The following is a 288,358-nucleotide window of genomic DNA, read 5'->3' as shown; positions in this document are numbered from 1 at the left end:
AAATATGTTTTAGGGTTCTGTAACTAATAATTAGATATTTTATACTTATCCATTTGGTATTTAAACTTAATTTATATCAATTTAGCTTTGTAAAGTAATATATGTGTATTTATATATAATTTTTTTGTTTATTCAAGTTATATTAGCTATTATTTGGGAGATAGTTGGTTTAAACCTTTGGGGATAATTAATTTATAAATGCTTTTGGGTTATTGAACCTTATTTTTTAGTATTAATATTTAGATGTACATTAAAGGGTTTTTTTTTTTATTCTATATACTTATTATGTGAAAAACTATTTTGGGATAAATGTTATTTTCTTATTTGTAAACTTTCTCCATTATTTTCATATGTTTTTAGAATAAAGTGTACTATATTTAGTATTATTTTCATTATCCTTATTATATATATATATCTAGTATTTCTTCACTTATTTTTAATCTATAGATATATCCCTCATTTTTTGGCCAAAATGTGTACATATATGTGTATTTACCCTTCCTTTTTGACATCTATACGTATATATTTCAAGTTTGTTTTATTGGGTGAGTTTTGCGATTTAAATTGTTCATTATTGTAATTATGTTCAAGTGAGGAATAGTTTACGTGAAAATGGGAAAAAAAAACCACAAAAAGATTTGAACTTACTTATTTAAACTAAAAGTTTCTAGATATTCCAAAAGTGTAAATAAAAGGCTTTTTTTTATCACTTTAAACCACTTCCTAAACATCACGTTTTAAAACCTTAATCCATTCCAATGACGGATTAAGCGAACCTTGTAATTAAAATCGTTTTCCTTATAAATAATAGAGTTTTGAATCGTTTTCCTAACTAAACGGTTTTGTACAGAAATAAATGGACTTGTATGCTTAATCATGTTTTTGAGTTAAAACTTCTTATTCCACGTTTTCAAACGCTCGAGTCGTTCCAACGACGATTCGAGTGAGAATCATAAAAACCAACGGGGTTTTGAAACGCGCCTAAATCGTTCCAACGACGATTAAGGCACGAACCATGTAAATAAACTCGCTTTTTGGGGAGTGAGATTAGTTTAGATTTAATGTATAGCTTAAGACATAAGTCACGTTGTAAATAAATCAATTCTTCCTTCTATCTCCCTCTTTCTTCTACATATCTTAATTCATGTAAAATGGATGATTCTTTACTAAAATGGCTTTCAATAATATGCTCAAAACGGCTTTCAAAACGAGAAAGAAAAGGTTTCAAATGAATTTTAAACTTAAAGAAATATGCGATTAGTCCGTTAGCGCCTAACATGCTAAGTAGGAGGCTGGTGGTTCAGAACCGGGCGATGTTGGGGTGCCTAGTAGCCTTTCTCCGGAAAGGAGCTAGCCTTCTCGGCTCGTACCCGAATTTCCCGAACCCTCACCGGTCTCCCGCAAGGGATCGGTGTTCATTTCCCATCCGTGGGTGGCGACTCTTCCATACTCCGAGCTCCGGCCCTGCCGAGCAGTTTGATTCCGCGATTGGTTACTTTTGGCGCCAATCACAGCATCTATCGTCAACGGTGTCCACCCCCCGGTTCTCCCGGGCAACGCCGCGGCACCTACAAGTGGCGACTCTGCTGGGGAAGCAAGAAATTTGATTCCGGAAGGCGTGTATTAAGCCCATAACGGGGACAGGTCGTATTATTTCTTTTCTTATGCATTCATAAGCATTATTGCAAACCTTTTGGGTAATTTTCGCGAAACCTCTATTGAGAGTCCATTCGTCGCTCGAAAAAGGCTAGTGTAAGTTCCCCCTTGCAGTAAGGCGCCAAAGGGTCCCCATCCATTCGTTAGGGGTGAATTTGTGCGGTCCTGTGAGGTCCCGCGATCAGTCGTGTCAGCATATATTAGCCTTAGAAGTTGCCATAGGATTACCCGTTACTATTTTTGGTATGATGAATGAATCAATTCGTGTTTTCAAATTGTCATGATACGTGTCTAATCCTAAAATATGTAAAGAAAATGAAACGATATGTTAATATATACTCTTAAACCGACATACGAACTACCCCAAATCATCGAAACAATTCGAACTAAAGACGACTTAGTCATCTCGTATGAATGAACTTGTGCGACCCGCCTGGTCCCTTTCCGTGTCCCGAAGAAGGCACATGTTCAGGAAATACGTCGTGACGTAAGCACGTATTAGTACGAATCGGTTTGGTATTAAGGATAGTTATATCTCGATTCAAAAGACTATATTAACGATAGCCGTTATTCACATTCTTTAAATACGTTGGGATAAAGTGAGATTATGACAAAACAAAAACGAAGAACATTTCTATTTTGAACAAACCCGTTGTAACGTAAAAAGTTTCGTGAACGTAGCCCGTCCCTTCCGAATAAAAAACGAGCTCTTACGTTACGCCTTGCGTGGTTCTAAAGAGAAATGGACGTATCCGCAAAAGTGACTAAGAAAATAAAAATAAAAACGACCAAAATCATTCCATATCTATGATATATGTCAATCCTGAGAGTAGTTAGAAAAAATGAACCAATTGTTGGGGTTTAGTGTCCTATAGACAATTGTTGCAGGATACAAACTTAATGTAAATGAATTGTTCTTTATGTCATTTGTTTTAATGAGATATATGTTTTATAACTATATAAAGGAAATCCCTTTTAAGCACTAAATAAAGTCTAATAAAAGGAAATCCGTAAGTTTGTTTAAAGTGATTATAAAGTGTTCATACAAGCATGAAGTGAGACAAAACTTTATAATAAACTAATAAACTTAAAACCACCCCAACTCAAGTGATATGTTTAGGATTGATATATCATTGTTGAGACTTGTATGTAACAATGTCTTCTGTCCGACAGAAAGCTGATCTCACAAGCTTCATATATATAGATATCTGGACAGTTACATAGATCCGATGAAACGTCGTTCATTAGGATTGGGGATCCGATTTGAGATAACAGGATGGGTAGATTCTTCCTTGTCACATGTTCATCTCATTGGTATTAATAGGTATAACTAATCCTTAGACTCAAAGGAATGTTAATTGGTCATCCTGAATTACTGAATGTGAGACTTTGATCCTGTGGTCCCACGATCCTTAACAGAGATGACTCTGGGGTGTGAACTGCAAAGGTTGGGTGTCACAGGAGGTAATGTCAGGGTAGTTATACATTGGATTGAGCATTTATCACTCCCGATTAATGGGAGATACATCCAAGGATCGCTTGTGGAAGACTCGACTCTAAATCCTTGCAAGGTGATAGCTTAAGAGTAGAAATACAGATTTCACTTAACCTATCTATTTGAGTTGACTCGGCCTGTACAAGTAAAATGAACGTCTCGCTATATGTGACTTGACATCACCCATAGTCATAAGATTCAGTTCAAGGATGTAGTTGATAAAGGATCGAATTATACTGTAACTAATACGGAAGGGTTAACGACAGAATCAACCTGTCTTCTTAACGGACTCTGGGGGAATGATTACAGACTTGCCAATAACATACTCAGTACATCATTCCGTTATGCAAGGATTAAATATAATTCTTGAAGAAATTAATTTAATAGTTGCATACGGCCAGAAGTAGTAAGAACCTAATGGATCACACATAAGACTTGGAACCAAAAGAGAGATGGATGTCATTAATAGATGGAAGCCCAAATGAGCCCAGTAAGGCCCATTTATATAGAGGGGGGCCGAAATTTATATATAGTAAATAAGGAATTATTTTAATTCCATTAATCCTAATTTGATTAGGTTTGTGAATTAAATTAATTAAGAGATAATTAAGTTAGGAGTTTTAATTAGATTAATATACTCCTATTATTATCCAATTAGGTTATTTATTATTATCCTAAATGTATTTGATATATTATAAGATAATAATTAGGAATCCTATTCCGAATGGAATTCCTATTAAGTAACCTATTCCTATCTAACTAGGGTTTAGATACAAGTGACTATATATACCCCCTCCTTATGAGAATTTCGACTAAGCCTATCCCCTCCCCTTATTGTGATTTTCGAAACCTACATTAAGAGAGAGAAAGTGAATTCGCATCCCCTAGTTCGTGGATAAGAATCCATACGGCTTCCGTCAATTGATTAATCTCATTCATCTCCTTTTCTCTTTGATCTTGTGTTGGTTAATTAGAGGCAATCTATTTTGGTTGCATCTCATAAGGGTTGATTCTAACTTAACCTCACTGTGTTATACTTCGTGCTTGGGAACTTGGAAAAGAATTGTGGGCGCTTCTTTAATAACGGTAGATTGTTCATCAAAAGGTATTCCTTCTTATCCCTCTTTATATGAAATAACGATTAACGGATTCTATGGTTAAAAGGAAATAGGCTAAAATTTTTATATTTCCGCTGCTATACCTTAGCCTTAGTTTCCAACAGTGGTATCAGAGCCATCGTTAAATCCGTTATTTCATATATGAAAATTTAGAAGTTTTTCAATAGGATTGAATAAATATTTATGGTTAGGATTAATTAACAAATTGTTTGATTAATTAATTCTAAAGATAAATAAATTTTATTTAATTGTTAATTAAAATTGATTATGCGTATGTTCCTAATTATTTCGGTTGATAATCATTATAACAAAATCTATTTGTTTTATAGTTAGGTTAATAAAATTAGTTTTATTAATTCTAAAAGATAAAACGGAAATCTATTGTAGTTTTTCCTATTTCTGAAAATCGTTTTTGAAATCGTTTTAAAAACTGATATATATATATATATATATATATATATATATATATATTTTATAAAAAAAAATATATACGACAGCGGCTCGGGTCGCGCCTCATGGCGAGACCAGCCGCTGTCGCGCGGCTGCTGCCTCGAGGCAGCAGCCTAGTTTCGGGCCCTAGCCCGAATCCCACTTGATTTTAATTGTTAAAATCGGCTTGTAAATAATTTATATATATATATATATATATATATATGTTTCGAAAATCAATAGTTTTCTGTTTTGATTATCGAATGAAAAAAAATTCGTTTAAAAGTTTGTTTTTACCAAGTTGTAAATCAAAGCGTTAAATGAATTGAAATCAAAATAATTGGGACATGCATAATCGACGTTTTATATGGTTATATTAATCTAAGGGTTAATATAAAGATACGAAACGATAAGATGTAAAATTGGATGAAAGTTAATTTGACGAGTTAATGTGATTAACCTAAATATTACATAAGACGGTTATGTAATCAACCAATTAAATTTATTTAATTGAGTCTTTGCATGTTTGGAGTTATGGACATATTTGGACCCTCTTTTAGTCTTTTGGTATTTTTGAAATAGGGCATGCGCGTCCTGCCTTTCTACTATCTATTGTAATTTCTCCTCTCATCTGATTCCCTTCAATTCAATTGAAGTTTTCTTATAGTAGTATAGAAATTAATATGTAATTTCAAGGCGCCATGGAGAAGATGGAGGACCTAAAGAGAAATATGTAATAGTTAGTATTTCCTTAGGTTTGACCTTTTATTCCGTCTCTGGCTCGACGGAATAATTTAGATGATATGTCCATAACGCCAATGTATGTATGTATGTGTGTCTGATGTATGCTAAAGCAAATCAAGACTAAGTTAGATTATGAGACTTAAATAAAAATCCCTCATTAAAAAGTTAAGTAAATAAGCAAGTTATTAAAATCGGTTGCCCCTCCATAATATTATAATTCAGCCGGCAGTACTGGGGGCCTTTGGGTTGTTGGCTAAAGTCAAGCTCGGGGTCTTATGGTAACACCTGGATTATCGAAAATCGTTCTTTCATGAATATGGGGTAGTACTTAAATTAGATTATGATAATTGGATGGGCAAACTCATGTTGTCATAAACTAATGGGCAAAATGGTTGGGATTAATATGAATGACATATTAGTTACTAATGTGGTTAGTAACCCAATAACCTAGGAATCACATTCGAGATGTGATTGATTGCATGAATCTACCTAACAAATGGGACTAGCTTGTTGGCTAAAGTCAAGGCGAAATCTCAGGAGTTAGGATCCTAGCTCACTAAAGGATTTGTGAAATTCTTCGAATTAATATGGAGGGTTATTAATTTGGCAAAATAGTGAGAGCAATCTGAAATAAATTAAAAGGCCTATAATTTTAGATTGTTATACTTTAAAGCAAATGAATGACATACGTTTACTCTTTCTCACTCTCAGGTTTTGTTTAAACATACGCTCTTAAAATCATGACTAACACCAATCTGCGTTACATCCTTACCGATAACAAATTGAATGGTTCAAACTTCACCGACTGGTTTCGTAACCTCAAAATTGTTTTGAAGTTCGAAAGGAAAGGGTATGTACTTGATACACCGATACCCCCTTACCCAATGAATGATGCTCCCTACCAAGAGGTTTATGCTTACTTGAAGCATAAAGCTGATGACGATCAAGTAGGGGACATCATACTTGCATCATTGACACCGGAGGTTAAAAGGCAACTACATTCAGATATGGATGCCTCTTCCATGGTCAAGCACCTTAAAGAGCTATTTGTGATAGAAACTCAATGCGAGCGCTTCAAAATAACCAAGGAGTTATATAAAAGCAAGATGCAGGAGGGAACATCTGTGATGGTACATTGTGCCAAGATGATCAGCCTCATAACCAAGTTTTCTAGTATTGGAGATGCGATGGACCATGAACTAAGTGAAAACTTACTTCTACAGTCCCTCCCTGAGAGCTACTCACAGTTCATCATGAACTATCAGATGAGTGGCTTGCAAACCTCTCTTGTAGAGCTTGCACATATGCTCGAGTCAGTCGAGCCCATTATAAAAGAAAATGAGGAAATGTTGGCCCTTGCTATTGAAGGATCGAGAAAAAGGAAAGGGGTCGCTCCCGATCCAAACCATCTTGATAAATGCAAGGGGGCTGTGCTCACCGAAACAAAGGGAAAGGAACCAAAGAAGCCCAAAGGAAAGTGCTACTATTGTGGTGACTTAGGGCATTGGAAGAAGGATTGCATGGAGTACCTAACCTTCCACGAGAAGGAAAATAACGGTGCTTCAGCATCTGGTATGTTTTATATTAAAATAAATACAGTTTCATTGTCTGAATCTTGGGTACTTGATACCGGATGTGGATCTCATATTTGTACAAATATGCATGAGCTAAAACAGACTAAGTAACTTAAGAAAGGAAGCATAAACTTGCGAGTGGGAAATGGAGCAAGAGTTGCCGCCCTTGCAATTGGAGATTATGTTTTACTTTTGCCCTCTGGGCTTGTAATAGAATTAAGGAATTGTTTATACGTTCCTGAGATGTCTCGTAACATTATTTCTATTAGCCGTCTTGTTGACGACGGTTTTCATATTTCAATAAAGAACAATAGTTGCAATTTTTATAAAGATTCGATCTTTTATTTTTCAGGAATATCACAAAATGAGATTTATGTGTTAGATGATAAAACTCCTGTTTTTGCAATTGATACCAAAAGACATAAGATAGATAATTCAACTTACTTGTGGCATTGTCGTTTAGGCCATATAAACAAGAGACGCATGCTAAAGCTACATTCAGATGGGCTTATAGATCCAATCGATTCTGAATCATTGGAAACATGCGAATCATGTTTAAAAGGTAAAATGATAAAGACACCCTTTAGCAATAAAGGTGAGCGTGTATCAGACACTCTAGGACTCATTCAGTCAGATGTATGCGGTCATATGTCCGTCCAAGCAAGAGGAGGATTCAGATACTTCATAAGCTTCATAGATGACCATACTCGATATGGTTACATCTACTTGATGAGGCACAAATTAGAAGATTTTGACAAGTTCAAATGCTTCAAGAATGAAGTGGAAAATCAATTAGGAAAGAAAATAAAGACGCTTCGATCCGATCGAGGTGGCGAATATCTTTCAGATGATTTTCTGAATTATCTAACTGAATGTGGGATATGCTCACAATGGGCACCTCCCTATACACCACAACACAATGGTGTATCCGAGAGGAGAAACCGTACCCTATTAGATATGGTACGATCCATGATGAGCATGGCCTTACTTCCAAAATTGTTCTGGGGCTATGCCTTAGAAACTGCCCTCTTCACCCTGAACCGAGTACCAACTAAATCCGCTAGTTCCACACCATATGAATTGTTCATTGGTAGGAAACCTGTGTTCTCATTTATGAGAGTATGGGGTTGTTCAGCATATGTCAAACGCATAGCGTCCGACAAATTAGATTCTAAATCTGATAAATGTTTCTTCATTGGATATCCCAAAGAAACCATGGGGTATTACTTCTATCATCCAGATGATCAGAAAGTAAAAGTATCCAGATACGCAACCTTCTTAGAGAAAGAGTTTCTCGAAGAAACACAAAAGGGAAGCGTGATCGAACTCGACAAAGTTCAAGAGGAAGAAACACCGACTGAAACAACAGAAGTGGTTGAGGTACACGAAGAAGTCCCATTAGATGAGACTCCAGTGGCACCTATTCGTAGATCACGAAGATTTCGTGAACTCCCAGTTAGATATGGTTTTCTAGTGGGAGATGATAACGAGGTTCCCGTGTTAGACGACGAACCCGAAAACTACGAAGAGGCTCTTACTAGTCCAGATTCTAAAGCATGGCTTGAAGCCATGGATTCTGAAATGGATTCCATGTATACTAACCAAGTGTGGACTTTGGTTGATCCACCCGAAGGGATAATTCCCATTGGGTGCAGGTGGATCTTCAAAAAGAAGACTGACATGGATGGAAAGGTTAGCACCTACAAGGCTAGGTTGGTAGCGAAAGGATATCATCAGAAACAAGGTGTTGATTATGACGAAACCTTCTCTCCTGTTGCTATGTCCAAATCAATCAGAATCATGCTTGCTATTTCCGCTCACTACGATTATGAGATTTGGCAAATGGATGTGAAAACAGCTTTCCTAAATGGAAACCTGCTTGAGGATGTATACATGATGCAGCCTGAAGGTTTCATATCAAAGGATGCAAATAAAGTTTGCAAACTTTAGAGATCCATTTATGGACTCAAGCAAGCATCTAGAAGCTGCAACAAGCGTTTTGACGAAACCATAAAACAATTTGGTTTCGAACAAAATTGCGAAGAAGCTTGCATTTATAAGAAAGCAAGTGGGAGCTCTATAGCATTTCTCATACTATATGTGGACGATATACTGTTAATGGGAAATGACATTGCTCTGTTACAATCGTTGAAAGTAGGGTTATCTGGTAACTTCTCAATGAAATACCTTGGTGAAGCAGCTTATATACTTGGTATAAAGATCTATAGAGATAGATCGCGAAGACTGCTTGGTCTTTCACAGGCTACATACATTGAAAAGGTGCTAAATCGGTTTAGCATGCTTGAATCGTAACGAGGTAACTTACCCATGGTACATGGAGTAAAGTTAAACAATCATCAATGTCCTAAAACTGATGATGACAAACGACGCATGGCTGTAGTCCCGTACGCTAGCGCGATCGGTTCGATTATGTATGCTATGCTATGCACTAGACCTGACGTAGCGTTCGCGTTATCTGTAACGAGTTGTTACCAAGGGAATCCGGGAGACGAGCATTGGATTGCCGTCAAGAACATTCTTAAGTACTTGAGAAGGACTAAAGACATGTTCCTAGTGTACGGAGAAGGAGATCTGAAAATTGAAGGATTTTCAGACGCTAGTCATCTCACAGATGAGAATGATTTTAAATCCCAATCAGGATACCTGTTTATCTTGAATGGGGGCGTGGTCAGTTGGAAAAGTTCCAAGCAGGGAACCGTAGCTTTCTCTACGACCGAGTCAGAGTACATTGCTGCTGCGGAAGCAGCAAATGAAGCAGTTTGGATTAGAAAGTTCATTACAGAACTAGGAGTGGTGCCTGACATTGTCAATCCCATTACTCTGTATTGTGATAACAATGGAGCCATTGCACAAGCAAAGGAACCACGGTCTCATAATGCATCCAAGCACTACCTAAAGCGATACCACATCATTAGAGAGATTGTGGCTAGAGGAGATGTGAGAATAGAAAGAGTACCTATAGAGGACAACATTGCAGATCCGTTGACAAAGCCTTTAACCCAGAAAGTACATGATCGTCATTTAACTTCTACTGGGATAAGTTTTAGAAACAATTGGCTTTAGTCCAAGTGGGAGTATGTTGGGGTTTAGTGTCCTATAGACAATTGTTGCAGGATACAAATTTAATGTAAATGAATTGTTCTTTATGTCATTTGTTTTAATGAGATATATGTTTTATAACTATATAAAGGCAATCCCTTTTAAGCACTAAATAAAGTCTAATAAAAGGAAATCCGTAAGTTTGTTTAAAGTGATTATAAAGTGTTCATACAAGCATGAAGTGAGACAAAACTTTATAATAAACTAATAAACTTAAAACCACCCCAAGTCAAGTGATATGTTTAGGATTGATATATCACTGTTGAGACTTGTATGTAACAATGTCTTCTGTCCGACAGAAAGCTGATCTCACAAGCTTCATATATATAGATATCTTCACAGTTACATAGATCCGATGAAACGTCGTTCATTAGGATTGGGGATCCGATTTGAGATAACAGGATGGGTAGATTCTTCCTTGTCACATGTTCATCTCATTGGTATTAATAGGTATAACTAATCCTTAGACTCAAAGGAATGTTAATTGGTCATCCTGAATTACTGAATGTGAGACTTTGATCCTGTGGTCCCACGATCCTTAACAGAGATGACTCTGGGGTGTGAACTGCAAAGGTTGGGTGTCACAGGAGGTAATGTCAGGGTAGTTATACATTGGATTGAGCATTTATCACTCCCGATTAATGGGAGATACATCCAAGGATCGCTTGTGGAAGACTCGACTCTAAATCCTTGCAGGGTGATAGATTAAGAGTAGAAATACAGATTTCACTTAACCTATCTATTTGAGTTGACTTGGCCTGTACAAGTAAAATGAACGTCTCGCTATATGTGACTTGACATCACCCATAGTTATAAGATTCAGTTCAAGGATGTAGTTGATAAAGGATCGAATTATACTGTAACTAATACGGAAGGGTTAACGACAGAATCAACCTGTCTTCTTAACGGACTCTGGGGGAATGATTACAGACTTGCCAATAACATACTCAGTACATCATTCCGTTATGCAAGGATTAAATATAATTCTTGAAGAAATTAATTTAATAGTTGCATACGGCCAGAAGTAGTAAGAACCTAATGGATCACACATAAGACTTGGAACCAAAAGAGAGATGGATGTCATTAATAGATGGAAGCCCAAATGAGCCCAGTAAGGCCCATTTATATAGAGGGGGGCCGAAATTTATATATAGTAAATAAGGAATTATTTTAATTCCATTAATCCTAATTTGATTAGGTTTGTGAATTAAATTAATTAAGAGATAATTAAGTTAGGAGTTTTAATTAGATTAATATACTCCTATTATTATCCAATTAGGTTATTTATTATTATCCTAAATGTATTTGATATATTATAAGATAATAATTAGGAATCCTATTCCGAATGGAATTCCTATTAAGTAACCTATTCCTATCTAACTAGGGTTTAGATACAAGTGACTATATATACCCCCTCCTTATGAGAATTTCGACTAAGCCTATCCCCTCCCCTTATTGTGATTTTCGAAACCTACATTAAGAGAGAGAAAGTGAATTCGCATCCCCTAGTTCGTGGACAAGAATCCATACGGCTTCCGTCAATTGATTAATCTCATTCATCTCCTTTTCTCTTTGATCTTGTGTTGGTTATTTAGAGGCAATCTATTTTGGTTGCATCTCATAAGGGTTGATTCTAACTTAACCTCACTGTGTTATACTTCATGCTTGGGAACATGGAAAAGAATTGTTGGCACTTCTTTAACAATGGTAGATTGTTCATCAAAAGGTATTCCTTCTTATCCCTCTTTATATGAAATAACGATTAACGGATTCTATGGTTAAAAGGAAATAGGCTAAAAAATTTATATTTCTGCTGCTATACCTTAGCCTTAATTTCCAACACCAATGTCGTTAAATACGTGCCTCGAACTGGTATATACGCCGCTCAAAATCATAAAGCAAAAATAAGCTAAGCCGTGTAATTGCACCATATGGACGAGACTGTGGGTTTGACTAATGGCTCGATCATTTCGACCGTTACCAAAACTACAAGAAATATGACCCAATTTGCGTGTTTGCTTACTCTGTGTATAAATGAAGAGAACGGTAATAGCCATGCTTCGAATAAGCATGCGATTAAACGAAACGTTGACTATAACCACACTGAGATGATATATCCCGTAAATTGGAAGAAATAAAAAGTTGTTGCTAGCCGAAAGATTACCGTGCGCTCGAATAAGACTCACCGTCTTTTCATGTAGCCAAAACGAGCCAGCGGATTCTTGACGCTAGAAACAAACACGTTACGCGGTGATTCTGTCCCCTAAAATAAAATCCAAAAGTGATACTGTCACTGAATAAACACGTGGTTACATCTCTCGATAGATCCAAAAGATCCCGTCGTAATCCAAAAATCGAGACACGAACCCATGCGAATAAAAGAGGACGAATCATTGTCAATAACGAATGATTGAACCAAAAGAATAACTCGTACCGCGTCTAAATTCGAGACACGCTCAAAGGGAGTCAAAACCCAAACTAATGCGTCTCGCGAAATGACAAAAGACGAGTTATTCCAAAAGGACAATCCAATTTGGTCGATATCTTAGTCACTGAATGTTGAGGCGTTAAAACGAATTGTATTGTTTGATGAATGATTTATTTTTCCGCAATAATCGATGGCATCACGCGTCCCCTAGACTGCAATGTGAGCCCCAAACCAAAATCCTAGGAAAGAGACTTGGACCATCGAATGTGTGGAGGAATAAGGGTGGAAGAGAGATGTTGTGATACGTGTAATTAGACTAACGTTTGTTCTTCTTATCTTATATATCCGTAAATAATAAAACGCACACACCACGAATCATGCATATAAAATCATGCATACATACTAATGGGTACCGTTTGCGCAGACGTCATCATTAAGAGGTTGTGGTTCCGTGAGAGTAGTCAGCTAGTCAGACAGTTCGGCCAGTTACAGATTGTCAGTTCCGAACCATCACAGTCGGCAGTTGTGGCTTCTGAATCATCTTCGTGCGAGTCTACTCAGTCTTCGGTCAGTATGTCTGCGACCAACGAAAAAGTGGCCGAGTGGGAGAATTCTGTGAACAACATTAACAATCAGTTGGCCGCAATTCTGAGAATGATATGAATGACCGTCCCTCTTCGGGAATAAGGACAGCTACTAGGATTACATTAGAGAACAGCTTGAGAAGGAGAAAGCTATGGAAGAACTGAAGGATCACATCACTCAGGAAGTGCAGGATCTGCGTGGGGCAAGAACTGGGAGTCAGGACTTTTATAACTTGGAAAACGGTTTGTCGCCTTTGAAGTTCCGGCTCCCTAACATGAAGAAGTTCGATGGAACTGGGGATCCTACCGCCCATATGAACCAATACGTGGCAGGGATGAAGTACATAATTATGACAGAGGAACAAATCCTAGGGTTGTTTAGTGCTTATTTGGAAGGAGTTGCCCTCGTGTGGTTTCATGCATTGCCGCTGGGAATGAAGAGAGATTGGGAAGAACTTATGAAGGCATTCATCACCCAATATAGCTTCAACGCTATGTTTGAGGTTACCGGGAGGGAGCTAGAGAGCACCAAGCAGCGGGCTGGGGAGTCCTTGTTCGACTTGTGAGTAGAGGGAGAGCTAAGGCGGCAATCATGAAACAAAAGCTGTTGGAGCAGGATCAGATCCGGGTGGTAATCGGTAATACTTTGCCATATGTTAAGAACGAGCTGCGGTATACGCCTTTCACCGATTTTAATCAGGTGTATAGCAACGCCTTGACAGTTGAAGGGAAGCCGAAAATAGCTCATACTAAGTGGAAGAAGTTTGGGTACATTACCGGAGGGCCAAGTGCTAATGTAGAACCCGCCGCGGTAAAGGTGCTTGAGCTCAATGCTATCAAGAAAAGGTAGTTCAACCAGTTTGATCAGACTTATGCAAAAGTTTTCAAACGATTGCAGAAAAAGGGGTTGATGAAAGCTCTTACTCCCAAGAACAAGACAGGACCCACACCACGGATGATAACCAATTGGTATTGCGAGTTCTATAGTAACTATGGGCACACCATTGAGAACTGTGAGAGGTTGAAGCATGAGATCCAGGATTTGATTGAGAAGAAGAAGATAGCTGATCCATCATCAGTGAACCCTTCCACTAGGCGTAATCCCCTAATCATAGGGTAAGCATGATCGGATCTGGGCTAGAAGGAAGCTTGATAGTAGGACCCTTCGGAGGGGATGAAGAGGAGCTATTGGACTCCGATGAAAAGATAAATGTGGGAAGTGGGCTACATGTATCTGTCTTAGGAGAAAGAATAACAGAGGAAGTGATAAATGACGAAGGAAAATCCGAAGAGGTGCCATCTCAGAGGGTCAGGCCCATGTTGAGTTTGTTTAGTGGGGTAGAAGATCCCGAAGCCCATTTGTTTGGGTATGTGTGTGCTATGTTTAGAGAGCTATATAAGGTGGAAGATGTCGCTTTGTGGTTCTATCTATCGCTAGCGGGTGAACCTTTGAGGTGGTTTCAGTTGCTACCTGAATCGACTAAGCATGATTGGTCACTGATGTCAAGCTTGTTTTTGATGAAGTATAGAAAAGCCAAAGCACAGGTGGTGAAACATAGCGCTATGTAAATTGGGCCTATCAAACGCCCGTTGCCAACTGTCAGCAAGTATAATGAAGGCAAGGACCCCATGGAGCACCTGCATTTTTATCTGTCCGCTATGGGTCCCCTGGGTTTCAAAGAGGAGGAAATTACGAGTTTGTTTTGAAACTCGTTAGCAGGAGAATCACTGGTGTGGTATATGTCTCTTCCGATGAATGTTAAGGTGAATTGGGCTGAAATGAATAAGAGATTCAACAAGAAATACACCGCATGGGGACATCCGGAAGAAATGCCTGAGTCACCCGATGAGGAGACACCGAAGGCGGTATTAACCATGGCTAAGTACAAGGGAGATGAGAACCCTATTGATCACATGAACCGTTTTCGTGCCTACATGTATGACGCAAGACTCTATCAAAGTGAGTTGGTTTAGCATTTTCCAAAGACACTCACAGAAGAAGCTTTGATATGGCACCAAATGCTCTCGGGGAAGACAAAAGGGGATTGGGGATCCCTTATGGAGGCCTTTGTACGGAGATATGAGACATACATTCCGTGGACAATGTCGTTGGAGGATTTAGAAAGGATCAAGCAGTTTCCCGAGGAAGCATTCGTGGATTACGCAAGAAGATGGAGGTTCAAGTATGCCTCATGTCAGGTCGCTTTGAGCGATCAAGAGCAACTTATATGCATTCGAAAGGGGGCTACTCCACTTGTGGCAAAGAGGTTGAGCATGGTGTTCTTGAAAGATTATGATGAATTGATAGGCTGGGCTCGGTATGGATCATCGGACCCTTCCTATGTAAATCTGAACGTCCCTCACATGATGGATCTAATGGTCGTGGATATTTGGGGGAAGTTCATCGGACAAGGAAGGTATCAATCAGAGAGCTCCAATCAATATCTGGGATGAGTCTGAGGATGAGCCGGAAATTGCTGTAATGACGAGGTCGGACCGAGTGGCCGAAGGAAAGATTCTGCCAGGCTTCGAAATATGCAACGATGTCTCCAGCTGGGGCAAAGGAGATGCAAGCTACTTCATAGAGGAAATCAGGATGCTTGACCTAAATGTTGAGGAGCAAGTTATCACTGCATAGGCAACCGTGGGAGCGGTGGATGAACCAAGCACCTCCAAGGCCCATGAGAACCCCGAGAACCCCGATGATGACAACTATATTACCTCTTTGTTTGAATCTGATGATGTACTCGCCAAAATTATCAATGAAACGAATTCTGATTTTGCTTACTTGCTTGATGTTGATTCTGATCATTCCATGCATTCTCATTCATATAACATGCCTACATTTGAAATCAATACAATAGAAATGTCAACTTTCAATCTTGGCACGGATGAAAATCCTAAACTTATACAAATTGCTCAAGAATTAACTACTGAAGAGAGGAAAGAATTTGAGAGAATAATTAAAAAATACGAAATAATGTTTGCTTGGACGTACGAAGACATGCCCGGAATCGATAAATCCATCGTACCTCACTGTATTCCAACATACCCCGATGCTAAGCCTGTAAAGCAAAAGCTCCGACGCATGAGGCCAGAATGGGCAGCTAAGATCAGAGAAGAGGTGAAGAAACAGTTAGAGGCAGGTTTTATCGAAGTAATCGACTATCCTCCGTGGGTGGCAAATGTAGTGCTAATCGCAAAGAAAGACGGTAAAGTGCGAATGTGCGTCGATTACAGAGATCTCAACAAGGCTTGCCCCAAAGATGAGTTTGTGCTGCCTCACATCAACGTATTGATTAATAGTACATCATCAAGTGTCTTACACATGAAGGTGGATGGCTTTATAGGCTACATGCAGGTTCAGATGGCCGAGAAACACAAAGCAAAAACCTCGTTCACTACTGAGTGGGGGACATACTGCTATAGAGTTATGCCGTTTGATTTGAAAAACATCGGGGCAACTTATCAGCAAATGGCTACGGCACTATTCCACGACATGATACACAAAGAAGTGGAGGTTTATGTGGATGACATGATGGTCAATTCGGATATAAGAGAAGGGCATTTCGTGGCACTTGAGAAGTTTTTGGCCCGAATCGAAGAGTTCAAGCTAAGGTTGAACTCGAAGAAGTGCTTATTTGGCGTTTCATCGGGTAAAATCCTGGGCTATGTGATAAGTAATAAGGGGATTGAGGTGGATCCCGACAAAGTAAAAGCCATACTGGAAATGTCGGCACTGAAGAATGAGAAAGAAGTGAGAGGGTTCCTGGGGGAAGGTTCAGTATATCAGTCAGTTCATAGCACGACTCACCACGACCTGCAAGCCAATCTTTAAACTGGTGAGGAAAGATCAACCGATGGTTTGGAACGATAAATGACAGCAAGCGTTGGAAAGCATCCGGACTTATCTGACTAATCCACCGGTTTTGCGACCACCCAAGCTCGGAAAACCGCTTCTCCTGTATGTAGCGATTGAGGAGCGATCAATTGGGGCAATGTTGGTCAAAGAAGGGGACACAAGGGTCGAGCATGCGGTGTACTATCTGAGTAAAAAGTTTCTAGAATACGAGCTCAAGTATAATATGATCGAAAAGACGTGCATAGCCGTAGTATGGCTAAAGAAAAAGCTGCGGCACTATTTCCAATCTTATAAGGTGATCATCATCTCCCGGATGGACCCAGTGAAGTATCTGTACCGGACTCCGTCCTTAACCGGAAAGCTGGCCCGATGGTTGTTGCCTCTATCAGAATTCGACATCGAATATGTGACAAAGAAGGTTATCAAGGGGAGAGCTGTAGCAGAACTTCTGGCCAATCAACCCCTAAGTGCGGAAGAAGAGGAGACAAACTATGACTTCCCCGACGAACATGTGAATGCGATAGAAGTTATACTGTGGAAAATATTCTTTGATGGAGCGGTTAACTCGAATGGAGCCGGGGTAGGAGTGTTACTCATCTCACCGGAATGGGAAAGGATCCCAATGGCAAAGAAGTTATCATTCCCTCTCACTAATAATATGGCTGAGTATGAAGCGTGCATCTACGGGTTAGAGTCGTTGGCAGTGCTTGGAGAATCGTATGTCGAAATCTGGAGCGACTCAAAGCTGATTATCGAACAAGCACAGGGAAATTGGGAAGTAAGGGAAGAAAGGTTGCGCCCATACCTAGACCAGCTGGAGGGATTGGCGCAGAGGTTCAGCGAGTGCCGCTTTTATCATATTCCTCGAGCGCAAAACCAAACGGCGGATGCTTTGGCCACTTTGGTGTCGGTATGGGATAATCCTCGGAACCTGGCCTCAAAACCTCTGGTGTTGAGGAGGTCTCACAAACCGTGCTAGGAAGATGTAATACTGTTAGGAGTGGATGAAAATCCTTGGTATTTCGACATCGTGAACTTCATGAAAAGTGGAACCTATCCGGCATAATTAGAACTTAGGGATCAGGCCGTGATCAGAAGGTTAGCCCAACAGTTCGTCATCCACAATGACTTGCTTTAAAAAAGGCACGCCGATGGATTACAATTGAGGTGTTTAGACGAGGGAGAAGCCCGTGAAGCGATGGAGTCGGTGCACTCAGGAATTTGTGGAGCCCATATGGGAGGAGCAGTGTTAGCAAAGAAAATCGTAAGGCAAGGCTTCTATTGGCTCACCATGGAAAGAGATTGCAACGAATATGCGAAATGCCATGATTGTCAAATCCACGGAGATTATAATCACCTGCCCGCTATGAAACTGCACGTGTTGGCACCTGTTTGGCCGTTTGCGGTTTGGGGCATTGATATCTCGGCGAGGTGAGACCTAATGCGTTAAACGGACACAAGTTCATCGCAGTGGCCATTCATTACTTCACCAAGTGGGTAGAGGCAGAATCATTTGGTAAGTTGGGATCTAAGCAGATGAGAAAGTTTATCGAAAAACATCTAATCCCCAAGTTTTGGGTGCCTCATCACATGATCACAGATAATGGGGTTCAGTTTCAGAGGAAAGTGAAAAGTCTCTTCCCGGAATACGGTATTGAGCATCACATATCTTCCCCATACCATCTGCAAGCTAATGGGGCAGTAGAGCCGGTTAATAAGAACCTTAGGAGGATTCTCGTAAAGACAGTGGAGTCACACAGGAATTGGAACGAGCAGCTTCCACTTGCTTTGTAGGCCTATCACACGACAGTTAGAACGTCTACTGGGGCAACGCCATTCTCCTTGGTATATAGGGCAGAAGCAGTTCTGCCAATTGAGATCGAGAAGCAATCGCTGAGAGTCGTGGTAGAAACTGAGATTCCTGAAGCGGAATGGGTGACGAAGCGCTATGAGCAGCTGGCATTGGTAGACGAGAAAAGGATGCAGGCCCTTTACCATGTGCAAACGAAAGGACACCTGCGATCGATGTGGAGATTAGGGTTGAATGATTGATTTCAAGATATGCAAAACGAAAGAATACCTGCGGTCGAGATAAAGACTAGGGTCGCTAGAAAGAGCTACATACCTGCGTTCGACGTAAAGACTAGGGTCGCTAGAAAGAGCTACATACCTACGGTCGACGTAAAGATTAGGGTCGCTAGAAAGAGCTATATACCTGTGGTCGATGTAAAGACTAGGGTCGCTAGAAAGAGCTACATACCTGCGGTCGATGTGAAGACTAAGGTCGCTAGAAAGAGCTACAAACCTACGGTCGAGATAAAGACTAGGGTTGCTAGAAAGAGCTACATACCTGCGGTCGACGTAAAGACTAAGGTCGCGAGAAAGAGCTATATACACGCGGTCGACGTAAAGACTAGGGTCGCTAGAAAGAGCTACATACCTACGGTCGATGTGAAGACTAGGGTCGCTAGAAAGAGCCATTTACCTACGGCCGATTTAGACTAGGGTCGCTAGAAAGAGCTATTTACCCGCGATCGATTTAGACTAGGGTCGCTAGAAAGAGCTACATACCTGCGGTCAATTTTTAGAATAGGGTCGCTAGAAAGAGCTATATGCATGCGGTCGATTTAGACTAGGGTTGCTAGAAAGAGCTATATGCCTGCGGTCGATGTATAGACTAGGGTTGGATGGTCGTCTTGAAGACCGGGAACCAGGAATCACGCGGGGAGATTAACGCTCGCAGCCGAGGCAAGGACGAGGGACAAGTTGAAGACCCACGACATGGAGGTCAGGTACTTCTTCTCCGACTCTATATGTGTCTTTTACTTTAATATATTTCCCATTGTATGTGTCGCATTCACGAAAAAGTTTGTTTCGAAAAAGCACACACGTCACTGTCAAAATAGAAAAGTATGGGCAACTGTAGACACCGAGTCGGAGGACCTATGATGAAAACCCATAACAGACGGTTAAAGCGGTTGATTCCAATAGTTTAAAAATAAAAATCACAAAAAAGCCCTGGAGGATTGTGTGTCGGCGAGTAGGCAACTAGCGACGCCCCCTGACAGGTCGAGCGTCCCCCGAACACCAGATGCATGGATCGACGTGCCAAACGCTCATCCAGCGAACATTTGACGCACGCCCAATGCTCGTGGGGTGCCCACCTGACAACGCTGTCGGCGGGCACCCAACGAACGTTGGGCGTCGTCCAACGGACGTCGGGCGTGCGCCAGACGAGCGCTGGGCGCACGCCGACAGCGTTGGGCGTGCGCCAATCGGCGTGGGGCGAGCGCCCAACAGCAATGGGCGAGCGCCCAGCAGCGTTGGGCGCACGCCCAATAGCAGTTGGGTGAGCGCCCATCAGAGCTGGGCGCACGCCCAACGGCAGTTGGGTGCGCGCCCAACCTGCGCTGGGCGTCCGCCCAACGCCGGTTGGGCGTCCCCCAACCTCGGGGATCCGTGCCTATAAAAAAGGCACGGATCCCCATGCATTTGAGGGGGGAGTTTGAGAGCTTCTCTCTCTAAAAAAATTATTTTTAGAGAGAGAGTAAATTTTTGAAAAAAATATTTTTTTTTCCTAAAAAATTGAAAATTCCCAAAAAGTTAAATGTTTTACAAAAAAACACCGAAAACACCAAAAATCACAACTCGTGGAATCAACCTACTTCGACTGTCAATACCAATCTTGAGGTGTTATCTGAGGACTAGACTCGTTTAATTTATTTATTTTACTAATTTTTAGTTTCGTTTATTTATTTAGTTAGTTATTTATTTATAACGTTTATTTATTTTTCCGTATTTATTTAATTCCCGTCTCATACTTAATAAACGTTTTGGTTTTGTTTTAACTGAAAAACCTCGTTTTAAGGTCCCAATACGAACCGTGACCCGATTTAAGGATAGTTCAGGATTAAAACGTTGTAAATATAGAATTTTAAAAGTTTTTTAAATTAACGTTTTAAAGATAAAACATCGTTTTGGGATACTCCGTTATAGACTATGACCCGAGTTGGGTAGTTCGGGGACCAAAATGATAGAATAGATTAGATCTAAAGTATTTTAATAAATCTGGAAAACATAGGGGCTGTTTCTGTAATTTTGTTGTTTCTGTCACTAAAGGCAGTTTACCGTCGGTAAAGCTGCTAGAATTTGAAAAATCCCCTTTTTAAGCTTTTTCTTAACTTTTTTGACATTTGGCCTTATATATATGTATGTAATTATGTAATTTATTTATTAAAAGTGTTTTGGGGTTCTATAACTAATAATTAGATATTTTATACTTATCCATTTGGTATTTAAACTTAGTTTATATCAATTTAGCTTTGTAAAGTAATATATGTGTATTTATATATAATTTTTTTGTTTATTCAAGTTATATTAGCTATTATTTGGGAGATAGTTGGTTTAAACCTTTGGGGATAATTAATTTATAAATGCTTTTGGGTTATTGAACCTTATTTTTTAGTATCAATATTTAGATGTACATTAAAGGGGTTTTTTTTTTATTCTATATACTTATTATGTGAAAAACTATTTTGGATAAATGTTATTTTCTTATTTGTAAACTTTGTCCATTATTTTCATATGTTTTTAGAATAAAGTGTACTATATTTAGTATTATTTTCATTATCCTTATTTTATATATATATATATATATATATATATATATATATATATATATATATATATATCTAGTATTTCTTCACTTATTTTTAATCTATAGATATATCCCTCATTTTTTGGCCAAAATGTGTACATATATGTGTATTTAGCCTTCCTTTTTTACATCTATACGTATATATTTCAAGTTTGTTTTATTGGGTGAGTTTTGCGATTTAAATTGTTCATTATTGTAATTATGTTCAAGTGAGGAATAGTTTAGGTGAAAATGGGAAAAAGAAACACAAAAAGATTTCAACTTGCTTATTTAAACTAAAAGTTTCTAGATATTCCAAAAGTATAAATAAAAGACTTTTTTTTATCACTTTAAACCACTTCCTAAACATCACATTTTAAAACCTTAATCCGTTCCAACGACGGATTAAGCGAACCTTGTAATTAAAATCGTTTTCCTTATAAATAATAGAGTTTTGAATCGTTTTCCTAACTAAACGGTTTTGTACAAAAATAAATGGACTTATATGCTTAATCACGTTTTTGAGTTAAAACTTCTTATTCCACGTTTTCAAACGCTTGAGTCGTTCTAACGGCGATTCGATGAGAATCATAAAAACCAACGGGGTTTTGAAACGCGCCTAAATCGTTCCAACGGCGATTAAGGTACGAACCATGTAAATAAACTCGCTTTTTGGGGAGTGAGATTAGTTTAGATTTAATGTATAGCTTAAGACATAATTCACGTTGTAAATAAATCAATTCTTCCTTCTATCTCCCTCTTTCTTCTACATATCTTAATTCATGTAAAATGGGTGATTCTTTACTAAAATGGCTTTCAATAATATGCTCAAAACGACTTTCAAAACGAGAAAGAAAAGGTTTCAAATGAATTTTAAACTTAAAGAAATATGCGATTAGTCCGTTAGCGCCTAACATGCTAAGTAGGATGCCGGTGGTTCAGAACCGGGCGATGTCGGGGTGCCTAGTAGCCTTTCTCCGGAAAGGAGCTAGCCTTCTCGGCTCGTACCCAAATTTTCTGAACCCTCACCGGTCTCCCGTAAGGGATCGGTGTTCATTTCCCATTCGTGGGTGGCGACTCTTCCATACTCCGAGCTCCGGCCCTGCCAAGCAGCTTGATTCTGCGATTGGTTGCTTTCGGCACCAATCACAGCATCTGTCGTCAATGGTGTCCACCCCCGGTTCGCCTGTGCGAGGCCGCAGCACCTACAACAGGCACGTCGGTTAATTGTGTCATGAGCACAAGTTTCTATCTCGTCGGACCCCTGGCTACTAGATGACTACAACCCGTATATCGATAGCATACCTCCGCCCGGGGCTGAAAACGCGATGGTGTCACAACTACGTATAGAATCGAACACGGATTGGGATCAGGCCCACCTAAACGAGTGGCTATCAGCTAGGGATAAATGCTTAACTTTTGAAATAATCCTCAGTTCGAGAGAGATCCCAGATAGATGGTGGTGGAAGCCTGAACTTAGTGGAGAGTACTTAGCCAGAAGCGGGTATCGATACCTGCAAAACATCCCAGTTACAGATGAGATGACAGCAAATGAAAAAATTTGGAGTAGCGTCTGGGCATTACTAACCCCACCAAAGGTGCGACAACTGATATGGCGAGCGTTATCTGATTTTCTCCCAACCAGAGATATTCCAAAAACAAGTTGAAGTACCCAGAAGTTGTCCAAGGTGCAGATTGCAGGCCGAAATGGTTTTTCATACGATCGTAGAGTGCGTGGAAGCATGACAAATATGGTTGCTCACTGAAATAGGAGATATCAGAACAAGGGTTAGTACTTTACAAGCGTTTTGGAGATTTGTTAAAGGCAGGTACAATAAAGGAACTCTAGAACTAGCGACAACACTGATCTGGACCATCTGGAACGACAGAAACGCAATGGTATGGGAGAACCGCACCTCCTCGCCCTCCATTTCCCACTGTAATGCCATGGCTTTCCTTAGCATATGGAGACAGGCTCAAGTTAAAGGCTGCTCGGGTCCAAATCCAGGTTCAGAAGAGAAGTGGAAAAAACCGCCGATGGGTCAGGTAAAGCTGAATTTCGACGCAGCGACGTTCCCAAATTCTGGAAGAGCAGGGTATGGATTCGTGTTATGAGACCATGATGGTAAGTTCCTAGCGGCTGGGAATGGTTTGTTGGGAATTTCCTCGAACCCTCTAGTCGCAGAAGGAATGAGCTGTCGAGAAGCTCTAAGCTGGCTAAAGCGGGAAGCTGTTCAAAATGTTCAATTGGAATCAGATTCGCAACACTTGGTGATGGCTATCAATAACCCCATTGAGTTAGTTTCCCCCTTTGGCATTCTAGTAGAGGATTGTAAGGTGATGATCTCCGAACAAGAGGTTAGGTCTGTCTTATTTACTAAAAGGTCTGCGAACCATGTTGCTCATTTACTAGCCCGAGCAGCAGTTTCAGAGTCTGACAATGAGGTTTGGGTGAATAACCCCCCTCCATTTATTTGTAACGCGCGTGCTTTGGATAATCAATAAATTACCTTTATTGTAAAAAAAAGATTCTTTCTCATTCAATGATGAGCTATGTATAAATATATACTAGTATTGATCCCGCGTGTTGTGTAGGTCGACAGAATTTTTGTACAAAAATTTAACATTTTAATATTTGTTTAATTATATATCATTTACATATAATGATAATAATTTTTTTGTTTTAAAATAATTTAAATTAGTGGTGAAGCACGTAGTCTAGTGGTTGAGAGCATGCCTATAACTATGAGAGGTTATGAGTTCGAATCACATGGGGAGGGGTGGAGATTTTTTTTTCTTCTTTAACGTAAGCACATTGTGCGCACATTTAAAAAAATAATTTAAGTTAAAAAAATATTATTTTAAAAAATAACTTTGTATAATTTTTTGTTTGAATAGTTAACGAAAAATTTAAAGCATATTATATTGAAAATAATATTTTTGATTATTAGATTATAAAGTAAAGTAATAAGTAGTTAATATTTTATTTGATTAGAAAAAACGAACATAATGATTCGAACAACGTTTCGCTTCATACAACATTTCACTTCATAAGTGATAAACTTTATAAATTCTTGTATTAAAAAATAATATAGTGCTGATTTTTTATTATAAATAATATAATTGTTTACTTACTTTTTTAAATACAAGAATTTATAAAGTTTATCACTTATGAAGTGAAATGCTACAAAGGGGGCATGATGTGCAAATAATATGCAATGAGGGTTTCATGCTGACTAAACATTGGAGTTGGATGGTGTGGAGTACTATAGAGGCATGAAAGGCAAATTGAAGATCAAATTGATTACGAAGTAGACTGGTAATCAATTTGTTCTTAAATTTGCGTTTCATGCCTCTATAGTACTTCACACCATCCAACTCCATTGTTTGTTTAGCATGCAGCCCTCCTTGCATGCTATTCGCACATCATGCCCCCCTTGCATGCTATTCGTACATCATGTCCCCCTTGCCTGCTCTTGAGTCCATCTTTTTATTGATACAAGATGAACTTTTGTAATCTTATTAGGACATTGTTCGAACTTATGTGATGTCTATGCGATTTAAACCCGCACTTGTGATTTGCATTCACTTATTCCTATTGCAATTTAGCTTAACATCTCTTTTTTCAGTTTCCCTTATTTCACATTTATCATCAGATTCTTCTGTTTTTCGACTTACCGTCTTTCTTTGGAATGTTTCTTGGATGATTTCAAGGAACGGAAAGTTCGATGGATGACTTTGTCTATCATATCATTTGCCCTTGCTGTGCATTATCTCAGGTTTGTTGTTTGTCTTTCCAACTTTCCAAATTCTGAATACATACATGTTCATGATTTTCAACTAAAAATGCGAAAAACACCCTCCATAAATCTAAAGATAAGAAGCACAGTCCCTCAGGAGCTTTCAAATGAGCTCAACTCTCTCCTTAAAGACAAGAAAAGGATTGACCACCATCAAAAGCGGGTTAAAATCGTCTCAAACATGAGATCATTACACCCTCAACTTTCTCCTCAAAGATAGGAGAACACTCTCATGGGCGGATCCATCTTTAGATGATCACCATTCGAGAAAGAGTTAAAACATTCCTTGGACGCAAGGACTTTACACTCTCTCACTCCCTTCCCAAAGAAGGGTTCACAAGTCCTACAGGCGGATCGCTTCACCTCAAAGATAGGTAGCAAGTTGATCATGTAGTAAGACATTACATCATAAGAAGAAGTTATAAAAGTCTTATCGAGAATGAAAAACCGAAACATTATTTAGTTACTAGCTTATCGAATGGGAAATTATCACAAATTAACTTTTACAAAACACTATTCTTTTGGTCAAATATGGTCAAAATTGAACTCTCTCAGGTTATGTTTTATTTTCGCTAGTATGAATTGTGAAAATTATATAAATAAATAAATATGGTCAAAATTTGCTTCCACCCTTTCCAATACTCCGGTAGATAGGGTTTAAATTAAATTCAGCTTTTGTGAGCTGGATTAAAATTCTTTTGTCACAACGCATCTCAAACGATGTCATTTTAGCCTATGTTAAGACAAATATAAAAATAAGATGCTCAATACTTCATATGTTGGGATGCAATCAGTATCCCGCAAATGAAGATGTAGGGATAAATAAGAGTTGAATCAACATTTAGCTACTTTACAAACGGTCTGAGGTGCACAGGAACCCTCGCGCCCCTCTATCACTGCTTCTTAGCCCAATTAAAAGTTATTTTATTTATTTTGTTATCTGGATTCAAAATTGCTTCAAGTACTTTTATTTGAATTCAAAATTGCTCTAAATTTAAATGTTATCCTTGGACTTTCCTATAAGCTTAAGGTTGGTTTCAAATAGTTGTGTTATTCTTAGGCTTTCCACTAAACTTAAGGTTTTGGTTCAAATGATTTATTGATATGGTATAGTTTCTTCCACCAAGTGGTCAAATGAAAAAATACGCAATTCTCATACACACTTCAAGCTCATAAAACATTTACGTACAAGGAGTGTCGTGTGGGAAATAATAATAAACCAAAAAGAAACTACTAAACGTATATACTCTTGAAATAAAATATGTGGGTTTTTATTGAATTGGTTTGCTCAAATCTTAATTAATACAAGTGAATTACACTTAATAAAGTACACTTTTAAAAAAGCCAAAATCTTGACCCACATTACATGATTTGAACTTAATACCCAAATCATATAAAACTAAACAATGCTTATGGAATTTGTGGACTTTTAAAGCACACAAAAAACAGGCACAACAATTAATATCAATTGAACAATAAATATATTTATTCATGTATAATATTTTAAAGGGTGGTCTGAGCTAGGCGGCGGATATCAAATGGGTAGGCATCATATGCAGATTGAGCACTATAAGATCTTCTTCCGATTACCACATTTGTTGCCTCCGATGGGTGAAATGCATCCCAAAACACATGTTGATTTCTATTTTGGCATAGAGTTTGCAAGGGTAGACATGTAATTTGACCATTGTTCCTCCCCACTCCACAACATCCCGCATTTGTTACCGTAAAACCTGAAATTACATACATCGGGTTAGATTGGGCTTGGACAAGATAATTACATAACAAACCCGATTGGACCCCAATCGGGCCATGAACATACCGTATCTTGCAGCATTGTTGATCATATCTTCGAAGATTCCATAGGCATTGATGTAGATGAATTTGGAATCAGGAGTGTTGCCATTGAATTGATTAACAAGAGATTTGAGTTTATTGTTGAAAATCTGATTAGCATTGTTAATTCTAGCCACACAGGTTCGACCGTCTGGGCTATTTTGGGCCAATTCACTTGGGCTACACCCTATTTGACCCAATCCAATCAAAGCAAACTTTCTCGCCCCGTAATTATACAAATTTTGCAAATTAATTACCTTCACATGAGATTAACTAATTAATTAATTACGAGGGAATTAAAGGAAATTACTAATTTACCCTTAGTTGTTCGGTATACTGTTGGATGAGAATATTTGCCCACTGTTGATAGCTCCCATTTATATAGGGTTTTTAGGATTAATTTAGTTTTTTTAATTAGTTTTTAGTTAAGTTTCTTTATTAATTTGATAGTTTTTAGTTAAAATTAGTATTTTCCATTATTTATGGTATTTTCGGTGTTTTCATGGTTTTTCAGGACTATTTGAGCATTTCCGAACCAGACCCAAGCCTATTGGAGCATTTTCGGATTATTCAGGGACCGTCAAAGCACTTTTGGAATTCATCAGGGACCATTAGAGCACTTTTCGGAAGCCCAGGGACCTAAACAGATAAAAGCCGGAGCAAAATCGCCCCATTTAGGACCTGTCTCGTCGAGACAGGCTCTTGTCTCGACGAGACGAGGCAGGGAAAGGCGCACCAGCGCTTTCCCCCTTGCTGGAATGCGTGGATTTGGGCTTGAAGCCCATTAAAACACTTTATAATAGCCCATTTTGCCCCGGGAGACATTAGGGTTTCTCCCTAACTCTATAAATAGGGAGCTAATCTTCATTATTCGGGGGGAGTCGTCATAATGTAGACTAAAATTTCAGAATAGTTCTTTTTGCTTTTTAGATTAGATTTCTAGCTTTCTAGGTTAGATTAATTTTAGTTTTTATTTCTTATTCAAGAACAATTGATGGGAGAAGCTCCAGATCTTCTATTTTTGTAATCGGATCAGACAAAGTGGGTTTTAGATTTCTATCTCTCTTATCTTTTGCTTTTATATTCAATTGAAGATGTTTTTCTATTATTCCTTTACTTCCTATTGCTATGATTAGTTTGTCTATGAATTAATCCCCATCCAATTTGGGATGGGGATGAAATTGATTGTATGAATATGTATGATTAGGGATCTAGGACCTTTGATTGATCAGTTTATGCATGCTTAATGCCTAGAAATTGTTAGGAACGGGATTTATGCTAGAATGAACATTGATAATGATCAACTAGCATGTTTATGTATATAATGTGCTTAATGCATGTGACCACGGATTATAGATAGATGAGAACCTGACCACGGAATCGTCTATACCGAACTTGTGTTAACCTGACTTCGCTAGAGACCACTAGGAATGAGGCTTTGTGGCTGAGCTACGGCTTTAGCCTTAGTTGTCAATAAACCTAATGCTTTGCATGACCTAGGGTATATGCCTAATCAAGCCGTCACCCGAATGCATGTGAATAGGAAGGACAATACTGATCACATTAGTCTTTCACTTAGGATAATTACCTTCAAATCATTGGTAAAACATAAATCTGAACTCCCTAAACCTATACATAGGATTTAATCAAAGGATTCCTCAGCCTAGATTGTGCCATCCATTAATTCACCTTCTACCCTGTCAATTGTTCACTTTATTTCGTATCTTTATTGCTTTTGATTCGTTTAGTTAGTTATTCACAAACCCAAATCTTTATCCAGCCCTCTAAACAATTAGATCATTCTAGGTAGATTTACTAGTTGTAACAAATAGTCTTTGTGGTTCGATCTCGTGCTTAGCACAATATTACTTGTTGCAATAGGATACACTTGTCCTATTAAATGCTATATACTTTACGAGCATCAAGTTTTTGGCGCCGTTGCGGGGGACTATTTTGATTATAATTAGATTAAATTTGCTTGAAACTATTTTATTTATAATTAGATTATATTTCGAAATACCCGACAACAACACCATCAAGTTTTTGGCGCCGTTGCCGGGGACTATTTCGATTATAATCTGTGTAAATTGAATAGGGTTGAAATAATTGTTTAGATTTGTATCACTACAAAAAAGGGTCTATTACGATGCAAAAATTTAATATTTAACGACACTTTTCAGCGTCCCTAAATGCTTACCTACGTTTTTCAAAGCGTCGTCACAAGTGTCAATAAATCGCGTGTCGTTAATTTTAACGACGCATAAAACATTGTGTAGGTAAATTTAATCCGACGACATACCGCATACAAGCGTCATCATGTTTCCAACACTTACAATTTTAGCGTTGTGGATTGTTTTATATTATTTACATTCAATTTTAGAAATTTTCACTACATTTTAATAAAGCGTCGCAAAGTGAACGACACGTAATATTTATTATGTCGTTATTTCGCTTTAGAAAATATTAATAGCGTCTTGAATATTACAACACTTTAATTTAACAGTGTCTCTAAATTCACGACATTTAATTGAAAAATATCTACATTTAACTATATAACTATTATTACGTATTCAGTATAACATCTTTGATACATTAATTGTGACATTTCAACTAACATATTAACCAGCATTAATTTTATCAGTAACAAGCTTCATATCACAGTGTTTCAACACAGCCCTAATTCCAGCAGAAGAGATAGAATCCACAACTGCTGGAATTAGGGCTGTGTTGAAACACTATGATAATTACAGTTACCATCTTGCTGAACTGGGTAAACTCATAACAGATCCTCAGCACAAAGATGAAGTTATCTCTCAAATTCTGATGGAAGGAGGTGCAGAGAATGGAGGAGTGGGTGTGTTTCAAATGTCGATTGAAACTTTGAGAAAACAGTTGCAGAAGTTCAAAGATTCTGATCAGAAAAACGAAGAGAATGTGGTTCTCAATCAAGATTTGGGCGAAATGGATGATCAGAAAAAGAAAGATGATGAGGCGCAAGAAGTAGAGAGTAAGAACAAAGAAGAAGTTACACCGGAGACGAAGGAGGTGCAAGAAGTAGAGAGTAAGAATAAAGAAGAAGTTACACCGGAGGAGGAGGAGAAGGCGCAAGAAGTAGAGAGTAAGATAAAAGAAGAAGTTACGCCGGAGAAATTGCTCAGTAGCCTCAAAGAATTGCTCTAAAGGTGCTTGAGATTAAAAACAAGAACACTTGAACAAAGATGATCACAAGACTTGGAGAGATTGATTTTGATTTGGAAAGATATATAGAGCATTATTAGCATGTTTCTTTTTTGATTGTTCTTTTGTTTTGTATTGATCAGATCAGATGATCATGATCATATTGTTGGTATCATTTGAATATATGCTTCTTGTTTCATGATTAATACTGTCTTTCAATCTTTGAGATGGATCATATGAGAATAAAATCAGCAATTTGAAAAGAGGCACATTATAAATAATTTCATTTTCTGGTGAAGTGTCTATAAACTCCTTACCAGAATTCATTGATGATTTGAATGCTTCTTGTTTGATGATTAATTGATGCTGTGTTTCAATCTTTGAGATTATATTAATTGCAAAGGTCTGATGTTGAACGGAGAAGTAGCTAGTCTACTCTGGTATTTCATATATATATATATATATATATGATCTCCATGTTTGGACCTTAGAATTAAAGTATACAAAATATGTGTTGAATATTAAGTCAAATTATTAGAATTTGATTTTTTAACCATTTGTTCTTAAAGGAATTTAATATCTTATCAACTAATTACTTGGTCTGAAAACTCATACACACAAATACTCATTGTGTACAAGTAGATATTGTTTTTTTCAGTCCAAATCCAATATCTTCGTGTTCAGGGTTTTAAAAACTTGTCTTCATGTATTTGATTCATATTTTACTAACAAGGCTCAGTCACTTTTTCCATTTTCGATGTCGGATTCAATTCATCTCTGTCTCCATCATCATCGCTAGGATCGCTCATTACTTAGACCTTCTATTCCGATGCAACCCACTCCGAACCGAGCGTCACCCACTCTGAACCGGATCGTTACACATTAGATTAATAAAAGGGTACACACTCATTCCATCTCCATATTGAAATTCCACTAATAACTAATAGAGCTCTTAGGATTTGGATTCTAATCAATTTAGTGTAAAATTGATTTTGGGATATTTATCAATAATATTATTAACTGTTTAATTTTGAATAGATATTAATAAAATAATTGTAGGATCGTTTTGGTTCAATTGTTTACTATTCATTGTTTATTATTAACCGATTAATTACAAGCATGGTAAACTTATAATTAATGTTGTTGTTAATGCGTAAAAAAAATAAAACAATATATATTACACAACAGTGAAAAAGAAAAGTAAAAATCCAAAGTCACAGCGAAAAGCTCAAGTTTACATCCTAGGGAGTTATGAAAATTATACAAAAACAAAATGAATATAACCATGATAATAAAAAGAAGGGAAAATTACAAAACTGAGTCAAATTGGAGGCTCATTTATATATTTAACTCATTTACTCAACCTACTACATATCTAGACTGATTTTGTGTGAATTTCCCATAATACCCCTAACCTTCCCACTTCCCACCACATCGCAAACGCCCGCTCGCTCCCCCTATCTCCTTGGTTACGCGGAAAGTTGCTCCTGAATAAATGATTTGAAGACTTTTGATCTTCCTTTCTTCCTTTAAATTGCACGAAATCTGCACCATTTCGTCAAAATCACAATGAATTTCTCTTTTTCCTCTCTTCATCTCTTGATTCTGCAACTTTCGAACCCTAGAAAACGAAGTCATGGTTCTTCATCTTCATGTTCGTTACTTGGTTTCTTTCTTCTTCTTACCATGTTAGAAATGGTTATTCTATGTTATTTCCTTCGTTTTTCCCATGTTATCATATTGTTATTGTCTCTTTTGGGGGTGAAAGGGGCGAAAAATGTAAGTATCTGTTGTTTTTCTGTGTTTTTTCATGAATACACTTCGCAATCGATGGTTTCGCGAAGCTTTGCGAAGAGAAAGAGTCTGGAAAGTGACGATCTACTTCGTGAATCGATGATTTCATGAAGATCTGCGAAGAGAAAGAGTCTGAAACGTTTGGATCTACCTCGCGAATCGATTAGTTCGTGAAGTCTGCGAATAGATCCTCACGTTTCAGTCCTCGCAGACTTCGTGAAAGCATCGATATGCGACATAGATCGTCACGTTTCAGACATCGCATACCTCGCAAAAAAAATCGATTAGCGAAGTAAAATCACCTCTTTCCCTGCACATTTACATTCGCATGCTTCGCTAATCCTCATTTCACGAAGCCAAAATCGTCTTTGTCGCTGCCTAACACGATTAATTTTTTCTGTAGGTGTTTGAATACGTAACATCCCTTTTTGGAAGGCGGCGTACTGGGCTGCAGGGGAGATAATTTTCCTTCTTGTATAGGGATGAACTTCTCCAAGATTGACACATTCACTCCTGAAATGGTTCGTTAGGAGAGATTGTGCCAATCTTGGGGTGCACCATGGGACACGTCCATCCCATGGTGCCAATCTTCCAAGTGAACCTAACTAATCCGATACCAATTTTGAATCGGATGAGTAATCTTGTGTGCACCGTGAGACACGTCCATCCCAAAAGGTCTAGACTTCCATTTTTGGGATGAGAAATGGAAGTCCAGACCTTTTAGGATGGATGTGTCCCACGGTGCACATCTGTTGGAGTTTAGTGTCCTAAAGACAATTGTTTTAGGATATAAATATTAATGAATATATTGTTTATTTAGTCATTTATTTAATCAGATATATGGCATTAATATGTAACTATATATAAGGGACAAATCTTTCATAAAGAAAGTAATCCTAAGTTTGTTTAATAATTATAAAGTGTTCATACAAGCATGAAGTGAGACTGTACTTTATAACAAGATCAATAAACTTAAAATCAACCCAAGTCAAGTGATATGTTATAGGGGTTGGCACATCACTGTTGAGACTTGCATGTAACAGTGTTTTCTGTCGAGACAAAAAGCTGATCTCACAAGCTTTAGATATAGAGATATCTAGACAGTTACATGGATCTGGTGAAGGAGTTCATTAGTATTGGGACCCGACTTGAGATAACAGTATGGATTAATTTATCTAAATGTGCCAACTGTTCATCTCATTGGTATTAGTAGGTATAACTAATCCTCAGACTTAAACATTCATTAATTAGTGATTCTGGATCGTAGAGTGTGATACTTAGATTCTGTGCGAGCACGATCCATTACAGGTGGGAGCCTGGGGTGTGTAAGAGCAGGGTTGGGTATCACACAAAGTGGTTGCAGAATAGTTAATGTCAGATTAAGCATTCATCGCTCCTGATAAATGGGAGATATATCCAAATGGCCGCTTGTGGTGAATTAACTGAACTCCTTGCAAGGTGATAGAGTTAAGAGTAGAAATAGAAATTTCACTTAACTTATCTTTCAGAGTGAATTCAACCAGTACAAGTAAAACAGACTTTTCGTTATATGTAACTTTGACGTTCCATGGTTATAAGGAATTGACCAACAGGATATAGTTGATGAAGGATCGTATTATACTGTACCTAATGCAGAAAGGTTAACATCAGTTATCAGCCTGCTTCTTAATTGCTCTGGGGGAATATCATAGGTTCTGCTAGTAACAGCTCGCGATGGTATTCCATTATATATATGTTGGAATTAATCGTGATGACTAATTTCAAAGGATATATACGGCTAGTGGCAATAAAGAACCTAATCTGGGAATGTGAATACAGTGATCCTGGCCTTCGGTGACGATATCTGGCTCTCCGATTGCTCGTCCCTGCACCGGGAAAGGTCCCTGCGGATACTCCGATGAGCAAGACAATTAGTAGCTCAAGAGCGTTTATTAATCAATTGTGTAAAAGATAGAAAGAGTTACCCCTCAAGATTCCCAAGATGAGTTGTGTATTTATAGAGGGTGCTTGGGCTTTGGGCCCTCCTGGGCCTTGGGCCTTCCTGGGCCTTCAGGCCCTGATTCATATCCCGAATCAAGTAGTCCCCCCCCCCCCCCGCCGAAGAGCTAAGCCGAGTATTTAATACGAGAAGATACGGGACTGCAACTGTTTCTCGCCCAGATAAATGGTGTACAACTGTAAGAAGAGCTCTTCGGACTAATCTGGAAGAAACCTTTGGGATTACTACATGTGCTTTTTGTTTGTAGCGCCGCATTAATTACGTCTGTAATTAAATCCCCCGCATGCGCCGTAAGAATTTATTGAAAAAATGAGTTGTGCCGGCGCCTTTTACCCTCCCCAGCTATAAATACCAGAAGAGGTAAGATGAAATCTCTTTATTTCATCTTCCAAATTTTTCTGAGAAAAATTTTCTCTGTCTGCTTTTGCTTCCTGTGGGTTCTTCTGCGATCGTGTCGGCCTGCCCTGATTTGCCCGTGCACTGAATATTTGGCGGTTATCCGAAAATTATTGCTCTTCGGGAGATTCCTCGCGTCAGAGTTTGCCGTAACTTTTACTAAGGTTAGTCGTATAATCTTTTGGCCTTGGCTTTGCGTTTTTCTTTGTTTTATTTCGACTTTTCTGGGGAGGGGTATTATATCAGAGGGTTCTTCACGGGGAGCCCTAAGCAGACTGCCACCGGTTGCCCCTGGTGACTTCACGCTTCGAGACACTTCGCGGACGCGAACGGTATCGCGAAAAAGGCGAGCGGAAAAGGATAGTGAAAATAGCGTAGTGGCCAGTGCGGCGAAGAAAAGAAAGAAATCCATTGTTCGTCCGCCGCCTACCGTCGATCGTCCTGCCGGGGGCGTTGCTGCCGGCGTCCTACAGGTGGTAGTGGTTGTGCCGGAGGGTCTGATTACTGCGGAGTGGCCCCTTGCCGTGATTTATGAGGAAATGCGAAAGAGGGTGTGGAATCGATCTCTTGGGACTTCTAGTATCGAGGGTAAGCGCTTTGAGAGAGTCGAGCGTCCTAAGAGGTCGGAATCCCTTTCGGTCGAAGATGCCTATAGTATAATCGTCTCAGCAGACCTACCGGCGATATCTGCGGTGTACCGACTCGGGGAGCCTTACGAATTGGTTGCGCTGGGTGAAGAAAATAGAGCCCATTCTGTGGGTGGCGCAAATGAGCTCATCGTTTACGAGGAGCAGTTAGAATCGGGGATGCGGCTGCCGTTCCTACCTTTTTTTGTAGAAGTGCTGAAGGAATACGATCTGTGCCCTGGGCAAATACATCCGAACGGCTGGAGAATGATGGTCGCCTTCTACTCTCTGTGCCGATCTGCCGGGTATCGAGCAACAGGTCTAGTCTTTCGCGAGTTTTTTAAACCAAGCAAGGGGCAACGATCTCAACATGTCACGTTCTCACACCAGAAGTTCAAAGTGATAGGTGGATTGAAAGATAAATTATTCGAATACCGCCACCGCTACTTCTTGGTGAGGAAGCTCGATGGGGACTTTCCTTTTAGGGTGGTATGGAACGACGACCCCATGGACTCCAGTCGATGGCTGAAAACCCACCCGAAGCTGCCTTTCGAGGAGAATTTGGTGAAGTATTTGAAAGGTCTCCCGTCGGATAAGGATCATAAGCAGGATATAGATGAGTTAGTTCGTCATTTCTTGGCCGCCGGTTACTACATTTGGAATCAATGGCGGATGGCTCAACTTAGAGGGTGGTCGACTGAGGATTTTGAGAAATGGAAACGGGGATATAACTTCAAAGCTGGAGAATTGGCGGAATTAGAGGCGATCTTCGTAAATGTTGCCGTTGTAGGTGAGGGGCTGGGATTTTATTTTGCCTTGTGAATTATGTCGCACGTAATATGTTGTTGTGTATTCGGAATGTCTTAGTGTTCTTTCTCCCTTCTGTATTTTGCAGGTCCAGGAGATCCCCGTGTCAGCATGGATTTTGACCCTAATGAATTCAGTGTTGGTCTGGAGACCGCTGATGAGGCGTTCGGAGGTGCTTCGGGTTCGTTGGCTTCGTTTTCCTCGCTCGAGGATGCGAACCAAGTGGTGCAAAGTATGGGAGGGGTTATTGATGTGCGAGAAGAAGCTGATGGATTAGTTGATGTTCCGCAAGGAAATCCCGTGAATGATCCAGTTGCCAAGGAGCTTGAGGACGATGTGGGGGTGATCGTCCTTGAAGAAGAAAAAGGCGGCAGTCCGAATCATGGGGTGCTTGCTCGGAAGCGAAAAAGGGATACGGGGAAAACTGTTGATGAATATGTGGCCGGGGAAGAGCCTGCTGGGGAAAATGCAACTGGTGCCAGCGAGGGTGCCAAGAAACCCTGCTCTGACGGCGGGACCGAGCTGTCCGCTGACGTGCTGGATCGAGTAGGAGATCATCCGGAAATGGTTAAGAGGATGGAAACGAAAATCTCCAAGTTCAGGGACTATGTTATGAACTTGTCGGTACACTCGGACATGATGACTTCCGATCTAGCTCGCGTGATGGCTCACGTTGCCAGGGTCCCCGGGGAGCATCAGCGGATGGAGGGGGCTTCAAAAATGAACCTGGGCCTGGAGACCTTATCGGCCCTTGGTGTGGTGGGTTCTCCTATCCGCATTGTTAGCCTTGGTTTGCTTTTCATGATTTTCGTCTTTTAACTTGTGTTATCTTATGTAGGCTATCCAGAATGCAACCAGGGTTTTCGACATGTGCGTCAATGATGATCAAGTTTTTCGTGATATGGAAGACGGTCTGCGGAAATCTGTCGGCGATCTCGAGGAGGCGAATAAGAAATTGGTAGCTGCGCGGGAGCTTCTGGATCGTCGTGCGACCGAGATTACCGTTTTGTCCTAGAAGCTGAAAGTAGAGACGGCCGGTCAAGTGGAGCTCTCCTAGAGGTTGAAACAAGATGTCGAGGAGATTTGTGCGGACAGGGTGTTGCTCAGGATGGCTGTTGGGTGGACTCGTCGAGTAGCGGAGACTTTGAAGGAGAAAAAAGGGGCGGGTGGCAGTGCTGGCCGAGGAGAACGACTCTCTTAGGCAACAACTGGAAGCTGCACGGAAAGAGGCTGCTGATCTTTGTGCTCTCGCTGGTCAGCGTGAGGAGAAACTCATAAAGCTGGATCGTATGATGCTGATCACCGCTGCTTATTCTGCCGGTTACGAAGTTCCTCCGGAGGTGATCTTTGCTCCGAATGTGTATGACAAAGCTACACAGGCGAAGGCTGTCGAATTTTGTGGTCGTTTCAAGAAGCAGTAGGCAGTTTGTAATGTCCATTTTGTTTTCAAAGATGTAATGATGATTCGTACAATCTGAATCTTTTTTGTGATATTGTAGTGTTCTAATTATGTCCTGCAAGTTGATTTGATTGTAGTTCATTGTGATGTCTTTCATGTCTTTTCTCCGTTGTGCTATAAATAGGAGCCGAATTTTTCGTTGTGGACTTGCCATTTCTCTTTCGCCCTTTCCTTTTCTTCTTTAGCTAATTTTCTCAGGGAAATGTCGCTTCGGGACGTCGTCGACCCAGCCCGCATGTTGGAGGTGCAGAAGGCAATATCAGCGATGCCACATCCCTATGTTTATTGTCCCCCGTCTGAGGAGAACGATCTGGAAAGGAAAGTGAGGTATTCGTCCCCTATTTGGATGAACCGGGACTGGGCCTCTCAAAGGAGGAAAGTGGAGAGTGAGAATTCCGTTCCCTATACCGGATCTATCACCGATTCCTGTGAGGTCGTTGTTAGCGCGCTTTCTTCAACAGAAAAGAAAATATGGTCTTATGAGGGCATCGGGTATCTCCACCCCGATGAAACCGTCGCTCCGGTGCTCAATCCGCATCCTTCCTGGATAAAGAGGCTGCTAGCCGATGAGATGGAAAGGGTGATAAACTTGCCTCATAAGATGGAGTACCGGCGAGTAGGGCGCCATGCCTCGCCAACGCGTCCATATGGACCGACGTTCGTCGATCCCATCAAACCTCGAAGTGTGGTTTTCTTGGAGTTTGCGATGCAGGGAAGTCTTGGTCCCGTTCCTGCTAATCCTAATCATCGTGTGACCCATGTGGGCAAAGCCTGTTTGTATCATAGGCAGAACGGCCATAATACCGACGAGTGCGTGGACTGGAGAGCGATGCATCAAGATTTGATGGATGAGGAGGCTATCCCGAACCCTGATCGTCCTCAATCTACCTGAATGTGTTTAGGGTTGCTTATGCGTTTGCTGTAGCCATAGGAATGTTTGTAATGGCTCTTTGTAGCAGGAGTGATCTTGTTGTAGTTTGATATCGTAGTTGACCTTGTAGTCTGCGAGTTTATTTTAATCTATGTGCTTTTCACGTGATAAGACTTGAATGTTGTGGAGAGACTTGAATGATAACATTCGGATGTTATACTCGGATGCTCGAGGAGTTTTATTATTTTATTTATAAATTAAATGAAGCGAAGAAAGGGGCGGAGTTCTACGTACTCCAAATCGTTCATAATGTGGGATTGTGAGATGACGTAATAGGAGTTCGACATGTTCGAAGAGCCTGATGTTAACATTTGAATGTTTGTTTGGCGGAGAACGCGATAGAGTTCTGCTCGCTCAAGATCATCAACAAAATGATAGTTAGACGATGTAGGAGGCGTTCGATAAGATCGAAGAGCCTGATGCTAGCATTTGAATGCTTGTTTGGCGGAGAACGCGATAGAGTTCTGCTCGCTCAAGATCGTTAACAAAATGATAGTTAGACGATGTAGGAGGCGTTCGATATGATCGAAGAGCCTGATGCTAGCATTTGAATGCTTGTTTGGCGAAGAACGCGATAGAGTTCTGCTCGCTCAAGATCGTTAACAAAATGATAGTTAGACGATGTAGGAGGCGTTCGATATGATCGAAGAGCCTGATACTAGCATTTGAATGCTTAGTTGGCGGAGAACGCGATAAAGTTCTGCTCGCTCAAAATCGTTAACAAAATGATAGTTAGACGATGTAGGAGGCGTTCGATATGATCGAAGAGCCTGATGCTAGCATTTGAATGCTTAGTTGGCGGAGAACGCGATAAAGTTCTGCTCGCTCAAAATCGTTAACAAAATGATAGTTAGACGATGTAGGAGGCGTTCGATATGATCGAAGAGCCTGATGCTAGCATTTGAATGCTTAGTTGGCGGAGAACGCGATAAAGTTCTGCTCGCTCAAAATCGTTAACAAAATGATAGTTAGACGATGTAACCAAAACATCTCTATGAATTGTGATTCGTGTACAAGTTATTGATAATATCTCTTTAACGTTTGGATATTCCAGCTATTGTCGTAAACCATCTCGTCTAAAGAGGCGATCTTATAAGCTCTATTATGGAGAACAGTGTCGATCTTGTACGGTCCCTCCCATGATTGGCCGAGCTTTCCCTGAGCTAAAGGGGATTGCGCAGCCGCGGCGTCTCTGAGCACAAGGTCTCCAACCTGAAAAGTGCGGGGGCGAACTCTTCTATCGTGATAGTGCGCGATGTTCTGCTTATGGACCGTGATATGCAAAAGAGCAGTAAGGCGCACTTCCTCGAGTCGGTCGCTGGCTTCCTTGAGCTCCGTGCTGTTGTCGACCTCTTCGAAATTGGTCTGTCGGGGGGAGCGAAGAATGACTTCAGATGGTGCCATTGCTTCTGCCCCATAAGCGAGGAAAAAGGGGGTACGTCCTGTTCCCATATGAGGGGTGGTGCGGTATGACCATAAGATTACCGAAATTTGATCGGGCCATGCCCTGCCTTGGTCGGATAAACGTGCTTTGATCCCTCGAAGGAGCGTTCGGTTGCTTACCTCCGTGAGGCCGTTGCTCTGAGGGTGAGCTACCGACGTGTACCGTCCTTTGATACCCCAGTCTGCGTAGAAATCGCGAAACTGACTGCAGTCGAACTGCTTCCCATTATCAGTGATAAAGGAGTGAGGGACCCCGAATCGGTAAATAATTGCTCGTTTGAGAAAACTGATAATGTTGTCAGCGGTTATTTTGGCAAGGGCTTCAGCTTCGATCCATTTGGTAAAGTGATCGACTGCCACGACCACGAAACGCTTTTGTTCTAAAGCCATTGGGAAAGGGCCTAGCAGGTCGATGCCCCATACCGTGAATGGCTAGGGTGTGATGATACCTTTGAATGGAGCCATCGGGGCATGATGGGTATTTGCATGTAGTTGACATGCCTGACAACTGCGAACCAGACACGTTGCGTCGGAATCCATGGTCTGCCAGTAGAACCCCTGGAGCTGGGCCTTCTTTGCAATTGTTCGGGCGCCCTGATGCGTGGCAGATTTGCGATAAAGTAAGCCATCATGTAATGCATAACGCCAAGAACGTCGGACCACGAGGGATGCCGCTGTCCGATCTGTTGGGAGTGTCCCATCCTGAAGATATCTGATAATTGGGCTTCTCCATCCTCCTGCCGCGGCGTCTGTTGAGTCGATCTGTAGTGAACGCTCGGTGCGAATAGCTGGGGCGCTTGCAATTTCGATTAAGGTGAGCGGGTCACTAGATCGTTTGCCTACTGCAAGAGCGGTGATAGCGTCTGCTTTCTCGTTCTCCTCTCGCAGTACTAGTATCAGGTCAAGGGTTACTCCTTTTGTTTTGAGATCATTGAGTAGGGATGTGGCGAGGGCCAGGTATTGGCACATTGTCGGTTCCTTTGCCTGGTAAGTGCCGCTGACATGGCTGACGACAAGCGTCGAGTCTGAGCATATTATCAGCCGTCCGCTCACTATTGTTTTTTATAACCGAAGGGCGGCGATCAAGGCCTCATACTCGGCCTGATTATTAGTGGTCGGGAAATTTAACCGGACGGCGTACCGCATGTGGAGATTGTCGGGTCCTTGAATGGCTATACCAGCGCCTGCCCGTCCTGGAGCACAGGACCCGTCAATGCTCATAGTCCAGATGTTGTCAGTGCGAGCTGCCACTGTCGTAGGCTTGGTGCTAGCACAGCCGGTAAATTCGACAATAAAATCAGATAAGGCCTGAGCCTTGATCGTTGTGCGGGGCTCAAAACGGACGTCAAACTGGGAGAGACGAACGTACCAGTTGGTGATACGTCCGGAAACCTCTGGTCTCTGGACGGCCTTTTTTAGCGGATAATTGGTCCTGACCACGACCGTGTGTGCTTGAAAATATGGTCTCAGACGTTCTGAAGCTTGAGTTATGGCGAATAGGGCTTTTTCCACCTCGGAGTATCAGATTTCGGCTCCCTTCAGCACTTTGCTCAGAAAGTAGATTGGAAAAAGCTCCATCCCCTCTTCTTGAGTTAAAACGACCCCTACTGTTTCATCCGTGATGGTGAAATATAAGTGAATGTCCTGCTCTGGTTTTGGCACCGAGAGCAGAGGGGGTGTTGCGAGGAAAGTTTGTATGGCATTGAACGCGGCCTGGCAATCTGTAGACCACCTAAAGGGGTTCTCCCTCTTGATTGCTTTATAGAAGGGGAGACATCGATGCGCCGAGCAGGAGATGAAACGTCCCAGAGCGATGATTCTTCCATTGAGCCTTTTTACCCCTTGCAGATCGCGCGGTGGTTCCATTGCTAGAATTGCTTCGATTTTTGCGGGGTTAGGTTCGATGCCCTTTTCTGATACCACGCAACCCAGGAATTTGCCACTGCGAATTCCGAAGAAACATTTTTCCGGATTCAGCTTGAGGTTATCTACCAAATGCTGGTACGTGGCCCCTGCATTCTTTAACCCGAAAGGCATGACATTGTAACAATATGTGCCTTCGTGTGTAATGAAAGAGGTATTCTTGGCGTCGGCCGGGTCCAAAGGGATCTGCTGGAAACCGGCGATGGCGTCAAACTGAGACAAGATCTTGCGACCGGCAGTTTGATCGAGGAGTTGATCTATGTTAGGCAGCGGATAAGAATCCTTAGGGCAAGCTTTATTGACATTCGTGAAATCTACACACATGCGGTACTTTCTGCTGGCTTTCTTTACAAGTACAACGTTAGAAAGCCAGTCCAGATAGTTGACCTCGCTGATAAATTTTACAGCTAGGAGTTTGTCGATCTCTGCTTTTACTGCTGCCTGCTTGTCTTTCGCCTGCACTCGCATCCTTTGCTTCACTGGTTCGACAGAGGGGTCGATATTCAGCTTGTGCATTGCTTTCTCAGGTGCAACCCCCGTGATGTCCCCGGTGCACCAGGCGAACACATCCGAATGCTCTGTTAGGACAGCCTTGATCTCTTCGGCCAGCGGGGAAGCGAGTTTCGTTCCCATTTTCACTATCTTGTTGTCCCCAAGGATACAGTCATCAACTGGTTCAATGGGCATGGGATTGTAACCCCTCATGTCCATCAGGTCGTCCTCTAGGTAGAGCGTTGTTCGAGGCTGAGTCGCCTCCCATTGCAATTTCTTGGCCAGCATACGATCTCCTTGGATGGTGATCTTTCCACGCGGAAGGGGCAAAGTCAAGCATAGTCCGAAGATATCCACCGTGGCCCTCAGGGCGGCCAGAAGAGGCCTTCCGATAATAGCATTGTAAGCCAGGGGGATATCGACCACCACCCACTCTGTGGTATCCTCAATTTCCTCGACCCCTTTGGCGAAGATAGTCGGTAGTGTAATAACTCCTTCTACCGGCACTTCGATTTCTGAGAGGCCAACCAAAGGGAAAGTGCCGGCCCGGAGGGCGGTGCGAGTATTCTTCATTGCGCGGAGTGCTGCCCAGGTGAGCAAGTTCACCGAACTTCCTGTGTCCACAAGCACTCGGTGTGTTTTAAAACCTGCGATGCTAATGGTGACAACAAGGGCCTCCGAGTGGCTGGTACGGAGTGGAGGTTGCACCGTTAGTGTCTGCCCGATCGCCTTTCTCTTACGGGAGCACTCGGGCGGTGCGGAAAGTGCTGGTGCTCCTTCCCTTATGACGTGTAGTTCCCCATGGTACCTTGGCCTCTTTGGCTCCTCTGCTCGCCCCGCTTCCCTCTGCTTCGGGCTTTGCTCCCTTTGCCTGCTCGCCTTTGGTTGCGCTCCCTGCTCCGTGATCCGCTCGATCTCCTTTTGTAGTTGATAGCAGTTCTCCGTGGAATGTCCGGAGGATCTGTGATACTTGCAGTATTCCTTTTCTGCCCGGGTTTTGCCCTTGTCTCCGACCGGAACCTGCTGTGTGAATCGGCGAGGTTGACTCTGAATAGCGTAATGCACTTTCTTGCCCCGGGATCGATCTCCCCTTCGCTCCGGGTTGGCGCGCTCGGTTCGGGCCGGAAAGGGCATCGGAGCCTCCTTGCGGAATCGGACCTCCTCACGCGATTCCGGGACCGTCCTGCCTCTATCCTGCTTGTGCATGTCGCCTTTGGCCTTGTCCCTTTCTGTCTCCTCGTAGCCGGTGGGACGGTCACAATCATCGTATCGGACAAACGTCTGTGCCATGGTCATCAGCTCTTCGAAAGATCTCGGCATCTTTCCGAAACACTTCTGATTTAGAGGCTCGCAAGTGGTCCCTTTCGCTAAAGCATCGTGGGCCACCTCCAGGTTGAGGCCTTTAACTTGCGAGGCCATGTGATGAAACCTTGAGAGGAAATTGCGTAGAGGCTCGGTTGTTCACTGCTTGAGCCCGTTGAGGTCTAAACTGATTTTCCTGACCTTTGCCGCTGCGGCGAAGCGGGAGAGGAAAAGATCCTTTAGGAGATCAAAAGAATCAATGGATTCTGAGGCAAGTCCCCGATACCATTCCTGCGCACTGGATGAGAGAGTGGTGGGGAAGACCTTGCACATGATGTCCTCATCCTTTGAGTATAAATTGATGGTGCTCATGAACGATGCCACATGGTCGTTGGGATCCTCGGTCCCTGAATATTGGGTTAGTCGAGGAGCTTTCCAGTCGCGCGGGAACCTCTTCTCGATGATCCTTTGCACCAGTGGTGTTTTGCTGGAGGTGATGCTTCCTCCCATCACGCCCCCGAGGGCCCTTTTGTCAAGAAAATGCTGAATCTTCAGCTCCAACAACTCTTCGCTATTCGCGACTGTAGTCCCCTCTCGCCGCTCCTCGCCCTCTCTGGTCGCAACAGCCCCGACTCCTCTTCCCGCGATGACCACCGCTTCTGGGGCCTGCTCTGGCCAGGCTCCCTCCTTCTGTATCTCTGCCGCCTCTTTAAGGTATTGCCAAATTTTGGCGTTCTCCTCCTGCAGGCTTCTCTGCTGGTCTATGATCTTCATCTGAGCCGCCGTGTGTACGGCCTGGGTCGTTTGAAAACCTTGGATTGCGCTGAGGAGTTGAGTGGTGTTAAAGGTCTCATCCTCTTCAGGGCCTACCTCCTCCATCAAAGGCCCAAGGTTTCTGGGGGAGATCGGAAGGTTTGGGATCACGCCTCCGGCGTGCATCATGGAGCAAGTTGCTCCAGCTTCGGGTACTACAGTTGGTGCCGAGTCATTAGGGGTTTGTATCTTGTTTGAAGCTCTGGAGTCACTTGTAGTCCACGCTCACCGCACCAAATAATCTGGGAATGTGAATACAGTGATCCTGGCCTTCGGTGACGATATCTGGCTCTCCGATTGCTCGTCCCTGCGCCGGGAAAGGTCCCTGCGGATACTCCGACGAGCAAGACAATTAGTAGCTCAAGAGCGTTTATTAATCAATTGTGTAAGAGATAGAAAGAGTTACCCCTCAGGATTTCCAAGATGAGCTGTGTATTTATAGAGGGTGCTTGGGCTTTGGGCCTCCTGGGCCTTGGGCCTTCCTGGGCCTTCAGACCCTGATTCATATCCCGAATCAGAACCTAATGGGTCGCATATGGGACTTGGAACTAGAGGACGAAAATGTAATTAGCCAAACACTACACATGGGCCGAAATTTATATAGTAATTAGGGATAAATTAATTTGATTAATAGTTATAATTGGATTATAGTTATAAATTAAATTAATGGATTATGTAATAATGTTAACTGGAGATTTTAATGGGAATGAAACTCTAATTAATTATCCCTAACAATAATTAGATTATTAATTTGATTAATAATATTATCTAGATAAAATTAGTTATTATTTAGATAATAATGAAGTGTTTATTTAATTATCTAATTAGCAATCCTATTCCGAATGAGATTCTGATTATTTAATTATCTAACACAACTGGGATTAGGGTTTAGAGAATTCTATAAATAGACCCCCTAACCCCAGAATTTCGACACACAGAATAGAAGAGGAAGAGGAATCGTTCCGTCTCCGTCTCGGCTAATTTACATTCTTTCTAACTCTCTCTTTGATCTCGTATCGATTCCGTTAGAGATAATCATTGCGATTGTTTATTATTAAGGTTGATTACTAATCGGTTATTGTTTTCTGTGTTGAACAAAGCATTCGTGGATCTCGGATTTGATAAAAGAAGTTGTGGACACTTCGTTTACAACTGTAGATAGAACTTCAGAAAAGGTATTTCCTTCTATCTCTCCTTATATGAAATAACGGTTAACAGATCTTGGAAAAAGGAAATAGATAAAATTTTATTATTCCGCTATGCCTAGGCTTGTCTATTTTCCTTCATTGGTATCAAAGCCTATGTTAATCTGTTATTTCATATATGAAAATAAAAGTGTTTCGATCAAACTGAATAAATATTTATTGTTACGTTAATTAATTAATTGGTTAGTTTAATTAATCTAAAGATAAATAAGTTTTGATTACTTGATAATTAAAACTGATTATGCATAGTTCCTGATTATTTCGGTTGATAATCGTTTAAACTTAACTTAAAGGTTTTATAGTTAGATAATTAAAAACTTTTGTTTTTACTAAATCTAAAAGATAAAACTGATTTCTGATATTCTGAAAATTGTTTTGAAATTGTTTTAAAACAATTATATGTATATTAGTATATATTTATTTATTTAAAAAAAATATATACGAACAGCTGTTCGGGGTCGCTGCCGCGAGGCAGCAACCCCGAGCGGCTTTCGCAGTTGGTTGCTGCCTTGCGCAGCAACCACCAGCGGGGACGCCGCTACTGTTACAACAATGGCTCCCTGCGTTTTGCTGCTGTCGCGAGGCAGCAACTGTTACGACGGGTGGGCCGAATAAATCAGCCCGACCCGATGGGTACCGTTTTAAAATGGTTTTAAACAGACCCGGTTTTTTAATATATATATATATATATATATATATATACGTTTCAGAATATTAAAAGTTTTGTTTTGATTATCAAAATGAATTTATTTAAAAGTTTGTTTTACCTAAATATTTGATATAAGTAATTCAAAGCGTTAAATGAATTATACGAATTAATTAGGACGTGCATAATGCTATTTTGTACATGTTATATTAATCTAATATGTACTTGCTATAATTTGATTAGATTGAATATAAAGGGTGCAAAATTGATAAGAATAAAATTGGATGTAAATTAATTTAAGTTGTTAATTCGATTAACTCAAATATTACATAAATAGTTTGTGTAATCAATCAATTTAATTTAATTTAATTGAGTCTTTGCATGTTTGGCGTTATGGACATATTAGACCCTCTATAATAGTTATTTAGTCTTTTGGTAATTTTTTGAAATAGGGCCTGCGAGTCCTACCTCTCTTACTCTCTATTGTATTTCTCTTCTCATCCAAATCCCTTCAAGTAATTTGAAGTTTCTTAGAAATTGAATATTGTTGTAATTCGGGGCGCCAATGAGAAGACGGAGGACCTAAGAGAAATATGTGATATTTAATATTTCCCTAGGGTTGACCCTTTATTCCGTTTCTGGCTCAACGGAATAAAACTTAGAAATATGTCCATAATTGTCAATGTTGAATGTATGAGTGTCTGATGTATGCTAAAGCAAATCAAGACTGGGTTAGATTATGAGACAGTAAAATTAAAATCCCTCACTAATCAAAAGGTTCAGTCAATAAACAAGTTATTAAAATAATGTCAGTTGCCCCCCTATTATTATAATTCAGTCGGCGATATCTGGGAACCTTGGGCGACTGAGAGTCTCAGGGCCTGGGGTCTTATGGGTAACTGTTGTCTCCTAAATGGACTCTAACAAGTGCACTAGATACAAGTAATAAAGTGATAAGTCAAGTATCGTATCCACAGGGATTGAGGACCAAAGTTTACAAGAAATATGTTGCAGAACAGGGTGTTCGTGATGTGTGACTCTTTTATATTGATAGATGTTGAGAAATGTGAAGACTTGTGATTACACAAATGATTTCACGTATAAAAACGACTACTTGATAACGATAAACGGGTGGAACAGGCTAAGCACAGCGGAACAGGTTACCGTAAGCTTCTAAACAACCTAATAAGTCATAAATGGTGCAACTGAAGTCAAAGTTTCTGCTTTAACTCTCACTTAAGTCAACTCTCGTGTGTTCTTAAGATTCTAAGACTTACTAAAACCAATAGCGTCCTAAAGGTTTGTTCTTTCTTGCATTAAGATTGAAGCAGCATTTCAAATGAGAAAACCCTTGATAAAACCACCTAACATTTCTGCTTCGGGGTTAGATGTTTGATTGAGAGTTCGGTGAAGATGAAAGCAGTGTCCTAACATTCATCTAACACAGGCATAAATGCATAAGCACTGAAATATAAAACCTCATCAAACACTTCATACATAAACACCATTCATTCATTGATAGATTTAGAAAGCTTACATTACCGGGCCCGACTGGCCGCGCCTATTCAAAAGGATTACTCACTCATACTGGCGAGTGAGCAATCAGCTAGTTCAAAGCTCTGAAACTCCATCTATGGAGCTTTCTTTCTTTCAGTTAAATTCTATGCTTTTCTTTCCCAAAAGATCTGATGCCCTATCTTTCCTTACTACCACTATTTAGAGGAAAAGCTAGGGTCAAAACGGTACCAGAAAAGTATCCGATCAAAATACATTACAAAATAAAGTCAATTGTTCAGAAATCTAAAATTGCTAAAAGTAGTGAAGATCATTTTGACCCTTGAACACTCAAGGGCCAAGCTTTCCTTTCATCATGTTGCTTTACGCCTGCACTTATCCGCCTCTCTATCTGCAGCTACTACCGTACCTATGTCCCATCTAGTCGTTTTCCATCATCAGAAGTTCTGGTGTTTGACTGCTGGATCAAAGAATGGCTCAATCCCCTATTGGTATGTGCGAACAGGCTGCTTCTAATCTGTTCGGCTTAAGCTTTCCTTATCTGCATAAAAACACCCATAAGACCTTCCTTCTTGCAATAAAACACAACAAACACCCTTAATTCATTATAATTAATACGTTAAAATGTAGTCAATTTCATGCCTAACAGTAACACATGAATTGAATCTTTGCTTGTCCTCAAGTAAACAACAGATAGAAAGCAAATTAATCTACAGGAAAAAGAGTTAGGAATGAAAGAATACGGAGACAGGATTTGAATGTTTTCAAAGAATTTGAGAGGACGATAGTAATTGTTTTTGCTTCTGAAGAGATAATGACAGAATATGTGCAAGTTATGATCTTTTGATGAAGTTATACCAGTGCAAGATTGTGTACCCTACTCGAGAAATTCCTTAAAGCTTAACATTAGACCTCAAATTTCACAAAGAACAACCTGTTTGCCTTAGTGCCTTACCAAAGAATGGAATTTTTCACTCGCTCTCGTATGACATTTTTTTGCCATAGGGAAAGGAATTTCAACTTCACTCCTCAGCTCAGAAAATACACCCTTAGGGTGTGAGTTTGCTTTTTGGTCCTATGTCTAAGAATCAACAATTTTCTAAACATAGTCAAAAGGTCTTGAACATAGGTTGTAATGTTAGGTTAAGGCATAAGGCATGGAAGTGAGCAGCTTTTTAAGTGTCAGAATTCTATCTTCATGCAACAATATTTAATTATGCCCAATTCTCAGCACATGAGCAATTCTTGTTCTTAACCTAAACACTCTACACGGCCTGTTTCGATACAATGGCTAGACTATTCTTTAAACAACACACAACCAGCTTAGCATTTTGTTTCAGGCTCAAGATATGAACATGTGTCCTGAAAATTAAAAGACTTTATTCACAGATTTTTATCTTTCCTTATTCCAGCATCATCCCTCAAATGTCAGTATTTTAACAATTTTATCTACATACGCTCATATATTTGTATTGTTCTTCTTATTCCAAGGCATGAGACAGATTCAAGGTATTCTGGAGTATCAGTGAAAGGAATGGGTTTCTTTGTATGGTGTGTGTTTAAGAAAGAACATGCTAAGGCTCATGTTGGTCATCCTAACAATGTGAGTGCAATGCACAGGTAGGCTTTTTGTGTAGTGAATTTGGGATCTAAATGCCTTTCTCCTCCTATGTTTGTCAAAAAATCATCTTCATGTCAACAGGGCATACCCAAGCAAATTCTCCCTAAAGATAGTAAGTGCTGGCCCACTCATAAAAAGAAACAATGCATATTCAAATGCAATTGCGGGCCCAAGTTCTCACTATTTTAGGGGACTATGCGTTAAGGCAAAAGGTTCCTTTTGTGAAAGATGATTTAAAATTTCAAAATTTGTGGAACTTCAAGACTCGGGAAAAACACAAATCAAACACTAGGCTATCCTCATACATTCCACTCATAACCAGCACAGTCTGTTCAGTGATTACTGTAAAACAAAACAATCGAAACACAAGAATATGTACCAAGAAATGAACATAATGAAGAATATTTATGAAGGAAGTTTACTGAGGACAATATGAACCAAAGATCATAGGGGGACAATATTAGTCATAAGCTTTAACTAATCTAACATCTTGTTCAAGCTTTTATCATGTTTATGCATACAGATATTGTAATTTGTAATTCCTCCACCCCCAAATTAGAATGGAACATTGTCCCCAATGTTAGTATGAAGGCAAGTATAGTATAAACAATATCGGCATGATAAAGTATAGAGTGTGCAAAAATTTGAAAAGAAGGGTGATAGATGTTACAGGATGCTCAGGACAGCGACATATTGAAGTATCAGACGGGTGGGGAAAGAGAGGAATCAACCTCTCTCAACGCAGCGGCAGTAGCACCATCCCCTTTCGAGGAGGCAGCGGCGTTGGCAGGTGTTTCAAGTTTAGACCTTACCGGGCTTTTGATCGAAAAACCAGATGGACTTTCCTTCCCATGTTCCTCAACACAGAGAGTTTTCAGCATGTCGATCTCTCCCTACTGCACATCATACTTTTGCTCAAGAGCAAATATCATTTCTCTGTTGGCCTGGTTTTGAGCGAACAGGGCATGGAACTTGGTAAGAATGTCTTCGTTCGTGAGCTTGGCACACTTCTGGTAAAAGCCCAAATCTTTGGCGTGCTCGATCCGTTCCGACTCGGAGGATACTGACACAGTGGGTTCATTCTTTCGCTTTCTACTTTCAACTCTTCTGGCTTCCATAAAATCCGGCATCCACACCCATTTCCCATTGACCATCCTTCCAAACAACATACTCTGAAGGCTCTTCAAATCTATCTGGTCTGGGTGGTTAACCACCATGAGCCGGTTCTTATCCTCTAGTTTGAACACCCCAATGGCTTCCGCTATACGGGTTACAATACTACCATAGCAGATTATCGACGAGTTCTTCTTTCCAAACGCACTAATATACTCCCCAAAACAGAAACCCAGGTTCATCGTTTTTCCTTGCACCATACTCCACAAAGCGGTGAGGTCGGCATGAGGTATGGTGGCCTGATTCTCACGTGCAAATATGGTGCCTGAGACCAGCTTGTGCAGATACCTGATAGCATAATCCTCGATACCCGACGCCTTGGATGCACTTCCATCATAACTTGGCTGGCCCGAGATTGAATGCCAGAAAGTCGAAGGGATGAACTCATCAGGGGTTTCCGTGAACGGCCATTTGTATCCTTCCGACTCCAAGTCATCGTCATCCGCCGCTCTTAGGAGATTGTTGAATATGTTCAAGGAAGGCCGTTGAGTGTGGTTCATGAGCCGGAAACTAAATTTCCCTTCCTCATCAGGGTCGGTGATTTTGGGATTATGTTTGAAAGTTGCAAGAAACTCCAAGGTGAGTTCTTTATATGCCGGTTCTTTCATCTCGAAGAAGCACCCGAAATGCCACGCCTCCATGAGTGTCCGCACTTTTTCAGTAAGCCTGAGTCTTTTCAATGTATCCCAGCACACGGTTCTAATTGGCCCAAACTCGAGCTGAGCAAGATCATCATAATATTTTTGTGTGGTGGCATCCTTGAACTGGGAGAGCTTCTTTACTAATTTCTCATCGGGAACAAATGCAACCGTGCTTGTGCCCACCATTTTGCTCTTCCCCTTTTCTTTCTTTGTGCCCTCAATTTTAACTTGCTTTCCAGACCCTCGAGTCCTCATCCTGTGCTCAAGTCTAAATAGGGTTTCCCAATGATAACGATCACATAACATGTGGGGAACAGTGTGAAAAAAAAATGTGTCAAGGAAAGTCGAATAAGGGTCCGTAATGTGGTCGGTCTCCTTAAGTAGGGAGAAGAATGAAACAGCCTGTTGCCTACCCGTCATTATGACAGCGCTCAAATGAACGCCACCTGTACGAGTGGTTGGCAACAGGAGCATTCAGTCGAAGAGACTCCTTGGTAGCGAACGATCACTTTTCTGAATTTGAATTCACTACTCTCCTATCCATTTGGTTTTACCGAGAAAGGAGAAGTAGTGGAATATAATAAGTACCGAGTGACAGACGATTAGATGTTTACTTTTTATTTTCTATCCACAGTTTGCCTCCCTTTTCCCAAGGATAACTCTTAATAAAAATTTATTTCATTTTCCTAGTTAGAACAAGTAAAAATGTAAAATTTGGCCCATATGGAAGGGTAAAAGTTTTACGTCTTTGCTTGCACAGGAATTATCGAAATCACGGACCATCATATGACATGAAATTGATCTTAACTACTCTAAATATTATTTGACAAAACTGGAAATGTAAACTATTTAAAATGCAATGTTACTTGTGCTACAATTGGTGTTTGTAGCGAACACCCTGTTTGTGCTTCTATTGGCTTGGGGGATCTTGGAAGTGGACTGTGTCGATCTTCCTTGTGTGATCATTCTCTAGATAGGGTTTCAATCTTTGCCCGTTCACTTTAAAAGGTTCCTGACCCTCCTTGATAATTTCGACTGCTCCATGACCAAACACCTTGTGTACCAGATACGGCCCCGACCATCTTGATTTCAGCTTTCCAGGAAACAACCTGAGTCTCGAATTGTACAAGAGAACTCTCTGTCCTTCGTGAAACGTCTTTGTCTGGATTTTTCTATCGTGCCATATCGTAGTCTTGTCCTTGTAATTTACAGCGTTTTCATACGAAAACAGCCTGAACTCTTCCATATCACAAAGTTGCAGTCTTCTCTGGTCTCCCACAGCCTATTGCTCAAAATTTAAGAAGGTTAATGCCCAAAAGGCCCTATGTTCCATTTCAACCGGCAAATGACAGGACTTTCCGTACAATAATCTAAATGGGGACATTCCAATTGGTGTCTTATAAGCCGTCCTATACGCCCAAAGAGCATCGTCAAGCTTGTTTGCCCAGTCTCTCCTAGAATTGCCAACAATTTTCTCTAAAATTTTTTTGATTTCTCGATTTGAGATCTCAACCTGTCCACTTGTTTGTGGATGGTAAGGGGTGGCAATTCTATGAGAGACTCCAAGCTTTCCCATCAGTTTCTCAAATTTGGCGTTGCAAAAATGGGTTCCTTGATCACTAATGATCGCTCGTGGGACCCCGAATCGGGCAAACAGCCTTTTCAGGAATTTGACAATCACACGAGCGTCATTGGTGGGACTAGCCATTGCTTCAACCCACTTGCTTACATAGTCGATAGCCACTAAGATATATTTATGCCCAAAAGATGTAGGGAATGGTCTGAAGGAAAATAGGCAAACGTTTGGCAGCGGAAATATAAAAATTTTAACCTTTTTCCATTAACACAAGATCCGTTAATCGTTATTTCATATAAAGAGGGATAGAAGGAAATACTTTTTGATGTTCTATCTACCGTTGCAATCGAAGTGCCCACAACTCTTACTTCGAGTTCCCGAGCACAAGACAAAAACACAATTCAAAACCAAGTTAGAATTCAACCGTATGAAAGCAATCAAGAATAGATTGCCTTTAATTAATCAACACAAGATTAAGGAATAGAGAAAGAGATTAATAATCAATTGAAACGGAAGGAAGCGGTGAATGATCTCATCCTCAACAAGGGGGTCGAAAATTCTTCTCTTCGGTAGACTATAGCTTAGTCGAAATTTACCTATAAGGGGGGTATATATACTCTCTTGTATCTAAACCCTAGTTAGATAGAATTAGGTTACTGAATAAGAATTTAATTCGGAATATAATTCTTATTTATTATCTATAATTATATATCTAAATATAAAGATAATAATAATAATCTTTTAGGATAATAATAGGAGCAATTTAATCTCATTAAACCTTCTAACTTATTTATCCTTTAATTAATTTAATTCACAATCATAATCTAATTAGAATTGTTAAAAATCAAATTAATTATTTATGTATTTACTATACATAAAATCGCCCCCCTATTTACTGGGCCTTAGTGGACTCAGTTGGGCTTCTATCAATTAATTAACATCTGTTTCTCTTTTGGGCTCCAAGTCTTATGTGTGACCCATTAGATTCTTATTGCTTCTAGCCGTATGCAACCATTAAAATTAATTTTCTCAGAATTACATTTAATCTTTGCATAACGGAATGAGTACGCGAAATGTGATTAGCAAATCCGAAACATTCCCCCAGAGCTATAAGAAGACAGGTTGATTCTGTCGTTGACCTTTCTGTATTAGTTACAGTATAATTCGATCCTTTATCAACTACATCCTTGAACTGAATCTTATGACTATGGATAATGTCAAGTCATATATAGCGAGACGTTCGTTTTACTTGTACATGCCGAGTTAACTCCAATTAGATAGGTTAAGTGAAATCTGCATTTCAAGTCTTAAGCTATCACCTTGCAAGGATTTAGAGTCAAGTCTTCCATAAGCGATCCTTGGACGTATCTCCCATTTATCGGGAGTGACAAATGCTCAATCCAATGTATAACTATCCTGTAATTACTTTATGTGATTCCCAATGTCTGCCGTTCACACCCCATAGTCATCTCTGTTATGGATCGTGTTACAACAGGATCAAAGCATCACATTCCATAATCCAGAATCACTAATTAACATTCTTTTGAGTCTGAGGATTACTTATACCTATTAATACCAATGAGATGAACAGGTGACAAGGATAAATCTACCCATCCTATCATCTCAAGTCGGGTCCCCAATCCTAATGAACTCCCTTTCATTTGATCCATGTAACTGTCCAGATATCTGCATATCTGAAGCTTGTGAGATCAGCTCTCTATCTCGACAGAAGACATTGTCACATGCAAGTCTCAACAGTGATATGTCAATCCTATTTCTAAACATATTACTTGACTTGGGGTGGTTTTAAGTTTATTAGTTTATTATAAAGTTTCGTCTCACTTCATACTTGTATGAACACTTTATAATCACTTTAAACAAACTTAGGGATTTCCTTTTATTAGACTTATTTAGTTCTTAAAAGAGGTTGCCTTTATATAGTTTATGAACCATATCTATTTAAAACAAATGATGTAAAGAACACTTCATTTACATTAAGTTTATATCCTAGAACAATTTTCTATAGGACACTAAACCCCAACATGGTCCCATGAAATCAATTCCCCAAATATCAAAAATTTCACAAACAACTATGTTATTGAGGGGCATGGCATTCCTAGCTGAAATATTACATGTTCGTTGGCACTCATTGCAAGTGCGCACAAACGAATTGGCATCTTTAAAAAGTGATGGCCAGAAAAAACCTGATTGGAGTACTTTGGCTGCAGTCCTGATGGCACTATGATGTCCTCCCGCTTCTCTGTCATGACAATGGCTCAAAACGGCTTGTCCTTCCTCGTGAGATATGCATCTGCGAATAATTTGATCGGCGCACAACCTAAAAAGATAGGGTTCTTCCCAAAAATAATATTTAATTTCTGCATAGAACTTTCTCCTTTGGTTAGTGGACGGGCTATGAGGTTTAAGAGAACTGGCTAGATAATTGGCGATGTCGGCAAACCATAGAGCAGGCTATATGGTATACAAACGCTCATCAGGAAAATTTTCCAAAATCTCTTGCTGTTCCTGGTTGCTTGGGTGAGAAATTCTTGACAAGTGATCAGTTGCTACATTTTTCGTTCCCTTCTTATACTTAATTTCGAGCTCAAATTCTTGAAGCAATAGTAACAACCGTATCAATCTTGGATTTGCATCCTTCTTTGCGAACAAGTAGCGTAGTGCAGCGTGGTCTGTGTGAACAATGAATTTTGACAAAACCAAGTAGGGGCGAAATTTTTCGAAAGCATACACTACTGCAAGGAGCTCCTTCTCGGTCGTGCTATAATTCTGTTGGGTCTCGGTCAACGTTTTGCTTGCATAATATATAGGCCTGAACTTCTTCTCAATCCTCTGCCTAAGAACAGCTTCCACACATGTATCGCTAGCATCACATATCATCTCAAATGGCTGTTCCCAATTGGGACCTGCCAGTATGAGCGAGTTGATCAGCTTGCCTTTCAATAATTCAAAAGCTTTAAGACAGCTTGTGTCGAATGAGAATTCTGCGTCTTTGTGTAGCAAAGCTGACAAAGGTAACGCGACCTTTGAAAAATCCTTGATAAATCTTTTGTAGAACCCGGCGTGTCCAAGGAAACTTCTCACATCCTTCACATTAGTTGGAACAGCCAGTTTCTCTATTACTTCTACCTTAGCTTTATCTACTTCCATTCCCTTTTTCCAAAATCTTATGCCCAAGAACGATTCCACCAGTAACCATGAAATGACATTTTTCCCAATTCAAGACTAGGTGGGTCTCCTTACATCGCACGAGCACAACCTCTAGGTTGTTCAGATAGTTCCCAAAAGAGTTTCCATAAACAGAGAAGTCGTCCATGAAGATTTCTACAGTGCGTTCCACCATATCATGAAATATAGACATTATGCATCTTTGAAATGTGGCTGGAGCATTGCACAATCCGAACGACAAACGCCTATAGGCATATGTCCCATACGGACATGTGAAAGTTGTCTTCTCTTGATCTTCACTGTGGATTGCAATCTGGTTGTACCCCGAGTATCCGTCAAGGAAGCAATAAAACGCATACCCTGCTAATCGTTCTAACATCTGATCAATGAAGGGAAAAGGGAAGTGATCCTTTGTTGAGCTTCCGATAATCCACACAAACTCGCCATCCTGTTATGGTTCTCGTGGGCACCAACTCGTCTTTCTTATTGAGCACCACTGTGGTTCCTCCCTTCTTTGGTACAACATGAACAGGGCTTGTCCACACGCTATCGGAGATTAGGTAAATAATTCCAGCATCCAGTAGCTTGATCACCTCTTTTCGCACTACCTCCTTCATGTGGGGGTTCAATCTGCATTGTGGCTGGATAGATGGCTTGTGATCCTTCTCCATCAAAATTCTGTGAACATAGACTGTAGGACTAATTCCTTTGATATCATCAATTTTCCATGCGATTGCATCCTTGTTTCTTCGTAATACCTCCATAAGTTGAGCTTTCTGATCAGGAGTTAACTTTGAAGATATAATCACTGGGCTCCCGCTGGGTGGTTCCAGGAAAGCATACTCGAAATGTGAGGGTAAAGGTTTTAGTTCGGGTCTAGACAATGGCACAGTGGGTATTTTAGGTGGTTCTTGATTAGTGGGAATAGTAGGATCTGGAGGAAGTGTAGGCAAGTTGGTTTCAATGGAACAGCCTGTTCCTTCACATAAGTTCACCTCTTCTCCCAAGAGAGTCTCCAGAGTGTCCTGCTCCTGTTCCTGCAAAGTAGAAAGACTTTGAAAATCATCTAAGAAACAGCATGTGTCATCCATAGTGTTAGCTCGTCGCATCGCCTCATTCATTTTGAAAATGATTTCTTCTCCATTAATTCTCAAAAATAGTTGTCCCTCTCCCACATCGATCAATGTTTTACCCGTTGCTAAAAACGGTCTACCTAGGATAATAGGAACATGCAGGTCCTCATCTATGTCCATTATGATAAAATCAATAGGTAATATGAATTTTCCTACTTTGACCAACACATCTTCCACAACTCCCCTAGGGTAACATACTGATCGATCGGCCAACTGAATAGACATTCTGGTTGGTTGTGGTTCCCCTAATCCTAGCTTAGCATACACAGAATATGGCATAAGGTTTATGCTAGATCCTAGGTCACATAGTGCATTTTCAATATTTAACTTGCCAATCGAACAGGGAATAGAAAAACTCACTGGATCTTTTAGCTTTTTCGGAAGCTGCTGCTTATTCTGGAGTATTGAAGAACAATCCCTGTTCAGTTGGATCATTGAGATGTTTTCCAGCTTTTTCTTGTTTGACAAGATGTCTTTCAGGAATTTTGCATACGTCGGCATCTGGGCAAGTGCTTCCATAAAGGGAATGTTGATATGCAACTTCCTCAAGGTGTCGAGCACCTTAGAATTTTGTTCTTCCATCTTCTTGTTAATTAACCTCGTTGGATAAGGTACATGTAGAACATAGGGTGGAGGTGGTTTGTACATCTTTCCTCGTTCCTCCTGATCTTGATCACTGGTGGATTTTATCCCGACGGTTTCTTCTTGACTAGGAACAGTTTGTTCCTGCTCTCCTTCAGCATTTTTGGATGTTCCTGCACACTCAGCATTTTCATCAGTAGATACAGTTCGTTGTGTTTGCTTACCAGATCTCAGAGTGATGGTCATGACATCGCCCTTGGGGTTTGGCTCTGTGTTGCTTGGCATTATTCCCTTTCCTTTTGACGTAGATGCAGTTAGTTGATGGACCTATGTTTTCAGATTTTTAATTGACGCTTGTGTCTGCTTCATGAACTGTATCATCATTGTCTTCATGTCTGGCTCTACGTCTTCCTTGGGTGGAACATGTTGTTTATAATGCTGCTGAGGTTGCCTCTGGTAGTGTCCTCCTTGCTGTTGTTGATATCTTGGTTGTTCCTGCTGATTAGGCTGGCCTGTCCATCCGAAATTTGGATGATTTCTTATTGCTGGGTTGTAGGTGTTTGAGTATGGATTTGGTGGATTTCTTTGATTATACCCGGCATAATCACATTCTCCTTGCTCACCTTTCTCTAGTTTAACTCCAGGGCAGTTGATGTTGAAATGACGCCCTCCACAAAAATCACATATGTCATTGAACGGAGGTTCGTTGTGAATTGACGACACATTTATCTTGTCGAGCTGTCTGGCAATCTGTTCCACCTGGCTGGTTAATTTTGACACAACATCTTCATTTCCCGTTCTTTTTCCTTCACTCCTGGCGGAGTGCCAGTTATAACTCATGCTTACTACTCTCTCAATAAGGTCATACAAGGCTTGTGGTTCAAGATCTCCAGGGTTTCCGCAATGGATTCGATCTGGATTTTATAAATGTTGGTGACTCCATTGTAAAAATTCTGCACTTGCATCCACATGGGGATGCCATGATTGGGTACCCTTCTTAGTAGTTCCTTGTATCTTTCCCATGCCTCGGCTAAGGATTCATCCTCTTCTTGCACGAAATGGGATACCTTGTTTCTGAGTTTAATGGCCTATCTCGGTGGAAAATATTTCATCAGAAATGCGATGGCCATTTCTTCCCAAGTGGTGATCGTTCCTGGTTGCAAGTTTCTCAACCAGTTCTTTGCTTTATCTTTTAGAGAAAAGGGAAACGGCTTTAGCCTGATCACATTGTCAGAAACCCCTCGGTTTGATCTGAATGTGTTGCATAGTGTTATGAACTCCTGGATGTGGCCATTTGGATCTTCCGACTGGTATCCATTGAACTGTACTAGTGCCTGCAACATTTGTATCATCGATGCTTTCACCTCAAACATGTTGTTTCCCTCGTTGGGCAACACAATGCACGACGAATGTCCTTCCGTGGTTGGCCTCGAATAGTCTCTGATTCTCATAACATGAGGATTGTTATTCTCTCCTTCTTCCTCTTGATTTGGTTGAACTGGTTGTTCGGGTGGTACCCTTCCAGCCATCCTTCTTTCTCTTTGTCGCTCTCTCTGTCTTGCACGTCGAGCTCCCGCTCGGTTTCGTCTACACGTTCTCTCTAACTCGAGATCGATAGGAAAAACAGGAGGTCCAGCTCTGCGTATAAACAGTTAAAGAACTCCTTCTGGCTGCACTATTTAGCAAACAGATTAAAAACACCTTGTTTCACAGAAAATTTTGTATAAAATTTGTTGCTTTCAATCCCCGGCAACAGAGCCAAAAACTTGTTGTCTCCTAAATGGACTCTAGCAAGTGCACTAGATACAAGTAATAAAGTGATAAGTCAAGTATCATATCCACAGGGATTGAGGACCAAAGTTTACAAGAAATACGTTGCAGAACAGGGTGTTCGTGATGTGTGACTCTTTTATATTAATAGATGTTGAGAAATGTGAATACTTGTGATTACACAAATGATTTCACGTATAAAAATGACTACTTGATAATGATAAACGGGTGGAACAGGCTAAGCACAGCGGAACAGGTTACCGTAAGCTTCTAAACAACCTAATAAGTCATAAATTATTGGAGTTTAGTGTCCTAAAGACAGTTGTTTTAGGATATTAATATTAATGAATAAATTGTTTATTTGATCATTTGTTTAATCAGATATATAGCATTAAAATGTAACTATATATAAAGGCACAAATCTTTCATAAAGAAAGTAACCCTAAGTTTATTTGAGTAGTTATAAAGTGTTCATACAAGCATGAAGTGAGACTGTACTTTATAATAGGCCAATAGACTTAAAGTAAACCCAAGTCAAGTAATATGTTATAGGGGTTGGCATATTACTATTGAGACTTGCATGTAACAATGTTTTCTATCGAGACAAAAAGCTGATCTCACAAGCTTTAGATATTCAGATATCTAGACAGTTACATGGATCCGGTGAAGGAGTTCATTAGGATTGGGATCCGACTTGAGATAACAGAATGGATTGATTTATCTAATGTGTTAACTGTTCATCTCATTGGTATTAGTAGGTATAACTAATCCTCGGACTCAGACATTCGTTAATTAGTGATTCTGGATTATGGAGTCTGATACTTTGATTCTGTGCGAGCACGATCCAAAAGGTGAGAGCCTGGGGTGTGTGAGAGCAGGGTTGGGTATCACACAAAGTAATTGCAGAATAGTTAATGTCAGATTGAGCAGTCGTCACTCCTGATAAGTGGGAGATATATCCAAATGGCCGCTTGTGGTGAATTGACTGAAATCCTTACAAGGTGATAGAGTTAAAGAGTAGAAATGAACATTTCACTTAACTTATCTTTCAGAGTGAATTCAACATGTACAAGTAAAACCGGACTCTTCGTTATATGTAACCTTGACACGTTCCATGGTTATAAGCAATTGACCGACAGGATATAGTTGATGAAGGATCGTATTATACTGTACCTAATACAGAAAGGTTAACGTCGGTTATCAACCTGACTTCTTAATTGCTCTGAGGGAATATCATAGGTTCTGCTAGTAACAGCTCGCGACGGTATTCCGTTATATATATGTTGGAATTAATCGTGATGACTAATTTCAAAGGATATATACGGCTAGTGGCAATAAAGAACCTAATGGGTCGCATATGGGACTTGGAATCGGAGGACGAAAATGTAATTAGTGAGACATTATATATATGGGCCGAAATTTGTAGATTAATTAGGGATAAATTAATTTGATTAATAATTATAATTTGATTATGGTTATGAATTAAATTAAAGGATTATCTGATAATATTAATTAGAAGTTTTTACGTGATTGAAACTCTAATTAATTATCTCTAACATTAATTAATTATTAATTTGATTAATAATAATTATCTAGATATAATTAGTTATTATTTAGATAATAGTAAAGTGTTTATTTAATTATCTAATTAGTAATCCTATTCCGAATAAGATTCTAATTAATTAATTACCTAACACAACTAGGATTAGGGTTTTGAGAAGTCTATAAATAGACTCCCTAGCCTACATATTTCGCCCAACACAATAAGGAGGCAAGAGGAACTGTTCCGAAACCATCTCGGCTAATTACAATCTTTCTTACTCTCTCTTTGATCTCGTATCGATTTCTGTTAGAGGCAATCATTGCGATTGCTATTATTAAGGTTGATTACTGATTAGTTCTTTTCCGTGTTGTTTGTTTTGTTGTTCTCATCAAAGAAGAAAAGACAAACAAAAGGAGAAATTCGTTTTGCTCCTCCTACATCAGGTCAGTTCACATTTTCGTGGATTCCCGGAGATTGAACCGTCGGATCGTCACGATTTTTGGACAGGAGATTCTAGACATATTCTTCCTTGTTTTCACCATTGGGATTTTCATTCGGAGGTCTGGAAGGTATGTTCGGGTAGGGGGTAGATTCGTTGATAGATTTTATTCTTTTGAAGTTGTGGGCACTTCTTTTGCAACGGTAGATAGATCGTCATAAAGGTATTTCGTTCTATCCCTCTTTATATGAAATAACAATTAACAGGTCTTGGAAAAGGGAAATAGATAAAATAGATAAAATTTTATAATTCCGCTGCGCCTAGGCTTGTCTATTTTCCTTCATAAATGGTGCAACTGAAGTCAAGGTTTCTACTTTAACTCTCACTTAAGTCAACTCTCGTGTGTTCTTAAGATTCTAAGACTTACTAAAACCAATAGCGTCCTAAAGGTTTGTTCTTTCTTGCATTAAGATTGAAGCAGCATTTCAAATGAGAAAACCCTTGATAAAACCACCTAACATTTCTGCTTCGGGGTTAGATGTTTGATTGAGAGTTCGGTGAAGATGAAAGCAGTGTCCTAACATTCATCTAACACAGGCATAAATGCATAAGCACTGAAATATAAAACCTCATCAAACACTTCATACATAAACACCATTCATTCATTGATAGATTTAGAAAGCTTACATTACCGGCCCCGACTGGCCGCGCCTATTCGAAAGGATTACTCACTCATACTGGCGAGTGAGCAATCAGCTAGTTCAAAGCTCTGAAACTCCATCTATGGAGCTTTCTTTCTTTCAGTTAAAGTCTATGCTTTTCTTTCCCAAAAGATCTGATGCCCTATCTTTCCTTACTACCTCTATTTAAAGGAAAAGCTAGGGTCAAAACGGTACCAGAAAAGTATCCGATCAAAATATATTACAAAACAAAGTCAATTGTTCAGAAATCTAAAATTGCTAAAAGTAGTGAAGATCATTTTGACCCTTGAACACTCAAGGGTCGAGCTTTCCTTTCATCATGTTGCTTTACGCCTGCATTTATCCGCCTCTCTATCTGCAGCTACTGTCGTACCTATGTCCCGTCTAGTCGCTGTCCATCATCAGAAGTTTCGGCATTTGACCGCTGGATCAAAGAATGGCTCAATCCCCTATTGGTATGTGCGAACAGGCTGCTTCCAGTCTGTTCGGCTTAAACTTTGCATAAAAACACCCATAAGACCTTCCTTATTGCAATAAAACACAACAAACACCCTTAATTCATTATAATTAATACGTTAAAATGTAGTCAATTTCATGCCTAACAGTAACACCTGAATTATCGAAAAGTGTTTTCATGAATAAATGAGGTCAATGACTTAAAATGGCTGAGAGTAGTTAGATGAGTCTTCTAGATTATTTAAAGCCGTTGGGCAAAATGGTTGGGATTAATGTCAAAAGCATTAGTTACTAATGTGGTTAGTAACCCAACAAACCTAGGAATCACATGGTTGATGTGATTGATTACATGAATCTACCTATTAAAGGGAGTGAACTTGTTTGAGTCATTCAAGGTAAGCTTCACAAGATAGGATCCTAGCTCACTAAGGAATTTATATTAGATTCTTCGAATTAATATGGAGGGTTATTAATTTGGTAAAATAGTGGGAGCAATTTAAAATCAATAAAGTCCTACTACTTAAATTGTATAAGAATTAAACAAATGAATAACATTCGTCACCTTTTCTCACTCTCAGGTTATAAATCAAAATCTTACTCTAAACAATCATGTCGAAACCCGATTTAAGAAATATCCTTACCGATAACAAACTAAATGGTTCAAACTTTGCCGACTGGTTTCGTAACCTCAACATCGTTTTGAAGTTCGAAAAGATTGGGTATGTATTGGATACGTCGATACCCGAGGCTCCAGCTGATGATGCACCCATTGAAGAGATAGATGTTTATCAGAAGCATCGATCTGATGATGAGCATGTAGGATGCATCATACTTGCATCGATGACACCAGAATTGCAAAGGCAACATGAGGAGATGGATGCCTATTCTATAGTCATGCACTTGAAAGAGCTGTTCGGGAAACAGACTCGTTGTGAACGTTTTGAGATATCAAAACTGTTGTTTCGTTGCAGGATGCAAGAGGGTACATCTATTATGACACATTGTGTCAAACTGATTGGCTACATTACCAAACTTTCTAGTATTGGCTTTGTGATGGATCATGAACTAAGTGTCGACTTACTTCTCGCATCCCTCCCAGAAAGTTATTCTCAGTTCGTGATGAACTATCAGATGAATGACTTATAGACCTCTCTTGAAGAGCTCGCCAATATGCTCAAGACTGTTGAGCCCAATATGAAGAAAGATAAGGGAATTTTTGCACTTTTCATCGAGGGGTCAAAGAAGAGGAAAGGGAATTTTCCCAATCCTAAATATCCCAAGAAGAACAAGGGAGCCAAGTCAGCCCAAGCCAAAAGGAAGCAAGTTAAGAAGCCCAAAGGGGAATGCCACTTCTGTGGTAAAGACGGGCATTGGAGGAGGAACTGCAAGGAGTACCTAGCTTCTCTCAAGAAGGGAAAGAATGGTGCTTCAACTTCTGGTATGTTCTATATTGAAATTAATTCAATTTCACAGACTGAATCTTGGGTATTGGATACCGGATGTGGATCTCATATTCGTACGAATATGCAGGAACTAAAACGGACTAAGGACTTGAAGAAAGGAGACATAAATCTGCGAGTTGGAAATGGAGCAAAGGTTGCCGCACTCGCAATTTGAAATTATGTTTTGCGTTTACCATCAAGACTTGTAATAGAATTAAGGAACTGTTTGTATGTTCCAGAGATGTCTCGTAACATTATTTCTATTAGTTGTCTAGTTAATGATGGTTTTTGTATTTCAATTAAGAACAATAATTGCGAATTTTATAGAAACAACATTTTCTATTTTTCAGGAATATCGTTAAATGGGATTTATATTTTGAATGATTATATTTCTTCTTACACAATTGATACCAAAAGACTTAGGCTAGATAATTCAACTTACTTGTGGCATTGTCGTTTAGGCCATATAAACCAGAGACGCATGCTTAAGCTACATCAAGATGGGCTTATAGATTCGATTGATTGTGAATCGATGGGAACGTGTGAGTCATGTTTAAAAGGTAAAATGACAAAGACACCCTTTAGCAATAAAGGTCAACGTGTATCAGACACTCTAGGATTGATACATTCAGATGTATGTGGTCCTATGTCAGTCCAAGCAAGAGGATGATTCAGATACTTCATTAGCTTCATAGATGATCATACTAGATATGGTTATATCTATTTGATGAAGCACAAGTCAGAAGCTTTTGAGAAGTTCAAATGCTTTAAGAATGAAGTTGAAAATCAAACTGGAAAGACTATTAAAATACTTCGATCTGATCGAGGTGGGGAATATCTTTCAGAAGAGTTTATGAATTATCTAAATGAATATGGAATATGCTCACAATGGACACCTCCTTATACACCACAACACAATGGCGTATCAGAGAGGAGAAATCGAACCTTATTGGATATGGTACGATCCATGATGAGCACCGCATCTCTTCCAAAGACATTCTGGGGCTATGCCTTGGAAACTGCTCTATTTACCTTGAATCGAGTACCCACCAAATCCGCCAGTGCCACTCCATTCGAACTGTTCATTGGAAAAAAGCCTGTTTTCTCTTTCATGAGAATATGGGGATGTTCAACATATGTTAAAAGAATAGTGTCAGATAAGTTGGATTGTAAATCTGATAAATGCTTCTTCATTGGATATCCTAAGGAAACCAGAGGATATTACTTTTATCATTCGGATGATCAGAAAGTAATTGTATCCAGGAATGCAGTGTTTCTGGAGAAAGAGTTTCTAGAGGAAACACAGAATGGAAGTATAGTCGAACTTGAGGAAGTTCAAAATGAAACACATGCTGAGACAACGGAAGAGGAAGTTGAACCCGAACCTGTTTCACTAGATCAAACACAAGTGTTATATCCCACACGTAGGTCTCAGAGAGTTCGTGAGCTCCCAGTTAGATATGGTTTTCTAGTGGGAGATAACGAACTGGTTCCCGTGTTAGACGACGAACCTGAAACCTACGAAGAAGCTCTTGCTAGTCTAGAATCTAAAGCATGGCTCGAGGCCATGAATTCTGAAATGGACTCCATGTATACCAACCAAGTGTGGACTTTGGTTGATCCACCCGAAGGGATAAAACCCATTAGGTGCAGGTGGATCTTCAAGAGGAAGACAGACATGGATGGAAAGGTTAGTACCTACAAAGCTAGGTTGGTAGCGAAAGGATATCATCAAAAGCAAGGAGTTGACTATGACGAGACTTTCTCTCCTGTAGCCATGTTCAAATCCATCAGAATATTGCTTGCAATTGCCGCTCATTCTGATTATGAAATTTGGCAAATGGATGTGAAAACAGCTTTCCTAAATGGAAACCTGCTTGAGGATGTATACATGATGCAACCTGAAGGTTTCACGTCGAAGGATGCGACTAAGGTTTTCAAACTTCAAAGGTCCATTTATGGACTCAAGCAAGCATCTAGAAGCTGGAAAAAACATTTTGATGAAACCATAAAACAATTTGGTTTTGAACAAAACTCTGAAGAGCCTTGTGTTTATAAGAAGATAAGTGGGAGCTCAGTCGTTTTCTTAGTACTATATGTCGACGATATACTACTCATGGGAAACGATGTTGCAATGTTGCAAACGGTAAAAGTTTGGTTATCTGGTAATTTCTCCATGAAAGACTTGGGAGAAGCAGCTTACGTCTTGGGGATTAAGATCTATAGGGATAGATCAAGAAGACTGCTTGGACTATCCCAGTCTACATATATTGACAAAGTCCTAAAGCGTTTTGACATGCATGAATTGAAAAGGGGTAACTTACCAATAGTCCATGGTGTCAAGTTATCAAATGATCAATGTCCTAAAACGGACGATGATAAGAAACGCATGGCTGTAATTCCTTACTCTAGTGCGGTTGGTTCGATCATGTATGCCATGCTTTGCACTAGACCTGATGTGGCGTTCGCAATGATTATGACGAGCCGCTATCAAGGGAATCTAGGATTTGATCACTGGATTGCTGTCAAGAACATACTTAAGTACCTTAGAAGGACTAAAGATATGTTCCTCGTATATGGATACAGAGAATTGAAAATTGAAGGATATTCAGATGCTAGCCATCTGACTGATGAAAATGATTACAGATCTCAATCAGGATACCCGTTTATCTTGAATGGAGGTTCAGTTAGTTGGAAGAGTTCCAAGCAAGGAAGCGTTGCTTTCTCTGAATCAGAGTACATCGCAGCTGCAGAAGCGGCAAAGGAGGCAGTTTAGATTAGGAAGTTCATAACAGAACTAGGAGTGGTGCCCGACATTGTAAATCCCATTACTTTGTACTGTGATAACAATGGAGCCATTGCACAAGCAAAGGAACCACGGTCTCATAATGCATCCAAGCATTACCTCAAGCGATATCATCTCATTAGGGAGATTATAGCCAGGGGAGATGTGAGAATAGAAAAGGTGCCTACTGAGGACAACGTTGCAGATCCCTTGACCAAGCCATTACCACAAAGAGCTCATGATAGACATCTTGGTTCTTCTGGTATTAGTTACAAGAACAATTGGCTTTAGTCCAAGTGGGAGAATGTTGGAGTTTAGTGTCCTAAAGACAATTGTTTTAGGATATAAATATTAATGAATAAATTGTTTATTTAGTCATTTGTTTAATCAGATATATAGCATTAATATGTAACTATATATAAGGCACAAATCTTTCATAAAGAAAGTAATCCTAAGTTTGTTTAATAATTATAAAGTGTTCATACAAGCATGAAGTGAGACTGTACTTTATAACAAGATCAATAAACTTAAAATCAACCCAAGTCAAGTGATATGTTATAGGAGTTGGCATATCACTGTTGAGACTTGCATGTAACAGTGTTTTCTATCGAGACAGAAAGCTGATCTCACAAGCTTTAGATATAGAGATATCTAGACAGTTACATGGATCTGGTGAAGGAGTTCATTAGGATTGGGACCCGACTTGAGATAACAGTATTGATTAATTTATCTAAATGTGTCAACTGTTCATCTCATTGGTATTAGTAGGTATAACTAATCCTCAGACTTAAACATTCATTAATTAGTGATTCTGGATCGTAGAGTGTGATATTTAGATTCTGTGCGAGCACGATCCATTACAGGTGGGAGCCTGGGGTGTGTAAGAGCAGGGTTGGGTATCACACAAAGTGGTTGCAGAATAGTTAATGTCAGATTAAGCATTCATCGCTCCTGATAAATGGGATATATATCCAAATGGCCGCTTTTGGTGAATTAATTGAAATCCTTGCAAGGTGATAGAGTTAAGAGTAGAAATAGAAATTTCATTTAACTTATCTTTCAGAGTGAATTCAACCTGTACAAGTAAAATAGACTCTTCGTTATATGTAACCTTGACACGTTCCATGGTTATAAGGAATTGACCAACAAGATATAGTTGATGAATGATCGTATTATACTGTACCTAATGCAGAAAGGTTAACGTCAGTTATCAACCTGACATCTTAATTGCTCTGGGGGAATATCATAGGTTCTGCTAGTAACAGCTCGCGACGGTATTCCGTTATATATGTATTGAAATAATCGTGATGATTTAATTTCAAAGGATATATACGGCTAGTAGCAATAAAGGACCTAATGGGTCGCATATGGGACTTGGAACCAGAGGACGAAAATGTAATTAGCCAAACACTACACATGGGCCGAAATTTATATAGTAATTAGGGATAAATTAATTTGATTAATAGTTATAATTGGATTATAGTTATAAATTAAATTAATGGATTATGTGATAATGTTAATTAGAGATTTTAATGGGAATGAAACTCTAATTAATTATCCCTAACAATAATTAGATTATTAATTTGATTAATAATATTATCTAGATATAATTAGTTATTATTTAGATAATAATGAAGTGTTTATTTAATTATCTAATTAGCAATCATATTCTGAACGAGATTCTGATTATTTAATTATCTAACACAACTGGGATTAGGGTTTAGAGAAGTCTATAAATAGACTCCCTAACCCCAGAATTTCGACACACACAATAGAAGAGGAAGAGGAATCGTTTCGTCTCCGTCTCGACTAATTTACATTCTTTCTAACTCTCTCTTTGATCTCGTATCGATTCCGTTAGAGACAATCATTGCGATTGTTTATTATTAAGGTTGATTACTAATCGGTTATTGTTTTCTGTGTTGAACAAACCATTCGTGGATCTCGGATTTGATAAAAGAAGTTGTGGGCACTTCATTTGCAACTGTAGATAGAACTTCAGAAAAGGTATTTCCTTCTATCCCTCCTTATATGAAATAACGGTTAACAGATCTTGGAAAAAGGAAATAGATAAAATAGATAAAATTTTATTATCCCGCTATGCCTAGGCTTGTCTATTTTCCTTCAACACCAAGATTACTCATCCGCTTCAAAATTGGTACCGGATTAGTTAGGTGCACTTTGAAGTGCTTTGTTAGGAGTTTATTGTGGCAATCTTGTTGTAAATGTTGTTGTTGTGATTTTAATGTTGTTATTGTGGCAATCTTGTTGTAAATTTTGATAATGTTATGATTTTAATGTTAGAATCCGTTGTTGTTTGCCATTTTTTGTTATATACCACTTCGCGAATTGGTTTCAAAACATATCCAGTCTTCGCGTATGGGAACTAAATTCATCAAGTAAACCAAACTTTAGTTTCGCAGGCTTCGCATATGCGAACTAAATTCATCAAGTAAACCAAACATTAGCTTCGCAGCCTTCACATAATATGGAATCTGTGAAGTCAGACGGGAGGAGGCGAGACGCGCGGAAATATTAAGGGTATTATAGGAAAGTCACACAAAATCAGTCTAGATATGTAGTAGGTTGAATAAATGGGTTAAATATGTAAATGGACCTCCAATTTGACCCAATTTTGTAATTTTTCCTAAAAAGAAAAAATTGAAAGATATGTAAAACCAGTTTAGCTACATTTAAAAGATAACCAGGGAAGAAAAGAAAGAAAAGTCTCAAGTCCTTTTATATGTTCTTTTCTCTTGGTTCTGATTCTAATTACAAATATGGTAATGTTGATTATCATTTGACAGCAGTCAGCATTAACTTTCATTTTGTTAAGAATAAAAAAGGGAACTATGGAATTGTATAAAAAAAGTAACATTTTCCTGCTATTTCAAACAAACTGTTTTGTATCAAAACACCAATGAGTATCTCTTACCTAATTCTAACTGAACGTTAATATATCTCAGGTTTGAAAGAGTAAACAACATTCTCACCATGTTTTCGAGGGGGGGCGTGTTTGGTGTCCCGGGGGAGGAGAGGCTTGTGCATGCACGTGAAGGATGCGAAAAATGGAAGAAAATGGGGCGCTTAGTTTTTGCATTGGATGATGGGTGCGATCATACCAGCACTAATTAAAAAAATGCACGTTGGAAAAAAGTTTTGGGGTTCAACACGAGGACTTCCCAAGAGGAGAAAACAAACACTCTCATAATATTTTTGTTATAGTGTATTTTACTAATGAAATCTTGGACAATGCACAAAATATACGACTTTGTTTTTTTATTAAATATTTAATGAAATAATAAAATAATTTATAAAATATATTAAAAAGTGAAAAAAGAAATACTTAAAGAACGAAAATAATAAAATTTAAAGAGTTGGAACTAACAACTCTTTGTGATTCACACCATCCACTTGAAGATCATAAGGCATAAAAACAAAACAATTGATAGATTATGGAGCCTTGAAGGATGCTCTTGTAACCTCTTTAAGATAGAAAAAAAAACATACATGATTACCTTCGACAACAATAACTCTCTAAGTTAAGAATAAATGGTCAAAATTTGCTTCCACCATTTCTTGGGATGTGTAGATATACTATGATAGATGGGGTTTAAATTAAATTCAGTTCTTGTGAACCGGATTAAACACAATGCATGTCAAACGATATCATTTTTGTATATGTTAAGACAAACATAAAAATAAGGTATCAACGCTTTATATGTTGGGATGCAATCCACACCCCACAAATGAAAATATAGGGGTAAATAAGAGTATATCAACATTTATTTGGGTCTTAACCTTTGGTTTGTTTTGGTTCGGTCAACCCGCCTTTACTCGGAAAAAAGAGAGTATAATCAACATTTAGCTACTCCAATGAGAATTACAAACGATCTGAGGTGCACAGGAACCCTCATGTCTTTTTATCACCGCCTCTTAGTCCAATTAAAAGTTATCTTATTTATTTTGTTAGTTGGGTTCAAAATTATTTCAAGTACTTTTACCAAAAGGAATTTCAACACATAATAAGATGAATTTATGTTATACACTCTTCAAGTTCATAAATCTCTTACGTGCAAAGGGTGTCGGAAATAATAATAATAAAAGAAACTAAAAAAATAAACCAAAAAGAAACTACTAAACGTAGATACCCTTAAAATAAAATATGTGGGTTTTTTTATTGAATTGGTTTGTTCAAATCTTAATCAATACAAGTGTAAGTACACTTTAAAGAAGCCAAAATCTTGACCCACTCTACATGATTTGAACTTAATACCCAAATCATATCAAACTAAACAATGCTTATGGAATTTGTGGACTTTTTAAGCACACAAAAAAGGCACAACAATTAATATTAATTTAACAATAAATATATTTATTCATGTATAATATTTTAAAGGGTGATCTGAGCTAGACGGCGGATATCAAATGGGTAGGCATCCGATGCAGATTGAGCACTATAAGATCTTCTTCCGATTACCACATTTGCTGCCTCCGATGGGTGAAATGCATCCCAAAACACATGTTGATTTCTATTTTGGCATGGAGTTTGCAAGGGTAGACATGTAATTTGACCATTGTTCCTCCCCACTCCACAACATCCCGCATTTGTTACCGTAAAACCTGAAATTACATACATCGGGTTAGATTGGGCTTGGACAAGATAATTACGTAACAAACCCGATTGGACCCCAATCGGGCCATGAACATACCGTATCTTGCAGCATTGTTGATCATATCTTCGAAGATTCCATAGGCATTGATGTAGATGAATTTGGAATCAGGAGTGTTGCCATTGAATTGATTAACAAGAGATTTGAGTTTATTGTTGAAAATCTGATTAGCATTGTTAATTCTAGCCACACAGGTTCGACCGTCTGGGCTATTTTGGGCCAATTCACTTGGGCTACACCCGATTTGACCCAATCCAATCAAAGCAAACTTTCTTGCCCCGTAATTATACAAATTCTGCAAATTAATTAAATTAATTACCTTCACATGAGATTAATTAATTAAAAAATAAAATTACTAATTTACCCTTAGTTGTTCGGTATACTGTTGGATGAGAATATTTGCCCACTGTTCCGTTGTGTATTGACGACCGGTGTTGTAGAATTGGGGCATAAAATAATTATTAAGATAATCATTACTACCTAATCCAATTGAATAGATGCACTTGCTTAAATAATCTGCTGCTGCGTCTTCACTTCCTAGTATGTTTACTATTTGAGCAACTGTGGTTTGGTAGTTCCTTACTTGCCCGGCGAAATCAATCCGATCTCCCTGATGAAATTAACAATAATTAATTTGATTATTCATTATAAGAAGGGGTTAATTAGTAATTAATTGCACGTTAATTACCAGTTGTCGGCCGGTTTCCGCTCTGATTCCGGCAGCTGCAGATGCGTAATTTACTCCTCCGAGTACGGTTCGACCTCTTGCGGTTGCAAAGGGAGGAATGAAACCAGTAAAACCCAGTTGCTGAGCTGTTTAATACAAACCATGCATACGTGTGTCAAGTATAATATATAATATTCCAGTAAGAAAAACAATAAACACAACTACTTTGACTTTTAGATTAATATAAAAAATATCATTGGATTTTAATTACAAGTTTAATTTTTTGGTTTAAATTGTTCCCCATATAGGGTTTAGGGCAATTTGTCTAAAATCTTAAATTGATAGTTAGGGGGTGTTTGGTTGCTCATTTTTATGCTCCGTTTTGCCTTTGCACTTCAAAAGGGAGAGTTTTAGGTGTTTGGTTAGTGACCTTCTATTTGCCTTTTACATCTGAAAAGCAGCATTAGGTGTTTGGGGTCTGTTTGTTTTACCTGCTGTTTGCTGTTGCTGTTTGCTGTTTCCTGTTACAGTTTGCTGTTTGCTGTTTGAAAAAGCTGTTGTTCCAAAAAGCAGGGATTCCCTGCTTTTATAAAAAGCTACTTTTCGGCTACAAAAGGCAAACAGTAGGTGTCTAACCAAACACATTAAACTCTCCTTTTTAAAGTGAAAAGGCAAACAGGAGGTCGAAAAGCATCTACCAAACACCTCCTTGGTTAGTGATCTCATGTTTGCCTTTTACACCCGAAAAGCAGCCTTTTACAAAAGTAAAGAATTTTTGCTTTTTGAAAAATCAGCTTTTTCCAGCAGCAAACAGTAGGTAAAACAAACGGACTCTTAAACACTTTGGGTTTAAAACGTGTTTAACACAATCTCTTCCTATCAAATGTTAAAATTCCATAATAAATGAAATTATCAGAATTTGAAACTCGACCACTAGTTTAAAGACTTAGAATAATATTAATGAATTCAAAAACTTAAACTTATAGTTAATGCGCAAAGATAGCTTTTGTTATAATTTCTAACCATTCACATCACATATTAATTAAAAAAAAATAGCTATTATTGGACCTTAAATATTAATTTAAGCTTTTAATTTATTAAATCAATTAGTTGTGAATATAATTCAAATAAAAAATTATCATTGAAATTATATATTTTATAGTTTGAAATAAAATTATGACATATTCTATGTGGCTACATCAAATCTATAAAAAAAATTATTTCAAACCGATAAAAAATACAAATTTTAAATGCACATAGAATAAATAACGTGTTATTTTTTTTAATGAAATAAATAAAGCATTATTAACCAAGTTTAATGGTCATAATAACCTGTTAACCCCTTATCCATGCATATAATTACCTATAATTAGGATATGATTAAGTAAAGACTTACCAATAACATCAACGGTGGTTTTACCATTAGAAAAACGACCAGTGGGACCACCAAAGTCAATACCATAAGGCAAATAATCAGCCCTAGCCAAAGACTGAAGTTGATTATTATTCCCATTATCCACCAATGAATCTCCGAATATAAAGTAACATGGAACCTGTTGCCCTGAACCTCCTCCGATATGCTGCAACACCACCACCACCACCACTAAACACACCGACCACCACCGCAGAACCTCCATCTAATCTGCCCTAAAAACTAAGGGTAGAAATCGGAATAATGAAATTGAAGAAAGGAAGGGTTAGGACAATTGTATTGTATGAAGGGTGGGTAAGGTATATATACATGTAGGGAATCAAAGAGTATAGTGTAGTGGATTAATGAGTTTTGACGGTTGAGAAGTTGGTTAGCTGCATTTATTTCACGCGGATGCCCTTACCCAAAGTTAAATTTATTCTCTAGAGTCTAGTGTCTACTGCTTTTGCACATAATTTTCTTAATTCTGAGCTGTGAAATGCTAAACTGTTCTTAACACATTTTGAATACTTCAAACTTATGACTCAGTCCCACTTTTCATTTGTCGGTACTCGACTTCATTATGTATTTAATCATTCTTATTAATGCATCATCCAACTGTTTTAAACAAGGCTTAATACATTTATTGTCCTCTGAACTTGTCCAAAAAGTTTGATTGATTCCTGAACATACATGGTATCTTATTAGCTCCCAAAACATATTTAAAAGGGTAAATTCCAAAAAAAACTTTGTAGTTTGATGTTGTTCCAAAAAAACCATTGTGGTTTGTTATTACAAAAAAAAAAGATTGTGGTTTGCGCCGTTACCCGAAAAACGGAAAAGGACTTAACACCGTTAAAAAAGCTGACGTGGCACAGGGGTAAAGTTGGAAATTTTGATTTTTTTTATTTTTTATTTTTTCTTTTTTCTTTTTCCTCTCTCTCTCCTTCTTCTTCTTCTTCTTCTTTCTTTTTTTCTTCTTCTTCCTCTCTCTCTCTTCTCTTTTTCTTCCTCTTCTCTTCTTTTCTTTTAAATTTCAATTCCAGATTTCGGAAATCTAGAAATTTCCGATTTCTGAAAAATTCCAGAATCTTTCAATCTGGAAAATTTCAGATGTTACTCAACAAACAAACAGAACAAAAAGAAAAAGAAAAGACTGGTCTTCCAAGGCCGCCATTTTCATTTCAATCTGGAAAATTCCAGATGCTTTAATCTGCCCTTTTCTCTCCCAATTCACTCACCGGAACTAGAACCAGAAGGAATTGAAATGAAACCGGAAGCTGAGACGTTCTGATAACTGAAAAAGAGAGAAGAATAATCCGGTTATGAGTTTCAGACCTCGCACGCGCAGCTTCAATGTCCCACAACCTCGACCGCCGCCGCCGCTAATGGCGGATGTTTTCAACATAATTCCAATCCATGGTCTCCTGTCCGACCACCCTTCGCTCTGGTACCCGGAGGTTCAAGCAGCCGCTGCAGCTTTAAGAAATACCAGTAATCTTCCAAGGCCGCCATTCGTACCTTGGAACCCTCCCTAATTAACATCAATAACACTGATAATCAATGGAATCGATAATAAATTCAGAAATCGCCAAATCGAATCACTCAAAAACTGCAAAATTACATCGATCATATCTCGAGTTTGATCTGAGTTAGAGAAATTAAGAACAAATTGGTTACCAGATTGCTTCCAACTTCTCATTTTTACATTTCTTCTAGGTTTTTATCTTCAATTTCCTCTCGTTCTTGGACGGAAGATTCACCATTATGGAAAAGCATCAAAAGCATGACAGACCCAAAAGCTTCAGTGGTACCAGTGCTCGATCGATGGATCAAAGAAGGAATTCCTGTTAAAAAAACCCTAATTCAGTCTAGGAGAAATCGGGTTTCAGAGAGGAGGAGAAGAAGAAGAAGGAGGAGAAGAAGAAGAAGATTAAAAAATTAAAAAATTTAGTTTTTCCAATTTTACCCTTTCATTTTAACGGTGTTAAGCCCTTTTCCGTTTTTCGGGTAACGGCGCAAACCACAGTCCTTTTTTTGTAATAACAAACCACAAGAGCTTTTTTGGAACAACATCAAACCACAGGGGTTTTTTTTGGAATTTACCCTATTTAAAATGTCATGATTAAGTTCTTAAATCTATTAAAACGTCATGAAAAATGTATAAAATAGAAAGTTAATTTGTTTTATAGACTTGGAATCACGAATTAGGCTTTTATGTTTTAAGTTTTGAATTTTTTTATATATGTGGACAATTTTAAATTTATACCGCTTTAAACAAGTTCAGGGACAAATGGATTACTGTAAGCAAGTTCAATGGGGCCATTAGATCACTTTAAACAAATCCAGATAGTCAATATGATATTTTAAGCAAGTTGAGATGCTAATAAAATACTTTGTCAGTTCAAGAGCCAGTCAAATTTTTGGGACAAGTTCAGGGGGTTGTTGATGTATTAAGCCTCTAAACAATGTCATAAGAATCCAGACATCACACTCAATTTATAAAGGGGTCACGAGTAACTTGGTCGGATCAGATGACTCGGATTGATTGGACTATATGACTAATAAATAAATAATATTATATATATATATAATTGTTTCGCTCTTTTTTTTAATTGTGCAAGCGTGCCAGTAATTTTGCAAAAAAATTACAAAAATAATGAAATCTAACTTCTAAATAAAAAGATTGTGTAAAACTAAAAGGACGAAAAAGTTTAAAAGTTCAAAATTAAAACCGTAAAGAAAAAATGCTTAATTAGTATGAACGATGCCGAAATTAAGAATAAAATGCTTGAAATTGAGATTGAAATTGAATGATTATAAATATAGGAACTGAAAATGTAAAACTAAGGGGGCGTTCGGTTCACAATGGGTAAGGGAAAATGAATCAAAAAATAGAAACTAAAGGAAAGGAAATGAATAAGCATTAATTCACCTAATGTGTTTGGATATGTTTAGGAAAAGGAATGGGGTAAAGGGAATCCAATTCCCTATAGGACTTGGGGTAATGGTTTAACCTAAAGTGAGGAAATATCATAATCTAAAATAGGTAAAGGGAATTAGTTTTTTTTAGAACACACAAGAACAAAGGGAATGAAACCCTCTCATTCCCATTCTCATTCCTAAAAACCCCGAACCAAACGCCCCCTAAGAATTGAAAAAGAAAGATTGTAGAACTAAGGATTGAAAATGATAATTTGAGTCTAATTTTTGTTATTCTTGTTGAGAGTTTTTCTGAGATTGTTGAGTGCTTTTTCTGCTACAAAAATCTGCATTTACGTTGTAAAAAATATGTAAATATATAACTGCCCAGCAAGTAAGTTTCGGGTTTCAGCAAGAAAACTCTGTAACTGCTCTTCTCCACTAACTATTTTTTGTTAATGTAAAAAATATACAGGAAATTTTCCAGTAAAAGGAATTCACGTTTCAGCAAAAAAAAAAAAAAAAGTTCTAAAATTGTAAAGCAAGGTCGCTTCCAACTATTTCTCCCCCCACTAACTCATGTTTCAGTTTCACTATTTACTCTGATATCTCTTATGCCAACTTCCATGCAAATGCTGCTACATATTTGAGTATTTGATTGACAATTGCATATTTCAATCAAAACTTTTGATAAATTATTAAATTGATCCAAAACTTTATATTTAATATAATTTTTAATAAAAAAAATAATTAATAAAATAATTACATATCCAAACTAAAATAATTGATAAATTGACTGAATTTTATTAACTTACATAATAATTTAGATCGAAATAAATAATTAATTATAAAATTGGTGGAAATTAAAATATGTTAATTTGATTAAATTTCAATTGAGTATAAATCTGGTATAAGAGAATTGGGTTCTCGGGATGTGATTATAAAGAATCATCAATTGATCATTGTAATAGACTCAAAATATTTATTTTATTTTTTTTAATAAGGAAAAATCCAAAATAGTGGAGGACTAAGTACCGAATGAGGAATAGATCTTTCTTTCTTTCTGTTCTTTTTTTTCTTGAGAAATTTTAAAGTAATAAATGAAATTTAATGCAGATTTAAAGTTTTGTTTAGGCACATTAAATGATCACAAGTGACGTGCTTGATATCCAGCCCATGGTAGCAATATGTGATGATGACATCACCAGATTTTACATTAGGTGTTTACAATTACAATTTACAACTATTGCTTTACAAGATGTTTCAAAAAAAAAAAAAAAAAAAAACCTATTGCTTTACAAGAAAAATAAGGGTAAATTACAAAACCGGATCAAATGGGAGACCCATTTACTCAATCTACTACACATTTAGATTGTTTTTGTGTGACTTTTCCATAATACCCTCAATATTTACGCGTGTCTATCTCCCTACCGTCTGACTTCGCAGATTCGATCATATGCGAATCTAATGTTTGGTTTACTTGATGAATTTAATTAGCATATGCGAAGCCTGGATATGTTTTTAAGCTAATTCGTGAAGTGGTATATAACAAAAAAAATGTCAAACAACAACGAATTCTAACATTAAAATCATAACATTATCAAAATTTACAACAAGATTGCCACAATAAACTCCTAACAAATCGCTTCATAATACATAGGTTCCTATTCAATACCGATGGATGGATTGTCTCACGGTACAGGACAAGATTGCCACAATAAACTCCTAACAAATCACATCATTATACATAGACTCCTATTCACCACCGATGGATGGATGTCTCACGATACATAGGCTCTTATTCACTAGAGGGATGGATGTGTCCCACAGTGTGAGCTCTTATTCACAACCGATGGTTGGAAGTCCATGCCTTTTGGAATGGAGGTCTCTCATGGCACCCCAGCACGCCGGCTTCCAGGAATGAATATTATATATTCAACCACCTTCAGAAAAATTTAATCATCTATGAGGAGAAATGTGACGCTATGACTTCACGAAACGATGATTTCGCGGAGTCTACGAGAGAAATTTATTGAATTACCTCGCAAACTTCGCGTAATCATCGTTTCGCGAAGTGAAATCCATAAATTTCTCACCACAGATTTCGCGAAAACGACATATGTTAAGTGAATTTATGGGAAAACGCAAAAAAAAATAGTATATATTTACATTTTTCGACGAAACAATATGATAAACTGGGAAAAACGATGAAAATAACGTAGAATCACCATTTTTTCGATGGTCACAAAAAGAAAGAAACCAAGAAACGAGCAGGAAATGGAAGATGAAGAACCATGGCTTCGTTTTCTAGGATTAGGAAGTTGCAGAATCAAGAGAGGAAGAAGAGAAATACATTGTGATTTGGAGAAATGGTGCAGATTTCGTGCAATTTAAAGGAAGATAGGAAGATCAAAAGTCTTGGAATTATTAACGGAGGAGCCAACTGTTTTGCGTAACCAGTGAGAGACTGTTCGAGTTTGGGGAAGTGGGAAGGTTAGGGGTATTATGGAAAAGTCACACAAAAACAGTCTAGATATATAGTAGGTTGAGTAAATATGATAAATATGTAAATGGACCTCCTATTTGACCTAGTTTTGTAATTTACCCGAAAAATAATGATTGATATGCGATTATGGTTAATCACATGTTCAAAAACCGACTTACGTTTCTTGATTTGTCAATGGTTGTCCAATTTATTTTTCTAAATTTATTTAAAATGGTCTATTAAACCCTTAAAATTTAAAGTTTAATGGCGTAATAAAAGTAAATTTTGAAAACGTTAAAATATATAGAATTTAAATCTTAAAAAACATGAGCTCACACTTTACTAGAAACCATTTCAATCAACACAAAATGATGCAAACACTCATTTGATTAAATGAGGAGAAATCCGAAGCAAAAAGAATACCCTTTATGTGAAAAACAGAGGCTACGTGTTATGTGGATCTGAAGAAGAGCTTCTGATTCTTATTTTGGTAATTCACATGTCGTATGAGAATCTCATACGTCATGTAAACTACCAAAATCATCAGTTATATTTCGGATTAAAAGCCCACATGTCGTGCTGACTTTTTTTTAAAGAGTCTTACAAATCAGCATTTTACCCTTAACCTTACAACTGTAATTATTTATGTAATTTGACCTTTATGTAATTTGTCAATTATATTTAGAAATGATATAAATTCATCCATTTCTTTGTAAGAAGTAACTTTTTATCAATCAAATATTAATTTCTCTTTGAGAATTTGTTAGGGTTCATTCCTTAGGAATTTTTCAATTCCTACAGGTTTAGCTCATGAATCTTGGAGGTTTCACGACTTCTTCAAGTTTAGCTTGAAAGTATTTTTTATAATTTACGATTGAAAATCATCACTGTTACCATGATCCGTATCAGTTGGTATCAGAATCGGTCGTATTCCTAACCCGGGACTTCTTCGAGAATGGTTCAACCGAGTTTATCATAAGAATTAATGGAGTTTGCAGCCAAGAGCCTTGAAGAATGGCAAGCCGAAATCAGAGAGATAGAGTTTGAGCTTGCTGAGCCCGTGAGAAAGACGAGAGAAAAAATGGAAAAGAAAAACATGGAAAGGTTACAAAGAGGAACTCGAAGAAGCCGATGACGATGCCATAAAGCTCAACATAGAAGAAATGAAAAAGACTCAATGTTGCCTCCTAAAGAGTCTTCATTAATATTTCCTCCATTGCACATTCAAGAGGTAATTCCTACACTCTGAATTTCTCATATTGGAGCTATGGATAATCAAATTACTAGTGAGAAGTTGGGTGTTTGTGATGTGGATGGTGATTTAGATTCTCATTGTGAGCTTGTTGATAATGAAATGGTAAATGAGGAGGAAGGAATGTTAGTAGGTAGGAACATTGAGGAAGCTCAAGTTGAAAAAGGTACACACTATGTGTTTGATGAAATGCCCCTTAGGCAAACTTTCACTTGTGTACGTAAGGATGGTGAGAGCCTTAATCTTGAAGAAGTGGAGAGTGATTTTGGGCTTGATAATCTCTTTCAAGAGAATGAGAAAATCACTTATTTTGTGGAGGTTGATGGCTATGGTGATGGAAGAGATGTTAGTGGTTCAACCATGTTAGGATGTAGTATGTCATTTGAGTCGGGCAACTTGTCAAATGGATTAACCGGTTTGAACTATAAGGAGGAGTGGATGGAAGCAAGAGGTTATGGGAAAGATTGGGTTGTTGACAAAGAAGGTAACGAATTTGAACATGATCATGAAGAAGATGAAATCGAAGAGGATATTAATAAAGAGGAGAACCATTATGAGAATGAGCTAGAACACAATGATGAACTTGACTATGATGAAAGTGAGTTCGGGATTGAGGTTGAAAAGAGAGAACGGTTCCGGGAATGAACTATGTGATGATGGTGAATTTCATTATGATGAAAATGAAAATGATTATGATGAAGATGATGGAATTTACCATGATGAGGTTGAGCTTCGGAACGTTGGGTGGAATCAACACGGGGTCACCTATGAAGATGATGAAGATCGGTTCTATCATGATGAGAACGAGCATCGTAACATTAAGTGGAACCAAAATGGAGCTACTTATGAAGATGATGAAGATGGGGTCTATCATGATGAGAATGAGCTTCGGAACATTGAACGGAATCAACACGGGACTACTTATGAAGATGGTGATGATAGATTCCATTATGATGATGAGTCGTGGAACATTGAGTGGAGCCAAAATAAAGACACCTGTGATGATGATGATGGCGAGGAGCGAGTTGTGTATTTGGTGACAAAGGTGCTAATGTCAAGTGAGGAGGAGAATGACCCACGATATCAATTATTTAGAATCAGTGTTTAGTTCTTGGGAAGAAATATGAGGTGATTATCAACGGAGGAAGCCAAGTGAATGCCATTAGTCGAGTCTCCTTGAGCAAGTTTGGTTTAGTTCCCGAGCCACATCTTAAACCTTATCGCATTGATTGGGTCAATGAGGTGGAGAAGCTTCAAGTTTCTCATCAGTGTAAGGTTCCTTTCACCATTGGGGCTTATCGAGATAAAGCTATATGTGATGTTGTAGAGATGGATGTTTGCCACGTGCTCTCAAAAAGGCCATGGCAATTTGATTGTGATGCCTCTCATACAAGAAGAAGAAACACTTACACCATACGCAAAGATGGAATCAAATACATCCTTACACCCTTGAAGAGTCCTTCTATTGAGAAAAATAAAGCCACATTGAGTGTTTGCCTAACTGGAAAGTTGAATTTGAATGAGCGCATCGGTAAAATGGTCGAGACTAAGTCAAGGAGAGTTGAACTAATGTCCGAATATGTCAATGGAGCTACCTTGTAAGAGAAACCTTGGGAAAATACATCACATCATATTGACTTGGGTTCTGTGGATCGTTTACTTAGGCCCTCTCATGATGAAGTCGGATCCAAAGAGAAGAATAAGGTTGAGAAGGGGAAAAGGCAAGTTTGAATGTGAGGAACTAAATCCAATGTCCATATATGACAAATATGTGTCCTTCAAAGAGAAACCTCAAGAGCTTCCACCTTAGGAAGAGATCCCGCATCACATTGATTTGGATCCTGGGGATCAGTCACCTAGCCTTTCTCATGATGGAGTAAGCTCAAAAACCAAGAATGAAGTTGAGGAGGAAAGAGCAAGTTTGAAGGTGATGAAGTAGAACCAATGTCCGAAGGTGTCAAGTTCGTGTCCTTCAATGAGCACCCTCGAGGGCTTCCACCTTTGGGAAAGATACCGTGTGATATCACATGGGATCCTGGAGATCGTTTACTAAGTCTTCCTCATGATAAATTGAGCTTTAGAGAGAATAATGAAGGGTACCTCGTGGCGCCTCTAGAACGACATGTGATTCCTAGCACACGCTTATTATAGATGATCAAGTCCCCCACTTGGTAAAATTTGAACTTATTCTTTTGTGCTTTATTGAAATGTAGATCTATATTGTGTTTGTTAAGGAAGAATCTACCTTATAAGGAGTCTATGAGATGTAACCTTGTGGTGAAGAGTGTGAGCTTCATGGAGTATTTGGTGAATGGGAATGACATCCCAGGTGATGTAAAGACAATGGAGGATATTCAAGAGTTGCAGGATAGTGCCCAAGTTAGTGAAGAGGCGAATCTAGAAATCCTGAGATTATTAACTGAAGACAATGGAGGAGCTAATACGAGTGTTCTTGAGATCACTGTGAAGTGGGTTGATAAGTGTCGCCGAGATATTCCATTTGATGTTGGCCATGGGCGAGTAGAGATTGAGTATAGCAATCGGGGTAGTGACGTAAGGGTTAGAGAAGTCTGGGAATATTCAACTCAAGATGATGTTGGGATTTTAAAGAGTGCTCAAGGGATCGCTCTGAATTGGATTGATATATGTCACCGAGACATTCCATTTGAGGTCGATTATGAGCGGAAAAAATTGGAGGCTAATCTTCAAGCTAGTGAAGCAGAGATCGAGAAGTTCCAGTGTTGGTCCGTTCGACATGCCATGAGAATTTGGAAAAGAATGCAAGATCTTGTTGGAGAGTGGTTCGGTAAGCTTCGCCAATGTATCTCATTTGATGTCGGTAGGAAATGGTAGATGCATGTCAATGAGGATGAGAACCGGGATAAGTCACAAGTTGAATATGAGATGAAGTTCGTGTGAAGAAGGTGAATTCGGCAGCTTGTGGAATGGGCTTCATTAATTCATTTCGAACAACACTTTTGTTTGGTTTGAAAGCTTGGAGTCCACTCAAGGTCTATGAGGCCCTTCCATACTTAACAAGTAACTTGAGGTCAAGTTCTTTATTAGGATGGAGTATATGATGCATGCATCCATTCGACTAAATGAGAGAAGACGAGTGGTGGAAGAAGTCGGGTCAAAGGGGCAACACATCGAAGCAAAAGAAGACCTGTTATGTGAAAAACAGAGCCTTCGCAACGTGAGGATCTAAAGAAGAGCTCTTGATTCTTATTTTGGTAATTCACGCCGTGTATAGGAATCCCACACGTCGTGGGGATACCAAAATCATCAGCTATATTTCGGAGTAAAAGCCCACACGCTGTGTGGAGTTTTTTTTTAAAGGGCCTTACAAATCAATCTTGTCCATCACTCCAACTTCATCTAATTATAATTTTGTCACCCCTTATTTACAACTAATATCACCATCTTATTTACAAGCTTGCCACTCATTTATTCTTTTACCCCCATTTTACCCTTAACCTTACCCATTTAATTATTTATGTAATTTATCAATTAGGTTTAGAAATGATATAAATTCATATCTTTCTTTGTAAGAAGCAACTTTTTATCAATCAAATATTAATTTCTCTTTGAGAGCTTGTTAGGGTTCATCCTTTTATCAATGGGGATTTTTCAATTCTTACGGGTTTAGCTCGTGAATCTTGGATGTTTCACGACTCCTTCAAGTTTAACTTGAAAATATCTTTAATAATTTACGATTAAAAATTATCACCGTTATCTGATATGTATCACAATATTAAGCCTTTGTTTGAGAGTTTGGAAGTTGATGAGTGAGAGTTAAAAGAGCTAATGAAGTGATGGAAATTAAAGTTAAAAATTAACCTTGTTTAAAAGTTTATAAAATGCAAATGAGGTTAAAAGTTTAACTTCATTTTAGAGTTTAAATATGTAGGAGGAAAAGTTGATTTACTCTGCAAAGATTTTTTTTAATCAACTTTAATAGTTGCATTAACCCCCACTAAGTAAGGGTTAATTACAAAAATAGGTCAAATAGGAGGCACATTTACATATTTAACCCATTTACTCAACCTACTACATATCTAGACTGATTTTGTGTGACTTTCTCATAATTCCCTCAATATTTACGCGCGGCTGTCTTTCTCCCGTCTGACTTCGCAGAGGTCAGCATATGCGAAGCCTGCGAAGCTAATGTTTGGTTTAGTTGATGATTTTAGTTAGCATATGTGAAGCCTGCGAAGCTAATGTTTGGTTTAGTTGATGATTTTAGTTAGCATATGCGAAGCCTGCAAAGCTAATGTTTGGTTTAGTTGATGATTTTAATTAGCATATGCGAAACCTGCGAAGCGAATGTTTGGTTTAGTTGATGATTTTAGTTAGCATATGCGTAGTCTGGATGTGTTTTTAACAAAATTCACTAAGTGGTATATAGCAAAAAAATGGCAAACAACAACAGATTCTAACATTATTTAACAAAAAAAAATCAGAACATAAATGAATACACCAACAATAATTCAGTGAGATTTATAGAATTAGGCATTTTCTTTGCGTTTCCCAATCTTCCGCCTCATGGAACGAGGTTGCCGCTTGCTCTAAAATTGCCCTCTTTCTTCCCTTTTCTCTGTTGTTCGCCTTCTTCCTCGTCTTTTCTTTCACTGTTCACCTTCTTCTACCGTCTGTTCGCATTCTTCCTCTTCTTTGCTCTCACTGTTCACCTTCTTCTACCGTCGTTCACCTTCTCTCACCGTCGTTCGTCCTAAAATTGCCCTCTCGTTTTTCCTCTACTGCCGTTCGCTTCCCTTTTCTCTCACCGGAGTAGAGTTGCTGGAGAACGCCGTCAAAGAACAACGGATTTTGCAGGTTAGATCCCTGTGGAAGGAGGAGGAGCCATTTTAGGTGGAGAGGAAACCGTAAAGAAGATGAAGAGGAAGATGAAAGATTGGGGGTATTATGGGAAAAAATAGTCTAGATACGTAGTAGGTTGAGTAAATAGGTTAAATATGTAAATGTGATTTCCATTTGATCCATTTTTGTAATTAACCCACTAAGTAATCATATGATAAATCTTGGTTTGTTTTTGAAGAGAACCTTGGTTTGTTTAATTGAAAGAAAACAACAGATTTTAAAACAGCAACACTTGAAGGCACATGGATCCTGTGTATACATACATATGTTGTGCTTTTTCCGATTTATTTAACTTCTAGAAAAACAGAAATCGACGAGGCGATATGCTCTTCCTGAAAGGGAAAGGCTAAAGAGTTTTTTAAGCCATTTAGTATATGTAAATCAACGGTTGGAAGTAAATACAGCAAAAGAAAAGAAAAGAAAGATTCAAAACGTATGAAATTAAATTTGTACCTGACCGACCATTAATGTTAGTTGGTTGTGAAATTTAATGGTGGAGCTCTCAAAGTCATAAGGAGTAACATGGGATGACTCAACACCCAATTAAGGTACCTCTATCCAGTCATTTTCTTAACATGATTATCTTTTGGTGTCTGTCTGATTAACAGGTCAATTTCCACCTTATCCTTTGCTTAATCACGAGAAGACATCATGGGAGAAGTTGATCCTTCAAAATTAGGCACTGTTGAAATTATTATTCAATCAAACCTTAAATAGAAAAGTTACATTTTAATCATTAATTTTATATTGAATGACTAAAATCACTAATGATATCAATAGCTTAAAACTCAGTACAGTATTTAGATTATCTGATTCGCTTTCTAAACTTTGAAAACGGCCCTCTAAATTTACTTAAAGGTGATTCTATTCCCTCTTGCGTGATCATAATATTTTATAGCTTTCTAAACTTGTTTAAAATGATATATATTTTAACTCGTTCAAATCTATTTTTATTCTATCTTATAGATTTAAAAGGATAATGAGATATTTTAAACAAATTCAGAAAGCTAATTAAATATATCTAAATTTAATGCCTTGTTGTGATTCATATAGCTTCTCATCTAGTTATGAAACCAAATCACCCTAAACCATTTGTGTTCACAACCTTGAGTAATTAGATAAGACAGTTAATTTGTTTCAAAAAAAAAAAAAAAGATAAGACAGTTAATATTGAACGGTAAAAAAGAATTCAGGATTCTAATACATCAAAACTGACTAGACCAAATCATCCTCTATAGTTTGTACTCAAGTTGACATTAGGCATTTACAAATTACAATCCAGTGCAATCAAGGTCAAACACCACATCTATGTTGACCATATTGCAAGTCAAAGATTTTTTTTTGAACAATGGTTTCACTCCAAACCAAAAGATACGTCCTAACACAAAAAAAAAAAAAATATATATATATATATATATATATATATATAATTTCCTAATTAAATAATGTGATGTGATTATCCTCGGATGATCTAATATTGAATATAATACTTTAATATCATATAAATAAAAGTTTTACTTACCGAACAAAATACCTCAAAAACTGAAGATTCTCTTACATATATAAAATAACGTGAGATATTTAGTAATCTTTCCGAATTATATTGTTATTTGCACAAACGGAAAATAAGAACATCGAGACGGCATAGAATTGTAATCAACTTTCTAATATGTATCAAATATAAAATGATAGCTTTAATAGTAAACTAACAAAGAATCAAACTCTTTTTAAACTAAATTTGAAAGAAATAATCCCAAGGGTGAAAACTCAAACCTCCAAATGAATGTTTTTTTATTTGTATTCACTAAAAGATGCATTCAATAAAAAAGAAATTATGTACCTTCCAAACCTTAAGGCAACACTAACATAACCTAAGCCACTTAGGTAATTACAAGATAATTTAATGGCAGAAATACAAAAAGAAGAGCTTGCTGGTAAAATCAGCGCACACATTGCGTGTAAAGTGACATATCTTGTGGCTAACAATCCGAAAACTCACAAGTCGTGTGAATTAATGAAAAAGTGTAAAGTGACATATCTTGTGGCTAACAATCCGAAAACTCACAAGTCGTGTGAATTAATGAAAAAGAAGCAGACTCTCAGTTTTTCTGACAACACATCATGTGGGCTCTTTGTCTTTGTCTTTGTGGTTGCTCTTCAAACCAGGCGACATGTGGTTGTTCCACACGCCGTGTAGACCCTATTTTAATGAAATATCCTTTTCCGCACACGGTCTTTCATCTCTTCTGACAACACATCATGCGGGGCTCTTTGTCTTCGTCTTTGTGGCTGCTCTTCAAACCAGACGACATGTGGTTGTTCCACACGCCGTGTAGACCCTATTTTAATGAAATATCCTTTTCCTCACACGGTCTTTCATCTCTTCACCCAATGCGTCACCCTTTTGAGCCCGAGACTTCCCGCAACAGATTTATGTTCTCATCACTTTCATATTAGGCTAAGGTTGCATTCATATTTGCTTTTTTTTTTTTTCAAGGCACAATTAGAAATTAAAATAACTGGGTGAATGGGTCACAGTACTATTCAAATTTAATTTAAGATAGGCCAGGAGAGACAGCTGGGCCATACACAGCCCCTAAAATTTATGGAATTTTCACAGTTCAGTGTATGTATGTGCATCACTTGCGGTAAAATTGTTTAGCATTCTTCCCAGCCAATTTTTTTATAAGGTAAAAAAAGTACCTCTAAGCAGCCAAGAACAAACATTAGGATAAAATTAGTTAAACTTGCAAATATCAGAGAGATAAGAAGTAAAATTACGCTTGAGTACCAATATGTGATATTTTTACACCTTATCCCTTTAGTAAATTAGACGAAACTTGATAATAATATTTAATTTCTTCTAATTAATTAGAAGAAAAAACAATTAATCTACATGATATAATATGAATGCACTATTCTTAATAATTACTATATTAAACTATCACCTTTACCATTTCCTTTCCTCAATTATTTCCTTTGTTTTTCTATTAGGATACACTCCTGTCAACTCAATGGCCATTTCTTCATTCATTGAGCAGTCAGGGATCAAAATTGATAAACGTAGGGATGCAATAAACAATTAAATAAATAACTTCTGCAATAAGTTTAATATTTGAAAACTTAAATCCTGGGGAAACTGACACCTAATTTGAAGTACAATTATTAACACGTCATCAATTATAGTATTCAACAAGCTAAAATAATAAACTCCCCTGATATCCTCTGGAAAGGAGATGCACACAAATCCCAAAAATATAATGAAGTGGACTTTCTAGCAACTATGCTGAACAAAGAAATAATAACAGCATCAACTTGAAGGTGTATATTAAATATGGAAACTCTTGGGCGATGGAGGAAAAAAGGATAAACATAAGCGTTTTCTTATCTTTCTTAATAAATATGAGAGAAAATGAGGAATTAATGAAAACCATTGGGAGAGTGAAGGTTAACAGAGAGTAACACTAGCAATTTTCAATGTGCAAATTAGCAAGTGACATACAGTTAATTGATCCTGTCCGAAATAGTAATGAAATTAAAGAAAGGTTGTTGAGATCTATCAGTTAAGCACCAGCATCATCTTCTGCTGCAGTGTATAATGTAATACTGCATATCATACACGTATCAATATTTTATGACCCACCATATGACCCATTTATGACATGGTCTATAAATTTAAGATTATGACACCCTGAACAATATAAAAGTTTAAGAATTAAAGACAATTGAACTTTTAAAATGATTTACAAGCTACACTGTTTTTTGGGTTCCAAGTTAAAAATAGGATGGTTTAAACTTAGCTTTTTCCTATCTAAGCTCAGAAAGGCACACTCAGTCGTGCGAGTGCGCCTCTTGAACAGAGTCCTCGTCTTGGCATCTCAAGCGACATGCCTGCCTGGGACGCACCTTTGATAACTATGGAAGGGGATAAGTTGCAAATTTAGCCCTACGGTTATTGAAGGAGAGCGCATTTCACCTTCACATACAAAACAATGTAATCTTAAGCCTATCATTTACCGGAGGATGCAACTTCAAGCCTTATTGGGTAGCTAGAACGCTGAAAGTTCCAGGTGGCCAAAACACTAAATTGCACAAGAAAAATGTGGATGCTAAATCTTATCCTATTTTATCAGATGGGCCTGATTTTCTATATATGTGGTGTGTTTGAAACAGTAATTGTAGAGAGAACTGGATGAACTGGTCACTATTAGAAAAACCCATGAGCGAGGCTATAAAAGCCCCCATTTTCTATTTTAAGCACAACCTGGACTTGTCTTAATTGGTACCACTACAAGAAGAGAGGCCATCTAGTAAAAGTAAAACTGGAAGATACAACAGTGGCCCATTAATAGAAGCTAAAACACTTCATACCTATTGTGGTGTAAAAATGGGTTGTTATGTTATAATTGTATTATTATGTAATCATATAAATGCATATGCAACAAATGCATGCCCATTTTGGGTTAGCTAAATTCCAAACTTCTAGTCATAACCTTAAACTTTGTTGATTTATTGATGATCTAAACAAAGATTTATCAGTTTAACTGTTTAAAATGATTAAGGGTAAATAATTTATTAGTCTTTATATTTTTATTTAACATAATGTTTAGTTCTTATATTTTAATAATACATTGTTTAGTCCTTAACTTTGGTTCTATTTAACAATTTAGTCCCTCAAATATTTGAGTTATTAAACAATTTAGTTTCTCCATAAGGGACTAAACTGTTGAATAGGACAAAAATTAAAGACTAAACAATGTGTTACTAAAATACGAAGACTAATCAGTGTGTTAGGTAAAAATATAGGGACCAATAAATTATTTACCCAATGATTAATTGCTTTCTATAAAATCCTCACCTGTCGACTTTCTGCAACGTTTAGACTCTAGGGTGTTTGGTATTTGATAGAAATAGCGATAATGATAAAGGTTGTGATAGGCATAAGGATAAAAGATTTTTGAATAATGATAAAAATAAGATAATTGGGAATTATTATTCCATATTTTGTATGTTGGACAGAGGCAGGATAGGGATAAAAATAGGCCTAATACACAAATAACCCCTCGAACTTGTCCAAATGTTGCAACTGCCCCCCTCCAACTTTCAATTTTAACAACTTACCCCTTAAACTTGTCCAATTGTAAAACATAACCCCAAATTGGGAATTTTTTACCCCGTACTTGAAGCAACCGTAAGAACGTTTCCCAGATTCGTATCACGCCAAAGATCTGATTATCACACTCCACGAGTGTTGCAGCTTTTGTATTTCACGTGTTTCTTCAATTGCAGTCCATGTCAGCAATTTGGGGTTATGTTTTACAATTGGACAAGTTTGAAGGGTAAATTGTTGCAATTGAAAGTTCGGGGGACAGTTACAACATTTGGATAAGTTCAGGGGTTATTTGTGTATTAGGCCATAAAAATAATACATCTACTTAAATTATAGCATATTAATAACGAGGAATAAGATAGACTTTTGCATCATATTAAGAATGCGGCAGCTTATCTACCCTGTATAAGATTTTAGGGAGAAGACTCTTATCCCTCCCTACACTAACACAAAGATGGGATAAAAGAGCCTTGTATTTCATTTAACTTAATTTGCAAGGTTTTTTTAGTAAAAAGGAGTGAAAAGAGGACAGCAGGAGGTCAGGACATCCTGACTAGGTCGACATCCAAGCCAAACTCAAATATATTAATAAAAAGAAAACAAAATGATATACATCTTAAGAGAATCTATACTATTCCATGGCAGAAAAATCGAACGAAATAAAAGAAATTCGGGTAGGAATCCCACTGATGAGGCTCCATTCGCGCTAAAGAGAATTTGGATTAATTTCATTTAACTTAATTTGCAAGTTTTCATCGACACAATCATTTAAATCTGAAGTTTTTTCTGCTGAGATTTGTCAAGTTTTCTAAAAGGGTGTAAAAAGGGTTGTCGTTAGTGTTATGTTGATTATATATCATATAAATCCAACAAAATGATAATCTTGTGAAGCGGATTGTATGCTTACAACGGTGAGAAATTCAATATCCTACCTAAGTTTAGTAATGCTAAAATCAAAGAAATCCAGTGCCTTAATATTCCATCAAAGTTCAGTATGGTGATTGCTACTGGAATAAAATTGGGAAACTAAATTCGTAACGATTTGGACCAAACCTTTGAAGTCATTACTTCCCAACTCAAGGCAGTCCCTCAGCAATCCACCATCCACCACCTCCCTCTGCACAGCCTCCGCCACTTCTTTCAAAGGTCCCTGCCAATTTACGACCCCAAATATTACTATTCATTTACAGCTTCAAAATTACTAAAGATAGAAAGATATGAACATCAGGAATAGCTTCTTACCGATTTGCCAAACACTTTGAGAAATCTTCGTAATACCGACTTGGCAATCCTAAGAATGCTGCTGTAGTTTCTTGCAACCCAGGAAGCTCTCTCCATCTGCGATTCAGCCCGAGTCCATTCGACTAAGAACCTCGCAAACTCGTTCAAGTCCGAAACGACACCGTTCAACTCCCTGTAATCCAAATCCCTCCAGGCATAATTTCTCGTGTAATCCCAACCTACCGACCACGCCGCCCGCCAGAGCCCCAATCCTAACCATTTCTCAAGCTTGTGAGCGATTAACTTCGCTCGATTCGCGCCGGCTATATCACCGCGTGCCAAACGTAGGTTCGACACGCGTAGGAGGAGCGAATGGGAGAGGGATACGATATTTTTTAATTGCGAAAAAGAGTGGAAAAAAGAGGACGGGGAGGTCGCAGTAGTTGTGGCGAGGAAGAGGAGGAAGAAGACGAGGATGACCCGGCGGGGATAGAGTGATCCGCTATTGTGGGGCATCGAATTTAGGGTGATCGACGGCGTAAAACTTTCGGGGGAGAATCCTTTTCAGATACCGTAAAACAAACTCTGTTCCTTTGAAACGAAGATCAATTATGACGTGGACGGTCCAGATTTAGCTTTTACTTTCCATGGAAGAAAAATCCAGGAAATGAAAATAAATGGGTAATGTTTTTTTGTTAGGCTTAATGTATATTTACACCCTTGAACTTCACACGTTTTGCCTATTGGCACTCTGAACTTTTAAAATAACCTATCACATATTTATAGTTGGCTTTAAAAACCAATTGCACACCTATAGTTGGCTTTAAAAATCTATTACACATCTATAATTGGCTCATTCAGACCTCCTACACACAAAATCGTTGATCTTTCATCTTTAACGAACGAAATGGTATGCATGTTATAAAAAAAACGCGGGAGTTCGTTCGGTATGCCACCTCATCCGTCCAAGACGAAAAATCAATGATTTTGTGTGTAGAAGGTCCGAATGAGCCAACTATAGGTGTGTGATAGGTTTTTAAAGTCAACTATAAGTGTGCGATAGGTTTTCAAAGGCAATTATAGGTGTGTGATAGGTTATTTTAAAAGTTCAGGGTGCCATTAGGTAAAACTTGCCAAGTTTAAGTGTGTATATATGCATTAAGCCTTTTTTTTTTACTTTTTCGATGTTACGGTAACAAATTCAGTTACCCCAGTTGTCCACTTTATTCGATTCGTGATTATCTTAATTAATTTGTGTTATATTGTCAGGGATCGATACTGGGAGGTATGGAGCCCGGGTCTTCCGGCTGTCGGGACCATCATGAACACGAGTAGTTTTGGTACTTTTGTCTCTATTAAAAAAAATTACCTATTAGACCCTTTAAATCTAAAATTCTAATTTTTTTATCTACTAAACCCTTTTTAAATCTAAATTTCTAAATTTTTGATTTGTTAGGATCTTTTTAAATCCAAAATTCTAAATTTATTATCCTATTGGGCCCTTTTTTTTCGAAAAAAATGCATTTAATAAGCCTCTATCGGACAATCAATGTTAAATTTATTGAGGTCGTTTTTAAATCCCATTTTTTATATCATGCATTTTTTACACATAAAGTAAGTAAGCATAGCCTTAATACTGAATTAGAATGATTAGAAACAAAATTATTAATCGGTGGACATTGGTGTATTTCTTGATTAGAGATGTTGGTGGGTTGAGTGTGATGAAAATATGTGTTTGGAAGTTTTATATATATATATATATATATAGGAGAGGGCTCTTGTGAGAACCCTTTCTTAGGTGAGAACCACTCAAAACTACGTAGTTTTGAGTGTAAAAATTAATTAAAAAATGATGATGTTGCTGCTGGGGTTCAAACCCTGGTCTCCTCACTTACACTTCACACTCCTTACCACTGAGCCATTTGTTTTTTTTTTTTTTTGTATTATGTGGCGCACTGCTTAATATAACAATGTCATTGTAGCTTCTATTGTTTAATATTTGATGCATGCACTTATTAATATTGATTAAATTTGCATAATAATAAATTATTAATAGAAAAAAAAAAGAAATTTGCATAATAATGAATTATTAATAGAAAGAAAATGTCCATAATAATGAATTATTAATAGAAAAAAAAATCCAAAAACATGCTCCAATTTCTTATTTATTTAATTCCTTTATATTTTTTGTAATTTATGTTATATAAGAAAATATATTTTTTAAAACATACGTTAGAACATATATTTTAACTTTTAAAACACGAACTATGAAGTTTAGAACGTACGACATATTTTTTAGAACATACGTTATGTTTTTTAGAACATGTGTTATGTTTTTTCGAACATGAGTTATAAATTATATTATAGAACAAATGAAAAAACGATCCAGATATCTACTGATTTTTTAGAACATTATACTTAATTTTTAGAACACAAACTATATATTTTTTAAAACATACGTTATAACATATATTTTAACTTTTAAAACACGAACTATGAAGTTAGAACGTACGACATATTTTTTTAGAACATACGTTATGTTTTTTAGAACACGTGTTATGTTTTTTCGAACATGAGTTATAAATTATATTATAGAACAAGTGAAAAAACGATCCAGATATCTACTGCTTTTTTTAGAAAATTATACTTAATTTTTGGAACACAAACTATAAACTTTAGAACATATGTTATGTTTTTTAGAACATACGTTATGTTATTTAGAATGTGAGTTTTTTTTTTTGAACAAAAAAAATGGCTCATATATTTACTATTTTTTTAAAGATTATCTTAATTTTTAAAAAACACAAATTATAAAGTTTAGAACATATGTAACAATATTTAGAACATCGTCCTTAACAATTTAAAACATAAATTAAAAAAATATAGAGGAATTAAATAAATAAGAAATTAGAGCATGTTCTTGGTTTTTTTCTATTAATAATTAATTATTATGCCCATTTGTTTTTTTCTATTAATAATTATTATGCGAATTTAATGAATATTAATAAGTGCATGCATCAAATATTAAACAATAGAAGCTACTCTTACCAAAAAAAAACAATAGAAGCTACAAGGGCATTGGTATATTAATCAGCGCGCGCTAAAATAAACAAGAGAAGCAAATGGTTCAGTGGTAAGTAGTGTGGAGTGTAAGTGAAGAGGTCATGGTTTAAACCCCAGTAGCATTAGCGTTTTTTATTAGATTTTACACTCAAAACTACGTAGTTTTAGGTGGTTCTCATCTAAGGGAGGGTTCTCACTTGATCCCTCCCCTATATATATATATATATATATATATATATTACTTCATCATAGAAAAAAAAAAAAAAAAGAAGAAGACTAATGTAACATATTTGTTTTGGACAAATTTTTGATGGTTCTTGTAGTTGGTATTGCCATTACCAAGAAATGGTATTTTGAACTTTTGATCAATGAGTGGCATTGTAAATAAATTTAAGGGTGAATTATAAAAATGGATTAAATGGGAGACCCATTTATATATTTAACCCATTTATTCAACCTACTATATATCTAGACTGATTTTGTGTGAATTTCTCTTAATATTCCTAACCTTCCCACTTCCTCCTTACGTGAACGTTCTCTCCCTTCTTCTCCTTGGGTGCGCGAAACGGCTATTGGCTCCTCCATTAATGATTCCAAGACTTTTGATTTTCTTATCTTTCTTTAAATTGAACGAAATCTGCACCATTTCTCCAAATCAAAATGTATTTCTCTTTTTCCTCTCTTCATCTCTTGATTCTGCAACTTCCTAATCCTAGAAAACGAAGCCATGGTTCTTCATCTTCCTGTTCCTACTCGTTACTTGGTTTCTTTCTTCTTATTACCATCAAAGAAATGGTTATTCTACGTTATTTTCATCATTTTCCCCAGTTTATCATATTGTTATTGTCGCTTTAAAGGGTGAAAGGCGCGAAAAATGTAAGTATCTGCTGTTTCTTCTGTATTTTTCCATGAAATCACTTCGCGTAGTCGATGATTTCGCGACGATCTGCGAAGAGAAAGAGCCTGAAACGTGTGAATCTACTTCGCGAATCGATTAGTTCGTGAAGTCTGCGAGTAGAAAATTTCATGATTTCACTCGCAGACTTCACGAAAGCATCGATATGCAACGTAGATCGTCACGTTTCAGACCTCACAAACTTCGCGAAAACATCGATTCGCGAAGTAAAATCGTCCTTTTCCCTGCATATTTACATTCGCATGCTTCGCTAATCCTCATTTCACGAAGCCAAAATCGTCTTTTTCCCTGCCTAACACGATTAATTTTTTCAGAAGATGGTTGATTACATAACATCCCTTTTTGGAAGGCGGCCTATTGGGCTGCACGGGAGATGACTTTTCTTCCTATATATGGAGAAATTTTCCTCAAGATTGGCACATTCACTTTGAAATGATTGGTTAGGAGAGATTGTGCCAATCTTGGTGTGCACCATGGGACACGTCCATCCCAAAAGGTCGGGACTTCCATTTATCATCCCAAAAGGTCTGGATTTTCTGTAGAGCGATAAATTTCCGTCCATATTCGTCACGTTGACTTTGAAATGATTTGTTAGGAGTTTATTGTGGCATTCTTGTCGTAAATTTTGATAATATTATGATTTTAATGTTGTTATTGTGGCAATCTTGTTGTAAATTTTGATAATGTTATGATTTTAATGTTAGAATCCGTTGTTGTTTGGCATTTTTTGTTATATACCACTTTGCGAATTAGCTTCAAAACACATCCAGACTTCGCATATGTTAATTAAATTCATAAAGTAAACCAAACATTAGCTTCGCAGGATTCGCATATGCTAATTAAATTCATCAAGTAAACCAAACATTAGCTTCGCATATGGTCGAATCTGCGAAGTCAGACGGGATGGAGATAAACGCGCGTAAATATTGAGGGTATTATGGGAAAGTCACACAAAAACAATCTAGATATGTAGTAGGTTGAGTAAATGGATTAAATATATAAATGGACCTCCCATTTGACCTAGTTTTGTAATTTATCCTAAATTTAATCATAAAAATAGGTTGATTATTTGAAAACAAAGAAAATTAACAAGAACTTTCGATCAATGAGTGACATTGATTATTTGGAACAAGAAAATTAACCATAGAAACTGGTTGATTCCTCTTTAGAACCAAGCAATCAAAAGGATTTAGGTAGTATTTCATTATCTTTTCGGAACTGATCCAAACAGATAATACAATTCATAATTATTCTTTTCTTTTCTCTTTATTTCCGTTTTTGTTATCCTTTCGTGAACCAAACACCTTTTAAATACCCATTATCAATTAGGTAAAAACTAATTGTTGTTAACTCACAATTTATTGCAACAATTAACAAAGATATCTATCTAAAATGTTGAATGATTTTTCATTAAGAAGATAGCAGTTACAATCCTGCTATATATACAGCTAAGTACAACTGATTGTTAAACCGATTACATCACATCAACCTAACAAACAAAACAAACTTTCCCGCTAAAACAACTGTGAGCTGTTATTAGCTCCAAAGATGAAACGACTGCGTTTTATTAAAAACTAGTCACATGACTTTATAAGTCATCACGTGCTTCTTCAATTCTTCATCCCCTCCTCACGAGATGACTTCTTCTTCAACAGCAAAACAAGAACTTCAGTCCTTCAAAATAAAATTGTCTGTAAAAGAACAATTTGATGTAATCTATCATTATAACTCTGGGATTTGTACCATGCCCATTTCCTTCAATACTAGACTCACCTGCTGATAGGTTAATGGCTTGGTAAGTATATCTGCCAATTGGTCTTGTGAGTGGACAAATGAAGTTGATAACAAACCACTTTGTATATGTTCACGAACCACATGGCAATCTATATCCAGATGCTTTGTACTCTTATGAAATACTGGATTTTCGACTATGTGGATAGCTGCTTTATTATGACAGTATAACGAGACTGGTTTTTGTACTTCCACTTTGAATTCTTGCGACAAGTATGCTAACCATTTTACTTCACATGATGTGTTGGCCATGGTTCTATATTATACTTTAGCAGATGACTTACTCATTGTAGCTTGCTTATTAGCTTTCTAGGATATCAGAGCCTTTCCAAGAAAAACACAGTACCCTCCAACTGAACTTCTGGTTTCTCTGCACCTAGCCCAATCTGCATCACTAAAAGCTTGCAGCTGCATCAATTGTTTCAATTCCTCTTCTTGCACTTTATAATTGTTGTTACAAAATGCCTTCGATTTAAGCTCTGAATAACTAGGATAAAACAACCCTAGCCTAGTTGTTCCTTTCAAATACTTCAACACATGTATAACATCATTCATTTGTATTTCTGTGGGATTGTGAAGAAACTGACTTAACTGTTGGGTGATATAGTGAATGTTAGGCCTAGTAAAACCCAAATACAGTAGTTTGCCAATGATTCTTTTATAATCTTCAGCATTAGAAATAGTTGGGATTCCCTCATGCAAGTTAACCCCGCTTTGGTAAGGATTGGAAACTTCAACCGCATTGCTTAAACTTGTTTCTTGTAACATATCTTGAATATTCTTATGTTGTGAAATAAGCAAGCCATGTGGTGTTCTTGAAACCTCAATTCCAAGGAAATATTTTGATGTGCCCAAGTCTTTTATGGTGCAAAGCTGCCTTTGTATGTTGAATCAATGAAACAGAAGTCCATGTAATTAACACATCATCTACATAGACTATTAATGCAATGAATGCTTCCCCATCTATCTTTTTAAAGAGACAATAATCATGCATTGATCGGTTGAAACCCAGGTTCAAAAGCAAATTAGTAACTTGCTTATTCCATTGTTTGCCTGCCTGCTTTAGACCATAGATAGATTTGATTAATCTACAAATTTGGCTTGGTTTTGCTTTGGTGTAACCTTCTGGTGGAAGCATGTAAAGCTCATCCTCAATGAAGCCATGTAAATAGGCATTGTTAACATCACACTGAAATATTTACCACTGATAATGAGCTGCAATAGCCAGAAACAACCTGACTGTAACTGTTTTATCCACTAGGGAGAAACTGTCATGATAATCCACACCCCACCTCTAATTATATCCTCTAGCCACAAGCCTTGCTTTGTATTTGTCAATACTGCCATCAGCATGGTATTTGATTTTGAAAATCCACCTTGATGAAATAGCTTTCTTCCCTTTTGGCAACATCTGTAACTGTCATATGCCATTAGTCTCCAAAGCTTGTAACTCAGCTTGCATAGCTTGAGCCCATTTAGGGTTATGACTAGCCATAAAATAAGTTTTGGGTTCAATCTCTTTCACCAAATTGCTAAGAAAAGCATGGTGGTGTGATGTGTATTGGAAAAGATTAGAAGTAGGATGAGAAAAAGCATGATTTATTACAAAACCATGTGTCCACTGAGGTGGTTTAGATATTCTTTGGGATTTTCTGGTAATAGGAACAATTGGAGATTGAGGTAATTCAAGAGCAGTAGGAATAATTGGTGTAGGAGTAAGAGAAGTTGAGGTTGGTGAAGTACTTGAAACATCAGAATTATCAACCAAATGATCATTCTGCAACTCAATCAGTTCTGATCCTGAGTGTGTGTCTTCGAAGAATGAGTGTACATCTTCATCATTATCTGTAAAATCAACACTAACGGGAAGAACAACATCATTGACTGTTGTATATGATTGTGAATCACATCTGTAAGGAAAGTGAGCTTCATTCAACTTCACATCTATGGAAACACATATTTTGTTTTCATGAAAGTTATACAACTTCCATCCCTTCTGGCCATTTGATCCACCAAGATAGACACAATGATGAGCTCTATCATCAAACTTGCCTTTAGCACATTTAGTATTGACCATGTAAGCACTGCAACCAAAAACTCGTAAATGATCATAAGGAGGCACATGTCCAAATAATAACTCATGTGGTGTTTTCCAACTAAGATGTTTAGTAGGAGAAATATTGATAATAGTTGATGAATGCATCATGGCTTCTCTCCAAAACTTGATTGGTAAAATTCCTTATTTCAACAAAGCCCTTGCCACATTTGTCAATATCATGTGTCTCCTTTCTACCACTCCATACTGTTGAGGTGTATAAACACAAGACTTCTGATGTAACATGCCTGACTTCTGCAGCAATTGTTGTGTTTTGGAACCCACAAATTCAGTACCATTATCTGTTCTAATGCCCTTGACCTGTACTGAGAACTGAGTTAGCACATATTTAAAGAAAAGTTCAAGTGACATAGGAACTTGATCTTTGGTCTTGAATAAGACGATCCACATGGCTCTTGAATAATCATCCACTATAGTAAGCAGAAATCTGTCACCACTTAAATTTGACTGCTTATAAGGCTCACATACATCTATGTGCAACAAATAAAAAATGCGTTTAGATTTTATGACACTAATAGAGAATGGGAGCCTAGTCTGTTTACTTCGCATACATACATCACAGGAATCCAAATTCAACTTGCATTTATCCAAATGATAATCAAAGTCAGTTACATATTTCATTCTTGACATAGAAATATGCCCCAATCTTTTGTGCTATAATAGAGCTTCAACATCACTTGTATCTTTTGCATTCAATACTACATATTTAGTACTAGCAAACTGACTTATTACATTGATATCAAAAGATTCAGTAGAAAGGTAATATAAACCATCCTTCAGCAATCCAACTGCCACTGGCCCTTCACTATTCTGGCCCTGCAAAATACAATGCTTAGCAGCAAAACTGACCACTAATCCTTGATCTTGTAGTAGTTTATTGACTGATAATAAGTTGCATTTAAACTGAGGTATATATAACACATTCTTCAGAATAAAATTTGATGTGATCAACATATCTCCTATATGTTCAAACATAGCTGCTTCTCATATTGGTAAAAACACTGGCCTAGGTGCTTGTACTTTCTAAATGTTATGCATATGCTTAAGCTCATAGGTCATGTGTATAGTTGCTCCAGAATCTATGATCCAAGTGTTTGTGAAAAATGAAGGATCAGTTACATTACCTGAGGAGCATACGCCTGCAAAAGCAGAAAAATCTGTCACTTTGGCTTTGTCTTTTTGCTTTTGATTATTCCTTAGCATTTTCTGAACTTCCTTCTACACTTCTTTCTAAATTAGAATCTGCATCATATCTGCTTGTGTATTCTCACTTTCATCTAAGTCAGAATTATCTATAGGTGCATTCTGCTGATCTTTGCTCAAGTTTGCTTGATATTTACCTCCTCCTTTATTTCCCTTAAACCAATCCGGATAACCAACAATCTTGAAGCATCCACTTTTCTCATGCCCTCCTTTCTTGCAATGAGTGCAGTATTTGTCTTCTTTATTGATAACACGTGATCTATCACCTCCTCCTCGATGATTGATAGATTTTTGGCCTCCTCAACTTGACTGTCCAGCAAAGTTACCCTTAGTAAGTGTCATGTTAAAAAAACTCAGTATGAGTTTCATGTCCTGCATTGCGTTGATCTTCAATGCGCACTAACATTCCATAAGCCCTATTAACAATAGACAGAGGATCTGTTAGCAGAATTTGGTCTCTTACATGATCAAAATCTGGATGTAGACCAGAGAGGAGTTGCATCAACTTATCTTCCTTTATTTGTACATGTGCATTATTAAGAGAACCACCACAATTACTAGTAGCAGCATGTTTTATAATTGCATATTCATCCCATTTCTGCTGCAACTTATCAAAAAATTCAACCAGAGAAATATTTCCTTGATTGAGTCTACTGATTTCCCTACGCAATTGAAAGATATGTGGACCATTGCTTAGGCTATATATTTCCTTCAAGATCTCCCACAATGCTTTGGAAGAGGAAGCGTACATAAAAAAAACACTACCTAATTCCTTTGAAAGAGCATTGAGAATCCAAGAGAAAACCAGATCATCTGTTTCCTTCCGCTTATTATATTCTTCTGAATTATCATCCTTAGGTTTTTCATCCTTAAGAATGTAATTCATTTTGTGTTTCGCATTGATAGCAAGAAGCATAGATCTACTCCATGGAATGTAATTAGATCCATCCAAAACAGTTGTAACAAGCATCAAACCTGGATTGTCATTAGCTTGCTGATTCTGACCCGAATTCATGATTAGTGCTTCAAAATTTGATGAAGAATTTGATTGATGATTGTTGATATCTTCTGAATCTGATTTAGATCCTGACTTCTCAACTGATCGCAACACTTCTGCGTTTGACTTCGATCTTGAGGCTAACATTAACTTATCAATTTTGCGGAATTTTAATGGAGCTTCACCATGAAAGCTCTGATACCATCTAAAATGTTGAATGATTTTTCATTAAGAAGATAGAAGTTACAATCCTGCTATATATACAGCTAAGTACAACTGATTGTTAAACCGATTACATCACATCAACCTAACAAACAAAACAAAACTTTCCTGCTAAAACAATGTGAGCTGTTATTAGCTCCAAAGATGAAACGACTGCGTTTTATTAAAAACTAGTCACATGACTTTATAAGTCATCATGTGCTTCTTCAATTCTTTATCCCTTCCTCACGAGATGACTTCTTCTTCAACAGCAAAACAAGAACTTCAATTCTTCAATCTACCAAGTAATAGTTAAAACAAACCAATCCTTAGATATTTCACTTATAATTAACATTTACATCAACTAAAAACATAATATTAATGAGCTTTAGAAAAAAACACGCAACATTTCTTTTGGGCTTTTTACATGAACATCACATTAGGTATAAAAATTACAAGTATTTAATTCTAATTATGTTATTATTTTTTATATATCACGGAATAAGTATGTTCTTATATACTAATTTATAAATTTTAAACCCCAATTCATAAATTCTAACCCTAAAAAATATATTCTATAAAATGTATTAAAAAAATGATGAGTTTTTTGGTTTGATATAATTCAAATACTAATTTAACATTGTTGTAAATATTTTTAAAAACTGTATTTCCATATAAATTTCTCAATTTTGAAATACTTTAATTTAGATCCGACTATAAATAGTGATATCATGCAAAATGATATCACATGGATGACGTCATTCTCATTATCTTTGGGTTAAAAGGTCACGTATGGAAACTAGCGGCCCAAGTCAAAAAAGACAGTGGCCCAAGTTCAACGATAACGGTCCAAGAACATTTGTGGAGAACCAGAAGCGATAAGTGAGACTTCAACCCCCAATCACAAGATAATCTTTTAGAATCCTACAAGATAAAGGATTCATTCTAGAATTCGGACTGCCTAAAGAATAAGGAATCCTAAACTCATAAAGATTCCTAAAGATATGACAACCTTAACCTAAACAAACACTATAAATAAACAGATATTGGCACAAGGGGGGCGGACAAAAATTCTCCATGCCTTGGGCACGTGGGATTTTCATCCGCCTAGGCAAAAAACGAGCCAAAAACGAATTTTTTTCCTAAACTTTACATCGTCTTCGAAATCATTCATTTCTGGAGTTCTTGGATCCATTTTTTTAGAATTTCGGTTTTGGTCGGAAGAGAGAAAGAATTTTTAATTTTTAATTAAAAAAATTAAGAAGGGCAAAATTATCAAAATGAACATGGTGATAAATATATAAAGGACGGTAGATAGCAATATCCTAAAAAAATCTAATCCGTCAAGAAAAAATATTAGTTCTCACTTCTTTTTACTAATACATTGTTAGTTAATTTATTTTAAAATATATATTATAATATTTATATCTTTTTAATCATTAACCTTTGAACTTTTTTTAACCAAATATATTTTAGTTTTTATAATAGACATAAATATAGGTTTTATAATAGACATAGATATTTAGCTGCTCCTTTTTCACTTCATATTTTCATAAAAGTAGAGAATTTTTTGTTTTTGAAAAATCATCTTTTTCAAACAGCAAACAACAAGCCGTAACAGTAAACAAAAACAACAAACAACAGATAAAACAAACGGGTCCATAGTATAATATAAAATGACTATTGTCACACCTGACCCTAAACGACCTCAATCGGCATCGGGCGTGAAATAGAAAGATCACAATCAACACTTAATAGTCTCTAAATATCATAAATATCACTTTTCTAGGTATTCCTCTTAAATGTATATTCTAAACAAATCTATATTCCTATTACATTAAACCTCAACATATTTACCAACTTCATCATAATGCAATTAAATATTAAAGTTCTAATAATAATTCTAACAATTAGCAACAACTTCCGATCTTCGCCTAATCGGTCGGTAACCTTCTTTATATCCTGTACTTTCTCACCTAAAAACATTAAAACATTTAAAAAGGTGAGACAAAAATCTCAGTAAGCAATTATCAACTACATAAAGTACTTATACTCAAAATAGCTATATATATAGTTTAATTTTCTAAAATGCATCATATAAAATTCATATTTTTAAAAATGAACAATTTATGGATTAAACCATAATAAAATACTCAAAGTAGTACTTTTAACCAAATATGCACTTTAAAATATCATAAGCTTGCTATCATTTTTCAAAATACCACACATAGTCAAAACGTAAATCACTGTATTAAAACACTTAATATAAAACTCATATCCAAAATAGCCATATATATATATATATATATATATATATATATATATATATATATATATATATATATATATTTGTTTGTTTAAAATCTCAATTATACAAAATAAATAGGTTCGTAATTAACCATTTACTCTAATCAACCGTAAATCAATAAATACTTGATAAATCTTATTTCGATAAATACTTCATAAACTGTATATCGATAAATACTTCATAAACTGTATTTTAATAAAAGCTCCATCAACTGTATCTCAATAGATACCTCACAAATCGTATGTCAATAATTACTTCACAAATCGTATATCAATAAATATTTCGCAAACCGTATCCATCCGAGAGATAATCCCCGTATGTATCAATCCCCACAATATAATAGAATCGAGATATCTCATAATTTGCCTAACCCGCATGGTCTTACTCAACACTTCTTTGCCATACCCGATAGGTCTTTCAACTGTGTACACAGGCCGCATTTCTCACTAAATACGGACTTTAATAAAAACCACCTATCCGGATTACTCTTGATGGATACTAAAAATATTATAATTTCATAATATACCTTAAAAGCATATATATATATATATATATATATATATATATATATATATATGAAAAAAATATATATTACGCATAAATCAACATCATAAAGTTTCTCAATACCTTTACTCAATCCATTTCCAAAATATTCAATCATAAATCATTATGGTACTAAAATCACCAATAAATAATTTAAAAATATACTTATCAATAACTTCAATTTCTTAAAAATACACATAAATCATTATATATAAAATTTATTTCAATAAATCAAAAATTCATCAAAATTACTACTTTAACAATCTTTAATTAAAACTAAAATAAACTTTAAGAAATAAACTTATAGAAAATCACTTAATATATACATGTACCTTTGTTCACAAATCAATTTCAATAAAGTTTCTCAAAACTCTTTTCTTTAAATTCTACTCTTCAAAATATCAAATCTTACACAAATATTAATCAAATATACCAAGTTCATCAAAACAAAACCCAAATCATGTATACATTAATATATATTATAGGTTAAAATTAACATGCAAATACATATATAATTACTTTGAACTTAACTTTAAGCTCATGTTAAAAACTAATCCATAGAAACTCCAATTAATCAAATGTTCACGGGATCGGTGGCAGTCTTAAGTGGTATAGCATGGTCATGAAGCCTTTGTGGTGGTAAGGTTGTAGGTGTTTGGAAGAGGTAATTATTTTGGTTAAGGAGTGACTGTATTGGGTCAGGTGGGGTGGTAATGTTTGGGGTAATGAGCTGAGTGGTGGAATCTAGGGTATCATCAGCCATTATCATCACAAATAGCTTACTAGTTATGCCCTTCCATCCCTTAGCAACTAGCTTGTTGACTGACTTAAGAGTCATCATTTTGAGGCTTAATTCCTCTATCATGCCCTTTAATTCTATTTGCCTTCCCTCCTTATATATCAACAAACGGTTTTGCTCAAAGTCGAAGGTGACTGGAGTGTGGCTTCGCATCCAGTCAGAGCCAAGAATTATGTCACAATCCCCTAGTTCAATGACCCTTAATGTAAAACTGAACCTAGAATTCTGCATTGACCAATTACAATCTTGGCATTTAGAGGTAACCTTAAGCTGACGGCCATCAGCCACAGTGACTGCCACTGGTTTGACCTCTGTTAATGGCAATTTAGCCTCTCGGGCTATCTTCACATCAATAAAACTGTGCGTACTTCCGCTATCAATCAATATCAAAATGGGTTTTCTGTTTAAAGTACCTTTCAACCTCATGGTATTGCTTGTAAGCCCTCCTTCCAATGCATTAAGGGAGACTAGGATCTGTTCATTGTCGCTAGTGACTCCTTCAAGCTCCTCTTCAAAATTCTGGGATACTATCAACTCCCCTTCCGGTTCTTCACCCTCCTCTGCTGTAATGGCTAACAACTTCTTAGTTGTGCACTGGTGGCCTGGATAATAACATTCTCCACATTTCCAGCAGGCCCCTGGAACTCTTTTCACACCTGTATTAGGTACTCCGGAGGCAGTTTTGACTGAGGCAGGGTTAAGTGTAGTGTTTTGGTGGGAGTTGGAGGTATTTGGTGTGTAGGCAGTGTTTGGGGTAAATGAAGGAGTTCTTAAGTTAGAAGAAGGGTTCCAGTTTTTTATGGGTAATGGGGATCGAAAAGTGGGTTTTGGTTTTACCACTTCTAATATATCTCTTAGGTGGTTTTCTTGTAGTTTAGCTTGCTTGATGGCTGAATATACCTCCTTGGGTTCATGAGATCTTACAGCAGATCTCAACTCTGGTTTCAAGCCAGCAATAAAACTTTTAGTGTAATATACCTCAGTTATCTCAGGATGCTCCTTCTCCATCTTCAATTTGAGGTCCTCAAACTCATCCTGATAATTGGCAACCGTAGTCACCTGCCTCAACTGAGAAAGTTGCTCCACCACCTCAGTGATTTCAGTCTCCTGAAATCGTTTTCCCACAGCCTCCACAAACACTTCCCAACTAATTCCAGGATGGATTGGGATCCAATTTTTAAACCATTTCTCTGCTCTTCCTTGCAAGAAAAGCCCTGCTAACTCCACCTTCTTATCTTCAGCGACCTCAAACAATTGGAAATACTTCGAACATTTGTTGATCCAAGGCTCCACCTCAGAACCATTAAAGGTAGGAAGTTCGCATTTAGGGAGTAGTTTATTGAAATAAGGAACCCTGGATGTAGATGGCTCACCTGCTTGAGATCCACTAGGGAAACTACCAAGGATTCCTTTCTCAGGATTGAAGTTGGAATTCTGGGTTTTATGTGGTGATAGGGAGGATTCAAGGTTGTTTGGATGTTTTTGTGGGGATGGAATGAAACCAGAGGTTGGTTGAATTAGATTGGCTAGGGTGGATATGGATTTATGCATCACATCCTCTAAGGCTTGATGAGAAGCGATTTGATCCTTCCTAAGCTGGTTCTGTTCTTGGATTATAGAATCCATTCTTTTGTGATATGCAGATTGAGCATTGTTGAGTTGAACTTGCATTTTTTCCAACTTCTCCGCTGTCGCCTCCGAACGGTCGTGAAACTGAGCTGTAAGCTCCTTCAATTGCTGTTCAAGTGTTTCCATGGCCGCCTTGGCTCGTTTCCTCTGCGCACGAGTTTTTCTAGAAGAGTTGTTTAACATTCATGGAATGGCCGGAGGTCGAGTGTCTCTGATACCAATGTCAGGTGGGTATCCTGACCAGTGGGATTTAGAAAGAATTAGAAAGAAAAGAGAGAGAGAAAGGAGAAAAGATAGAATTAGGTACAGAAAGAGAGAAAGATTTGAGAGAAGAATGGATAAAAGTGTTAATTCTCATTGATCAATTGTAGCATAGCAAAGCATGACCTTTATACAGTACAAGCTGAGTGTCTGCCAAACGGTTACACACCAGCTGTGTGTACAGGTGTTATAACAAATTCACTACAAGACAAATTAGCTAGCCCACTAAAGTAACCCCACTAAAGTAACGATAACAGACTTCTACTAACAGAAGACAATAACACTATAAAGCAATACAAAGCAATAAGGAAATAACAGAAATAACTACCAATAACCATATCTTGTAAATATCCAATCTAGTCTTTCAACTTCTTACGACGCACGTATGTGACACTCGTATGGCTCAATATGCAGAGGAGCTATGGGAATTGCTAAAGAAAGATAACACCTTACTCATCTTAGTCTTTACTTTAAAGTAGTAAAACTTTGTTCAAGCTGGTTATATTAGCTTTGACATTCTTTCACGTTTACCTTACAGGCATCCAAGGGGAAGCTTACAGAAGCTGGGGGTAGGAAGCTTTTTCAGCAGTTGATTGACGGTGTAAGTTATTGTCACAACAAAGGTGCTTTCCATAGGGATCTGAAGGTAATTTTCCTTACTTCTTGAAGCTCATTGTAAACATGAATGTTTGTCCTGTGTTCTGACAGATATATAATTACATTGAATTTGCAGCTAGAGAATGTTCTTATTGATGCAAAAGGGAATATAAAGATATCTGATTTTGGACTCAGTGCCTTACCCCAGCATTTTAGGGTATGCTTCCTTACTAAACTAGGTGGTCGAAATGTTGTCGTTTCTCACGCCCGTGACAGATGATTGATTCTTTTGCTAAATTTGTCTGAATTATTAGGATGATGGTTTACTGCATACAACCTGTGTAAGTCCTAACTATGTTGCTCCTGAGATTCTCTTAAATAGAGGTTATGATGGTGCTACATCAGATATATGGTCATGTGGTGTTATTCTATATGTGATTCTCACCGGGTATCTCCCTTTCCATGACAGAAACCTCGCTGTACTATATCAAAGGGTATCGATCGATACTTTTTCTTCTATTGACATACTGTTTTGATCATTTCCAGATTCTTTTGGGAGACACTCAGATTCCAAAATGGCTATCAGCAGAGCAATCAGATTGTTGATGCTGTTGTTTATTATAATGGACCCTTCCTCTTCATGCACTACTTCTTCTGTTAATGGCTTCTACAATTTTCTCACTCGTAGGCTGGACGATCTCCATAGATCTTCCCTTTCTAACAATTTCATCATGTCTTTTCAGTTCCTTCAAAAACTTCTTTCATCTCTTCAATCTTTCCATTCCCAACTTACCCTTTTGGTTCAAAGACTTCTGGTTTCGAAAACTATTACTCCTCTGCTTCTAATTTAGCTTCCTCTCTCCATGGTTTCCACCATTTAACTCCACAACATTCTCGCCAGGTCAGTTGCATACTTTTTTACTCTACACTATCTCAATGGTTTAAGTCCTGATTAATAAAGTATTATTGTGCAGGTGATGAGGGCAGTAAGGGGTTGCCAAAGGGAAATTGTAGTGGTGGAAGAGGATAACAAAAGCTTAATGGAAACAGGAGTTAGCGCATTATCCTTACAAATGGATGAAAATATGGTGTCAATAGAACCAAAGCTGAATGCATACAATGGTTTTAGAGGTGTACTTTATGCAATCAGAAATGTTAACTCAGTGCTCCTAATGATGTTATTTGGAGGGTTAATCTGATTTGGGGCGATAAGAGGTACATAAGTTAAATCTTTACTCAATTAATGTTTGATGTTCAATTGCAGGGATACTCTTGCTTTTTCATTTTAATTTTGTTTTCGCTTCCATTTCCATTTTGTAATACGTGACCAATTTCTGTTTCCATTTCCTTGCGACTTTCTTCTTTTGTTGTTAAGATAGTCTCCTACGTATCTTGTTAAGTGACATTTTCTTGAGTTTTTAATGGAAAAATTTGTTACTAGAGTATGATCTGATGAGTATATGATGAATCTATATATGTTGTGATAAATTGCAGTGAATTCTCTGTCATTTTTTTTTGTTGCAGAGCATTTCAAGAGGATTTTGCGAGCAGATGTACGAATTGTATCAGCACTTGCTTCAACTCATTTGATGTCCAAATAGTCTGTTAAAAAGCAAATTTCTATGGATTTTTCACCTTTATGGCTCCGAGCCAAGTTCTCGAGATAGGTAACTAAAAAACGGATTATCATATCATAATCGTTTGTGTGATCTATATAGGCATAGGGGGGACTCATTAGAGTTTACAAACTAATAAGGATAGAAAGTATTATCTTTATGAGAAGATAATTACAATGAAACTAAGATAATTAAGGGACGATAATTACAATGAAACTAGGATAATTAAGAGAAGAGATGAGGATAAAGATAATATTGATCTTTATCTCTAATAGTCGTATGCTGATATTCTGTGTAGGTTTGATCTTTATTTTGCGGACTGCTGTTATTAAAGCTATTGATAGGAAATGTAGAAAGTTTGCAGGTCTCATCATAGATCTCTTGTTGCATGGTAAACTGTTGGTAAAAACAAAAGAGAGGGCGAGTTGGATACAAGTATAAAATGGGAGATCCTATTTTGTGGTTGAGACTTGTGATGTTATCTTTTTGTCTATGTAACAGACATTTTCATTGTGGTCTTTTTTTATGTCCAATTCTAATCACTGGCTTGAGTTTTGCATCTATGTTAGTGAGCTCCAGCTTTCCGATGAATGCTAACACTTGAATGTACTTGCATGAACTTGTTCATCCCATGTTATAAAATTATTCTTTTTTTTTGTAGATAAAGAAATTGTACTAACTGACAAACTAAATATGGTTCTGGAATATCTTGTTCTATATATGTTTGCCAATCTAGTTTTATGTTGGTGGCTTCACCTTTTGTTTCAATTTAAAATGAACATGTCCTGTAATTTATTTTCTTAATTAATCTTGTGTATGAGGGAATTTATGGAATTATTGGTGGCTCCACCTTTTGGTTCAATTTAAAATGAACATATCCTGTAATTTATTTTCTTAATTAATCTAGTGTGTGAGGGAAATTATGGAATTATTGTCAGCTTTGTTTATATGTTAACAATTGATATTAGTTACCTGATTTCTCCCTCATCTCATATTTTTATTTTAAATAAATTTGATAAGTGAACAACAATCATTAAGGTTGAACCCTACTGAAGTATGTGAGGTTATTGTTGCAGTTAGCTCAAAGACATATTGTCCAAGTTCTTATAATTTGACTGTATCATCTAGATTAAGCAACAACAGTGGAAAGCCCTCAGTGGATGTGGCTGTGAGCGTCCTCATCAAACTTGTGATTGACATGTAAGTTATGCTGCAACTCTAAGAATATGTCCAAAGTCGAGTTAGCAGAGAAGATGGCAGGATTTCAACACTGAGTATCTGTTAGTTTTTTTGTGTTCGCAGTTCATTTCAGTAATATAGGGTAACTAATCTTGTTTACCGTTAATTACAGTACTATTAACTAATCTTTTTTATTTGACTATGTCCTTGAAAAAAAAGATCATTACATTGTGCACTGTTATTAATTTATTAGTTGGTTCAACATTCATTACAGTTTCCCTATTTCAATGAAAAACCTTTTGCCTACAATTACGTCGGATTACTGTGGTAATATTTATGCTTGATTATAGTTCAATATTAGAGCTCCATTCAATCCAAAATATATATATATATTTTTTTAAAATATCAATATTTTGCGTCGCGCGTGAGGAAGGAGCGATACAAAGTGTACCAGATTAATCAGGGAGCTTGTGTCGCACACCCTTGGAGCGCGTCACAAGAATTATCATATGTTGTGTCGCGCACTCTAGAAGCGCGTCACAAGAGTTATCGCTCTATTGTATCGCGCGCTTGACAAGTGCGACACAACAGATGAGTAGCTTGTGTCGCTCTCAAGAGCGATGCAAAGTTCTTGTGTCGCACCCCTGTTGTGTCGTATAAAAGTGCGACACAACAACATGAAAAAGTGCGACACAAGTAAGCATTTCTGTACTAGTGTAAGCTAGAACGTAAGAGCACTTCGGGAGGATGTCATTTCCTTGGAAGCTGTCTAGTATCTTGGTTCAATAAGAAGCAATCATCTGTAGCTCTGTCTACAACTGAAGCTGAGTACGTGGCTGCCGGAAGCTGTGTTGCTCAAGTTCTATGGATAAAGCAACATCTTGAGGATTATGGAGTGAAGACTGAAACAATAGAGATCAAATGTGACAAGAAGAGTGCCATTGATCTGTCCAAAAATCCAATCCAACATAGCAGGATGAAGCATGTCAGTATAAGGCATCACTTCATCAGAGATCACGTACTAAAAGATGAGATCAAGCTGACCTACGTACCAACGAATGAACAGCTTGCAAATATCTTCACCAAGCCCCTGGCACGTGAACAATTCAACATACTAAGGGAAGCTATCGGTATGTCTAATCCCCTTCAATAATTCTCTAGTGAATGTTGTGTGATTGCCATGCTGAGTGAAAACTTGAACGTTGTGCAAATGCCATGCTGAGTAAATTAAGTAACCACTACTTACTGAGCTCGAAATATAGAAAAATCACCCCATACTGAGTTGACATACATGTTGTGTGATTATCCTGAGTAGGTACATATACTGAGCAACTATCATATACTAAGTTAGGAATTCACCTTGATAAGAACTAGGTTCTCAGTATCACAAACGGTTCATTTTCTAGGAAAACTGCACTAAAACCCACTTGCACCATTAAATGCCAACACGTGTAATAAATAGCACCTAGGAGAGGCAAACAATTATGAGACAACCCATGCGCCGAAAATGTCATAAATGACAGAATCTCTGTCGGTTGAATGCCCTAAGGAAAAACGGCTAGTTCAATTAATAGGGCCGTTTTAGATCTTTATAAATAATGGAAGAATTACTCCTCAAAATCTCCTCACGTGTAAATCCCCTGGTATTCAGAATCTCTCTCTCTCTCAAAATTTCCACAAAAATCTCTGAAAATGTCCAACACTCAGAACATCTCCGGTGAAAATTCCGGCAAATTAATCGCCGATGAAAGCCCCAGATCTATTCCTCAATCCAACCTAACTCCGAGCAAACGCCGTCAAGATGACCCAGCAAGCTCCTCAAAACAAAAGAAACCCAAGGCTAAAACCATGGTAAAAGTTCACACGAAAGTCAAAAACCTAGAAGTCCTAAAATGTCGCTGGTTCTCTCCCAGCTTCATTACCACCGAAAAGCCATTCTGTGAATGGATTGAGAAGAACGAGTGGACATGCCTCTTCTCTCTCCCCGGAACCACCTATCCTCGGATGGTTAGGGAATTCTACTCCAGTCTCCACGTTGATAAGGACGATGCTGACTATCTGGAGACGCACGTTAAGGGTCACAAGATTATAATCACTCCGTCCTACTTAGCAACCTTGCTCAACTTGCCTAACAAAGGAACCGAGTTTAGAACAACAAAGGAAAAGGTATCAACGGAAAAGCTTGACCAGATGAAGGGATTTTGCAAACCCAAAAATCACAAAGGAGAAATACCCAGCACTAGTATGGGGCAAAACCAGAAGATGGCGCACTACATATTGACCAACTTCATCTTCCCTAAACTCAACTCAGTCTCGTCTGCCTCGAACTTCGAGTAGTGCTTTATATGGCACATGCTAACCAATTGCCCACTCAATATGCCTGTGTTTTTTATTGGTGCACTTCAACGTGGAGGTAAGAAACTTCGACTAGGTTCTCTAATCACCAAAATCCTTGAAGATCACAAGATCGAGACAATCTCTGAGACTAAAAGTTTGGGATCAGAAATAACATGCAAATACATATATAATTACTTTGAACTTAACTTTAAGCTCATGTTAAAAACTAATCCATAGAAACTCCAATTAATCAAATGCATGTCAAAAATCACCACAAAAATTCAATTTTCTGGAAAATATAAAGTTATATATACATATATATACATAAAAACTCAAAAGGGTAGTTGATAATTACTTACTTTAGCACTAATTGGGAGAAAAATACATTAAAACCTCAAATCTTCCCCTCTAATCTGCTTAGGACGAATCCATGCTAGAAATCTCCAAATCAAAATCACACCGATCATAATGTGTATTAGGATGTCTAGAACCCACTGTAAAAAAAAATGAGCTCGATCCAACGGTGAAAACTCCGGATATCAAAAAATGATCAAAATTATGTGAAATTGGATACTTGGATGAAGAATGAGGAGAAAAATGAAGTTTGGGAATATACATCTACTTTGATCCACGAATTTACAGCCTTGGTTTGTGAGATTTATGTTCTCAATAAAGGAAAAATATTCCTTTAAGTCCCTCTAAAAGTTAACTTCTTTTAAAATTTACCCTAAACTTTTAATTTTACACTTAAGGCACGAGATTAATCTCCAAATTATATCCATAATATCCAATTAATTCATCAATCAATAAATAACTATAATATAACCTAATATTAGGGTATAATAACTAAAATTAGGGACACGGATGTGACAACTATATTGCTCTGTTATTTTCTATGTGTCTGTTTATATCAAATATAAAGGATCAAAATCTTATAATGTGTTTTTCAGCTCGAGCAACAGATGGAAGGTCAGCCGGTTAGAGAAGTGTACGCCAGATGGAAGTCGCCTGAGGGTGAGTGGATCAAGCTAAATAGTGATGGTGCGACTAAAGGTAACCCGGGGCAGACTATGGCTAGGGGGTTGCGAGGAACGCTTTAGGAGTTTGGCTAGGTGGGTTTGCAGTGAACCTGGGCATTTGCACGACAATTTTGGCAGAACTTTGGGGTTTATATTTTGCAATAAATTTTTCTTGGAATAGATGGTATAAGAAAGTGGTGTTTGAGATGAATTCTTTAGTGATTGTTCGATTAATGCAGGAAGGAACTGATAATTGGCACAATTATTATTGGCTGTTCTCGGAGTGTCAGAAGCTTTTTCGACAAGATTGGGAAGTGAGGATTCTTCATGTTTTACGCGAAGAAAATAGAGCCGCGGACTGGATGGCGAACTACGCAGGGGTTTTGTCTCTAGGACTTCACGAGTGTGAGGTGCATTCTGCAGGCATCCAAGATATTATTTTTTCTGACCAGTGCGGTACTTGTCTCCCTAGGATGACTCGTAAGGTTTAGTTTTTTTTGTCGGGATATAACCCATCCATCTCATAAAAAAAAGAAACTAAATAACGTGTTAGATAAAAAGAAAATGACCAATTATTAAGAAAAAAACAAATAATACAAAATTTAATCTCAAGAGATTAATTCAAATAATACACAGGGGTGGTAGCTGCTGCTAGTTCTTCATTTCCACCGGAGCAGCGGCCTCTGGTCGACGTTGGCGATGGTGCAGCTCACACATCAGCAGCTCGAGCTGCCCAGGTTCACCGTCGTGTTAGCCAGCCCGTCAGATGGATCAGACCGCCCCGTGAATCGATCAAGTGCAATTCTAATGCAGCTACCTTCAATTTTGAAAACCGAGGGGGCGTGGGGGCTCTACTACGCTCGTCAGACGGCTCTTTTATGGCTTGCCGTAGCAGATTAACACTGTTGGTTGGGGAGGTACGCATTCTAGAGGCTATGGCATTAAGGGATGCGATTTACTGGGCTGTCAATTTACATTGTGTCGATGTCTATTTTGAATGTGACTCGCTTTCTGTGGTAAATAGCTTTACTTCTACTATCCCCGGATCTTTCTGATTTCGGCCCTATCATTGATGACTGCAAACTTATCTTAAGTGTTCGACACGATTTTAAAGTGTCTTATATTCCGCGACTAGCGAATAGGGGTGTCCATGTCGTTGCACGTCATGCCCTATCCAATGCTAGCGAGTTTATTTCGTTCTCTGCACCGATTTGGTTGCATGATACTATTTGTGCTGATTGTTTCTCTTGATTTATGAATTACTTTTTCCTCAAAAAAAAAAACTAAAATCATCCGTATGTTGTTTTAGGGGGTGTTTGGTTGCTCCTTTTCATACTCCTTTTTGCCTATTCACTTCAAAATGAAGAGTTTTAGGTGTTTGGTTAGTGACCTCATGTTTGCCTTTTACATTTGAAAAGCAGCATTATGTGTTTGGTTAGTGATCTTCTGTTTGTCGTTTACACCTGAAAAAACAGCATTTTAGAAAAGTAGAGGATCTCTACTTTTTGGAAAAGCAGCTTTTTCCAACAGCAAACCGTAACAACAAATAACAAACAGCAACAACAAACAGTAGGTAAAACAAATAGGCGCTTAGTTAGGCTTAATATATTTTTAGCACTGTATTTATTTAGAATAATCAACCGTTATATTTCATAATTTTTTTATTAATTTCTGAACGTGTTTAAAATAATTTTAAAAGATAACTCATTAAACTTTTTTAAAATGGCTCCTAAACTTATTTAAGTGCACATATTTAACTTTTTAAAATTTCTATTTGGATTTTGAGGAGGTAAACAGTGGCGGATCCAGGATTTGAGGGAGGGTGTAAAACTCTATGTAAAAATTTTTTAGACTAATATTTGTAGCCAAAAGCAAAAATACCTCTAACATTTTGGGTCAGGAGCAATTTTACCCCTAATGTTTAAACTGGTGCAATTTTACCCCTAATGTTTGTAGCCAAGAGCAATTTTACCCCTAACGTTGATAAATTGGATCAATTTTAAACACTATTATAACATACAGTCATTTTTTTTCTTTATTTTGCACCAATTGCATATCAATTTGTTCTAAAAAATGATATAATGTTTTTGTAATTTAATAATAAAATTGGAGATTAATATTTATAAATTCGGTGAGTTTTTTTAAATTTTTTTTGTCTAATTCATACAAAAGATATTATATTTTTAATATTTTTTCACATCCCAACATATGTTTGTGGTTTGTTACTGATAAAATAACGCATGTGTGAAATGTAGATGATAATATTTCTTATCCGAGAAGACAGTTTGATGAATTATTTCTCAAATTGACCCAATTTATCAACGTTGGGGGTAAAACTGCTCTTGGCTTCTAACATTAGTGATAAAATTGTACCATTTTAGACGTTGGGGTAAAATTGCTCCTGACCCAAAACGTTAGATGCATTTTTACACTTTAACCCTTCTTTTTGGACTAATTTTTTTTTTTTTAAGGGGATGGGGGCAAATGACCCTTTGACCCCTTGCATCCGCCCTAAATTACATATTTTAAAAATATAAGGGACAATATTAAGCTTTTTAGTTATAGATTTGTTGATAATGATGATGTGTTTAAAATATAACAACAATTTTATAAAATTAAAGTACGCTATGCAGTACAACAACCATATGTGGACCATATAATTTTTTGAGCGATAAAATCATAAAATAATTAAAGAAAAAGTGAATGATGATGACTTCCGTTTCCTGGATTATTTTCGCACGTGGAAGGCGTTGAAGGTTACACATATAAGATCACATACATAGCTTTCCACATATCCATATTTCAATAATGATTTATTTTACAAAATCTTTTTGATTAATATAGTATTATATTTTTTGTTATTATAATTACTTTTAGATTCTTTAAATATCTCATTTTTATAATTAAAATTTTCTATTTAAAAAAAATACATGTACCAAATTGTTTTCTATAAAAATAAAATTCGTAGGTGGTAAGTCCTAACACATAATAAGTTGTTGGACCAACAAAATATTAAAGATTACATTATTCATAACTTATGTGTATATTCAATCACTTACTAGTTTTTGACCCGTGCGATGCACGGATTCATCTTAATATATAAATATTAACAAAAATATAATTAATTGCCTAATATATAAATATTAACAAAAATATAATTAATAATTACAATTAATGATATAAAAAAGGAGGAAGTGACACCTCAGCTTCATCGTTACTGTTTTATATTATATATAGATAGATATGCAAAGAAATAGAGAGATTTTAGGGACTAATTTAAATTATGTAGAACTTTTAGATATAGATATGTAGAGAATTAGAGAGATTTTAGGGATTAATTTAAATTCTGTAGAACTCTTAGATATAATACGGATAAAATAATCTTTTTATAAATAAATATAATAATATAACTAAAGTTAATATATTATATTTTTTATCAGTAAAAAAGGAGGAAGTGACACATAAGCTCCATCGTTACTGTTTTATATAGAATATAGATTCTTAGCCTAATTTATAGGAATAGAATAGAGCTTTACTGTAATATGGATTGCATTCTGTATATATTGGTTTTACACATTAATAAAAATTACGCAATTACACAAACTCTTATATGGTATCAGAAACCAAACCCTAATCCCTACTCACTCCTTCTCATCTTCCCTTTTTGCGCCGCCGGCTACCCTCCTCCCATCGCCGCCGCAATGACACAATCTTCCGCCTCCAATACAGGCCCTACTAATACCGGCCCTACCAATACCGAAACAGTTTCCACCGTCACATCCAACACCGAAACACCATCTCTTACCTATTCGTCTCTCACTGTCTCAAACATTTCTACCTTCATCAAAATAACCCTAGACATGGAAAAAGGACACTATTCTACCTGGGCTACCCTATTCAAACTTCACACCAAAGCAATTCAGGTCATTGACCACATCATCCCAAACCCTACCACTGACAACTCTGCCACCTATATGCAACAAACAAATCCTAACCTATGGGCTCGCATTGATGTTGTTGTCCTTCAATGGATATACAACACTATTTCCCTGGATTTACTCCACACCATTATTGAAACTGATTCCACCGCCGTTATTGTCTGGAGCCGCCTACATGACATTTTTTTGGATAACAAGCACTCTCGTGCTCTTTTTCTTCAACAAGAGTTCTCCAAAATCAAACTGGCTGAGTTTTCTGACATCTATTTCTACTGTCAACATCTCCGACCAGCTAGCAAATGTCGACTGCCCCGTCACCAATGGTCAGATGGTCCTGCAACTTATATCCGGCCTAACCGATGCATACGACACAGTTGGCACTCGGATTCGACACAGGGATCCCCTCCCCACCTTTCAAAAGGCTCGGTCTATCTTATTCTTGAAGAAACATCCCGTGCCAGAAAGCACAATCCCACCCAAGACTCACTATCCCTCACTGCTGCATCCTCCGACTCCTCACCGTCGCACTTATCGCCGCCCCGACCCACCAATCAGATACACCGCGGAGCTCAATTTCATCGTGGCGGCAGACACGGGGGTCGCTACGGCCGTGAGCGAGGGGGGCGTTACAGTCCGCGTTCACCGATGGGATCCCATTATCGGCAATCAACCTTTCCGCTGTGGGGTCCTCACTATCCTTGGGCGCTGCAACAGCCGTGGGCCACCCCACCATGTCCATTTCCGACGACCCAGTGGCCGAATCAAAACTATTCTAGTCGACATCCGCCTAACTCTAGAATACTTGGACCTCGTCCCGCCATGCCACAAGCAAATCTCACAGTAGCAAATCCAGCTTATGCGCCTACTGACATTGCTGAAGCAATGCACACCATGTCCATCACACCACCCTGTGAACAATGGCATATGGACATAGGAGCAACCTCCCACATGACAGCTCATAAAAGGTACGCTCACCTCTTATTTTAATACGTGCCTCAATGGAAATATAATTATCGGTAATGGTCAGTGTGTACCTATTTGTGGTTCTGATAATGCATCTTTAGCCACTAAACACCATCCGTTAAAATTGAACAACGTTTTGCATGCTCCTAGGCATATTAAAAATCTTATTTATGTTCGTCAATTTACTGTTGATAATAAAGTTTTTGTGGAATTTGATCCATTGGGTTTCTCTGTGAAGGATTTACAGACGGGGGGACACTTATCATGAGATGTAATAGTACGGGGGATCTCTATCCAGTCATGTCTTGTTCATCCACCCATTTTTTGTCTCCTTCCGCTCTAAGTGCACTGTCGTCCGATGTCTGGCATAATCGTTTGGGTCATCCAGGGCCTCTCATTTTGAACAATATTCTGAATAAAAGTTTGATTTATTGTAATAGGATTAAGAATGATTCCGTTTGCTCTCCATGTGTTAATGGAAAACAAGTCAAATTACCATTTTACTCCTCGTACAATGTTGCTTGCATGCCTTTTGATTTAATACATAGTGATATCTGGACCTCACCTACACTAAGTTCCAGCGGTCATCGTTATTATGTGCTTTTTCTTGATAATTACACAAATTTTCTATGGACGTTTCCGTTAGCTCATAAATCCCAAGTTTACTCTGTCTTTCTCACCTTTCGTACATTTATTCGCACACAATTTGAACGTGACATTAAAACTTTCCAATGTGACAATGGGGGCGAATTCAATAATACATCATTCCGTCAGTTTTGTCATACCAATGGAATGCAATTTATGTTCTCATGCCCATACACTTCCCCCCAAAACGGTAAATCTGAACGTACCATTAGAACGATTAATAATGTAATTCGAACCGTCATGAATCATGCCTCTGTTCCATTCAGTTTTTGGCACCACGTCGTAGAACTTGCCACTTATCTACTAAATATTTATCCTCACAAAATCTTAGGTTATCAATCTCCGACTAAAATACTGTATCAAAGTGAACCCACCTACAGTCACTTACGTGTCTTCGGTTGTCTTTGTTTTCCTCTAATCCCAACTCCGTCTCGTCATAAACTAGAGGCTCGCTCATTTCCTTGTGTATTTTTAGGATATCCATCGAATCACCGAGGATACAAATGTTTTGATCTGTCTAAATGATGAATAATTGTCTGTCGACACATTGTATTTGATGAATCGAATTTTCCCTTTTCCTCGACATCATGTAGTCGCAAATTTGCACCTACAGTTTCTGATCACGGCGACGGCTTACTGCCAACGCCACCACCTGCCGCAATCATTCCTTCCGTCCCTCCGGGTATGCCCGCCCCTATTCATACCGTTAATTCCCCAAATTCGTCTCCACTGATCCGTATTTCGTCTCCCTATTTGCATCATCCCTCCCAATCCGCGTCTACCCCGTGCATCCAAACACCAGTGTCGAACCTCTCTCAGCCCTCCCAAGTCGTGTCTTCGTCAATCCGCTATTCATCACCAGGTTCCTCTTCCCCAAATTATTCACCTTCGTCCCCTACGTCTGAGCCATCCCCTGTTGTCTCGTCTTCTTCAAACATGACAGACCCAATCCCAAATTCCAATGCTCATCCAATGATCACTCGAGCACAACACGTGATTCACAAACCCCGCCGTATCTCAAATCTGACCACCTTCACACAATCATTCCCGTCTCATATCCCAAAAACACCAATTCTTGCATTACATGATCCAAATTGGACACATGCCATGACTGATGAATTTGAGGCTCTTATTCAAAATAAGACGTGGGTACTTATACCCCGTCCAAAAAATGCTAATGTTATTCGTAGTTGGTGGATTTTTAGGCACAAAACAAATAACTTATCTGTATATTCAAAATACTTAGTAACCTATTCTTAGCCTAATTTATAGTAGAGTTTCACTGTAATGTGGATTGTATTCTGTATATATTGGTTTTACACATCAATAACAATTACACAAAATCTTCTTATACAAATGAGCCACTTTTTTCCGGAAGAAAAGGAGGATCTGGACAAAATCGACAAAACGGAAGAAATCCAAGTGAATGGAAAGGAAAAAATAGAACGGGTTTTGGTCCCGCTATTCAGAGGTTCGAATCCTTCCGTCCCAGATATTCTATATAATCTATCAAATAAAAAAAAAAGAATCCTTTCTTAATTGAGACATTGTAGAATAAGCTAAACTTCTCTTGTGAAGAAACTTTATCAATTCAATATGTTACATATTAAAAAATAAAATTCATAAAAATTAGTCACAAATTCATCTTGATGATAATCATTTTGCTTGATGGAATTTCATGATCACCAAGTATTCGAATTCAATTATTCATTTTGCTACAATAACCTAATATATCCAATTAAATCGGTTTAAGGTGATGATTTCTCCTTTTTTCATCTCGTAATATCTAATCAAGACATTCAATCAATTTGTTCTTCATCCTTTCAATGTATAGAATACCAGTCACGCTTGCAGATATCACTTATTTGACGTCATTAATATTTTCTAATAATTATATATTCTTGAACTTCGTAAGTAAGAAAAACAAACAAAAGAATAAAAAACAAAAATGAAGGGACAAAAAAGATAATTAGGAGAGAACTATCTTTCTCTCGTTTTTTTTTCGAAAATAGGAGAGAGTGTCAAGATATAAGCATATAAAGAGGAGAGTGGAAATATTTTTTGCCCATTAATTAAATTTTTTATTTTTCCTTAATAAAGTATTAAGTCCATAAATTAATTTTAGTTAAATAGAAATAAATCGCAATTGTAACCACTCAGTACAAAAAAAATGTTTTACTTGTCCTATGATCATGTTTCATTATCATCTGTTAAAAACTCTTTAAATACAAACAATTTTGTACAAACCGCAGTATAATAGTTAAAAATTATATAAGTCAATGTTGCAAAATCAATTATCTCAATATCTCATAATCAATTGAGTTTATATAAAGCCGAAAATCTATATTTTAGTTAGAGTTAACAATCGAAACGATAACACCTAGCAACATATACTAAAAAAGAAAGCAAATATACAAAATCTTTATTTTAGTCATTTTGAAAAAAAAAGACAAGTAAAAAAGAAAACATTGCCCTGAAGCTTGCCCATACAATGCTAAGATCTCCTTAACCACAACCATTTCCTCAAAAGAAGCTTTGAAAAAAATAAGAGAGTCATCCGCAAAGAACAAATGAGTAATCATAGGACCACTAGGACCCGGCACAATCCCATGCAAACATCTGTCAACTACTGCCTTCTTAATCAAAGATGAAAACGCTTCCGCACATAAAACAAACAAATAAGGTGAAATAGGATCTCCTTGACGAAGACCCCGACTAGGCTTAACAAAGCCTTTAGGCACCCCATTTATAAGAAAAGAAAAAGAAGTAGTAGAAACACATCTTAGCACAAGATCCACAAATCCATTTGGAAATCCCATCCTCCTCATCACCATTTCCACAAAAGACCATTCAACCCGATCATACGCCTTACTCATATCAAGCTTTAACGCACAATAACCCTTTCTCCCATGGCATCTATATTTCATAGTATGAAACAATTCAAAGGCAATAAGTGCATTATCAGTAATCAACCTTCCAGAAAGAAACGCACATTGAGTCTGACTAATAAGACCATCCAACACCCCTTTTAACCGATTAGCCACCACCTTAGACACAAGTTTATATATCACATTGCACAAGCTAATTGGACGAAGATCTTTCATAGAACCCGGGGACTAAACTTTGGGTATTAAGGTAATAAATGTATGATTGAAATTAGGAGGAAAATCCGAACCATTGAGAATACTCATAACAGCCTTAGATACATCCCCACCAATAATATCCCAATATGAAGAATAAAACAAAGTTGGCATACCATCAGGACCAGGGGCCTTAGTCGGCTGCATTTGATCTAAAGCAATTTTAATCTCCTCATTCAAGAACGGGGCAGCCAACAAATCCACATCTGCTACAGAGAGCCTAGAATCAATAGCCTCACAAACCCGATTTGGACAAACAGGAACAGTCGAAGTAAAAAGATGTTGATAGTAAGAAGTAACAATATTTTCAATTCCAGCCTCAGACTCACACCAATTACCATCCTCATCTTTAAGCTTAAGCAAAGAATTACATCGACGCCTATTATTAGCTTTACCATGAAAAAACCGAGTATTGCGATCCCCATCAGCTAACCAATCCACCCTAGAACGCTGTTTCCACAATTTTTCCTCTTTACCAAGCAAATCCCCCAGTCTAACAGAGACCCGTTTAATTTCCACATCAACCTCTCTCGACCCCCTCCGCATCTGAAGAAGACCCAAAGTCTCAGTTAAATCTTTAATACGCTTGCCCAAATGACCCACAACATCTCTATTCCACACTCTGAGGTTATTACTGCAATGTAAAATTTTATCCATCACCCCAACATTAGCATGTGCACCATTCTCCCCCCAACTATCAGCAATAATAGCTCTACAGCCCTCCTCTTTTACCCAAAATTTCTCAAATCTAAAAAGCCTCCTTCCAGCATTAATCAAACCAGCCGTATCAAGCAAAATGGGTGCATGATCAGAACACACTCTAGCCAAGTGATATACACAAGCATTCGGAAACAGAAAATCCTAACCAACAGTCCTTAAAAATTGATCCAACCTCTCTTGAATACGACCTCCGCCACATCTTCCATTTGACCACGTATAAGCTGCACCTTTATAACCCAAGTCAAACAACTCACAGTCATCAAGACATTCCCGAAAAACAAGTTGCTCCCTATTATTCCCCACCCTACCTCCATCTTTTTCAAAAGAAAAAAGAATCTCATTAAAATCTCCAAAACATAACCATGGAGCATCCTCCTTATTATACAACTCACGCATCATATTCCATGTACGAAATTTATTATTCCCTTCCGGCCAACCATACACCCCCGATCCCCTCCAAATAATTCCACCAAGACCATCAAAAATGCCAAAATGAATGCAATGATCAGAAAAGCCAAGAATCTGTACACAAATTTTTTTTCCCAACAAAGAATTAACCCACCTGATCTCCCAATAGCAGGAACAGCAAAAAAGAAAAAATCTGTAAATCTCCTTCTTAACCCATCCACAAGTGCTTCCATAACCGACTAGGTCCCGTAAGAATTTGAAAATAAGTTTCTTAGACCTTCCTAACATTGTAGGTAGACCTAAATACTTTGGAAAAGCATCAACGGCTTTCACCCCCATAAAGCTTCTCAAACTTTCTTTGAACTCCACCGAAAGATTCGAACTAAAGCTGATCTCAGTCGGGACCTAGTCGGTTATGGAAGCACTTGTGGAAGCTCAAGCTCCCGCTCAAAATTCTTCATCTAATTTGGGCGTGTTGTAATAATTTCTTGCCTTGTGCTGCTAATCTCATTCGCAAAAAAATTCTTGTTGCTTCTTATTGCCCCTTTTGCGGTCAGAATGATAGTACGTTGATTCATATTATGAAATTCTGTCGTCGATCCCGAAATCGGTGGAAGTGCGGGGGTTTCTCTTTGAAGGTGTATTCGGTTGAGGGTGGGTCATGTTTGGAATGGATTGAGAAGGTTTTTCTAATGCTACCAAATTCTGAATTTCTTCTTTTCTGTTGCTTTATTTGGATGATTTGGTATAATCATAACCTTATCACTCATGGCGAGAAGTCTCTTGATGATCAGGCTTTCGTTAATGGGGCTAGTAGAGCTGTTGATTCGGTAAGTACTATCCCTTCTTCTATGGTTTCTTGTAATCTTCTGGAAAAATGGATGCCTCCTCCTTCTTGTTTTGTTAAATTGAATTGTGATGCATCATTCTCTTCGCGAGGATGTTGTGGGGCGGCTGGTTTTTTGGTACGGGATAATTTGGGTAAGGTTCTGATGAGTGGGGCGTGTCCATTGGGTTTGTGTTGGTCTGTGATGCATGCGGAAATTTTAGCCATTTTAAATGGGTTAATTTTTGCGAAAGAGTGTGGTTTTTCTAATGTGGTGGTTTCGTCGGATTGCAAAATGGCTATTGAAGCAGTTCAGGATGCTAGGGATGTTTGTTACATTGATGTGGTGGTTCAACATATTCTGACAGTAGCTCAATCTTTTTCTGAGGTGTGCTTCGTGTACGAAGGACGTTCGTCTAATGCTGCTGCTCACGAGTTAGCGAAATGGGGAATTTCTCTTTGTAGTCCTCAAATTCTTATTGCTGATTTTCCAGCATTTTTAGCTCCTTGTATTGAACTTGATCAATTTCCTTAATACAAGTTGCCTTTTTCATCAAAAAAAAAAAAAAAAACATGGATAAGGTAGCAAGATGTATGGAACCTGGGTAACAACAGAAATGGAATTTCATCTCTGAAAGATGAAATTATAATAACTATTGTTTAATAAAAATAAAACAACAACATAATTGAGAATAAAAAAACTACAACATATGAAAAAAAATCGAATAATTACCTTGATAAACATAAGAATTTTTTGTAATTTTTGATACTTTTGTGTTTCCCGATTTTTGTTGTCTATGCACCTTATATTTCTATCGGATTTCTTCAATTGGAGATATCAGTTTGAAAAAAACGACAAATAAAAAAGAAAACATAGATAAAGTTGCGAGAGGTATAGGACCTGGATAACAGAAGAAATGGATCTGAAATATGAAACTATAATAACTATTGTTTAATAAAAATAAAATACAATTGAGAACAAAATAACTACAACATATGAAAAATCGAATAATTATCTTCAAAAATATAATACAATCTATCATGACCAATGAATATAAAGTTGGAATACTATTTATCATGCTTTATATAGAAGTTTATTTGTAACTTTTGGATTTCCTTTGCTTTGTGTTTTTTCATATTCCTGTAACTCTTACTTTATTTTATTATTTTAATTAATGGGCTAGTAATTGTTTAATATATTATAAATATAAATCTGTTATTTTTAATTAATTATTAAATCCTTTTAATTTTGATTTTTTTTACTACATTGACAACTCATCAAAAATACTTCTAAAACACTTCTTCTCATTTCTCTATGCTTCCTTAAATCCTTTTAATTTTGATTTTTTTTACTACGTTGACAACTCATCAAAAAGGCCTCTAAAACACTTATCCTCATTTCTCTCTGTTTCCGCTATTATATATAGTATATATATATATATGAGTTTTCAAATTTTTTTGTTACTATTTTGACAATAATAAAAAAATACCATGAAAAACAACTAACTTATTTGGTAAAAAAATGTGACGAATATGGCGACCTCATCCCCCGGTGACGGCGCATCCATTGCGATTGCCCACCTTTTCGATCGGAAGGCTTTCGCCAACTTCTCCAAATCAGAGACCAGTAGATCGTCGCCTGCAGCAACCTCCTTCGCGGATGTTGTCAAGAAATCAATACCCTCTATTTCGATCCCTCCGCCGTCGCTGCTCAACTCGACCTGCTCTTCTCCGCCGCTGGTTACGGAAGAAGGGGGTTTTAAGGCAGTGAAAGTCCCACAGAAGATTTACGAGGAAAGGATCAAAGCCGTGCAATTCTCGATCATCGGAAGAGTATTTTTGAGTAAAGGAGAGAAACCATGGAAGCATGCCGACCTCAAACAGCTGCTAAATCAAAAATGGAAGCATAACCTAGAGTGGAAAATGATATCTCTAGGTAAGGGATTCTACCAATTCGTTATGCCTAATGAAAAGGCGTTGCAGGTGATTTCGGAGCACGGAGCTATTTCCTTAAAGCCAGGAATCATCAGGTTCTCTCCGTGGTATCCTGGTTTCAATCCTGACATGCACAAAACTACCTCCGCGCAAGTCTGGATAAGATTTTATAATTTGCCCTGGGAATTCTGGGATACCAGAATTATCGCTAGCATTGCTAGAGCTGTAGGAGTTTCAATTAGATTTGATAGCAACACTGTTAACGGCGAGTTTGGACATTATGCTAGAGTGCTCATAGATGTTGAACTTTCTATGGACATCCAAGACAGGATACGGGTTGACACGGAAAACCAAAAGCATTGGGTATTTCTTGAGTATGAGAATCTGCCTATGCTATGTAGTACTTGCTCTTCTATTGGACATGATGCTTCTGTATGCAGGAGGAATGCCAAATCCAAACCTCAATCACAGAAGATTTCAAAGACTAAACCTCCCTCCTCGGTTTGGAGGTCTGCCCCACCTGCAGATTCTGTACAGCAGAATGCGGATGTCCCCCCTTTGCACTCTGAGGATAACGTGATAAGTGGGAAAGAGTTGCAATTGATCATCCACAAGCCTGCGACGCATAGGCAGAGTTCTGAGAAAGGGGTCCGTGATGCCTGGGATGATCCCAACGATGATGATAGGCGCTATGCGTCTGACTCTGAGAACACAGAAACTCAGCTTCCGGCAGGGACTCCCAAAGGGGTTAATTTTCTATCTGAATCAATTGAATGGACACATCATATGGCTCGGTCATATAACAGAGAACTTTGCTCTGGGAATGAGTTTGCGGCTGAGGGGAGTGACTGGATAACAGCTCGCAAGAAGTCTAAGGGCAAGAAAAGTGAATCACGTCTGTCAGGGCGCATTCGATCTACTGTATAATTCATATGAAGATTCTGTTCTGGAATTACAGGGGAATTCTGAACGAGGGAACCCAAAGGGCTCTTAAACAGCTATGTATCTCCAATCAGCTTGATCAGCTGTGCTTAGCTGAACCTATGGTTGATTTCGACAGAATTTCCATCCTCTTCTGGAACTCTATCGGTATGCAACGCATCGACAACAATCAGAATAACTCAATTTGGATCTTCTGCAAACTTGGCTGCAGCGGTCGCTGCTCATCTGTTATCAATCATGAGCAATACATCTCTATCAAATACGTTCTGAATCAGGAGAGCTACCAAATATCCTTTGTTTATGGTAGCAATACGGCAATTAGAAGACAAGTACTCTGGAGCTCTCTCCTCTCTAACCAAGTCTGCAATAAAAGGCTAGTCCTAGGAGATTTCAATGCAATTACGGGCGCCCATGAAAAAACTGGAATCAGTCCCTCGGAAGGGAGCTGTCGGGACTTCAGGGAATTCATCAGAAACGGTGAATTGACAGAAATTGACAGTTCTGGTCTTCAATTCACCTGGTCTAATGGGAGAAGGGGGGCTGCTCATGTAGAATGCAAACTGGACCAGGCTTTGGTGAACGATGATTTCATTGACAGTTGGGATAGTTTAAACTGCTGCATTCTTCCGCGAAGTAAGTCTGATCACTCCCCGATCCTTCTTTCCTGTGCTTCTGGAGCTGTCAGAAAAAGCAGGTTTCGCTTTCTTTCTATATGGATCACTCACGATTCGCTGAGAAATCTAGTGGCTGATCATTGGTCTTCTTGCAATATCTCTCTCCCGCCGGCACATCTGTTATGTCACAAGCTGAAATCTCTAAGACCTAAACTTCGGACTTGGAACAAGGATACTTTTGGGCTGGTTGACAACAACATAAGAGACGCTCAGTCAAAACTTGAGGAGATCCAAATCTGCATTTCGAGAGAGGGTCTTAATGATACTCGGTTTGCTCAGGAATTAGAGGCCTAAAAGGAACTTGATCTGCAACTCTACAAACAAGAATTACTGCTCAGGGACAAAAGCAGGGAGAAATGGCTGAAAGCCGGAGATCGTAATTCTGCCTATTTTCACAGGTCTGTCAAAATTAGAAAGGTACAATCATCTCCTGACAATCTTCTAATTAACAACACAATTGTTAGTGATGAAAACACAATTGCTCAGCACGTAATAAGATATTATGAAGACTTATTCACTGGCAGAGTGAGACACATCAACTATGAAGATGTCAGATCGGTTATTCCGCAATGTGTCACGGCTTTGGATGATGAGCTGCTAACACAGTGACCCTCTACAGATGAAATTCGTAAAGCCGTCTTCAACATGAGTAAAGACAGCTCGCCCGGTCCTGATGGCTTTGGAGGTACATTCTACCAACACTTTTGGGACATAATTGGCAACGATGTTTGTCAAATGGTTTTCAGCTTCTTTGACTCTGGTCATATGCTTCCTGGTCTGAATGCGAGCATTATGGCTCTCATCCCTAAGGTGGAAGGGGCTAACGAAATTCAACATTTCAGACCTGTTGCTATGGGAAATTTCAATTACAAGATCATTTCAAAAATTATTGCTGACAGACTTGCTCCTATTGCATCTAGAATCATTTCTCTCAACCAATTTGGCTTCATAGCAGGCAGAAGCATCCACCACTGCATAGCTGCCGCATCTGAGGGTGTTAACATGCTTAAAAAGAAGTGCTTTGGGGGTAATATGGCCCTCAAAATTGATATCAGAAAGGCCTTTGACACACTTGACTGGAATTTCCTTCTGGCCATTCTTGAATCTTTTGGCTTCTCACTGAAATTTAGAAACTGGATATTGGAGATTCTGAGATCCGCTAGAATCTCAATTTCTCTTCAAGGTGGAATTAAAGGCTTCTTTGCCTGTTCATGTGGAGTTAGGCAGGGTGATCCGTTATCCTCCACACTGTTTGGGATTGCTGAGGATTTTCTGGGTAGATGGATTTCTAAAATGATTGCTGAGGGCAAATTTGATCCTATGCTGTATACCAACAATGCCGGTTTCCCTTCTCATCTTTTTTATGCAGATGATATGTTGATTTTCGCAAGGGCCTCGACGAAGAATATGAAGTGCATCAGAGACTTCTTCAAGCTCTATGAGGACTTCTCTGGTCAGGCTGTTAATTGGAGCAAATCACAGGTTCTATTTGGACATTTTATTTCATCTTCAAGACGAGCTCGTCTTTCTGACATCCTGGGAATTCGACAGACTGAACTCCCATTTATCTATCTGGGGGTTCCGCTGTTTCAAGGAGCTCCTAGATCCCAGTTCTTGAATCCTCTGATTGATAAATTCCTCTCTAAATTTAGTCTCTGGAGGGGGCACTCCCTGTCTTTTGCGGGCAGGCTTACGCTGATCAAATCTGCTCTAACTGGAGCTCTAGTGCACTCCTTTCTATTGTATTGATGGCCCACTGCGCTCTTAAAGCGTCTTAACAGAGCTATCCGTAACTTCCTTTGGACTAGAGACAGGGATCGAAGAAAACTCATAGTGGTTCCTTGGAATATCTGCTGCAAGCAAATTGTTCATGGAGGTTTAGGTATCAAAGATCTGAAAACTTTCAATACGGCCTTACTTGCGAAATTCAGCTGGGACCTCATTCAGGGACATGGATTCATCATCAACCTGGTTCGTCTCAGATTTCTGGAACCTTTTGGCATTCCTAAGAGATACATCTCTAATTCTTCCATTTGGTCCTCGCTAAGAAACAATTTTCATCTGATTAATGATGATTCTGTTTGGTGGATTGGAGAAAACTTGAGGCTGAAGTTTTGGACAGACAAATGGATTATGCCGTCGGTTGCAGACCAGGTTGGCATTCCCAAAAAATTACAGGCTAAATTGATTGATCCTATTCAGAATTACAGATTAAATGGCGCTTGGTTCAATCTACACGAGTTGCCTGACCAAGTTCAATTCAATATCAGCCAAGTGGAAGCTTTTGACGGCTCTGATCTGTGCGTTTGGCAACCGTCAGAGTCCGGTATGGTTACGGCAAAGTCTGTCGAGCCTTATTCAAAGGGACAAGGTGTCTTGGAGCAGGTTCGTTTGGAATCCCTTCATCCCTCCCAAATGAGCTGCAACTTGCTGGATGCTGCTGCATGGAAAGCTTGCAATTCAGCCTCTACTGCAGGCCCGCGGATTTGCGCTAGCCCAAAGATGCGAGCTGTGTAAATCGCATGAAGAATCCGCCTTTCACCTTTTTGTAACCTGCGCAGTTACTAAAGAGCTCTGGTCTAGCATTTTTAATGTTTTTGATATCACTACCAGGTATGCGAAATCCTTTGCGGACTACTTTACAATGTTGCGAGATTATCGTATCAGGCGCAGCAGAAGAAAGTTTTGGATTTTTGCGGTTGTTTCGCGTGTCTGGTTCATCTGGCATATTAGAAACCAAGCTATTTTTGAGAATGAGCTTCCTTCAATCCAAACTCTTAGGCACAGGTTGTTTCGCTTGATTTTTGAATACAGAGGAGTGGCTGCCACTTCTGTCTGCCCACCCCAGGAACAAGATCTTGTGACTATTTGTTGGCTTGTCCCCCCGGCTTATTGGATCAAGGTAAACACAGATGGTGCTTCAAGTGCTTCAGTGAAGCAGGCACAGGTGGGCTGTTTAGAAACTCAAGGGGCTTTGTAGTCGGATGTTTCGCTTTCCCAATTCCGAATACGCCGGCTCACCTCGCTGAACTCCAGGCAATTACTTATGCAGTTGAAGCTGCGTGGAATAGAAGCTGGCGCAATATCTGGATCGAATCTGACTCATTGTATGCAGTGCAGCTGCTGAATAATAATCAGGTTGAGGTCCCCTGGAAAATCAAGAGAGATTGGCAGAGATGCAGAAGACTTTTATCAGTAATGAATTGGAGAGCTACTCATATTTTTAGGGAAGGGAATCAGGCAGCAAATAGACTCGTGAACCATGGGCAATCGGCAAGCTCTCCCTGCTGGTGGCACTCGGCTCCCTACTTCTGTCAGACTTTTGTTTTTGACGACTTATGCAATGTAGCGCATATTCGTGTTATGTAATTCTTTTTTCTTTTTTTTTTCCTTCTTTTTTCTTCTCTCCCCATCTCTGCTCTGTATTTTTTATTCTTTTTTAATAAAAGGGTTGTTGGTTGTGTTGGGGGTGCTAACCTAGTTGGGATGCCCGGCCTTCCTTCACGTCCCAACCTTCATTCAAAAAAAAAAATACCATTAAAACTCTTCTTGTTCATTTCTCTCTGCTTCTGTTATTATATATATAGTATAGATATAAACTTTTCAGTTTTGATCCAACACTAATATACGGGAAATGAATTCAATTTATTATAAATTATAAAATAAATATATATATAAATGACTTTTCAATTTTCCTTTTGTTTCTATTTTGACAACTCATCAAAAATACCTTTAAAACTATTCTTGTTAATTTCTCTTTGCTTCTGTTATTATATATAGTATAGATATTAGGAATGAATAAATGGCTTTTTCATTTTGATCCAACATTAATATATGGAAAATGAAATCAATTCATTATATATAAATAAATATATATAAATGGCTTTTCAATTCTGTTACTATTTTGACAATCATAAAAAATACCATTAAAAACTCTTATTGTTCATTTCTCTCTACTTCTGTTATTATATATAGTATAGATATGACGAATGAATAAATAACTTTTCAATTTTGATCCAACACTAATATACGGGAAATAAATTCAATTTATTATAAATTATAAATAAATATATATAAATTACTTTTCAATTTTCCTTTTGCATCAAAAATACATTTAAAACTATTCTTGTTATTTCTATTTGCTTCTGTTATTATATATAGTATATATATGAGGAATAAATCCAGCACTAATATACGGGGAATGAATTCAATTTATTATAAATTATAAATAAATATATATAAATGAATTTTCAATTTTTATTTGTTACTATTTTGACAATCATAAAGAATGCCTTTAAAACTCTTCTAGTTCATTTCTTTCTGCTTCTGTTATTACATATAGTATATAGGTGTCTTCTATGGTTACTTTGTTTTTGACAAAGTACCATTACTTGGTATGTTTTCACCATTGGATAAGGAATAAAGAAATACCTGTTCAATTTTGATCCAACACTAATATACGAGAAATGAAATCAATTTATTATAAGTTAAAAAAATCAATTTATTATAAATTATAATTAAATATATATAAATGACTCTTCAATTTTCTTTTGTTACTATTTTGACAATCATAAAAAAATACTTTTAAAACTCTTATTGTTCATTTCTCTCTGCTTCTATTATTATTATTATAAATTATAAATAAATATATATATAAATGGCTTTTTAATTTTCATTTGTTACTATTTTGACAATCATAAAGAATGCATTTAAAACTCTTCTACTTCATTTCTTTCTTATTATATATAGTATAGATATAAGGAATAAAGAAATAGCTGTTTGATCCACCACTTTTTCTCAAAAAAAAAAAAAAAATGATCCAACACTAATATATGAGAAATCAATTTATTATAAATTATAAATAAATATATATAAACAACTCTTCAATTTTCATTTGTTACTGTTTTGACAATCATCAAAAAATACTTTAAAAGCTCTTATTGTTCATTTCTCTATGCTTCTATTATAAATGAATAAATGACTTTTCAATTTTGATCTAATACTAATATATCAATTTATTATAAATTATAAATTATAAATAAATATATATATATAAAAGATTTTTCAATTTTCCTGTTATATATAAAAAAAATTTCAATTTTTCTTCTATACCTATTTTAACAACTCATCAAAAATACCCTTAATACTCTTATTGTTTTTTTTCTTTTTTTTTTTCGAAAAGAATGCATTTAATAAGCCTCTATTGGACAATCAATGTTAAGTACAAATTGTAAAAAAGACGGAACAACATCAAAAAACATGGGACAAGAATAAGAACGAGAGGACTTCGCTAAAGAGTGAGCCACCCCGTTCGCTTGTCGCCTTGCAAAACAAACAGAATAATTGTTGTTAAGAAGAAGAGAACGACAACATGACACCAACGAACCAAACTCCGATACATCGTCAGTATTGGAATTAATAGCATCGACCACCGATTTCGCATCTGACTCAAAAATCACTTGGCTAAATCCCTCATCCGTCACCCATTTCAATGCTGAAAAGAGTGCCAATACCTCACACTCTTGCACCGACGGTAATCCAACCACAGTTGCGGTTCTTGCTGCAACAAACCTTCCATCATTGTCTCTTAAAACAGCGCCCATCCCAACCTGCATGGTGTCCCCAGAACAAGCCGCATCCACATTACATTTTAAACCCGAGGACGGCTTTTGCCACTGGGCTTTAGACAGACCCACTACTGCCCCCAAAACACCACACCTTGCAGCAGCTCTCGCCTTTCTTCCAATCCCTCAGAACCTCGGCAACCACAGTAATAGCTTGGAATGAGCTTTCCACTACATTCTTCCACAACTTTTTATTTATGCTTCTCCATAAACTCAACAATATCATTAGGAATTTCTCCCCATTAATCCTGGATAAAACAGTCATAGCAGCAAAAATAAAATCCAAGAAACTATCAGCCGCTTCCACCAAAGGTTGCAAAAGCAACAATAATCCCACATCCCGCCAAACACTAACAGCAAAAGGACATAAAAGGAATAGGTGCCAATCATCTTCAAAATCAATACCACATACAACACACCTATCATTCGAAATCAATAATCCTCTCCTGCACAAATTAAAACGCAATGGCAAACAATTCCTGCCAAGACGCCAAACAAAAAATCTAACTTTGTACGGAATATTTGCCATCCAAATTTTATCCCAATCACCCATAATAATCAGATGATTATTCGGAGCCACCACCTCTGTTGCTAATGCATAAGCACTCTTTATCGTATACAAACCCGACTTGCTTTCATTCCAAATTGGACTATCCGATGCAGTTCCAACTCGAGGAGGGGGTTTCAGAATTTCCTTAATACTCTTATTGTTAAAAAATAATTAACTTAATGAGAAATTAATTACTATTAATGAGATAGGTACATATATAAGCGAGGATAAATAAAATAAAATACAAAGATTCTCTCACCGAGAAAGGAAAATAGAAAGGCGAAAATTTCCGTACTTGTGAATTGTCATGAATATTAGCATTATTATATTCGAATTCTGCATGGACGATGGATAGATAAAATATCGAAATCAAATGTGTTTGTAGTATGTTCCAATCCATTCAAGAACACATATATATAAATGTAGATTTTTCTGTTATCTCTGGCACACCACAGCTGCCCCCCCTTAAATATCGCTTTTGCCAACTTGCTTCCTCGTCTCCACTCTTCGTATGGCTCTTTTACACCCTTCCTTTTCAATTTCCCTTCCTTTTTCACTCTCTTCAATTTCATATCCCTCTTCATCGTATCTGCATTTTTCTTCTTTAACTGGTAACCTATTCGCTTTTTTGATTTTCGCTTATCGTGAAACGGTGCTTTGATTTTGTTCTGCATTTTTGTTTTTTTGCCTTCACTCACTGATTTTTCTTCGATTTCATCAATTTACTTCGCTCTTTGTTTGGTTTCGAATATCGCTTCATTCTCATGTTTTGCATTGTAAATGAATTGCTGTTTATCTCTCGATGACGATTCCGTTTGCGTGTTTGGCTCACGTGTTCTGGTGACTGGTTGCAATATTTTTGTTCTTCTGTTATGTGATGTTAATGGCAATTTTGCATTTCATCTGTTTCTTCTCTCCTGCTTATTCATTATTTTATTTAGATGAGAACTAATATCTATTCATTTTTCCAATTGCAATCTTAGGTCGAAATTAAATTGTATCTGCCTTTCTTAAACTCTAATGACTGGCCATGTAAGAGCTCTTAAGCCTTTATTTATCTTTTCCATATTGTTTTTGTCGTATTCTATTGCCTACTGCATTCTTTTGCTATATTACTGTACTATCATTAAAAAAAAAAATCATATTTTGCTTGCTGTTTCGAATGGCCAGTGATGGAAAGGAAAGATGCTTTTGCATGATTGTCTGAAAGTCGTTTGCAGTTTTGAGTTCTTAAGATGGAGGAAAAAAAAGACATATGCTAAGGCCCATAGTTTTGATCTTTTGATCCAATTAATACGAGAATTTGAAAATGGAATTTTAGTTGAGAGTTAATCTGATATCTGAAAAATTTAAGAGCATGTTTTTCCAATCACCAACACTATGCGATTATGTGAATGGGTTGCATACTTATGATTGTTTTTTTTTTCTTTTATCCTTTTATTTTTCTGCTAAGCAGTTATAAATGAGCCTATTTACAATGTCAAGAAAGAATATATGTAATGTGTCAGCATGAATAAGATTTGGAAATTGCAGGCTTTGCTGCCGACTAAGCATATGCCAGGAAATAAGTTTAGCTGTCCTCCTGTCTGCTCTCCTGTCACTCCCAGAACTAGATTAGAAAGGCTTCTGCGTGAGAGAGAGCTTCGGAGGATCAACAAGATTTTTACTTCGACTGATGAAGTGGGTGAAAATAACACAGAACCAGAGCTCTTCACAAATGATTCAGTTTCTAATGAGGATGAACATTCTGGTGCAATTAAGGACGAAGCTCTGTTAGAAGGGTTTGATGGAAGTGAACTGCCAGATGCATGGCCACCTAAACAACGTTTATTGGTGGTTGCTAACAGGTTGCCAGTCTCTGCAGTTAGGCAAAGTGAAGATTCATGGCAACTTGAGATTAGTGTAGGGGGGCTAGTCAGTGCACTTTTAGGTGAGTGATGCCCCATGTTTTTCTTCCCATTTTCATTTCCTGTTGTAGCACACACTTTTTTCCTTTCTACTGTCTTTATTGTTTTTCAGATATAATTGTTTCATTACTTCACAATCAATTGTCAGAAGTTGGCAGTAGAATTCAATGAGATCACTAAATGAGATGGAGGAAAATGAACCCAATGTATTGTGCAGTTAAAGAAATATGCACCCAAGTTATTCAGTAAGCGGCAACCTTGGCTGTCTAACATAATTGGAAGTATAGAAAGGCTTCTCTTGAGGAATTAATTAAAAATCAGACACTATAGGATCAATGTACCAAAAGATAACTTGGTCTGGAGCCTCAATAGACAATCTTATGGTGTAAGGAGTCTGGCTCAAAATTGGTTTGGTTGATTACCATTACTTTGGCAGCATGAACTGCTTTCTTTGAGGCCAAAGCTTCATAGCTTTGAGGCTTGGCTATCATGGTTGAGTTTGCTTGTTTTGTGTCTTTAGAGAAGCTGCATCAGAGCAAAACTTTTTTGATTCCTATTGGTGGTAGATTCCATCTGCTGGAGTAGGATATCTGTGAAAAAACTAGTGTAGTCCCGACCTCCTTGAAAGCTTTATTTACTATTTCTTCCGTTTCCTTTAGATTTGCAGTCTTTAAAATAATCATATTCCTCATGTACCATATGCAATACACCAAAATATGTAAATGGTTACTGCCAGGACTTGCCCATGGTCTGGCATTCTCAAGTTATCATCAGTTTAAAGTTCCTTTCTCCAAGAATTCATTGACAGTGACCTTGTACTTCCAGGTCGAGTACCCCAAACCAACCATGCTTTGCTACCCAAGTGATCTGCATTGTACAGTTACTGCATAATGAATCCTGCTTTAATTATATGTGCTACGTGGTCTTTTGTACATCAGAAAGCTTCTTCAGCCTTTGTTTCCCATTGATCCATATAAATTTCCTTAGTTCTTATTGATGAAATGAAAAACAATAATCTGAGACCTTATCATTTTGGTTGAAGGTGTGAAGGAGTTTGATGCTAGATGGATTGGCTGGGCTGGTGTAAATGTGCCTGATGAAGCTGGACAAGAGGCACTAACTAAAGCTCTTGCTGAAAAGGTTCAAATTCTTGAAGTTCTCATTGACATTGTTTATTTTGTCTTTGATTTAGCATAACTGTATGCATGAACTCTCTTCCCCATTTTCCATCACCATTACTTTCCTCTCTAGACATAGTGTGCACAAGGCATTTCTTCTTAATTCTGCTCTATTGACTGCAGAGGTGCATCCCTGTTTTTCTTGATGAAGATGTTGTGCATCAGTATTATAATGGTTACTGTAACAACATGCTCTGGCCACTCTTCCATTATCTTGGACTTCCCCAAGAAGATCGACTTGCAACTACTCGTAGCTTTCAGTCTCAGTTTGATGCATATAAGAGGGCAAACCAAATGTTTGCTGATGTTGTAAATGAGCATTACCAGGAGGGGGATGTTGTTTGGTGCCATGATTACCATCTAATGTTTCTTCCCAAATGTTTGAAAGAACATAACAGCAAAATGAAAGTTGGTTGGTTTCTCCACACACCCTTTCCTTCTTCAGAAATACATAGGATGCTGCCATCTCGTTCTGACTTGTTGAGATCTGTTCTTGCTGCTGATTTAGTTGGGTAAGTTATTTATATTACAACATAAGATTTTGAAGTACATTCTTCCGCTGGCCTTCTGTAAGCCCTGAATTGCTTCGTATGTTTAGATTGATATTCTTTAATGCCTTAAAAATGCTTGCAATTTTAATATCACTGTAAAATTCAGATTAATGGAATTGCTTGTGAAAATGCACCCAGGCCTAGATTTATGCTTCTCAGAGTTCTTGAATGTGCTTCATTAATTATTTGTCTGCTGAAGAAGGATATCATGTACTGCAACAGATTAATTGTCACCAAGTCAGCTGATGCCCAATATGCAATTTGAACAATCACATCCAAAAGTTCATCTGGACATTGCAAAAATTATGGTCTTTTTTAATTGAAAAAAAAATTTATGGATTCAATATAATAAGATGCCCTTCATAATTCAGTTCATTGTATGCATTAGCATATTTGCATGTGGGTATTCAATCAGGCAATTATATGAGACTGTAGCCTAAATTCCCAGTAAGTAGTTACTAACCACAGCACTGTAGCAGAGTCAAATTGTTGGGCGATCATTTGTATAAGCCAAGCATAAGTTTTTTGGTTGACCTTTTGGTCTATGCAACACAATTCAGGCTTGGGCTTGCTAGCTACATGAGTACCTGTAGAAAATTAAGTGCTTAGACATGGTTTATGGCATTCTATATTAGCATGGGGGCACAACTTATTGGCTTTTTACGTATTTTACATTGAATATACTCTATATCAGTTAGTCTTGTTTTTGAAACTTTATATTATTCTCTTCTCTATCAAATTTGGGATACATAGGATAGGGGTATTGTCTTCTTATGGCACTGAAAATATGAAATGTCTCTTGTATTAGTAAAGTCTTGATTCTGCAATTTATTTTATATAGATTTCCATACAATTCAACGCCTGTAGATTTTTACATTGTATTTGCAAACATTATCTAATACCCTGTCAAGAAATAAGTACGTCTTTGCTCACCAAAAAAAAAGAACCTTTAAAATTGCTATAGTTGTCCTAAACTATGGTAATTTTGGTTCTCTACCTTTAATGTTCTTTGTCTAATTCTGCACATTAGTTAGACATTCCGTCAACCTCCTTCTTGAATGCTTACAAGTGAACCACTTGATTCCAATGGTGGCATGATGTGATAAGAAATGATAAGAATCTTTTCTGACAGAATTTCAGTGGGAGCTTTTCTTAGGGATCATTAGTTTACTGGTTTATAATGGCTGGGTTCTTTCACTTCCAGCTTCCACACATATGATTCTGTCAATCTTCTTTCTGAATGCTTACAAGTGAACCAACTGAGTCCAATGGTGTTATGGTGTAATAAGAAATAGTAACAATCTTTTCTGACAAATTTGTTTCAGTGGGAGCTTTGTTTAAGGATCACTAGTTTACTAGTTTCTAATTGGTGGGTTCTTTTATTTCCAGCTTCCACACATATGATTATGCAAGGCATTTTGTGAGTGCATGTACTCGTATCCTTGGACTAGAGGGTACACCTGAAGGAGTAGAGGATCAGGGAAAATTGACTCGTGTGGCTGCGGTATATCAGCTGATCACTTTGTTCTTTCTTTATCAATGCATCTGCAACATTGTTGCTTCTTTATTATTAGTGAACGGATCTCTTTGGCCTTACATATAAGTCCATTTAAACACCCTGATTCTTCCTCATGATGCCAACATTTTGTTTTTGGGAGATTGAAACTACAGTTTCCTATTGGGATTGATTCTGAGCGGTTCATTCGAGCTCTTGCACTCCCTCAGGTCCAAGACCACATGAAAGAATTGAAAGAGAGATTTGCAGGAAGAAAGGTTTGGATTTCTTGTTCTTTTGTCAGATTATCGTATCTTCTAGTTCTACTGTTTTTTACTAATCTGCATTAAAAAAACTTGTGTTCTAATATTCTTACATGGGTGTGAGAACTATGTTCTGTTTCTTATTAGTTTGTTTTTGAGATTTTTTCTCTTAAGTCTGGCTGCATAATAATGCTTACACAAAATTAGAAAATAAGCTAAAATTTTAAGTTTTGCTTAAACATGGAGTTCTATATTGTAGTTTCTTTTTGCCTTTCTTATCTAACCTTGCTGTTGATTTTAATTTTCACATGAATGCTTTTTCGTTTTCTTATTTGATGTTTGGAACACTGAGTTTGTAGTCCTGATAGCTGTTCTGTTGCCATGGTGTTTTTATTTTCAATTATTTCTTTCCAATTTGATTATGCAAACATAATTCAAGTTGTTGGTAGTCTAGAATGAACGACTTGCCCATTCTCATAAATTCAAGTCCACTATTACAGGTTCATATATGAAGATCATTTGCGGGCTATTATTAAGATTACATTGTTTTACTTTTTGATTACTGGTAGTTACTTTTTCAATGTGGGCAGGTAATGTTAGGAGTTGATCGTCTTGATATGATTAAAGGGATTCCCCAAAAGATTTTGGCGTTTGAACAATTCCTCGAGGAAAATCCAGATTGGCGTGACAAAGTCGTTTTGTTGCAAATAGCTGTGCCAACAAGGACTGATGTCCCTGAATGTATGCTTACATCCTCAATGAATGTATTTTTTTCATAAGATAAAACTCGTAAATTTTCATGTTTTCACCTATATGAAAAATCAACATGTAGGCTACTCCAATAGATGTTAATAACATTATATGGTACTTTGCTTGCACTTATTAGAATTAGGGGGGTTTCCTGCAGATGGTATTGGACCTATGTTGCACGGAGACTCTTCTTCATTAGCGTTTCCGCGTTTCGTATCCGTTTCTTTTCTGTTTCTGTGCAACATAGTATTGGACTTCTGGGAAAGAAACAATTAGGATAAAGCTGGGATTTGAAATGCTAGAATCTAAATATTCTATACCCATCTGGATTATATCAAAACATATTTTTCTTTCAATACTATATTATGAAGAAAGAATGAAGAACTGGAAGTTGCAAGTGCATGGAACTCTAGAAGCGCCACAGAGCAAAAATTTCTTATGTAAACAGGGTTTTCTCTGTTTGAAGGCATAATTGAGTTAGCAATGATTCATACCTTGCAGAATGGTTTCTCTCTAACCATATCATAGGCTTTATGCAAATTAAGGCATTATTTGTAAGGTCCTATCTAGTATTTTTCCAATGAGATGGCTCCAATTCCTTAATCTAACAACTTAAAATTGCAGGAAGTTCATTCCTGCTCTGTCTACTTACCTTTCTAAGTAAAACCGGTCTTAGCTTTTTGGCTAGACAAAAGCGCTAAAGCATCCTGTTTTTGCACCTTCTGCCTTTGCCAATTGTTACACAAAGTCAATGTAATAAATGTATAGCATGCTTAGGCTGCTGTGACAGCTATAGGCGGCTAGTAGGGCCACTATGTTTTCTTTATTGTAGGGAAAACCTTGTATAAATATGTGTATTCATCTTAAGTTTAATATATTCATGTAGGCTCTTAATCTACATGGTATCCCATGTATTCTAGTGTATTACATGGTATCAGAGCCTAAGGTCTAAGGTTTCTGAATTCTTTTTTCTGGTAGTATTTCCAGAGTTGTGAAGTATTTCTAGAGTTGTGTTTCTGCAAGGTTCAATATTTTCTGGGTAGTATTTCCCAGGGTTCAATATTTTCTGGGTAGTATTTCCCAGGGTTCCATTTCAGTCAAGAGCTTGGGTCTCTTGAATACTCACTGTTGGGACGTCATTTTATCTCACCACCCCTCTGGTTCATCCTCTCCGCCTCTGATCGGCATTTCCTCATATTCCGGCCACCCTGTATCATCGTCGCTGTAAGAAAAGTCCTCCTTACATGGGATTAGAGCCTTGTTTGGTCTCTGTTTTGGGTTTCTGGATTGAGATTCCAGAATTTGTCTTCGGCTTTATGAGCAGAATTTCTGGGTTTACATTTCTGAGCTGTTTCTTTCAGCATTGTTGTCTGCCTTGTGAGAAGAATTTCTCGGTTCTTCTTCCGCCGTCGTCGACTCTCTATTTCCGATTTGTCTGTCCCGTTAGTTTTCCGGTGAATCTCCTTTTGTGCACTGATGTTGCTGGCAGCCTCTTGCATGTGGCTACAACTGAGTTTTGCTTCTCTGTTTTGGAACAAAGCTTGATGTTCTTCCGCTGATTTGTTCTTCTAGGCCGCGTGCCCCGGATTATATTTTATATTCTAAAGTATCTTGAGTGTATTGTTTTTAGGACTATGTTATTTGTATTTGTAGCAAGCTGAGCATGATTAAAATCCATGCTTCAGCTTGAGGGGAGTGTTACAGAAAGTCAATGTAATAAATGTATAGCATGCTTAGGCTGCTGTGACAGCTATAGGCTGCTAGTAGGGCCACTATGTTTTCTTTATTGTAGGGAAAACCTTGTATAAATATGTGTATTCATCTTAAGTTTAATATATTCATGTAGGCTCTTAATCTACATGGTATCCCATGTATTATAGTGTATTACATGGTCTGTTACACTAATGAACCATGATGTTATAATAAATCAATGTAATAAATGTAAGCATGCCTAAGTAAGCTAAAGGATGCTTAGGCTACTACAGGACTGGTGTAGGCTGATGTGGGCCTAAAGTGTCTCCTTGATTGAAGGAGAACCTTTTATATATATGTGTATTGCTCTTAAGTAAAATATATCCGTGTAGTCTCTTAATCAACATGGTTTCAGATGGACTTCTCTCTATTTCCATGGTTTATAACACATAAGATTTCAATGTTCAGGGAAGCTTGAACTTATTGATCTGTATCAACTTTTATTGTATGACAGGGAAACTTGCTGAATGTTTTTGTTTCCTCTCTAGACACACGTGTGCGCGGGCTCGCGCACGCACACACGCATACACATATATATATAAATATGTAACCAGCAGTTCAGTCTTCCATCAATGAGATATGGCAGAAGTTCCAGATAAGTGAGCCTGTGAACTGTGGAGTGCTTAAACCAAAATCTAGCTTTACTTGACACCGATAATGTCTGACGTATAACAAATCAGTTAGTTGAGGGTTCTTATTTCTATATGAAAACGCTTGCACAGTGGAACTGTAGATGTGTTTTTTATTCTTGAGTGGTTGCACTGCATGTTTTCTTTGATCTGCTTATCTTTAAATTTGTATTTTCTGCTTCGTTTATGGTTTGTTTTCAATCTGTCCTTTTGTTTGTAACTATGTTGGGGATTATTTCATGTGAAAACAACTGCTAATTCTGCTTTTGGGATTGCTTTGATATAATATCAAAATAAGAATAGTCCTGCACTTAGTTCATAGAAACTGGTACACAAGAATTACTTGCTTTGTTGGCCCAAATATCATTTTTGTTTCTTTGTGGTTTTCTCTAATCTTTTGTCACTATAGACATGGATTTTCTACTATAATCTTGTTGTTTTTGCATTTTGCAGATCAAAAGCTTACAAGCCAGGTTCATGAGATTGTCGGACGCATTAATGGAAGATTTGGAACTCTTACTGCTGTGCCAATACATCATCTGGTTTGTCTTTATGTCACTAATTTCACTTTTTATAACTAGTGAAGAACCAGAGACCCATATTTTTCATGCATAACATGAAATATTGCGTGGCCTCCTTTGAGCTAAGGAAAAAAATTACAAGTCTAAACTTCCACTTCTTTTTGGACCTGATACCAAAATACACATTTCATCAAAATTTTCTGATATATTTACTCCTTTTTTTTACGTGGTCTTGTTGACCTTTGAGTTTTGACTTAATTTGTCAAGATCATTTTGTAAAAATGACAGTTGGAGTTGTATTTTAAGTAGGCTTAAAGCACTATTGGCCCCTGGTCTATCCAAAATGTTGGTCTTTGCCCTATGACCTATTATTTGGTAACTGTCAGATATTAATATGAATTGGGCTTTACCTATCAGCTTAAGCTTTTAGTTCAATTGGTTTCAAGACATGGTATAAGAGCCTCTTAGACCAAGTGATCAAGGGTTCGAATACTGACAACCTCATTTGTTGATTTAATTTCAACACATGGTAATATGGGTCTGTGTTGTACACGCTTCAAACCCAGTGGACATTTGCGTGCAGGAGTATGTTAGATTAATATGAATTAGGCCTTAACTACCGGCTTAAACTTTTAGTTCAATTGGTTCCATGATAGTTCATTTGTCCCATAACCTTTGGTGAGATCTCAACCAATGTGGACAGTAAGTTTACATTTTCGTCAAACTGTCCAACTTGGCATGATTTTTTACTTTAGATAATACGCGTGGCAATCATCAATAAAAATTTGACACTTAGATAAATATGTAGAGTAAGTTAATTCATTAAAAATAAATAAAATAAAACCATAACATACCTAATAGAAACCTGATACATAAACTGTAATGGAATGTTAAAAATTTAATAGAACTGTTAACTTACCATTCACATTGGTTAAGATTTCACTCAGTTTGATAGGTCAAGAGGTAAATGTTATAAAATAATAGGTCAGCGGGCAAAGATCAACATTTTGGATAGCTCATGAAAAAAACCAACATTTTGGATAGATCAGAGGGCCAATGGTGTTTTAATCCTTTATAGGGAAGTGATTTCACGAGGTGTGTAAATACTGGTACTAAGAAATTTTTTTATTATTACTATTATTATTATTATTATATTTTGTAAATTGAGGGAATCAGTGGGAGAGTGAAGTTGAAATAAGGCAATACCTACCTTAAAGTGAAATGCTTGGGCATAGTGTCACATGCATTCTTATTATACAATAGTGCTTAGTCTCAAAAACATGTTAAGTTTTTGTACTGAGGGAACCATTATAGACTAAAGTTGAATTAGGCACGATCTGCATGAATTAAAAGTCTGGATATGTGTAACTTGTATTCTTATTGTACAATAATACTTATCTTGAAAACATATTTCCTTTTTAACCACTTAATTTCTGATTGTGTAACCCACCTAAATACATTTGCTTTGCGATTACAGGATCGATCTCTCGACTTTCATGCATTATGTGCACTTTATGCTGTTACTGGTACTGCTTTATGTGAAGTTCGTTGTTCTTTATGGTTCTCTCTCTAATTTGGCTTGGGTGTTCTAAATCTTCAGTAAATGATTTTTTCTTTTGCATCGCTCCCCAATATATAATTATTAACTGCTAAACTTGTAATAGGAAGTCTTGGTTATTAGGAATAGGATTCTCTAACCAGCCAGAGCTTTCAGTCACCGTTGACAGTAATAGTGACTCCTACCTTAAGTGGGATGTCAGGAAGGGTAAAGGGGCATATATTTATCAAAGTAATTTATTGCGAGCTATGAACGTAAAACATATTAAAATGCTGAAAGAATTACTTGGTTCATGGTGCTCCACTGCCATCACTTATGTTTCGTAACTAATAACTGTTAAAGAAAAGATGACGGATTCTACAAAATTGGCATTGCTATTTCCAGATCTCTTCAATACATGTATCAACATGCACTTCCTATTTTAGTTCACCTAGACCATCGTAAGGGATGTGCTACACGGATCATGTTTCGACGGTTCATAGTTGTAGGAAGCCACATCAATACAAAACTCACATTCATATTCAACGTAATTGATTGAGTCTGAGTTGGTTGACTGTATAAATAATTTTCTCCTGTTTGTTTCTGTACCTTCTTGTTTCTTCCATTTTGTTATAATTTTTAAAATTGTTATTCCAGATGTGGCACTTGTCACATCTTTAAGGGATGGAATGAATCTTGTCAGCTATGAATTTGTTGCCTGCCAAGCTTTCAAGAAAGGGGTCCTCATACTAAGTGAGGTAATTAAAGCTTTTCACTTTTCTTTAGATTGTATTGTTGCAAAGGGATTAGATATAGCTCAAATGGATTTGGCACAATAATGAAATCATTATTACTATAAATTTGGGGACATATCTTGTTACAGGATTGTGAAAGTACTCTATTAATAAGGGAAATTATTGTCTTAAGTAGAATAGAAATTGTAAAACCAAAATCTATCCAATAATGACATTATTAATATTAAGAAATAGTTGAATTGAGTTATTAAACAGGTCAAGAGCTATCTCAAATTGTGTATTGCAGCTTTGTGGGTGCAGTAAATATGCGTACAAGGCCATGTCCTCCAAATTTATACCCAGCAATGTACTTTAAAATTGCCCCCTCAATCTAATGGGCCCTGATACAAAATTTAATTTGTAAACAGAAATACAAAACAAGAAGTTAATTGGATTCATTGTTTGCTTGTTATTGAATCAAAGTATTGAGATGAGAGTTTCATAGTTTTTACATCAATTGTCATCAATTTCTAGTTTGCAGGTGCTGCACAATCTCTTGGTGCTGGTGCTATTTTGGTGAATCCATGGAATATCACAGAAGTAGCTGCTTCGATTGGTTATGCTTTGAATATGGCAGAAGGTGAAAGAGAAAAAAGGCATGATCACAATTTCAGGCATGTGACAACTCACACATCACAAGAGTGGGCTGCAACTTTTGTTAGGTATTCACAGTAACACTCTAGTGGTCTAGCGTGTAAACCTTAATTTCTGATGGCAAAGCTGAAGGAAAAACTATGCATCAAGACATGACACCTGTACCTATGGTTGTTCTTAGAGCTTAGATATGCAGAACTTGCCCCTGTGTTGCACGGAAATTCCTCTTCGGTAGCGTTTCCGTGTTTCGTGTTCGTTTCAGAAACAGAAACTCCTGGAAACCAATAAGACATGTTTCCGTAAATAATGAAAATAGGAAACACGTTTCTGGTTTAGGAAACCGTTTCCGCGGCAAACACAATCCAATTCCAATTCTGACTATGATTCTAGCTAATTGAAACTTCCTCTTTAGTAGAACTTAATTGATGATAGTTTTATTCCACAATTTCTAATTATTTCTATTTTCTGCTAACTGTTGTCCTTGCAATTGCTTCCTTTTTAATATTTTTTTATGTATTGTTATTTTCTTTTAAAAAACAAAAAATCTCATCCAACTTTACAGAATTGACTCTGTTCTGGTTTCCCTTTTCTTATTCTAAGACATTGTTGAAGTAGATAAAGAAACAAAGATATGTGGTTTACAGGATTTCTATTTCTATTTCTAAATGGCAGTGTTCTATTGACAGAAAAAAAAAGGTTTTGCTTTTCAAGAGATATTATTCATTTATGTACTGTTTTGAAATTTGAACCAAGACATTGACTAGTTTTTTGAAAGTACTAAATAACCAATTGACAATACTGTTGTTGTTCCTTATATAATATTACTATTACTATTACCTGGAGAAACGATATTCATAGTTTTGTTCTAATTCTGATTTCACCTTGCATAGTGAACTGAATGATACTGTTGTTGAAGCTCAATTGAGGACAAGACAAGTTCCGCCTCTGCTTCCTATCGAACTCTCAGTAGAAAGATATTTGCAGTCTAATAACCGTTTGCTTATTCTGGTACACTCTTTTCTTTTCTAAAACATGACAACATGAGTTTTACTTATACGACCTTAGTTTCTAAACTTCAGTTTTCTTTTCACGATCTCATTGAGTGAATGCCAAGAATAGTCGAAGTGAATAGTTTCTGTACAAACGTGTCGAAGTGATGCATGTGTGTATAAATATAAACTGTCCTCTTTTGCTTAGTGATTTGCAGATAAGTTTTTTCTTACAGTTTTATTTTGAATCAGTGGCAATTCAAGACACCTCTATTTGACATTTTTTTTTAGATTGATTTAAGGTGGCTTCAATGCTAGATAATTATTCAAAGGATGATAAGGATCTTTGATTATTTCTTTTCTTAGTTTCTTTATGTTTGATTGCTGCTTTATCACTTAGGTTGGTGACTTTTGATTCCTCCCCTATTGCTTCTGATATCCATGCTGTATATATTATTTCTAGGAAGAACAAGATCCCCTTTCCTTGCATCCGCTCCAACCATGAATACTATGATATTCAATCTTCTATGAACATTGAGATTAGACATAAATATTTTTTCTTCCTGATTTTGCATTCCTTTCTATCCGGTTGTTGTTTTTTAATTTGTTAATCCTTTCTTTATTTTGAAATTCTTTGGTTGTATATTTTCTGTTCTTAACTTCCCTTAACTTCATTTTGTTCCAATTTCTGGAATTTGGTGAAAACTTGATCTCTCCTAAGAGTTCCTTTTTTTTTGTGGTTATATGACAAAAGAAAATTTAGTATAAAGCAGAAGGATGCTGCAATTCATATATAAGAGTAGAAAATCATTTTAACGAGTCTTCTTCTTTCACCTTAAAGTCTGTGGCGTCCTTCCCCATTGGTTTATGTTACAGAATGTATAGTCATACCTTCCATAACAGTAGCTTAATCTTAGGAAATCAACATTAATGTTGATTAATTGTGATTGTTTGACTTACCTTGTATATCCTTTCTGGTGTGTATAATGTGTGTATTTGTGGCGCTTCTTTATCAAGTGAATATAGACTACAGTTATTTTTTTCTCTTCCTTTCTCTGTGACAGTTTCATTTCTAGATACTGCAATTGTTAAACGAAAAAACTTCCCTATTGTTTCAGTAAAATATAGGTTGTATTGTTTTTCAAATACAATGAGGTATAAATCTTACAAAATCCTGGCCTACCTTATGAAGATCTTTTTGTGATGCTATGATAATTGTAATTCAGTTTTTCATTTGCTTCTGTAGGATGTTCTTAATAATTTTAGCAGAAAAGTGGTAGATATAATTGGTCTGATTTACATGTTTTTAGATACATACCTTTTGTATTGTCTGCCATGCTATTTACATTGTCATTATCCATTCTCTTATTATTCATTTGCTTTAATTGCTCCCCTTTTTGTTGGTGCTTCTCTTTACAGGGATTTAATGCAACTTTAACTGAACCAGTGGACAACTTAGGTAGAAGGAATGGCCAAATTAGAGAAATGGATCCTAGATTGCACCCAGTGCTAAAAGAACCTTTGAAGAAACTTTGTGATGATAAAACGACAACTGTTGTTGTACTCAGTGGAAGTGATAGAGCCATTCTTGATGAAGTACTGACTGTTCTTCAATCGTCCTCCTTGCTCTTTGCAGTTTATGCTTTTGGTTTAACAACTTCTTGTGCAGAACTTTGGAGAATACAATATGTGGTTGGCAGCAGAAAATGGGATGTTTTTACGCCTTACAACTGGGGAGTGGATGACAACAATGCCAGAAAATCTCAATATGGATTGGGTCGACAGTGTTAAGGTTTATACATTATCATTGGAGTGGTCTTTTCCAACTGAGATCCTCTAGAACCTAAACCCTTGTGCTTATTCATGATTTCAGCATGTTTTCGAGTATTTTACAGAAAGAACACCCCGTTCTCATTTTGAGCTTCGTGAAACTTCTCTTGTATGGAATTACAAGTATGCAGGTACTTATCCTCTGTATATATTGCACTTTATCTGTAACGAAACTACTCAAGTGGTAAAATGGTTCAGGACGTGGATTGGTACTTGGTGAAAATCGTACTGTGCACAAATACTTGTAAATTGATGTGCTTGTGCATATAGAATTCATGTGTTCTGCTGTTTATACTTAGTTTGTTCGTTTTTCCTTACATATGCTAAGATGTTGAGTTTGGAAGAGTTCAAGCAAGGGATATGTTGCAGCATCTGTGGACAGGTCCAATCTCAAATGCAGCTGTTGATGTCGTTCAAGGTGGCCGCTCTGTTGAGGTTCGACCAGTTGGTGTGACTAAGGTACGGGAATTAGGATGTAGCTATTCACCACATGCCTGCTGTAATGTGATTGATAAAATGACATTGTTATCTTTTTTCTCATCTGATATTTTCCATTTTTTTAAAGGGTGCAGCCATTGATAGAATTTTAGGAGAAATAGTTCATAACCAAGGCATGAAAGCACCAATAGATTATGTCCTCTGTGTTGGCCACTTTCTAACAAAGGTAAGTTTTCAGCTTGGCATAAATCAAAACAGTTTTAATTTTCATGTTTGATGGACAAATTCATTACTTGATAGAAGTTTCGAAGAACAAAAACATTCCAAGAACAAAAACATTACTATAACGCAACTCATTGTCCATATGGTGTAATGTAAAACTAGTTGTTTCTGAATCACCTGTTTCAGGACGAAGATATCTATACATTTTTTGAGCCAGAGCTTCCAGGCGAAAAACCTCCTCCAACACGAATCAGCTCACCAGATCCTTTCGTTTCACCTTTGCCAAAGGTTCCGTGCAAAAGAAACCAATCAAAAGCTCACCTTAAGAAACAACGTTCAATGTCAACAATTGAAAGGAACAGCATTCCAACTGCTGCTTGGCGGCCTATTGTACCTGAAAGAATAACAATGCATGAGGGTTCTTCTGTACTTGATCTCAAAGGTGACAACTACTTCTCTTGTGCCGTTGCACGAAAGCGATCAAATGCTAGATATCTCCTTGGAAGTTCAGATGACGTTGTCACACTCTTAAAGGATCTGGCAGATTGCGCTTCATTAGGAAATTGAAATTGAATCCAGGTTTTCGCATATGCCATCATTTTGAACTTAATTAAGCAGGTAAAATCATGTGCATTCTCTGTGTATTGTTGATATTAAAGCCCCTTCTGGTAGCTGCAATTTCTGGCTCCTAAGGTTGCTTGGTTTGTTTCTTACAAGTGCACATAATTAGAGCTAATTAATTGTGGCATCATTATACCAAATTAGTGTATCAGGAGAAGAAATCGTGTTAATCAGAAACTTGTTATGACAGAAATAAATGTCATATAAATTTTGATTCCCAAGGGAAATTGAATCTTACCGGATTCATGCTACCAAATATTATCACTCTTGTTTGAATTCATGCATTTAGATTGTTTTTTCTAGGTTATATATATATATATATTAGTCCTCTAGTTTTTACCTAACACACTGTTTAGTTCCCTTATTTTGAAAAACACATTTTAAGGTCCCTATCTTTTACCAATATTAACTCTGTGGTCCTTTTATCTATTTTTTTAGATTTTTAACCGAACATATCTTAGCTTTTAGGACAACCACGGTACAATACAAGTTGACCATGTTACTCTGTTATTTTATATATGTCTATTTATGCTAAAATATAATGGTTACAGGTCTAAAAAAACTAGACAAAAGGACCAAAGGGTTAATATTGGTAAAAGCTAGGGACCTTATAATGTGTTTTTCAAAATAGGAGGACTAAACAGTGTGTTAGGTAAAAACTTGGGGACTAATAAATTATTTACCCTATATATTTCAAAATTTAATTTGGGTTGAATACATCAGGTCCCTTTGGACTTACCCTAAAAACAGTTTGACCCTTTGAATTTTAAGGGTGTCTAGAATAGCCACGGGAACCTACTTAATATGACATGATTAAATCCATATTGCTATATGATAGATTTGAACAACTCAAAGCATATAGCTTTGCAAATAAGTTCATGGGGTTAATAACTCGCTTTAAAGGGTCAAAAGGTTAATTTAAGTAAATTTAGGACTCAATAAATCAGTGAAAAGTTAATACTTCTCCAAAACTTAAGGGACTAATCAGTTTTTTTTTGGAAAAATACCCTATGTATTCAGGCTTCAATGTGCAAAAAAAAAAAAGGTAGAGGTCAGTGCCCTATTCCCTAGTATATAATTAAGGGTACTATCACTATTTAACTTTATCTTTACTAATATTATGATCATTCAACAATCAATTTTTCTTTTTATTAACCTAAAAGTTACTCAACAAGCAAATCTCACTCTAATAACAAGTAAATTTCTTTTAAATATTTTGATTTGAGTGAACAAAGAGAAATTTAGGTCTTTAGTTAAAGAAGAGAAAGTGAATGTTTGAAAAGGAATGTTTGAGGAGGAAAGCACTAGAAGTATAAATCAAAGAGGAAAAGCACTAGAAGTATTGCTTTAGAAAATAAAAAAAATGTAATTCTAAATATGTTTCTAAACCATATTAATTCCTAAACTTTTTATATTTGGAGATTGTCCTACTGTCATTTTGAGGCCGTTTATACTCAGAAGGGTGTTTTTGAAGTTTAGTAGTTCTGATATTAGGCAAATTTGAGTGGACATAACATAGGTGGAATCTACCCTGTTCATTAATGGGTTTTTGTTATTATTCAAAGGGTCACGGGACTTCGTTTTTACATGACAAACAAGGGAAGTCAACTTCTAGGGCTTACTTTATATCCACGTAAAACTCATCATGAAAAATCCAATGGCCATGATTGTTGAAAGAAATTCTATCGCTTCAAATAATTAATTTCCAATTGAAGGATTAAGTTTTATTGAAGAAATAATTTATTTTCATTGTTTAGCTTCGATATGTATACATGAGTTACCATTTATTTCGAAGATTAAAAAATAAGTAATGTTTCATATTAATTATTTTAATTCAAATAACAGATAATAACTTCTCATTCTTTTTAATCTTCCATTTTTGTTAATTCATGTAATAGTTAATAAGTTTTTTTTTTTTTTTTTTTTTTGAGAAATATGCTTGTATTTTCATTAGATGAAAAAAGAAGGATTACAACAAGCAAAATATAAGAAATAAAAGTTCAAACAAGTAAAGGCTAAAGCCAATACAAGATCCACCAAGGGATGAAAACGATTACAAAGAGCAAAAAAACCCATAAAAGATATAAAAAAAACATCAAACAACAATTTAACATATACTTCTCGTAAATCCAAATCTGTAGAAAAACATCTGCAATCCAAATTTCATCCTTTAGGTCATTCTGAACATTCGGATCTGAGTCCTTTTTGTTGTTGTAACCACGCAGATTTATAGATCCACGGATAAGATAAACCGTTTCCGCTCTTACTAAATCCGAGAAAGGTATAAACAACAGAATAATAGAGAATAGATACAATTCAAATAGATAAAGAAGATCCGATAAAATATATGCACAACGAGAATTCTTTTTTTTTTTTTTTTTTGAAGAGTAAGTTCTCATTCTTAAAAGGGAAAGTTGTTTCCCTTGTTTTAAATTATTTCTCATTGATAAACTATTTTCTTTCTATATTTTTTTATAGAGCTCTAAAATTAGAAAATAAGTAAAATATTTTGCTTTCTATTGAGTAAAACATTTTTTGTTTGGTTAAAAAAAAACATTTTTGAAAAAGAACGGAGTCGGATAACAATACATGTTGGGATTTAATTATTCAATAGAAATACATATAATTCCATCATATATTGTGTTACATTACATTATTTAATTTAACCTTTTATTTTAAAAATACATTATAACAATTTTACTTCCACCAATTAATTAGTCTATTAGTCTATTTTTTATTCTAATTTTGCCTTATTATAAGCATATACCGACCAGTCGATTTGCCCTCAAAAATATATTTTAGTTATATATTTTTCATCTACAATTATTTCAAACATACTTATATATATATATAATGCTGTTAAAGAATTATCAAGTATAAAAAGTATAAAGCTTAGCTATAAATGATACTACCTCCGTTTCATATTACATGTCTTTCTAGAGATTTTTTTTGTTTCATATTACATGTCATTTCATATAATCAGTACACGTTAAGAGGGTGTTTGTTTCAGCTTTTCGGATGAGCGTTTAGCGTTTCACTCCAAACCGCGGGAAATATAGCGTTTGGTTAGGTTTATATAACCGCAGCGTTTAGCATTTTTTTCTAGAAAATGCAGCGTTTTGGAGCGTTTCACGAAAAGCTCATATTTGGAGCTTTTCATAAACAGTTGTTTGTAGTTATTTGTTATTGACAAAATTATCCTTCTTATTTCCACAAAATATGTTTATTCTTTTACGTTATTTATATTTCTACAACGTAATTACCGGAAGAATAAGGTTTTGTTGCGTTCAATAAATTTTTTATATAGATTATTTTTATTAATTTGTGTAACATATTTTTTATTTTATAATAGGATAAAGTGCAAAAATACCCCTAACATTTATAGCTTGCAATTTTTCCCTTAATGTCTAAAATGGTGCAATTATACCCCTAATATTGGCAGCCAAAAGCAATTTTACCTCTAACATTGACAAGTTGGATCAATTTGAGAAATAATTTATCAAACAGTCTTATTGGTCATGAATATTGTCATCTACACTTCACATGTGCACCATTTTATCATCGTAAGTAACAGATCACAAACATATGATTAGACGGAAAAAAAACTATTGTCTTTTGTACGAGTTGGATAAAAAAATTCAAAAATTTCACTGAATTTATAAATATTAATTTTCAATTTTATTATCAAATCACAAAAAAATATGAAATCTCTTTTTTAGAACTACTGCTATTTACAATTGGTGTAGAATAAGAAATAAAATATCTATGTTTTCTAATAATATCTGAAATCAACCTAACTTGCTAATGTTAAGGGTAAAATTGCTATTAGCTGCCAGCGTTATGAGTCAAGTTGCACTATTTTAGACGTTAAGAGTAAAATTATTCTTAGTTGTAAACGTTATGGGCATTTTTTCACATTTTTCCTTTTATAATTTCATCATTGATTAATTTAAAACATATCCATTTTAGACATTTTAAATTCGAACAGCAACCATTCAATATAATTTTACCAAACACTAGTAATTAAACAGCTAATAACAAACAGCTAACAGCAACCGCTAACAGCTTACTGCAACTGCAAACAGCTAACAGCAACCGTAACAGCTGTTAGCTAACAGCTGAACCAAACAGACCCTAAGTCATCTTTTTTTCTGCTATAAAATGCGGGTTTATGGAAATTAATTAGAATAATAGACTTATTATAGAATAAATAAATATTGGAATCAATAAATAAGAGAGTATTAATATACTGATGCAAATAATAGAATCAATATGATTAAACAAAATGAGCACAAATAAAATAAAGTGAAAATAATTATTGCTTATAAAGTGTATGTCACAATTTTTTTTAATGAATTGAAAGAGTAACCAAAAAAATCTACTAATAAAATAAATTCAGTAATATAATATTAACATTTAAAAAAAATACTAACATAATTTAGATAACTTTTAAGTTTATGTATTTCTTAATATATTTTTAGGATGTAATAAAAAAAAAAAACTATAAAAATGACAAAAAAAAAAAAAAAAAAAACTGATTTGCAAAGGTAATTTTATTACCTTATGTCCAAATTTAACCATTGACTAACAGGAAAGTAGAAGTATTGCAATTGGACCTTTTTGGAGGATCTGTAATGAAAAAAGCCGAGACATTACTTAAGGAGTGTTTCCACTGTTGTAAGCAAACATCAACATCTTTTGCTTCCAAATTTCCTGTTTCCAAGCCTTCATATCTCTTCTTCAAAAAATAAAATCTTTGCATTTTTAGCTGAGATTATATATTTTATGCTACACAATGATTTCTTTTTTAGCTTAATGCATGATAATTTCATTTTTAATTCTTATGTAAACTATTGAAATTGAATACTTCAGAAGAAGTTCATATAACTTTGCAAATTCAGATAGGGAAATAAATAGCAAGAATGTTAATTAATTATCATAATCAAATAAAAATATTAACATTAACATTAGATAAATTTTTATTAACGACTCTCTTATATAATGATACATGTATGAAAATAAAAGTAAAGGAAAGTGCATTTTTTGACTCATTGTATAATATGCTATTTAAAAAAAAAAAATTGGTAGAGAAGGAAGGCAGGAAATGCGGGAAACAAAAACAGACACAACAAAAACATGAAAAAAATTATATGGAGACTATCCTCCTCAGGGACCAGCCGTAGCGATCCTTTGAAAAAAATATCCTGAAGACATGTAGGAGGCACACCACACTCGTGATGATCCATGGTCAGAGAATCTGCGAAATTGGTTATCCACTCAACAACTTGATTACCTTCCTATGCACAAAATAAATCTCTTAATCTTGATCTCGAAACTCTCTGCAATTGAGAATGAGCCAAGCCTGGGGTGATGAGCTTCAACCTTATCAACCAAACTCAATGTCGTCTGTGAATACATTTCAATGATAAGTTTACAATAACCCTTCTCCCACACTAAAGATAACCCAAAAAATAAAGCCCAAATTTCAGCTAAGAAAGTCATACAAATATCCAAGTTAACGACAAAACCACCAAGGCACCCTCCATTATGGTCCCGAATAAGCCCCCCTGCCCTCTAAGGTACACTCTGAATTACTCCTTGCTAGCCTCGTCGGTCTTGACCTTCACCCAAGCGATTCTGGGAGGCTTCCAACAAATCCACTTATCTTCTTTGCAACTACCTCTATTACCAGAGAGAAAAGTGTGTGCTTTTGAAAACTTGAGCTCGCATGGGACATCACAAAATCCGCTTTTGTGCCCACGAACTCCACCCGATCGAAAACCTTTAGGTTACATGACTTCCAAATTCAACAAACACTCATAGAAAAAATAATAGTTCCTGGAAGGCCCTTGAAGTGTCAGCGCACTATCATAGTGGATGTTTCCATACATACAATTAGAGCAAGATAAAGAATAAAAGTAACCATTCATTTGATTAGGAACCAATTGGTGTGTTAAATAGGGACGCTAGCAAGTGTACTAGGTCATATGTAGTATTTAGTAAGACCAAGTGTCGTATTCCACAGGGATTGGACTTTAGTGAGAAGAATAAGTTACCTTAAGTGTTAGATATAATTCTTGAGTGGGTGAATAGTGTGTGAGCTTTTACATAAACAAAAACAACCGAATAATAAGATAAATGAATCCAAGATGAACAAGCACAGATCTAGCCATACGCCTAACGAACAATTGTGCCTAACTTTTATCGCTAAATGAAGTAGATCTATATTCCTGAGTTGGGTCTCTCCCTCATCGGTCACTAAGGTCCGGTGTCCCATTTCCAAAGATACTAAGTAAGTAATATTAACCAAGTGTCCTTGTGCTAACATACAAACAAGCATTAAGTAACAGGGAGCATTCAATAAGAAACCCCAATATGTGGTAGTTTTCGTGTCCGTCCACTACAACTTATGCCAATTAGCTGTTTCTATTACGTCGGAGCACTGTCGTGTCATCCTCGGTAACCATAAAATAGACTCGATCTTAATCTATTCTTTAAGCATGCTAATAACACTCAATCATGGATAAAAATACTCCATTCATTAATAAAGGATACTTACAATCGTCGTCTAAATGGCTAGCTAGGCCTGCAGAAGAACTACTCACTCATTGTCATGAGTGAACAACTTGTTCTTCCCAAAAACATTCTTCAACAGACAATAAAAAAACAGAGAATAAAAACTAGTGGTGACGGTAATACCGAGATACCTATTACAATAATATTCCCTTCCTATTTATACTCCCCTTACATCAACCCTAATTACAAGGGTAAAAAGTCACAAAAAGGTAAAAATAAGGACAAGTAAACAATCCTCCTACACTTGGCACAAGATGGAAAGCTGTCTTGCTTTCCACGTTTTTTCTCTCTTTCTCTCTCCTGTAGCTTGCTCGACCCGCGCGTTTATCTGTTTCCTTCCGAATGACCCGTTAATGTCGTTGTTTAAGCTGTTCTGTTCTACTGAAAGGATGTGTTGAAACACCTTTCCACAAGATTTTGATTTGACAAAATCATCCATGATTAAGAGACAATTAAATTTAAGTGCTTTATTTTAATTGTACTAATCCGTTTGTTCAATGTTGAGTATGAATATAAATAAAGATAAATATAAAAAGTAAGAAAGGAAGAAGTCAGCATGAAATAAACAAAACAAGCTAAGTAAAATGAAGGTCAGCATAGAAGCCTAAAGTATCAAGCTGAGTGGAATCAACCTTAGCATCAAAAGACTAAGGCATAAAAGTCCAACAAAGAGAAGCAAAATGAAACTCAGCATAAGAAACCGCAACAACAACTGTCTTACGAAGCTGAGCTGACTAAAAATATACTCAGCCTAGAAATTGCCAAAGACAATGATTTACGCAGTAGAAGCTGAGTGATTCTTCAGGACAGCATGAAAAAGTCGTTTGCTAAAAGACAATGATTACCGCCCCTCTGAACCAATAATTGAATCCTTGGAAATACGCAGAAGACACATTCCGAGATGTATGGGTCAATGGATTATTGGTAAAAGACAACTGGCACAAAAAGACAAGCCAGACACAAGAGGACAAGCCTGACGTCTGAAGGAAAACAGAGGAAGGGAATGGCTGGAACAGTCTGAAGCTGACCAGAATCTGTCCCCTAAAAGAGCCGTTTTAACATCAACGGCTAAATCATTTCAAAATCATCCAACACAGATTTTCCCTATATAAGGACAATCAAACTTCTTGGATCATTGCCCATTTACAAAAAAGAAAAGTACAAGAGAGAAAAGATACAAAAGCACTTAGATACAAAAAGAGATCTTACACCCATCTTCCATTCTTTGTGTAAATGCTAGAGTGATTACTTGTAATCTTCTAAAGTGTTCTTTATTTGAAAAGGAACAAGTGTTCATCAATTGTAACATTGAGAGTGTTGTGCTGAGTGTTTGGTTGTAAACATTCAGTGGTAGAGAAATCTAGGTGCTGGGTTGTAGCACTTAGTAGGAGTTGAGTAGACGAATAGAGAAAGGTACTCTTGCATATTCAACTGCCTTGTAATCGGTTTGTGCTCTACCTTTAAAGAGCTCAGTATTGGATTCTAAAAGCCCGGAGGACTCTGGGGACTGGACGTAGGCGGAGAGGCCGAACCAGGATAAGTGATACTGAGTAATCTCTAAACTCTCTCTCAATATATATATTTGCATGTGTTGTGTGTGAAGTTTACTCCAGCATATAAAATTGTTTAAAGTTGACTCTGAGTAATTTCAAGTGCTGAGTTAGAAGTTGACCTCCAAGAGTGTCAATATCTAACTTACAAATAAAACAGCCTTAGTCAATATCCGGCCAAAGTTGTCTTGTAACATATCTGGCCGAGCTGACCAAAAGCTGAGTTGACAAACTCACCAAATAACTAAGTCAGTATATTAATTAAACGAAAAAAAAGTTATATTAGTTCCTAACCCCCCCTTGGAACTAATCACACGGGACCAACAAGTGGTATCAGAGCCTAAGCTCACTACTCAAAGATATAACTATCTTGAGCGGATCCCTATAAATGGCTGAGAACAGCACTCGTTTCCTTCCAGGGAACCAAACAACTCAGATACTCCCTGAGGGATTATCAATCACTAGACCTCCCCTATTCTTTGGATCTAATTATACATTCTGGAAGAATAGGATGAAAAACTTTATTCAAGCCACAAACATGAGTGCATGGCTTGCAATTGTTCAAGGTCCACATGTGCCATATAAAACTGTTAACAATGAGAAAATTGTTAAGAGCGAAGCTGAGTGGACAGAGGATGACCTCAGAAAATTACAAAATAATGCTTCGGCTATAAATATGCTTCACTGTGCTTTAGATGCTGCAGAATACAATAAGATTTCAGGTTGTGAGTCAGCACATGAGATTTGGAAAAAACTTGAAGTGACCTATGAAGGCACCAGTAAAGTCAAGGAGTCAAAAGTCAATCAGCATATGAGACTCTACGAGCTGTTCGATATTAATTAAAACGAAGACATCTCTGAAATGAACTCAAGATTCACAAATATTATAAATGAGCTTAAAAGGCTTGGAAAGAACTTCTCTGAAGAAGAACAAGTAAAGAAGATCTTGAGAAGTTTACCTAAGAGTTGGCAAGCAAAGAAAACAGCTGTAGAAGAAGCTCAGGACTTGATTACTTACAAATATGATGAGCTGATCGGATCCCTGCTGACCCACGAGATCTCTATGAAAAACTTTGAGGCAAAAGAAAAATCTGAAGATAAGAAATAGAAATCTCTAGTGATGAAAGCTGACTCCACAGAAGCTGAGTCTACTGATGATGAGGAAATGGCTATGTTTACTAGAAAGATGAAGAAGCTGTTCAGAAGAAATGACAGAAATAGCAAACGGCCATACAAGAGGGGTGAGAGGTACAAAGCTGAGTCCAGTGACAAATATAAGAAGGACAGCTCCAAGTCCGTCACATGTTTTGAGTGCCACCAAACTGGGCACATCAAGTCAAGCTGCCCAAACCTAAAAAGAGATAAGAAGGGAAACAAGAAGGCAATGGTAACAACATGGAGTGACAGTGACGAGTCAACATCATCCGAAGCTGATGCAAATGAAACGGCAAACATATGCTTCATGGCCGATGATGCTGAACACTCTCAATCTGAGCAAGCTGACCTCTCTAATGAAACTGACTAGGAGGAACACAACAATGAGGTAACATCCCTACTTTTGCTTAGAAATGAGATGGTAAATGCCTTAAGTGATTTATACACACTAACTAAAAAGTGTAACAAGAAAATCAAATCACTCAGCAGGCGGTGTGACGAGATTGAAGAGGTCAAGCTGAGTGACCTCAGATATCTCCTCCAAGATAATGCAGATTTACATAACAACATTCAAATAATGCATAAGTTTGTCACGGAGGTTCAATCTGAGTCAAAGAAACTTAGAAAGGACGTTACAACCCTACATAGTCAAGTAAAAGGCTCAAATAAACATAAATCCCATGCTGAGTACTCAAGTCAGCATAAACTGTTCACCCAGTGTGAATGTTGCGGGAAAAGAGGACACACAAAAGATGCGTGTTGGTTCAACAAGCGGATTGTCCAATGTGACTTCTGCGGAAGAAAAGGACATACCACTAAGGTATGTTGGCATGCTCAACATAACAATGCTGACCACACTCAGCATCACCCTCAAAGGGTAGTTTATTGTGACTTCTGTGGTAAAAATGGCCACACTATAAAAGTATGTCGTCACAAACTAAAATATGATTTTGCACCTGTTTATACTAACAAGAAAGGACCCAAAAAGAATTGGGTACCTAAAGATGAATAGTTTAAAATGCAGGTCAGCTTGACATGTATGGAGAAGTCAAAACTTTGGTACATAGACGGCGCATGCTCAAGACACATGACGGGTGATGAAACACAATTCATCACACTAGAGCTTAAACGAGGTGGAAGTGTAAGCTTCAGAGACAATAAGAAGGGTAAGATAGTCGGCTCAGGTACTATCGGAGGTAACCCAACTATTGAGTCTGTCTCCTTAGTCAAAGGTCTCAAATACAACCTACTGAGTGTAGCTCAGCTTTGCAAGAGCGGCAGAAAGGTTGTATTCAATGATACTAAGTGTCAAATACTCGAGGGGAACACAAATGAATTGATTTTAACTGCCCCTCGTGGAGATAATGTATACATGCTAAATTTAGAAAAACAGTTTTCTAAAAACATATGCTAAGTGTCTAAAGAGGATAAGTCCTGGCTATGGCATAGAATATTTGGGCATGTCAGCATGGACCTTCTTGCCAAATTAGCTAGAAAGCAATTAAGTGAGGGATAACCAAAATTAAAATTTGAGAAAGATCAATTATGTAAAGCTTGTCAGCAAGGGAAACAAACCAAAAAGTCATTTCAAAGTAAAAATATTGTCTCAACCAAGAGACCATTAGAATTACTACACTTGGATCTTTTCGGACCTATCCAACCACTCAGCTTGGGAGGTAAGAAATTTTCCTTGGTCATTGTAGATGATTTCTCTCGGTACACTTGGATCATCTTGCTGAGTAGCAAGGATGAAACTTTTGAGATGTTTACTACACTTATTAAAAAGCTTGAAATTGACAAAGACCTAAAAGTAGCTCATATTAGAAGCGACAACGGTGGAGAATTCAAAAACCAACAGTTTGATGAATTCTGTGAAACCAGTGGTATTGACCACAATTTCTCTGCTCCTAGAACACCTCAACAGAATGAGATTGTTGAAAGGAAGAATAGAACTATTGTCGAAATTGCTAGAACCATGCTGAGCGAAAATAGGCTTCCAAAGTACTTCTGGGGTGAAGTTGTCCACACAGCATGCTATATACTGAATAGGGCTCTAGTAAGACCTATACTTAAGAAAACCCCATATGAACTTTGGAAAGGACGAAAGCCCAACATTGGGTACTTTCGTGCTTTTGGGTGTAAATGCTTTATACTCAATACAAAGGACAATCTTGCAAAATTTGATGCTAAAGCTGACGAAGCGATCTTCTTAGGGTACTCAACTAACAGCAAAGCATATAGAGTCTATAATAAACGAACTCAGGTTGTAGAAGAGTCTGTCCATGTTGAGTTCGATGAAGCTGACCCTGCAGGAAAGTCAACTCAGCTCACTGAAGACGAACTAAGCTCAGCTTCCGCTGATCAAAATGGAGTCTCTGAATCATCGATACAAGGGCTGACCAAAGGTAAGCAAGAAGTTGAAATAACATTTACTGACCAATCTATTCCTGTAGAGATTGTAGAAACACCTATTCCAAATGACTCAACATTGCCCAAAGAAATAAAAATCCCAAGAGGACATTCAGAAAAGTCCATTCTTGATGCTGCTGACAACAAGCTGATGACCAGAGATCAGCTTAGGAAATACCTCAGCAATGTTGCATTCGTCTCAATACATGAACCAAAGAACTTCGCTGATGCTGAGCACGATGAATATTGGATCAATGCCATGCAAGAAGAGCTTGACCAATTCACCAGAAATGAGGTATGAGATTTAGTGCCTAAACCTAGGAATCAAAAGCCTATAGGAACTAAGTGGGTCTTTAGAAACAAACTACATGAGCATGGAAATGTAATAAGAAACAAAGCCCGACTTGTAGCCCAAGGCTATAGTCAGCAAGAGGGTATTGACTATGGGGAAACATTTGCACCTGTTGCTAGGTTAGAAGCAATACGTATATTGCGTGCTTATGCCAGTTTCATGAACTTTAAGTTATACCAAATGGATGTTAAAAGTGCATTCCTTAATGGTTTCATAAACGAAGAGGTATATGTTAATCAACCTCCTGGGTTTGAAGATCCAAAATTTCCAAACCACGTTTATAAACTCAAAAAGGCTCCTGAAACAAGCTCCAAGAGCTTGGTATGAGAGGTTGACCAACTTCCTGCTAACCAGGAACTATGTCAGGGGAAAAGCTGACACAACCTTGTTCATTAAGAAAAAGGGAAAACATACCCTACTTGCACAAATATATGTAGATGATATAATATTTGGTGCTACTGATGAATCTTTGTGCAAAGAATTTAGCAAACAGATGCAAACTGAGTTCGAGATGTCCATGATGGGGGAACTCAACTTCTTCCTTGGACTCCAAATCAAGCAAGGTAAGAATGGCATCTTCATAAGTCAGTCCAAGTACACCAAAGAGATGCTAAAGAAATTCAGCATGGTAGATTGCAAACCCACATCAACCCCTATGGGTACTGATACTGTCATATGCAAAGATGAGAAAAGTAAGTCAATAGATAGTAAACTCTATCGAGGTATGATAGGTTCCCTACTTTATCTCACAGCTAGTAGACCTGATATACAGTACTTAGTATGTTATTGTGCGAGATATCAAGCTGACCCCAGAGAATCTCATCTAACAGCTGTAAAAAGAATTTTTAGATATCTGCAGAGCTCAATTGATGCAGGTCTATGGTATCCAACTTCAAATGACTTCACACTCATTGGATATACTGATGCTGACTATGGACGAGATAACACTAGTACAGAAATGCTCACTTGTATCGCACCTTTTGTGTCGCGCTTGAAGACAAAGCGACACAACAGAGTAACTAGTGTCGCGCGTTCTGTAAACGCGACACAACTAAGTATTTTGTGTCATCACTTGTGTCATGCTTTAAGAGTGTGCGTCACAAACAAGTTATTTCTTGTATCGCTTGTCTTACAGTGTGACACAAGAGCAACCTTGTGACGCGCCTTTAACAAAGCGACACAAGAAGTGTGTTATCTTTGTGTCGCTCCTTTTTAAAAGTGCGACACAATTAATACGAACTACTATTTGAATATAATTATTTTTTCTTCATATTTCTTAAAATACTAAAGAATTAAAAAAAATGATGAAAATCAAATAGCATGTACATACATATAAACTTAAAAACTTATCACATATACATTAATTAAAAATAAAAAATAATTTAATTAACTGTAATAATATATTAAAAAATAATGCTATAACTATTATTAATTAGTATAAAACTATTAATTAATAATTAGTATAATACTAATATTAATCATAATTTTTTAAATATAAAAAAAATAAATTTAAAAAAATATTGATAGATTAAAAAATTGTTACAAATTTATACAATTTATTAAAATCACATGAAATTAAAAAAAATATGTAAACCCATAAAACATATTTTTTCTGTCTAAAAAAATTTAATAAACAAAAAGAAAAGGTTTTATTTTTACTGCAGCCACCTCAAAGCCAGAAGAAACATTAAACCCTAAAAATCGGACCCAAAAATCACGATTTATTTCTCTGTTTCTTCTTCCCCATCGACTGCCGCCACCTCCTTTCTTCCCTATACGGCCGGCCGCCTGAGATTTCTTCCGCCGTGGCAAGGCTTATGCCACCTCAAAGCCTCCGATCGGACAACTTCAACGCCTCCTACTCCATAGCTTCACAGGTTTGTGGAAATTTCTCTTCTGTTAATGAGTTCTGTTCTTGTTTATGGTTTCTGTTCTTCTGTTAATGGTTTATGTTCTTTTACCTGTAAAAAATTCCAATACATTTAACTCTTGAATTGGATTTTGACCGTGCAGCTTGCAACTGGAACTCGTATTGCTCCTTTCCGGTCGTTTTTGTGGAAAATGTTCTTTGAGAAGCATGAGGACTATCAGGTACAATAACATCTCCTTGGTCTTTTCTGAATTGAGAATCTCACTGAAATCAAATGTAGTAAACAACATCCCATGCCTGATTTTACAACCAATAAGTCAATAATCTAGGTCTTACTTATGTAACAACCATTGAAATAACACAATCCACCGGCGGAAATCAACATCCCCAATCAATCCCTTTGCATTAAATGATTACTTAGTAGTTATGGTCCAGGTCTCAAGTACAATACAAGCCTTTCGAACGGTGAAAACCTTTGTTGGGATTGCTTTTTAGCCCTATCCATTCGTCATTCCTTGCTTGAATCTGGATTCAAATAGGTAGCAAAAACCAAAAGAAGTAACTAACTCCAATTTTATTTTGTGCTGTTCAGTTCAATGGTCTGGCGTGGCTCTTCTTGGGTGTCCCAACAAGTAGCTCATTGCTCTACAAGGAGGTGAGGCAAATGAATTTATCAAACTAACTGATGCACTGAATCAAAACGAAAATGGTCATAATACTGAAATTTCTGGACACGAATTCGAAAAAATGAAGGAGAAATCCCCGGATAAGTTTAGGCTCGACTTTGCAGTGAGCAGAGAACAAACTAATGAAAAAGGAGAAAAGATGTACATCCAAACTCGTTGTCAGGTGGGTATCCTGACCAGTGGGATTTAGAAAGAATTAGAAAGAAAAGAGAGAGAGAAAGGAGAAAAGATAGAATTAGGTACAGAAAGAGAGAAAGATTTGAGAGAAGAATGGATAAAAGTGTTAATTCTCATTGATCAATTGTAGCATAGCAAAGCATGACCTTTATACAGTACAAGCTGAGTGTCTGCCAAACGGTTACACACCAGCTGTGTGTACAGGTGTTATAACAAATTCACTACAAGACAAATTAGCTAGCCCACTAAAGTAACCCCACTAAAGTAACGATAACAGACTTCTACTAACAGAAGACAATAACACTATAAAGCAATACAAAGCAATAAGGAAATAACAGAAATAACTACCAATAACCATATCTTGTAAATATCCAATCTAGTCTTTCAACTTCTTACGACGCACGTATGTGACAATACCTCCCCCTTGAGCACATTCTTGACCCCAAGAATGAATGAAGGAAGGAAATTGATTAACCAACATAGAATAGTCCTCCCAGGTGGAATCCAAAGTAGAAAAGCCGTCCCACTGAATCAGTAACTGAGGCACTGCCTTGTCATCTACTAGCGCATTACGAGTATTCAGAACCTTAAGAGGCTGAATTGGAAGAGGGCCATCCTCAATAGGAGGAAGAGTAGTGAGTGGAGCTGCAGCAGGATCTGATTTCCTCTTAAGAAGAGAAACATGAAAAACAGGATGTACCTTGCTAGTCAGAGGAAGTTGGAGCTTATAAGCTACCTTTCCCACCTTAGATAATATCTTGAAAGGACAAAAAAACTTGGAGGAGAGTTTGTGAGAGTGACGTTTAGCAATAGAAGATTGTCTGTAGGGTTGAAGCTTTAAGTAAACCCAATCTCCAGGATTAAATTCTCTATCTGATCTGTGTCTGTCAGCAAATTGCTTCATACGATTCTGGGCTTTTGCTAAGCAATCTTTGAGAGACTGGTTCAGTTGGTGGCGAGCTGTTAAGATATCTTCAACAGCAGCCACATGAGATGTAGAAGTAGGCAGGACGGGCAGGGCAGGGGCCTGGCCATAGAGTGCCTGAAATGGACTCATTTTCAGAGCACTGTGATAGGTAGAATTGTACCAATACTCTGCAAGTCCCAACCAAGTAGCCCATTTCTTAGGATGAAGGAAACACATGCTGCGTAAATACCCCTCTAAACACTGATTTAAACGCTCGGTTTGACCATCCGTTTGAGGGTGGTAAGCACTACTAAATAGGAGTTGGGTACCCATCAACTGCATTAATTCCTTCCAAAAAATTCCCGTAAAGATCCTATCACGATCTGATACAATTGTACGAGGCATTCCGTGTAAACGGAAAATTTGATCAAGGAAGAGTTTAGACACTGTGGCTGCAGAGAAAGGGTGTGTCAGAGGTAGAAAATGGGCACTTTTAGTGAATCTGTCAATGACTACCAAAATTGTGTCAAACCCACCCGATTTTGGTAAACCTTCCACAAAATCCATGGCGATATCTTTCCAAGCACCATCCGGAATAGGCAAGGGCTGCAATAGGCCTGGGTTAGGGGAGAGATCGGGCTTACAACGTTGGCATGTGTCACACTTAGCCACCCATTGTGTCACAGACTGAGGCATTTGTGGCCAATAGAAACTTTGTTGTAGTCGAGTCAATGTTCCTTTAATGCCCGAATGTCCACCCAATGGAGAATCATGGCAAACTTGGATTAACTTCACCCTGAGAGCAGTGTTGCCTCCAATATACACCCTGTTCTTAAATTTAAGTAACCCATTGATCAAAGTAAAATTACCACTAGAATCTGGGGTAACAGCAAGTTGTTGGTATAGCTGAATTGCCAACTCATCGTGGTTATATGAATCCTGAATTTCTTGGATCCATGTAGGTACAAGCATTGAAACTGCTAAGAGCTGCGAAGTAGGTCTATGGTGATCCTCAAACTGCCTGGAGAGTGCATCTGCCACTTTATTCTCTACCCCTTTCTTGTACTGAATTGTGTATTCCAGACTAAGTAACTTGGAGATGCCTTTGTGCTGTATAGAAGTGTGTAAGCGCTGTTCTAACAAGTGCTTAATACTCTCCTGATCTGTCTTAATGATAAATGGAGCATGCTCCAAATAGGGTCGCCAATAAGTCACTGCATATAAGAGAGCCAGAAATTCACGTTCATATGCAGACAAACGCTGATTCCTTGGACAAAGACCCTTTGACAAGAAGCAAATAGGGCGCTGGTTTTGCATCAAGACCGCCCCTATCCCTGTACCACTAGCATCACACTCAATAATGAATGGAAGAGAGAAATTCGGTAATGCTAAAACCGGAGCCTGGGTCATTAGTTGTTTGAGAGTGGTAAAAGCTGTTGAAGCTGTAGAATTCCAATGAAATTGGTCTTTCTTTAGCAAGTCAGTGAGGGGTCGACAAATAGCCCCATAACCATGAATAAACCGTCGGTAATATCCTGTAAGACCGAGGAATCCCCTGAGCCCTTTTAAGGTTGTAGGTTGTGGCCAATTGACCATGGCCGAGATCTTTTCAGGATCAGTAGCAACCCCTTGAGTTGAAATAATGTGCCCTAAATAAGAGACCTGATCAACACCAAACTCACACTTGGAAGCTTTTGCAAACAATTGATGAGTAGTTAGGATATCAAAAACTAACTGTAATTGTAAGAGGTGGGAATCCAAATCAGGACTGTAAATGAGAATGTCATCAAAGAAGACGAGAACAAACTTTCGTAGGTAAGGTTTGAAAATGGTGTTCATTAGGGATTGAAATGAGACAGGAGCATTCGTAAGGCCAAATGGCATGACTACGAATTCATAATGGCCAGAATGGGTACGAAAAGCAGTTTTGTGAATATCGGATTCCTTCATGCGAATCTGGTGGTAGCCAGCCCGTAAATCAATCTTACTAAACTTACTTGCTCCCTGCAGTTCATCAATAAGCTCCTGGATGATTGGTATGGGAAATTTATCCTTCACGGTGGCCTTATTTAGCTCACGAAAATCAACACAAAAGCGCCAGGATCCATCCTTCTTTTTTACTAAAAGGACTGGAGAGGCATAGGGACTGTTGCTAGGTCTTATCACTCCAGTAGCCAACATCTCCTCAACCAATTTCTCAATCTCAGTTTTCTGTTGGTGAGAATAACGGTAGGGTCGAATGTTCACGGGATCGGTGGCAGTCTTAAGTGGTATAGCATGGTCATGAAGCCTTTGTGGTGGTAAGGTTGTAGGTGTTTGGAAGAGGTAATTATTTTGGTTAAGGAGTGACTATATTGGGTCAGGTGGGGTGGTAATGTTTGGGGTAATGAGCTGAGTGGTGGAATCTAGGGTATCATCAGCCATTATCATCACAAATAGCTTACTAGTTATGCCCTTCCATCCCTTAGCAACTAGCTTGTTGACTGACTTAAGAGTCATCATTTTGAGGCTTAATTCCTCTATCATGCCCTTTAATTCTATTTGCCTTCCCTCCTTATATATCAACAAACGGTTTTGCTCAAAGTCGAAGGTGACTGGAGTGTGGCTTCGCATCCAGTCAGAGCCAAGAATTATGTCACAATCCCCTAGTTCAATGACCCTTAATGTAAAACTGAACCTAGAATTCTGCATTGACCAATTACAATCTTGGCATTTAGAGGTAACCTTAAGCTGACGGCCATCAGCCACAGTGACTGCCACTGGTTTGACCTCTGTTAATGGCAATTTAGCCTCTCGGGCTATCTTCACATCAATAAAACTGTGCGTACTTCCGCTATCAATCAATATCAAAATGGGTTTTCTGTTTAAAGTACCTTTCAACCTCATGGTATTGCTTGTAAGCCCTCCTTCCAATGCATTAAGGGAGACTAGGATCTGTTCATTGTCGCTAGTGACTCCTTCAAGCTCCTCTTCAAAATTCTGGGATACTATCAACTCCCCTTCCGGTTCTTCACCCTCCTCTGCTGTAATGGCTAACAACTTCTTAGTTGTGCACTGGTGGCCTGGATAATAACGTTCTCCACATTTCCAGCAGGCCCCTGGAACTCTTTTCACACCTGTATTAGGTACTCCGGAGGCAGTTTTGACTGAGGCAGGGTTAAGTGTAGTGTTTTGGTGGGAGTTGGAGGTATTTGGTGTGTAGGCAGTGTTTGGGGTAGATGAAGGAGTTCTTAAGTTAGAAGAAGGGTTCCAGTTTTTTATGGGTAATGGGGATCGAAAAGTGGGTTTTGGTTTTACCACTTCTAATATATCTCTTAGGTGGTTTTCTTGTAGTTTAGCTTGCTTGATGGCTGAATATACCTCCTTGGGTTCATGAGATCTTACAGCAGATCTCAACTCTGGTTTCAAGCCAGCAATAAAACTTTTAGTGTAATATACCTCAGTTATCTCAGGATGCTCCTTCTCCATCTTCAATTTGAGGTCCTCAAACTCATCCTGATAATTGGCAACCGTAGTCACCTGCCTCAACTGAGAAAGTTGCTCCACCACCTCAGTGATTTCAGTCTCCTGAAATCGTTTTCCCACAGCCTCCACAAACACTTCCCAACTAATTCCAGGATGGATTGGGATCCAATTTTTAAACCATTTCTCTGCTCTTCCTTGCAAGAAAAGCCCTGCTAACTCCACCTTCTTATCTTCAGCGACCTCAAACAATTGGAAATACTTCGAACATTTGTTGATCCAAGGCTCCACCTCAGAACCATTAAAGGTAGGAAGTTCGCATTTAGGGAGTAGTTTATTGAAATAAGGAACCCTGGATGTAGATGGCTCACCTGCTTGAGATCCACTAGGGAAACTACCAAGGATTCCTTTCTCAGGATTGAAGTTGGAATTCTGGGTTTTATGTGGTGATAGGGAGGATTCAAGGTTGTTTGGATGTTTTTGTGGGGATGGAATGAAACCAGAGGTTGGTTGAATTAGATTGGCTAGGGTGGATATGGATTTATGCATCACATCCTCTAAGGCTTGATGAGAAGCGATTTGATCCTTCCTAAGCTGGTTCTGTTCTTGGATTATAGAATCCATTCTTTTGTGATATGCAGATTGAGCATTGTTGAGTTGAACTTGCATTTTTTCCAACTTCTCCGCTGTCGCCTCCGAACGGTCGTGAAACTGAGCTGTAAGCTCCTTCAATTGCTGTTCAAGTGTTTCCATGGCCGCCTTGGCTCGTTTCCTCTGCGCACGAGTTTTTCTAGAAGAGTTGTTTAACATTCATGGAATGGCCGGAGGTCGAGTGTCTCTGATACCAATGTCAGGTGGGTATCCTGACCAGTGGGATTTAGAAAGAATTAGAAAGAAAAGAGAGAGAGAAAGGAGAAAAGATAGAATTAGGTACAGAAAGAGAGAAAGATTTGAGAGAAGAATGGATAAAAGTGTTAATTCTCATTGATCAATTGTAGCATAGCAAAGCATGACCTTTATACAGTACAAGCTGAGTGTCTGCCAAACGGTTACACACCAGCTGTGTGTACAGGTGTTATAACAAATTCACTACAAGACAAATTAGCTAGCCCACTAAAGTAACCCCACTAAAGTAACGATAACAGACTTCTACTAACAGAAGACAATAACACTATAAAGCAATACAAAGCAATAAGGAAATAACAGAAATAACTACCAATAACCATATCTTGTAAATATCCAATCTAGTCTTTCAACTTCTTACGACGCACGTATGTGACACTCGTATGGCTCAATATGCAGAGGAGCTATGGGAATTGCTAAAGAAAGATAACACCTTACTCATCTTAGTCTTTACTTTAAAGTAGTAAAACTTTGTTCAAGCTGGTTATATTAGCTTTGACATTCTTTCACGTTTACCTTACAGGCATCCAAGGGGAAGCTTACAGAAGCTGGGGGTAGGAAGCTTTTTCAGCAGTTGATTGACGGTGTAAGTTATTGTCACAACAAAGGTGCTTTCCATAGGGATCTGAAGGTAATTTTCCTTACTTCTTGAAGCTCATTGTAAACATGAATGTTTGTCCTGTGTTCTGACAGATATATAATTACATTGAATTTGCAGCTAGAGAATGTTCTTATTGATGCAAAAGGGAATATAAAGATATCTGATTTTGGACTCAGTGCCTTACCCCAGCATTTTAGGGTATGCTTCCTTACTAAACTAGGTGGTCGAAATGTTGTCGTTTCTCACGCCCGTGACAGATGATTGATTCTTTTGCTAAATTTGTCTGAATTATTAGGATGATGGTTTACTGCATACAACCTGTGTAAGTCCTAACTATGTTGCTCCTGAGATTCTCTTAAATAGAGGTTATGATGGTGCTACATCAGATATATGGTCATGTGGTGTTATTCTATATGTGATTCTCACCGGGTATCTCCCTTTCCATGACAGAAACCTCGCTGTACTATATCAAAGGGTATCGATCGATACTTTTTCTTCTATTGACATACTGTTTTGATCATTTCCAGATTCTTTTGGGAGACACTCAGATTCCAAAATGGCTATCAGCAGAGCAATCAGATTGTTGATGCTGTTGTTTATTATAATGGACCCTTCCTCTTCATGCACTACTTCTTCTGTTAATGGCTTCTACAATTTTCTCACTCGTAGGCTGGACGATCTCCATAGATCTTCCCTTTCTAACAATTTCATCATGTCTTTTCAGTTCCTTCAAAAACTTCTTTCATCTCTTCAATCTTTCCATTCCCAACTTACCCTTTTGGTTCAAAGACTTCTGGTTTCGAAAACTATTACTCCTCTGCTTCTAATTTAGCTTCCTCTCTCCATGGTTTCCACCATTTAACTCCACAACATTCTCGCCAGGTCAGTTGCATACTTTTTTACTCTACACTATCTCAATGGTTTAAGTCCTGATTAATAAAGTATTATTGTGCAGGTGATGAGGGCAGTAAGGGGTTGCCAAAGGGAAATTGTAGTGGTGGAAGAGGATAACAAAAGCTTAATGGAAACAGGAGTTAGCGCATTATCCTTACAAATGGATGAAAATATGGTGTCAATAGAACCAAAGCTGAATGCATACAATGGTTTTAGAGGTGTACTTTATGCAATCAGAAATGTTAACTCAGTGCTCCTAATGATGTTATTTGGAGGGTTAATCTGATTTGGGGCGATAAGAGGTACATAAGTTAAATCTTTACTCAATTAATGTTTGATGTTCAATTGCAGGGATACTCTTGCTTTTTCATTTTAATTTTGTTTTCGCTTCCATTTCCATTTTGTAATACGTGACCAATTTCTGTTTCCATTTCCTTGCGACTTTCTTCTTTTGTTGTTAAGATAGTCTCCTACGTATCTTGTTAAGTGACATTTTCTTGAGTTTTTAATGGAAAAATTTGTTACTAGAGTATGATCTGATGAGTATATGATGAATCTATATATGTTGTGATAAATTGCAGTGAATTCTCTGTCATTTTTTTTTGTTGCAGAGCATTTCAAGAGGATTTTGCGAGCAGATGTACGAATTGTATCAGCACTTGCTTCAACTCATTTGATGTCCAAATAGTCTGTTAAAAAGCAAATTTCTATGGATTTTTCACCTTTATGGCTCCGAGCCAAGTTCTCGAGATAGGTAACTAAAAAACGGATTATCATATCATAATCGTTTGTGTGATCTATATAGGCATAGGGGGGACTCATTAGAGTTTACAAACTAATAAGGATAGAAAGTATTATCTTTATGAGAAGATAATTACAATGAAACTAAGATAATTAAGGGACGATAATTACAATGAAACTAGGATAATTAAGAGAAGAGATGAGGATAAAGATAATATTGATCTTTATCTCTAATAGTCGTATGCTGATATTCTGTGTAGGTTTGATCTTTATTTTGCGGACTGCTGTTATTAAAGCTATTGATAGGAAATGTAGAAAGTTTGCAGGTCTCATCATAGATCTCTTGTTGCATGGTAAACTGTTGGTAAAAACAAAAGAGAGGGCGAGTTGGATACAAGTATAAAATGGGAGATCCTATTTTGTGGTTGAGACTTGTGATGTTATCTTTTTGTCTATGTAACAGACATTTTCATTGTGGTCTTTTTTTATGTCCAATTCTAATCACTGGCTTGAGTTTTGCATCTATGTTAGTGAGCTCCAGCTTTCCGATGAATGCTAACACTTGAATGTACTTGCATGAACTTGTTCATCCCATGTTATAAAATTATTCTTTTTTTTTGTAGATAAAGAAATTGTACTAACTGACAAACTAAATATGGTTCTGGAATATCTTGTTCTATATATGTTTGCCAATCTAGTTTTATGTTGGTGGCTTCACCTTTTGTTTCAATTTAAAATGAACATGTCCTGTAATTTATTTTCTTAATTAATCTTGTGTATGAGGGAATTTATGGAATTATTGGTGGCTCCACCTTTTGGTTCAATTTAAAATGAACATATCCTGTAATTTATTTTCTTAATTAATCTAGTGTGTGAGGGAAATTATGGAATTATTGTCAGCTTTGTTTATATGTTAACAATTGATATTAGTTACCTGATTTCTCCCTCATCTCATATTTTTATTTTAAATAAATTTGATAAGTGAACAACAATCATTAAGGTTGAACCCTACTGAAGTATGTGAGGTTATTGTTGCAGTTAGCTCAAAGACATATTGTCCAAGTTCTTATAATTTGACTGTATCATCTAGATTAAGCAACAACAGTGGAAAGCCCTCAGTGGATGTGGCTGTGAGCGTCCTCATCAAACTTGTGATTGACATGTAAGTTATGCTGCAACTCTAAGAATATGTCCAAAGTCGAGTTAGCAGAGAAGATGGCAGGATTTCAACACTGAGTATCTGTTAGTTTTTTTGTGTTCGCAGTTCATTTCAGTAATATAGGGTAACTAATCTTGTTTACCGTTAATTACAGTACTATTAACTAATCTTTTTTATTTGACTATGTCCTTGAAAAAAAAGATCATTACATTGTGCACTGTTATTAATTTATTAGTTGGTTCAACATTCATTACAGTTTCCCTATTTCAATGAAAAACCTTTTGCCTACAATTACGTCGGATTACTGTGGTAATATTTATGCTTGATTATAGTTCAATATTAGAGCTCCATTCAATCCAAAATATATATATATATTTTTTTAAAATATCAATATTTTGCGTCGCGCGTGAGGAAGGAGCGATACAAAGTGTACCAGATTAATCAGGGAGCTTGTGTCGCACACCCTTGGAGCGCGTCACAAGAATTATCATATGTTGTGTCGCGCACTCTAGAAGCGCGTCACAAGAGTTATCGCTCTATTGTATCGCGCGCTTGACAAGTGCGACACAACAGATGAGTAGCTTGTGTCGCTCTCAAGAGCGATGCAAAGTTCTTGTGTCGCACCCCTGTTGTGTCGTATAAAAGTGCGACACAACAACATGAAAAAGTGCGACACAAGTAAGCATTTCTGTACTAGTGTAAGCTAGAACGTAAGAGCACTTCGGGAGGATGTCATTTCCTTGGAAGCTGTCTAGTATCTTGGTTCAATAAGAAGCAATCATCTGTAGCTCTGTCTACAACTGAAGCTGAGTACGTGGCTGCCGGAAGCTGTGTTGCTCAAGTTCTATGGATAAAGCAACATCTTGAGGATTATGGAGTGAAGACTGAAACAATAGAGATCAAATGTGACAAGAAGAGTGCCATTGATCTGTCCAAAAATCCAATCCAACATAGCAGGATGAAGCATGTCAGTATAAGGCATCACTTCATCAGAGATCACGTACTAAAAGATGAGATCAAGCTGACCTACGTACCAACGAATGAACAGCTTGCAAATATCTTCACCAAGCCCCTGGCACGTGAACAATTCAACATACTAAGGGAAGCTATCGGTATGTCTAATCCCCTTCAATAATTCTCTAGTGAATGTTGTGTGATTGCCATGCTGAGTGAAAACTTGAACGTTGTGCAAATGCCATGCTGAGTAAATTAAGTAACCACTACTTACTGAGCTCGAAATATAGAAAAATCACCCCATACTGAGTTGACATACATGTTGTGTGATTATCCTGAGTAGGTACATATACTGAGCAACTATCATATACTAAGTTAGGAATTCACCTTGATAAGAACTAGGTTCTCAGTATCACAAACGGTTCATTTTCTAGGAAAACTGCACTAAAACCCACTTGCACCATTAAATGCCAACACGTGTAATAAATAGCACCTAGGAGAGGCAAACAATAATGAGACAACCCATGCGCCGAAAATGTCATAAATGACAGAATCTCTGTCGGTTGAATGCCCTAAGGAAAAACGGCTAGTTCAATTAATAGGGCCGTTTTAGATCTTTATAAATAATGGAAGAATTACTCCTCAAAATCTCCTCACGTGTAAATCCCCTGGTATTCAGAATCTCTCTCTCTCTCAAAATTTCCACAAAAATCTCTGAAAATGTCCAACACTCAGAACATCTCCGGTGAAAATTCCGGCAAATTAATCACCGATGAAAGCCCCAGATCTATTCCTCAATCCAACCTAACTCCGAGCAAACGCCGTCAAGATGACCCAGCAAGCTCCTCAAAACAAAAGAAACCCAAGGCTAAAACCATGGTAAAAGTTCACACGAAAGTCAAAAACCTAGAAGTCCTAAAATGTCGCTGGTTCTCTCCCAGCTTCATTACCACCGAAAAGCCATTCTGTGAATGGATTGAGAAGAACGAGTGGACATGCCTCTTCTCTCTCCCCGGAACCACCTATCCTCGGATGGTTAGGGAATTCTACTCCAGTCTCCACGTTGATAAGGACGATGCTGACTATCTGGAGACGCACGTTAAGGGTCACAAGATTATAATCACTCCGTCCTACTTAGCAACCTTGCTCAACTTGCCTAACAAAGGAACCGAGTTTAGAACAACAAAGGAAAAGGTATCAACGGAAAAGCTTGACCAGATGAAGGGATTTTGCAAACCCAAAAATCACAAAGGAGAAATACCCAGCACTAGTATGGGGCAAAACCAGAAGATGGCGCACTACATATTGACCAACTTCATCTTCCCTAAACTCAACTCAGCCTCGTCTGCCTCGAACTCGAGTAGTGCTTTATATGGCACATGCTAACCTATTGCCCACTCAATATGCCTGTGTTTTTTATTGGTGCACTTCAACGTGGAGGTAAGAAACTTCGACTAGGTTCTCTAATCACCAAAATCCTTGAAGATCACAAGATCGAGACAATCTCTGAGACTAAAAGTTTGGGATCAGAAATAACTGCGGCTCTGTTATTTGGGTTGCTATTCAACCAACCTTTAAAGGGAGTTGAAGATGCTGAGGAAGATGAGGAAGAAAACGATGTTGACCAAGCAATCGAAGCTGAGCAAGAAGCAGAAGATGCTGAGCCAGAAGATGAGCCTGAGAAAGGGAAGGAAGTTCCTGCTGAGTCCCCTAAGGCAAAGAAGAAGAGAAAAGCACTTGGAACATGTGCGAAGGATATTGAAGCTATGCCCAGGAAGAAGCGGGCTATTACCAGAGGAAAGAATGTTGATGCTGACCTACCTCAGGTTACACCTAAGTCAGCAGAGAAAAGGAAAGGGCAAGCTGAGCCCGAAGAAGAAAATGAAGAATCCCCAGAACAACCTCTAAAGAAGAAAAGTAGAAGTTTTGGGCTGAAAGTTGTTGAAGCTGATCCCATTGATTGGGTTGTGACACCCAAATCTCACCACACTCAGAACATTGGGATTGATCTTGAGAAAACTCCAGTTGAGCAAGCTGATGAAGGGGAAGAACAAAGACAGGTTGATACTCAGCCTAATGATGAAGAAAAAGATCATGCTGAGCCAGATAATGTTGAGCCACATCAGGAGGCACATGTTGAACAAGAAGAAGAAGATAATCAAGGAGAGGATCTGAATGTTGAAGTCGAGGTTGAGGATATAAATGTTCAAACTGACACTTCACCTCCAAAAACTAAGTCCCTCAAAACACTGAAAAAGAAAGCTGTTAAAACTCCTCTTATTGATCTCTTGGCAGATTCTCCATCTTTGGAGCAAATTACGGATCCATCCAATATCCGGTTCGAGTATTTTTCCCACCATGTTGAGTCTCCTCCTAAGGAGCCGGAGCAAAATCAAGCCTCTGTTACTCGCACTGAGGAACATGCGAAGTCTCCACAGAATCCAAATCTTGCCGAGTAAGAGCTCGAAAAACCAGCCACTCAACACGGGGAGAAAACTATGGATCCACCTATTCAAACTCATGAAGAACCACATGCTCAAGCTAATAAGAAGCAAACTCCACCATCATCCAGCTCCACCTCCATTCCTGCGTCTGAGCCAAATTTCACTGGTCAATTTGCATATCTTAGTGCAACTCAGTCTGGTCGTCGAATCATAGAAACAACTCAATCTCTTCTCCAGGAGTTCACCACTTCTGATGCTCCTGGGTCTGCTCATCCTGAGTCACCAAATGTCCCTGCCATTACTCAACTTCTTACTGAAATTAAATGACTCAAGGATCTTATCAGTGTTATGACATCCGTCCAAACACAGCAACCTACGCAAGATCACATTGCCAAACTGACTGAGCTGCTACTTCTGATGGTAAATCACATGAACACCCTTGACGGTAAACTTAACAATCTCTCTGCACCAAATCCAGGATATGCAACTTTGACTGAGTTGGATCAACACTTTGCCAAATTGAGAATAGAACTTCCCAACCTTGGGACAACGGCCAATCCAGCGTATGCCACATCCGCTGAGTTGCATGAATGCTTTGCCAAGCTGACTGCTGATCTCACGTGTACACGAGAGCTCGTTTCCTCCACTTCTCAATGTACAATTGATCAACTTAGTGAAGCCGTGAGTCTTCTCAATGTCAACCAAGCTCAGATGGATGTTGACCCCATCACCAATGATAATCTGTCAAACCTTTCACAAGGTATTCTGCAGGCCATTCGCTACGACAATGCTCAACGCATCTTCTATGACTCTGCTCTACTGAAGATGTATCATCAATCCTTTGCTCAGATTACCAGCTCTCTTACTTGGCTTAGTAAGTCCCATGAGTGTATTATCAACCTGATCACTGGGTCCATCCCAGTTCCTCGAAACGTTCGAGATGATTGTGTTCCTGTGATAGATGGCTTGAGTGAAAGCACAAAGAGATTACAGCGCTATTCAAATGTTCTATCCTCTGCTGCGAGAAATGACACCTTTGTCTATAAACCCGATGCTGGCAAAACAGGGGAGAGAACTCAAGATGGAACTCAACAAAGGGCAGGAACATCTGGGAGCAAAGAGAAAGGAAAGGGTAAGGCTGTGCATGAAGCACAAGTGACTCTTAGGGAAGAGAGATTAGTGAAACTTAATAAGTTTTTTTATGATTCTATCTGTAGGCACATGTATCTTTCATTCTGCTATCCAATGAACCTTGTTTTTCATTCTGTCCAAATGCCATGCTTAACAATGCACATTAACATAAGCAAATTGAACAAACAAATACTCAGTATACATAATAACGAGTAAATCAAACTGAGTATTCAAGTATTTCTGAAAGCAGACCTAGACTCAAAATAAATTAGAACTGAATCTAGTCAGTACACACATTCTTAGTCTGTCTCAAATAAATCTTGGAAGGTTTAAGAGGTAAATTAACAAATGCAACCCTTACGGGGGAGAAATTTCAGAAATATGAAAGGTAAATCAATCATGGGGAATTTCAAAACTGAGTTCCATAATTATGCATTTTGCCAACATCAAAATGGAGGAGTTTGTTGAAACATCTTTCCACAAGATTTTGATTTGACAAAATCATCCATGATTAAGAGACAATTAAATTTAAGTGCTTTATTTTAATTGTACTAATCCGTTTGTTCAATGTTGAGTATGAATATAAATAAAGATAAATATAAAAAGTAAGACAGGAAGAAGTCAGCATGAAATGAACAAAACAAGCTAAGTAAAATGAAGGTCAGCATAGAAGCCTAAAGTATCAAGCTGAGTGGAATCAACCTTAGCATCAAAAGACTAAGGCATAAAAGTCCAACAAAGAGAAGCAAAATGAAACTCAGCATAAGAAACCGCAACAACAACTGTCTTACGAAGCTGAGCTGACTAAAAATATACTCAGCCTAGAAATTGCCAAAGACAATGATTTACGCAGTAGAAGCTGAGTGATTCTTCAGGACAGCATGAAAAAGTCGTTTGCTAAAAGACAATGATTACCGCCCCTCTGAACCAATAATTGAATCCTTGGAAATACGCAGAAGACACATTCCGAGATGTATGGGTCAATGTATTATTGGTAAAAGACAACTGGCATAAAAAGACAAGCCAGACACAAGAGGACAAGCCTGACGTCTGAAGGAAAACAGAGGAAGGGAATGGCCGGAACAGTCTGAAGCTGACCAGAATCTGTCCCCTAAAAGAGTCGTTTTAACATCAACGGCTAAATCATTTCAAAATCATCCAACACAGATTTTCCCTATGTAAGGACAATCAAACTTCTTGGATCATTGCCCATTTACAAAAAGAAAAGTACAGGAGAGAAAAGATACAAAAGCACTTAGATACAAAAAGAGATCTTACACCCATCTTCCATTCTTTGTGTAAATGCTAGAGTGATTACTTGTAATCTTCTAAAGTGTTCTTTATTTGAAAAGGAACAAGTGTTCATCAATTGTAACATTGAGAGTGTTGTGCTGAGTGTTTGGTTGTAAACATTCAGTGGTAGAGAAATCTAGGTGCTGGGTTGTAGCACTTAGTAGGAGTTAAGTAGACGAATAGAGGAAGATACTCTTGCATATTCAACTGCCTTGTAATCGGTTTGTGCTCTACTTTTAAAGAGCTCAGTATTGGATTCTAAAAGCCCGAAGGACTCTGGGGACTTGACGTAGGCGGAGAGGCCGAACCAGGATAAGTGATACTGAGTAATCTCTAAACTCTCTCTCAATATATATATTTGCATGTGTTGTGTGTGAAGTTTACTCCAGCATATAAAATTGTTTAAAGTTGACTCTGAGTAATTTCAAGTGCTGAGTTAGAAGCTGACCTCCAAGAGTGTCAATATCTAACTTACAAATAAAACAGCCTTAGTCAATATCCGGCCAAAGCTGTCTTGTAACATATCTGGCCGAGCTGACCAAAAGCTGAGTTGACAAACTCACCAAATAACTAAGTCAGCATATTAATTAAACGAAAAAAAGTTATATTAGTTCCTAACCCCCCCCCCCCTTGGAACTAATCACACGGGACCAACAGGCTGTTCATGAGGATTCCTGCTTGAACTGTAATTTCTGTCTGTTTCTTCCATTTTTGGTTGAAGACTAAGAATTTGAAGCTCTTTTCCATGAATGTTCATCCTCAATTATTTGCTCTTTTTACTCGCATCAAATTACCCCCAACTTAAGCTTTTGCTTGTCCTCAAGCAACACATCAATATTAAATGGAGGAACAGGATGAAATTATCACAAACAAAAGAACAGCTAAGTAAATGCAGTTAAGGTTTCTCTAATGATTGTGAAATTCAAATGATGAGTAATTGAGCTGACACAACTAGTTAGTGAATACCCTGATCAAAAATCAATTATTTTCCTAGTACTTCTGGGAATTCGCTCATCTTTCACAGTGTTTGCTCTCTGTTTATAGGGTGTTTAAGTCACTCAACAGCTATGCATAAAAAGAATAAGTTTTGATCTGCCTTTTTGTCCAACAGATACTCGAAATTTCTCTTGGCACCTCGGAATCCTTACAAGGGTGAATGGTGGTTTGAATGGTGGATGTGGATTGGTTGGGACTTGTGATTGGAGCAGGTGTTTTGTGGTGAGTAGATACGTTTAGCTTGGAGAGCTGGCCTGTTTTTGTTTCTAGGCTTTCCTGTTTCATTTTTCTTTTTGAATGCTTTTAAGGGGGAAAGTTTTCCGCTGTTTATTTGACAGTGTCCCCTTTGATAGATTTAGGGAAATATGGCCTCTTTCTTTTATTACCAGCTCCCAGCTATAGATGTTTGTATGGGTGTATGATGGTGGATGGTTGGATGATTGGAAGTTCATCCTATTATGCCAAGATTCATTTCTTTCTACCAAAAGGCAAACAAGGCAAAATCTAACTTACCTAAAATACGCAAAGCCCACTCTTCAAAAATTATTTGCAACAATATGCAAGATTTAGGCACAAGCCTCACTGGTTGTTTGTACTTAGCTAACAATTGACCTGATCAGGGACTTCACAAATTAATTAATCAACCAAAACTACTCATTATCGAATCATCACATTGTCACAAAGAAAACAAAAATTGCATGGTAACTTAACTATTCTAAGTTTGGTAAATACAATCCAAAGTGAATATGAATGGTGAGTGGTGGGTGAAGCGCACAGGGTGATTATGGTGTTTGTGCTTTGTTTTTCTTTTTGTGGGGTGCTGTTGATGTGAAACGAGGATCAAGCAAAATTTAAAAGCGGGAATAAAATAAAAGAGCATGGCAAAACAACATAGCAAAATTAAATAGCCAAACAGTTGCTAAGACGATGTTCCCCTACCCCCAACTTAACAAAAACATTGTCCTCAATGTAAGACAATTGGGTAAGAGAGAAAAAGAGAAAGAGAGTGAGACATTTACACTATTGGGGACTGGGAGGACTCGGCCTCCTCATCGGTATTAGGTTTTGGAACAAATGGTGTGGGTCCGTCGTCAATTGGTTCATTTTTAATGGGGCTCTTCTGTGATTCATCAGAAACATGGGGCTTTGGTGCGGAATGGTTGTTCCCTTCTAGAATGGCTATTCTGGCTCGTAAGATCTCCACTTCTTGCTCGTAGGAATTTATTCGCTGTTCCATCACACGCATGTTGATAAGGAAGGTCTCCATGCTCATCCGAGCAGCAATGCGGTAAATTTTGTCATCATCGCTAGTTGGTGGATGTTCTGGAATGGCGCGTATGGGGGTGACATGAACAGGTTCTGGCATGGATTCTTCAGATCTTCGTCTTTTGGATGGACCAGGTGCGTCTTTGTCCTTTTTCTTGAGTTGCTCTGCTTCTCTCCATAGGTACCAAACTCCTTTGATATCGCAACAGATTTCAATCCGCTTCATCACCTGCAAGTTTAATGGTTCCATAACTGGACCAAGGGTTAGTGTAGTGTATTTGGGATCGAAAAATCCCAAATTCTAAGCGATGGTGGTGATGAATGGCCCACAGAACAGGCCAGCGACATTCTTCTTCTGTTGTAGTGAGGCAATATACTCAGCAAAATAATACCCAACATTCAGCGGCTTCCGGTCTCGTAAACAGGCTAGTGCAAACAGGTCAGCGGATGATACTGTTGCTTGATGGAGCCTGCCAAAAAGTGAACCAGCAAGAATACGGTGTAAATATTCCAGTGAATAGCTCTCGATACCTGAGTCCTTGGATGAACTGGGGTTATAATCGGTGTGACCAGTGATTGCATGCCAGAAAGCATTAGCGTCGAATTCCTGGGGGATCTCTCTGTGCGCCGATAGGTAAGGCTCTTCTTCAAGTTTGGTTTGGTTGACTAGGCCCAGGAAAATGTTCATTTTGTTGATGGAGCAGTTCATGTGGTTCCCCATGAGCCGAAATTGGTAGCACTTGTGATGATTAGGGTCAGTGTACTTGACATCGCGTTGGAAGGTGGAAATGAACTCCATTGTGAGTTCGTGGTATGTGAACTCTTCAATGGCTAGAAATTTAGCCAGATTAGCGCCTTCAATCATTTGCTTAACCTCTGCGTCAAGACCGACTTCTCGTAAACTTTCCCAGCAAATTTGCTTGGTGGCGCACAGCTCCATGTTTTGGAAAGTTTCGTAATTAGTTTGCTCAATCTCATCGGAGAAGGTAAGGAGTTGCTTGGAAAGGACAAGAGAGGTTTGGGTACTAGAGCTGACATCTAGTTTCTTTTCTTTACCCTTGCTGGCGGTAGCGGACCTTATGTTCTTTCGTGCCATGGCGGATTATCAACGACGGTTAGTGGTTTTCTAGGTTATGAAAAAGTGTGGGTTTAGTAAAAAGGTGAGACCTTTATATAGGATGGAGAAGGAAAGTGAACCGTCAAGGATGGTTGCAACCGTTTGGACCAATCACGTTTCTTATTCCACCGTGAGAATAGGGAATCAAATGGCCATGTTTGGAAAGAGGGGTAGCCACATCAATGCTTGTGACCGTTGAGACTGAGGGCCTTCCGTCGAAAAAATTTGCATTAAAGGACAAGACGGCTTGGGCGGAGGTTGTCTCGCGTGTGGTGCGGGTTAGTGAGAGGAATGATTGTTCGTACTTCCCTATGTACTTAGACACATGTTTATTCAAAAGGGAACTAAAATAAGAAAGGTTAGCATAAGGAAAAAGAAATTGAAAATTAACTATGTTGCAAGAAGAAAAATTAAACTATAAAAAAAAATTTGAAATTTTATTTACTCCCAACTTTTGATTTGTCATGGGTTGGTCAAGCGATGGGTGACGCCCACTGTTTCGGGAGGTTCATGAGCCAAGTAAGGCTTCAGGCGCTGTCCATTAACTTTGAATATTATTCCATTGGTGTTCTGGATTTCGATCGCTCCATGGGAGAATATGCGGTGAATCGTGAAGGGGCCGGACCATTGCGAGTGAAGTTTACCAAGGAACAGGCGCAGGCGTGAATTGTAGAGGAGGACTCGTTCACCCTCTTTAAAGTGCTTGGCTTGAATACGCTGATCATGCCACTTTTTTGTCTGTTCCTTATATTTGAGTGCGTTTTCATAGGCGAACAGTCTGAATTCATCCATCTCATTCAATTGAGCACACCTGTTCAGCTTAATATATTGATCATCAAAATTTAGAAATGTTAGTGCCCAGTATGCCCTATGTCCTAACTCAACAGGGAGGTGGCATGCTTTTCCGAACAGGAGCCGGAAAGGGGACATCCCTATGGGTGTTTTATAGGCTGTTCGGTAAGCCCACAGTGCATTATCGAGTTTCAGAGACCAGTCCTTTCATGAAGAATTGTCTGTTTTCTCTTAAATTCTCTTCAGCTCCCTGTTGGATAATTCAACCTGTCCACTCGTTTGGGGGTGGTATGGTGTGGCTATACGATGTGTGACACCATATTTCTGAAGTAGTTTCTCAAATAATTGGTTACAGAAATGAGTACCTTGATCACTTATAATTGCCATTGGTACTCCAAATCTGGTAAACAACTGTTTCAAAAATTTAATCACTACCTTTGCATTATTTGAAGGATACACGCATGCTTCCACCCATTTACTCACGTAATCCACTGCGACGAGGATATACTGATTCCCAAAGGAGATGGGAAATGGTCCCATGAAGTCGATGCCCCATACATCAAAAATTTCGCAAACAACAATGTTGTTTAGAGGCATGGCGTTTCGGGCAGAAATGTTGCATGTACATTGACAGTCGTTGCATCGTTGAACGAACTGTTGAGCATCTTTGTATATGGTGGGCCAGAAGAAACCTGCTTGAAACACCTTTGCAGCTGTTCGATTGGCCCCAAAATGGCCACCTTATTCCGCAGCGTGGCATTTGTACAAGATCTCCATTCCTTCTTCCTTGGTCACACATCTTCGCAGGAGTTGGTCTGCACATAATTTAAATAGATAAGGTTCCTCCGAAATGTAATATTTCAGTTCGGAATAAAACTTCCATTTTCGATTTGTAGAGTATCGAAAAGGTTTTATTTTGCAAGCCAAGAAATTCGCAATGTCAGCAAACCAGGGGAGCGTGGAGATTGCAAACAGTTGTTCATCAGGAAAATGGTCGAGGATCTCGGGTTGTTTGATTTCCATGGTTGCTTGTATTCTGGATAAGTGATCAGCTACTAAATTTTTGGATCCCTTTTTGTCCTTGATCTCTAAATCGAACTTTTGTAGAAGTAACAACCATCGTATGAGTCGTGGTTTAGCGTCCTTTTTGGCGAACAAGTATTTCAATGCAGAATGGTCGGTATAAACAGTTACTCTGGAGAGTACAAGATGTTGGTCCCTGGTAATTAGTTCCAAGGGGGCGTTAGGAACTAATATAACTTTTTCGCGTTTTAATTAAGCTGACTGGAAGTTATTTTGAGAGTTTATTAACTCAGCTTTTGGTCAGCTTGGTGAGATATGTTTCAAGACAGCTTTAGTCAGATGTTGACTAAAGTTGTTTTCTTGTGAGTTAAGAATTGACACTCTTGGAGGTCAGCTTTTAACTCAGCACCACTTATTTACTCAAGGTCAGCTTAGACAATTTATATGCTGAGTAAATATAGCAAACAACACATACAATATAAGAGAGAGTTCAGAGATTACTCAGTATCACTTATCCTGGTTCGGCCTCTCTACCTACGTCCAGTGCCCAGAGTCCTCCGAGCTTTTTGAATCCAATACGGAGCTCTTTAACGGTAGAGCACAAACCAATTACAAGGCAGTTGAATATGCAAGAGTACCTTCCTCTATTCGTCTACTCAACTCCTACTAAGTGCTACAACCCAGCACCTAGATTTCTCTACCACTGAATGCTTACAATCAGGCACTCAGCTTAACACTCTCAATATTCCCATTGATCACAAACTTGTTCTTTTTAGACTAAAGAACACTTTAGATGATTACACAACAATCAATCTAGCATTTACACAGAGAATAGAAAAATTGGTGTAAGATCTTTTTGTGTTTGAGTGCTTTCAAGATTTTCTCTCTTTGTATTTTTCTCTTGATGCTTCAGTAATGATCTAAGGTTCTTCATTGTCCTTTTATAGAAGGAAATCGCAAATTTGGATCATTTGAATTGTTGTTACCGTTAACACCAAAACGGCTCTTTTGGGGAACAATTTCTGGTCAGCTTCAGACTGTTCCGCCATTCCCTTTCTCTGTTTTCTTCAGGCGTCAGATTTGTCTTCTTGCGTCTGGCTTGTCTCTTTGTGCCAGTTGTCTTTTACCAATAATCCAATGACCCATGTCTCTTGGAATTAGTCTTTTGTGTGTCTTCGAGGTTCCAATTATTGGTGCAAAAAATTGGCAGACTTTGTCCTTTAGTGAACGGATCTTTCATGCTGTCCTGACTGTCACTCAGCTTTATTTGTTATCTTTGGATGTTCAACTTCTAAGCTGAGTTCGTTCTTGGTCAGCTTCGTTCTGTTTATACGCTGCTGAAGAAGTGTTTTGTTTTAGTCAGCTTCGTTCTGGCATCATGGACTAAAACTTCTGATACAGAGTTCTACTCCATTCGGCTTCCATTCCTTCATGCTGAGTTTCGTTCCACTCAGCTTTGCTTTCATTCCATTCAGCTTTGCTTATGCTGACTTATGTCCTGTCTTACTTTATATATATATTCTTGCACTCAATATTGAACAAACACATTAGTACAATTAAATCAAAACATTTAAATTTAATTGCCTCTTAATCATGGATGATTTTGTCAAATCAAAATCTTATGGAAAGGTGTTTCAACAAACTCCCCCATTTTGATGTTGGCAAAATACATAATTACGGAACTCAGTTATAAGTTACCCCATGATTGATATTTTAGAAATGACTCCCCCGTAAGGGTTGCACATCTTGTGTTAACTTAATTCTAAACCTTTCAAGATCTAATCGAATTAGACTTAAGACATTTGTGTATACTGACTTAGTTTTAGATTTTGAGCTTGTTTGGATTTAAGTCAGTTTTTCAAAAAATTATTAGAAGTATGTTGTCTCTCAGTTTATTGCATAAGTTGTTTTGGTGTTAATGCATACTGAGTGTGTTTAATTTCTTGATTTGTTTGTTCAAGTTTTTATTAGTCAGGCCAGGAGGAAAATTAATACTTATCATATATTGACCTTTTAAAACACATATATTCAAAGACAGGATATAAAGCTAAGTCCTAGATAATGACGAAGCTAGTTCTTCTTCTTTTTCTTCAAGTTGACCTGAGCTTGATGGTCAGGTTGGTATACTCCCTTCCCTTTATCTTTGCTCCCAGACGCACCAACTGCAGGCTGAGTTCCCTCTTGAATGTTCTCCCCCGTTTTGCCATCATCGTGTTTGTAGAGAAAAGTTTCATTGCGAGCGGCATTGGAGAGGTAGTGAGAATAGCGCTGAAGTCGTTTAGTACTTTCACCCAAACCATCAATTACAGGAACACTATCATCCTGGACATGCCGAGGAACCCTGAGGGAGCTGCTGATCATGCTGAGTAAGCATTCATGGGATTTGCTTAGCCAGGTGAGCGAGGCGGTGATCTGACCAAACGATTGATGGTACATTTTGAGCAAGGCAGAATCATAGAACATCCGCTGGGCATTGTTGATGCGCATGGCTTTCATAATGGCTTGTGAAAAGCTCAGAAGTTCACTGTTGGAAACTGGATCAACATCCATCTGGACTTTGTTGACATTGAGGAGACTCACAGCTTCACTTAATTGGTCGATGGTGCACTGAGAAGTAGAAGATACCAATTCACGTGTATTGGTCAGCTCAGCATTCAGCTTGGTAAAGCATTGTTGAAGTTCGGCAGAGGTGGCAAACTCAGCATTGCCGGGTGCACTCGTCTTGGTCAGTTCTTCAGTTAACTTGGTAAAATAGTTTTGAAGCTCAGTGGAAGTGGCATACCCTGGATTGACTTCTGACAGTTGGTGAATTTTTCCCTCAAGCGAATTCATATGGGTTGCCATTGCCAGCATCAATTCAGTCAGTTTGGCTATCTGGCCTTGATTGGGTTGCTGAGTTTGAACCGTAGTAATAATACTGACCAGATCCTTAAGGCCTCGGAGTTCATTTAGAAGCTGAGTAATACCTGAAAGTTGAGAAGACTCAGCTTGAGTGGATTGGTGTGCATCAGCTTGAGGAGTGTTTAAATCTTGAAGCAAGGACTGAGCAGAAGCAATGACACGGCGTCCTGACTCAGTAGCATTCAAGTATGCGAATTGATTAGCATTAGGCTTAGAGGCTGGTATGGAGTTTGATGGTGGTGGAGGAGTTGGCTCTCTGCCAGATTGAGTACCTTGATTGGTACCTTGACTTTGATTGATGTCATGAGCTGAGTCATCAACATGTTGAGTTGGAGGTGGAGTTTGATTTGACAAGTTAATCTGCTCAGCTTGAATAAGTGAATTGGAAACAGGAAGTGTGTCACCTTGAGCAGCTTGAATTGGATCTGCAGGGTTTTTGGCTTGTTCCTCATGCTGAGTAACAGAGGCTTGTTTTTTTACAGGATTTTCTGGTGGTGACTCAGTCTCATTCGAGAAGTACTGGAACTGGATCTTGGAGAGGTCAGTTTCAAGCTCATCAATAGGAAAGTCGTCCATAAGATCAATTTGCTTTTGCGCCTTCTTTTTAAGTCTGCGTCGTGTTGGAGCTTTTGGGGATGAACGATCAGCTTGAATTTCATCGCTGGACTCAGTAGCAACTGTCTCCTCTTCTACAAGTTGCTCAACATGACCCTCAACAGTATCACTTTCTCTTTCTCCCTGCTCAGCATCCGCCTGAGATTTCTCAACATTGGTATGTTCTTCCTGCTCAGTATTAAATTCTTCCTCAGCATGAGTTTCATCTGCAGCTTGTTGCTCAGTTCCTTTCTCAGCTTCTTTGTCAAGGTCAGTTCCATGACCTGTAGAGATAGCCTCATTTAGAGGTGCAGTTTCAACTATTTGTAAGGTGTTAACCTTCTTCCTTTTCATCAAAGGGGATTCAGGAGTTTCCTCTTCATCCTCAGGCTCTTCTTGCCTTTTTCTCTTCTCTGCTAACTCAGCTTGCTCTTTAGCCTTGTCAGCTTTAGCTTTTTCCTGAGACACAAGTCTCACCTTTTTGGGGACAGCATGGATGTCTTTAGAGCAGGTTTCAAGAGCCTTCCTCTTCTTCTTCTTCTTCTTGCTCAGGCTGAGCTATCTTAGGGGACTCAGTATGAGTCTCCACTTCTTTTTCAGGTTCATGTTCAAGCTCAGCTTCTGGTTGCTCAGCTTCTTCATCTTCCTCAGCATCTCCAGCTCATTCATATCCTTTCAAGGGTTGATTGTACAACAGTCCATCCAGCAGAACTGCAGTGATTTCACTTCCCAAGCTACTTGTCTCATTTATCATTTCTATCTGCTTGTCCTCGAGAATTTTTGTGATTAGAGAGCCCAAACGGAGTTTCTTACCACCACGTTGAAGAGCTCCAACTAAGAAGACGGGAAGATTGAGCGGAGTGTAGGTCAGCATGTGCCAGATGAAGCACTGCTCGAAGTTAGAGGCGGATGAAGCTGAGTTGAGTTTGGGGAAGATAAAGTTGGTCAGCATGTAATGGACCATCTTCTGTTCTTTTCCCATGCAGGTGCTGGGTATTTCACCCTTATGATCCTTGGGTTTGCAGAACCCCTTGATCTTCTCAGCCGTGTCTTTAGGCACTTTCTCCTTTGTTGTTCGAAACTCAATTCCTTCATCTGGTAAATCTAGTAAGGTGGCTAGATAGGCAGGGGTCACGATGATTTTCTGACCTTTAACTGAGGTCTCCAAATAATCAGAGTCATCTTCATCAACATGTAAATTTGTATAGAATTCCCGTACTAACCTAGGATAGGTTGTTCCTGAGAGAGAGAAGAGACCAGCCCACTTGTTCTTCTCGATCCAGTCACAAAATGGTTTCTCAGAGGTGACGAATCCTGGAGAGAACCATCTGCATTTCAGAACCTCCAGATTGTTGACCTTTTTGTGTACTTTGATCATTTTCCTTTCTATTTGCGTCGAAGGACCTGCGGGGTCAGTCTGAGTGGGTTTGCCAGAGATTTGGCTTGTGAGTTTAGGGGTTTTGTCTTTGCCGGAAGCCATTGTTGAAGGTTTTGAGGTTTTTAGGGAGAGAGAGAAGTTCGATTTGCAGGAGATTGCACGCGTAAGAGTGAAGAGTGGGGATTCTTCCACTTTTTATATAGATTTACGGCGGCCCTTATTCATTAACTAGCCGTTTTACCTAGGGACGTTCAACCGACAAAGATTCTGTCATTTATGACATCTTCGGCACATGGGATTTGCCATTAATGTGCGTCTTTCCAAGGTGCTAGAGGTTACACGTGTAGGTTCATTTTACGCGAGTGGGTTTCTTTTTTATTTTTCTAGAATTCGAAGCATTTGTGATGTTGAGTGCCTATGTTTTGTCTATCTCTAAATAACTCAGCATACGTTTGAGCACTCAGTATGTGCTTCTACTCAGCATAAGATGAAGACTCAATATGTCTATCTACTCAGCATAGGATATTTACTCAACATTTGTATCTACTCAGTATAACCACTCAATGTTTATGTCTATTTAGCATGAGGTTATTTTTCTATTTTTAAGCTTAATAGAGAGTAGATATTTATTGTTAATTTACTTAGCATGGCATTTGCACATTCATTCAAATTTCCACTCAGTGTAGCAATCATTCAATCATACAGAATTATTTAGAGTGGATTTGACATACCAATGGCTTCCCTCGGTATATTGAATTGTTCTCGTGCTAAGGGCTTAGTGAAGATATCTGCAAGCTGATCATTTGTTGGCACATAGGTCAGCTTGATCTCATCTTTTAGTACATGGTCTCTGATGAAGTGATGCCTTATGCTAACATGCTTCATCCTGCTGTGTTGGACTGGATTTTTAGATAGATCAATGGCACTTTTGTTGTCACATTTGATCTCTATTGTCTTTGTTTTGACTCCATAATCCTCAAGTTGTTGCTTTATCCATAGGACTTGTGCAACACAGCTTCCAGCAGCCACGTACTCAGCTTCGGTTGTAGACAGGGCTACGGATGATTGCTTCTTGTTGAACCAAGATACTAGACATCTTCCAAGGAAATGACATCCTCCCGAAGTACTCTTCCGTTCTAGCTTATCTCGTCCATAGTCAGCATCAGTATATCCAATGAGTGTGAAGTCATTTGAAGTTGGATACCATAGACCTGCATCAACTGAGCTTTGCAAGTATCGAAATATTCTTTTTACAGCAGTTAGATGAGATTCCCTGGGGTCAGCTTGATATCTAGCACAATAGCATACTGAGTACTGAATATCAGGTCGACTAGCAGTGAGATAGAGTAAAGAGCCTATCATACCTCGATAGAGTTTACTATCAACTGACTTACTCTTCTCATCCTTGCATAGGACAGTATCAGTACCCATGGGGGTTGATATTGGTTTGCAATCTACCATGCTGAATTTCTTTAACATTTCCTTGGTGTACTTAGACTGACTTATAAAGATGCCATTCTTACCTTGCTTGATTTGAAGTCCAAGGAAGAAGTTTAGTTCACCCATCATTGACATTTCAAACTCAGTTTGTATCTGTTGACTAAATTCTTTGCACAAAGACTCGTCTGTGGCACCAAATATTATATCATCTACATATATTTGTGCAAGTAGGGTATGTTTACCCTTTTTCTTAATAAACAAGGTTGTGTCAGCTTTTCCTCTGACATAGTTCCTGGTCAGCAGGAAATTGGTCAACCTCTCATACCAAGCTCTTGGAGCTTGTTTCAGGCCATATAAGGCCTTTTTGAGTTTATAAACGTGGTTTGGAAACTTTGAATCTTCAAACCCAGGAGGTTGATTAACTTATACCTCTTCGTTTATAAAGCCATTAAGAAATGCACTTTTCACATCCATTTGGTATAGTTTAAAATTCATGAAACTAGCATAGGCACACAATATACGTATAGCTTCTAGCCTAGCAACAGGTGCAAATGTTTCTCCATAGTCTATACCTTCTTGCTGACTATAGCCTTGGGCTACAAGTCGAGCTTTGTTTCTAATCACATTTCCATGCTCATCTAGTTTATTTCTAAAGACCCACTTGGTTCCTATGGGCTTTTGATTCCTAGGTCTAGGTACTAGATCCCATACCTCATTTCTGGTGAATTGGTCAAGTTCTTCTTGCATGGCATTTATCCAATATTAATCTTGCTCGGCATCAGCAAAATTCTTTGGCTCAAGCATTGAGACGAAGGCAACATTGCTAAGGTATTTTCTAAGCTGATCTCTGGTCATCAACTTGTTGTTGGCAGCATCAAGAATGGCCTATTCTGTATGTCCTCTTGGGATCTTTATTTCCTTGGGCAATGTTGAGTCGTTTGGAAGAGGTGTTTCTACAATCTCTACAGGAATAGATTGGTCAGCAAATGATATTTCAATTTCTTGCTTACCTTGGGTCAGCTCCTGTATATATGACACAGAGGCTTCTGGTTGATCAGAGGAAGCTGAGCTTGGTTCATCTTCTTCAGGCTGAGCTGACTTACCTGTAGGGTCAGTTTCATCGAACTCAACATACACAGACTCTTCTACAACCTGAGTTCGTTTGTTAAATACTCTATATGCTTTACTGTTTGTTGAGTACCCTAAAAAGATCGTCTCGTCAGCTTTAGCATCAAATTTACCAAGGTTGTCTTTTGTATTGAGTATAAAGCATTTACACCCAAAGGCACGAAAGTATCCAATGTTGGGCTTTCGTCCTTTCCAAAGCTCATATGGGGTTTTCTTAAGTATAGGTCTAACTAGAGCCCTATTCAGTATGTAACATGCCGTGTGAACAGCTTCACCCCAGAAGTACTTTGGAAGCCTATTTTCACTCAGCATTGTCCTAGCTATTTTGATAATAGTTCTATTTTTCCTTTCAACGACCCCATTTGTTGAGGTGTTCTAGGAGCAGAGAAGTTGTGGTCAATACCACTGGTTTCACAGAATTCATCAAACTGTTGGTTTTTGAATTCTCGACCATTGTCGCTTCTAATGTGAGCTACTCTTAGGTCTTTGTCATTTTCAAACTTTTTAATCAGTGTGGTAAACATCTCAAAAGTTTCATCCTTGCTGCTCAGCAAGATGATCCAAGTGTAACGAGAGAAATCATCTACAATAACCAAGGAAAATTTCTTACCTCCCAAGCTGAGTGGCTGGATAGGTCCGAAAAGATCCAAGTGTAGTAATTCCAATGGTCTTTTGGTTGAGACAATATTTTTGCTATGAAATGACTTTTTAGTTTGTTTGCCTTGCTGACAGGCTTTACACAGTTGATCTTTTTCAAATTTTAATTTGGGTAATCCCTCAACTAATTGCTTTCTAGCTAATTTGGCAAGAAGGTCCATGCTGACATGCCCAAGTCTTCTATGCCATAGCCAGGAGTTGTCCTCTTTAGATACCAAGCATATGTTTTTAGAAAACTGTTTTTCCAGGTTTAACATGTATACATTTTCTACACGAGGGGCAGTTAAAATCAATTCATTTGTATTTCCCTCGAGTATTTGACACTTAGTATCATCAAATACAACCTTTCTGCCGCTTTTGCAAAGTTGAGCTACACTCAGCAGATTGTATTTGAGACCTTTAACTAAGGAGACAGACTCAATGGTTGGGTTACCTCCGATAGTACCTGAGCCGACTATCTTACCCTTCTTGTTGTCTCCAAAGCTTACACTTCCACCTCGTTTAAGCTCTAGTGTGATGAACTGAGTTTCATCACCCGTCATATGCCTTGAGCATGCGCTGTCTATATACCATAGTTTTGACTTCTCCACGCATGTCAAGCTGACCTACAGTTTAAACTATTCATTTTTAGGTACCCAATTCCTTTTGGGTCCTTTCTTGTTAGTATAAACAGGTGCAAAATCATATTTTAACTTGTGACGGCATACTTTTATGGTGTGACCTGGCTTACCACAGAAATCACAAAAAGGTACCCTTTGTGGGTTGAACTGAGTATGGTCAGCATTATTGTGTTGGGCATGCCAACATACTTTTGTGGTATGCCCTTTTCTTCCGCAGAAGTCACATTGGACAATCCGCTTGTTATGCCAACACACATCCTTTGTGTGCCCCCTTTTTCCACAACACTCACATTGAGTGAATTGCTTATGCTGACTAGTATTTACGTACTCAGCATGGGGTTTATTTCTATTTGAGCTCTTCCCTTGACTCTATAACATTGTGATATCCTTTCTAAGTTTCCTTGACTCAGATTGAACCTCCGTGACAAACTTATGTAAGATTTGCATGTTGGTATGCAAGTCAGAGTTGTCCTAGAGAAGATATCGGAGGTCACTCAGTTTGACCTCTTCAATCTCATCACAGCGCCTGCTGAGTGCCTTAATCTTTTTGTTACACTTCTTAGTTAGTGTATATAAGTCACTCAGGGCATTTACCATTTCATTTCTAAGCAAAAGTAAGGATGTTACCTCATTGTTGTTTTCCTCCTGCTCGGAATCTTCAGAGAGGTCAGCTTGCTCAGATTGGGATTGGTCAGCTCCATCATCTGCCATGAAACATATGTTGGCTGTTTCATTTTGCTCAGCTTCGGATGATGTTGACACATCACTGTCACTCCATGTGGCTACCATAGCCTTTTTGCTTCCCTTCTTCTCCTTTTTGAGGTTGGGACAGCTTGACTTGATGTGCCCAGTTTGATGACACTCAAAGCATGTGACAGACTTCGAGCTGTCCTTCTTGTACTTGTCACTTGACTCGTCTTTATACTTGTCATTTCTTCTAAATGACCTTTTGCCATTTCTATCATTCCTTCTGAATAGCTTCTTCATCTTTCTGGTGAACATGGCTATTTCCTCATCATCAGTTGACTCAGCTTCAGTCGAGTCAGCTTTCATGACAAGTGACTTTTGTTTCTTATCTTCTGATTTTTCTTTCTCTTTAGCTTCAAAGTTTTTCATAGAGATTTCATGGGTCAGCAGGGATCCGATCAGCTCATCATATTTATAGGTAGTCAAGTCTTGAGCTTCTTCTACGGCTGTTTTCTTTGCTTGCCAACTCTTAGGCAGACTTCTCAGAATTTTCTTCACCTGTTCCTCTTCAGTGAAGTTCTTTCCAAGCCTTTTTAGCTCGTTTATAATATTTGTGAACATTGCGTTCATTTCTGAGATGTCTTCATTCTCATTCATCTCAAACAGCTCGTAGAGTCTCATATGTTGATTGACTTTAGACTCCTTAACTTTGCTTGTGCCTTCATAGGTTACTTCAAGCTTCTTCCAAATCTCATGTGCTGACTCGCAACCTGAAATCTTATTGTATTCTGCAGCATCTAACGCACAGTGAAGCATGTTTATAGCCGAAGCATTATTTTGTAATTTTCTGAGGTCATCCTCTGTCCACTCAGCCTCACTTTTAACAATTTTCTCATCGTTAACAATTTTGTATGGCACATGTGGACCTTGAACAATTGCAAGCCATGCACTCATGTTTGTGGCTTGAATAAAGTTTTTCATCCTATTATTCCAGAATGTATAATTTGACCCAAAGAATAGGGGAGGTCTAGTGATTGATAGTCCCTCAGGGAGTATCTGTGTTGTTTGGTTTCCTGGAAGGAACCGAGTGCTATTCTCACCCATTTTTAGGGATCAGCTCAAGATTGTTAAATCTTTGAGTAGTGAGCTTAGGCTCTGATACCACTTGTTGGTCCCTGGTAATTAGTTCCAAGGGGGGGTTAGGAACTAATATAACTTTTTCGTATTTTAATTAAGCTGACTGGAAGTTATTTTGAGAGTTTATTAACTCGGCTTTTGGTCAGCTTGGTGAGATATGTTTCAAGACAGCTTTAGTCAGATGTTGTCTAAAGTTGTTTTCTTGTGAGTTAAGAATTGACACTCTTGGAGGTCAGCTTCTAACTCAGCACCACTTATTTACTCAAGGTCAGCTTAGACAATTTATATGCTGAGTAAATATAGCAAACAACACATACAATATAAGAGAGAGTTCAGAGATTACTCAGTATCACTTATCCTGGTTCGGCCTCTCTGCCTACGTCCAGTCCCCAGAGTCCTCCGGGCTTTTTGAATCCAATACTGAGCTCTTTAACGGTAGAGCACAAACCAATTACAAGGCAGTTGAATATGCAAGAGTACCTTCCTCTATTCGTCTACTCAACTCCTACTAAGTGCTACAACTCAGCACCTAGATTTCTCTACCACTGAATGCTTACAATCAGGCACTCAGCTTAACACTCTCAATATTCCTATTGATCACAAACTTGTTCTTTTTAGACTAAAGAACACTTTAGATGATTACACAACAATCAATCTAGCATTTACACAGAGAATAGAAAAATTGGTGTAAGATCTTTTTGTGTTTGAGTGCTTTCAAGATTTTCTCTCTTTGTATTTTTCTCTTGATGCTTCAGTAATGATCCAAGGTTCTTCATTGTCCTTTTATAGAAGGAAATCGCAGATTTGGATCATTTGAATTGTTGTTACCGTTAACACCAAAACGGCTCTTTTGGGGAACAATTTCTGGTCAGCTTCAGACTGTTCCGCCATTCCCTTTCTCTGTTTTCTTCAGGCGTCAGGTTTGTCTTCTTGCGTCTGGTTTGTCTCTTTGTGCCAGTTGTCTTTTACCAATAATCCAATGACCCATGTCTCTTGGAATTAGTCTTTTGTGTGTCTTCAAGGTTCCAATTATTGGTGCAGAAAATTGGCAGACTTTGTCCTTTAGTGAACGGATCTTTCATGCTGTCCTGACTGTCACTCAGCTTTATTTGTTATCTTTGGATGTTCAACTTCTAAGCTGAGTTCGTTCTTGGTCAACTTCGTTCTGTTTATACGCTGCTGAAGAAGTGTTTTGTTTTAGTTAGCTTCGTTCTGGCATCATGGACTAAAACTTCTGATACGAAGTTCTACTCCATTCGGCTTCCATTCCTTCATGCTGAGTTTCGTTCCACTCAGCTTTGCTTCCGTTCCATTCAGCTTTGCTTATGCTGACTTCTGTCCTGTCTTACTTTATATATATATTCTTGCACTCAATATTGAACAAACACATTAGTACAATTAAATCAAAACATTTAAATTTAATTGCCTCTTAATCATGGATGATTTTGTCAAATCAAAATCTTGTGGAAAGATGTTTCAACACAAGATAGGGGCGAAACTTGTCGAATGCATAGACCACTGCAAGCAACTCTTTTTCTGTGGTTGTGTAATTCTGTTGAGCTTCATTCAGAGTTTTTCTTGCATAGTGTATGGGCTTAAATTGCTTGTTAATTCGTTGTCCAAGAACTTGCATAGTGTATGGGCTTAAATTGCTTGTTAATTCGTTGTCCAAGAACAACCCCTACGCTGAGATCACTGGCATCGCACATGAGCTCGAATGGTGCATCCCAATCTGGTGCGATGAGTATAGGTGCATGTGTCAATAGCTCCTTGATATGTTCAAATGCCTAGTTGCACTTATCTGTGAAGATGAAGTCAGCCTTCTTATGTAGTAGTGCGGAGAGTGGTTGTGCGATCTTTGAGAAATCCTTGATGAACCGTTTATAGAAACCAGCGTGTCCCAAAAAGCTTCGAATATCCTTGACCATTTTGGGCGCAGGTAGTTTCTCGATTACTTCCACTTTAGCCTTGTCAACTTCCAACCCTTTGCTTGATATTTTATGTCCAAGCACAATGCCCCCCTGTCACCATGAAGTGGCACTTTTCCCAATTTAGGACTAGCTGTGTTTCCATACACCTTTCCAGAACAGCTTCTAAGTTCTCTAAACAAGCTTCGAAGAATGTGCTGTAGACAGAAAAATCGTCCATGAATAGTTAAACTAAAATCTATCTTACCTTCAATCCATCTTTGTTCAGCCGCCAGCTCATAATAAAATGTTAGACCGGGCTGACACAACCGAATTGGTTGAGGAAAAGGAAACCCAGCGACCAAGAACTCCCGCCCCCAAAAGCGGAGAGAGGATCTCATCTCATCTACTGACTCGACGACAGGAGAGGAAGAAAGCTTAGTAGAGTGCTTGCCTGCCAGTGATATTAATGCCTTCCAGTTTGTCTTTCACTATGTCAGTCCAGTCATCCCCTTTCTTTTTGTGCGTAAAGCATTTCTTTTATTCCGTAAAAAGAGACTTTTTTTGGGATGTACTTTCAACTGTTTTCTCGATCATAACATGGAATATGGCCATCATACATCTCTAAAATGTCGCTGGAGCATTGCACAACCCAAATGGCATACGTTTGTACGCGAAAGTCTCATACGGACAAGTGAATGTGGTCTTTTCTTGGTCTTTGGTGCAGATGTGAATCTGATTGTACCCTGAATATCCGTCCAGGAAGCAATAAAATTGATAACCAGCTAGTCTCTCCAACATCTGATAAATAAATGGTAACGGGAAGTGATCCTTTCTGGTTGCTTCATTGAGCTTCCTGTAGTCAATGCACATCCGCCACCCTGTGATTGTTCTGGTAGGGATGAGCTCATTTTTGTCATTTTTGACCACGGTGGTTCCCCCTTTCTTAGGGACAACTTGGACAGGGCTGGTCCACATACTATCAGAGATAGAGTAAATGATTCCTACCTCGATGAGTTTGATCACCTCTGCTTTCACAACTTCTTTCATGTGCGGGTTTAACCTTTTTTGCGGTTGCACAGTTAGTCGATGATCTTCTTCCATTAAAATTTTGTGTATACAAATTGTCGGGATGATTCCCTTTATATCTTCTATTTTCCATGCTAGAGCCTTCTTGTGCTTTCTTAGGATGGTAAGCAATTGCTCCTTCTGATCCTTTGTCAATGTTGCCGAAATAATTATTGGTCTACTGTTTGGTGGATCCAGAAATGCATATTCTAGATGATCAGGCAACTGTTTCAGTTCAGGGCATCTTTCTTCATTTCCTTTTTCGAGATCTATGTCAGGAAGAGTATCCTGTTCTTCATTGTTTGTGCCTTTGGTATTACTTCCCTCTTGGTCGAGATCAAACAATTGTTCCTCCTCTTTATGTTTCTCCTTATCAAATTGTTCCTGCAAGAAAAGATCATCATTTTGCGTATCAAGGAAATAACATGAATCATCAGAAACTGATGCATAACGAACAGCTTCATGCATCTTAAACACTACTTCTTCATTATTGATTTTCAGAACGAGCTGTCCTTTGTGTACGTCAATGACAGCTCTTCCTGTAGCTAGAAAAGGTCATCCCAAGATTATTGGAACTTCCAAATCTTCTGTAATATCCATTATAACAAAATCAACAAGCAATATGAAATTTCCGACTTTAACCACAACATCTTCGATTATACCCTTGGAGTATCGAATTGATCGATCCGCTAGCTGGACCGTGACCTTAGTTGGTCTTGGTTCTCCTAATCCTAATTGCATATCAATCGAGTATGGTATAAGAATAATGCTGGCTCCTAGATCACATAAAGCATTTTGAATAGTGCGTGTTCCTATTGAACAAGGTATAGAAAAACTCCCTGGATCCTTGAGCTTCTTCGGAAGTTGCTGTTTGGCTTGCAAGATTGATGAGCTATCCCTGTTTAGTTGCACCATGGCTACACTTTCCAATTTCTTTTTGTTGGTCAGCAGATCCTTCAAGAATTTGACATACATGGGCATTTCAGACAGGGCTTCGATGAATGGTATATTGATGTGCAACTTCATCAATTGTTCTAGAAAGCTCTTGTGTCTCTTCTCATAATTCTGCTACTTCAGGCATTCTGGGTACGAAACTCTTGGTTCATAATGAGGTATGCCTGGTTCATCTTCAATCACCTGTTTATCTTTCCTATGTTGAGGCGCAGGTGTTTGATCATTGAACTTCGCTCCATCTTCTTTATCCGCAACAGATTTTTCACCACTGTCCCTTACCTCTTTACCTCCCATTAGTATGATAGCATTGACTTCTTCTTTTGGGTTGGTCACAGTGTTGCTTGGAAGGGCGCCTTTTTCCTTAAAGGATATGGTTGTGGCAAATTGCTGGATTTGAGTCTCGAGATTCTTTATGGACGACTGTGTTTGCTTCATAAACTACATCATTATGGACTCTAAATCAGGCTTTCCTTCTTATTGAGCATTTGATTGTCGCTGATATTGTTGGTTAGATGAGCTGCCTTGTTGCGGTTGATATGATGGTCGTGGGTGCTCTTGTCTGTAAGGCTGCTGCATAGCTGGTTGTCTCTGATTATCCTGCCAAGAAAAATTCGAATGACTTCTCCACCCTGGGTTATATGTGTTTGAATACGGATTCGGCAGTTGGCGAGCAATGAAATCACACTGTTCCTGCATTGATGCACCTGGTTTGGTTCCTGGACAATCTATGGGTCGATGGGGTCCACTGCAAAAATCACAACCATCGGGTGATAGGATCTCCATAGGGGCAGAAAGCGGCATGTTGACTGCTGAGACGTTCATCTTTCCCATCGTTTTGACCAGTTGTTCCATTTGTGAGGATAGCTTGCTTATTGCCTCACTATTTGCAGTATTCATGACTCTCTTTCCATCACCTCTCACTGAGTGCCAGTTGTAACTAGTGTTGACCACTCTTTCAATTAGCTCATACAATGCTTGAGGTTCCAGTTCCTCCGGATTCCCATTGGCAACTGATTCAATTTGTATCTTGTATGCGTTGGTCACTCCATTATAGAAGTTTTGCACTTGCATCCACATGGGTATGCCATGATTCGGTACTCTTCTTAACAGTTCTTTGTATCTTTCCCATGCTTCAGATAAGGATTCATCCTCCTCTTGAAAAAAGTGGGAAACTTCATTCCTCAACTTGATTGCTTGTCTGGGCGGGAAATATTTCATTAAGAACAGGGTAGCCATCTCCTCCCAGTTCGTGATCGATCCCGGTTGTAGATTCTTCAACCAATTCTTTGCCTTATCCTTCAAGGAAAAGGGAAACAGTTTGAGCCGGATGACCTCATCACTATCATTTCTATGAGTACGAAATGTGTTGCACATTTTGACAAAGTCTTGGATGTGAGCATTTGGATCTTCATTTGGGTATCCTCCAAACTACACAGCTGTTTGTAACCTCTGAATCATTGAAGCTTTCACTTCGAACATGCGATTTCCTTCGTTTGGTATAACGATGCATGACGAATGGCCCTCATTGGATGGTCTGGAGTAATCCTTCATCCGCAACCTCTGGTTATCATTATTGTTATTTTTGTTTTCACTATGACCTTCCTCATGGTTCTCATTCTGTCCCGGATTTGGTATTTCGATATCGCGATCCATTCTGATGCGTCTAGCTTGCTTAAGTAGTCTTCTCCTTCTTCTGTACATTCTCTCTATTTCAACGTCTATAGGAAGGATAGGAATACCTGCTCTTCGCATACACAACTAGCAATCGAAAACCAAAAACTAGACAAACAGATGGTTATCAGGTAACGAAATAAGCATACGTATTCTTCAAAACTTAAGTTTAAACAATCCCCGGCAACGGCGCCATAAACTTGGTGTGTTAAATAGGGACGCTAGCAAGTGTACTAGGTCATATGTAGTATTTAGTAAGACCAAGTGTCGTATTCCATAGGGATTGGACTTTAGTGAGAAGAATAAGTTACCTTAAGTGTTAGATATAATTCTTGAGTGGGTGAATAGTGTGTGAGCTTTTACATAAATAAAAACAACCGAATAATAAGATAAATGAATCCAAGATGAACAAGCACAGATCTAGCCATATGCCTAACGAATAACAGTGCCTAAGTTTATCGCTAAATGAAGTAGATCTATATTCCTGAGTTGGGTCTCTCCCTCATCGGTCACTAAGGTCCGGGTTCCCATTTCCAAAGATACTAAGTAAGTAATATTAACCAAGTGTCCTTGTGCTAACATACAAACAAGCATTAAGTAACATGGAGCATTCAATAAGAAACCCCAATATGTGGTAGTTTTCGTGTCCGTCCACTACAACATATGCCGATTAGCTGTTTCCATTATGTCGGAGCACCGTCGTGTCATCCTTGATAACCATAAAATAGACTCGATCTTAATCTATTCTTTAAGCATGCTAATAACACTCAATCATGGATAAAAATACTTCATTCATTAATAAAGGATACTTACAGTCACCATCTAAATGGCTGGCTAGGCCTGCAGAAGAACTACTCACTCATTGTCATGACAGCTTGTTCTTCCCAAAAACATTCTTCAACAGAGAATAAAAAAACAGAGAATAAAAACTAGTGATGGCGGTAATGTCGAGATACCTATTACAATAATATTCCCTTCCTATTTATACTCCCCTTACATCAACCCTAATTACAAGGGTAAAAAGTCACAAAAAGGTAAAAATAAGGACAAGTAAACAATCCTCCTACACTTGACGCAAGATGGAAAGTTGTTTGCTTTCCATGTTTTCTCTCTTTTTCTCTCTCCTGTAGCTTGCTCGACCCGCGCGCTTATCCGTTTCCTTCCGAATGACCCATTAATGCTGTTGTTTAAGTTGTTCTGTTCTACTGAAAGGCTGTTCGTGAGGATTCTTGCTTCGAACTGTAATTTCTGCCTGTTTCTTCCATTTCTGGTTGAAGACTAAGACTTTGAAGCTCTTTTCCATGAATGTTCATCCTCAATTATTTGCTCTTTTTACTCTCATCACCAATGTATACCAAACTTTCCTTGCCTTCATGTAGTCACATAGTGCGTGCAACTGATTTTACTCCTCGCCATAAGAATAACAGATACACGTATCTGTGAGCCCTCTCCTTCCTTGATTAGTATTACACATCAAACTATCATGAGAAGATATCAAACCCAGTCCTCCCTACACAGTATTTCAAAGTCAGAATTTGCCCCCACATGCAATTAGGATCTGATAGGAATATTAGTGGTAGAGAAAGTCTTGCTATATTAAAAGTTATGTAAAATAGGAAATCTTCCAGTCACATGACTCTTATGTGTATATTTGTGCTGCTAGTATTGATTCAATATATAGAACGATATTATTCTCCTATAATTTCATATAGTATCAGAGCCTTATTAGGGTTTCAAAACTGATTATCACTATGTCTACCAATTCTTTTTCTTATTCTTCTTCACCCTCAAACACGAACAGTTCCTCCCCCACCATATCATCGAAATCACATGGTTCTTCTCCCAACTCCGACGTACATAACGCATCCTTTACTTCATCCCTTTTGACTCAGAATGTTGGGACAATTTCCCACAGTCTCTCTTTGAATTGACTTCAACTAATTTTATGATTTGGAAAACTCAAGTTGATCTAGTTCTACGTAGTTGTTGCTGCCTTCAAACTCACATTGATGATACGATCCTGCCTTCATATGATAGTGACGAATTCGATGATTAGAACAACTGGACCTCAAAATTCTTGCTTGGTTATACTGTTCCATATCTGGACCTCAAGCTTCAAGCTACATTTTCTCAGGGCAGGTATGCAATATTCGTCACCATTTAATGAATTTGAAACATGATTCAGAGACAATAACCGTTTATATGCATAAGGCTCTCTTTGATCAATTGGATGTTCTGCAACATCCTATGGGACATGATGATTTTATTGACTTATCATTATTGGTCTCGACCCTTCTTATAGACCTTTTGCTCGGGAATTAGAGGCCCAATTAACTCTTATGACTTATGTTTGGCGGCTGCAAATTTAGATATGTGGTAAAAAAAATAATCAGATGGCCGAACAAAGCACCTATAGACCCTATTATTGTTGGAAATTCCATAACTCCTTGTTTTCTGACTCCTGAAGTGATGGAAATTACTGTGGCAGAAAACCATGGTATTATGATATATCAAATTTTCTCAAAAAGGGAGAGTATCCAGATGAAGCAGAACAATCGGATAGGAACACTATCAGACGACTAACAACTCAATTCAGACTGATGGATGATCAGTTGTTTCTATGAGCAGCCGATTGTCTTCTTTTATGCGGTTTAAATGAGTCAGAGGTGAAGAAGGTTATGGATTATATTCACTCGGGTAATTCGGTCCTCACATGAATGGAATGGAATAGCATTATCGAAGAAAATTCTCAAATAGGGTTTCTTTTGCATAACCATGCAGACAGATTGAGTGGAATGGGTGAAAAATGCCATGAATGTCATATTCATGCAGGTTATGCTCATTTACCTGTTGAAACACCTTTCCACATAATTTTGATTTGACAAAATTGGTTAAGTATAATATATATACATATTCTAAACACACTAAGTTTAAATGCTTTGATTTAATTCTACTAATGTGTTTGTTCAATGTTGAGTTAAAATACTATAAGACATAAGAATCGAAAGGCCCAAGCCCAATACGGAAGCCAAGGCCCAAGTCAAACAACTCAGTACACTTGGCCCGCGTATGTCAAGACGTTGCCTTTTTGAACAAAAACGCAACTCAGCAAACGGAAGGATCTAGAAGACCTTTGGGAACAACTTCACAATGAAGCTGCTGAGTCGTCTTGACAAAGCGTACGAGACAGCAGCTGGCAAAGGAAAACTTCCAGACAAAGTGTTTCCTCTTTTGGCAAAGTTCAGACGACACAGTATACTGTCCAGTTGACTTTACCATAAAAGGAGAGACCATCTGCTGAGCTGACCGAGGACAGAAGATACACGATTGTGATTGGCCGATAGCTCTGAGCAAGTCAGGATGACAACGACACATAGCCGTTTCCCTCCAACGGTTATTTCGAAATTCGAAATGACCGACACCCAGACATCTCTATAAATAGTGCCATCACAAGCTTCACAACATATAGAACTTGATCAAGCCATTACGCTGACCAAATCTCTACAAGTTCTGCAAGCAAGAAGCAAAGCAAAAATTCTTACACTACATTTCTCATATCTGTGTAAAAGTCTAGAGTGATTGTAAATCGTCTAAAGTGTCTTAGCACATCTTTGTATTAGGACAAAACACTTATCATTTCTAGAGATAGAAAGGAGAGGCTGAGTACTCGGTTTTAAGTACTCAGCGGAGAGATTAGGATTGAGTAGAAGTACAGAGGAAGGTACTCTTGTCATACTCAATTGCTGATATTGTAAAAGGTTTGAGGCTCTACCTTTAAAGAGCTCAGTAGAGTATTTGAAATCTCGGAACGTGTTCTGGGGACAGGACGTAGGCTTAGAAGAAGCCGAACCTGGATAAATCTGCTGAGTGAAGTATTTCTTACCTTAACTCCTTATTTATATTGCTTGCTTTAAATAATCAAAACTGACAAAGTAAAGAGGTCAACTTGAGTTGTGCGTGTTGAACGTCTGAGCTCAGGAATAGACTCTAAGTGCTATCTCCTGACTCAAGCTAAGAAACTGACCTAGTCACCTGTTGACTAAGCCAGTACCTTACTGTTTACTCAGCGCCGCTGTTCAAACTTTTTTTTCTTTAGAAAAAGAAGTCTGCCTAAATTGCAAAAAAGTTTAAATAGTTCCTAACCCCCCATTGGAACTATACTTGCAACTAAACAAGGGACCAACAAGTGGTATCAGAGCTTAAAAGCTCACTTTAAAAGGTCTAACAACCTTGAGCTGATCCCTACCATGGGCGAAAACAGCACTCGGTTTCTCCCTAGAAACTAAACAACTCAAATACTGCCTGAGGGGCTGTCTATTACTAGGCCTCCCCTATTCTTCGGGTCAAACTATACCTTCTGGAAGAATAGGATGAAGAACTTCATTCAGGCTACAAACATGAGTGCCTGGATATCTATAGTCCAAGGCCCGTTTGTACCTGTCGAGGTTGTGGCTGGCCAAACAGTTATAAAAGCTGAGGCCAAATGGACAGAGGATGATCTTAAGAAGCTTCAAAACCATGCTTCGGCTATCAATATGCTTCACTGTGCGCTCGATGCTGCAGAATATAACAAAATCTCAGGTTGCGAGTCGGCACAAGAGATCTGGAAAAAGTTGGAAGTCACCTACGAGGGAACAAATAAAGTGAAAGAATCCAAGGTGAATCAGCAGATGAGACTGTACGAGCTGTTCGAGATGAACAATGATGAGGGCATTTCAGACATGAACGCAAGGTTCACCAACATCATAAATGAGCTCAAGAGACTTGGGAAAATCTTCACTGAGGAAGAACAAGTCAAAAAGATACTCAGAAGTCTTCCGAAGGACTGGCAAGCAAAGAAGACAGCAGTTGAGGAAGCTCAGGATTTAACTACCTACAAATATGACGAACTCATCGGTTCATTGCTGACCCATGAGATATCCATGAAAAACTTTAAGGTGAAGGAAAAATCTGAAGACAATAAGCAGAAGTCACTTGTCAAGAAAGCTGACTCCACTGACGGGAGTTCAACTGATGATGAGGAGATGGCTATGTTCACAAGGAAGATGAAAAGGCTATTCAAGAAGAGTGACAAATACTCTAAAAAGCCTTACAGAAAGTTTGATAAGTATAAGGCTGACTCAAGTGACAGCAAATACAGAAAGGACAGCTCAAAGCCCATTACATGCTTTGAGTGCCATCAAACTGGCCACATTAAGTCAAACTGCCCCACGCTGAGGAAAGACAAGAAAAGTGGGAAGAAAGCAATGGTGGCTACTTGGAGCGACAACGATGAGTCTTCATCCACAGAAACTGAGGCCACCGAGTCAGTGAAGATATGCTTCATGGCTGACGAACTTGCTGAGCCATGCGTCTCTGAGCATGCTGACCCATCCATCGCATCAGATGATGAGGAACAATCAAATGAGGTAATTTCTCTTCCCCAGCTCAGAAACGATATGGTTAATGCCCTGAGTGATCTCTATACACTTGTCAAGAAGTGTAATAAGAAAGTTAGAGCACTCAGCAGGCGCTGTGACGAAGTGGAAGAGATCAAACTGAGTGACCTCAGATACCTTCTTCAGGACAATTCGACTCTGCATGATAACATGAAGATCATGCATGAGTATGTCTCTGAAGTCCAGACAGTTTCAAAGAAACTGAGGAAGGACGTCACAACCATCCAGAACCAACTAAAGGTTCCAAATAAAAATAACATTCCTCTGAGAACTCAGTACCAAGGTACTCGGCAGAGATGGAATCCCCAGCGAAAAGTCCAGTGTGACTTTTGTGGGAAGTTAGGACACACCACTAAGGTGTGCTGGCACGCTCAGCACTGGAGTGCTGATAAGTCAGTAAAAAATCCTAAACAGAAGGTCAGTTGTGACTTCTGTGGAAAGAATGGCCATACTGTCCATATATGCCGCCATAAAATAAAGTATGATGCTATACCTGTTGCACTTAACAAGTCAGGACCCAAAAAGAATTGGGTACCTAAAAGTAACTAGTTACAATGCAGGTAAGCCTGAGATGTGCCGAGAAGTCAAAGATGTGGTATATTGACAGCGCATGCTCAAGGCATATGACGGGTGATGAAACTCAGTTCATCACGTTTGAACGTAAACGAGGAGGGAGCGTAAGTTTTGGAGACAACAAGAAGGGTAAGATAGTAGGCTCAGGAACCATCGGAGATAATCCTACTATTGAATCTGTCTCCCTAGTTAGCGGACTCAAATATAACTTACTCAGCGTAGCTCAGCTATGTGACAATGGGAGAAAAGTTATATTTGATGCTACTGGATGTAAAATATACGAGGGTAAAACAAATGAGTTAATTTTAACTGCCCCTCGGATAGATAATGTCTTTATGCTAGACTTAGAGAAAAAGTTTTCAAAAACTGTGTGCTTAGTAACAAAGGAAGAAAATTCCTGGCTATGGCACAGGAGACTTGGTCATGTAAGCATGGACCTCCTGGCCAAACTAGCAAGAAAGCAATTGGTTGAGGGACTGCCCGAACTTAAATTTCAAAAAGATCAATTATGCCACGCTTGCCAAGCTGGAAAACAAACCAAACAATCTTTTCACAGTAAAAACATTGTCTCAACTAAACGTCCGTTAGAGTTGCTACACTTGGATCTCTTTGGTCCAGTCCAGCCGCTGAGTCTGGGTGGAAGAAGATTTTCCTTGTCATTGTAGATGACTTCTCTCGGTATACATGGGTCATCTTGCTGACCAACAAGGATGAGACTCTTGAGACATTTTCAAATTTGGTTAGAAAAATTGAAAATGAAAAAGACCTAAAATTAGCTCATATCCGTAGTGATAACGGTGGAGTTCAAAAACCAAAAGTTTGTTGAATTCTGTGAAGCCAGCGGCATTGACCACAATTTTTCTGCTCCTAGAACACCTCAGCAAAATGGGGTTGTGGAAAGGAAGAACAGAACTGTGGTTGAAATAGCCAGGACAATGCTGGATGAGCATAGGCTTCCAAAGTATTTTTGGGGAGAGGCTGTTAACACAGCATGCTACATTCTTAATAGGGCTCTAGTTAGACCTATACTCAAGAAAACCCCCTATGAACTTTGGAAAGGACGAAAGCCCAATATTGGATACTTTCGTGCCTTTGGCTGTAGATGTTTTATTTTAAATACCAAAGATAGCTTAGCAAAGTTTGATTCAAAAGCTGATGAGGCTATTTTTTTGGGCTACTCAACAAACAGCAAAGCATACAGAGTTTTTAATAAGCGAACTCAAGTGTTAGAAGAGTCAATACATGTAGAGTTCGATGAAACTGACCCTGCAGGTAGATACCAGCCGCTGACCGAAGATGATCCAAACTCAGTAACCATCGCTGACCCAGAACCAGCTACTGAGTCATTCACGAAAAGGCTGACCAAGAGTAAGAGTGAACCTAAGATTACTTTTACTGACCCATCTACTTCTGCAGAGATTGTTGAAACAGGAACAACACAAGACATAAATCTACCCAAAGAAATAAGGATTCCAAGAGGGCACTCCGAAAGTGCAATCCTTGATTCTGCTGGGAATACCCTGATGACGAAGAATCAACTCAGGAAGTACCTCAGCAATGTTGCTTTCGTCTCAGTACAAGAACCGAAGAATTTCGCTGAAGCTGAGTACGATGAATTCTGGATGAACGCAATGCAAGAGGAGCTCGATCAATTTCGAAGAAATGATGTATGGGAGTTAGTGCCTCATCCAAAGAGTCAAAAGACCATCGGAACAAGATGGGTCTTCAGGAACAAGATGGACGAACAAGGAAACGTAGTCAGGAACAAAGCAAGGCTTGTAGCTCAGGGCTACAGTCAGTAAGAAGGTAGAGACTACGGTGAGACCTTTGCCCCAGTGGCAAGGCTACAGGCAATTAGAATATTATGTGCATATGCATCTTACATGAATTTTAAATTATTCCAAATGGATGTCAAAAGTGCATTTCTTAATGGAGTTATAAACGAGGAGGTTTATGTAAATCAACCTCCAGGTTTTGAGGACCCTAAGTTCCCAAACCATGTTTACAAACTCAAAAAGGCTCTGTACGGCCTCAAGCAAGCACCACGTGCTTGGTATGAGAGGCTGACCAGTTTCCTGCTAACTAGAAATTACGTCAGGGGTAAATCTGATACAACCTTATTCATTAAGAAAAAGGGTAAAGATACCCTGCTGGCCCAAATTTATGTTGATGATATAATATTTGGTGCAACTAACGAATCAATGTGCAAGGAGTTTAGCAAACAAATGCAGACTGAGTTTGAAATGTCTATGATGGGAGAACTCAACTTCTTCCTTGGTCTTCAAATTAAACAAGGAAAGAATGGCATCTTCATCAGTCAAGCCAAATATGCCAAGGAGATCTTAAAGAAATATGACTTGGAAAATTGCAAGCCAATATCCACTCCTATGGGCACTGACACTGTCCTCTGCGCTGATGAGAATGGTAAGTCAGTAGACAGCAAGTTATATCGAGGTATGATAGGCTCTCTACTTTACTTAACAGCCAGCAGACTGGACATTCAGTTTTCAGTATGCTACTGTGCTAGATATCAATATAACCCTAAGGAATCTCATTACATTGCTGTAAAAAGAATCCTTAGATATTTGCAAAGCTCAGTGAACGCAGGTTTGTGGTATCCAAATACTCATGATTTTACACTCATCGGATACACTGACACTGACTATGGACGAGATAAGCTGGAACGAAAAAGCACCTCTGGAGGATGCCACTTCTTAGGAAGCTGTCTTGTATCCTGGTTCAGCAAAAAGCAGGCGTCAGTAGCCTTGTCCACCACTGAAGCTGAGTACATCGCTGCTGGTCATTGTGTTGCTCAAGTCCTATGGATCAAGCAACAACTTGAAGATTATGGTGTTCAAATGAAGACAATTGAAGTCAAATGTGACAACAAAAGTGCAATTGATCTTTCCAAGAACCCAATTCAACACAGCAGAATGAAGCATGTCAGCATCAGACATCACTTCATTAGAGACCATGTACTCAAGGGTGAGATCAAGCTGACCTTTGTCCCAACGGACGAACAGCTTGCGGATATCTTCACGAAGCCACTGGCCCGTGAGCAGTTCAGCATACTGAGAGAAGCAATTGGTATGTTTAATCCTCTTCAGTAAATTCCTGTGCTAAATGAATATGAATGCTGAGTGAATTACATACTGAATGATTTATTGTTTGCTGAGTAACTCATCGAAACTGACTGAATATACAATACTGAGTAAACTTGCACGCTGAGAAACTTAGTTTAGAACTTGAACTTAAAATCATCCTTAAATACTGCACTGACCACTCAGAATATCAAACGCTTGACATTCTAAATACTGAGTGATTAATCCGTTAGCATAAATGCAAAGCACGCGTATAGCCTAGGATGATGTATTCGCCGTAATGTGTCATAAATGCCAGGATCGTTGTCAGTACATGATCCCAAGGCAAAACTGACACATGGATTCGATTAAGATCCACACCGTTCATTTCGTTTATAAATTATGGGTATTTCCCCATCTTTTACTCTTTACGCTTAATCAATTCTTAAGGCAAAGAAATCACTTAGAACTTCTTTTCTCTCAAATTCCTCAAATTCCTCCATCTTCGAAGAATGACTAAGTTATCTTTCAACGTCTCCGGTGCCGGCCACCACAAGTCCAGCTTCGATGAACCTTCACAAAACCCCTCTACACCGAGCAAGGGTAAAACTGGCAAAACTTCTGGAAAAGGGAAAGCCGTTAAGATCAGGACCTACTCCAAGGTCTTCGAAAATGTCCTCGAATGGAAGGTTGAGCCCTCCAGATGGGTCTCTGAGCATTTCGTACAACATGAACAACCATTTGCCGAATGGATCTCCAAAAACGAATGGACTGGGCTATTCTCGGTCAGAGATGAGACATATCCTGACCTAGTAAGGGAGTTTTACCACAACCTCAAGGTTGCCAGTGACTCCGCCGACTACCTAAGCACTGAAGTAAGAGGAAAAACCATCTTCATCAACCCTCTGTACATAGGAAATCTCCTCCAGCTCAAAACTGAGGGAGTAAGGCTGAGGAAGTCAGGAGATCAGGACAAAACCAACTACGTCCATACCTTCTGCAAACCTGAGGGTCACTCAGGAGAGATCTCAGCATCTTCAATGGGACAGCACCAGAAGATGGCTCACTACCTGCTGAGCTATTTTATTTACCCAAAGATCAACTGCACTACATCAGTAACAAACTTTGAACAGTGCTTCATATGGCACATGCTGACGTACACCCCCATCAACATCTCGGTCTTCTTAGTTGCTGGGTTCCTACGCAGCACGGGTACGCTGAGGCTTGGGTCACTCATAACTCGAATTCTTCTTGACCACAAGATTGATCTCGAAGGCGAGGAATCCTTCAAAGGAACTGAGATCACAGCTGCCTCGCTGAGGGCACTGAAATTTGGGCAACCCTTGAAGAAAGGAAAAGCTGCTGCTGCTGCTGGCCAAGCTGGCCAAACTGAGGAAACTGTTGCTGAGCCTAAGAAAGGGAGAAGAACTAAGGCTCCAGCTTCTCGCAAGAGAAAATCTACTGAGTCACCAAATGTTGAGTCTCCTGCAAAGAGGCAGAGGTCAGCTGGAAAGTCAGCTGAAAAGAGAACCAGGCAAGATGAGCCTGGAACTGAGGAAGCTGCTGAACTACCTCAGAAGAAGCAAAAGACTTCAACACTGGCACCTCTGGACGTTATACCGACCGACTTCATTGTACCGGGTGATTCTCATTTCACTCAATGCCAAGGTACTGATGCTACGGAAACTGAGGTCCAGTTAGATGACCACTTCATCTCCCAAGTTGAGGAAGAACTTGACGGAGATAGTTCTGAGGAGGAAGAGGAAGAAGAAGAAACCAGCGGTCAGGATGACGCTGAGGATTCAGAAGAAACTGCCAGCGAAATTGAAGCTGAGGATGCTAACACTGGGTTAGCTGGTGGAAATGTGCCAACTGACACTGAGTTAGCTGCTGGAGTTGAGCAAGTTGATCAAGCTGACCAGACCCATACTGAGGAAAAGGAACCTACTCCTACTCACTCAGAAGAACCTGCTCATCATACCACTCCACCACGTAGAAGGCGAAAGCTGGTTAAGGCCAGTGAAGTGATGGTCAGTGAACTTTCTGTGCAATCACCATCTATTCCTGAACTTGTCCTCTCTAAGGCAACAAAGGACCCTTCTACTGTTCAACTAAAGTTTTTCAAACGGCCATCAACTTCCTCTACTACAACGCCGTTGGAAAAACAAGCCTCTGTTTCTTCTCAACAGGAACATGCCGACCATACCACTTCAACCACTTCAACAAGTCACGTTGAACCAACCACTGTCCATGCTGTCTCCTCAAGCATGGTGCTGACTCCCCATCTTTCTGCTGTCAGCACAGACAGTGTTCAGGTTATGTCTTCCATCAACAACCTCTCTGCTGATCAATCAACAATTCCTTCAACTTAAGTGCAGATTGAGCCAACTCATCCAGTCACTGACCAGGGTACTCCTTTTACTCCACTTTCTTCTGGTCATACTGATGTACATCGGGATGCCACTGAGTCCGGAAAAAAGCTCATTGACTCAGTGCAAGCACTCATCCACGATCTTCAACATTCCGCTTCGCCTGCTGCTGGATCTTCAATTCTTGAGACAACTCAGCTCTCCCAGGTCACTCTACTTCTCAACGAAGTCAAAGGACTCAAGGATCTGCTGAATGTCGTCTTGTCATTCCAAGCCCAGCAAGCTAAGCAGGATTCACTTGCCAAGTTGGCAGAGATACAGCTGTCAACAATTCAACATCTGAACTCTCTCCATCAGCAAGTTCAGAAGTTGTCTGCTGTGAACACTGACTACGCCACTTCCTCAGAACTCAAGATGCTTTTTGCTCAGCTTCATACTGAGCAACTTAAGACAAATGAGCAAATGGTGTCCTATAGTCAGTGCTCAGTCGAGCAAATCGGTGAGGCCATCAGTCTACTTAACCTCAACAAGCAAGAGATGGATACTGACGCTTTGAAGCAGAATGAGTTGTTGTCTCTCGCACAGCAATCCTTCAATCACATCCGTCATAATAATATCCAGCGTCATCATTGTGACTCAGCTCTCTTGAAAACTTTCCACCAAGTATTTGCTGGCCTCTCTGAAGCTCTCATCTGGCAAGCAAAAGCTCAAACTTTCAGTGTAAATATGCTCAGTGCTGCTGATCTTCACGTACCAGTCGAAGTATCAGCTGATGGAGTTGCCATCTTTGATGGCGTAAATGAAAGTGCTGACAAACTAAAAGAGCTTTCACAAGAACTTTCTCGTGCTGTCTTAACCGATGCGTTCAATCTCCCTGAAGTTGACAAAACGGGGGAGAAAGCGCAAGCTGCCAGAGCTCAGCATGAGCGACGTCAGTACGAGCGAAGTCAGTCACAAGGCAAGAAGAAGAAATAGATAGGCTAGCATAACTTAGGCCATATCAGTGTAATATATTTGTCTAGTTTATTTCTTTTACTATGTACTTGCTGACTTCTTTCAATATATATCATACTTATTTTTCTTATTCCAATACTGAGTTATGATATATGCTATTAAGTACTGAGTTATTATGTATCTTCATTTATATAATATTTATTGACTAAATGATATGTTGATAACATGTTTGACATTAACCTATGTACTTATGAAACATTCTGATAAGAACTCATTGAACAACAAATTACTCAGCGCGCTCTATATGTCTAAAACTTCCGCTTAACACCGAGTAAATAGAATATGTGATATAGCTGACCTATACCTAAAAACTGACCTTAGACTTACTCATTTAAATCCTTAAATGTTTTAAGTAAAACTAAGTCAGTAGCTCAACCCTTACGGGGGAGTTTGCTAAAGTATATTAGGTCAACTATCATGGGGGAGCTCATACTGAGTTCCTTGCTGAATAGTTTTGCCAACATCAAAATGGGGGAGTTTGTTGAAACACCTTTCCACATAATTTTGATTTGACAAAATTGGTTAAGTATAATATATATACATATTCTAAACACACTAAGTTTAAATGCTTTGATTTAATTCTACTAATGTGTTTGTTCAATGTTGAGTTAAAATACTATAAGACATAAGAATCGAAAGGCCCAAGCCCAATACGGAAGCCAAGGCCCAAGTCAAACAACTCAGTACACTCGGCCCGCGTATGTCAAGACGTTGCCGTTTTTGAACAAAAACGCAACTCAGCAAACGGAAGGATCTAGAAGACCTTCGGGAACAACTTCACAATGAAGCTGCTGAGTCGTCTCGACAAAGCGTATAAGACAGTAGTTGGCAAAGGAAAACTTCCAGACAAAGTGTTTCCTCTTTTGGCAAAGTTCAGACGACACAGTATACTGTCCAGTTGACTTTACCATAAAAGGAGAGACCATCTGCTGAGCTGACCGAGGACAGAAGATACACGATTGTGATTGGCCGATAGCTCTGAGCAAGTCAGGATGACAACGACACATAGCCGTTTCCCTCTAACGGTTATTTCGAAATTCGAAATGACCGACGCCCAGACATCTCTATAAATAGTGCCATCACAAGCTTCACAACATATAGAACTTGATCAAGCCATTACGCTGACCAAATCTCTACAAGTTCTGCAAGCAAGAAGCAAAGCAAAAATTCTTACACTACATTTCTCATATCTGTGTAAAAGTCTAGAGTGATTGTAAATCGTCTAAAGTGTCTTAGCACATCTTTGTATTAGGACAAAACACTTATCATTTCTAGAGATAGAAAGGAGAGGCTGAGTACTCGGTTTTAAGTACTCAGCGGAGAGATTAGGATTGAGTAGAAGTATAGAGGAAGGTACTCTTGTGATACTCAATTGCTGATATTGTAAAAGGTTTGAGGCTCTACCTTTAAAGAGCTCAGTAGAGTATTTGAAATCTCGGAACGTGTTCCGGGGACAGGACGTAGGCTTAGAAGAAGCCGAACCTGGATAAATCTGCTGAGTGAAGTATTTCTTACCTTAACTCCTTATTTATATTGTTTGCTTTAAATAATCAAAACTGACCAAGTAAAGAGGTCAAGTTGAGTTGTGCGCGTTGAACGTCTGAGCTCAGGAATAGACTCTAAGTGCTATCTCCTGACTCAAGCTAAGAAACTGACCTAGTCACCTGTTGACTAAGCCAGTACCTTACTGTTTACTCAGCGCCGCTGTTCAAACCTTGTTTTTCTTTAGAAAAAGAAGTCTGCCTAAATTGCAAAAAAGTTTAAATAGTTCCTAACCCCCCCTTGGAACTATACTTGCAACTAAACAAGGGACCAACAAGTGGTATCAGAGCTTAAAAGCTCACTTTAAAAGGTCTAACAACCTTGAGCTGATCCCTACCATGGGCGAAAACAGCACTCGGTTTCTCCCTGGAAACCAAACAACTCCAAATACTGCCTGAGGGGCTGTCCATTACTAGGCCTCCCCTATTCTTCGGTTCAAACTATACCTTCTGGAAGAATAGGATGAAGAACTTCATTCAGGCTACAAACATGAGTGCCTGGCTATCTATAGTCCAAGGCCTATTTGTACCTGTCGAGGTTGTGGCTGGCCAAACAGTTATAAAAGCTGAGGCCAAATGGACAGAGGATGATCTTAAGAAGCTTCAAAACCATGCTTCGGCTATCAATATGCTTCACTGTGCGCTCGATGCTGCAGAATATAACAAAATCTCAGGTTGCGAGTCGGCACAAGAGATCTGGAAAAAGCTGGAAGTCACCTACGAGGGAACAAATAAAGTGAACGAATCCAAGGTGAATCAGCAGATGAGACTGTACGAGCTGTTCGAGATGAACAATGATGAGGGCATTTCAGACATGAACGCAAGGTTCACCAACATCATAAATGAGCTCAAGAGACTTGGGAAAATCTTCACTGAGGAAGAACAAGTCAAAAAGATACTCAGGAGTCTTCCGAAGGACTGGCAAGCAAAGAAGACAGCAGTTGAGGAAGCTCAGGATTTAACCACCTACAAATATGACGAACTCATCGGTTCATTGCTGACCCATGAGATATCCATGAAAAACTTTGAGGTGAAGGAAAAATCTGAAGACAAGAAGCAGAAGTCACTTGTCATGAAAGCTGACTCCACTAACGGGAGTTCAACTGATGATGAGGAGATGGCTATGTTCACAAGGAAGATGAAAAGGCTATTAAAAAAGAGTGACAAATACTCTAAAAAGCCTTACAGAAAGTTTGATAAGTATAAGGCTGACTCAAGTGACAGCAAATACAGAAAGGACAGCTCAAAGCCCATTACATGCTTTGAGTGCCATCAAACTGGCCACATTAAGTCAAACTGCCCCACGCTGAGGAAAGACAAGAAAAGTGGGAAGAAAGCAATGGTGGCTACTTGGAGCGACAGCGATGAGTCTTCATCCACAGAAACTGAGGCCACCGAGTCAGCGAAGATATGCTTCATGGCTGACGAACTTGTTGAGCCATGCGTCTCTGAGCATGCTGACCCATCCATCGCATCAGATGATGAGGAACAATCAAATGATGTAATTTCTCTTCCCTAGCTCAGAAACGATATGGTTAATGCCCTGAGTGATCTCTATACACTTGTCAAGAAGTGTAATAAGAAAGTTAGAGCACTCAGCAGGCGCTGTGACGAAGTGGAAGAGATCAAACTGAGTGACCTCAGATACCTTCTTCAGGACAATTCGACTCTGCATGATAACATGAAGATCATGCATGAGTATGTCTCTGAAGTCCAGACAGTTTCAAAGAAACTGAGGAAGGACGTCACAACCATCCAGAACCAACTAAAGGTTCCAAATAAAAATAACATTCCTCTGAGAACTCAGTACCAAGGTACTCGGCAGAGATGGAATCCCCAGCAAAAAGTCCAGTGTGACTTTTGTGGGGAGTTAGGACACACCACTAAGGTATGTTGGCACGCTCAGCACTGGGGTGCTGACAAGTCAGTAAAAAAATCCTAAACAAAAGGTCAGTTGTGACTTCTGTGGAAAGAATGGCCATACTGTCCATGTATGCCGCCATAAAATAAAGTATGATGCTATACCTGTTGCACCTAACAAGTCATAGACCGCCCTTTCACAGATTAGTGAGCTGCTCGATTTTTGCTTAAACCACCCTTATGGGTTTTCAACTTAACGAGCATTTGTCTTTTTCTATCATATTTATTCTTTCTTCTTTTATTTATTTTTTAGTTTATTCCTTTTTCTTTCCAGGTATGGCTACAGGAGAAGATCAACATTGTAGAGTCACCTCGAGGCCCATGGAAGAAGTATGGTTCATGCAACTTTAGGGAGCATGAGTTGACCTTGAAGAACTTCAGGAGCATGACTTATGATGAATTCTAGATCTGGTTTACTCAAACCACTGATGAGCATATCTTTTTGACCTATCCTTGGTGGAGTATCACTGGGGTAGGCATTGCCATGCATGCTTACTGCATTCAGTTATGTGGTATCTCCTTGACATGTTTCTACTCCCCTGCTTGGCTGTGTAGACAGTGTGGCCTTTTGCAGGGCATCCCAACTGTCGTGACTGGAGCTATGGGAAGATACCTATGAGGTATGCTTCTTATTTGATTACCAAATGGCCCGCCATCAAGCCCATCAAGGTGAACACTGAGGCCTTGAGTTGTCTCCTACTACATACAGGTATCTGCCTTGTATAGGGATGCTACTGAGCAAGACCGACGTTGCTGTTAGGTGTGGACATACCCGTGACATACTATGAGGAACTTTTGAGTTTATTTAGCCTTCTTGTTTTCATTTGATTCTTTCGAGGATAATAACAAACTTATTTTTCTTTTTATTATATCAAACTTATTTTTCTTTTTATTATATCATTATTTTTTCTTGTTCACATTTTTCCTTTTTTTTCTTTTCCTTTTTTTCACATTTAATGCAAAGTCTTATTTATATGTCGTCTCAATGATATGGTAACTCTTGGTTAGGCATTCCCTGCTCTATTTGTATGTAACATAAACCGAGGGTTGGTTATGTTGAATCACTTCTAGCATCTCTTTTCTTAGGGTGGTGATACTCTCTCTTATGCTATCTTTGATAGCTTGGGATTTAGCATGGACTTTCTATCTTAGATCTTTCATTTGCTTTCCAAGTGCTTCCATTTATTCTAAGTTAACTCTTGGTTGAACCATAACTTCAAAGAAATTTCTGATTAGGAAACAATGTGACTTTGATACCACTTGATAAAGATCGAGAGTGGATCGAGAGGTGTGAATGTTTTGACCTTAAACCAACAAAAATGATTTTTGAAGCTTAACTTGAAAGAATTTTGGGGATTCCCAGTGATTTGATATTAAGATTGATAATAATATGATAATCCTTTTTACAATTTGAAACCGCATATTTATAGGTTAAAACAAAACTCTAAAAGCATCTTCTAAGAATAACAAAACACATCCTTAAAAAAAATTGCATTGGTCTTGTTTCACAAAAGAGTAACAATGACATAAGACCAAATCCGACACTCTAAAACAGATAGCTTACTTATGCAAGCCGTTGAACATATCTTCAAAATGTTAGACTTCGTGACATAGAATCTCGCCCTAATAGCAACCCGAGTCCTCAGATGGGATATGGAGGATTCAATGGACGAGTGTAAAAATCCTCCGTGGATGTCCGCGTCAATAATCCGTCTTTTGATTGGTAGTGAAAAAAAGTCCTAATTGTCCATTTCTTGCTATTGGGCAAAAAGAGAAGAAATTAAAAAACTACGACCAAGTCCTTTATCATATATAGGAATTTTTTTGGTAACAATATATAGGAATTTTTGGAACTGAAATCACATTTAAAAAGGCTTTTTTACTTCTAATGTGTATTACCAAATAAATTACCTTTAAATATTAATATCGGTTCATTTACCCTAATATATACTATATTCATGGAAATAAAACAAAATACATAAATGGAAATTCTGTCTGGTAATGAATTAATTAATGGGGTCATCATGATTTTTTTGAGAATGACTAATTTTATTCTATTTAATTCAACACCCCCATAAACTCACATTATAAATATCCATTAACTCCCTATAGTTTTACACTGTTGTCTAATCAGTCATGAACACAACATGGATTTTCATCTTCTTTCTCATTCTCATCCCTCAATTAGCCTCTTCTGCACTACACCAGAACAAGAAGGTTTTCTTTCTTTTTCCCCCCTTAAATTTCTACTTTTTTGTTTTCCCCCTTACTAATATTTAATGACAGGTATACATAGTGTATTTTGGAGAACATAAAGGAGACAAACAATGGAGTGAAATAGAAGAAAACCATGTCTCATACTTGTCATCTGTCAAAGAAACTCATGAAGAAGCAAAAACTTCTCTTATTTACAGCTACAAACACAGCATCAATGGCTTCGCGGCGTCGCTAACGAAAGAAGAAGCATCTAAACTTTCTGGTAATACAATGAACATAGTGTAAATTGTCTTCAATTTTGCTTAATTTGGTTGATTATTGAAATATTTATGTAATTTTGTGACAGAAAGTGAAGAAGTAGTGTCAGTGATTGAAACTCATCCAAGAAAATACTCAGTGCAGACAACAAGATCATGGGAATTTGTAGGATTGGAAGGAAGAGTTAAAAACAATTTCAAGAATCATAATCATCATCTTGAAGAGGAGATAGGATTAGCAGCTAAAGCTAACTATGGAAAAAGAGTCATTGTTGGCCTTCTTGATAGTGGTAAATTACAAAAAAAAGGCATTAAGTTCAAATTTCTCAATAATATTTTGCTGACATGTAATAAAACTCATAAAACGAGACTTGCAAAAAAAAATATTGGCATCCAGTATGATAAAACTGTTTCGTTTTAGCGTGTTGATTAAGAAATTTAAAATGTCTACACATGTCCTGTGTTATAAGTACTAATTTAATTATGGAACCTCATGATTATGGAGGAGTTCTTAGCTTCCATATAAACCAATTGTGCAAATTTAATTTTGTGTTATACGATCACGCCGTTATACGATCACGCCGTGTGTTATAAGTACTAATTTAATTATCTTAGAAAGCTACTTGGGGCTCAACCAGTATCCCTCAGGGTTGGTGCTGGAGACCGGGGGATCCAGGCTGTCTCTGCCCCTGATTATTGGGTTTGTATATATTCATGTGATTTTTCTCTTATCTTCTTGTCTTTGTAGCGTAGCAAAATATAGAAATTGATATATTATAATGAGATGATTATTGATTGGCTGATTTGGAAATTAATAAATACATATATAATTGCATGATGTGATGATAGGTGCTGTTTGTATCAGGTATATGGCCAGAATCAGAGAGTTTTAGTGATGAAGGAATGGGACCTATTCCAAAATCATGGAAAGGAATCTGCCAAACAGGGCCTTCTTTCAATTCTTCCCACTGTAATAAGTAAGTTAACACATGCATTAATCAATTGTTAGCATATTGGAAATAAAAGGTGATGAGGTAATCAAAGGTGGGTATTGTTTTGTTCGGGCAGCGCGGAGCCAGAGGGGGTGGGACCCTCCGACCCCATCGAAAAACCCTAAGTTAAATTCTTTTGAAGTAGTATTTAATTTTTTTTACACGGTCTATCCTTGATGTTTAGATTCCCACTCCAAGTAACCAAGCGTGGTTGAGAGTCGATAAAATGATCCCTTGTATAACTCAATAATAAAGTTGTTGAGGAGTTTTATTGCAAGCACACACGCTTGGATGATCTCCCGTAATAAAAAAAAATGACAAGCACACACGCTTGGATGATCTCCCGTAATAAAAAAAATGACACGTATATTTTTTTAGAGCTCATTTGCTCTGGGCAAGAGAGGTCCTCCAAGCACCACCGGTGTTTGTAATAAAATTTTTAAAGTATATCATGTAGAAAGATAAAATTTACAGAGTGAAAATTGTTTTTACTTATGATTTACATCTAAAGTATTTTTTCTTTGGGGTCCCTGTGCTAAATTTTTATCAAACCTTTAATATTTAATAGAATTTTGTATCAAGAAAATATATAAAAAAATGAATGAATTGTAAGGTTGTGAATTTGGAATGATTAAATATCTAAATCACATATGCACTCAATAGAGTGAAAAAGTGTAAATATATTTTATTACATTATATTATTGTTATTATTTTCAATTTAAACTAATATATATATTTGATTAAGCACGTTTTAAATTTTGGGACTTTTATAATTTTGAGATCACGTGCAGAAGGATCCTTGCATACCCTCAACTACCATTGCATTTCATTTGTCTACACTTGTAAAAAAGATTAAAAATTAAAAAATAAAGACTTACAATAAATTAATTTTTTATTTTATACATCTTTATAATGTTTTTTACAGAACATGATATTTTAAATAAGTTTAAAGAGCTAATCAATCACCGTTCGGGTCAATCATTTTTTTTTTCCTTAATACAAGTTGAATAGAAAACTCATGTATTAAGCCACAAGTAAAAAGCATATAAAGTTTGTCTAAAAAGGAGAAAGATTCCCTTATCTATACTACTACTATTATTGAACAGATTGCCTCATGTTTTGATTGGATGTTCTAAAATTCCAAAAATTATGACCTGGCCTGCCAGATTTGATGTCCATTTTCTTGTATTTTCTCAATCAAACAAAACAACAATTTTTATTATTACATTTCTTGTCTTCTTTTGTTTGTGTAGCTTGTGATTCTGAGCTCTTCATTATCCAATCAAATGTTTAGTTCCGCTCCCCTATGCAAATCATGCACTCTACTTTCTTTTTAGCTTTTGACCCTCACAACTTTTCATCTCTCTACACTATACCCTTCTATTTTTCTTGGACTTGGCATGATTGTAACATTCTTGTTTTTCTTGGTACCATATCATTTTATAACATTTGTTGTCATAGGTGACATTAATCAATTTTGAATAAAAAATTAACTAATTTTAAAAAAAATAAGATTAAAATAATTATTTATTTTTCCGTAGAAAAATAATAGGAGCGAGGTACTACATAAAGGGTTTCGAAAACGACAATGGTCCACTAAATGAGACGGAAGACTCCAGGTCACCACGTGACATGGATGGCCACGGAACTCACACAGCCTCCATAGCCGTTGGCCGGCAGGTCCCTAATGCTGAAGCATACGGTGGCTTTGCACGTGGAACAGCCTCAGGCGGTGCACCATTAGCTCATTTAGCGATTTACAAAGCATGTTGGGCACTTCCTAACAAAGAAAAAGTGGACGGAAACACTTGCTACGAAGAAGATATGTTAGCTGCCATTGATGACGCTATAGCCGATGGCGTGGACGTTTTGAGCATTTCCATTGGAAGTGATAGAGCCATGCCTTACAATGAAGACAGCATAGTCATTGGCGCATTCCATGCTCTGAAAAAGAATATTGTGGTTGCTTGTGCAGCTGGTAATAGTGGGCCTGCTCCTGCTACTTTGTCTAACTCTGCTCCTTGGATTATTACTGTGGGTGCCAGCACTCTTGATCGGTCTTTTCTTGCCCCTGTTTTGCTTGGAAATGGAGAGAAAGTTATGGTAAATTTCAATTTAACCCTTCTCTCTAAAAAGTTATGATATTGAATTGTTTAATTTTAATGTTGGGTATTGATTTTAGGGACAAACTGTGACTCCATACAAGCTAGATGAAATGCACCCATTAGTATATGCAGCAGATGTAGTTGTTCCTACTACTCCAAAAAATGTCTCCAAGTATTTTTCTTATCTCTTACCTAATTTTCTTTATCATTGGAATTACTTATCGGAATTGGATCTATAAACCATAAAAAATATAAACTCGGATTAATCCATTAAGATATAAAATGGAAGCATACTTGAATTTGTAACGCAGTACAACAACAACAAAGCCTTAGTCCCGAAATGATTCAGGGTCGGCTAACATGAACCATCATATAAAACCGTGAAAATCAAGTCGTGTCAGCGACATAGATTCGCTCCCTCCACTCCGTCCTATCCACTACCATATTTTCCTCAATTCCCAATAAACTCATATCACTCTCGATCACCCTCCTCCAAGTTTGCTTAGGTCTTCCCCTACCCCTCACCACTACATCCCTTTGCCACTCTTCGGTTCTCCTAACCGACGCATCAAGCGCTCTACGTCTCACATGGCCAAAGTGAATAAAATCAAAAATACCTTAGATTGATCGATCTTTTAAGATTAGAAAACAACTAGCACGTTGGGGGAGGCTCTAGATTTAGGATTCGTTTGTTTTACATTATGGATTGTTGTTTGCTTTTGGAAAAAACTGCTTTTACAAAAAAAAAACGCCCATTTTGTAAAATGCTACTTTTGAGGTGTAAATGACAAAAAGAGATTACTAACCGAACACTTAAAACTTTTCATTTTGAAGTGAAAAGTCAAACAGTAGGTTGGAAAGCAGCAACCAAACACCCCCTAAAATGCTAATGTTTAAGCTTAATTGCTATAATTACTGTTCTGTCTATCTTAGAATTAGTATATTGCAACTGAATAGCTACACATAAGCCTATATCCATTATATATGTCTTAAATCTGTAGACTAAATTAGACCACTTAAAAAACTAATATACGATAGTCTATAATTTATTATATTATACATTTAAAGCTCGCATAATAGATTTTAATCCAATGTATATTTCTGCACAAACTTAAAAAGTGATTGATATTGAATTATGTGGTTATTATGCAGCCAATGCCTTCCAAATAGCCTATCTCCAGAAAAGGTGAAGGGGAAGATAGTGTTGTGCATGAGAGGGGAAGGTATGAGAGTTTCAAAGGGAAAGGAGGTGAAAAGGGCAGGAGGTGCTGGTTTTATCTTAGGAAATAGCCCTCCTAATGGCAATGAAATTACAGTAGATGCTCATCTTCTTCCAGCTACTGCTGTTGCATCAAACCAAGCTATCCAAATCCTTAATTACATCAAATCTACAAACAATCCAACTGCTTCCTTAGCACATGCTAACACTGTCTTACATGTTACTCCTGCTCCTTCCATGGCTGCTTTTACTAGCAGGGGTCCTAATGTCATTGATCCTAATATTTTGAAGGTAATTCCTTTAATATTCCTCAAGAACAAACATGCGTCGTTTTGAATAAAAGTATAAATTTAGTCGTATGGTTATTGGAGCAGCCTGATATAACAGCACCAGGAGTAAATATATTAGCAGCGTGGAGCGAAGCATCTTCCCCCACAAAATTAGCAAGTGACCATCGTTCAGTGAAGTTTAATGTTGATTCTGGAACTTCCATGGCTTGTCCTCATGTTGCTGCCACTGCTGCTCTTCTCAAAGCTTTGCATCCTAGCTGGAGCAGTGCTGCTATAAGATCAGCCATCATCACCACAGGTCATTATTCTTACCAAAGATTAATATAAGATATATGATTAGATCAAATGGTTGAGGGTTCGAGTTCTGACAACCTCATTAATTTGTAGAATTAAAAATACATGGTGGGACCTGTGTTATGCATCCTGCAAGCCCAAAAGGCATTTCCATACGAATTGAAGATTTTGACTTACATTATTTGTTTTGTTTATGCAGCACGGACGAAAAATAACAAAGGTAAGCCCATAACGGATCCAGAGGGTGCAATTGCAAACCCATTTCAATTCGGTTCAGGTCATTTCAGGCCGACTAAAGCAGCCGACCCTGGTTTAGTGTACGATGCAGCATATGAAGATTACGTTCTTTACTTATGCAATTTGGGGTTAAAATCACCATCATCATCATCATGTCCAAAAGAAAAAAGTCCAAGTTACAATCTGAATTATCCATCAATATCAGTTAATTATAAAGGGAATGGAAGTAGTAGTAACAGTGTAATTAGTGTTCATAGAAGTGTGAGAAATGTTGGTACTGCAAATTCAACATATATGTTCTCTTCAAAGGCTCCTTCAGGATTCTCCATTGAAGCATTTCCAAGTGTTTTGCACTTTGATCATGTTGGAGAGAAGAGAAGCTTTGTTATCAGAATCAAAGCAAAAGATATTAGAAAGGCTAAGAAGATTTATGAGGATGGTTATGCTTTTGGGTGGTATACTTTTACTGATCATAATTACCATTCTGTTAGAAGCCCTGTTGTTGTATCTCTTGCTTAGTAGCTTACTGGTCATATGTAGGCAAGTCTAAGACTTGATTCCTCAAATATATATTCATCAAGGATTTACATTATTATATCAACATTATAAAGTCTTAAAAACATACATTTATACAAATAAATTCAGTTATTCACTGTTAGATTTAAAATGATTTTAGATTGGAAACTTAAAGCATCTTAAAACTTATATTTATTCCAGCTAAATCTAAAAGTGAATGACCTAATTCATTTAGTCATCAGAATCCATGTGAAAACTATTATTCACAATGATAGCTCGATCAAAACAACTTAGATGACCACTGTATAACAATAAAACAAATGAAAACAAAGTATAACATTCTCTAAGTTCTCTCAATTTTATTTTTTTCACCGAATTTTGATACGTAAAGAAGTGAAAGAAATTATTATTAACAGGGGCTGCTTCAACCTTAACTTTATACTCTCTCTTTTTAATATTATTTCAGAAATAATAAATATCAAACAGTTCAGTAAGTAAATTATTAACCAACAATTCATAATAATCATAGGTTAGTCTTGATGCAATAAACAAAATATAGATAATAATTACCTAAATTTAAAAAATTATTATTATTTTCGTTTTTTTATGGGTAAAATTTGTAATTGAATCACTGTTATTTATTTCAATTATTTTTCTTTTTTTCTCAATAGACAACATTAGCAAACCGTTTAATCTCTGTTATAATTGATTGAAGATAATTATTGAAGTGGAGATTTAGGGCCCTACTATTGACAACGGCCCATTTTTCAAACCCAAGTGGGAACATATGATTACGGGTTTCAAAATGGGTATTTGGGTAAGGAAGGCTGCTACCTTATTAGGCCCATAATCTGAAGTCCTTTTCATTTAGAGTCTAGGTTTATATTTTAGAAACTAAGATTTTATATAAATAATCAACTAAAAATATATCATTAATAAATTACACATATCAATATTTTATTATTATACTGATTCTTGAGTATACCTACTACTAAAAATATACATCAAAATTGAAAATTGAGCATGTGATTAATTGAAATTTGACAGTAATAAAAAAAATCTTAAATTATTGGATTAATAGATGGACTAATTACAAATCTAGCCCAATTAAGAGGGACATTTTACATATCTAACTCACTTTGCTTCAATCTTACCAAATTAGACACTTTCAACCATTTTGGACAAAATTACCCTTAGTTCTGTTCATTCTGATTCTTCTTTTTTCTTCCGCTTCTTCTTCTTCATCTTCTTCTTCTTCCGCTTCTTCTTCTTCAGTTCATCTTCTTCAATTTCTGATACCAATCATTATCGATTTTTGAGATTATTGACGTATTATGTTCAATTTCCCGTAGAAATGATGTGTTTTTAGCTTATACGCTTTCTTTTCTCATTGGTCTTGCCTCTTTCTTCATCTGTAATGGTATCGTTTCAATTTCCTCTATTTTTCACAATTTTTCTCAATTTTCCTCCATTGTTGTCGCATTTGTGACGAAATTAGTCACATTTCGTCACAAATGCGACAAGAGCTGTCGCATTTGCGACGAATGCGACATTTGCGACGAATGCAACAACTTTTGTCGCATTTGTGACAAAATGCGACAACTTTTATCGCATTTGTGACGAAATACGACAAATTCCGTCACAAATGCGACAACAATGGAGGAAAATTGAGAAAAATTGTGGAAAATAGAGAAAATTGAAACGATACCATTACAGATGAAGAAAGAGGCAAGACCAACGAGAAAAGCAAGCGTATAAGGTAAAAACATATCATTTCTACGGGAAATTGAACATAATACGTCAATAATCTCAAAAACCGATAATGATTGGTATCAGAAATTGAAGAAGATGAACCGAAGAAGAAGAAGAAGAAGAAGAAGAAGAAGAAGAAGATCGATGATTGAATATAACTAAGGGTAATTTTGTCCAAAATAGTTGAAAGTGTCTAATTTGGTAAGATGGAAGTAAAGTGGGTTAGATATGTAAAAGGCTCCTCTTAATTGGGTTAGATTTGTAATTAGCCCTTAATAGATAGTGGTATAAGAAGATGAGTGAATATTAGACGACTTTGTTAGTTAGCCTAATCGAATTTGAGATGAGATTCATGTCATTATCTTTTTTTTGGTGAGATATGTCATTATTATTTTACTGATGATTATAAACAAAATAAATAAAAAATATCTACTAAAGAAATACAAAATGAAAATAAGATAATATATACCGTCATTATCTTGAAAAAAAAGAATGCATGTACGTCAAGTACTTACACAAGAATACATTATATATATACCGATTCAATTCAGTTGGACCAAACCTTTTGTCTTAATTAAATTGTTCTCTGTATGTATTTTTCATATAATTAGGTCCCCTCCTTCTTGAATTTTTATGCATCTATTTTCAACTTTATTCCATTCATCAATTTTTATTTTTTCTAAACATAAAAATATCTAATAGAGTCTGTTCAAAACATCTAATGGAAAAATTATAGATTGTTTTCCTGTATTAATTCATATATTTTTTTTGACCATATTAATTATCATGATTTGGACTGTTGCGGATCAAAAATAAGAGTTGAGCTTAAATAAATTGTTAAAAAAATTAAATAAAGCCTTGAATAAAAATCAATTATACTACACCAAATTAAAATTCATTATTACTAGTAAATTCAACATAGGTGTATATATTACATGTAAATACTCAACTAAGCAAAACCACAAAATTTGGTGGAGTTTTTATTTGATTGACGTTTAAAAATTAGTTGATGTAGCTAGCTATAGGATGCATGCATGTTTGTCCTAATAAATCATTGTTCTGTGTGCCACTTTAATTAATTAATTAAATCAATTATTACTCTTTGTGGAACTTTAATTAATTAATTAATTAAATTACTTCTAATTAATTAAATCATTATCGATTACTTCTAATTATTTTGGTTACATAAATTACTTCTAATTGCATGCAGTGTAATGGGGCTAATGGGACACACCGCCCCATTAAAATTCATATCAAATATATAAAATCTAGAATTATAATACGAGAAAATTATATTCCATTATGTAATCGATAATGATAAAATACTATACTATTGTTAGTTCAATTGTTAAAATAATTAATATTTAATATGGATATGTATTAAATTATTTGACAAATAAATTATAAAAGTAAACTAAATAACTAAATATAAATTGATAACTTGTGAAAAAATCCTCGATCGAAGCACTTTCTTGTGAGGTGTCGTTGGGATCGGTCAGGGACACTTCGATACCTAAATCAGTAATATAAGAATAATCTGTAATCACAAAGTAGGGTTAGAATAATGTGGGTTTCGATGTTACTTTAGTTACACTCAATGGTTTCAGTACTAATGGAGTTGTTAGTATCATCAATGTCGGAGGTTTCTCCTTGATAACGGTTTAGAAACTCATGGATTAATCCTGCATTAATTATCATTAATTCTATATTAATCATTCATAAATATCACTTTTATAAGGAATAATTGTTTATCATTATTTCTATTAATTTCCCTTTATTCCTCATTCTAAAATAATTTGGGTTGTTATCAATTCTAAATAATTACATTGGTTCAAACACTGTTTATTGGGTTATCTTTTATAGTGCAGATTATCGTTGAGTAGCAACGGAAAAAACAAACTCTGAACTTGTATTATCAGTCACATAACTACTACGCCTAAAATCATTCGGAAAGAGAAACAGTTGTTCAATAAACTAAGTGCAAAGCCTGAGAGAGAGAGAGAGAGAGAGAGAGAGAGAGAGAGAGAGAGAGAGAGAGAGAGAGACGCGCCAAGTAGAGAGATAATTTTATTCTCTTGCATGCATGCCAATTATGTCCGCCTGTAATCGAGCTGAGTTTTCACCTACTCAAACTCGGCTCACTATAAAATTAAAAAGCTCGAACCCGAGTCGAGTTTGCTAATGTTTAGCTGTACTAACTCTATATATATATATATATATATATATATATATATATATATATATATATATATATAGAACTAAGCTTTTGGACAAATCTAAACTTACAACAAACTACAAACATATAATTAACAAACTACAAACATATAATTAATGCCAAACCAAATGAACTAAACAAATACAATTCGTTAAAAATTATTATCCTAAAAATTTTCATTTGTTTGGGATAGAATTTTTGATTTTAATGTAACGTCTAGTCAGGATTTGGATAAATTTTCTTTTATATCAAAGGATTGAAATAAGTTTCTCAGATCTCAATTTCATGCAAGAATGGGCTTCAGGAGTTATTACATCTCAAAGGTTCAGAAATTCCAAAAATATCAATACGGATGGTCTGCAACATATATTACTTGAAATCTAACTTTCGGTTATTAAACATCTTAACGTTGGGGCTGAAAATTACTTATTTAACTTGATGAATAGTTGCTAGTAATCTTACCCGTGAATTAGACCATCGTCTCAGATATAGTCTTGTATCAATGTTGCAGCTTTACTATATAAAACTTAAATATCATCCTATCTAACATACGAATTCATTTTGCGGTTTTTTTATTTTCTTTCATAAGTTATACAACTTAGCCAGCTCATTAGGATATCGAACAATACTAGAAACACAAATCATAATTGTTATATATAAATAGAAAAATATTAAAAGTGTATATAAATCTATTTTATTAACCAAAAACACATTCTGATTAATTTCATTCGGTTCCAAATTATTTTCTATTCTTTCTGGAATTTTATAAAAAAAATACGTAACTCGTGGGTATGTAAAAATCAATTTTGCACACTTAATAAACTACAGTCTGATTGTATTATGAGAGCAACGTTAAGAATGAAATCTGGGAAGGAAAATTCATCTTCTGTTAGGGGTGATCGACAAAATGAGTCTGAACCAACTAACGTGAATATGGACCTCGGGGAAGAGGAGGGGATGGACCTAGTGGAACAAAGGAAAAGGAGACGAGATGATGCTACTATCCATAGTAAAAGGGTAGAGAGCTCACATGAAGGGATAAATTCAATCAATTTGGTGCTGGATGCTTCTGGTGGTAACACGGATCTTTCAAGCCCCTATGTCATAGAATCGGTGAGGCCTACGGAGCAGGCTCACCGAGCATTATGAATTGCTTGAATTGGAACTGTCGGGGCCTAGGGAACCCCAGGGCGGTTCGTGCACTTGGTGAGTTAATTAAAACTCACAACCCTAAATTGGTGTTCCTTATGGAAACACTTGTCAATAAAACAAAAATTGAATTGAAAATTTATATAAATACCTCAATCCCAAGGTATTCTAGGTATGCTTACTAAATCCTAAAGAGCTCTTGTCATTATGCTTATTGTTCTCAAATATTATACGGACTTTGGCATCAGAGTGTCTACCGCCGATCCCAACGGCACCTCACAGAGAAGGATTCTGATCGAAAATATTTTACATAAGTATCAAATACTTATTTTGAGTTTTGAGGATATATCTAAAGTTAATACATTGTTTATAACTTTTTTTATCAACGTAATGTTATTTTTAACCGTGTTAAAAATACAAAATATGTATTTAAAATTATAGAAATTATCTCGTGAGTAATTCAAAACAGATAAATAAATAAATAAATATAAATGAGAATTTACTCAATTAAATAATAGAAATTTTATCAATAGTTAATTAAGATTTTATCTGTTCAGCTTTAATTAAGAGCAGCCATATCTTTCCTTGTATAAGAAATTCAGGTAGACATAATCAACAATATATTCAAGAGCAAAAAATCACGTCTCTTTTTAAGGGTTTGCACTTAGTATGTGGAACAATCGTTTTTCCTCTCAAACGATCTTTAGCATATGAGTGTTACCAATATGTAATACATGATTGTGGTTCGTTTTTTCGCTACTACTAATAGAAATTCGCGCTACAATAGGTAACCCATAAACATGTTTTGAACCCATGTAATTATGTAGTATAATTTCTTTATTAGTATCAGAGTCACATACTTGTGTTTTGTTAGTTTTCATCTGTTTTTAGATGCAAAATGATATCCTTAACTAGCATATAATTGATATATATGTTATAGTTACTTTATTATGCATTTAAACTTATTTTTGCATTGTTTATATGTCAAAAGAGGAATCAAATTGTAAAATATACAGTAAATTTGTGATTGAGATTTTAGACAATGTTTCTAGAACTATTTCAGTCTTAATAGAGGGTATGTGATGCACAAACCAAATTTTTTACTTGTCATTTTCAAAAATAGACGTCGGCAACGTGACCAGAGACTAGAAAAGCATAAGACGACTAGAATTTGGGGACGAAAAAGTGTTGGGAAGGCGGCTTGTAAGGCCATTTATCTCACACGTGCCAGCGGTGCACGCGATGTGGCACGTAACAATTGGCTCAAGCACGCCATGTAGTGCTCAAGAGTTTGCCACTTTGTACACCTGCACCGCACCGCATGCATCGATCATGTGTTCGCGCGTGCATCGGCTTAATGGAGGTTTCTGGCCTTTTTTCTTTTTTTCCAAACTAGTGTGCATAATTTTTTTTTATGTTTTTGCTTTTCTAAATATTCTAAAAATTATTTAAAAATTTCAGAAAACGTTTTCAAATACTTAGAAATTACAAAAAAAATATATATATTTAAATTTTGAGAAAGTTCAAAAAGATATTTATATACATGCTTTAAATTTGTTTTTTACTTGCAACAATTACGACCATTATGATTCGCATTCCTATTATTGCTCGATATCCTAGTAAGTTAGCAAAGTTGTAAGCGTTGATGCAAGAAGTTATCTGGACTGGTGGTCTAGCTTATAGGCAAGGTCACAAGCAACTCCTCATCAAGTTGAAGCAGGATTGGCCTTAGGCATAGGCCGGAATGCGGCCTCCCAGGGCCCAAGACCAAAAGGGTCTAAATTTTTTTAATTTTAATGTATATATAGTAATTCTTTTTGTTATAAATATATTAGTTATAATACCCATTCTAGTCTAAAAGATGATCAAATAATATGATATTTTAGGTCTAAAATGGACCCAAATTTCTACTTTAGATTTTTAAGTACAATTTTTTTTATTAAGGGTCCATTATCTATTATTTCGCCCAGAACCCATAAAATGTCAGGACCGGCCCTGAGTTGAAGAAGTCCTTTTTAGCCCAATGTTAAGATGTTTAACAATTGAAAGTTGGATAGCTAGTAATAAATGTTGTGGACCAGTCATATTAACACTTTGGAATGTTTAAACATTTTACGTGGAACAACTCTTAAAGCCCTTCTTGTATGAAGTTGAGATCCGATAAACTTATTTCTACCATTTGATATAAAAGAAAATTTACCCAAATCTGATTGGACTTTACATGAAAGTCAAAAGGTCCATCCCAATCAAATGTGAGGAAATTAAATGGCAGCAGAAGGCGAAATCTGATTGGCTTAAGTTAGGGGATGAAAACACTGGTTACTTTCATGCTAAATGTTCGGCCAGGAGACGTACGAATAGAATTCGAAGGATTCAGGATTTCGACAGGGTTTGGAAGGAAGGCGACAATCTGGTAAGTGAGGTAGTATCAGACTATTTCGCTACTCTATTCAGCAGCTCTAACCCGCCATCAGGATGGCCGTTTACAAAGGAAGTCGACTCGGTCCCTATCATCACCTTTCCAAAGTGAGGAAGTGCTCAAGGCGCTGAAACAGATGCATCCAACCAAGGCACCTGGCCCTGACGGTATGCCACCAATTTTCTACCAATAGTGTTGGCACATTGTAGGCCCTGAGGTAAATTCTCTCATTCTGGAATGTCTAAACTCAGGACAAATGCCTTCGAATCTGAATCATACTATGATTACTCTTATTCCGAAGATTAAGGAACGAGTGACTGTTAAGGATTTTCGCTATATTGCCTTGTGCAATGTTCTCTACAAAATTATATCCAATGTCCTTACGAACAAGCTGAAAACGGTTCTCCCCAGCATCATTCATGACACTCAATCTACCTTCGTGCCTGGAAGACTCATCACGGATAATGCTATCTTAGCTTTTGAGGATTTTCACAGTATGAAAACCCGATTCAAAGGAAATAGAGGTAATTTTTCCCTAAAATTAGATATAAGCAAAGCACATGATCATATTGAATGGAATTTTCTTGAAATTATGCTTTCCCATATGCGATTTCCTGCTCACTTCACTCTGCTAATTATGATGTGTATATCTTCGATTTCAATGTCATTTCTGATCAACGGGCAACCAAAAGGCTGGCTAAAACCAGCTCGAGGATTAAGATAGGGGGGTCCTATTTTCCCATACCTGTTTCTTATTTGTGCAGAAGCGCTCTCTGCCAATATCAGGAAAGCGGAATTGGATGGTTCTCTACATGGCTTACGAGTTACAAGGTCTAGCCCGAGTATCTCTCACCTATTTTTTTTGCGGATGGTTCACTAATTTTTGGCAGAGCTACCATCTCTGAAATTGTCAAACTTCGACACCTATTGGCTGAGTATGAATTATATTCAGGCCAAGTCATCAATTTTGACAAATCAGAGATATTCTTTAGTATGGGGGTTCCGATGGGTAGGAGGGAAACCATTTCGACATTCCTATGGGTCAAGATCATGGATGAGTTCCCTAAATATCCTGGCTTACCGACAATTATTGGCCAGAATAAAAAGAAGTGTTCTCTATTCGAAAAGAATGGATTCATAGACGTGTGGCCGGGTGGAAAGAGCGACTATTATCTGCAGGGGGCGAGAGATTCTAATTAAGTCAGTCATATAGTCTATCCCCACATACGTCATGTCTTGTTTCCTATTACCCGACACTTTCTGCGTTGAAATACAACGTCTGATAAGTCGATTTTGGTGGGGAGGGAGCGACTCCAAAAGACCATTTTTTTTGCTTGCCTAGGATGCGTTATGCCAGACAAAATGGGAGGGAGGAATCGGGTTCCGATGGTTACGGTCGTTTAATGTCGCAGTGCTTAAATCTAAATACTTCCCAACTACGGATCTGCAGGAAGTGACTTTGCACTCAAATCCCAGTTATTTGTGGCGGAGTATATTTACAGCTCGTGATGTAATCCGTGACGGCTTGATGTGGAGAGTCGGCAATGGTGAACAAATCTGAATTTGGCATGACAACTGGATTCTGACTCTGAATGCTCATCGCCCGTTAATTTTTCAATTGGATATACGACCTACACTTGTTCGGGATCTGATAAGTGACTCAGGTACACGTTGGAACACTGATTTAATTAACTCTGTTTTTCAGGTTTCTGAAGCTGCTGAATTCTGAAGATCCGCATCAGACCCTCTGCTTTCTGCGACGAGTTTTACTGGGGTTATACACCGAATGGTCGATTCTCTGTACGATCATGTTATCATTTGCTCAAGACAAAGCTAAACGGCGAATTCCTCATTGATGCATGCGCGTAATTTCTGGATACAGCTGTGGAAGATGAATGTGCCACCTAAAACAATTCATTTTGCTTGGAAGTTGTTGAACCAGATTTTACCATGCGCATCAAACCTGTATAATCGGGACCTCCACATCAACCCTGCTTGTCAACGTTGCCAATGTAATTAGGAGGATTAACACCACATTTTCACCAAGTGTCCAATTGCGGTGAGTGCGTGGAAAGCAGCAGCTTTGTCCGTTCGTTGGGATTGTGTTCAAGCGCTGGATATCGTCACTTGGTTCGAACAATGTTGTTTGCTATCGGGGCCGAGAGAAAGCGACCTAGGTTTTGATAATTATTTGGTGGCTATAGTACATCCGTAACCTGTTTATTTTCGAGGGAAAGGAGATGGACACGGTTACGCTTTTATCCAAAGCTTTAGGATTCTTGTCGGAATGGAACCAAGCAAATAATCCCTCACTGTCTGATAACCACGACAATTCACCCCTTGACCCTCAAAGAAGGCACCACAAAACTAAACTGTGCTGTCGCATGGGTGGATAATGGCCTCTCCACGCGGGTTGGGGTAATTGCTCGTGATCATCAGGGGCTTGTTCTGTTCTCAGCTGGAAAGCAAATTCAGGCATGTCAATCAGCGGAAGGGGCCGAACTCTCCACCATTTGGGAAGGACTATGTCTTGCTCGGGATAATCAACTCATAGATATACAGGTTGAATCTGACGCTAAGGTAGTAATTGATATTTTAAATCGAGGGACCTATCCACTCTCTTCACTTAATTTTTTGTATAGAGGTGTTGCGGATTTAGCTGCATCCTTTGTTTCGTGCAATTTTAGCTTTGTGTATAGAGAGGGGAACCAGGCTACCCACCATCTAGCCAATTGGGCTAATTCCTTTTCATCTCCCATGTTTCTACACGGACATTGTCCGACCTCAGTTTGGCCTTTTGTTTGTAAGGATGTTGCTGGTTTAATATAATGAACTATATTTTCTTAAAAAAAATTGGATGTTGATCATTATTAAAATTTTAAAAATATTAGTTGATAAAATCAACATAAAATTTTAAGTTAAAATTTCGAAATATTGGATGATTATTTATTTATCAAATAGTTGCACCTTCACTATTTATAATATTCAATAGTTAAAATTTATTACTTATTTTTTAATGTTTATGGATTAGTTTTATCAAATATCACCTTAATTGAAAATTTTGAATTTAAAATTTTAGCTTATTAAAATAAATGATTTTTTTTACTTAACTAAAATTTTCTAATGGTATAGTTAAACAAATTAAAATCCAATGATTACTTAATATATTAATTTTAAATACTTAATATAATATAGTTATCAAACAACACTAGTTATCAAACAACACTAATTTAAAAATTACTTAATATATTAATTTTACTAATATATTACTAATAATTCTTAAGAACGTCTGGATTTCAGACGTCCAGAATTCTGAAAAAATTCCAGAATTCTGGAAAATTTCCAAAATTCTGGAATTTTCCAGAATTCTGGAAATTTTCCAGAATTCTGGAAATTAAAAAAAAAAAAGAAAAAAAGATGAAAAAAAGAAGAAGAAGAGAAGAGAGAGAGGAAGAAGAAGAAAAAAGAAGAAGAAGAGAAGAAGAAGAAGAAGAAGAAGAAGAAGAAGAAGAAGAAGAAGAAGAAGAAGAAGAAGGAGGAGGAGGAGGAGGAGGAGATGAAGAAGAAAAAGAAAAAGAAAAAGAAAAAATAAAAATTAAAAGAAAATAAAAATAAAATATTTTTCCAACTCTACCCCTTGCCACGTCAGCACTTTTAACGGTGTTAAGTCATTTTCCGTTTTTCGGGTAACCGTGAAACCACGGTCCTTTTTTTTTTGTAAAAACAAACCACAATGGTTTTTTTAGAACAACATCAAACCACATGGGTTTTTTTTGGAATTTATCCTAAATTCTTTCAATTTTTATATTTGATCAAGCTTGACATGATAATGCTATAATGGTTGTTGATTTTAATCCAAGTGTAGCCTTTAGTGGATCGACACTGTGGTTAGAGGGAGCCATGGTCTCAACGCAAGCCAGTTTAAAATTTTAACTTAGTATAATCGGTAAAGAATTTTTACCCCTTAAGATCCTCAATTAGCTCTTAACCCGTCTATCATTCTCTTTTATTTTATAAGTCTAATTTCACTTTTTATTTTTTATTTTTTTTCTTATAGTTTCTCATTAAATTGTTTTCCTTATCATTTTATTTTTATTTTTATTTCTGTTATGCACTTGTTTTGTGTCTCCAATGTCATCATCTTTTCTCCAATTTTTCATTTACATTCAATCTTGTCTTGAATATTTGCTTAAATTATTTACCCTTCTTTCTGCTTCTTTAAATTACTATCTTTTCGGGTAAACAATTCAAAAACCTAGCATTTCCGGTTTACCGATTCAAACCAACCCTTTTCCTGCTTATGAGCCTCTACCCGGCTTGGGTACTTTCTTAGCCCGGCTTTAGACTTAGTCTTCTATGTATAGAATGGTAACTTTTATTCTCACTCTCATGTTTTTATGGTAACCGCAAAGCAATCATTTTTAACTATACGCATAGTAAAAATACACTTCGAAAAAGAATGGAATAGAAATATTTTTCATATTGTTTAATATTATATATTGAGAAAGAAATCATCAATAATCATATAAATTCAATTGTGGATTTAATATAGATTCAATTATCTGCTTGACAGGTTTGAGATTCGCCCTCATTGGTAGGTGATCTATAAATTCAACTGTAAACCCTCATTAAGGTATGTGGTTTGCCCTGACCTTAGGAGTGGATAGACCTACCCTTACCTAAACTTTTTCCTACCAAACAAATATAGATTCAATTATAGATTATTTTAATGATTTGAAATGATACTTTTTATTTTGATATATTAAATATAATAAATTTTTATTTTTATGTTAAAAAATTAGTTTCCGTGAGAATTTATGATGTGGTAATGATGTATTACAACAAGTCATCAAATAATTAAGGTTTAATACATCATTTGCCTCCTGAACTTGTTTAAAAAACTTGATTGGCCCCCTGAACTTTCAAAGTGTTCTGATAGCCCTCTGAACTTGCAAAAAATGTTCAGTTAGCTCCCTGAACTTGCATAAAACGTAATCAATTGATCACTCCGTCATAAAAAAAAGTAAATTAAATGCGGAAAATGTATTCCACGTATCTTAGAATGTTATTGCATAATTAAAAAATAGATTAAAAAGGAAGTTATTGTTTGCTCAACTATACAACTTGTCTTCTCTAAGATTAGAATCGTATATTCTGAATTTGGTCGTTTTACTTTTTATAAGACTCGTGGAATACATCTTTCGCATTTAACTTACTTTTTTACGACCGAGTGATCAATTGATTACGTTTTACGCAAGTTCAGGGGCTAATTGAATATTTTTTGCAAGTTCAGAAGGCCAATCAAGCTTTTTGGACAAGTTCAGGGAGCAAATGATATATTAAGCCAATAATTAATTACTCGACAGGTTAATGATAGAAAAGGTACAGAGTTAATATTGTAGCCACATTCATGTGACATTTCCTTTCTCCAAATACATTCAATCATATTCATAAATTAATTACTGTACTACTCCCATCAAATTCAGCTACAATTTCCCATAAAAAAAAATGCAGGTACTCCATCCGTTCAAATGGAATTCCATCTAATTCATATTCAAATGAATTTATTTGGAAGATGAACATGTATAGAATCCATCACAAGTTACAAATCGATAAATCCGATAAATTAACAAGTTCCAAATCGATAAATCCGATAAATTAACAAGTTCCAAATCGATCAATCCGATAAACTATAAAAAAAATGAATCCAAAATATTAAAGATTACAAAAATAAAATTAATAATGGCAGTGCACATAATTAACAATATGTTTAAAAAAAAGCATAACAACATATAACTTACTAATTTAAAATTGGTTTGGATAAATGAGCATAAATGATATTTGAACAGTAACAATTAAATCTAAATTAAATTATGGCATAAGAAATAGCTTTGCATCTAAAATTATTAGAGGAAATGAACTTTCTATGCTTATACCTTCAAAAATTCTATGCTTATAATTTTATAAAATGGTCAAACTTGTTTCATGCTAAAAACCTTAGCTTAGATTTACTTTTTTTTTTTTTTAGTAAATGTTAACAAAAATAACCAATAAATTATCAGTAGATTTTATGGGACATTTGGCTTACTTGTTGTTTGTTTTTTTTTTATAATAAAATAAATATTTCCGACTTTTATTAAAAAAAAAACTACTTTTCATGTATAAAGACATTCAATTTGATGTTGGTGATGAGGTGATGGTGTATTTGGGGAAAGAGAGACTTGTGCACGTCTCGAGTAGCAAGTTGAGACTGAGGAAGTACGGACCATACAAAGTGGTCAAGAAAATCAACACCAATGCATACCATATAGCCCTTCCTAATTGGCTCAGGAAGATTTCACCATCTTTTAAAGTGCAGGATGTAAGCTTGTGGGAGCTGGAGGGAACGTTGCAAACCAAGGGACATGAGATGGAGTCCAACTCTTTCAAAGAAGGAGAGAATGATGAGGACATCTCTTGCTCAAGTGACCAGTAGCAGAGCCACGCAGAGCTTGGGCTCAACGCTCGTGAAGGCGAGGGAGATCCAGCCAAGGAAAGCCAAGACCAGAAACTCAAACACGTGGAGCGTGGAGACACCAACCAAGACGAGCCAAGTTCAGAAGCTCAACCACGCGGAGCATGGGACACAGTACGCGAAGCGTCCCTACGTTAGAGAATGCTTCCTCTCCAAGTTCTTCAAAAGGGGGACAAGTGCTGCTACCTCTTATTTACTGTCTTACCACTACCCATTAATTACATTGTTGCCATTACTTGTTCCTTACCCCTATTTTACCCCTAAGAGTATTACTAGACTTGTAACCTTAGTATGGCCTTTTAGTCTTTATCCCTTATTTTTAGAGAAGGTATAAAAACCTCTCATTTTGTATTGAAAACCAACTTTTTGATAATAATAAACTTTGAGTCTCCATTGGAACAAGGATTTCATCCTTTGGGTTTATTCAACCTTTAAGTTGAGCTTGAAAAGATTGTATTCTTTAGCGGTTTACGATTAAAACTATTCACATCAACTTAATCTACATCAGTTGGTATCAGAGCCGAGTCGTTTTCCTTCCCCGGAGACTTTTTCTCGGAAATGGTTCAACCACGTATCCAAAACGAAGCCACGGGATCCCACGAACAACGAGTTGATGCATTGGAATCAAGTGTGAAGGCAATGGGTGAGCAGATGCAAGGAATAGAAGAGAAACACGAGATGAGTATGCGAGAGATGGCCCTTGATATTGAAAGACTCACCTTGGAGATCCGAAATACATGTGCTCAACCCGTTGGAGAACCACACTGGAGGCAAGAAGAGCCACCCCGACCCCAACCCGATCGATAACCGACACCACCTCCTAGACGAGATTATGCACCACAACCACTGGACCCTCGGGTTCATGAGGTAAGGCATCCTAACGCTGATAGTGATAGTGACGACGACTTATTTGATGATTTTGAGTTGCTTAGGATTGTTAGAATTATGGGAATATGAAATGATGAACATGTTGTGGATGGTAGATATAGGCGGTGCTATAAATGTAAATGATGTTGGTCCCATGCATGTGCGTGTTGGGAATTTGGATATTTTTGCATAATGATGATGTAGGTGGTCATGGAATGGGAACTTTTGGTATGAATGATCAGTATGGGGGTCGTGATAATGAGAGAGGCGGATATAGAGATGAGCCAAATGGGAGAATTAGGTGTGGAGGAAACTTTGAGAGGGATGATGCCTTCAAAATGAAAGTTCATCTACCTTCGTTTGGAGGGGAGCTTGACATAGAGGGATTCCTTGATTGGTTGCTTGAGGTAGAGAGGTTCTTCGATTACACGGGCATACCGGAAGATCGGAAAGTTCGGTAAGTGGCCTATCGGTTTAAGAGCTCGAAACTTTACTTCGAAGCCCGAATCTCAATTAAGTTTAAGGGCACATGATGGGTATAGGAGAGCCGGAAGTGAGAATGTGTATAGTGAAAGAGGAGCTTCCAAGGGAGTTGATAAGCGTAAGAGAGTTGCTAGTTCGAGTGATGCCAAGGCCCCTAATACGGGTAACGCACTTAGTGGGGATGTAATGCCTTTTAGGGTGGCATAACCTCCTAGGGGTAATAACCCCTATGCAACGAGTCGGGTCATCGCTCTAATGAATCCCCTAATAGAAGAAGTGCTAACATGGTAGAGCGGTATGACGATGAAGATGACTATAAAGACGAGGGGGATGCGTGTTGTGATCCGATTGATGACGAGACGAGGATGTAGAATATGATGGTGGTCGAGCTATACATGTAGTGAGGAGACTCTTGGTCTCAAGTAAAGTGGAAGCAAACCAAAGACACTGACTATTCCGGACTCGATGCTTTGTGCAAGGGATGAAGTGCAACGTTATCATAGATAATGGTAGCGAAGAGAACATAATTAGTGACACCACAGCCAAGAGGTTTGGATTGAGTATTGAGGCACATCCTAGTCCGTATAATGTGGGGGAGGATCAAGAATGTGGGGGAGATGAAAGTCACCCAAAGATGTAGGGTACTTCTTGAGATTGGGGAGTACCGAGATAAGGTTTATTATGATGTTGTGGAGATGGATGCTTGCCACCTACTATTGGGATGCCCTTAGCAATTTAATAGAGATGCAACTCATGTTGGGTGGAGGAACACCTATCGGTTTGTGAAGGATGGGGTTCGGTATATGCTCACACCTATTGTGGGGGAAGAGAAGGCGAAAGGCAAATCTACCTTGATTGTTTGCCCTACTCACAAGTCGTTTATCAACGAGTGTGATGAAAGCCAAATAGTCTATGTAGTGATGGTGAAAACTAGTACGCCATCAAATGGGGTAGGAAGTGAAGAAGGAGAGGTTCCGGAGGATGCGGGAAGATTACTTAATGAATTTCGAGATGTCTTTCCGGAAGAGCTACCACATGGATTACAACCCCTAAGGGACATTCAACACCACATTGATCTTGTGTCGAGAGCTAGTTTGCCTAGTCTTTTTTATTACCGAATGAGCCCGAAGGAGAGTGAGATTATGAAGGAGAAGGTGGAGGAGCTAGTGAAGATGGGGTATGTGAGAGAAAGCATGAGCCCGTGTGCAGTTCCGACATTGTTGACCCCTAAAAACGATCGCTCGTGGAGGATGTGTGTGGATAGTTGAGCCATCAACAAGATCACTATCCGGTATAAGTTTCTGATTCCCCGACTTGATCACATATTGGACCAATTGAGTGGTTCCAAGGTCTTTTCGAAGATTGATTTGAGGAGCAGCTACCACCAAATCCATATTAAGGCGGGAGATGAGTGGAAGATGCGTGATAGATTGTATGACTGGCTAGTGATGCCGTTCGGGATGACCAATGCACCAAGCACTTTTATGAGGTTGATGAACCAAGTCCTTCAGTCGGTGATTGGGAGGTTTGTGGTGGTCTACTTTGATGACATCCTCATCCATAGTAAGACGTTAGAAGAACATGTGGAACACTTGAGAGCCGTGTTGACATTACTCCATGAGAACCAACTATTTGCTAACACGAAGAAATGTGATTTTATGATGGAGAGTCTAGTGTTCCTCGGGTATGTTGTGAGTGGGAATGGAATCCGGGTTGATGGAGAGAAAGTGAGGGCTATCCGGGAATGGCCGACTCTGAAGGCCGTTGGGGAGATTATAAGCTTCCATGGGTTAGCCACATTTTATAGACGGTTCATCCGAAATTTCAGTGCTATCGTAGCTCCCATGACCGAGTGTTTGAAGAAAGGAAGAGGCTTCAAGTGGGAAGACAAACAAGAGAGAAGTTTTGCATTAATTAAGGAGAAGCTAAGTACGGCTCTGGTATTGGCTTTTCCAGATTTTGACAAGCTCTTCAAGGTAGAATACGATGCAAGTGGAGTAGGAGTTCGAGGAGTATTGATGCAAGAGAGGCATCTCATTGCATACTTCAGCAAGAAATTGTGTGAGTCACAACAAAAGTGGGCCAACTACGATAAGGAGTTTTATACGGTAGTGTGGGCTCTCAAGACTTGGGAGCACTATCTCATTGGGAAGGAGTTCATGTTATACACCGACCACTAAGCCCTCAAGTACTTGGGAAGTAAAAAACAACCATGGAGCTCTATGCATGCTAGATGGTCCACTTTTATGGATAAGTTCCCCTATAAGCTTCTCCACAAAGCGGGTCAATAAAACAAGGTGGCGGATGCCTTGAGTTGAAGAGTGGCACTACTAAAAATAGTGGCATTGGAGTTAGTGGATTTTGAGCATATCAATGGGGAGTACCGTGATGATCCGGACTTTAGAAATGTATGGGAGAAGTGTAGAAGTGAAACCGAGGGTGGCGAATATCAGTTAGTTGATGGGTTCCTCATGAGGGGCAGTCATTTGTGTCTTCTAGGCACGTCAATACGAGAGCGAGTGATTCGGGAGTTACATAGAGGAGTTTTAGGAGGTCATTTTGGTAGAGACAAGACATTTGAGACGGTGAGTTTCAGCTACTATTGGCCTAAGTTGAGGAGAGACGTGACTTATATTGTGGAGAGGTGTGAAAGTTATCAAACATCAAAGGGACACGCCACTAATGCCGGTTTGCGTCTACACCTCCCAATTCCGGAAACTATTTTGGAAGATCTCTCCATGGACTTCATGTTAAGGCTACCGAGGACTCAGCATGGTATGGACTCTATCTTCATGGTGGTGGATCGATTCTCAAAAATGGCACACTTCACACCATATTGCAAGACTAATGATGCCATCATAATCGCCAAGCTATTCTTCCGGGAAGTGGTAAGGTTACATGGGGTCCCGAAGAGTATTATGTCAGATAGGGACACGAAGTTTGTTAGTCATTTTTGGTGGACTCTTTGGGCTATTCTTGGCGCCACGTTGAAGTTTAGCACCACGTCTCACCCACAAACGGATGGACAAACTGAAGTGGTCAATCAGACCTTGGGAAATCTCTTGAGAAGCAAGTGCTAGGACAAGCCAAAAATGTGGGATTGTGTGATAGCGCAAGCCGAGTTTGCTTACAATTCAGCCGTGAGCTCCACTACAGAGAAGGCTCCATTCGAGGTTGTATACACAAAGGCACCTAACCATCCGCTTGACTTGGGAGATGTTCCAAAAGGGGAGAAGAAGAGTGTGGTTGCCCAACACTTGGCTAATGAATATCACCAAATGCATTAAGAAGTGAAGCATCAAATTGAGGAGAAAAATAGTAAGATCAAGGCCAATAGAGATAAGACGTTTGAGGTGGTGAGTTTCAGCTACTATTGGCCTAAGTTGAGGACAGACGTGACTTATATTATGGAGAGGTGTGAAAGTTGTCAAACGTCCAAGGGACATGCCACTAATGCCAATTTGCGTATGCACCTCCCAATTCTAGAAACTATTTGGGAAGATCTCTCCATGGACTTCGTGTTAAGGCTACCGAGGACTCGGTGTGGTATGGACTCTATCTTCATGCTGGTGGACCGATTCTAAAAAATGGCACACTTCACACCGTGTTGCAAGACTAATGACGCCACCGTGATCGCCAAGCTATTCTTCCAAAAAGTGGTAAGGTTACATGGGGTCCCAAAGAGTATTGTGTCAGATAGGGACACGAAGTTCGTCAGTCATTTTTGGTGGACTCTTTGGGCTATTCTTGGCGCCACGTTGAAGTTTATCACCACAGCTCATCCACAAACGGATGGACAAAATAAAGTGGTCAATCGGACCTTGGGAAATCTCTTAAGAAGCAAGTGCCAGGACAAGCCGAAAATGTGGGATTGTGTGATATCGCAAGCCGAGTTTGCTTACAATTCAGTCGTGAGCTCCACTACTAAGAAAGCTCCATTCGAGGTTGTATACACAAAGGCACATAACCATCCGCTTGACTTGGGAGATGTTCTAAAAGGGGAGAAGAAGAGTGTGGCTGCCCAACACTTGGCTAATAAATATCACCAAATGCATTAAGAAGTGAAGCATCGAATTGAGGAGAAAAATAGTAAGATCAAGGCCAAAATTGATGAGCACCGGAAAGACATTCAGTTTGAGGTTGGTGATGCCGTGTTGGTGTATTTGGGGAAGGAGAGACTTGTGCACACCAGGAGTAGCAAGTTGAGACCGAGGAAGTACGGACCATACAAAGTGGTCAAGAAGATCAACGCTAATGCATACAATATAGCCCTTCCAAATTGGCTTAGGAATATTTCACCCTTTTTCAATGTGCAGGATGTAAGCTTGTGGAAGCCGGAGGGAACGTTGCCAACCAAGGGACATGAGATGGAGTCCAACTCTTTCAAAGAAGGAGAGAATGATGAGGACATCTCTTGCTCAAGTGACCAGGAGTAGAGTCACGCGGAGCGTGGAACAGGACACGTGGAGCGTGGGCTCAACGCTCGTGAAGGCGAGGGAGATCCAAGCAAGGAGAGCTAAGACCAGAAACTCAAACAAGCGGAGCGTGGGTTCAAACACGCGGAGCATGGAGAGACCAATCAAGACGAGCCAAGTTCAGAAGCTCAACCACGCGGAGCGTGGGACACAATACGCCGAACGACCCCACGTTAGAGAATGCTTCATCTCCAAGTTCTTCAAGAGGGGGGGACAAATGCTGCTACCTCTTATTTACTATCTTGCCACTACACATTAATTACATTGTTTCCATTACTTGTTCCTTTCCCCTATTTTACCCCTAAGAGTATTACTAGACTTGTAACCTTATTATGGGCTTTTAGCCTTTATCCTATATTTTTAAAGAAGGTATAAAAACCTCTCATTTTGTATTGAAAACCAACTTTTTGATAATATTAAACTTTGAGCCTCCATTGGAGTAAGGATTTCATCCTTTGGGTTTATTCAACCTTCAAGTTAAGCTTGAGAAAATTGTATTCTTTAGCGGTTTACGATTAAAACCATTCACATCGACTTAATCTACATCATTAAAATTTTGAAAACATGAGTTTATGGTTTTCTTAATTTATAAATATAGATTTTTCACCATAATCATTAGTAAATAAGAGGAATTTGAGTTTTTTTTTTGTCTTAAAATGTTTTTATATATTACGACCTACCGATACAATTGGGGATGACAACAGGTAAAGTACATGTAATAACAACATACCCTTGCGCACTTAACCTTTATGATTAGAACTACGACTCTCGTTACATTACTCTAATTAGTATACATTTTGAATCTTATTCATGTTTATTTAATTCGTGATTACCCATCAAGAATCCATAGATAATCAAATAAGTTATAAATTTAACGAATATAAATAAAATAAGATGTTCTAAATATTTAAAAAAAACAAATCACAAATTTAATAAAGAAATTCAAACTTAAACATTAAAATTTCTAAATAACTCAAAATTAATATAAAAAATGCCACTTAAAAATATGTTCATTTGAAAAATTTTCATTTTTTCTCCACAATACAAGACAGGCAACTAAGGGGATAATCGCATTCATATATCATATATACATGTCACTATTATTTTATATTTTACATCTCATCTCGGTTTCACACTTTTTATACGACTGTTTAGATAATTCTATTAAGATTGAGTAGTGTGAGATACCCATAAAATTTGTGCCTATTACCATCCCCAGATACAATGAGATTGAAATATTACTGATTTTTTTAACAATTGTTATGCAGCAAAAAAAAAAAATGAATGATTTTCAATGGAGGTAACCATCCATACTCTTAAACTATGTGATCTTGTTTTAGAGAAAAATATAAAAAAGAATCAATATGGTTTGATCGATCTGCAAAAATATTTTTGTGATTTAAAAGTTTGAGAGTGGTGAAGTTTCCACTTAAACAATATTTGAGTTAATTTTCGATCAAACAATACTTGTAATCTAATTAATTTGAAAAATTGAACCTTATGTATAAGGTAATTTGAAAATTAAACATTTTAATTACTCCAAATCTCTTTTTTTTTGAAAAAATAGTCAACAATAATATTTTATAACATTTCTGAGTTTTTAAATTGCATCAAAACACGAACCCTTTAAAGTCCTAGATAATCTTATTAGCCCCCTTCAAACTTGACTGTATATGGAACATACACACAGTTTGTTAAGTAAAACAGAAAAAGTTAATTGGAAATGGTTTGATGAATATGTCTGCAATCTGTTGTCTAGTAGAAACAGGCAGCGATTTTATGATTTTTACTAAAAAAATTCTCTCGAACAAAATGGTAGTCTAAATCTATGTGCTTGGTCCTTTCATGGAATGTAGAATCAGCTTTAATACCATATCAAGTAACAAAAATGGAAATTAATATACTTTTATTAAACCAAAACATAACCACATATTCGTTTATATAGTAAAAAAAAATTACAATGGCTAGTAAAGAGAAAAGATCTATCTATCCCTTCTGTTGTTTTAAAATCCTAGATAATCCTATTAGCCCCCTCAAACTGAACTATATATGGAATGTACACCCAATTTGTTAAGTAAAACAGAAAAAGTCTTAATTAGTAATGGTTTGGTGAAAATGTCTAGCAATATGCTGTCTAATAGAAACAGGTAACGGTTTTATGATTTTTGCAAAAAAATTCTCTCGAACAAAATAACAATCTAAATCTATGTGTTTGGTCATTTCATGGAATGTAGAATCTGCTCTGATACCATATCAATTAACAAAAATGAGAAAATGATAAACTTCCATTAAACCAAAACATAACCACATATTCGTTTATAGCGAAAAAAAATATAATGACTAGTAAAGGGAAAGGATCTATATACCTTTTCTGTTATTTTAAAGTCCTAGATAATCCTATTAGCCCCCCTCAAACTGGATTGTATGTGGAATATACACTCAATTTGTTATGTAAAACATAAAAAGTTTAAATTGGTAATTGTTTGATGAAAATTTCTGCAATCTGCTGTCTAGTAGAAACAGGTAGCGGTTTTATGGATTTTGCCAAATAAAAACTGTCGAATAAAATAGCACTCTAAATCTAGGCAAATTATTAGAAGCACCGGGTTCTCCATGTCAAATGGAAGACCTTCCATACATATTTTGACACGTGTAACATGGACCCACGTATATTATAAGAGGCCCCACTATTTTAATTATTACGTAGAGTTACAATACACGTGTTTAAATGTGAATTGGAAGTCCTCCGAGTGACGTGAAAAACCCGATGCTTAATATAAGAACTCGTCTATCTATGTGCTTGATCCTTTTATGGAATGTAAAATCTGCTTTAATAATAATCAATTAACAAAAAAAAATCTGATAAACTTTCATTAACCCAAAATATAACCACAAATTCATTTATATAGCAAAAAAAAAAATATAATTGTTTTAAAAGGGAAAGACCTATCTACCCTTTTTGTCATTTTAAAATCCTAGATAATCCTATTAAATAATGGGTAAATTACAAAAATGAGTCAAATGGGAGGCTCATTTAGATATTTAACCCATTTGCTCAACCTACTAAATATCTAGACTGTTTTTATGTGACTTTCACATAATACCCCTAACCTTCCCACTTCCTCCTTACACGAAAGGTCTCTCCCCCCTTTCTCCTTGGTGACGCGAAACGGTTGGCAGCTCCTCCATTAATGATTTTAAGACTTTTGATCTTCCTATCTTCCTTTAAATTGCACGAAATTTGCACCATTTCTCCAAATCACAATATATTTCTCTTCTGCCTCTCTTTATCTCTTGATTCTTCATCTTCCTACTGCTAGAAAACATGTCACGTCAGTGTCTAAATTTCTAGAATTTATACCTAGATATTAATATATATTATAATTATTTGGTGTGTGAATTTTCTGGTGCTATAGGGAAAGTTATAAGATCAGTGAGAATGCCTTTATTGCTTCATATGAGAGCTATGAATGTTGAACTGGTTTGTGGAGATGAGGCAGTATTATGTGCAATGTTGAAGGTGAGATCGATTCTTCGAGACAGAATTAAAGAAGCTCAAAATCAAGATGAATTTTTAGAAAAAATCAAGAAAGACGTTATAAAAGGGAAAAAGATTGAATATAAAGTAATAGAAGATGGCATGTTAATGTTTGGAGATAGAATGTGTGTTCCAAATGTTAATGATATCAAGAAGGAGATATTAGAAGAAGCTCACGATTCATCATATGCAATGCACCCTGGGAGTACTAAAATGTACAGGAATCTTCGAGAGCATTTCTGGTGGAAAGGAATGAAAAAGGAGATAGCTGAATATGTGGGTAGATGTTTAAGTTGCCAACAAGTCAAAGCAGAACATCAACGACCTGCTGGTACTTTACAACCACTTCCTATTCCGTAGTGGAAGTGGGAACATATTACAATGGATTTTTTCAGTGGATTACCTCGTACATAACATGGTAATGATTCTATATAGGTAATTGTGGATAGATTAACAAAATCATCCCACTTTCTTCCGGTGAAAGTGACTTTTTTTTTAGAGAAGCTGGTACCGTTGTATATTACAAAGATATTTCTTCTCTAGCTAAACTAGAAGAAGTGAATCCCAGGTTTTATGGACTAAATCCATAGGAATAAGATATCCCCATTGTTAAAGGTGAAAAACCTTAACAAAGCTTCTTGAAGAAGATTATAATTTGATTGATAAAAAAGTTAAGGAATTACAAAGAAATAGTTGAATTTATATCATCTAAAACCTAATTGCCAAATTACAACATGGGTAAAGAACATAAATAATTAAAGGTAACAAGCTAAGGGTAAATTGGGTTAAGTATAAATGGGTGGTATAAGTGTAAATGTAGGAGTGGTAGAATTGCAATTAGGGAGTGACAAAGGTGTAATTAAGGAGTGGCAAAACAGTAATTAGAGGGTGGCAGAACTTGTTCCCAACAGCCAGAACTTGGAAAGGAAGTAATCTTTGGCCAGGTACGCCACACGTCCATGAGGGCACGCTCCCCGTAGTCGGCCTCCTGAAACTCATTAGTCCGAAGGCTCGATCCAAGCTCCACGTGGATGATGGTGCGCCCCGCGTGGATGACCTTTCGGACTCTCTTTCCGGATTGGGGCTCTTCACGCTCTGCGTAACGACAGACACGCTCTGCGTGTTTTGATGATTGTCGCTGCTTCCCTCCTCCTTGGATGGCTCTCCATAGCCCTAGCTACCTTTGACACTAAGCTTCTCATCCTGTAACTTTGGGGTCATTGTTAGTCGAGAGATGCCTGCATCAGAGAAAGCGGAGATCGAGAAGTGTAGATGACAAGATTAATGACCGAGAAGACAGTTTGATGAATTATTTCTCAAATTGACCCAATTTATCAATATTAAGGGTATACAATAAGGGTAAAGAACATAACTAATTAAAGGTAACAAGCTAAGGGTAAATTGGGTTAAGTATAAAGATGTGGCATAGGTGTAAATGTAGGAGTGATATAATTGCAATTAGGGAGTGGCAAATGTGTAATTAAGGAGTGGAAAAACAGTAATTAGAGGGTGGCAGAACTTGTTCCCAACAGCCAGAACTTGGAAAGGAAGTAATCTTTGGCCAGGTACACCCGCGTCCGTGAGGACACGCTCCGCGTAGTCGGTCTCCTGAAACTCATTAGTCCGAAGGCTTGATCCAAGCTCCGCGTGGCTGATGGTGCGCCCCACGTGGATGACCTTCCGGACTCTCTTCCCGGATTGGGGCTCTTCACGCTCCGCGTAACGACAGAAACGCTCCGTGTGTTTTGATGATTGTCGTTGCTTCCTTCCTCCTTGGATGGCTCTCCATAGCCCTAGCTAGCTTTGATACTAAGCTTCTCGTCCTTTAGCTTCGGGGTCATTGTTAGTCGAGAGATGCCCGCATCAGAGAAAGCGGAGACCGAGAAGTGTATATGACATGATTCATGACCGAGAAGACAATTTGATGAATTATATTTCAAATTGACCCAATTTATCAATAGTCGGGATAAATTGTACAATTTTAAATATTAAAAATAAAATTACTCCTCATCCAAAATAATAGGATATTTTTACTCTTTAATCCAAAAATTTATTACTACAAAATTAGCCGAGTGAGATTTTATCCCGCGTGGCTTTTGAGTGTGGTAATTATGTAGTTAGTATTACAGCATGTCATCAAATAATTAATTACTCCAAATTTGAACGAAAGAAAACGTATACAGTTAATATTGTAGCCACATTCATGTTTCCTTCTCCAAATACATTCAATCACAAATTAATTACTGTACTACTATTATTAACAACTCTTCACCTCTAAGATTCAGCTACATTTTCCCATAAATAACCATTCAATAAATTACTAGATTTTCTGACGAAATCTCTTCAAATAAATATGATAATCTTATAATTTTAAGTATTTACAAAAATGATTTCCTGATTTAACAGTTTATAAATTAGAATTTCAGGTTTTATTAATTTATAAAAAAGAAATATCACTGGATTTTTTTAACAATTGTCACGCAAAAAAAATAAATGATTTTATTGGAAAAAAGTATATATTTACGGTGTTGTGGTGGAGTGGTAAAGACTCATCTTCCCTTAACCAAAGGTTAGGGTTTCTTACCATTGGGAATGGAAAAAAAAATTCGTCGCTAGCAGTTCCACTCATAGAGGTACAAACCATATGCGAAAAGGAATAATTATTATTGTCGGCGATAGGATACCCTTACGAACCAAAAAAAAAACAAATGGAGGTAATCCTACACTCTTAAACTATAAGATTTTCTTTGAGAAATGTCGGTTTGACTTACTTATAAAAATGTTACTTATAAAAACGTCATTATTATTCTGTGAAGTTTGCAGTTAAACAATATGTGAATTAATTTCTATATTAAATAATACTTGTGATTTAATTAATTTAATAAAATTAAATTTTATACATGATATAATTAGCCAAGTCAGTTTTTTTTAATTGTTCCAAATCACTCATTTTTAGAATAAATAGTCACAATAACAACTTTTTACCGAATGTTTGAATTTGTAAATTATACAAAACACAATTTTTTTACAAAATTTTAAACTACGCACACATCAACTAAACTCCAAGATTTATTTTTATAATTTTTAGAAAAAGAGTTTTTATTTTTATTCTTTACTTAAAATTTAATGTATTAATATATAAAAGTAATGGCTTAATACATCATTTGCCCCATGAACTTGTCCAAAAAGCTTGATTGGCCTCCTGAACTTTCAAAGTGTTCCGATAGCCCCATGAACTTGCAAAAAATGTTCAATTAGCCCATGAACTTGCATAAAACGTAATCAATTGATCACTCGGTCGTAAAAAAGTAAGTTAATTGCGGAAGATGTATTCCATATATCTTAGAATGTTATTGCATAATTAAAAAATAGATTAAAAATGAAGTTATTGCTTGCTCAACTATACTACTTGTCTTCTCTAATATTAGAATCGTATATTCCGATTTTGGTCGTTTTGCTTTTTATAAGACTCATGGAATACATCTTCCGCATTTAACTTACTTTTTTACGACCGAGTGATCAATTGATTACGTTTTACGCAAGTTCAGAAGGCTAACTGAACATTTTTTTGCAAGTTCAGAAGGCTATCGGAACACTTTGAAAGTTCAGGGTGCCAATCAAACTTTTTAGATAAGTTCATGGAGGCAAATGATGTATTAAGCCAAAAGTAATATATCATTTATGGTATGTTTATAAATGAAGATCAAAGTGTAGAAGCTAGATAGAGAGTTGAGTAGTGGCCTAACTAAAACCCGTGAGCCTCAAGAAAACAATGAGTAGCTGAATTCAGCCAGCCAGCCAGCCGACTTACTTTTTTCTATTATTTTTAATTAAAATGATAAATTATATTTTAAAACTTGCACTCACAAAACAATTTATAATCCATTGACCCAAACCCACACATTAAATCAAACCCCTTTCTTTCTTTCACTCATTCTAGAGAGAGAAGTAAACAGTAGAGAAGAGAGAGAAAGCGGGGACCGCACTCAACTCCTCCACAGAGTGACGCCATCTCTCTCAAAAGTGTACTCAATACGATTATTCAGATTCTCTCCCTATAAATCCAACCCCCCTCCTTCTCTTCTCTTTTCTCCATTCATTACTGTTCCATTCCATCCTTCTCTCTCTCTTCTTTAATTTCAATTTCAATTTCAATTTCACTCATGGCCGAAGAGTTTCAGGAATCGGAGATTATCTTCTCCGACAAGAACTACTTCCTCCAATTCGACGATATGGATCGAGATACCTCCAATCGGAGTTTCTGTAATCACAGCTCCAACAAGAAGAAGAAGAAGCAGAGGAAGAAGAAATCGTGCTCGGCTTCCGTTCCTGTTAATATTCCGAGCAATGTGTTCAAATTGTCCGATTCGGAGGATTTCGAAGAGGATTACGACGACGGAGAGGAAATGGTGCCGCCGCATCTTATAATTGGGAGGAGAATTGAGGGGAAAATGGCTTACTCTGTTTGTACTGGAAATGGAAGAACATTGAAGGGTAGGGATTTGAGCCAAGTTAGGAATTCAATTCTTAGGTTGACTGGCTTTTTAGAAGCTTAATTATACATCATAATCACTATTTCTGTTTTAATTTATGTTTAGGAATTTAGTTGCACATTCAGATTGAGATTGAGATGATCCATCACAGAAAGAGAAAGAGAAAAGGAAACAATTCCATCCATTTCCTTTCTTTAATTTCTTGTTAGAATTTTTTAGATTCCATTGTAACAAGATTAAGAAATTAATTAATTAATGTCTTTGGAAGGATTAAGATTGTACTTTCTCTGAATCATTTTGTGAAAATTTATCCATTAATTGTTGTATAATTTGATTGTTGAATATATGCATGTACTGTTGGGTGTTATCAATTAAATATATGTCCAATGTGGCAAATTAAAAAGATGAGGTTTTTGTATCGTGTTTATAAATCAAATATTAGCACATCCCGCAACTAGCGACGGACTTAAAAAAAAGTTAGGAGACTTGAGTATCCACTAATCCTAAAAAACAATAGTAGAAAAATTTATAGAAATTATATACACGAACTTTAATTTCAGTTTTCTAAAAATATTGCTCATAAACCTAACATAAATCACTTTAAACATTTCAAAGTAAGTAAATCCTAAACGCATAACTGATTTTAAAGTAAGTGAATCATAAATTCATCACAATCAAAAAAAAAAAAAGTAAGTAAATCATGATCGTGCAATTGATTTTGAAGAAAGTGAATTGGGTGTTATCAAATAAATATATGTGGCAAATTTAAAAGATGAGGCTTCTCTATCATGCTTATAAATCAAATATTAGCACATTCCGCAACTAGCAACGGACTCAAAGGAGGTTAGGGGAGATTTGAGTATCCATTAATCTTAAAAATATTAGAAAAATTTATAGAGATTATATATGAAACTTTAATTTCACCAAAAGTACTTATACATTTTCTAAAAATATTGCTCATAAATCTAACATAAATCACTTTAAACATTTTAAGAATAAGTGAATACTAATTCGTCGCATTTTTAAAGTAAGTAAATCATAAAAATGCAAGTACATTCTGAATTTATTGCATTTTAAAGTAAGTATTGAACTAACTTGAATCAAATTAGGAATCAAGATTCTTATTAAATGAGAATTAATTGATTACAATGGAGGAATGAGTTCCTTATATACAGAAAAGAAAACAAAGAAAGAAGAAGAGAGGATCCGGTGGATAAGAGTCAATATGGTTGACTGAAATAACTGCCTGCCAGAATCTGTTATAACAGATTTGATAAGTTGGCCATTGAGCTTAAATGACTCATTAACTGCTTGCTGAGGTGGAAAATGCTTACTCCAACATGCCCCCCTCAAGATGAAGCTGTGTAAGATCTCGAAGGTTCATCTTGGAAAGAGCAGGAAGCATTTGAGAGAAGCACAATGTTTTTGTGAAGATGTCAGCAAGTTGTGAGTGAGTGGAGATATGTTGTAAGTTGATGAAATTCTGTCCAACACATTCTCGAGCATAATGAACATCAATCTCAATGTGTTTGGTGGTGTCATGAAGAACAGGATTTTTGGCTATAGCTATTGCAGCTTGACTGTCACAAGAAACTGCAATAGGGAGTTGCAATTGAAAATTGAACTCAATTAGCAAATAAGAAATCCATTTGAGCTCTCCACACAATGAAGCAATACTTCTGTATTCTGCCTCAGCAGAAGATCTGCTCACAACAGATTGCTTTTTGGTTTTCCATGAGACAAGTGAAGAACCAAGGAAAATGCAAAAACCATTTAATGATCTTCTGGTGGTCTTACAGCCTCCCCAATCCGAGTCATAATAAGCTTGAATTTCATTTGCAGATTGTGATTCACAAGGATAAAATAACCCCAAGTGCAATGTGCCCTTGAGATATCTTAACACATGAACAGCTGCATCAAAGTGATGAACACAAGGTTTCTGTAGATACTGGCTGAGTTGTTGAGTATAATAGGCTATATCAGGCCTAGAGAATCCAAGGTAGAGAAGTCTGCCAATGATCCTTCTGTATTGTGCTGCATCAGTTGCTTCTTGGCCATTGTCTTTTAATAAAACTCCTGAGGGAAAAGGACTGGAGACTGGAGTTGTATCTTGTAAACCAGCATCCTTAAGTACATCAGAGATGTATTTGACTTGTGAGATTATAATACCATATGGTGATCTGGCAATCTCAATGCCTAAGAAATATTTGACAGGACCTATATCTGTGTCCTGTTTAGTGAATAAACAATGATCAAATGGAGATCTATGAAAGCCAGCATTCTCCAAAGTAGTAGATAGTTCCATGTGCCATTGCCTTCCAGCCTGTTTAAGGCCATATAGGGACTTCACCAATCTACAAACTTCCCCTTCTTTTGCTTTTGAATAGCCTTGAGGAGGTAGCATATAAAGCTCTTCATCAATTGTGCCATGTAAGTAGGCATTGTTGACATTAATTTGATGAACATGCCAGTTGTTTCTAACTGCAAGTGCCAAGAAAATCCTCACAGTCACAATCTTTGCTACTGGACTGAAAGATTCATGATAATCAACACCAAGTACTTGGTTAAAGCCCTTGGCAACTAGCCTGGCTTTAAACCTGTCAACAGTGCCATCTTAGTTATATTTGATTCTGAAGACCCACATAGACTTGATGGCCTTCTTTCCTGGAGGTAAAGTGGTAAGAAGCCAAGTTTTGTTGCTTTCAAGAGCAGAAAGCTCTTTATTCATAGCTTCAACCCAAGCTAGATTGGTAGAAGCTTCATGGTAAGAGGTGGGCTCTTTGCATTGTTTCAAGTTAGCTACAAATGCCATATGATCTGCAGAGAAAGTTGGGATTTCAATGAGGGTAAAAGGTTCAGAATCAGTTTTGTTTGTGGGAATGGAAGAACAGGCATTGACAAAATCTTTCATCCAGGTTGGGGGTTGAGAGATTCTGGTGGATTTTCTGGTATTTGATAAAGTTGTCTGTGTATCAGCATAATTGGATAGTAGTGGAAGTGGAAGGTTCATTTGAAGAGGGAATAGAGTCATTTGGAGAGAGTTTGTAAGGGAATTTGGTTTCAAAGAACTGCACATCTCTTGCAGTAATGATCTTATTTTGTTGAGTGTTATAGAGTTTGAACCCTTTTTTGCCTGGTGTAAAACCAAGAAAAATGCCTGGAAATGCCTTAGGGAGCATTTTATCAGAAACAGTGTGATCTTTGTAGTAACAAAGACTACCAAAGATATGGAAAAGGGAATAGTCAGGAGGAGTATTATGGAAAACTTGATAAGGAGACTGCCATTTCAGGAGTCTGCTGGGAAGGACATTAATGATGGCAGCAGCCATCAAGATTGCTTCACCCCAAAACTTTGTTGGCAGATGAGCATGCAAGGAAATAGATCATGCAACTTCTAAAAGATGTCTATGTTTCCTCTCCACAGTTCCATTTTACTGTGGTGTGTAAGTGCAGCTTCTTTGGTGTAAGATTCCTCTGCTAGCAAAAATGTTAGCACAAGCATGATTGACAAACTCCAGGCCATTATCACTCCTAATTATTTTAACAACAGCACCATATTGAGTGGACATAAGATTCAGGAAAGTCTCTATAGCAGAAGAAACCTGAGATTTACTTTGCAGTAGAATAATCTAAGTGACTCTTGTAAAATCATCAACAATTGTGAGAAAGAATCTTGCACCAGAAATAGAAATGGTATTATAAGGCCCCCAAACATCAAGATGTAACAATTGAAGCCTTTCAACAGATTTTATTTCACTGTTTTGAAAAGAAAATCTGTGCATTTTTGCACATGGACAAGTCTCACAGTTTGCAAAATTACAAGTCAAATCAATAGAGTCTATATGACTAAGGGCATCAAAAGAAGCATGTCCTAGCCTGAGATGCCACAGATCCACCTCCTCCTTTTGGTTCTGACTTGAAGATGCAGCAGCAACATTACATTTCTGAAACTTTTGTATTATTTGAGTAGAAAAAGAGGCTTGATCAAGCAAGTATAAGCCATCCACTAGCCAAGCAATGGCTACAATCTTGTGAATATTAAACTCCTATAAACAACAACAAGTTTCATGAAAAACAATCTCTATCTTGGACTGCCTCAACAATTGTCCCACAGATAGAAGATTGTAGTTGAATCCAGGAATGAGTAACACATTGTGAAGAGTCAAATCTTTATGTAATTTGACAGATCCTGTGTGAGTAACTTGCTGCAGAGAACCATTTGGCAAAGAAACCATCTGTCTACTAAGCACTTGTTGGATGTTAACAAACCATAATTGATTTGAACACATATGGGAAGTAGCCCCACTGTCAATGATCCAATAAGTGTTAGTAGAGTTGTTTGAAGAGGACTCACCAGAATAACCAGCAAAAGCATTGAATTCAGACCTTTGAAGTGGTGATTCAACTGCTTTTCCTTTCATGAACTTGTACATTTCCTACATCATCTTTGTCATCTGCTGCATATTGTTACAGGTGTCTTCTTCATCAGAATCTGCATTATCATGCTTACTAGAAGATCCTGCACTAGAAACAACATTAGAAGTTGCAGCATTTGCCTTATGAAAAGGCTTCTTCCCTTTGTTACTGTCATTCTTGTTTTTGAGCTCCTTCCACCAATCTGGATAGCCAATGAGCTTGAAACAAGAAGATCTTGTATGACCCTGAGTATTGCAATGATCACAATGCTCATCTTTTTTGCTTCGATTCTTAGCATCCCAAGATTTAGCATTGTTTTTGCTAAAATTTGCAACTTCAATGGTTTGATCAATAGAAATCTCATTCTGTTGCTCAATTGTAGCTACCATAGAGTATGCTTTATTGAGATCAGGAAGGGGATCTGAGATCAAAACTTGACTCTTTACACTCTCATAAGATTCATTTAACCCCATTAAAAACTGAATGAGTTTATCCTCTTCATTCAGATCAGAAATACGCTTGAAAGCATTACAATCACATCTCCTAGCAGCATTACAAACACAACTAGGTAATGGCCTTAGCATGGCCAATTCATCCCAATATCGCCTGAGTTTGTTAAAATACATCATGAGAGAAAGGTTACCTTGTTGAAAAGCACTCAATTCTCTCTTCAATCTGTACAATATAGGTCCATTGCTCTGGCCTAATCTTCTTTTGAGATCCTTCCAAAGTTCACGAGATGATGAAATGTAACAAAAACCTTCAGCAACCTCCTTTGAAACTGTGTTAATAATCCAAGAAGAGACTAAACAATCATTTCTTCTCCATCTCTGAAACTCCGTCGAACTTGGATCTGGAACTTCATCATCGAGCACAAAACTCAACTTTCCTTTTGCAGTTAAGACTCTAACCATTGCATTGCTCCATGCGAGATAGTTGTTACTTGTTAAAGTAACATTGATAAGGATAAGACCTGGATTTTCTGAGGTAGAGCTTCTTCTAGCTTGAACATCTTCTTCTTCCTCGGGAAAATCTTCATCAGGACTCAATTCTTGGAAACGGTTGTTATTTTTCTTCGGCGCCATTAAAGACGATCAAAGAACAATCGATTAGATTGAAATCGGAATCGATCTCAGCAGATACAATCTACCTGCTGCTCTGATACCATATTGAACTAACTTGAATCAAATCAGGAATCAAGATTCTTATTAAATGAGAATTAATTGATTACAATGGAGGAATGAAGTTCCTTATATACAGAAAAGAAAACAAAGAAAGAAGAAGAGAGGATCCGGTGGATAAGAGTCAATATGGTTGACTGAAATAACTGCCTGCCAGAATCTGTTATAACAGATTTGATAAGTTGGCCATTGAGCTTAAATGACTCATTAACTGCTTGCTGAGGTGGAAAATGCTTACTCCAACAGTAAGTAAATCATGAATTTGTCGCCTTTTGAAGTAAGTGAATCTTGAATTCGTCATATTTTAAAGCAAGTGAATCTTGAATTTATTGTATTTTAAAGTAAATAAATCCTGAATTCGTCATATTAATTTTAAAATAAGTAAATCGTGAATTTGTCGCCTTTTGAAGTAAATTCTTTGTATTTTAAAGCAAGTGAACCCTGAATTTGTTGCATTTTAAAGTAAGTAAATCCTGAATTCGTCATATTTCAAAGTAAGTAAATACTGATTTGTCGCCTTTTGAAATAAGTTAATCTTGAATTCGTCATATTTTAAAACAAGTGAATCCTGAATTTTTTACATTTTAAAGTAAGTAAATTCTCAATTTGTCGCCTTTTGAAGTAAGTGAATCTTGAAATCGTCATATTTCAAAGCAAGTGAATCCTTAATTTATTGCATTTTAAAGTAAGTAAATCCTGAATTCGTCACATTTTAAACTAAGCAAATCCTGAATTTGTCGTCTTTTGAAGTAAGTGAATCTTGAATTCGTCACATTTTAAAGTAAGTAAATCTTGAATTTGCCGCATTTTAAAGTAAATAATTCGTCACATTTTAAAATAAGTAAATATTAAATTCGTCTCATTTTAAAGTAAATAAACATTGAATTCGTCATATTTTAAAGTAAGTAAATCTTGAATTTGTCGCCTTTTGAAATAAGTGAATCTTGAATTCGTCATATTTTAAAGCAAGTAAATCATGAATTTGTCGCATTTTAAAGTAAGAAAATCTTGAAATTCGTCACATTTTAAAGTAAGTAGATCATGAATATGTCACTTTTTGAAGTAAGTTAATCTTGAATTCGTCATATTTTAAAGCAAGTGAATCCTGAATTTGTCGCATTTTAAAGTAAGTAAATCCTGAATTCGTCACATTTTAAAATAACTAAATATTGAATTTGTCGCCGGATGAAGTAAGTGAATCTTGCATTTTTCTTATTTTAAAACAAGTGAATCCTAAATCCCGAATTCGTCACATTTTTTAAAATAAGTAAATCCTGAATTCATCTCATTTTAAAATAATCAATCTTGAATTTATCGCCTTTTGAAGTAAATGAATTCAGAATTCATCATATTTTAAAGTAAGTGAATCCCGAACTTATCATATTTTAAAATAAGTGAATCCTGAATTCGTCACTAACGCGACACATTTACAAAACATAACATGTAGAAGTATGTGGAATAGTAGGAAAAAGGAGATTGGGCATTGTAATAATGTGTTGGAGATTTGTCTTCATTGTGGACATAAACAGCTGGTTTTTCTCGATTTTGAGAGAGGCAATCGATATGGATAGGGAGGTGGGGGATCATACAGAATAGAATCTGGGAGCGGTGACTCATGGATTCATCTTTATATTTTATATTTTATATTTTTTTAGTAACAATTACATCATGATTTGGCATTAATTTATAATTGGATTATTATTTTGTCCTTGTCCAATAATAATACAACATTATATATCCACAAATTCACATAATTCCAACTCAATTTCGACTTTCTGTTATCATCTAATTGGATTTTTTTATATCAACAAAAATAATATTTTATTACTTCAAAAAAAATATTTTATTGTAATTAAATGTGAAATGAAAGTCTACATTTGAATGTGTTTTATTTAAATTTTACTTACTTTTTAAAATGAACAATTTTTTCAATAAAACACTTTTTAAAAAAATAAAATAGTAATTAATTAGTGTTTGATAAATTTATAATTAATATTTATTAGTTTTTTTATATTAAATTTATTAATGAGAATCAGAAAATAGTATAAGAAAATTAAATCTGGGAATATGACATCACTCTATAAATTCGGAAATAAAATCCGGAGAGATATAACCCCACTCTATGCAATCTGACATAGAAAGGATATAGTTTGTCTTGGTAACGTTTTTCCATAATATTATTTGAAATATGAAACAACTTGTTAATTTTATTGTAATTAACATTAAATGAAAGTGTATATTTTAATTTGTTTTATTTAAATTTCACTTACTTTTTAAAATGAACATTTTTTTCCAATATAACACTATTTTAAAATAAAAAATTAATTAAAAATTAGCTAGGAACTCTACCCTTCGTGGAGTCTCATCCCTGCGCTTTGGCGATTAGGGTTTCTTTACCTTCGTGGACAAGCTACGGTATGGATCGTGAGATGGAGAGGCTGTGGCGAAATTTCGCCCTAACTGAGAAAGAAGATGTCACTGTTGATCTAAGCGAGGTTACTGAGGATCTCAAAACTGATAGGTATGTGCTGGTCGGTCGAATCCTATCACCAAAAACCCTAAATGTGCGTGTTCTTTACCAGGCATTTAAGGGACTGTGGCGAATTCAAAAAGCTTTCAAAGTCAGAGACAGTGGGAATGAGACCTTTGTGGTCGAATTTCAATCTGAGAAAGATCGGGAGAAGGTCTTGAAGGAGGGACCCTGGAATTTTGATCGGAATCTTGTAATATTAGCAAAAGTTCAGGGTAACGAACAACCTTCTGATGTTAAATTGGATCAGAGTGACTTTTGGATTCGAATTAATGATCTCCCCCTGAATTGTAGATCCAAAAAATCTATTTCAATGCTAGCTTCTAGGGTGGGCATTCCAATTTGTATTGATAACGAGGAGGGGGGAAATTGGGCCAAATATGTGCGTGTCCGGATCAGAATTGATATTACTAAACCCTTACTTAGGGGTCTGACCATATATAATGGTAATAAAGGTACAGGTTGGGTGTTTTTCAGGTATGAGAGGTTACCTAACTTTTGTTATCAGTGTGGGATGTTGGGTCATGTTTTTGATGATTGTGAGGAGGAAGTTAACAGAGAAGGAGGAGAAGGGGAGGAAAGGGAGTGGCCCTATGGGCCTGCTCTACGTGCATCACCATATAAACTTCGTTCTTTCGGGCAGGACTTCCCTAAGAATTCTGATAATTCTAAAAGTCCTGATGATAGTAGTAGTAGGAATCTCCTATCTGTCCCTAGAAGAAGACTAGTAATGGAATCATTGGAAGAATATGATAATCAACAAATTGGGAGAAGAGTTGGAAGTGGGAATAGAATGGACACGAGGGAAAATTGGGTGGACGATATTGGTCTAGTTGAATCTGAAGTTGTGGGTGTGGAGGCAAAGGTTTCTGAAACAGGGCTGAATAAGGCAAAGGAGGTAGTTATACATTCGAGTACAACTCCTTTCTTTTTTAATTCTGATACTACCCTAAAAAAGCTTAAAAGTGGAGGCCGTGGTAGCATTAGGAAGGTTGGTAAGAAGTCTATGGCTTCTCCTAGGGATACAATGGTATCTATTCCTGTTCAATTGGATGTGGCACTTCTGAAAAGGAAATCTGTGGATGATTGTGTTGAGGGAGGGGAGGTGGGGGGCAAGAAACAATGCTTGGACGTGGATATGATTAATTCTAATGACCAGAGGGTGGAAGCCGTGAAGCGGCTCCACCCTACGCAATGAAACTTTTGAGTTGGAACGTCCAAGGTTTGGGTAATCCTTGGACGTTCCGTGCCCTTAAGCATGAGCTTAGGGTCAATTGCCCGGATATCTTCTTTCTTATGGAGTCTAGGCTTCACAGAGGGGAGGTGAAGAATTTGGAAAAAGGTTTTAGGGATTTTTTCTTTTTTGGTGTGGATGCGGTGGGGCGTTCAGGTGGTCTGGTCCTGGGATGGAAGAAATCCTTAGAGGTCAATATACAACGATATTCTAAACATTGTATATACTTTCATGTGTTGGAGGATAGAGTGCTTAAATGGAGAGGAATGGGGATTTATGGTTGGCCTGAAAAGGGTTCTAAACATTTGACGTGGGAATTGATGGAGTTCCTGGCAAGAGTTGAAGAAGGCCCTTTACTTATTTTTGGTGATTTTAATGAAATTTTGGCGCCGGGTGAAAAAGTTGGGGGGCGAATGAAAGATTTGCAAAGCATGGACGCCTTTTAGACGTGTATTGAGAACTGTCAGATTAAAGACTTAGGTTTTATGGGGCCAAAGTTCACTTGGAGTAATGGGAGGGGAGGTGATAATCAAATTATGGAAAGACTGGATAGGTTTATGGTTAATAAGCAATGGATGGAATGTTTCCCCGAGGCTGAAGTTCAACACTTAGCGGCATCCCGATCGGATCATTTACCGATTATCATTGATACGGGAGGCAAATTGGTTGGAAGTATGAGGAAGGGGAGGAGGTTCAGATTTGAAACTATGTGGCTTCGTGATCAAAAGTGTAAGGAAGTGATTAAAACTGCTTGGGAACGAATGCATCCAAGCAATAGCGTTCAATTAAAAATTCAGAACTGTGCTAAATCTCTTCAGCAATGGAATAAGAATGAATTTGGTAATGTTGGGTGGATGATAAAGCGGAAGAAACGTGAATTGCTCAATGCCCAGGCTATGAGGGAGTTGGAGGGAATGAATGAGAAAATCAAAGTGTTGAAAGATGAGATTGCTGAATTACTTAAAAGGGAAGAAGTAATGTAGAGGCAAAGGTCTAGAGTGGAGTGGCTAAAACACGGGGATGCAAATACGGCTTTTTTCATTCTAAAGCTTCCGTACGAAGATCCACCAATCGACTAATTGGGCTGTATGATGAGGAGGAGAGGTGGTTCAAGGGTGATGATCAATTAACATGCTTGTTTAATCAATATTTCTCTAATCTTTTTACAAGCTCAAATCCAAACAGTATTGAGGCAGTGCTGAATGTAGTGACAAGTTCAATTAATGCTGAAGATTTGGAGATATTGGTGGCACCTTTTGACAGGGAAGAGGTTGAAGCTACGATTAAGGCAATGAATCCCTCTAAAGCTCCTGGACCAGATGGGATGACTGGTTTATTCTATCAATCAAATTGGGAAGTGGTTGGCAAGGATGTGATAGACTTTGTTTTGGAGTTTCTTAGGACTGGAACTATGCCGGAGGATCTCAATCATACGATTATCACGCTGATCCCGAAAGTTAAAGCCCCTAGAAGAGTCAGAGATCTTAGACCAATCAGTCTGTGTAATGTACTCTATAAAGTCATATCTAAGATTCTGGCGAATAGACTGAAAAGAGTTCTTCCTGGCTTAATTTTTCAGACACAGAGTGCATTTGTGCCGGGTAGATTGATTACTGACAACGCTTTGGTGGCTTTTGAAATTTTCCATTCAATGAAAACAAGAAAGAAAGGGAAGGTTGGTCAGTTTGCTTTGAAGCTTGATATGAGTAAAGCATACGATCGGGTTGAATGGATGTTTTTAGAGAGGATTATGCAGAAGATGGGGTTCCCTGATCACTTTCGGAGACTGATTATGCAGTGTATTACTAAGGTTTCCTTTTCTTTTATGGTGAATGGACAACAAAGAGGAAGGGTAATACCGGAGCGTGGATTACGGCAAGGGGATCCAATTTCTCCTTATTTGTTCCTTCTCTGTGCTGAGGGGCTTTCATCTTTATTAAGGGATGTGGAAAGGCGTAATATGATATCAGCTATCAAAATTGCAAGGGCATGTCCTACCATCTCACATCTCTTCTTCGCGGATGACGCTATTATCTTTGGCAAAGCAAGTGTGAAGGAGGGACTGGAAATTCAAAAACTGCTGAAAATCTATGAAGCTGCTACGGGTCAATGTGTTAATTTTGATAAATCTGAATTGTCTTTTAGTGTTCATGTCCCTGTTCAAGTCAAGGCTCAATTGAAAGACATTTTTTCGGCTCGTGAAGTGGGAAATCTTCCGAAATACCTTGGCATTCCTACGGTTGTTGGAAGATCTAAACGGGAGATTTTTGGATTCTTAAAAGATCGGCTTATGAAGAGAGTTAATGGGTGGTCTGAAAGGATGTTGTCTAAAGGAGGAAAAGAAGTTCTAATTAAAGCTGTTGCCCAAGCCGTCCCAACTTATTTGATGAGCTGTTTTCGTTTACCTGATAGTTTTTTCAATGAATTACAGAGTATTGTGGGTCGGTTCTGGTGGAAAGCGGGGGACTCTGACAGGGCAATGCATTGGCTGAATTGGAATGTGTTGTGCAAAGCTAAGGAGGAAGGAGGTATTGGATTTCGATGGCTCTCATCTTTTAATTTAGCAATGCTTGCTAAGCAGTGTTGGCGACTCTTGGTTTGCCCGAACTCATTATGTGCTCAGGTTTTTAAAGGAAAATATTATGTGAATGATTCTATTGTTGATGCAAGGATGGGTAATGGTCCGAGTTATGTTTGGAGAGGGCTTATGGAAGCGGTGGCCCTGTTAAAAGATGGGATTGGTTGGCAGGTGGGGGATGGGAAGAGCATCAAAATCCTTCATGATAGATGGGTTCCTGATATTCCCTGTATGCGTCCCCTGGTGACTAAAATTTCTCCTCCTGAGGTAAATGTTAACTGCTTAATTGATGAGGATAGTGGGAGGTGGAAGGTTGAGATGATAAAGGATATTTTTATGGAGGAGGATGCAAGACAGATTATCAAAATTCCGCTTAGTTATCGCAGACCAAGGGATCAATTGGTGTGGGTGTTCACTAAGACGGGTGAGTTCTCCGTTAAATCTGGTTATCATCTGGCAGAGCAGGGGAGAAGGGGAAGAGGAATGCAGGCTTCATCATCTGAGGGTACCCCTCCCATTTTGCGGAAAATCTGGAAACTCCCTGTTCCTGTCAAAATTAGACATTTTTTGTGGAGATGTTGCAATGGTTCCTTGCCTTGCTTAGCCAATTTAATTAAAAGACATGTTGAAGTGGATACGACCTGCCGCGGATGTGGTGAAATTTTGGAAACCGAGGAACATGTTTTTAAAAGATGCATAAAAGCTAAGGAACAATGGAGGAATTTTCCGTATGGGGGTCGTGTTGATAAAATCCAAGGACATAATGCTTGTGTTTGGATTGTGAATGTGTTTAATTCCCTGTCTAATAAGGAGGTAAGGTTTTTTGATGTGTTTTTGTGGCTCTTATGGCATGACAGGAATCAGCGCCATCATAATGTGGAGGTTCTTAATAACATTAGTACAGCAAAAAGAGCTGAGGGTCTGCTAAGTGAATGGACGGGTAAGGAGCAGGATGTGGAAGAGGCGGGTGGGGAAAGAATAAATGCAGGGATGGATAGGTGGGTACTGCCACCAGTTGGAAGGATGAAACTAAATGTGGATGCGTCGTTCGGCTCGAATGGAGAGCTTTGTGGTACCGGAGCTGTTGTTCGGAATGATAAAGGAGAAATTATGATGTCTGCTGGTTTTCCGATGGGTGCTTGTCTTTTGGTTGCTGGTGCGGAAGCAATTGCAATTAGGGATTGTTTAAGAATTGCAAAGGATGCTGGTTTTGTGGAGTTATTTGTTGAATCTGATGCAAAAAACGTTGTTAATTCAATATTGGGAAAAATTGAGGTATCGGCAGAGCTTAAATTCATTGTGGAAGATATTGTGGATATAGGGAAGGAGTTTCAACAGATTCATTTTTCTTTTGTTAATAGGAATGCTAATAAGGTGGCTCATGAACTTGCTAAGTGGGGAGCTATGCTTACTGAACCAAATATTTTGATAGAAGAAGTGCCTAGCTTTCTTGTTTCGGTTGTAACATTGGATAGTTATTGATTTTAATAAGAGTTCTTGTTATCAAAAAAAAAAATTAATTAATATTTAATAAATTTATAACGAACAGTTGGTTACTTTTTTAAGATAGATTTCATTAATAAGAATAGTAAAAAGGAAATCAAATCTGAAGGGATATAATTAACGTCACTTTATAAATTCGGAAATGAGATTTGGAGGGATATGACCCCACTCTATATATGAAAGAAGGGATGTAATTTGTGTTACTAACATTTTTCTAATAATATTGTTTGAAATGTGAAATAGCTTATTAATTTTATTATAATTAACATTAAATGAAATTATATAATTTTTCTTACACGATTTTTTTTTTTAAATAAAAAAGTAATTAATGTTTTGATAAACTCATAATAAACGGCTATTAGTTATTGTTATGATGTAAAACTAATATGAATATATTTGTGAAGATTATAAATAAATTGAGGTAAAAATATTTCGCTATTAAAAGTTTTTTCTCTCAGGTTTTTTTTTCCTTTTTTTATTTTTTTCTCCTTTCTCTCTTTGATCATATAATTCATTGGATGTAAAATAACTTTGGAAAAAGATAGTGATGCATGAGTAGTTATTAACCATGACGACAACACCAAAAGCTCTGAGCTAGAGTATCGTCAGCAGATTTCTCACCAATAGGGGTATTAAAATTTCGATACTGAAGAAAACGATGGCGGATCTTTGATGTCCATCCAAAGGGTTATGTATGTTAAGAGACTCTATTGGTTTTACTCACACTCAAAATGTTGTCTGCTTTTTACGTCTGATGTGCTTATCGCTGAAGACATCAGTATCCGAAAAGTTTTGAGCTGGTTGAATGATAGTGACTTTCAAAATGTCATTATGGAATCACATTTTCAACTTTCAAATGTCATTATGAAATCAAATTCTATGTTAGGGCTTATTGTTTCTGATTGTAAATCTCTATAGGGAAAATTCATAACTGTTGTGTTCGGTTTGTCAAGAGATCTACGAATCTAGTAAGTCATATTTTAGTTAGAATGGCTGATTCAGAAAAAATCACTTGAATAGTGTTATGACAGTCACGTCCAAAATGATTGACTTTTACGTGTGATACGATAATTAGATGAAAAAAAACATAAAAGTTTATATTTATTATTTATTTAATTTACCTGTTTGAAACTGTCAATAAAAATATATGTTTTTTAGTTGTCACGTAGCATATATGTGATTTCCAGATGATTTTTATATTACATAGTAAAGTTTTTTCCAATACAACTATCACGTTATTGTTGTAGTAAGTTTTCTATTTATATTAATCCGAATGGTTTAATTAAAATAAAAATAAAAATTCAATAATTTTATGGAAACAAATTTGAATTTACCCTTTCTTAATAACAACATGGCACATTTCTTACTTGTGATTAATTAAGTAGCCAAATATATTGAAAGAGAGAAAGAAAGTATGAAGATAAGGATGATGGTTTTATCAAATTATTAAAAGTAGTAAACTTGTAAAAAAGATAATACTACTTGTGTTTGACTTTATAAGGATCCTCTAAAGAGACAAACTACTATAATTTCAACATGTGCTTCAATCATATTAAAGTAGTTGAAACATTATTTCTTTATTTTTCTAGAAAAGAAGCATAAAATTACATTTTGTTTTAATATAGCAAAAGCAAAATCATTGATGAAACTGAGTGTCGGTTTGTTTCTATTTTTCAGAACTGTTTTTTGTTTTCTTTTTTTTTTTGTAAGAAGGGAAGAAAAAAAAAATAAACAAACAAAAACCTAACCCGGAATCAGTCTAGGAAGACTGACCTCAATCCTATCCTCAAGAAGAGAAGGTAACAGAAAAGAAGGAGGAACGGAAACTGTTTTTTGTTTTCTAATATTAAATATAGATAAAAATTATTTAGTAAAATTCAGAAATAATTGTTTTTAACAGAAAAAACAACTAATATGTAATATCTATCAGTAAACAACAACAACAAATAGAAACAGCTGAAACAAATAGACATTTAGGATAATTTATTTCACATGTTCTTATTTGTTATTACTATTAGACATTACTAATAAATAGTACAGTTAAACCTCGATAAATGAATATTCGATAAAGTAATAACCTCGATTATATAATAAATTCTTCCGGTCCCGACTTGGGCCAATGGACTAAAGTAATAACCTCGCTAAATGCATTAAGTAATAAAAAATATTTAAATCCTTAAGGGCCCAATGAAAATATAAAGTAATAATTATTAAATTACATACAAATATATATATATATATATATATATATATATATATATATATATATATATCTATATCAATATAAATACCCAAGAGTTTAAAAAAAAACAAGACCTATAAGTGTGCCTATAATTATACCTATAATTATTTGATTGATTTGTAATTACGCTAATGTGATAATTACAAATCAATCAAATAATATATTTCCTCTAATGTTTATAGTTTGTGTTCCAAAAATTAAGTATAATGTTCTAAGAAAATCGGTAGATATCTAGATCATTTTTGCATTTGTTCTATGATATAATTATAACTCATGTTTGAAAAAACATAACGCATGTTCGAAATAACATAACGCGTGTTCTAAAAAACATAACGTATGTTCTAAACTTTATAGTTCGTGGTCTAAAATTTAAAATATATGTTCCAACGTATGCATTGGCGGAATGAGGGGGGCTGGCCGGGGCTGGAGCCCCGGCAGCCGCCGAAAAGTTCAAGGAATTTTTTTTTTACCTGTATATTAAAATCACAAAACCCAGCCCCCTCCATTGTAGCAGCTCGTCGAAGAAGGTGAAGGATAGGAGGGACTGTTTAGTAATTTTTTTTTGTTATTCTTTTAAATCAAAACGACGTCGTTTACTTAATGAGTAAAACGACGCCGTTTTGTTAAATGAAAACTCAACTGTGGATGCGCATAGCACAACTCAAGAAATTATACTAAGAAATTACTGATTGAAGGTTGGTTTAGTTTGGTTAGATAATGTTTACTGAGTACTTCACTTTGACATAGAATTTATACTAAGAAATTAAAAAACCAGATATTGCATAAGGATTGTTTTTTAGCTAGCTTTGTTCTATGATTCAATTTGACATAGCATTTATCCTAATCTTAATTATTGATATATTGTGTTGTATTGAATCTTTGAGGGTAGTTAAAAGTTTTTGTTAACTGATAAATAGCTTCTAGTTTTACTGACATGTAATGTTTGGCTATTAATCTGCTGATATGAACCTTATTTGGGTGCTTATTGTTAAGGCTCAATTGAATTGAATTGAATTTTGTTAAGGCTTATTTGTGTTTATGTTGCATTTGATGAAAGTTATTTTGGGCATCACCAATGATTTGCCGCAAGCTTCACAACACAACACAAGACTCAGAATATTATCAATGCTATGACAATGGTTCAATCTACGTTGCTACAATTGCAATCACTAAGAGAAGATAAATGGGAGAGCTTCTTAGAAGATATTAGGAAATTTTGTGTTGATAATTTGATTAAATAATATTATATGAATATCGAATAAATTGAATAGTATAATGATGGTTTCGGTAAACAAAAAAGATATAGCATAATAATTAAAATAACTAACCCCTTTAAAGATTTCAACACGGTATATGTGAAGATAAGTAACAGCTTGGCCTTCACGACTTGAGCGACCACGAATTGGCAATGTGAAAGTAAACTAGAATATATTAAAAAAATGTTAATTACTAATTTTGTCCATTTCAAGAGGTCCATTAATATATTTAATCTACTTTGCTTCCATCTCACCAAATTAGACATTTTCATACACTTTGGATAAGAATACCTTATTTCAATCCATTTTCTTCCTCAGACTTTCAATACTCTCTTCGTCATTCCAAACCAATGAAAGCGTCATTACCGCCAAGTTTTGAGAGAGAAAAGACTGGTGGTTTATAGACAGAGAGAGAAAAGATTATGTTTGTAGAGCAGAAAGAGACAAGACCAGCGAGAAAAGCAGACGTATAAGCTAAAAACGTGTCATTTTTACTGGAAAGCTTCATTTGTTTTGTGTTTCCTTTCCAAAATTTAGAATAATTCAATAATCTCAAAAATCGCTAAAGATTGGTATCAGAAATTGAAGAAAATGAACCGAAAAAGAAGCGGGAGCGGGAGCATAAGTCGAATGGAAGTAAGGGTATATTTGTCCAAAAGGGATGAAAGTGTTTAATTTGGTGAGATGGAAGTAAAATGGGTCAAATATGTTAATGGATCCCCTCAATTGGGTTAGATTTATAATTTGCTCTAGAAAGCCTACTATAACTTGCAATTAGAAGATACTTGGATAAGACATTGTGCGATACTCAAAAGATTAAGGCATAATATTTAATACTCTCTTCGGTCCATAATAGATGTCTTTTTAGAGAATCTTTTTTGTTCCACAATACATGACATTTTACTTCAATCTATGCACATTAATTTACTTTTACTAAATACTATATCCCTATTTATGTTGGCTTTTTTTTATCTTGGGAATAGATAAAGTTACTAGTGGATGCAATTAATACAAAGATAACATAGTTTTTTACTTAAAATTAATTGTATTTCTTAATTAGTTTGCATTAAAAGACATGTATTATGGACCAGATGGAGTAGTTATATAGGAATTAAATCATATACAAAGAAAAATATCATGACTTTATACTTAATTCATGGAATAATCGTTTTTTCTCTGTAACAATTTTTGTTGTAGAAATTGTGTTACCCATAATATAAGACCGTAGTTCATTTTTTCCGCTGCTACTTAACAGTAAACTGACTACAAAAGTAACCCGATAAATTCTATTTGAATCTATGTAGTTATACTAGTATAATATCATTTATTGGTATCAAAATCACAAATTTCGTGTTCTGTCAGTTTTGATCTGCATTTTTTAGTACAAAATGATGTTTTTAAATTGCGTATTATTAATATATGTTATACTTAATTTATTATGCATTTAAATGTATATTTGGATTGTTTATACATAAAAAGCGACTGAAATTGTAAAATATATAGAGTAGATTTGCGATTAGGTTTTAGATACTATTTTTAGAACTGTTTCAATATCGACAAAGAGTATGTGAAAAGCAAATCCAATTCTTTGCTCGTTATTTTGAAAAACGGACCTCGCCTATGTGACCAGAGATCCCAAAAACATTGGGACAAATAGAATTTGGGGACAAGAAAGTGTTAGAAATGCGGAGCTTGTCATACATGTGCCACTCACAGTCTTACGCGCACCACGTGGCACAGAGCGAATGTCTTGCGTGTACTACATAACATTAGAGTGTCGAACCTAAGTTTGCCACTTGGTGCACGTGCGGCAGCGTAGTGGAAGTTTTCAGCCTCCATTTATTTTTGCATTTTTTTCATTTTTAAAGTATTTAATTTTTTTTTTTTAATAAAGGAATCATCAATTAAGAATCAAGGGATAAAGAATCAGTACAAATGCACTCCTCTAACCAACTAGGGAGTAAAAAAGACATATAAGAGCTAGCATAAGAACAAGCATTGTGAGCAATATTATGCGCAACCTTATTCACTAATCTCGGTACAAATGACACAGAAAAATCAGGCTTAGATTGTAAAATGAGCTTACAGTCAAGTATTATCTGACCATACTCAGATAAATCAACACGATTTGAATGAATACTATCCGCAATAGATTTGGCATCAGTTTCAAAACAAACCCGCTGGTACCGCATCGAGTTAATCCATTGAAGACATTGACGTAAAGCAAGAGCTTCAACAAATTTCGGTTCTGCTCTCCCCTCACAATGAGAACTATATAATGCAATGAATCCCCCATCAGAACCCCTCGATACAGCTCCAAAACCACATTTATTAACATCCATGAAAATGGCTGCATCCAAATTACATTTCCAGGTACCTGCAGGTGGTGGACTCCAGATCGCTCGACCCCCCTCGACCCGCTGCTGTGCGACGATGACGACAAAGGAATCGCATTCTGCGCTTTCAACCAGTCCGCAAACCAGCCCTTCGCTCTTCTAATCAATACAGCCCAAATCTTCTCTTTTTGATTCCAAATCAACATGTTCCGTTTCTGCCAAATACACCATAGGACAAGAACAATTTTACGAATTTGTTCCTCAGATACCGTATAACAAAAATTGAGAAGTCAATCGCTAAAAGCGTCGCTCCCACATACATGCATAATAACCTCCGGTGCCTCCCAACATCGAATAGCATCCGGACATCCTAAGAATAGATGAAAGTCATACTCAATTTCCGACGGGCAATAGATACATGATGACGCAATCGGAACATGTCGACAAGATAAACGCCAACGAGTTGGCAAAAGGTTGGAACACACTTTCCATAAAAACATACGAACACGAGGAGGAATTTTTAACCTCCAAACAACATCCCAACCATTTTGATCCATGATTTCATTATGGACCTCAATGGCTCTATATCCAGATTTCATGGAGTAAATACCGTCTTTAGTCCAATGCCAAATCAATTGATCACTGCGAGTGGAGAAAGGCACAATAAGATTCAAGATTTCAGCAGCTTCACTTGGGATCAATAAACTCTCAAATTTACCCCTGTCCCAAATACGAGTTCCATCAATAAACAAATCTGCCACCTTAAGATCTTCAGCACCCATTGGACAAGGAGACTGGATTTTAAAATTTTGATTACTAGGTACCCAAGGATCACTCCAAAAACTAACTTGCCTGCCTGAACTGATAGACCATCTTAGACCAACACTCAAGATTGATTTTGAACTCCACACACTCCTTCAAACATAGCCGGTGTTATTGCCCAATTCAGAGGAAAGGAAAGCATCATTAGCAAAATACTTAGCTTTGAAAATACGACTTACCAATCTGTGTGGATTCTGAATAAATTTCCAGCCTTGTTTCCCCAATAGAGACAGATTATATTCATGTAATTCTCTATACCCAATACCCCCATTCTTCTTCTGCTTACTCAACCGCTTCCAGCTAGCCCAAAGGATATTTTGACTTCCATTTGCTTTTTTCCCCCACCAGAACGACTTCATCATGTGCTGGAGCTCCTCACACGATGCCCGTGGGATCAGAAAAGTACTCATACAAAATACATGAATAGCCTGACATACTGACTTGAGTAAAACATCTTTTCCAGCCATAGATAAAATCCGAAAACTCCAATTACTCAGACGTTTTCTAAGTCGATCACGAAGAAAAGCAAAAACAACAGATTTAGATTTACCAATTAATGAAGGTAATCCCAGATAACGACCCGTGTCCAATGGATTATGGACATGCAGATGATCAGAAATAGCAATCCTCAAATCGCTGGAGACGTTGCTGCTGAAATAAATCCCAGATTTGCTATGATTAATAGCCTGCCCGGAAGCTTCCTCATAACGAGCCAAAATATTACTAATCGTTTGACACTCATCCAGATTCGCCCTAAAAAATAAGAAACTATCATCAGCGAACAACAAATGGCTCACACTCGGGGCACCCCTCTTAACCTGACACCCGTGTAAAGCACCCACTTGTTCAGCCTGTAAGATTAAACGAGAAAGAATATCAGAACACAAAATGAATAAGTACGGTGATAAAGGATCCCCTTGCCTAAGCCCTCGTTCAGGTTTAATTGGTCCAACGTTCATGCCACTACTAACAACTTGATAAGACACCATCGAAACACACATCATTATCCATTCAATCCACTTATCCTGAAAACCCATTTGAATTATGACATCTCTCAAAAATTGCCAATCAACCCGATCATACGCCTTATTGATATCCAATTTAAGCGCCAGCTCACCAAACTGACCCCTAGTATTTCTTTTCATATAGTGCAGAGATTCAAACACAATTTGCACATTATCCACTAACGATCTACCCGAACAAAAGCAGATTGTGATTCATAGATGATATCAGGCAGAAAAGATTTGAGACGGTTAGCAAGTACCTTAGCAATGAGTTTATATAGCATATTACAGAGTGCAATCGGATGAAGCTTAGACATCAGTTCCGAGTTCTCACATTTTGGAATCAACACAATGATAGTGTCACTAAGTTCAATAGGAAATTCATTTCTGTCGAGCCAGCCTTTACAAGAATTGAATATCTCAGGACCAATTAAGTCCCAATACTGCTGATAAAACCCAGGAGATAGACCATCAGGTCCAGGCGATTTGTCAGCACGCATTTGAAAAATAGCCTCGTTAAATTCAGAGATAACAAACGAGGCCGTTAATTCTTTGTTCACTTCATCCGTAACAATCCGAGGCATTACCGATATAATATCAATAGGCTGATTATTGGACAGAGCAAACAATTGATTAAAATAGTTCAGAATCTCTCAAGCATTTCACTTTGTTATGTTGCTGGCGATTTTTTACTTGAGCATGAAAGAATCGGGTATTTCCATCACCCCCAACCAACCAAAACACTTTGGCTCTTTGTTTCCAATAAGCTTCCTCAACTTCCAACCAATGATTTAACTGACTTTTAGCATATAAGTAGTCCATAATAGATTGATGATCAGTTCTCTCACGTAAAGATGAAAGCCTATGCTTAAAATGAACAATTCGATTTGTGAAACGATTTTTAAACTTTCTTCCCCATTGCTCCATCAACGCAGCACACGCCGCAAGCTTTGGAAGCACAACTCTAAAACCTTCAACCTGCCAACACGCCCTCAACATACCATTAAAACCTTCTTCTTTCACACATGCCGACTCAAAACGAAATCTATTCCTGAAAACAGATTGCGATCTCTGTGATGTATGCAGTAGCAAAGGAGTATGGTCAGAATAAGCAGCGGTTTGAATAGTAAAATTATAAAGGGGAAATTTCTCAAACCAAGTTGCCGATCCAAAACCTCTATCAAGCTTCTCTTGAATCCACATATCAGATCCACGACCACGCTCCCATGTAAAACGTCCTCTTGACAAAATTAATTCATCAAGACCAGCATCAATAATTGTTTCTTTAAAAGCGTTCATCAGATTATTTGGATACGAAGCTCCACCAACTTTCTCCTCCTGGTTGATAATACAATTAAAATCCCCTACCATGATCCAAGGTAAATTCGATCGAATTGCCAGCTGCCTGACCAGTTGCCATGAATCTTGATGACGACCCCTATCAGCATATCCGTAAAAACCGACAAATCTCCAATCACTTCCGTCCTCAGAGTGAACAGTAACCTCAATGTGGTGAGAGGAAAAACTTTGTACCGAAACACTATGATTCTCTTTCCATAAAAGAGCTAAACCCCCACTCCTACCAACACAATCAACCGCTAAACAACCTTCATATTTAAACTGCCTCCTAATACCTTTAAGCAGGGCCGGCCCTGGGCCTTGATTTTTGGGGCGCAGGCCAGGGCCCATAAATCTAAGGGGCCCCAAAAAAAATTTCGATTTAGTAGATATATTAAATTTTTTTTATTAAATATATTAACCTAACTCTACACTGTATACGATCCCTGTAAGTTTAATTCTTTCCTTGAGGAGGAGAAGAAGGATATAGACGCCACCTGCTTTCTTCCCAAAATCTTCTTCTTGGAGCTGTGGCTCTCCGGTATGCGATCCCTGTAAGTTTAATTCTTCCGTTGTAATCAATACCGGTCTAATCATAAATCTGATGGAATCTTTTTTGTTTGTTTAATGAAATTACCAGAGAAATTAGAAAGTATCAAAAGAGCATGATGACACGTGGAGAATTTCCGATGAACTTCCGTCTCTGTGGGGGCGTCGTTGGGTTCGACGGAGGGAAGCTCCGATGCCAAAGTTAGTAAGGAAGAACAAGAGAGCCAACTGAATTGACAAAGGGTAAGTGAATGTGTACCTTGATAGCCTGAGACATAGGCTATATATAGTCATGAAGTTGTAACTTTCAGTAACTAGAAAGTCTCCATTAATATCCCATTAATGGCGGTTACTAGTTACCTTTAAGTTGGCGGTTAGCTAATTAATAGCTCATTAATGATCTTTATTGCCGGATCGGCCCTGCCGTTCTAATGGCGGATTGAGCACTTATGGAGATTCGCCTCACAGGTTCGTCTGTGGATCTCTTTTGGTGAGTCCCTGGTGATCCGCCCGTCGGATCTCTTTGTTACAATACGCCGCGGTATTCCCGTATCAGGTGATCAACACGTGGCGCTTTTATGCGAATATCTCTTTTGATCCTTGGGATAATATCACAATGTTATCAGAAGCCCCCCCAAAGTTCCCTTAAAGTCCTTTAGGGCTTTTGAGCTTCCCTGCGCGCCGTCATGATTACCTGCATTAATGTTCCCTCTGTTCGATGCCAATCGTGGGGTGACACGTGTGGCAGGCGCACCGCCCGAGGAGAGAGAAGACGCCTTCTTCATTTTTCCTTTTCTCTTTCTTCCTCATTCGTTCTTCCTCTCCGTTTTCCTTTGCGCCTTCTTTGTAGAGCTTCTTCGGAGTTTCAGAATCCCTTAAGCTTTTATTTTTCATGTAAGTCCATCTTTTCATTCTATATATTGTTTTTTTGAATGTTTAGGAGCTCTTCTTCATCCTCTAGGTCAACCTCTAAACTTTTTAATTTGACCTCTCCCTCTGAAATTGTAGTTAGTTGGACCACTTCTTCATCGGAAAATTCTCTTTCCTCCGAAGGTACGGTTAGCTCCAATTTAGCTGAGTTGCTAGACTCGGCGTGTAATCGCGGTCGGACTCGTTTAGGTAGAAGTCAAAACCTTTCTGTTCCTATCACCGGTATTGCTCCGGCCATAGATTCTAGGCGATTTTCCAGGATGGCAGCCTCTTCTTCCGCTCCGCCCAGGAAAAAGGCACCTCGTGCAGAGTCTACCTCCTCTCGCTTGAGTGCTGCGGATCTAGCAGATCTGGCGAGTAGATTCCCATGGATAAATAACTATGAGACCCAACTGGCGGATGCTCATCAACGACCCGCTTGTCCGCCAAGTGGATTCTTGTCTGTGTACTATAGTCACGTAGAAAGAGGATTCCGACTGCCTCTTCCAAAGATGATGGCGGACATCCTTGCTTACTTTGACATTACTGTTAGCCAATTACATCCGAATGGCTGGTTAGATATTGCTTTAGATTGTTACCTTGCCTCGAACTTAGGGGTAGTATACACTCCTCGTATCTTTCGAGCTTTTCATAAACCGTCGAAGCGAAAGTCTGAATCTTTCCTCACCTTTGCAAAGTTTGGAGTGTATTCACCGTTTAGCCGAAAAATTTCCAACGTCCATTGTTGGGACGAAAAATTCTTCTACGTAAAGATAAACGAGGGCGAATCTCTAGGCTTTCCAACATTCTGGAATCCCAAACCTTTGCACATGGCGGGAGATATGCGTATATTGACGGATAGTGATGAGGTTGTGGCGGAGCTCATGAAGAATGTCAAGGCGGAGGCTTGGACATACGCTGACGCCTTAGACTTCATGATGAATGATATTCCCCTGATACGCCAAGAAGGGGACAAGTTTATTTACTCGAAGATTGCCCAATTTGATCAAGGTAACTTTGTGTTTTCTTTGAGCCTTGATTGCTTTATTGTTCTCTTTGGCAGGGGTTTATCTAACGCCAATCACGCTCTTGTAGAGAAGCGCAGGAAGTTGAAGGAAGATGAGGCTCACAAGAAAGGGCAGGCGGTTGATCCCCAAAAGGGTGCAGGGAAACGCCTGGCGGATGCAACGGCCGATCCGCCTCTGAAAAAGAGGAAGCCTGCAGCTTCTGGCTATCAAAAGTTTATGGTGGATGCCATGAAATCCGCCGCGTCTTCGGTGGAGGGGGAACAGGCAAGTTGTTTTTACTTTAATCTTTTTGCCATACTTTGGATCTAAGTTTTGATCCTCTCATCTTCATGCAGACGGCGAAGCCTGACCTAGGCGGTTATTAGTTCGCCAAGTATGGTACCAGGGGATCCTTGAGAAATGAATCTGTTATCAATGACCTGGATGAGGCTCTAGGTCAGTTGGGCGAGGTACAAAAGAACCAAAATCAGATCCCAGGATCAGCCCATGTTCAAATGGGAAAGATTGAGCTTCTAACGGTTAGTTCCTTTTGTCCTTTGGCTATTAGTGATACCTTTTTGGCAGCTTTTGAATGAACTGTTTCGTCTTAACAGATGTATACTCGCTTACGCGCCATGGAAGCGGAGCTCCTTCAAGGTGTAGCGGATAAGGCTACTATAGAAAAGTCAGAGAAAGAAGTTGCTGACGCCAACGTGAAAGCCGCGTCCGCCATTGCCTTCAAGGATGCCGAGATCCAAAAGCTAAAGGAGAAGATTGAAGCAGATGCTAAGGAGCATGAGGATGCTTTAGGAGATGCAGAGTACATGGCTGGGGAGCAAGCTTTCTATTATAGCGAGCTGATCATGGCGTATTTCCAGCTGGCATATCCCGAGATCGATTTTACAGATCCGCAGTTCGCCGTTCCGGACCCAGATGATGTTCTCAAATATAACAAAATCCTGGACATCAAGGACCACCTCCGTGACTACGTTCGGAAATGGATGAAGGGACCCGTCAAAGAAAGCAAGCCTTCTGCCAATGTCAAGCTAGTGGACCTCGAGGAAGTACCTCCAAAGGCGGGTGAGGAGCCGATAACCGATGGCACCCTTCTTCCTGAGGGAACACCTTCTGTGGAAAAGGAAGTCTCCTTGGTGGGCGTATCTGGAGCTGTTGAGAAGGAAGCTTCTCAAGCAGGTGCCTCAGGCGAGAAAAATGCTAAGGAGAATGCTCCTGTCAATGTTTAGTCTTGTTGTTTGTAAAACTTAAGTACAATTGTTTAATCCTAACAGTTGTTATTTATTTTACCTTTACGTTTGCGTAAGTAAATATATAAGCTTTTAGGATTTATTTTGGAGTAGGTGGCCAGCCATACTCCATTGCGCGAACCTTTGTGAAGGTTTGAAGCTGTTTTATTCCTTTAGAGGAAGTAAAGCTGCCTTTAGGGATCAACTTGCTACCTATTTTTGAGGTGAAGCGATCCGCCTTTAGGACTTGTGAACCCTTCTTTGGGAAGGGTGCAAGAGAGTGTAAAGACCTTGCGTCCAATGAATGTTTTAACTCTATCTCGAATGGTGATCATCTAAAGATGGATCCGCCCATGAGATTGTTCTCCTATCTTTGAGGAGAAAAAGTAGCTATGAGATAGCAGTACTTTTTAGCATTGGATGCCCCCCTTCTTTTTGAGACTGGAATATTTATATTGCTGCAAGAAAATACTGAAAAAGAAGATGGACAATAGAACAATTGCTTTTTATTGATAGAAGATACGCTTTATTACAGCAAGCGGGTCTCATATGTGAGCCTCATTAAAACCTTTAATAAGAAAAACCTCATGGGAAAAAAGCTTATTAAAGGAAAAAGAGTACTCAAGACCTTGTTTACATTCTATTTTCTGGCGAAGTATTTGCGGAGATTTTGGAGATTCTAAGTGCGCGGCAATGTATTTCCTTCCATGTCTTGAATCTTAAATGTGGCGAACCCAATCTTGTCCACTATTCGATATGGACCTGTCCAGGTGAGCCCTAGCTTGCCCTTCCCTTCTCTAGATTGGATTTTGTCGGCTTTGCGGAGCACGAGATCTCCCACATTCAGGTCTACAAGTTTGGCGTTTTTGTCATGATAAGCTGCGATCCGCTGCTTGTAAGCCGCTGATGCGCCCTCACCTAAGGTTAGATGAGAACTCACTAAGGGATAAGTGTACCCCGTCGTTATCAAGTAATAAATTTCTGGTTTAAGTCCAGGTTATCGTCCACAGGATTTATTTCTGCAAGTATCGAGCTACTCGATCTCGGATGTTATCTAGGCTTAGGGGGTTTTGAGTTGGTTTGTTTAAATTAATCTACTCCTAGGTTGAATTACGCTATTCCTAGCTAAGTTATCCGATTCTAACTAAGTTATTCTACGCCTAATTGAGTTACTCTACCCCTAATTAAGTTAAACTACTCCTAAGTGATCTTTTACCAATGCAATTAACTGAAGGAACATGAAGGGATACGATGATAATGAAAATAGAATGTTTAAACAATTGAATTGAAACCTAAGTCACTTGTGTCCAAGGCGATTAACCCGACCTATCCTCCTAAAGTCCCTAGTTCGTGATTCCCTTGTAAGGCCGAAACTAGCTCTAAGGCTCAGTAATTTGGGCTTAATCTTCTATAGGGTCGTCAATCCTATAGGCACTGACTAGGTCAGATTCAGCTCGCAATATGTGCCAACCTAATTTTGGGATTATCGAATGAGTTAAACCAATCAGACAAAGCATAAGACAAAGATTAAAACATCAAAACAATTGAATAAACAAGAACTATAATATATATCAAAGATGGAAACATTGTCACGAAGTTACAATAAACCTAGAATTCATAGCATGTATCAGAGGCTAGACAGAATGTAAAAGAAGAAAAATCCCTTTCAGGGAACCTGTCTACCAATGCATGCGTCTTTTTAGGATTTAAGGATGAAGCTTGAGCAATCCTCGGTGAATGGAGCTTCGGAGGTGTCTTCAATGGAGGTTTGAAGGATATGGAGGAGGTGGAGAGGATTTCTCAAGGTGAAAAGCTAAGAAAATTACAAAGGAAAAAGATATCTAATTTACATTGGAAAAACTCTATTTATAGACGCGGCTCGGGCCCTTTTCTTGACCTAATTCGTGTCCTTATTGATGTAGGAAGTCGTGGGGTCCATCGTGGCATCGTGGGGGCGAAATTGGTCTTTTTGACCAATTCCCGCAGGTCTGCTCGTCGAGCAGGGCGAGCTGCTCGGCGAGCAGGGCTACTCGCGACGAGCAGCCCCCTGCTCGCCGAGTAGGCGCCTGGCGGCCTGCTCGCCGAGCAGGCCTCTGGTGGCCTGCTCGGCGAGCAGGCACAGTGCCTGGGAAGTGCCTGGGCGGTGCCTGGGCTGCTCGCCGAGCAGCGCCCGGGCTGCGCGCCAATGCTCAATTCGCCGAGCGACTGCCGGGGGTCCCCGAGACACGATTTTTGCCTGAAATTGATCATGTTTTAACCTGCACACGCACATAAACTCCAAACAACATTAGTCCAAGGGCTAAATTGACCCGCCAATCGCTTATTTGAGCAAACGCTTCGTTTGGTGCAACTTTTCACGGATCAATTAGCTTCAAAAGATAACGGAATTATAATATGCATGCCATTTTGGCCGTATTTGCCTAAATTGATCATAAAACGAGCCTAAACAACGAAAAGTAAATAAAACATTTCCAATTTCTAACTAACTCACACAAAAGCATTTAAATGCGAGAATTGCTCGCTTATTAACAATATAACGCTAAAACCCGTCCTAAAACCGTACCCAAAGATAGGGGTTTTTGACCCCTATCAGCCGCCATACGTACATATGCCTTGTCTCTTCTATCCTCCACTTGATCAAGACTTTCTTTCAATCTCTAACTGTTTTCATCCTCGCAATAGAATGCAACTCTGTCACTTGGAACCAATATCTCGACTGGGATTACAGCTTCCACGCCATGAGAGAGGACGAATGGGGTTTCGCCTGTGGCCATTCGAGGAGTAGTACGATACGCCCATAAGACGCTTGTTAACTGATCCACCCATTTCTTATCATGCTCACCCAGTCTTTTCTTTATTCCCTTTACGATTGTCCGATTCGTGACTTCGGTCATACCGTTGGATTGTGGGTAATATACGGAGGTGAGTCTGTTCAGAATGCCCAATTTTTCACAGAAAGCTTTGAACTCACCACAGTTGAATTGCGTTCCATTATCAGTGATGATCGTGTGTGGAACTCCGTATCTTCCCACAATATTATCTTTGACGAACTCCACCATTCGTTCAGCATTGATGGAAGAGACAGCTTCAGCCTCTACCCATTTAGTGAAATGGTCTACTGCCACCACCACGTACTTCCTCTGTCTATGAGTAGGAGGAAATGGTCCAACAATGTCAATTCCCCAGACAGCAAAGGTTCGACCTTCGATGATGGGCTTCTAGAGATGTTTGGCGGTATGAGATTCATTTGCATGAATCTGACAACTATGGCAGGATTCCACCAGTTTCTGTGCATCAAGTTCCGTTGTGGGCCAATAAAATCCTGCTAACCTAGACTTCTTCAAGATGGAAGCGGATGCCTCATGGGCTCCACATGCTCCTTCGTGCAACTCCTTGAGAACCTATTGTCCCTCTTCTGGCAAAATGCATTTTAACCAAGGGTGGCTAAAAGATTTTCTGTAGAGGCAATCATTTATTATAGAGAAATAGGCCGCTTTCCTGACTATCCGCCGAGCTTCCTCCTTGTCCCTAGGTAGTGCTCCATCTAACAGATACTGGCGGATTGCCGACCTCCAATCACTTTCTATTGTCGTGAGTAGGGATACTTCCTCTGAGGTGAAGGCAGGAGCTGCTTTAACTTCGAATGGACATTGTGGATCCGCCCAGTTCTCCTTACTGGAAGCCATTTTAGCTAGATGATCCGCTTCAGTGTTTGATCCGCGGGGCACATGGATCAATTCCCATTTAGTTTCTTTGGCTTCAAGGTGATCCAGCAATTTTTTAACTTCAGCAACGTATTTGGCCAAAACATCATCCTTTACCTCGTAATTTTTGATCACTTGGTTGACCATCAACTTGGAGTCACTATAGATCATGATCCGCTCGGGAGTGATTTCTTTCAACAGGCGCAGTCCCAATATTAAGGCCTCGTACTCCGCTGCATTGTTGGTTGTAATAAAATCTAATTTTGCTGCGTACCGTAGTTTTATATATTGGGGACCTGTGATTACGATGCCTATACCAGCTCCTTCTGCCGAGGAGGCTCCATCTGTATACATTGTCCATTCCTCGACTTGAGATTTAGGGAGATTCATCCCTTCTTCAGTGAATATTCATTCACAAAGTCTGCCAAGACTTGACTCTTTAAGGCTGCCTTCTCTCGTATCGTACATCAAATTCTCCAAGGCGGATTGCCCACTCCATCAATCTCCCTGAAGTTTCCGGCTTTTGCAATACCTTCCTCATTGGTATATTCGTTCGAACTATGACAGTATGAGCCTAGAAGTAAGGCCTAAGGCGGATTGCTGTGGTGACAACGGCCAATGCCATTTTATCAAGCTTGGAATATCTGGTTTCAGTATCCTTTAATACTTTACTTACATAATAGATTGGATACTGCTGGCCATCCTCTTCCCTTATCATGACCGTGCAAACAGCCTTATCTGTAACCGAGACATACATGTAAAGATTCTCACCTTTAAAGGGTCGGCTCATCAAGGGCGGTTCTGTGAGAAACCGTTTGATTCCCTCGAAGGCTTTTTCGCAATCCTCGTTCCATTCAAACGCCTTTTGCTTCTTGATCACCTCATAAAAGGGCTAACATCTACGGGCCGAACATGAGATAAACCTGCCCAAGGCTATGATCCGTCCGTTAAGACGTTGCACTTCCCTGATATTTCGTGGCGCTTGCATCTCCAGAACGGCCTTGAACTTGTCAGAATTTGGGCTCACTCCTTTATGGCTAATCATGAATCCTAAGAACTTTCCATACGTTGCACCAAAAGTACATTTTTCTGGGTTCAGTTTGATATTGTGACGTCGGAGTACGCCCAGTACCTCCCTTACATCATCTGCATGCTTTTCCACAGTGGTACTCTTGATGATCATATCATCTACATAGACAGAGTAGTTATCACATTTGCTTTCCGTGAATATTTTATTCATCATCTGTTGATAGGTTGCACCTGCGTTCTTAAGCCCAAAGGGCATGACTTTGAAGCAATAAGTGGCTTGGTGAGTCACGAATGAAGTTTTGATTCTATCTGAAGGCTCCATTGGGATTTGGTGATAACTTGACTTTACGTCAGTGAAAGAGTACATGGCGTGTCCTGCGGTTCCATCTACGAGGATGCCAATACACGGCAAAGGGTAGTTGTCTTTGGGACAAGCTTTGTTGAGATCTGTAAAGTCAATACACATGCGGTATGATCCACCCGCTTTCTTGACTAGAACCACATTTGGAATACCGCTGGAGCTTGGTGATTTCTTCTTCTATCACCTTCTGCCTTTCAAGACCATGGTTTCTTCATTTTTGGAATACCGGAACCGCGTCTTTGTCGATGTTGAGTTTGTGAGTGATCACATCTGGACTAATCCCGGGGAGGATCTCATCTTTCCATGCAAAGACGTCTTCTGCCTCATGGAGAACCTTGGTGATTGCTTCTTTAATTTCTCCCTTGAGCCCTTTAGCCATTCGTACCTATTTTTCATCCGCCATGAGGTACATCTCTATTTCGCCCAAGGCCATTGTGACGAGTTCTTCCTCCTCCTCGTCTTTAGACTAGGGCGGATCATTAAAGATGCCGAATACGTATCCTGAACTACCTTTTGGCTTCCTCTGATCATTACACCTCCCTTGGCCGTGGGGATATAAAGAGTTAAGTGGCGTATGGAGATAAGGGTTGCTGCTTCGGAGATAAAGGGTCGCCCAAGGATAATATTATAAGCTAACTGGCCGTCCAGGATAGAAAATTTCAAATCGCCTTTCCAGACTTGATCTTCATCTGTTAACTCACAATCTAGTGTTACCTGGCCTTTTGTTTGGATGGTATGTCCTGTCACTCCCAAGATGTCCACTACGGTGGTTTCCACTTGGATTGGGTCGACCATAAGCTTGGCAAATGCTCCCCTTGTGATGACATTGCACGAACTCCCGGTATCGATCATCACTCTTTTCATCTCCCAGCCTTCTACCATCATAGTAATGACCAAGGCATCCGTATAAGGAGAGATATCTGGGCCAACAAATGCAAAAGGGCGATTAAGTGATGCCTTGTCAAGAGCAGTGGTTCTTGCCTTTTTCAGTACAGGTTGGTACCCAGGTCCGCCTGCTATGACATTGATGGTCCCTTTTCCTTTCTTCTTCGGATCATCTCTGGATCTATCACCATCTCCCTTCTTGCCATCATTTTGGACGAACTGGTCCAATTTGCCTTTCTCGATGAGACGTTCTATTTCTCTAGCTAACTCCCAACATGCGTCTGTGTCATGGCCATTTTTCCTGCGATATTTGCAATAATTTTTGGGATTTTTCCCACTGTTAGTGTACTCTCCCCCTTTTGGTTCGGGGTATGAAATGCTCTGTTTGTGCTGGCTGTTCTCTAACCACATTAGCACTTCGCTTTTAGAGGCATTAAGATGTGTGAAGGACGTGACAAATGCCGATTTGTTCTTAGAGCCCCTCCGCCGGTTTCTGGAGGAGGAATCCTGGTGCTTGTCTTTTTCCTTATCTCGGTGGCGAGATTCGCCTTTGTCCTTTCTAGGCGGAGATAGTGATTCTCGGCGAATGTCGTCTACCTCCATAAAGTCCTTGCAACTTTCGATTAATTCTGCCATATCTCGGGGCTTTTTTCGAATTAAATCTTCTTGCAAGCTTTTACATGTGGTGTTTTTTGCTAGAGCTTCCATCGCCATGGAGACATCTACATCGACAATTCGTATGCACAATTTGTTGAAATTGTCTACATACTCTCGAAGGGGTTCGTTCGCCTTCTGCTTCAATTCGAAAAGCTTTCGTGATTTGACCACTGGAGGAATACATCCGGCGAATTTCGCACAAAACTCCCGACTCAATTGATCCCAGCTATCAATAGATCCTGGAGGTAAAGATTGGAACCAATCATAAGCGGGACCTCCTAAGGTGGTAATAAACATCCGGCATAAGACAGCCTCACTAGCACGGTTAAGGCTGAGCAACATCCGGTACTTTCTTGCATGGGCCTCCGGGTTGTCCGCACCTATGTAAAGGGGTATATTAGGTATTTTAAAATGCCTCTCCGTTTCCTCAGCTTTGATCCACGCTGTAAAAGGCGAATCACGATTGGCGAACGGATTATGCCGGGCATCCTCTTCATTAATGCGGAGCACCGCAGCTCTAACTCGATCATCAAAATTCTCTGGACCCGCCCTGGGGCGTCCTCGTCGTGGCGATCGACTCGGAGGTCTCCTACGGGGAGATGTACTTGGAGAAGATGAAGAGTTGGAACCAGATGACGGATCTGATGGTGAACGTCCACCTCCACCACCGTGTCCGCCTCCGCCTTGTCCGCCACCATCTTGGCCTCCACCACATTGGCCATTATTGCCTCCGTGGTCTCCTGAAGGAGGGTGCCTATCCTCTCCTTGGTGTGGCGGTGGTCTAGCTGAACGTGGCGTCTCTACTGGCCTCTTACTTTGTCTACGACCAGTAGATGGGGGTGATCTACCCCTACGGGTGGATTTTGGTCTCCTGGGAGAAGGTGATTTCGACCGCCTACTTTTCTCTTTTCGACGCTTTTTGTGTCTTCGACCTTCCGATCCGCCCTCAGGGAGACTCGACCGTGGGTGGCTTGGATTAACTGATCTGCCCAGATTCATCCTTTGACTTCCACCTGCTTCATCAGAAAATAATTGCCGATTGAGTGGCGGGTTAATACCAGCTACGGTAGTAGTCACCATGGAATCCGTGGGTTGTACTTGGAAGAACGAAGAATCATGGGCGCCAGATCCAACAATGGCTTGTTGCCATTGAGATGACGTAGGGTTCGTGCGCCGAAGCTCTGGTACTATCATGAACGACCTTAGGCGTCTCTCCATATCAGGACCAAACGCTCTTCCTATGGCTCCCGCACATGTCTCAACGAATGCATCTGGCGACAGACTCCTTCCGTCCTGAGTTGCTGGAGTACTCCTATCAACACGCCCAACGCTTGATTCAGGTTGGCTTGAGGGTGTTACCAAGGGCGTTTCAACCCCTGTGGAGGGGTTCTGTTCTCTATTTGTCATATCTTTTCTAATGTGAATGGAAATCCTTTATTTGATTACGGGCTCCACGCTCACCGCACCAATTGATGACACGTGGAGAATTTCCAATGAACTTCTGTCTCTATGGGGGCGTCGTTGGGTTCGACGGGGGGAAGCTCCAATGCCAAAGTCAGTAAAGAAAAACAAGAGAGCCAACTGAATTGACAAAGGGTAAGTGAATGTGTACCTTGATAGCCTGAGACATAGGCTATATATAGTCATGAAGTTGTAACTTTCAGTAACTAGAAAGTCTCCATTAATGTCCCATTAATGGCGGTTACTGGTTACCTTTAAGTTGGCGGTTAGCTAATTGATAGCTCATTAATGATCTTTATTGCCGGATCGGCCCTGCCGTTCTAATGGCGGATTGAGCGCTTATGGAGATTCGCCTCACAGGTTCGTCCGCGGATCTCTTTTGGTGAGTCCTTGGTGATCCGCCCGTCGGATCTCTTTGTTACAATACGCCGCGGTATTCCCGTATCAGGTGATCAACACGTCGCACTTTTAGGCGAATATCTCTTTTGATCCTTGGGATAATATCACAATGTTATCAGAGCACTGAGCTTTTGATCCACAAATTGCCATTCCAGCGGCTTGTTCGTGAAATTGCTCATGGTTATAAGGTCAATAATCAATTTTTTTTTGTTATGAATAGCTAATAAAGTGGGGGAAACTTGTTGGTGATGAGTATGTTGCTATGTTTTTGTTGGTTTATGGCAGAATGATTTGAGGTTCCAGAGCCATACGGTAATTGCTTTAATATGAGTATGTTCATATTTTTTTATGTTCTTTAGAAGTTTTTGTGTTGAGTAATATCTTACAAGGTATTACTTTATATTAAATTAAGGCTTATAAAAGCATTTAGTTTGTAGTAAGTAAGGCTACTTCATATAATTTATGTAACATGGTAAAATGAATTGATGTTTTGTATTGTAGGCACGCAGTATTATAATTTCGATACATGGTTTCTCTAGAGTTGTGTTTGAAGTCTTGAAGACAGCCACTCAGAATAAAATAATTTTTCTAGTGTTCTGTACATGCTCTTTCTTTTATGGGAACATTCTATCATTCTTGACTACGAATTATGTAT

At 37.8% G+C, this 288,358-nt stretch overlaps 7 protein-coding genes, 1 long non-coding RNA gene and 2 other non-coding genes across 21 annotated transcripts; 7 read left to right on the top strand and 3 right to left on the bottom strand.

Annotated features, from left to right (window-relative positions):
- Nucleotides 1-26,934: 26,934 nt before the first annotated feature.
- LOC136233698 (GDSL esterase/lipase At1g29670-like) lies at nt 26,935-30,039 on the bottom strand. The gene is made up of 3 exons (XM_066023407.1): nt 30,031-30,039; nt 27,269-27,539; nt 26,935-27,179 (listed from the first exon to the last, which is right to left on the bottom strand). The coding sequence occupies exons 1-3, from the start codon at nt 30,037-30,039 to the stop codon at nt 26,950-26,952; spliced, it is 510 nt and encodes a 169-aa protein (XP_065879479.1). The 3' UTR covers nt 26,935-26,949.
- A 28,658-nt stretch (nt 30,040-58,697) lies between these two features.
- LOC136234373 (small nucleolar RNA R71) lies at nt 58,698-58,804 on the top strand. Its single transcript, XR_010691259.1, has one exon. It is a non-coding gene; the product is annotated as a small nucleolar RNA R71 (small nucleolar RNA).
- Nucleotides 58,805-71,011: 12,207 nt separating this feature from the next.
- On the bottom strand, nt 71,012-73,909 carry LOC136232874 (GDSL esterase/lipase At1g29670-like). 2 transcript variants are annotated; one of them, XM_066022328.1, is made up of 5 exons: nt 73,595-73,909; nt 72,220-72,344; nt 71,896-72,141; nt 71,571-71,826; nt 71,012-71,481 (listed from the first exon to the last, which is right to left on the bottom strand). In XM_066022328.1, the coding sequence occupies exons 1-5, from the start codon at nt 73,833-73,835 to the stop codon at nt 71,252-71,254; spliced, it is 1,098 nt and encodes a 365-aa protein (XP_065878400.1). In that variant the 5' UTR covers nt 73,836-73,909; the 3' UTR covers nt 71,012-71,251. The 2 variants fall into 2 exon arrangements, with proteins under 2 accessions (XP_065878400.1, XP_065878401.1); XM_066022329.1 differs by lacking the exon at nt 73,595-73,909 and adding an exon at nt 72,690-73,074.
- A 14,852-nt stretch (nt 73,910-88,761) lies between these two features.
- LOC136232802 (uncharacterized) lies at nt 88,762-92,102 on the bottom strand. Its single transcript, XM_066022223.1, has 2 exons — nt 91,502-92,102; nt 88,762-91,409 (listed from the first exon to the last, which is right to left on the bottom strand). Exons 1-2 carry the CDS (start codon nt 91,994-91,996, stop codon nt 91,242-91,244), a joined length of 663 nt encoding a protein of 220 aa, XP_065878295.1. The 5' UTR covers nt 91,997-92,102; the 3' UTR covers nt 88,762-91,241.
- A 15,601-nt stretch (nt 92,103-107,703) lies between these two features.
- LOC136232817 (uncharacterized) lies at nt 107,704-173,814 on the top strand. 4 transcript variants are annotated; one of them, XR_010690632.1, is made up of 8 exons: nt 107,704-107,953; nt 108,041-108,121; nt 108,219-108,352; nt 108,451-108,805; nt 108,879-109,119; nt 109,429-109,571; nt 110,649-110,724; nt 173,800-173,814. It is a non-coding gene; the product is annotated as an uncharacterized lncRNA (long non-coding RNA). The 4 variants fall into 4 exon arrangements; XR_010690631.1 differs by lacking the exon at nt 173,800-173,814 and having other exon boundaries at nt 107,705-107,953; nt 110,597-110,938; XR_010690630.1 differs by lacking the exon at nt 173,800-173,814 and having other exon boundaries at nt 107,705-107,953; nt 110,649-110,937.
- On the top strand, nt 134,706-150,580 carry LOC136232526 (alpha,alpha-trehalose-phosphate synthase [UDP-forming] 1-like). 5 transcript variants are annotated; one of them, XM_066021735.1, is made up of 19 exons: nt 134,796-134,929; nt 135,404-135,452; nt 135,954-136,350; nt 137,370-137,467; nt 137,629-138,017; nt 139,446-139,560; nt 139,728-139,829; nt 140,405-140,555; nt 143,399-143,487; nt 144,944-144,992; nt 145,661-145,761; nt 146,272-146,459; nt 147,282-147,399; nt 148,800-148,976; nt 149,050-149,172; nt 149,254-149,341; nt 149,539-149,669; nt 149,776-149,874; nt 150,057-150,580. In XM_066021735.1, exons 2-19 carry the CDS (start codon nt 135,441-135,443, stop codon nt 150,435-150,437), a joined length of 2,808 nt encoding a protein of 935 aa, XP_065877807.1. In that variant the 5' UTR covers nt 134,796-134,929; nt 135,404-135,440; the 3' UTR covers nt 150,438-150,580. The 5 variants fall into 5 exon arrangements, 4 of the variants coding, with proteins under 4 accessions (XP_065877805.1, XP_065877807.1, XP_065877806.1 ...); XM_066021734.1 differs by having other exon boundaries at nt 134,859-135,031; XM_066021733.1 differs by lacking the exon at nt 135,404-135,452 and having other exon boundaries at nt 134,711-134,929.
- LOC136232816 (CBL-interacting serine/threonine-protein kinase 1-like) lies at nt 164,212-174,155 on the top strand. Of its 4 annotated transcripts, none has more exons than XM_066022241.1 (10): nt 164,212-164,410; nt 164,547-164,624; nt 164,996-165,058; nt 171,062-171,169; nt 171,257-171,337; nt 171,435-171,568; nt 171,667-172,021; nt 172,095-172,335; nt 172,645-172,787; nt 173,813-174,155. In XM_066022241.1, the coding sequence occupies exons 1-7, from the start codon at nt 164,351-164,353 to the stop codon at nt 171,779-171,781; spliced, it is 639 nt and encodes a 212-aa protein (XP_065878313.1). In that variant the 5' UTR covers nt 164,212-164,350; the 3' UTR covers nt 171,782-172,021; nt 172,095-172,335; nt 172,645-172,787; nt 173,813-174,155. The 4 variants fall into 4 exon arrangements, with proteins under 4 accessions (XP_065878313.1, XP_065878312.1, XP_065878311.1 ...); XM_066022240.1 differs by having other exon boundaries at nt 173,865-174,154; XM_066022239.1 differs by lacking the exon at nt 173,813-174,155 and adding an exon at nt 173,035-173,475.
- Nucleotides 174,156-200,501: 26,346 nt separating this feature from the next.
- On the top strand, nt 200,502-200,608 carry LOC136234426 (small nucleolar RNA R71). Its single transcript, XR_010691310.1, has one exon. It is a non-coding gene; the product is annotated as a small nucleolar RNA R71 (small nucleolar RNA).
- An 18,485-nt stretch (nt 200,609-219,093) lies between these two features.
- Nucleotides 219,094-225,267, top strand: LOC136233893 (subtilisin-like protease SBT5.6). The gene is made up of 9 exons (XM_066023623.1): nt 219,094-219,243; nt 219,313-219,505; nt 219,590-219,790; nt 220,366-220,477; nt 222,034-222,595; nt 222,675-222,769; nt 223,750-224,107; nt 224,191-224,404; nt 224,600-225,267. Exons 1-9 carry the CDS (start codon nt 219,163-219,165, stop codon nt 225,154-225,156), a joined length of 2,373 nt encoding a protein of 790 aa, XP_065879695.1. The 5' UTR covers nt 219,094-219,162; the 3' UTR covers nt 225,157-225,267.
- Nucleotides 225,268-252,516: 27,249 nt separating this feature from the next.
- Nucleotides 252,517-253,339, top strand: LOC136233040 (protein S40-1-like). The gene has a single exon (XM_066022572.1). It carries the CDS (start codon nt 252,729-252,731, stop codon nt 253,119-253,121), a length of 393 nt encoding a protein of 130 aa, XP_065878644.1. The 5' UTR covers nt 252,517-252,728; the 3' UTR covers nt 253,122-253,339.
- Nucleotides 253,340-288,358: the final 35,019 nt, after the last annotated feature.

The sequence above is a fragment of the Euphorbia lathyris genome, chromosome 6 (genome assembly GCF_963576675.1).
Source record: "Euphorbia lathyris chromosome 6, ddEupLath1.1, whole genome shotgun sequence".
NCBI lineage: Eukaryota > Viridiplantae > Streptophyta > Magnoliopsida > Malpighiales > Euphorbiaceae > Euphorbia > Euphorbia lathyris.
Note: the sequence above shows the minus strand (reverse complement) of the source record. Positions and strands in the feature narration are given on the sequence as shown.

Bases quoted from the DNA above. Each gene is read 5' to 3' on its own strand.
- LOC136232526 (XM_066021733.1), top strand. From the start codon at position 134,807: ATGTTCCAATCCATTCAAGAACACATATATATAAATGTAGATTTTTCT. The intron at 146,460-147,281 runs GTATTCACAGTA...CACCTTGCATAG, and splicing joins TGGGCTGCAACTTTTGTTAG to TGAACTGAATGATACTGTTG. The intron at 148,977-149,049 runs GTACTGACTGTT...CTTCTTGTGCAG, and splicing joins ATAGAGCCATTCTTGATGAA to AACTTTGGAGAATACAATAT.
- LOC136232816 (XM_066022241.1), top strand. From the start codon at position 164,351: ATGCCACCTCAAAGCCTCCGATCGGACAACTTCAACGCCTCCTACTCC. The intron at 171,170-171,256 runs GTAATTTTCCTT...TTGAATTTGCAG, and splicing joins CTTTCCATAGGGATCTGAAG to CTAGAGAATGTTCTTATTGA. The intron at 171,338-171,434 runs GTATGCTTCCTT...CTGAATTATTAG, and splicing joins CCTTACCCCAGCATTTTAGG to GATGATGGTTTACTGCATAC.
- LOC136233040 (XM_066022572.1), top strand. From the start codon at position 252,729: ATGGCCGAAGAGTTTCAGGAATCGGAGATTATCTTCTCCGACAAGAAC.
- LOC136232802 (XM_066022223.1), bottom strand. From the start codon at position 91,996: ATGCCCCACAATAGCGGATCACTCTATCCCCGCCGGGTCATCCTCGTC. The intron at 91,410-91,501 runs GTAAGAAGCTAT...GTAAATTGGCAG, and splicing joins TCAAAGTGTTTGGCAAATCG to GGACCTTTGAAAGAAGTGGC.
- LOC136233893 (XM_066023623.1), top strand. From the start codon at position 219,163: ATGAACACAACATGGATTTTCATCTTCTTTCTCATTCTCATCCCTCAA. The intron at 219,506-219,589 runs GTAATACAATGA...ATTTTGTGACAG, and splicing joins AGAAGCATCTAAACTTTCTG to AAAGTGAAGAAGTAGTGTCA. The intron at 220,478-222,033 runs GTAAGTTAACAC...ATTTTTCCGTAG, and splicing joins AATTCTTCCCACTGTAATAA to AAAAATAATAGGAGCGAGGT.
- LOC136233698 (XM_066023407.1), bottom strand. The intron at 27,180-27,268 runs GTATGTTCATGG...ATGTAATTTCAG, and splicing joins CAACAATGCTGCAAGATACG to GTTTTACGGTAACAAATGCG.
- LOC136232874 (XM_066022328.1), bottom strand. From the start codon at position 73,835: ATGGAGGTTCTGCGGTGGTGGTCGGTGTGTTTAGTGGTGGTGGTGGTG. The intron at 72,345-73,594 runs GTAAGTCTTTAC...TGTATTAAACAG, and splicing joins AACCACCGTTGATGTTATTG to CTCAGCAACTGGGTTTTACT. The intron at 71,482-71,570 runs GTATGTTCATGG...ATGTAATTTCAG, and splicing joins CAACAATGCTGCAAGATACG to GTTTTACGGTAACAAATGCG.